Source organism: Sturnus vulgaris, chromosome 5 (assembly GCF_052056855.1).
Source record: "Sturnus vulgaris isolate bStuVul1 chromosome 5, bStuVul1.hap1, whole genome shotgun sequence".
NCBI lineage: Eukaryota > Metazoa > Chordata > Aves > Passeriformes > Sturnidae > Sturnus > Sturnus vulgaris.
The window spans coordinates 11,269,596-11,552,816 of NC_142247.1; the positions used below are offsets into that span (position 1 = coordinate 11,269,596).

Genomic DNA, 283,221 nt, shown 5'->3' on the forward strand with positions numbered 1-283,221 from the left:
CATATTAAGAGAAAGTTTAAAAAATTGCAGAATACTGTTTTCCTTGGGGGGAGGAAATTGACATAACTATCAAGATTCCTCCCCCCTGCGTAACACCCCCCCCCCTGCAAAATGTCATTTTGATAATCATTTGTCTTTTGATACCTTCCTGAGACCAGTGTATAATGACTGCTCTTTGAGGGGGAGCAAACCTGCCAACTAGGTTCTTTAAAACATTTAATAAAAACTTGGTATAGTATATTTTCCAATATTTTTACTGTAGTTTAGATCAATATGCATTTCACTGCTGTGTGCTTCCATTTATCTGGGCAAGCTTAACAGCACTGTCACAACAGCACTAAATCAAGGACAAATGGAAAAGCACGTTTTGTCAACCTAATGTCTGTCTATGTGGAAGCTGGTGTTTTTCTTGTATTGCCACATGAAACTCATGAAAAAACTGCCAGTTTCCTCTTTTGGGTTGTTAAGGTGAAGTTTGTATTTTTGTAGAATTTATTTTGCTTAAGATTGTGTAAACGTAGATTTGTACAATATATCTACAGACCAAAACATCTTCAGACCTGGGATTTCCCACTGCCAAATGCAACTGGCCTGTTGGTATAACAGGACTTTTAATATAAATCTATTGATAGTTTGAATTCATTACTTCTCTTGCAATTAAGGTAAATAACAAACATTTCAAACAGAAGCAGCAAGTCAACTCTATAAAATCTAAGTTGAAATGTAAGCCAAATCCTGAAGGGTGCAGCCCCATGGTGGGTCCTTTCTGAGGAGTGTTCCTATAAGGACTTGTGCCATCAGAACGTGTTTTGGGAGACCCTGAGGAGCCCAAGGGCAGCTGTGAGGCCCTGGGACCAGGAGGGGGTTAAAGGTGTCAGGGTTTTACTGCTCTGCTGCTGCTGCTGCTCTTTCAGCTGACGTTGTTCACATGCTGTCAGTATCTAATTTTAGAGAAGTATCATTTGTTTCAGAGATTATTTAGCATGAGTGCTGGGGGTTACACACCTCACATAAGCATCACACAGCTCCAGGAAGAACAGAAGAGCGCTCACTGCTTTACCTTCCAGTTGTGTGAGACCTCATCCATCTCTGGTGATTAATTCAAATAAAATGCTTGTGTCCTGATGTGACATCTTGTCCTGGCTTCTATTCAAGCATTTCCTTCAGAGAGGTGGATGTAATTTTGGTCCTTTCTTTTGTGTAGTTTCAGTTCCCCAACTTGCAATGCTGTTTCATGAAATATTTTCCAAGCCTTTAAGCTTTTAAAATGTTTAATGTTTAAAAGTTTTAAAAACAAATTTTACTTCTTACTAAGTGGTGCAGTGCTGAAATGCATTTAAATAGTTTTGCTATTGAAAGGAATACTGTGATTTAGGGCAGTATCTCTTAATTATGTTCTAACAAAGTCTTGTGAAGAGGCAGAGCTAGTGGCAACAAAAGTCTGCAATTAAGGCAGGGTATGTTGCCTGAAATACAAGATAATTGTCCAGGCAAGATAGTTGGAATGGATTCAGAGCCTGTAGTTGCCAATGCTCTCTCTAGGTGTTTGGCACATGCAGCAGAGAGAACTCCTCAGGAATGTGTTTATTCCATGGTATGGCCCACTGTACAGCTAAGCCTCAGAGCTGAATGTTTTGTTCTGCAAAGTTTCATGGCCTCATCTGGTTTGTGTTTTTTGTTTTTTTCATCTTCCCCTTCTCACAGGCTCTCAGTCTGGTGTAAAGCTGATGGGTGGGAGCAAAGGTAAAGAATGATGTAATGCAGCAGCAGCCAGAAAGCATCTTTTGTGTGGATTGTGAAATGGCTACTCCGTAGTCATCTCCCGATGAATCAGACGTGAGGGGCCGCTTTGTGGAGCCAACCCTTTGTACATCAACTGGAAGCAGGAGGAGACATTCAGTCCAAGAGCTCTTTCTGAAAATGGATTTAACTTTTCTTTTGCCAGTCACCACCAGCATGACCTCATACACTTCTAGTACAATGGTGTGGCTAAGCCTTTGAGTACACAGCCATTACATCATCGCAGCAAATTAGAGAGGGAGGTGGGAGAGAGGCCTCGTTGTTGTCATGGCCGATGAGATGAGCAGGACCCAAGTCATTGTCCCAGAGAAGCTGGTGGCTCTGCTGGAGAGCGGGACAGAGAGGTTGCTGCTGATTGATAGCCGCCCCTTTGTGGAATACAACACCTCCCACATCCTGGACGCCATCAACATCAACTGCTCCAAGCTCATGAAGCGCAGGCTGCAGCAGGACAAAGTGTTGATCACAGAGCTCATTCAGCATTCAGCAAAACACAAGGTAGGGGTTATTTTCCTCTTATTCCTTGTATTTGTTTAAAGGAGTGGCTGGAAAGCAATTTGTAATAATTTTTCCTTAGGTATTTAGTTAAATTTAAAAAAAAAAACAAAACAACAAAACAAAACCAACCAAAAAACCCCTAAAAACCAACCAAAACCCAGCAAGATTAAAGGACTGAGTTTAGCTGAGATGTTACCTGATCAACAAGGGTATTGGATACTGTTGAGTTTATCACTGGGATTTTTGGTAGCATCTTTAGAAATTACTCAGAAAGAATGTTCTCAGGGTTCTTGTATATCTTGCAAAGCAAGTCCCTCAAATGTATCTACTTAAAGCAGGAAACATTCTCTCCTAAACTTTGAAGAATTCTTGGGGGTCTGTGATGGTGGGGCTTGCTTAGCAAGTGGTCATTTGGTTTGCCCATAAACTGCCTTTCTGTCAGTCCTGGCTCTACTTGCTGTTTAAAGGCCTTTTCAGGGAGGCAGTTCAATGAATTTTGGTGTGTATCTGTGTGTGTGTGTGTGTATGGAGGGGTTATTGGCACTTTTTTATGATATTTGTTTCATTATTTCATTCATTTGTTTTGGTACAAAAATAATCTACTATGCTCTAGCTTTGACATGTTAAAAATGAAGATTTTTATTTTTATTATCTAAAGAGTATTTTATATATAAAGTTGTGCAGGTAACCAAAACTTGTGTGGCTTAGAAGCAGTTCAAGGTCTCTTTACTGTTCATGTACAAAACCCTCAGAAGCAGAAAGTGAGGCAGGGCCATCTTCTAAAAAGCTCAGCTTTTAAACAAATCCTCCAGTCTAACTGAAGGCAGAGCAATTCACAAGTGACGTAAAATGACCAAATGATAGAAATTTATGGAGTGGGCTTCAACTTGCAACAAATAATCATTTTACAAACTCTCCAGGCAGTTAAATCTGAGAGGCTTACGAAGCATAAAATAAAAACTCTTTAGTGAACAGGTGCATAAGAAATCTATGTATCTGAACTGCTGTCATGGCAAATATGTGGGAACTCTGATAAAGGTGATAATGTGGTGCTTTTAATCATCTTCCTCCTTCCTGTTTTACTCAGAGTTCCTTGTGTTTCAGATTGAAGTTGATTGCAAGCAGGAAGTGGTGGTGTATGACCAAAGCTCTAAAGATGTGACCTCTCTCTCATCTGATTGCTTTCTTACTGTGCTCCTGGGCAAACTGGAGAAGAATTTCAGCTCTGTGTATCTGCTTTCAGGTAAGATGTAACAAAAGAAACTCCTTTCAGGTGACATGTGCCAAAAGAAACCTTTGAAACACTTGAATAAAGAGAAGAAGGAAAATGCAGACCTGTACAGTTGTTCAAGTGCTGGTATAAACTTCAGTTATAGCAGAGGCATTTCTGTAGTTCTTTTTGCATATAGTGGCACTCATAATACATGCAGTGCTTAGAAATTGCATCTTACAGGGGATATATTATTACATCATTACTCTGTGAATGGAAATGAAGCAATGCAGAGGTTTTTAGATGCATATGTCTTTCTACTTTAGGGTTAAAAAATAGTAAAAAGAAAGGGGCTTCCCTGTTTTTTTTAAGTATTGTACATGGTAGGAAGAAAATCTCTTCCTTACTGAATTGGTAATTACTAAAATAAGAACAAAGGAAATGATCTCCCAGAGTTACAGAGATTAGTTTGTGTGACATTTTAAACTTCAGCTCGTTACGTGGTAGCACTTTATTTAGGTCTTTTCCTTCGGCCTTTTTTTTTGTTTGTTTGTTTTTGTTTTTAATTTTAAATCCCAGGTCAAAGCACCTATAGAAATTCAATTCCTTATAATATAGGATTTTCTGGTCTCAGCATGTGCTTGTGTCATTATTTCTGTCGTGGAACAGTAGACAGTGTTCAAAAGAAGAAGCAAGGAGGGGCATGAAGTAGATCCAAGGTTGAAAGAAAAGGGAATGATGAATTTAAATAGGAAATCCATTGCAGTGACTGGATCAGTGATCTAATGAAGTGCACATCTAGTGTCTGAGAAATGCTGAAACACAGGGACTCAGTAATGGTGAGAGAAAGGAAACAACTCCAGAGAGATGCTTCCTCCAGTTTGTAGTGACTTCAGATGAGTGACTTCAGTGAGAGGTTGTGGTACTGAGAGAGCTTTTCTCAACTTGTTTTGAAAATGATTACAGTGAAAGTGAATAATTTCTGCACTTGGACATGGTGCTCATGTGAGCTTTACTTACAGTAAGCCAAGTGGGTTTTGCTTTGGCTAGGGTTGATGTTTTTGTTTTCTTTCTGTCTAGGTAAGAATTACACCTGTGGGTGGTGGACTATAATATTAGATTAAGTAACTCTTCTTACATATGAGCCACCAAGAATTGTGTGGTGTGTAGGCACAGTAAATGCTTAATGCAAAAGTGCTGAAGTAAGTGGTTAATACTCTCTTGAACTGAAAAGTGTTATTTGAAAAATAAGCCAGCCTAGAAACAGTTTGTATCTCCTCAGAAATCCTTTTATTGTTCGAATTCCCAACTCTGCTCAGCTGTCCTGAAGCAGATTACAGCTCCAGGCAGGAATCAGACTATCCTCAACTTAATTTCCATGATAGAAACAGCTCTCTTACAACTGAGAATTAGACCTCATGGCAGGGAGGTGTTGGGGAGGGGCCAAGGAAAGTGTCATGGACTTCCCTTCCTCACACTGTTCCTCATTTGTGTTGAGACAGGGCTTTGGTCTTCTGTCACATCTGCTGGACCCTCTAAAGAAGTGCTCAGACTTGCCTGTGGCTCTCGTAGGAATGGCCAGGACCAGGAAGGGAGTGTTCCCAGTGCCTCATCTGGGCAATCACCAGTTGCGTGTATCATAATGATCCTGGGAGAAATGGTTTTGTTTTCTTTTCATTTCCAGCACGTGGTTGTTGTCTGATCAAAATGAAAACATTACCTAAGCCACAAGCAAGGTGCTAGTGCACATGAGCTGAGGTGAATTTAGCCACACACAGCTGGTAAGGGTTAGTTTGGGAATCTAATGTGTCAAAATCCTCCTTATAAAAAACAGGACTTTTATTTTAGCATGTCAATGGCAAAGATCAGGTTTGAGAATTTCCTCTTATATTTGTTTACATAGCTAGGATGGGGATATTTATGGATACAGAAACAACTAATGGCTTTAAAACCAGTGGAGAAGGAGGATAAGAAAAAAGGGAAATATAAGGAAATTATTTACTACTGATCTATTACAGTTAAGTGCTTATTTCATGTGCTTATTGTTTACATCTGTTAAAAATCTAGCTACTCAATGCACACACAAGAAACCTTTTAGGATTTGGAGTAAAGGAGAATTGGGTAGATTCAGTCTTACAGAAAGCTCCTTGGAGTTTATTGATATGTGGCTGTAGGAAACTAGATAAAATATGTTGTCTCAGCAGCTGATGACGAACTCTCATAAATGTTTATGGCCCATAATGAGGGCAGGGGTCAGTGTACTGTGTAAAAAGGAAAACCTTTGGACTTGAGTTTTCCCTATGCCACTAAATCTGGTTTATTTAAAATAGTGACCTTAAATAAACATTTTGGGGTAGGAAAATATTTTTTGTTGGGATAGAATAAGAAGCAATTAATGAATATCTGAAATTCCTGCCTCTGTTCTTGTTGAAACCCCCCATTACTAAGCACTTAGTGAGGTGGTTTTTTATTTAGGTTGTGCATAAAGGTGTGCTCTGCCCTGGAGGTTGTTTTTCTTTGAAGTAACTATTGTAAATACCTGAAAGGAACCCTTACCAATTAGTTTAAGATCTTGATATAGCCTCATAAAAATATTTATAATCTGGTGAGGAATGTTTTCAGGAATTAAATACTCCATTTGGTTCTTAATTTTTAACAGTGCACAAAATACTGAAATGTGGACACCAAGGGCTTAATTCTATTCCCATCATGGTGTCTACTCTGAGTTAAGTAAGATTTAAACCCAGGGATGTCACTTGATTCCTTCTCATATGTTGACAATTGGATTTACTTGCAATGGAGTCCTGTTCCTAGTTAATAGTGTTATGATTTTCCTGCTTGCTCTGCAGAAACAGGAGAGACTAGTAATTTTTGCTTGAATGATCATTATTAAGGCAGTAAACATCACGAGTCTTGATTAAATTCTATTCCACTATGTGAATGGAAGCATTCATATTCTACTTTCCTTAAATACTTGCTCTCCCCTGCTTTTAATCTGGCTTAGTTCTGCTCATGTAAGCACAGATGTCTTTATGACAGTTGCTTTTCAAATGTTTCCTGTGAAGAAGGTGAAGTGCAGCCTTTTATTTTGTGTTAATTTTTTTAAACTTTTTTTTTGTTCAGAACACTTTATCTTAACAGAATGCTTTCTGAAAAACAGGAAAAAACCCGAAACCTTTCTGTATATACAAACTGTCATTAAAAGTTGTGATAGCCTAACACTGAAACACTGTATGCCCCTCTCTCAAAAACAATGGTTGGTAAGGAATTGACTTCTAATCTCTTGCTACCCTTCTGCCTATGAAAAATATCAGTAGTAATGTGATGTAGTGGATTCCCCCTTCATTAAAGCTCTCTGAAAAACTCCTGGAGAGCACAAAGGAGTAATAAGGAGAAATAAATAAATAAGTTATTGGGGTTTTATTCAGTGACAAATGTTGGGGTCATATGCACTGGACAGTGAAGGGTATCCTAGGCAGAATGAGTCCAGTGGGATTGGACAAAGGTCCTGGAAACAAAGCTATGAGTGATACCCAGGGAGTGTGGCAAAAGATATGTTTTAGCTGAAACTTCCTAATTCCTTGTTTCCCCCTGACCTGTCCCTCACCTGACAAGGTGTGTGTACCAAATGGAAAACTTGCATGGAGGATCCGAAGGAAGCAAATCTGGAACTCTTCTTCAGTCTTTTTTATCCTGCCATTCGTTTTAGAAATATTTGAAATTGGAAGCCCATTTAAAGAAATCTTTAGTGTAAAAATAGTGAAGTTTCTCTAGGGTACATTCACCATTGGGTTGTCTTACTTGCCTAAAGAAAAGCTACATAAGAAAAGCCCAGTGCTTTCTCCCTGCTTTATCTCCAGATGAAGCATTCCTTGTGGCAGGGGAGCAGGAAATCTGAAGAATATTCTCTTGTAGCTGGTCATTTCCATGTGTTGAAGGGACCAGGGCTGTGAGACAGGGCTTTATTCCCAGTTTCTGCAGTCCCCTATGTCAAGTAAGGGCTGCCATGTGGTTCAGTGTGGACTGAAAGAAGGCACAGGGTTTGATGAAGTCCTGGCAAAGGTCCTGATACCTTTTAACATTTGGATTTGCAGCTTTGTAACTTTCATTTGTGGCTCACTGATGTTCCGAATGTTTCCTACATGTAAGTCTTTCCACAGTACCCCAGCACAACTTAAAATGGTGATGTCATCAATTAATATAATCAGGTTATCTGTGATTTGAAATAAGTATAGTGAGAATGAGCTGTTAAATATCCTGCCAGCATTTGGAGGAGGAGAGATTGTTGCATAATGATGCCAGATTTCCTGATGCCAGCTTTCCTGATATTCCCACCCATTCTAATGGTTGATTCCATTAGAAGGAAGCCTCTACTGAGAAAGGTAAAAATCTTGCTGAGAGAATGCAATATTCCCTAAGTGGTCCCATAACCCATGGAGTACAGCCAGTGTTGGTGGGGAGGAGAGGAGAGTGAGAGAGGAGCTTTGCTCTAAATCATTCCCTTGAAAAGTCTCCCTCTCCATCAAGTTTTAAGAGAGCTTAGAAAAGCTAGTACCCTTGGTTACAGCCAAGCCTCTGTGAATATCCTCCCACCCTCTGTACTTAAAATGCAATTTTCAGTGTTCATTTAGTGCCATAATTGTTTTAAGCACTTGAAGAATGGGAGTAGGGTTTATTACTTTCATATGTGTATCCACTTGCTGTCTTTTGAGAGAGAGCAAGGTTTGACTAGAGTAGAGTTCACATAACATTTTTCAAACCCAAGAATAACTTGTTAAGTTTGCTTTTGTTTTGGATACCTCTGGATGCTTGTGAAATTTAATTGACTGAAATTATGGTGCAGGGCTTTGGGGTTTTTTCCCTTAAAGGCAGAAAGGGCAGTGTGGGTGTCCACTCTTGTCACTTGGTACTTGCCGTGCCACTTGGAATATGGCACTTGGGTGGGATGGGAAGCTTGACCCCATTCACACATCTCCCCTTCCTTATTTGCTTAACCTGCCTATTAACCTTGTCTTACCAAAGGCAGAAACCCTCCAGGGCAAAGAACTTCCCTTGCTACTGTGCTTGTAAAACACCTGGAATAACGGGGCCGCTTTCTGAACGCCACCGGAATAAAAACACCCCTGGCTTTCCCAAACTGTGAAACTTTGGATCCTGTGGAAGGACTCCCCGAGGCTGAGGGGGGGGGGGGGACAGGAATGGGATGGGAGCCCTCCCAACGGGGCTCTCCAGCCTGAGCTTATGTAATGGAAAATGGCACGGGTCCCTGCGGAGCGGAGCTGGAATGCGGGAATTGTAACAGCCTGTGGAGGTCTGCGGCTCGTTTAAACAGAGTGGAAACATTGCAGATTCATAAAACTTGTGAGTCAGAAAGTTTACAGCTTTCCTTCCTTACGGCAAGGGAAAAAATCTATACTGCAGCTTTTAGATAAACACATTAACGTTCGACGGGAATGTGACTGGGAAAGAGCACGAAGGCTCTGAGGCAAAGCAAACCTAAAACTTCAGGGTTTGTATATTTTGTCTTTGCTATAAAGCTGTTTGATTTATTTTTTTTAGCCTGGTTTTCAGTAATGTTACGTTACTGGCCTGGCACTAATCAGTATTTACAGTAACAAATCCTAAATTGCTATTTAGAAGAGGAAAAAAAAAAGCCCCAAAAGCAAAATATGAATTACTCCACTGCATACCTTTGGTGAATACAGGCATTTGGTGAGGCTTACTTAGAATCATAGGGCCTAAATATTATGTTTTAGAGGTAGTTGCAAATTTTCCTGGTTTTTTATTCTTTATTTCCTCTAAAAGGGAAAATTAAATTTAAAAAAGGGGGGAAGATAGCAATATAATATTTATTAGTATGTGGCTATATAAAATTATGAATAATTAGTGCCCTTAATGAAGAAGCAAATTCTTCATTTAATAAAGGTGGAATTGTCTGTTAAATCCACAAGCTTCAAAGTCTCTTTCTTGCAATGCTGTCCTAGTACATGCATGTAGTCTTTGGTTTTTCTGACTCATCACTTGGGTCTCAGACCTTTTCCACTCCCTGCTTTAAAATAATGGTTTTTGATGCTGAATTAACACTGATGTACTGGCAGACAATTAGTTCTTGTGGGAAAAGGAAGGAAGTAGCTTCTAGTCTGTTTTCAACAATTCATTGAAGAAAACCAATTTCTCCCTTTGGTTTTTTCAGAACAGTCAGAATCCAAAGCAGGGGGAAAGGAGCAGTATCTGATTAGAATAACACTTCAGAAAAATGCCAAAGTTTGCTCTGTTACCAGTGTGCCTTGTCTGTGGTCTTTTTTCCAGCAGACTCCATGTGAAAAAAGGACACATTTCCACTGTCTCTTACATCCATTGGGAGCACCAGACAGGATCCTGGTGTGCCTCCTGGGTGAGGCACGTGGAGCTGCAGGGATACTCTTGGGCTTTTCTTAGCGTGGAGTTTTAGGGAAGCCAGCTCTTAGGAGTTGCCATGTTGCCTGTGTCTCTGCTGTCACCCACAAAAGATGCTTCAGTAAGGCTTGACAAAAGGAGTAATTCAATGAAAAAATAATGGAAGTTCTTGTGAGCTGTATGAAATGAGCACTGGAACAGTGCAGAGCCTCAAATTAGTGCCTCTCCCTGAAAAGTTGAGCTGGGAGTGGATTTGATCAAGTTGTGACCAAGTAGCTCAGGGAGTTCAGGCTGGATGTCTGCAAGGATCTGCTGTGAGATGGGCGCAGGTGGCAGGTGGGATTCCTTGGCTCTGCAGCCCCTCAGTTACTTGGATGAAAAACTTGTTTATACAGCCTGGTAGTGGAAGGCTGCTCCTCTGGTCTTTGGAGTTGGTCTCTGTTAGGTGGAGAAAGTGCCAGAGACTTTCATCCTGGTTACCACTTCTTCTCCAGCTGAATCCTCTCCCCTCTGCCTTGGCCACACTGCCCAGCTCTGGGGCTCTGCTGGGGTTATCCATCGAGCTGTAGCTGGCCAGGCTCACTGCACACATGTGAAGTAATGTGAACACCTATTTTCTCACCTTTCTTTCATTCCAAGTTAGATTTCATGGCTGCATTGATAAAGAAATAGTACAAAATCCTCATGGCACAAATGTACTGTCAACTTGTTTCTCCATTTGTAATTGTTAGGATTTGTGTATGCATGGAGCTCTCACCTTGGTAGGAGTTTTCTCTGTACTTGGACAGTTACACAGAAAAAACAAGTAACACCTAAGGGTAAGGTCCCCTCTCTTCATCCTTCCCTTTCCTTGAAGAGCTGTGAAGAAAGTCAGAGTTGCACCTCAGCTGTTGCTCTTCAGTTTCACACCCAAACTTAACCCACCTTATCTCTGAAGCAGTCCACTCTCTGCTGTTTTATGTGCTTTGTCATATGCACATGCCCCATTAGCAAGAGCAGCTCTCACTAGATGATTAAGGATAAAAATTCTGGTGCACATCTCTGCAGGCACTTGAGGATGAAAAGGAACTACAGAATTGGCTGTTTCAACAGTAATGTTATGACCAACTATAAAGAGATACTAGGCTTGCCTCCTAATTGAATTTTTTTCCCACATGTTAGAAATATATGTAAGTTGAGAGATAGGATGGATGTATGAAGGAACATCTGGGGTCTGTGATGTGAATGAAGAACGATGCTTGCATTTTGAAAACAGATTTTTTAGTAACTGATGCTTCTATTTAACCTTTTTGCTCTTATCTGGGCCAAATGAGGAATTAGTATGTTCCCTGTGAATTTGCCTTGTCTAATTATGGTCACATCTCTGAATGGTTTGACATCACATTGAAGGAAATATAAAGACCAGGAGGAAGAAAAGAAACCAGTGTAACATGGAATGAAAATAAGAACCATCCTGTCCTGTTATGGTGTCATTTAACTGGAAAGGTTTTATTAAATATTGGATAAAAACAATGAAATATGATCTGCACTTCCCAATTTCATTCTAAGTGTTCAAGACCTTTGGGTTTAGCTGATCTTTCATTTGAAACCCTGCAGAGTGGTTTGCAGAGCTCTGTCCCTGATTGCAGCAGGGCAGCTGGCAGCACTGGAATGCTCCTGCTCTGTTTCCACAGAACACAGAGAAATGAGCTGCAGTTACAACTGCTGGTGCTTCTCAGGAGTCATTCCTGTGGATTAATTTATGATTTGTATTTAGTGGTAGTTAAACTAAGTAATCATAAGGAATCTGGATGGATTCCATTCCCTCCGTGAAAGGAAGCTCTTCCCAAATCAACAATATTTCTCTATCATTTGTTGCCTCCTGATCCCATATTCTTTCCCTGCCTCTTCCTGTTTCTAGTAAAGTTAATTGGGGCTTCTGTTTATATAAGGACTTATGCAGTGAATCCATAAGGAGGAATAACTTTTACCGCAGAATTCTGCTGAATTTTTTTTCATCCGTTCTGGGTTTGGCCCTGTTTTGTTTCCTGAGTTGGCTGAGAAAGGAGCTGACACTTCTGCTACCAAGATTCCCTTAGAGATCGTACCTTTATGATCCCAGCTGTATTTAGGGAAGCTTTGATCAAAGGGAAGTCTGTAGTCACCACTTTGCAGAACCATAGCAACAGGGCAATCAAGTAGTTTACTGGATCTTGCCAGATTTCTGCTAATGGATGTAGAGGCTTTGCTGTAAGGACTGGGAGGTGTTGGGTTGTCTGCCACACACAAGGGCTGCAAAACCAGAGAGCTTTTGGCACCTTGACATGGTTTTGTAGAGACATCCTGTTGAATGTCAAGAGAGCTGTTTCAGCTCAGCTTACCACTAGGAATACAGAAAACCTGTGTGGTTCAGAGCTATTGAGGAGAGAATATTTTGGAGTTATTTGTCAGTCATCTATTTCCAAGGCCTAGTGACATTTATCAAAGAATTCAGTAAAACTCTATTAACCCAGTAGCTCTGTTAATGATCTGTGGATTTTTGCTTTCCTTCCCCCCATAGTTTCAACATGCTCTTGCAATTGATTTATGATTCACATGAGGCTGGAACAGTGATAGGAGAATGGGTGTTATTTAGAAACTAGCTCCAGAAGAAAAGTGTATTTTCTCTAATTAAAACAAACTGCACAGTGCTGGCAATGGCCCTGTTTCAGCTGAGGTAGGTAACTAGATTTAAAGAAAAAAAATTGCCTTCTTGCAAAGGTCATCCCCAAATTACAGAGTTTGAAACAAAACCTTTCCCATTTTTCTTTTAAGGCTCAATTTTCTGTTCTGCATTCCTACCTGTAGACTAAATTAATTTTCCAAGTGTTTAAGATTTATTTTTTGAAAACTGCTTCATTTACAACAGAAGTGTGCAGGCAGAATGAGTGCTTAAAACATTTTCCTCATAAGAGGCTCCTCATGTAAACTGGTCATAGAGTTCAGCTTTGGGGACTCTGAGGAGCCAGCATCTGTGTTAGAAAACAGAGACATTTGAAATAAATCCCTTTTCTCTATACATCTTTAGGTGCTGAGGAGTTTTTTTTTAAAATACGTTTCCCTGTGTATTTTAAAAATACGTATATTTTGTAAGTTAGTGCAAGCAAAGAGTGATGAGTCCAGTTCTTTTGAACAGAAATGAGTCTCAGTGCCATGACAGCTCATGTGGATGCTGTTGTTCCAGACCCCTGATAGTCTGTGGCACTTAAAGAAATTGGTACTTAAGCAGGATGCTTCTGTGAGTATGTTTTCTTGGTTTGAGATTTGCTTGCTTGTGGGCTTTTAAAACAATTTTTCTACATGCATTGACCTAGAATGGGTTTTTCATATTGGGAAGTGACATAAATCAAAGCCAGATTCATTGAAAAGCTACTAACCTTTTGAAAACCTGGTCATAGAGGATGGCAGGGAAGACAGCTTAATATTTGAAACAAATCACTGGTTTTGTGCTTTCCCAAATCAGTTCTGTACAGATACTAACACCAGGTTAAAATATACTCAGAGGAAAGGAGAGTTCACTTGTTGCTTCAGTACTTTTACAACATGAATTACACCCACAAAACTCTCAAATCTCTGAAGTCTGATATTATACTGCCTGCTTTACATGTGCACCATCTTACTAGGAAAGCATGTGAAGAAAAGAAGAAACATGATTTTGAAAGGATGAATGCCTTAGAGGAAGTATTGAAGCATCTAATCTTGAATCATTTCAATTTGCCTTGATAGAGTCCTGGCATAAAAATAAAGTAAAAGAGTGCTTCTTATACTTACAATGACAGAGCATGGGTTGCATCTCCACAAAATCTAAGGTGTTTTGCACATTAGCTTCCTGCCTAACTTTTTGTCACAGGTTTCACACAGAAATGGGGCCAATCCCTAGGTAGCTGGGAAGAAACCTTTTTTGCTGAACTTTTCCCATGCAGTCTTTTGCAAAGATAGCACATATGTAAAATCCTTGCTTGTGCAGCTTCTTTGTAAGGACTTCTCTATTTCCAGCCATGTCAGTGAGACGATCCACAAAGCAGCCAACAATGTTCCCAGCAAATAAAGGATAAGCAAATGAAACCAAGGCAAACATTTGACTTCTTCACCACCCTCTCAAATAACTGCTTAAATTCAATCTCAGAGGTATATACTGCCTATAAATTCAAGGAATGCTTCCTGTAACAGAAAGGAAAACATTGAGCCATACAGAAGAAAATTTAGCAAGTATGTGAGAGAATTGTTTTGCAAACTCTTCCTCTCATTCAGTGGAACAAGCAGGATCTGTGCTCCTGATGGGCAGTGCCTTAGCTTGTCTAACAAAATAGTCAAGTTATTTTATTTGTCTATTTATTTAATTATTCAGGAGACTGAGCAGGAATTGCTGTTCATAAAATGTTTGCTCTTAGAATCTGCTTGCTGGCTTTTTTTATTAGATAAAATGGGTTGTTACACGTTATTTTCTTGGTGTTTCTACATTTACTAATGATACAGATTTTAAAATCTAAAGAATAGGCATAATTCAGGCAATGGTAATGCAAGCCCTGGCAAAACACTATATTAGCTTATTCCTGAGTAATTTTAATTCGCATCTTCAAACTGTAATCATAGTGAACATAGCATTTGGCAGATTCAGCATGTCAGTGCTTCAATTCCTTGATGATAAAAAGGTGCTCCATTCTGAACAGGTTATAATTACTGTTCCTTCAGTTAAAACTCTGTTTATCTGGGAGGAAAGAGCTGGGAATTTTCACTGTGCTTTGTAAGTCTTCCCTCTGCTTCACCCCCCCCACTAGAGATGGAGAAGCCTTGGCTTGGTGTGGTTTTGAAAGATGAAACTTCTTTCAGTGTCCTGGATGAAATACATTAATTGTAGAGCACCACACAAAACAGTACTGCAGGATTTTAATTAGTACTGTAGGATTTCAATTAGTAATATAGGATTTTAAAAGTAAGCATTACTAAATGCATATTAATGCTTTTACCAAATGGAGTAAACATCACATTTTCTTAATGAGCTCTCAGTACAAACCTGATATGGGAGAAGGAAGAGTCTAGAAAGCATCTAGCTGGGGTGGAGACTATAAGGTGTGCCTATTCATGGGGTGATGTGTGCTGTGCCTGTTTTTCTGAAGAATCATTTCCACATATTAAGAATGGGAACAAGCATCAAAAACTTCTGAGAAGTGGAGGGAGAGGAAAAAATGTTCCGGGCAGAATGGGAATACATAGCCAGACCTTGGCTGCTGATGTATGGTTCCACAGAAAGGTTTGTATTTCTTCCCATATTCTAGTGAGCAAAAAATCAAGGATTACTGTGTTTCCCATTTTGACTAGAGAACCACAAAACCGACCTAAGGAAAAGGCACATGTACTGCTTCTCTGCCAAGGTTTTCCTGCTGCCCCTCAGTGCCTCCCCATCTCCCATGCTAAATGCTGCTCTCCCAGAACTGGCACAGGCATCACCACATTTGTAGATTAAATACCTGCTCTTCCTCTCACAGGTGGATTTGCTGAGTTCTCCAGCTCTTTCCCTGGTCTCTGTGAAGGAAAATCCACACTCATCCCTACTTGCATTTCTCAACCCTGCCTACCTGTTTCCAACACTGGCCCAACTAGAATCCTGCCTCATCTCTATCTTGGGTGTCAGCGAGATGTCCTCAACAAGGTGAGCATTGTGGGTGCCACGTGGGTCGCTGGAATGAGTATCTGATCTCCAGGGATCTTCCATCATGGTGCATCCTTACAGCTCTGAAACAGCACAAGTGGATGCAGGTAATGCACAACCCGTGGAAAGCTGTGGGAGAAGCAGTGATCCACACACTGTGGAATTAATCTATGGATCATGTAATATGAAACTTGGGCATCTTTCTCCTTCATCCTGGGCAGATGAAATGGTAAATTACTCAGGAACCTATGGACCAACAGCAAACTACCACATCTGCCATGACAGCAGGTCAAGTGTATTCCTATCACAGCTCTGACCAGCTTCTTTTGGCAGGTCTTAGAGGCTGACGCAATTATATTCATGGTTACAGCAGGACAAAGGAAGATTGTCTAGTTTTGGTATTTCCTTCATGTGTTAGGAAAAAATAGCATTTAAACACCATTAATTATATAATAAGGGATTACTGCAAACAAATCTTCATGCACCCCCTGAAATCAGTGGGGTTGTTTAAAATGAGCTTTTATGGTGATACTGCATTAAGAAACTTTTACTGTTTCTAAGTAATTTAAATTACTAAAAATTAGTAATTTCTGCTTGTAAAGAATAGCAAAAAAAATTATTTACTGAAAATAGTCAGCAAAGGTATCAAATATTGCCCTTGAAGGATGCTGGACTATCAGATGTCTAAAGAGAGCTTGTCTCAAATTGCCATGGGTCTCTATTCCTGTGTATATCCACAGATGTTTGCCTCCATGAGGAGCCAGCTCACACTGCTTCCAACCTGCACCTTGGGTCCCTTCAAAGGGAATTTTTATTTCTTGTGCTGCCTGTGCCCTCTTGCCTCCCATGCTCTCTGACAGTCCTGTTCATTAGTTGAATCCTCAATAGCTTTCATAAGCTGGCATTAAATACATGGATGGGGAGAGGGAAGGAGTGCTTCACCCTAGAATATTGCCCTAATTATGTGCAAGGCTTATGTGTATGGTTTTTTTATCCATGTACAAACCTTAGGCCAGGAGCTATCATAAGTAGTCCTGTAACTGGATAAAATCTATGTATTTTGACCATTTTAATTTTCAGTGGTTTCTTCTACTTTTGCTCCATCCCAGTCTGGCCATTAATAAGCTATTTTTTGATTTTTCACAATCGTTTAAAGGGGATTTTTGACTCACAAGCAACCATGTAGAAGGCAATTGTACTTTAGCAGAAAGCATAGAAATGGAGGATAGTCAGCAATCATTGCACCTACTTTGTCCTTTGTCTTTACTGCCAGGTAGCAAGTCAGGCATTCAATTCAGTGATTCACTTATGATGGATGTCAAAGCAGTTTATTACTCTTCCTACCACAAAAGTAATTTATGGTCCTCAGACAAAAGACAGCAGAAGCTACGTAATTACAAAAACCCTCTTTCAGTTGAAAAGGTATTAAATGTTTTTATGCTGTTTGTGTCAGTGTATCTGCAGTCTTGGTGTCACTTCAGTACGTGTCAAAGGAAACCCTGCAGCCACAGATACTTTGGAATTAGTGCAGGAGCCCCAGGAGCTGGTCAGATTTTACTTGTTCACATGTTCTTGGGACTGAAAATCAAGGATTACTGTATTTCCATGCTCTATGGAGAACCACACAAATGATAGCACATCACCTATTCAGGTGTTCAGGAAGTTCTTACCACCTAGTGTCATTCCTGACCGTCAATGTTTTGAAGTTCTTCCATTGGTGACCTCTTAGATTTCTTACCTATTTTTAGGAGACAAATACAAATCTTTTGATTTCAAATTACTAATTTTTTGTAGCTTTTCCTCTTCCTTGGGCACGTCACTTGTTGGGTGCACTAAACTAGACCTGAGTGCCAGTGGCTTATCTACCTCTTACCTACATCTTCAGATTCCATGTTTGCCTCTGGAAAATGCAAAATGGCTTCCATCTTTAATACCAGAAAATACTAAGAAGCTGTGGGAACAAATTATAATTTCTACCTCTTAGAAGGCACTTAATGTTTTCCCCAATGTCAGAAACTCCCAGTTTCCTGGGTTTAATCAGTTTCTGGATTTAACTAAAAGTTAGTGGTAGCCATACACTGGCACATTAGAAATATGAATAATGGATCTCTGCTGCTCTTCCTGCAACATGCCTGGCTTCTGGGAAGCCTGGATCCTGCACTGGGGAGAGCAAGGAGAATGACTGACTACACTGATTGCCCAGAAACATATGGCAAGAAATCTGGGAAGTCAAGAACATAGGAAAGCAGAGGGTCAGAAACAAAAAAGCAGGGACAAGTAGCAAAGTGCTGTCTCTGTTAGGACAGTGCAGGAGCTGGTAAGTGGTTACATTTGCATGCTCTGGTTTAATGGTCTTGCTGGGGCTACTTGGGACAGGAAGTCGTCTTTCTGCTAAGATTAAAATAGCTCTTTCCTTTTAAAATCTAGATTTAAAAAAACAAAAAACAAAAAACCCAACAAATTGCTGGAAAATTCTAATAAGATTCTGCGAACTTAAGATGTAGTTGCATAATGACCTTATTTTTGCCTTCAAGTGCTGCAAGTTCTCATGATTCCTTCCATTCACTAGACAGACCAATTTCTCTGAAATTAAATCATCTCAAAAATATCTGCAAGAAACTCCTAATCAGCATTACTGTTCAATCTGATGCATTAAAGATGTCAATTTTCATCAGGTTTTATCAAGATAAGCTTATCTTTTCAGAATCTTCAAAGCTTATCTCCAAGTGCCTGAGTAGGGAAATGCTTCTGTTGTTGCAGAACAATCTGTATTCACGACCTTTTCAGAATACTAATGCTATTTACCATTAATACCTCTGCTGAAAGGCTTTATTTAGAAAAGATATGCAGCCACAAACGCTTGGGTTTTGTCCTTCAGCAAAACTAATGATTCATTCGGGAAAGTCTTAGGAGAATTTTAATATTTTTTGCAGATTTCTTTCTAAATGCTTAATTCTGAAAACATTCATATTTTTTGCAGTGTTGAAATGCTAAAAACCCCCTAAGAGTTCTAAGAGAAAAGACCGCTTGTTTTGGGTCTCAGTGTGCTACATTGTGGTTATTTTCCTGTGATAGATTGGTGCCATTGCTAGACAGTATTTACTTTGACAGAAGATCTTCTTTGCTCTTTGTAAAAGAGAGGAAAATTGCATTCTAGCCTAAGTAGTGTCCTTTCTGAAAGTCAGTGTGACAGAAAGCAATCTGTAGTGTGGTTATGGGCCTGAAGGAGCTTCCTACTTACACCTCATGGGTTGCACCAGCATTTAAAATGTAAAACTTTCTACCTTCCCACTTGCATAACTATTCTTTTCTTCTAGACTTGGATTTTATTTCCTGGAACAAAATAACATTTTAAGGTGCTATTAATTTTCAGATTAAACAAGTCATAAAATGTAAATAAGCTTACAAAAGAGCATTTACCTTCTTTTCACGGAGTTGTTAGTATTAGGATTTCTGGATCTTCCTCTCATCGTAATTCACTTTTTCCTCTTGGGTGCCTCACAATGAAGGCACTGTTATGGTTATTACACTGGAGCATGTCACTGTGGGAATGATTGATTTTTCAGAACAGAAGGAAGCATAACTTCTTTCTTTAGCCTCAGTCTCAAAGACAAGCACTAATATTTTGGGGTGGTTTTCTTGGCTTGTAGATTTTGGACTTGGCGTCTGCAGCCTTCTTGTTCCATTTGAATACTCAATCCCACATCAAAAACCTGGCCTAACTGTGCAGTGGTGATGGTTGGACTGTGCAGCCCATCAACATTTATGTTTTAAAAGAAATAATAAGGTTTTCTATTCTTCCCAATTCATCACCCCCCCCCCCACCTTGTAAGCTATGTTCTTAACAAACCTGACAATGGCAGTCCACTTGTTAGTGAGACCTTCACCACTCTCCCTCTTCATGCCTGGGAATTCAGGACCCTGCATGTGCTTTTGTCCTGGATATTCCAGTTGCTCCTCACTCACCTTCAAGCAGTGACAACAGGGAGTGAGCTGGTTTGGGCTCAGTATTTCAGCTCGGTGACCTAAAGTCAGTAATTGTTTCCCAGGATTTGCTGCTGAAGAGCTTTGGGATCCTGGAAGGGAAAAGCTCTGTGGTCCAGGACAGGGAGGTGGGGATGTTGGGGATCAGGGGTCTCCCTGGCACACGTAAGATACCAGGAGTCCAGTTAGTGCCCTGTGCCAGGAATCCCATTCCCACTACCTCTCCCCTCTGGATAATTCCCAATATTCCCTTAGAGCGCCCCTGCTTTTAGGCATGTCAGTGTGTGATAGTGAAATCCAGGCAAGGAAGGTGCAGCAGCAGCAGCTGTGGAAGGCATGCAGGGCTGGAGGGAGCTTGGTGCTTCGGCTCCAAGGGGGATGTGAGGGAAGGGAGAAGGGCAAACTGGGATTTGTCGATGGGAAGCTGAGCTATACTGGGAGTGTGACCCAGGAAATTAGCCAGGCAAGAAGCACTAAGGCTGATAACTTACCTTTTCCTTTCTTCCTATCTTTTTTTATTTTAACCATTGCTGCAAATAATATTTCTGATGATTTGCCTTGCAAGGAATTGTCTATCTCCTTTTCCCCTTGGATGGGTGTGTTCATGACATAATGCATGTCCATTGGTTTAATGTGCCCACACCTCCAGCCTCTGAATGTGCTGATGTGAAGGACTTCGGATGAGAGGTTGGAGGAGCAGCTCATTTTGTTCCAGGCAACAAAAATCAGCTCCCTAGCAGAAATTCATGCAAATTCCCTGTTTACAACCACTATTGGCTCGACTTTGTGCACTTTCCTCTGCAAGTGACTAATGTAGATTCCCTTCTCCCCTGCAGCTCTTGGTTCTCACTCAGCATTTCATTTATGCAAGGATATCCCTGTGTGTGTGTTCATCCCTTCTACACATGCTGTGCCATGCATGTGGGGTACCTGTGCTCAACATCACATATTAGCTAGACTGCTCTGTCTGACCAAGATAGAGTTCTGGCTCTTCTGCAAAATAAGCACATCCCTGTTTCTCCTCACTAAACGATCTCTATGCTTGCAGAAAGAGTTTGGGGAAGAATCAACCATTTGGCTTAGTGACTATTTTTCTACTGGTAGATCTGCAGTTGAAGTCAGCAGTGTGAGAGTTCTTTCATGCTGCTGCTCCTATAGATTGACAAATTTTATTATATATCTGCTATGAAAGCAAAATAATTAAAACCAGTTTTTGGGGTAGGGTGGTTTTTTTGGTTTTTTTTATGTTTATTTTGAGATAAGAGTTTCCACAGAAATCTGGCCAAAAGCTCCCCAATGTCTATGTTCAGTGTAAGTAGTGTCCAAGCCTAGTATTCAATGTCACTTACTGCCAGATCCTCTGTGAACCATGGCAGTTTGATAAGCATTACTCTAACATGCTAAATTGCTTTTCTGTGTCAGTATGCTTCCTTGGAGGAGACTGGATGGTTTGTGGTAGAGCCATCTCTACTTTTCCAGTACTTCTTCCATATGTTTTTGCACTAAGGTGCCCACTGCATCACAAACTCCTTTCCAGAACTCTAAACACCATGCATATGGTGAGATGCAGAAAACAGGTGCCTCTCTTCTATTTCAGTCATGAAAACTGACTTATTTAAAACCCAGTTGACTCCTAAATGTACACTGAGTGTCTTTGCTTGTTCCTGTGACATTTCTCTGAGAGATAAGAGGCCTAGAGACTGAAAACTGAAATTGTACATCACAGAGCAGGACTCCTGTAAAATGCCACTCAATGCTGTGTGGAAATGGTTTAGTTCAAGATCTTCATCTCTTTCCTTGTGGTTTTGAGAGAGTTTTGCACATTCCCTTAGAAAGAAGCAGCTCCTGGACTTGAGAGGTGACTGCATGAGGCATCCATTTCATTTCCTATTTCCCACCAGTATCTATGATGGGGCAGTTTCAGTCCTAGATATGTGATCTGGAAAACACATTTTCAGGTCAGCAAACTGCATGTGGGAAGTTTGTTGTCAGCTTGCATGCTGAGAATTTAAACCAAAGTAGCAAAAAGTTAATTCTCTTGGAAGAGATGCTTCAGAGTAGCAGAAGGTATTCTACCATTACTTCTGTTCTTTGTTAACTTTGCTATTATGGGATTTGCAGTCCATATGTTACTTGGACACACTGGATGTCTCATCAAAAGCTGTTAAAATAATTCAAAGCTGAGGAGTTGTCTTTTTCCTAGAAGACTGTCCCTTACACAGCTAGAGCAATTCCAACACAAATTTCAGTTTGGTCTTTGGTTTTGTAATGTGCCAAAGGTACCATTTGACTTCTCTAAGCTTAATCTTCCTCTCTTTCCTAGGAGCTGATGCAGCAGAATGACATTGGCTATGTCCTGAACGCCAGCAATACTTGTCCAAAGCCTGATTTTATTCCAGAATCCCATTTCCTCAGAGTGCCTGTGAATGACAGCTTTTGTGAGAAAATTTTACCTTGGTTGGATAAATCAGTTGATTTTATAGGTGAGTAGAAAATTTTAATTCTCTCTCTCAAACAGTGTTTGGTTGCTCTGTGTGTCTGCCATGCTGTTTTGGCTGGAGAAGCCCTGAGTGCTTTCTGGGTGGTGTGAAAATACCAGGATCTATGGACATCATCAGCATCACTTCATAAGCACAGGAGCAAAAAGTGGGGAGATTCTGCCACTGCATGTTCCAGCATTACCGAATAAAGACACTTCCGAGCTGCTTTCAGGCAGCCTGGTAGACGACTGATGTTTGTCTGCAGAGAGTGGATTAGAAATTAATTAGAAATTAGAAATACACCTTCTGTCTTTACCTTTGAGAAGTGAACTAGCCAGATTTGAACTGGCCAAATTGTTCCATCGTGAATGCTTGCTTTTTACTGGTATATGGAATGAGAAACAATCACCTTTCCCAGACATCTAAATAGGGCTGTTTATGTGCACATTAAAATGAGCTATGCTGTGACTGCAGGATGTTTCCTGTGTGTAGTCATGCTTTTTCTATACTCAATGCTACTACACAGTGCTAGGGAAAATAAGTGAGTTTTGTTTCAAGCTTCTTTGAGATTTGCCATTAGCAGTTCACTTGGAAGCTTTGAATAATTTTCAATAACACTGCTTTCTTTGCAAACTTTTCATCCTGGTATGATGCTGCTGAGTTTGACAATTGCCAATTTCTTTTGCCATGTAGAAAAAGCAAAAGCATCCAATGGCCATGTGTTGGTGCACTGTTTAGCTGGGATATCTCGCTCTGCCACAATTGCCATTGCATACATCATGAAAAGAATGGATATGTCCTTGGATGAAGCTTACAGGTAGGGACAAATCTTCCCTTCCTAATAACTCTTGAGCCTGTTGCCTTGTTTTCAGGGTGGATGTTGAAAGGTTCTATGACCAAGGGTAGAAGCAGACATTTTATCTGGTAGTTCACTGGCTGCATTTGGTTTAAGCATAGATTTCCTCCAGAAACAAATTAATGGTATTGAATAGATATAACACAACTAATATTAATTGCCTACTGCAGAATGGTCTTTGATCCAAGCAGACAAATACATGGAATGTAAACTGCCTATTCAATGTATGTGTCTTGCCCTGCTTCTGGCCAGGATGGGGTTAATTTTTGCAGTAGCCAGGAGAGGCATGGCCAGGACCTGGAGGTTACTCTGTGCCACCTCCTGTCACTGCTGGGAGCAGGGGAAGGGTTCCCTTCTGGGGCAGGGTCTCATACCCTCTGTCATTCCTATGGTACTGTTACTTTCATTTTCTTATCTCATCACTGTTTCCAGTGAATTGTTCTTATCTCAGCCCATGATCTTTGCCTTTCGTGCCTCCAAGTCTCCTCTCCATCCTGCTGTAGAGGTGCAGTGCATGGTTTGGGGGTGTTTTGGTAGGAGCACCATTCCTGAACCACAGCTGTGTGTACAAACACACAAAGCTACAGCACAGGTGTAACAGCATCTTGTGAGCCACAGGGACAGCAGAATGGTCAGGGCTGAAGAAAGAACTGAGGGGTTTTAGAGCCACACTTAGGACAAATGCTGGGCTAGATCTGTCTCCTGCAGTTTGGTGTCTGGTAGTGCTCACAAAGAACAGCCTGTGAAAGGGAACTGCAGGTGAAATGCCTAGGAATTGAGAAAGCTTCTTTGTTGCTCTTGAAGTCAACCAAAAACTGTGGGAAAAAGTATTCTGAAGTGCCACTTCATTTGGCATTTGGTAATACTTGTGGAGACCCCCTTCTCTTTCCTCCTTTACAGATCCCATTTTCCCTCTACTTGGATTGTGAACACTTTCCTACCCGCCAGGTGTTTTGGTTGCCATTTACTATGACTTCTGTATTTAATTTAACCAACTCCTTTGTTGTGTTGTACAGAAAATGATGATTTTCTTTTTGATGGGCTCCCTGGCACAGCTGGTGCATCACTGTAAGTTGTGCAGAACCAATGTGAGCAATTGCCCTGGAGCAGGGGAAGAGGAGCCCCTTAGGAATAACCTGTGTGTTTGTTACCACCATCCCTAAAACAGGGATGAGGACAGAGAGATGAACACTGGATATTGCCATGTGGAGCGTGATTTCCACTGAAACTTTTCTTTTAAGCTGTTGAATATCATGTGTGCAGTGAAAGAACTGCATGTAAGAGGTGCCTGAGCTACAGCTCTCTCTTGCTATGTTTGGACACTTCCCACATTTCCTTACTGGAGCCTGCTGGTAGTTTGGTGTTGTGCAGGAATTTCAACATGGAACAGGTTTGGTTAAGAAGCTAAAAGCTCAGTTTTTCAGGTACAGGTAACAGGCATGAATTACAGTGGATGTGGATAGATGCAGTGCAAGATGTGAGCTCAGTGAAAAAACCTGCGTGGTCTCAGGCTGTAGTGGCTGAGGGCAGAGCTGTAGAGAACTAAATCATTCTAAAATACACACACTTCAAGGAACTTCTTCAGGGAGCTTCTAAATTCCTCCATGAAATCTCTGCATTAAATTCTAGTTTGTATCTTAAGCAAAAGCATGAACAGAGTGTGAAGGATTAATCCCACTAAGTCTTTTCTCTTAGCAGTGAGCAACTGCTGTGAAATATAGATTATATTTTGTCATATTTCCTTTGATATGGCTCAGGAAGAATCATCTGCAGAACACTTCACTCATTGGTTTGGGATCTCTTGTTGGCCAAGCTTAAACGAAAAATACTTTTCTTTGAATTAGTGGAAGTCATTAGATAAAATGTTTGACACTATTACAAAAATAAAAAGGTGATACTATTACTTGAAGTCAAATTTGAAGAAATAAACTTCTAAAATCTTTTGTATAATGGACTATTTATAAGAATTTATAAGAATTAAACATTATACATGTTTTCCAATTGGAAAAAATAGTGCATATTTTGAGATGAAAAAGCTTGCAAAGCTTTCAAACTTAATGGGGATCCAGCATGCTTTCCCTACTCTTTTCATTTTTAAAAATTCTAGTTTTAAATTTGGGAGTGCTCAATATTTTGGAGAGAGAGGAGAAAGTGGAAAGAACAGAGTGTTGGGGAGGCTACCAGAACACAGGCAAGGACCTTGCTTCATGTAACTAACCCAAGTACAACTAACTTTGACTGGAAAAAAATGAACAAAAGACTATGAATTCCTGGGAGTAAATTCTAAAAACCTTCACATCAAATGCTAAGAGCACAAACTACAGAATTTCTCCTGAGGAGACTCACTAGATTTCTCCATTTACACTCCAGTGTTACACTTCTTGGTGGAAATTTCCACTATCAGCCTATGCAATCTGATATTCCAGGTCATAGTGTCAGCTTGACTACTCATAGTATTGTTTGTTCTCTGGTAAATTTTAAAAAATAGTAATAAAAAAATGCAAGTTTTGACATTTTTCATGTTCTAGCATGTACACACATACACAAGTACACCTTTCCATTTTTCTCACACTGCTTTTAATGACTGCACACTCATCTTCTGTACACTTCCCCAGACAGGTTTTATTTGTAATAGTATTTAATTTTCCCAGTGACATATTATATGTGTGTTTGTACTAGATTTAGCTTTTCTTCCCTTGTTAATTCTCTTGTCATCTGGTTAATCATAGTTCCAGGAATGTTTCTTAAAAAAAACCCCAAAACCAAAACTGGAGGAGGAGGGATTTGGGCAACTCTGTTTTGCAGCCTGTTAAAAGCGAAGTACTTATTTATCTGTATTGTAAATCAGAAAGGTAGGAAATATGTATTTATATTTAACTTTGAAATAAATAACAGAAATCACGTGATACAAGTCTTTTGCACGTTTAGCATCCTGGTTCAGCAAAACATTTTCACTACCATTGCACTTGCAGTGCCTGAGTGGATTGGCACACCTGTGCCAGCCAGGCTGCTTCCTACAGCACTCTGAAATAGGTGAGCTCTTCCAATGATTTGGCAATTTTGTTTCCCTGTACTACTGAACACCTGCAGGGCTTGAGAGAGGGTTTTTGTTTAATGCTGTATTTGCACCTTTCTAGTTTTGGCATCCCATCAAGTGGGCAATAACAGCGTGGAGTAGAAATCACTGGCACTTGCTGGACAAGGTCAGAATGTACAGGGCCTCTCTGTCTTGCCTGACAATGACAAACAGGGTAGGCAGTAGTGACATGAGAGAGGTGACAGGAACATGTGATGTCACTGGAATTGTGTCAATGGGGAAGGTGTTTTCTCTCTGTAGCACATGGGAAGTGGTCTCTTGACTAAAGCTTAAGTGCTGTGTGTGCAAAACTCCAGTTCTTTACTCTGGTCAGAAACCAAGGTAGCAAAGATCCCAGCGATTAAGTAAATAAGGAAAATTACTCACTTGACTCACTTGTGAACATCATGAAGAACACTCAGTTCAGGGTTATCTTACACCTGAGCAGCAGGCTCTTGAAATAATTCTTGGTTTGTTTATCCTCTCTTACCAGATTTGTGAAAGAAAAGCGACCAACCATTTCTCCCAACTTCAACTTCCTGGGCCAGCTTTTGGACTTCGAGAAGAAGATCAAGAACCAGAGTGCTCAGCCCGGCCACATCAGCAAGCTGAAGCTGCTGCACCTGGAGAAGAGCAGCGAGCAGGTGCCGGCGCTGGAGGGGGGCCCGAGCAGCCTCTCCGGCAGCCAGCTCTGCCTCTGCGCCGCCTCCGAGCTGCGGGAGCCCAAGGCCACGGACGGCGGGCACCCGGCCCCGCTGGAGGACGGCCCGCTGCTGCAGGGCATCAACGGGCTGCACGTCTCCCTGCAGGACAAGGTGGAAGACAGCAACCGGCTGAAGCGCTCCTTTTCCTTGGATATCAAATCCGTGTCCTACTCGGCGAGCAGCAGCTGCGTGACCGCATCGGTGCAAGGCTTCGCCTCCTCCGAGGAAACGCTGGAGTACTACAAACACGCGGCCACCCTGGAGGGCAGCAGCAAGCTGTGCCAGTTCTCCCCCGTGCAGGAGGTGTCGGAGCAGAGCCCGGAGAGCAGCCCCGACAAGGAGGAGGCGGCCCGGCCGCAGGAAGCCCCGGGCCCGTGGCCGCTGGACAGCCCGGCCTCACGGCCACCCGCGGGCCGGGCCGGCGGCAGCGCGGCCGCGCCTCGGCCCCTCCTGTACCCCCTGCACCGCAGCGGCAGCGTGGAGGACACCTGCAGAACGGGCTTCGTGTTCGGGCTCTCCACCAGCCAGCAGCACCTGGCCAAGTCCGCCGCGGGGCTGGGCCTCAAGGGCTGGCACTCGGACATCTTGGCCCCGCAGCCGTCATCCCTCACCAACAGCTGGTATTTCGCCGCCGAGTCCTCGCATTTCTACTCGGCCTCGGCGGTGTTCGGGGGCGGCGCGGCCTTCCCCGCCTACAGCTGCAGCCAGCTGCCCTCGGGCTGCGAGCAGCCCAGCGCCGTGCGCCGCCGGGCCCGCCAGGCCGACCGCGGCGACTCGCGGCGCAGCTGGCACGAGGAGAGCTCCTTCGAGAAGCAGTTCAAGCGCAGGAGCTGCCAGATGGAGTTCGGGGAGAGCATCCTGTCGGACAACAGATCCAGAGAGGAACTGGGCAAAGTGGGCAGCCAGTCAAGTTTTTCAGGCAGCATGGAAATCATTGAAGTGTCCTGAGGGGCGGAGGCTCGTGTGACTGTGGCAGAGCTGCTTCCCCTTACAGGCCGCTCCCCCAGCGTGTGAGAGGTGCCGGTAAATCTGAAACTTTGGGTAAAAAGGTGGGGGAGGGAAGAAACGGAGGCTTTGCTGTGAGCCAGGGAAAGGTTGGTACTGCAGGGAAGTGACCACCGCCTCTGCCCGAGGAGACCAAGTGTGCTGCTCGGCTTTCCACTCTCCTCCCCGGGAGAAGGGCAGAACATTTCACAGACCTTTCCCGGTCAGAAGAACCAACTCTATGCAAGGGATTGCACATCCTTTCAGTGGCTTTTAACAAGGGAGCTCTCTCGGTGTCAAACCCTTTCTGTGGTTCCGCTGAACCACGCTCCTACCTGTCAGAACTAGTTTTGCTCTCCCCTCCCCATAACCCACGTCTTCACCAGTGCACCTTAGCCCTGACACTGAGCCAACCTCTGGAGGGAAACCTTTTTTCTGTAAGAAAAGGAGACTGGGAGCGATTCCAAAGGCCATAGGGACCGGTTACAGCAAGGCTGGTCTGAACACACCGTTCAGACAAATGTAAATACTGGTGTAACTATTGTTCTAATGGATAGGCTTTAGGTGATTCGCTAGAGAGCTGCTTCCGAGAAAAAAAAAAAAGAAAAAACAAAACAAAAAACCCAGTACCTCAAAAATACACAAAATAAACTAGGGCTTTATGGCTGCCACATGCTGGTAGTCAGTTCATAAGCAATGTGAACAAGTACTGACTGGCCACGTTTGATTTTTTTTTTTTTAAAGCTGTCTACGCACAAGTGTTTCAGTTGGCTCAGCAGCAATTCTTAAAAGAAGATGAATGAACCATACTTAGGACTGTTTCCCCTAGTTTTTGATACAGTATTTGTATTTTTGATACTAAGCTGGCTTCTGGGAGAGGGATAGCTGCTTTGGTTTCTAAACTACAAAAAAGTGGTTGATAGGTTGATAGAGTTACATGCAAGAGAAGTGACAAGCGGCCACAACACGCTTTTCTTGCCATTAACAATTCAATTGCTGAAAAACAATTCAAATGTTTGGGAGTTTTTTTAAGGTCAAAATGAGCTGGGGTAGGCTTTTGTCCTTAACTGAGCAGTTCCAGGGTGGAACTGCAGACACTCAAGGCTGTACCAGGTCCTCACCCTCAGCACCCCAGGGCAGACACCTCCAGCTCGAGGAGGTGCCACAGCCCTGGTTTCACAGGAGATGAGGCACAGCCCTTCTCCCTGTTTTTGGCAGCGACCCAGCTGCTTCCCCTCCCAACTTGGCTGCTGCTCACCTTGGGCTATGTGTGCCATTAGAGGTTTATGGTCAGCAAGGGGTGGTACCAGAGCCACTGTGTAAAGCTGCATCCTTCCTGCCCCCAGGGCCTTCCCCAGCACCCCTCAGAGCACATGCGTTGAGGGGGAACTATACTGTTTTGTCCCATTTCAGTGCAGGCAGCTGAAAATTGTAGTAGCAAACAATTAACCCCGGCCAACAGCTTTAAAAAAAAATTAGTCAGCAGCAAACTGAAGCCCTAATTCAAGTCAGCAGCTTGGGTTATGTTTGGGGTTTTTTTACTGTAAGTTTAGCTAGTTTGTGACTCAAATCTCAGGTTTTACTATATTGAAAAGTGCAGAAGATTTTTGTCATTGTTTTGTTTTGTGGCTAGGATGTGACTAATTTCCTACAATGGACCGTTGAAAATAGCACTGAAAGCTACAGCATTGATTAACTTGATCCTAAAAAGTGCAAAAGGCACAGAAAGAGGAGGCACCAGGAGTCACTGAGCCCAGAGGCTCTTTGAGCTGCATGTGCAAGAGGCTGGACAAAGGGCCTGGGCAAGGGAGAGGTTGACATCACCCTGGACACTGTCAGGTGCTGGCTGTTCATTGAACGTGCTGCCACTTGTCTGTGTTTACATCTCCAGTGGAAGTGATTACATCACAACTATTTTCAGCTGCGTGTGTATTTGCCTGTGTAAACAGCTGAACAGGGCTCCTCTCTGCCACATTTCAGGAAAAGCCTGTGGCTTTGATTTAAACCAGTTAAGGGGAGTTAACACGTATCAGTCCCTTGAGGCAGAAACAGATTCTTCCTCTTTTGTGCTCCTTCAGACATCTGTGTTCTCCCCTTCTTTGTATGTTTGGGGTTGGTTTGGTTGATTGCCTTCTGAGGAACTGAAATCTGGTCCTGTGGCTCCTCGTGATTCCCAGTGTGTTCCGGATGAATCCAAGGTGTAGGCTCAGTACTTATTGGGGACAGGTTCCCATAGGAGGAAGCCTTAACCTCATGTCCTGCACAGGGTGGTGCCCTGGCTCATACCTGAACTAGAGTCCTGTCCTTGAACAATACTGGAAATGGTTTGCAGAAGTCTGGAAAGCAAAGTGGAGGATGTGAGAGGGAAAAATGTGTACATGTTCAATATGAATATTACGTGTGGCATTTGGTGTGTGGCATACTTGGCATGTTTGGTGTATGGCAAGCTGGTGAAATGGTTCATAGATGTGAGTTTCTCATCTTGTTGTGTCATGAGCATTACTTGTATGTTATGATGAAATAAAATCAGAAATGGTACCTGTTTATACAGAAGGCTGAGGAAGGAGTTGTGGAGTGTTTTACCTGCAGCAGGACCTGCTCCCCCCAGCAGCCAGGAGAGCAGGGCCCTTGTTCTTTATGGAGCACGCCCTTGCCTGCAGGTGTGTTCATGAATGACAGGGCCCCAGAAACTTTAGACCCTTCCCACAAGCAGTGGTGATTTTACAGCACCAGTAACCGTTTAGGCCTCATACCTGTACCTGATTATCCCCCTTCTTCTGCACCACTGATGAGCAGCAGTGGCACTTGTCTGCATTAACACCTTCCACTGTCTAGTCCAGGTTGAGTAACCTGTTCCTCGGGCAGCAGGGCTGGTCTTGGTGAAGCAAGTATTCCAAATTATTGAAGTTACCCAGAACGAATCCCATGCTTTTTTCTTGCCTCCCTCCCATACTACTTATTTGATGAATAATGTAATTAATTACTTGTTTAAATACTTGTTTTGACTGATGCTGTCAATCTTGAAGCATTCAGAGCAAGTTCTGCTCATTGAGATTGGAGCAGACCCTCCACTGCTGCTTCAGAGAATGGCTCACCCAAATATAGCACAGATTAGAATTAAAGAGGGCTGCCACAGTTGTATCCTTGGAGGGGAAAGCTGCGAGTTTATGTAACAGCATCTTCAAACTCAGGTGCAGTAATAGAAGCCTTTTCTTTTGAGGATTTCAAAGCAGAGACTCAGAAAGGGAAATGCAAAATCTTCAGCCTCTCTAAAAGAAACCGAACCATCAGTCAGAGCACAAGTAATAACCTGTGTGAGTTTCTGTGCTTACTTTCTACAACCCAAGAGCAACTGCAATCTGCCTCATGCCTATCATCAACACTTCATTTTCATTTCACTGCCTGACATTACTGGGAAGAGGTCCCTGAGGTCACTGGGCTTCTGATGTAACCATCACGGTGACATTCCTAGAATGAAGTGAACTGAAAACAGAGCAAACCTCCCACTAGCAGGGATCAGGTAGCCCCGCTTTTGAGGGGACTGGGGAGGTTTAAGAGAGTAGAAATGTGGTAATTAGGTGAACTACTGTCTTTATTAACTGTCTTCATCAGCTAGGTGCTCGATATGCTGTGACTCACAGCACAAGTTATGAACTGACTTCTACGACAAAGTGGGGGCATGAAAAGCCTGGAACAAGTGGGACAGCACTAAGGTCCTAATAAGACTTACTTTTTAAATACAAAAAATAACTGCAATTCAACCAAACTTACCTGGCCAGACATCTTAATTAGCCAGCCATACACCTAGCTAGTCTGTATTTGTTATTAATCTGTGATAAAACTAGTTATTCTAGAACTTTTAGACAGTGTAACACACACAGTACCACAATTAAATATACTCACAAATCCACAACTGAGAATTCAAGGAGAAGAGTATTCTTAATACATCAGCTTTGCCTGGCAACAGCACTTTCCCTTTGAACCCTGCCTGCAAAGAACTTCTTGGCCCTCAGGTCCAAATGGTTGCTCTGAGGCAAACTGAAGTGTTTCTGCAGTAAAGCCTTCAGCTGATTCTGCACTTCCAAGAATATTAATAAATAAGAGTCACCATAAATAGAAAAGGGAGCTATTTCTTGCCTTCTGCAACACCCAGCCCTCTGGGAAGGGGCTGCTTTCCTGGCATGTAAAATGCTGCCAAACGCTTCTGGAGCGTTTTCCTGCTGCAAAGGATTGCTCACTTTGAGGAGTGGATTTCAGTTGCTGCTTCCAGGGACCCTCAGCATGCTCCACTGCTGTACAAAGCCAAAGTATGACACTACAGGCAACGATGAGGCTGGGGCATCAGGCCATTAGAAAAAACAAAAAAACAAAACAGCAGCTAAACAAAAAGAAACTATGTAAATTTGCCTCTTCATTCAGTATCACCTGTGCAGGTGAGAGCTCATCACCATTCCACTTTCCCAATGCCAAGTCCCAAGCATCGTGGCTCACATCTTGTATTCAAACTGGACATCAGTGCCAACCAGAACTGGGACAGCACTGGGGGGGGGAAAACAGCATTTATTTTCATTCTGGGGACATGTTTCCTCTCAATCCCAGGGCGGAGGCAGCCCCAGGGCAGCTGAAATCAGCCACCTCCATGGCACAGAGTGGGTGCAAAGTAAAGCTGAGATATGCCTGCACTGCCCAGACACCGGTGGGAAGTGGGAATGAAGAATGAGCATTACGGCAATTGGAGAAACAACACACTTGGAAAAGAGCCACACCAAAGGTTTTAATGCTGGAGCTGTGAAACATGGAGCATGTAAGAAGCTGAACAGGGTAACCACCCATAAACCACGGAGTGCTCAGCCACAAGGCTGGCAATCAAAATACCCTCTGGCAGCTTGGGAAGGGACAGATTTACAGCAGTACCTCGGAAAACTACTGGCACATGGTCTGAGAGAGGGGCTGACCCATGCAACCAATAGGCCTGTGAAAACCTGTATTTCTACTCTGTGTAAAAGCTTGGAGGAGGGGAAAACACACTTTAAATATTTAAGTATATTTAAATATATTTAATTTAAAATACATAAATTTAAAAAAACAACAAAAACTCTTTTCTCTCCCCTTCAGCAGATCTTCACAGGAATTGCCCTGCAGGTAGGTTGGCACTTTAGCACCCTTTCAATGCATTCAGTGACAAAAACAACGGAAACAACAAAGCAAACCTGCTCTGCATGGGCAGCGCAGTGACCAGCCTGAGACACAAGGAGCACCAGTGGCAGCACAACGCGGGAGTTGCATCAGCAGAGTCAGGGGAAGAGCCAGAGCAGCTCAGGCCAAAGAGGAACCACAGCCCCAATGACTTGTCCTGCTCCCCAGCCTTTCCCAAAAATCACGTATCAAGAAACTTAGCCTGTACCCCAGACCACACACCACCCCAGAAAGCAGAAAAGGGAAGCAGTGTCTGGTATCAGGGGAGCACACCAGATTAGTCCTTGTTCATAGCACTAAATTTGTGGTACAAGCAACAGCTGGTACATTCGCAAAAGATACCTGAGGCCTCCTCCACGAGTCTTTGGCTTGGAAGAGGAAATTCATAAGCAGAAAGGTGATTCCAGTCACATCTCCAAGCTCCTGCTAAACAGCTTGGGAGGGAAGCATCAGCCTCACCCTGAGCATCACCTGCATCTGAGCTGAAGCTGAAAGCAGCATGTGGAGCAAAGCCAACAAGGAGCAGCCAAGCAGCAAACAGCAGCTTGAGATGATGTGGCAGAACACGTCTCCCCCTCAGCAAGAGGGCCAAAGACTTACAGTTCCTGAAGGCAGTGACAATGTTTTAAATAAAACTGTAAACCATCGTTCAAGGGCAGTTAGAAGGGTGCATGCTCCTTACAGCACCCATATGAGAGACTATCACCTGTGGAACGAAGGTGATGATGTGAGCATTGGAAAAGGTTGGCCTTCACATTTCAGCCCTAATTTCTTTCTAGTTCAGTTATTACACTTTCCACAACCTGCCCTTGCTGTTCAAGAAGCTCTGTCTGTGAGGCCTAGCAGCACAGTCACAAGTCTAAAGACCAGTTTTCCTAGGAACAAAGGTTTTCTCCCATTCTCAGCCCAATGCCTTGGTGTTTTCTGGCAAATGAGGAAGGAACTGATTTGCAGCGCTGTCTCCTGCAGCCTTCAGTTGGGAATACTATTCCTTTGCCCTCATTAGCACTGCAGGGAGAAATGCTTTGATCTGATACTTAATGGCTTGAGGCCAAATGTCTACAAGCCTCAGAGAAGTGTCTTACAGGAGAGAGCATCTGCCTTGAGATCCAGTATCTTCCCATTGGCACAGGCTTCCAGCACACCAGGGTGTGGGACATTCACAATCCCATCTGGCAGAGAGCTGGATGTCACGTATTTTAAACATCCAGACAGCATCATCTGGACAAAGAGGACAAAAATGGCTGCAGCCACTATTTAAAACAGCTCAATATTCTTGTGTGTCTGATGGTGGGAGGCAGAGAAAAATTCCATGATGGACAACAAGGACCCACAAGGGCATGGCCACAACAAGCAGTTTTTCCTGTGTTAAGTCTCATGTAAGCTTTTAACAATTCAAGCACAAAACATGGCAGGAAGGATGTAATTCTGATGTTTTATCCTGGGCAACACACAGCATATGTGTATGTATGTGTAACTGTGTAAAACCTCCGGGGTGGGAGGAGCAGGCAAGGAGACCTACTGCCTTTGCTAAAAACCCAGCCCTCCCTGAAACAGTCACAGTTCCTGGGAAGTCCCACTTCCCAGGGCATCACTCCAGGGGGCTTCATTCCTACAGGACTCTGCTTCTAGATAGTGTTCAGCAGGCCCTGGGATCCATCCACCACCATGGTTCAGATGCACATCTAAGTTGGCTGCAGTCTGCATGACGCAAATTGATGCTACGTGGCCTTTGGGAATGCAACAAGAGAACAGCCTGTTGCTTTTTGCCACCAGACAATTACTATTACAATCAAAAACCTACTGCACTATTACTTCCAAATGCTCAGACAACCTTTCGCTTAATAAATGCTCTTAAGTATTATGACACATTGAAGCAAGTTGCCTTTGGCAAGCGACCCTACCTTGTGCTGTACTGGAAGCTGGCTTGTCCCTGACTGTCCTCACTGCTGGAACTGCACTCCTGACACACAACAACCCTTGGGGCTCATTGGCTCTTCAGCTTTGGCTTGCCTGGGAGGAGGCAAGAACATCCTGTTGCCTTTGGAGCAGGTGGCTGAGAAGGGCCCTGTGGTTTCAGTCGTTCAGCAGTGTGCCACCACCAGGTCCTGGCACAAGGGCAGCTAAACCAACACAAAGAGCCAAAAAACTTCTTGTGTCTCTCCTCTCCACCCTCATACACTTGATGAAGCAGCTGCACTGGTTAAAAAAAAAACAGCACCAAGGTAACTCGAATGTCCTAATAAAAAAAGACACCTTGTGTTCAACTTTGGGACACAAAGCGAGCAGGTTGCCTGTCAGAGGGACACGAAATGCCACTAGCTGGGGCATGGGGACATTGCCAGGGCAAGGGGGAGAGGAACACTAAAGTTTGCTTTACATTAACAGACATACATATCTAGAACAGTTACTCCTTTACAGCCTCATAAATTAGTGAGCCCATAAAAACAGGAGCCTCAAGGACATGCCAAAACCCTGCCGTGCAAACCATGTTAATTATGATAATGGTCAGATTTTAATAAGCCAGTTCCTGGCTCCCACACTTTTATCTATAAAACACATATTTCCAAGGCCAGGCGGTCTCAGAAATACCTTCCAGCCGTCTAAATGTCTAAACCCCAGCTGCACAAAAAACATGTTAGAGGGTTCGTCACACCTGATATCCCTTTGAATTTTTTTAGTTAAAAAAAATAAAATAAATCAGATGAAAGGAAATTCCTCCTCTGTAAACCCCAGCTAGTCACAGCAATGAAACAAACGTGTCTGCACAGGGGTGTAGTGGCAAAGGAGACAGGAGGGCAAGAGGAGGGAGATGAGAGAACAGTAAATCATCTCCTCCGGGGAGCTCCTGAACTCCTGGCTGTGCGGCTCCGGCAGCTGACGCCGCTGTCCCTGCGGTGCCCTGGCAGAGAGGCCGGCAGCAGCGCTGCCCGCTCCAAACACCTGCCAGTGCAGCCTGCTGGAAGCGTGCAAGGTGAGGAGGGGGAGCTGCCGGAGCGCTACGACCTCAGCTCCCGGTCGGGTTTCATGGAGAAGGGCTCCAGGCGCTCCCCCTCTGGCAGGAGGCTGTTCAGCCGCTCCATCAGCGGCACCGTCTGGTCGATGCCCATCTGGATCCGGCGCAGGATGGCAGACATCTCGTTGACCTTCTGGATCTGCTCTGCATACTTGGCGTACTTCTTCTGGCGCTCCTGCATGAGGCTGTAAAGAGTTTCCACAGAGAGGTCCATCTGTGTAGAAACAACAAGCAGAGCAAGGCTCATTAGGCCAACTGTTGCAGCAGACCTTTCACACACTGTCCCTCCCAAAAGCAACACCTTGGATGCTCCACTTAACAGGAGGTAACAGACAGGTACAGAGGAGCTCCTTGGAAGGTACATAACCAGTTTGTCATGAAATGGGATGATTTCATAGTTGTATACCAGGGAGGATATATGATGACCTCCATTCTCCATCCAAACACCTAAATATCCAATCAGAAAATTCTTCATTTGCAGGACTGAAAGCCAACAGGACTGCCAGGGATTTCACAATAAAGCAACACACACATCCTCCAAGTTATTCAAACCCAGGAAACCCGTGGCCTCGGCCTATACCTGAACTATATTTTCACTGGAGATCATTCATTTGCAAGCATTAAGTTCTACCACAGTTGCCAGTGCTAATTTTTCTCAGTTTAGCCAAGTTACTCTGCAACTAAGCCACAGCTGTTATTACCATCATCATCTGGAAAACTCCCACCTTGAGAGAACCACAATGGATTGCTAGTGTCCCTAATTTCCCTGAAACCCAAAAATAAGAGTGTTATAAGTGACCCCAGGAGAGACATTAAGTAAATTAGCCATGCAATTAAACACAGTCCGTACCCGAACACGGCTCAAGCATGATGACAATGGCAGGAACTGCAGTGCTGTTCCTGCCATTGAGTGATGAAGGCAGCCTTTATAATTCACAGTTTTTCTGTTCAGCCAGACCTGCAATCTCCAGGCAGGATTCAGCCAGTACCTCACACACAAGCCCAGTCAGATGGTTTAAGCTGTTTTACATATCCTGAGATACGTACCACATGTTCCAAGAGCTCGGTAACAACAGGGTTGCTCCAAACGCTCAAGTGCACACTCGAAATTGCTTTGGCTCACTGCAGCTGTACTTAACAACCCCAGTGACTCCAGTGCACTGGCTTGTCCAACTGGGATGTCTGTGGAAAGCAGTCCCCTGGCTTGGGACTCAGCACAAGCCCACGGTGGCTGGGACTGAAGGGCAGAAGAGAGCATACACTGAGTAATTTTAGCCTACTGCCACCTCTTACCACTGTTTTCCCAAACCTTTCCCATCTAATTGCTCCTAAAGGATGGAGGCCCCTGCTCAGCCTCAGGGAATCGATGCTGAGAACTCCTGGTCTACCAAGAAGCACAAGTTCAAACAACATCCCTCTCCTGAACTGTGGGACAGAGTCAGACCATCTGAGGACCGTGACCATAGCTGTCACCAGGGACAACACACATTGCCAAGAAAACAGAAGGTGCCGACCTGACCTGACTTACAGGTGCAGTCCTGACCCCGTGTCCAGTGCTGTGGGTCTGCAGGGGAAAGCCTGCAGCAAGGGAGAACTGGGTGGAAATGGTGCCACACTGGAAGGCCCTGCTGAGGAGGGAGGGCCCAGCAGAGAGAACTCTGCCACCCCACTGGTGGCAACAGGATTTGACACTGGGGATAAACTGCTGGAGCTGTATGTGCTGACAAATGTCCCTTTCAAGTCCTGGGGAAGAGGTCAAGTCAAAAATTATCCAGCAAAAAAAAATTTTATTGAGAAACCTAAGTTACAAACAGCACTGAAAACAAGCACACAAGTTTCTGCTGAACTGTCACAGGATTAGGGGGCATTTTGCCTCTCATCACCTCCATCAGAGCTGCATACAGTACCAAATGACCTTTTATTTCACCTGCACTTTCTACTGCTCTCAGGCTGAATTCTTCCTTTTCGCCTCTGCGTTTTCCTGTGAATTCCCTCCTCCATGCCTTCATGCACAGGACAAAATAAAAACCAGCAGAGCAGGAAACTCCAAATAGAGTGGAAACAATTTAAGCCTACACAGGGGTTTCTATTAAAACCCCAGCTTAATAATTTAGTAACTTGGCACTAGCTCTGTAAAGAGGAGTGTGTAAAAAGCAGACCACCACCAACCAGCAAGTTCAACCCAGTGCCCAAAAACATCCTACCTAATGAGAGACAGTGGCCTGGAGGGGCAGCCAGTGGGAAACCTGCCAAAAGCCAGCACGCCTCATTAAATGGAGCAGCACGGGGACCCAGGCAGAAACCTCCTCTGGTTTTGAAGTTCTCCTCTGCTGGCAGGTTCTCCACATGGCCTCACAGCATTGTGCAAGAAGCAAAGCTGGCACCTACCAAGCTTTCAAGCAAAAAACCCCCAAGGCTCCCCTTTCTCTCCATTCCAATAATTTCCATCTGCTGACTTTTAGGCTCCTTGTGTAAGTATGAACAACATCCACTTACTGGTGGGGAACGAGGGGAGAAGCTGATGCTGACCTGCTATAGGAAGAATAAATGCAGAGTGGCCTCCAAGCACTTAGCTACCTTTGGACACATTCACAACAGCAAAAAAAAAAAACTACCTGGCAAGAAAGAGAAAGGGTTGAAGTGAGCGTTTCCTACGGTTTCCTTACACCTATCATCCAAGTTTGCCTGCTGAGGGAGGCCACAGCAGCTGCACAGCCCGAGATACAACAGGGAGAACTGAAGTGGAGCAATTGTGAGGAAAGGTCAATTTTTATTCAGTCTGAACCTGGTCTTTTTAACTATTAAAAAAAGAGGCAACTATATGTTAATGCCTATGATAAATCGCCAATGTCTCAGCTTTCCTTGAAGCAGGCCTAAGTACACACATCCTTCCTGCCTCCTCCCCCTCCAAGTGAGCTCCTCCAGTGCCAGACCTTGTGCTTTTACCTCTGCTGGCGTGCAGTCCCATTCCTCTGGCACTCAGATGGGGCCTTCACATTCTGAGGGTCAGCCCTATTTACCCACCACAGAGACTAACACTGGCCTGCAGGAATCCACAATGAGCAGGGAACACGCATAAGAATCTATCTCATTCCTATATATTTAATTTCATACATCATACAGTAGCAATAAAAAGCATCTGGAAAAGGGGAGCTGAGGTGGAATCTGGTCCCTTGCCTACAGCCAAGGCAGTCTAAGACACCCTTGAGGGTCAATGAGTGGATTTGCCCTCTCTGAAATTTCCATCCCAGTTTGCATCAACTCCCACATCCCTGACACAAAGCCCTGCCACATTCTCATCTGAAAAACATTCAAATCTCAGCCTTCTTGCCCATCCCAGATTGTGAAGCTCTCTGGGAAGCCCAGCAAGACACCCCAGAGCCAGTAGTCCTTCACGGTCCTACAAACATCTGAGAGTGTTTATTTGAGCCCTTGTTTCTGCTCTGGTTGCTTCAAGCTTCCTACGATGCCAGGCCACCAGAGCTGCAGACAACTCCCTACCACGCTGTACCCATCAGATATGACAGATGTGAAGCAGCATTGTCACCAGCCCCTGACAACCTCACCACCACCAATCTGTCCTTCAAACATCACCACTCAGTAAGCTACGAGCACCCCCAGCTTAGCGGTACAGAAAAGGTTCTGGAGAGTTACAACACTGGACTTGAAGCCTGTTAAGAAGCAACAGAACAAAGCAGAGGGCAGAACCCAGCATGTCATGTCAGAGTCCTAATTTTCTCCAAAGCAAGAGGTTCTGCCCCATGTGGAGTTGAGAAAAAAAGATGTGTTCTCAACAAAGGGGTGAGAGCTCCTAATGCGTAAGTTATTTCTTTCCAAAAATCATTCCTCCTGTCAAAGCAGCAAACCTGAGGCTGGACATGCCCAGAATAGAAGACAGGATCTTTCTCCCCTTCCTACACCAAAAAAGATGCAGGCATTTCTTCAGGGTTTTTTTTCACAAGCATAAGATCATAAAAATGGACAAGCCTAAAACTCGCCCTCCAGCATGACACACTTTTTTTGCACAGCCAGTGATATTCAGAATTTGTGCCTGTCTCTGTTTCATGCCTCCTCTGTGGATTATCATTAATAGGACACTAATTTATGCCTTAGCTTCACATTTAAACATGAAATGGCATCTACCGGGCATTTATTTCATCAAGTAAAAACAGATTAATAATTACTTCCAACAACACTGCAAGATGGATATTTCCTCACTTAAAAGGGACCCAGCACAGCCCCTCCTACTACACCATTCACATTGTCAGCCCTGAGTCTCCTCTGCATTACACAGGCCCATTTGTAACACCACACTGATGAAACACAAAAACAACCGAGGATACTGTCAGACATCTTGCACACCATAAATTCTTGCATTCATTTAAAAATTCTTCTTGGCCCACACTGTCAAGCAGAATAAAGACATTAATTTAGCCCACAAAAAGACTGAGGTCAGCACTGGCCAATGCCCAATTCTTTTCAAGAGACCACACTGAAAACAAACCAGGGCCCATATATATACAAGTATACCACATGCACACATATATATATACACACTTTTTACCTGGCATGATTTTATAGTACTCCTATCATGGGTATGTGAGTGTCTTAAGCTCTCAGAAACAGAGGTCACATATTGTTAATTCAATGACTAAGAGACTGAAAACTGCAGCTAGACACATTTTCCCTGGTTGCAGAACATGCAAATGCAATTACAAGTTCATTAAACTTGGAATCAAGTTTCTAGAGACTCACTGCTGACATTCCATAACAAAACAAATACATCTCGTAAGAGGATGTTTGGACATTCCCAGCTTCTCCAGTCCCTCCTAAAATGCCAATAAGGCAAGAAGGTGTTTGTGTTTCCCCCCACATTTAGTAAAAGTCTTCAAGATCTCAGCCAGACATGCATTTGTCCTGTGTTCTGTCCCGACAATTTCCTCTCAGGTTCTATCCCCTGTGGCTGCCCCTCCAAAATACACAGCTCTTAAGGTGCAATCTTTATCCAGAAAGTTCTTTTTCTAGAAGAGCACTCTGAGCACAAGCAGCCTTTCCTTCACATTGTCAGGTGCTTGACTGGGGTTAAATGAACATCTTCCTGCAGCTGCACACAAACCACATCAGAAAGTGGCAGGCGGGAACATGACTGCATGGAATATTAGTCACGATGTGCTGGTGTGAAAATACTTTTCAATCAACACACTTAAAACTGAAGACAGCTCCTCTTTCTGTACTGCCTGAAAACAAATGTGCTCAATGAATGGCTTTTTTTTTTTCTCTTCCCCTCTCTCTTTGATAATGTCACGCAAAGTCAGCACAATAGATCGCGATGACTTCCTGATGCTGGGAACATCCTCTGTTTCTCCCACTCAGCACACACTGGTAAGTGATAAACTGACTGGGTAGCTTCTGTGCCAGGGTACAGAACAGAGATGCCATCCCCCTCTCTTCAGCTTCTGTGCAGTTCCCATGGAGCTGTGCTCTTCCTCTGCCCCACTGTCAGGTAAACAACTATAGTTTGTGTTTAGGTTTCCTTATCACAGCTAAGATTGAATCCACTGCCAAAATATTCCTTTTGCTCCCTCTGTGATCTGTCGTTACAGTAAACAATTGCTAAGGGTTATTCTGTCTAAGCATTACACAAATCATAGTGAAGTTAGAGAACAAAGAGTAACCATTTTAACTGGCTCTGGAACTGAATTATAGCAATATTAATAGGTACATCAAGGCCCGTACTCCTAAAGATCTAAATTACACCCCTGTTTAGTCCCTTAGTTCTACAGTAGATACATGATAACATGTATCAACATAAGCTGCTGCACCTGTACAATCAAGATTTAATTATTCTGAGAGGCCTTGGGACACACAAAAGCATTCAGAATTCCAAAGAGTAAGAAGGTTTATTCTTGAAATAAGCTTGTCCACCTTTATGTCAGTTTTTCCCTGCCTATTGTGCTATTGGACAGGATGTGTTTGTCACTTCCACACAGCGTGGCCTCCTCAGCCCACACCTCCCTCCCAGCTCCAACTGGAGCCCTCCCTGCCCAAGAGGCACCAGCATCCCTCTGCCAACTGGCAGGCCCCCAAGATACGGCTGCTATCACTGGCTGGTGCTAAAAAAAGAGTCCCAAAACTATGACTGATACAATACCTACTTCTTGCCCAGACCTAATGCACCCACAGACTTCCAAGTGTTTAAAAAAGGCAGGGCTCCACTTCACAGAGGTGGGAGAAGATGGGCATCAAAACCTGACAGCCAGCTCTCCAGTTTGGACACATCTCCTATCACAGTCTCATTCCACTGTCTGTCTTTACTTACATTTCCCTCCACACCACAGATACCCACATCTTTGTCTTTCAAAACAGCTAAACTACTTTCACAAAAGCGAGTGAAACTCAAGGCACTGCAAAGCAGCAGTCATACCATCCTCCCTCAACGGAGCTGAATAAGCACAAGCTTAGTTCTGCACCTAAGTCCTGAAAACAAACTGAGTTTTCCCAGCCTCTCTCTTCTTCAGTGGTTTGGTCTTCTAGCCCATGAGCTGGCCTGACTACCAGCCTGACAGTCACAAACCAGCAGGATCACACATGAAAAGCACCATCCCTCTCCCTGCACCCGATCCACTCAGCATTTGCTGTGGCTGTACCAGACTTAAATGCACAAGATTCCTGAAAAAGCAGAAAGGAAAAAAATAACAAAAAGATTCGATTTTACCAGTAAGCTTTCTAAACTGTCACCAAGAAAAGGTCATAGTGATTTCTAGCTCATTGTGTTTCATTAGTAAGAGCACCTTTTTAGAGCTTTCATTTACTGCTTTTGTAGAACAATCAACATTGAAGAAGTCACCTCTAAAATTTATCATGGCTAAAAATGTTAAGTCGCATCCTGAGCATCAGAAATTCTTCCATACATATTCTAAATAACCAAGTTCAAGAAAAATAAATACAAATACCCCATCCAAACAAGTTTATTGCACCTGTGTGTGCTATGTTCTCACAAAACCTCTCTTTTGTGGAATACAATTCCACAGTAATTAATAACACACTCTTGATCTGTCTCCAATTAGCTGTTCCTGGAAAAGAAAAAATATGTATCTGTTACGGATCTATTGCCTAAATGATAACTGGCACAAGTCTTTTTTCAGGCTACCTAATAATTATTCTAGAAAACACAACCTTCAATCTCCTCATTTCCTGATTTTACGCTGCTGACACATTACTTGCCCACAACACTCCTATACCAAGCCACAGCTTGAATGCTACAGGACAACAGCAATTATAAATGCTATTTATCCTTAGGGGGCCATTTTATAATAAATTTCAGTTTTGTACTTTCAACATGTCAGAATGACTAGCTTTAAGCAAGCTGCTTTTCCCATCACAAGTAAGCTTTGATTTGAAAAGAGGTGACCACTATCATTAATGAGATGTTTCTCAGAAAACACCACCACCCTCACTTCAGAGTGAAAATAGTCAGCATCATTACATTTGGAAGCCATCTGCTATTTATTCTCAGCTTCACAGATGGGACCTGATAGCTTCAGGTCTTCTTTTCCACACGTCCTACAGAAGTCTTTCAGAAGGGAATGATATTGCTGTGTTTAGTCAGGGTTAGACACACTAGAAGAAAATTATATTTAAGTAGAAAATGCTCTTAAATCTGTTCTCAGAGAATGCAAATGAGCTGAGTTTTAACTATTTCCTACTGCATGTGAAGTGCTAAAAGGATTATCTAAGACTCCCTCTTTTTTCTCTGGGGAACTGCAGACAAAGTGGGGTTCACACACCCTGACACACTTGCACTGCCAGTCCAACACATCTGGGTGCATCAGACCTTCCTCCATGTGCTCTGCACATGCCTTGGATATATGCAAGAAGACTGAAGTGTTAGATGAGCATGGACATGAGCCCAGTAATCAGGATTTGGGGATTTCTGGACACCTGAGAGGCCTGATGAAGCTTTTGCTCTTTTCTTGCCAGCCACATTTCTCATATGAAAGCCCAAATCAACTTCCCTTTGCCAGGGAAACTCAAAGTCAGTGACAGATAACCTGAAAAATTCCTGAAATATCTATTTGTAGCTCTACATCAGCTCTTCCTTCCATGTTTGAAAAGCACATGAAATGAGCCATGTACACCCCACTGATGTTAAGGGGAGGTTCTACTCCTTCATTCCCAGAAGAAAGACTTTCAAGGCTGACTCCACCATACTTCCACAGTGCTGAAGCTCAGACATCCCAGCAAATTTCTGGAGGTCACTACATCTGGACAGTAAATCTTTGGCTTCAAGAAAGCCTCAAGGAAATCTTGAGCACTATAGATTGTTTATAGCCTTCTGAGGCTATAGACTATTGTTCAAAATACAGTAACAGAGATCAGTGATTCACACACCGTGAGAGATCAGTGATTCACACAGAAGTTCAGTGTGGCAGTAGTGCCAGCTCTGATCCACTCTGAACATCCATTTTTATTGTATTCAGCTGCAGTGCCTTCAAGATTCACAGAAAGCTGAGTATTTCTTCTTTTTTATGTCTGCTAATGAACCTCTAGAATAAATTGATCAAATGCAAGAAGGCATTTGCAAATTTGTACCACAATCTGGTAGAAGAACCTAAAATTGAAAAGTAAGTAGTTCAGATTCTGTGTAGCTTTAGGTCAGGCATAAGGAAGAATTAAATTCTCTGGACTGGATTAAGCAAAAGGAAAAGCTGTGACCCAAGAATCCTTTCTGACCTTAAAAACTCTTATAAATTCTTTACTATATACCAGTGTTTCTTTTACAGCTGCTACCTGAGCCTCTTTTTCAGCTGGAGCTCATCTGATTTGGGATTTTGTCTTTCAGATAATTTGCAGTGAGTCCCAGCAGCCACTCTTCAAATGCATCACTTGCTGTTCCAGTAAAAAGAAAAAAGTTGAAAAGTCTTATTTTTGTCCAGTTCACTACAGTTTTGGCACAGTTCATATACGTGATTACAGGGAATTCTACTATACTACAGTTAAGCATTTTATCCAGGCTTCTAGAGGTAGATGACACATCCAGTCAGGAGCAATGCCCACATTAATTAATTAATAGTAAATAATATGTTTCATACCTCAGAGCAGTGTTGCAATAATGGCTAAGAAATGTTCTCATGTAGAGGCATTCATGCCCTAGTGGCACAGAAACATTTAGGAAACCCTACCCTTCATAAAAAGCAAGATGGGCAGATTACTTGCACTAAGGCTTTGTAATGCTTTCAACATGAAATCATCTCTGCAGATCACATCTGATTATTACCACAGTGCTAATTATGGGGCTGCTAAGACACAGTTCACCCTATTCCCTCAAGTGTACCAACTACCATCTTAAAGCCATCAGTGCAACTCCAAATATTTGCAAGTAAGGCTTGCTAACCTGTCTAAAACTAAGATTAAACTCCTGAAAAGCTTCTAGCTAATATTCCTGGCACCTCCACACCCCACTGCAACTCTCACTTAAGGGCAGAAGTTGACAACTCGAAAATTTCAATTCAACACTGAAACAAGAGGTAATAGTTAAGAATGAAAGCTTGTAAATTGACTTTTCCTATTTCAACACAATCCTTCAGGAAGGGAGAAGGCCATTTTTAATCTGCATTAATGCCAAATTGATTTAGAAACAGAAATCATATCATTTTCTGTCTTCATTTGATTAAGCCAAACAAGCAAAGCTTTTCCAGTTTCCTCCCCAAGGTGCTTCACTCCCCACACATCCTTACAGCCCTTTTCTTGTGTTATGAACTCTCTTTCCTTGAGCATTATGAGAGCTGCACACAGTGTGTCAGATGAGATCCCTCAGCTTTGTGCAAGACAATCAGCATACTCTCATTTCTCCTGGAAGAACAAGCTGTCATACACCCCAGAGATTGATACTGGCTTTCTTCCTGTCCCAAATCCCTTTCATGCCCAAATCCACCATCAAGTCTGCTAGCTCTGTAATAAAATCTAGCACTTCTTTCTCCTATTTGAAGTTCTACAGTGTTGGGGCAGGGGGTTGCTGGAGGTTTTTTCCACCTGAGAAAACAAGGCTAGAATAAGAAATCCACTTTCGTAGTTTAAGCAAGCTGTGAGAAGGAACTGAATTATATTCCTTCTGGTATCTGATGAGCATGAACTCTATGCACTAATCACGATGAAAGTGTTACTAAAAAGCTTTGCATGCCAGACTTGGGATCTTCAGTGACCATTTCTTAAGCACCTTAGCTCTAATAATACAGACCTTTCTGACTGTTAGATGCTTGGTCAAGCTTAATTTTCTTCCTTGGAAATTCAGTTGTGGAAAGGATTCCGGTTTAGATCTTTCCTCAAAAGGCTGTAGAGCATAAGAGAAGGGAACATGCTGGAACTGATTACACACATATATTCGAGGAGCAAGGGACTGGTCTTTTTTATGACACCAGACAAAGAAGTGTATGTCAGCAAAACAGATTTCAGACTGTCACCAGTGCAAATAATCTTTCCTCTTCTTTATAGCTGCTAGATCCCTACATAAAGTTCATGTACAACAGAGCACTGGCCATTCGCCTCAGGCATACAGTTAATAAATTAATTCTCTATATTAAAATAACAATCGTGAAGCCTTTTCAAGAGCATTTTAACATTTTGGTGCTGGCTGGCTAAGACACCACTCCACCATTTAGGTATTCAAGCTACTTGCACAGCAGACTGGAGAAAAATGAGCAAGATCAACTAAAGGACGTGAAGATTAACATGTTTACAGCTTAATAATGCTGTGCATTTATTTCTGCATGATGGTACCTGTTGAGATTCCAGTCTTTATAAACAACACTTCATTGCTGATGAGAGGAGAAATAAAGAGCTGGATAGATTGCCACAGTCCTCATCCATCAACTTCCAAGATGCCAAAGACTAAATTTAAGGTATTGATTTCTTAGAGAACACAATGTTCCCTAGTTTTTTTTAAAAAGGCAGTGTGGCATTAAATCTCTTGAAAATACAAGTGGCATTTCAACCAAGGTTCTTCCCCTTTTCAGAAATATTATAGCACAAGGAATCCTCAGGTCCCTTTTCCTGGATTTGGGGCATTGGTAATTTAAGTCTGTGAACTAAAAGGTTCAATTTTGCTTGCAAGTTAGCACAGCCTCAGCTAGAGCATCTTTATATGTTGTGCCAAAATTAAAATACATCTCCATTTTCACTTTTGCCAGGCTTCTTTTAACAGGCTTACTTTTGATTCCCTAAGCCATCCCTTCTAATGGGCTGAAAGGTAACATCATGGGCTGGTCCATATGGGCCTGAAAGCAAAGGCCTGAAGCTGAGGATGCATTTTGAACTTAGGCCATTCATCTTTTGCTGGCCTAATTCAGTTTAGTCAGAAGGTGCATCACTCTCAGGGCATGTCTGCTGAAAACTGATTTCACAAACAGTCTTGGAAAGTCAGGTCTGAAACTACCAACAGGGAAACCATAACTAAGGGGAATGGCAATAAACAAATAGGGTTTTTTTTTCTTTATCTCATTCTCTTTCCTATTCAGAACCATTGTAATTCAGACTGTGTGCTGATTTGCAAACCACCACAGTCAATTCTGAGTTATTGAGGACCAATTAATTTAAAGCAGTACTTCTGAGTTTTGACAGAATCCAGGAAACTTCTTTCCTGGTGACACAGACAATGAACAAAAGATACTTGCTCTGGGACATTTTGTCAAGGAAAGACTAAAAAAAGTCCTGGCTGCAGGCAGTGTGAGTGCAGCGCATTGTACAGCAGAACTATTGCTACAGTTACCATCTGAGAAGTGAACATACCTCAGGCAAATGGTAGGAAATCAGAGATTGAAGCTCACCAACATTTGTAGAAAGTTAAAAACATCAGTCACTTGACAAGTCTATATCAGAAGAAAAACACTTCAGTACTTACAGTGTTAAAGAAAGGGAAAGGGAAATACTGGCTACCAAATGAGGATAAAAGAATTTATTGTCTCAGCTCCTGCACACATTCTGCTTTTCACAATATACTTGATTTTCTCTTTCATTTTTACACTTTGCTAAGGGTCAAAGCTTTGTGTACACAGCAAAACTAAATCATTGCTGACAAATCGGTGAAGCCAAAGGCGATTTCCTTTGTCTACATTTGTAAGGAGAGACATCCCCTGCTCTGGTTCAGCTGCACCCCGTGTTGTCAACAACTGTCAGCACTGGTTCAATTTAGTGCATTAAGGAGAGCCCAAACAATTTGGAAAGAATTATTTAAGCCAAGTGGGTCCCACCCAGATCCTTCAGAACACACATGCAGAACAGCCAAAGCAAGAAAAACATTTTAAAATTATTAGGAAAATGAACAGTAAAAACCCACCAGATCTGGCAGAGGGACTGAAAGCATCTGAAGTTACTTTAAAGTTGTGACTAAAAAAAAAAACGAACCACAGCTGATTTGTCAGTTCCCTGACTTACAGAATTCCCCATTTTTCCATCACTTTGTCAGAGGAGGCTGTTATAAAGAAGCTAGTGAGAATATCAGTATCATCATTTAATTTATTTTAGATGAAAGATAATCACAAGCCTTATGAACTGGAAGAAAACCACCATAGCTAGTTTGAAAGGGATTCTGTCACTTGCCCTATAGAAGGCAAACCCAATTAATGAAGATTGTAGTGGTGATGTCTACCATGACTTTAAATCATGTCACTATTCCCTCTCACACTTTAACAGCCAAAAGAATTACAATCTGCTTGGATTAATGCAGTACACTGTCATTAGGCTGGCAATTAAATTCCATTTCTGAGATTGTGTGATCTGAGTCACCAACATCTGCAAATATCTTTACATCTTGTGTAATAGCTGGCCTCAGATCTTGATACACCGAAGTAAAAAGGCCTTTTTAATGCTTCCCACATTATTTTGGACTTACAACTTCATGATGACAGCAGCTTCTCAAAACAGCCCATTAATCAAATTTATTACCCAGTTTGTCATGTGGGATTTTCTTAACTCTAAGCCAATAGAGCAACAACAAATCAAGGTCAGTGTTTATACTGCGTGAATAAAAATTAACCACATGCTCAAAAACACTTTTTTGACACTGAAAAGGTATTTGGTCTCAAGGACTTTTAACATATGCAGAATTCACCAGCTCTTCTGGGAGTATCTGAGGAAACATCTCAAGCAACATTTCCCTGTCATGCCAATCTATATTGATTTTAAAAAAAAATCTGGCAGCCATTCTACTGCTTCCAACATCAGTAGTCACACATGAGAGAGACAATCCCATTGCAGGATGCGCATCCCAGGAACTAATTCAATCCCAAACAGTAACATTCAATATTTAAACACATCAGTGGTTTCCAAATGATTCCAATGAATTAGTGGTGAAAGCAGCAGCACAGGAGACCTTTTTGCCATAGAGGTCAGAAATGAGATGACATGTTATGGGCTTTGAAAACAAACCTAGCTCTACAAATCCACTGAAAAAAACTCCACCTTCTCCAGCCACAGAAGATGTTAAGATAACTGTTTCCTTCCTTAAATTAGAGCCTAAACATGAGGCATAATAAAATGTATATTATACAGACCTAAATAAGGAATGCTACCTTAAAAACTTTTAAGTAATCTTTTACTTCTTCGAGAGCTGCTGGCCACACTTACAATTCCAGAGGAGCAGCTGCTGCTTATGGCCAGGCCTCCTTGGGCACAGTTCACAAACACGGGAGCTGCCAGGACCTGCAGTGACAGCCTGGGGACCTGCTCACAGGGCACAGCCATAGGGCTCCTCTGCCCTGAGGCTGCTGCCCCAGGGTTCCCCCCGTCCTTCCCTGCCCCGCACCTCTTTGATGCGCTTCACCAGCGCGTTCTGGTCGAAGGCCACAGCCTCTGCACACTGGTGCAGGTGGTCCTGGTAGCGCAGGCACAGCTGCAGCACCTGCTGCGGGTCCAGCTTCTCCAGCTTGGCGTTGGTCGGGGACGTCTGCCCACTGAGGAGTCCTACAAAGCAAAGGAAGGCCCAGAGTTAATCTGACTGTTCATACCATTAGCTCAGCTGCAGGCAGCAGAACAAACCTAGCGGATAAGATTTATGAGGGGTGATGAAAAGCTAATTCAGAATCATTTAAGGATGTTTTGGATTTAAGGCAGTGCATAGAACAGTTTGCCATAGAGCTTGGCCCTCCCTAACAGAACCTAAACAGACTCTAAATGCAGGTCATAACACACATCTCCTCGGTTTTCAGCGATATGCAAGTCCTGTTTTTTCTCCTCCACAAGCAATCCTAAGCTGTGAAGAATGAGCCCTCTCCTCATTTATGTATGCCAGAAGAGGAAGGAGTTGAAATCTACATTCCCAGAAGTGCACTGGAGTCATACTGTTTTCACCATTCTCAAACTACCAAGACCAGAGTTCTAAAAATTCACTGGTTCCCCAAAATAAACACAAGTAAACAAATGGCCCACCTTAAGTAAAATTATTAGGGGTGAAATGTCCGCATTTTCCCTACCTTGCCTTTTTTAAAACTTCAGAATCCTTTTACCTTCTAAGGCTTTTCTTTACACTCTCAAAGATTAGGAATATACCTCTTTTTGTTTCTTTAATATGGAATGAAGATTCCTACCTACTTTCATTACCAGGTTTCACAAAAAGCTCACCAAAAGAAAAGACACTGGACTTAAAGTGGGACAGTGGTAATATTCAGAGGAGCAAAATTGCCCAGAGAAATTTCTCCTGCCCATTGTTTGTTGCCTACATAGTGCAACTTGAGAATGTCTGCTGAGCTCAAGCATGTGTGTGCCACACTGACCGCCTTCCCCACAGCAGCTGGAAAAAATGACACTCAGCTCTCAGGCCATCCTTTTTTTGCTATTTCGTTTACTTATTTTCGTGTCATTTTCCTTCAGCATTAGCAAAACTTTTTTCTTGTTGGGACACCATCTGTGACAAAGTGCACATACACACAATATGCTTTTCCCAAAACATCCATCAAGCTATGTAAACTGAATTCAGTGACTGCACGCATGTGCCCTCTGGGACTCTCATTTTACAGACAGGAAAAGACATTAAAACAGCAAATGTAAGCAAGTATCACACTAAGCAATTAAAAAGTAATAAATGCCAGTTATTTGGATTGGAAAAGCTCTTCTAAGAATGTACCTCAGTGGAAAATGGAAAGTATTTTGAATGGGCCCCATCCCTATTGGAAGCTACAACTGGTGACATCGAGTTCTTGCTAAAGCGCAAGAACAAGAAAGAAACCAAGAAGCAAGTCAGCAGTATCTTATGAATATGAGCAATATAAACCTTTTTGAAAACATTTGCAGATCAAAATGAAAATAAAACTAGGACAGTAACTTCATCAAATATGAAGAAGCAGGTTTACATTTCATCAACACTCAAAATCTTATTCTCCCAGGATGCTTCCAATTGATCTTAACACAAACCTCATCATAAAAGGTTTTTTAAAAAGGTGATTTTGTTTTATTGATTTGTCCACTACAATTGAGTTTCCTCAGTCAAGAGGTCAGGAGAGGAAACAAACCATTTAGTCTCAAAATCCTGTATTAGCACCAGTCAAATTATTTTTTATGTTTTGGAGAGAATAATCTCAAACAAAATCTTAGATTCATCAGTACCAGATCTTTCAAATCTACTTTCAGGTAAAGTACAAAACTGTGATAGGAAGAAACCCACTGAAGAAAATAAGGCTTTAAAAAAATTGTTTATATTTCATGTTCTAGTGCTTCCTTAGTTCACAAATTGTGATCTTTTACAATATTATCTCGTCAGGATGAATGTTCAAATAACGTTGTCAACTTTTAATATGCTGAATGTTCACACAGGAATTAAGAGTTCACCATACACCTGAGGCACTTCTCCTGTCTCTGCACTGATCAAATACATGATGCTATCAGCCAACTAATTTTCTTTTATTACGAATCTCTCACCAACTTCAAGAGGAAAAAGAAAATTAGACACTGTTTAAGAGATTTTAATTAACATGAAGTATGTACTTTGGCCAACTTATGCTGCTCATGAGAATTTTGAAGTGGAACAGGCCAAGGACTGTAAAATGAGCTAATAAAGAACATGCTACTTAAATTCATGTACTTACAGCCTTGTACAGGTTACATAATGCTAAAAGAAAAATTAATAAACCTGAGCCTCTCATTTCCTATCCAGAAAAACACAAGCTCGAGTGAAGAGAGACATTCCCTATTCAGCTGGAATTGCTTCATAAGAAGGCAGAGGGGGAAATACAATCCAGTACAAATGTTTGGACTAGGGATAAAAAATAAACATCATATGCTGCTTAAATATAGACTATGGTATTATTCTGGGTGATGCAGTAGGGAGAAACCAAAGGAATTAGCTTCTCCAAAGACCTCTGGGGTAATGCTGACAATGCCAGAGAACAATTTAGCCTATTTTCCACTTGCAAGAAAGGAAAAAGTACAGTAAACAACAGCCCAAAAAGGCCATGCAGCCTGGCAGGAACTCCCGTTGTCAGAATGTCAATCCACCATTTTTTTGCTGCTCACTGAAACCACTTACCAACCATGCTATCAATATTAACATTTTTTATTAACATTCCTCTCTGCCCCACTCGGGTGAGACCCCTGGAGCGCTGCATCCAGCTCTGGGGTCCCAGCACAAGGAAGGCATGGATCTGCTGGAGTAAGGCCACAAGAGGGACACAAAAATGGTCAGAAGGCTGGAACACCTCTCCTGTGAGGAAAGACAGACAGCTGGGGTTGTTCAGCCTGAAAAACAGAAACCTCCTGGGAGACTTGATCATTGTCTTTTTCACAAGCCCCTTTAAATATTGCAAGGCTAAGAGAGACTTTTACCAGGGCCTTTAGGTGACAGGACAAGGGACAATAGTTTTAAACTAGAAGAAATTTAAATTGGACATAAGGAAGACATGTTTACAATGAGGGTGGTGGGAAGTTGTCCCATCCCTGAAAGTGTTCAAGGTAAGGTTGGATGGAGGTTTGAGCAATCTCATCTAGTGAAAGGATGTGAAAGATGTCTCTGCCCATGACAGGATGGTTGGACTAGATGATCTTCAAAGGTCCCTCCCAATCAAAACCATTCTATGATTTAATTAATTCACTGCATTTTATCTTCTAGCAAATCTTGTTTATATTAATATAATGTATTAGTAAAATTCCCTCCTCTTGAAAATCATGGCTTCCTTCTTAAAGCCTTGTCCCACATTTTGACCTCTCCACTGAACAGGGCCATCCCTCAGTGACTGGTCTACATGTGGTTTGTAAGAGGATATGAGATCACATCTGTTGCAATAACATATTTATTAGGTCACTCTTACACGTGCCAAAAAGGGGAGAGACAGAGGTCACTGAGTGGTTCAGGCTCGCTCCTGAAACATCCACAAGTTGAACCTGGCCACCAGCACATCTCAGAGCAATCAACCACTGGGGTACTATCCCTTCTGCACTGAGGAAATGGTGTTCCTGTGATTTATTCTGTGGGATTATTACTCCCTAGCCCCCCCAAGAGCATGGCTCTGCTCTTAAATGAAAAGAAAACAGCATTGAGAGCTTTCATTTCTTATTAAACTGAATACTCATTTTTCAAGTCGCTGGTTTTCTTCCAAAGAAGGAAGCACACCAGGAATCCTCTGTGCAGGGTCTGGAGCCTTGGGAAGAGGCTGCTTGGCACATGAGGGATACAACACACCCCGGTGTGATGAGGGAGGGCTGCACTGGGGCTGTTGTGGCTGGGGAAAACAGGAATGGGGGAACAGGAGGAGAGGAGAGGGCCTCCTGCACAGCTCCAGTGCATGGACCAGAAGGGTCTGGCAAGTGCCAAACATTGCACAGTCCTGGCTATCCAATTACACCATAAAACAAGGACGACCACAGACCACCTCTGTGCCTGCTGGGATGATGAGATGTCAAATGTCCCACCTACTCAGACACGTCTGGCCGGTAAACAGCATGACCAGGAGGTGATAAACAGCAGCTGGGACAAAGAAAGAGTCACATTTCTAACACACAATGGTGCTTCAGAAAAAAACAGTTCAGTACACCAAATATGTCGTGCACAGAGAAATATCATATATCACTACAAGGCTAGCTGACCCACAGACTTGACAAATCTGTTATTGTTTCCATATTCCTTGGCAAAGTAGAGGCATGTTAAAACCATTTTCCTTCTACTTAGTCATCTCCTTGCTGGTTCCAGGTCAACATACACGTCCAACAAATCATATCCTACTGAGCAGAAGAAAGCTGTTAGTTTAGAAAGCATTTTTATGACTAGAAGTGAAGCTCTTGAAAGAAAGCTTTTCACGCAATACTGGTTCTACACACATACAGAACACAGTACCCCACCATAGTTAAGTTCTACTGCTTTAGTGGGCAATCCCAACAACACCTTGAGTGCTTTCCAACCTGAAAAGCATTAATATTTCTTTTTGACTTCTGTACTTCTACTTGTCAATCCCCTTTTCAACCAGTTACAGCAGGCATTACAAAAAAAAACCCCAGTAGGTTGTTAATTTATTATTACAGACAGCAAAGCATATGATGTTCTGAGGTCTTATTACTAATTCTAAGGCCAGAAAGAGTTGCTGTCATGAGCTAACCAATTTTTCTGTGAAATGTAAGAGAAAACTTCAGAAGTTACACCTTCCTAAATCAGATCAGAAGTCTACCTTGCCCAGAATACTGCTTCCAACATCTAAGAACAGTGGACATTTAGGAAAAAAAACCATCTTCTTCATGCCTCCCAAGTTATTAATAAAAATTTCAGGCAGAAAAGCCTGTGCTCAGTGAAGCTGTGGCTACTTGAATTTCACTACTCCTTTTTGAAAGGTATACCTTTACCTCCACAGTATCCTGTGACAGTAACTATGATGCTTATTTACACAGTGTGAAAAAAACCCCTTCTCACTTGCTTTATGCTATGTAGTTGTGCTGTGACACAACAGAAGTCTGAGCAGGTTGTAGTTCATTCCAACATCTTTCCATGCTCAAAAACCCCACTGGATCAGTCTCCTCTCCCAAAGATAATTTCTTAGATTACCACTGTAATACCTTCAAATGCCTCTAACCTTACTTCTCTCTTTAAAAGCCAAGTCAATTCTTCTCCAGAGTATATTGGTCACACCTCTAAAAATGTAGTTGCTTTTATAAATGCCACCTCTTTGCAGGGCCTGCTAATCAACCACACCCTTTTTAAACAGTGTGCATTACAGTGTAATGCAAGTGTCATCATCCCTTCCCTGAAGACCAAGGTTAAATAAAGCATCAGATTCCACACCGTGGTTAGCAATGGCTTGTCAGCTTTACAGAGGCATTCCTGATTCTGGTACCTGGTTTTGGAAGTTTATTACGATGGGCATTACTATTTTTTTTTTCTAAAACCTCTTCTGTGAACACTTCTCATCCACCCTTGTAAATAATGATGCTTTTCTGGAAGTCTTCTCTGAAGACAATCCCACAGACTCTCCAGCAAGCTTCTAGAGAGCCTAAAATGCTTTTGTTAAGTATATACAAGTAGAAAAAGGCTTTCCTTCAAGCCATTTTGAAGGAAATTTCTGTTCTGCTTTTCTGCTGACTTCCTATGTAATCCACTACAGTTTTTAACCTTTCGCTCTCCAAACACAAGTTTATTTTCACCTGGGTTTGGGGATTTTTTGTTTGTTTTTGGAGTGTGGGTATCTTTTTGCCTAGAGGTCCCCTCACACTGCTTTAACTACACTGCTTTTCCTTCTACAATTCTTCAAACCCACCTGTACTGCCTGAAACTTAATTCAGCCATTCCCACTTCTCTTGCTACCCTCATTTTTAGGATATTCCTCTTCATAAAATTAAACCAAGACAGTAAAATTTTTCAGTTCGTCTATTCCACATGAATTTGAGTAGATTACAATTACTGTAGTATATAATAATAATAATATAGTATATATAGAAGAGTAATTTCATTTACTATCATTAAGACAAGATTAGTTTCAGCCCAAAAAGAACTAGTGTTTTCAAGTCTCCAGGAATTCTTCTGTGTTCCAAGAGTATTTAAAAACTATCAACCCCACAACTTGCTTCATCAAGCATTTCTAAAGCTCTTAGGTAGAAGCTACCCAGTCTGGTCAGCTTCTTAAATAAAGTCTGGCCTCAGTGGCCAGAGATTAACTATTATCATTGTCTTCCTTGTTGGTATTTGCATGGGAAGATTGTTTTGCCAGCACCTTCAAGATTCCTAAGTACCAAAAAAAGATCCACAGAAGAAACAGATGAAATTACATCCCTAAAGACCGAGTCTTGTTTCTTGGCTGTTGCTGCTTGCACATGTTTGGAGGCAGCAACTCGTTATTAGCTGAAATAGAGAGGTCATGTCCATATATTCTCAATGCAGGAGAAGCACTTCAATATCACCTACTGAAAAGAATGAATTCTGCACACCTACGTGCAGCAGAATAAAAGTTACTGAAATATTTGCATACAGATATGGTAATCGGATTTACACAACTCTTACAGACTTAATGCTTTGAATTCTAATTGTGTGCTTCCGCTCTCATTCTTTAATCCAAGAAAAGACTAAATTTTTCAGCAAAGCCTGAACAGTTAAAATAACTTTTCTGAAGGTTGTTTTGGTGTTGTTGTGGGGTATTTGATGGTTTACTTTTGGTTGGTTGAGGAAGGTTTTGTTTGTATGTTTTTAATAACACCCGAGTTAGGAAACATCAACATTTATACACTCAAATTTGAAAACTCAGGCCACCCTTAAGAAAAAGGCAATTAGTATAAATCAATCCTAAAGAAAATGAAAAATGAAATAAAAATAAAATCACTACTGTTCATCCAGAAATGTTTAAGCTGAAATGTGGATGACCACACGATCTTTTACTCAGAGCATTTAATTTTCTAAAAATCTCACTGAAAAAATGCCTTGCACTAAAATACATATTCACTCCCAAACAAAAGTTGGCTTTATCGCCTGTGTATATTTTCAATTCCTTTGAACTTTAGTGGGGAAGCACAATGACCGTAGGCAAACTGAATAGCTATTGTGTGAGCAAGGAACACATTTGTATTGTTGCAAGGAATGTTGGCTGTAGCAGCAGATTTTCCCTCTACTTCGGAGTCGGCACCATGTGACCATTTACTTCTGCACGGGTGACAGATGGGCTGAGGACTCTCCTCTTGTCATATCATTTAAGAGAAAACTTTTCTGACCACAGAGCTCAAATATGCTCTCTGTGTGAATTCCCCACCTGGGTCTCCTAACACTCTCTAAGTTACAGCCTGCAAGACATTAGTCACTGAGATACATAAATCACCTCCTCGTTTGTACCTCCACCATGTGTCTTAAAAAACAAACATTAAGAGGATCCAGGACATTTAGGCTTCTATAAAAATGCAGCCTGCTACAATTCTAAGACAAACTCCCCACAATGCTACACATTTCCACCTAGTGAGGTCATATAACTTACATTAAAAAAAATGTGATGCAGAGGGGAATAATTGCTGTTATTAATTCTTATTATTTGCGTTACATTTGTTGTGATACTTCTGCTTTCAAATGAAGACTCATTTTGTTCAAGACTTACATTCTGCAGATTTCTGTACATCATTAGAGCTTTCTCTGCCACACAGGGACGGCCACCCATAACCAGTAATGTGCACACAGTTCTTTGCACCACTAAAGTTTGTAGCTTCTCTCACATGATGACTTTTGCTCCATCTATGGCTTTGTATGAGCCATACAGCAGTTAGCACCATGGAGCCAGATCATGACCAGGACTTTGAAGACTCCTGAAAGACACAAATGTCTCTCAGTGATGCAAAAAATGCCTAAACGAAACCTTCGATTTTAAAAGATGTGAGTGAAGCTGAAAAAAATCAGAAATGCTGCATCATTTAGACTGTTAGGAACCTGAATGTCCAAAAGGAGAAAACAGTACACCATTTGCAGGGGCTGAGATTTCAGTCTGGAGTCACTTAAGACACGCCTCTCTGCAAGTACAAGATTGCCCAGAGGTTACACCTTCAAAAAGTTTCTAGAGGTTGTCACAAAACTGGAAGCTTCTTTTGAAGCTTCAGGTGGGGAAAAAAGTACACAGTATACTTTGAATAAAGCACACAGTTGCACTTTGCCAACTAAAAGTGTCAAGATCCTACTTAGTCCATCTCCTCAGTAACTTCTCACTTCTAGAGGACAGAAGTAATATGGAAAAGAAGTGGTTTTGACTACACAGTTCCAACATCATAGGGCCAACTTCCTGCAACAGACCTCAAAGTATAAAAATAGACACAAGGGTGGGAAAAAAGGCAGGGTTATTCATAGGGAAGTGAGGGACGACGCTCTTGTGCTATGCAATAAACTGTCTTTGCTTTGCAACACCGTTTTTTCTTGAAAACAAACCAGGAGAGACCCAAGGAGTACCATCATCTGATACATCATATCCACGGGCTACAGCTGACCCTGTTATTCTAAGTACTCTGCAAACCAAAAAGCCACAAGACTGACGTAATCTTAAAAGATGAGGAACTGAGGCACCAGGAGATTAGATGATTTATCTGAGACCACATGGAAGCTGCTGTCCCTTGGCCTGATGACTTCAGCACTAGAACATCCCTTCTCTGGCCCTCAAATACCAAACGCCAGCAGGACAGGCAGCAGAGGAGTCTCATTTCCTACAGCACCACAAGGGCTGAGCGCTGAGCATTGACAGCTTCTCCCACATAGATTCCCAAGTATCTACTCAAGGTTCATAAAAGCCAGAGCCAAATCAGTGGCTTCTTCCTTCTGACTCCCAAATTCACACTCCACGGGAAGGAAGATCCAACTCCCACCCTCCTCAGCACGTGCCTCTCCACAGCCCTTGCACAGAAAATTATTCATTCCACCAATACCACAGACAACTAATCCTGTGGTTTTCTCTATCCTCTAGGGTAGCAAAAGGAATCAGAGCACCACAAGATCAAATACCAGAGCTAGTCCCAGGAGAAGGAAAGGACAGAGGAGAACTTCTCTGTTTTAGCAACAACAAGATGTCAATTCTATTATTTTATGTGTGCAAAGCCTTGACTGTCTACCCATCTTCCTTAAAATAATGGAATCTTAACTACCTTTTGTATCTCTCTCTCACTGCAAAATTTTCTAGGCTCTAGATGGAAGAGAAATAGGACAGCAGGATCAAATAAATTCAATTTTTTAATTTTTTTTTTTATTCTACAAGCTAAAACTCATGCAACTTATTCTATTACTAGTATTAAAGATAAGCCTCACAGCAATCTCTATTTTATTTTAGGTAAAAGTGCATGGGTATTCATCCACATGACACAGCCCACATCAGCAGGAAAAAAAACCAAACAAATATAATCATTTTGTGGTTTAGAGAAAAGGTGACATCTAAAATCACTTCTAAGCACAAGGGCACCCACGTGAAGCTGGGATATGTTTGCTATTCCACAATAACCAGCCTGTGTACACACACTAACCCCAGGTAAATAGTGGGGGCACATGCACTGTGCTGCTCACACCAGGAGCCCAGAAGTTTGGAGAAAATTAACAGACAGCAGTGTCAGTTTACTTTTGAGCATTTTCTTCAGTTCAGATGTATATCTGAGAGTCTTGTTTGCAATTTATTTTCACAGCAGAGCATGGAGCAAGACTGATCAACAGGCTACTATCAGGTTCAGCAAGTACAAGATTTCAGTTGTTTTCCATGAATGGAAAAAACTGTTTTAAAAGTGGTAGAGAAAACTTTCACGAAAAGAGTTCCTTTTAAGTAAGTAATAGGATCTGCTGGTGAATGTTTTGTCAATACTTTATAATTGCAAACCAAGCCCACTGCTGGTATAACTATCATTTATATACATGAAACACAATTTCTCTTTGGTACCTACCAACATTTTTCAGAGATTCACAGAATATTCTGAGTTGGAAGGGACTCACAACGATCATCAACTCCAACTCATTTACTTCCTATCAGTTTTGTACCAGCACAATACAGTGGACAGAACATTGGCACATTGCCATAATAAAAAGAATTATGGCCATGTCATGGCCTTTGCCTATTTTTCAAGAGCACTATTTAAAATGCATATTAAAGAAGCACTGTCCAAAATTGGTATGCTCTAGCCACAAGTACTAGGAATAGTAATTTATCATGTGTATTCAGGAAAATATAGCAAACAACAAGAGTAAACTTGTAAACGCAACAGAGTTGACATTTTCTACTTTATCTTCTTTTCTCACATGCAACCCAACTTATCACTCAGCAGTTTTGCTAGCAATGTGGGCTGCCATTTCACATGCAATTTTAATTTGAATGATACTTTTCTTCTCTGAAGGCTTTACCAGCCTGACTTGAAATGGCTGCACTACTCAGGGGTAGCAAGTGGGGCTCAAGAAACAGTTGAAATTTTATAATCCATACATACATAGCTTATACAGCATATACTTGACAGAAATTAAGAAATTGCTCCTTACTTTTTCTTGTAACAAGTCTAACTGGATTCTCTTGGTTTTTTAGGGTAAGTGGTTCTCTACTAAAATGTCCAGAGGGAAACATGGAGCTGGCATGAAATTATAACAACTAAATTTAGGACACTGAAATGGCCTAAAAGCTGAGCTGGGGAGGGAAGCAGGCTACAAGACACACTATTTATTTCTGACAGTATTTTTAAAAAACTATTCACTCAGCTTAGAGGATCTTATTATGGCACCTAAAGCATTCAACAGTTATACAGAAGTAAGAGGCCCACTGTGCTCTGTATTACCTCTGTATTTATCATCTTCTGTCAAATACTGTCAAGTGCAACATGCCTTGAAGAAAGACAAAGCACAATAAGGAATCCTTAGCACGAAGTGTTTTAAAATTCCCAGAGGAAGGGGGAAAAAATAAAGCAAACTGCACCTCCTCAGTTTACATTCCTTTTGTACTTCAGTTAATGAACTCATTAATAAAAATATTATGAAAGAACATAATCTCATTATTAAAATAAGCTGCTACTTAAGCTTTTTATACCTAATGACAACATTTGTGTGATCCTGTCCTTCTAGGTAACTGCAATCTAGGAATACTGCTTTTACCAGCTATAAGTAACAGCCCAGGGTCAGGGAGCCTGGGAGCTTCTTGAGCCTGACTGGAGCATGCACACCACTTCTCTGCAGTTAGAAATGGCCAGAATGTAACCATTCATTCATTCCTCCACTTAACCCCCTCAAAACAGGACAGCTGTGAAAACATCCCCCCTTATTTTTTATTTTTCTATATACAGCCTGCTGATGGTGTGCTCACACACAGCATGAACCTATTTCCTATATCTGTCATGGAAATTATCAGTCATTTCACAGCAAAACTTCACCAGAAAGGTTTTAAATACGTGGCAGGTGGAGTGTTGCTCATCCTAAATCACATCTCCCTCAAGGTACTTATAAGGTCCATTACAATACCTATAAAGCCTTTCCTGCTGGAAAGCCTCCCAGCAGTTGGAAAAGTCCCCTGTCCCTGTTAAAGACACACTCTTAGAACTACACTCTGAGTAGTTCTTGGGGTGCTCTCCTGAAAATAGAATTCATCTTGTTGCTCTGCCACCCCTCCTTGCCTTTCTTGTTCCAGTTCTGATTCTCACTAAGCTCCTGCACAGATGGCTTTAGCCCACCAACCTACCAGAAAACTACCTACTTGTCACTCCTGGTTTCTCCTCATCCCACTGAGCCAAGCTGGCTCACAAGGGGGCCAACAAGCCTCAGAAGCAGCACAAAACACAAAGCCATAGGCATGTCCTCCCTCCTCACAGCTGTTAGATCAACTCTCCTGCTCTGGGGATGACCTGGAGACAGACAGACAGACAGACATTCTTCCACAGTCTGGGGCAGAGTCTGGCATGCAAACTCTTAAAAGCACCTCCCCAAGCACAGAATTCATTCTTGGCATCATCTTCCTGCACTGTGAGGGGAAGAAAAATACCTCGTGTTATGGATACATACAACATCAGAATACCATCAATGAGAGTAATTATGGTACACAAGGACATACTAATACCAGATGCTCCTAATACTAGAAAATATGCACAACAGCCAAATAGAACTAAAAACACTGAATGGTTGCGCAGCTGCTGAGTTTAATATTAATATATATATACATGCCCACAAAGCTCACTTTCTCTTCATTGAAACAACTTGGTTTGTGGCACTGACAGCAATTAATTCTGCAGCTATTAACAGAAAGTAGCTGTTCCAGATGCTGTTTTCGTATCAGGTCCTATGCAAACATCTCTGCTTTTGCAGTGATTTTAGCACTGCTTTTCAAAACAACACAAGAACAGACTGAGAGGTAGATTTTGGTGAAGCTCGTGGGGTTTTTTTTTAAGTTGTATGCGAAGAATTTTGATCATCTGGGAACCTGTAACCACAGGGGGGATGACAGAGCCATTTTTTGTTCTGAAATTATGAAGCATTTCCTATTCTTACTAATATAAATACATATTAATATGTTGACTCCCCATCTCCACTCTACCAATAAAAGTCTAAAATCAGTGAGAAAGCAAACTGTGGTAGTGCAGACACATAAGCATCTCTTCCTGGATTAGAAAAGAAAGAACAGAAAAACCAGCTCTACAGAAACATGAGCAGCAGTAACATGTAACAGTATTTACCTCTTCAAAGTCTTTAAAATTAAGGTATAAAACACTTTAGAACACATTAGAACTTCAAAGTCCAGAGCTTTGACTTCTTAAGACTCTCGTACAAAATCACTAGAACCTTAAATATTTTCATTCAACTGTGTAATTAAGGAATGTGTGATTTTTTTTTCTGCTTCTTATGACTTAATTTAGGAGAGGAGGACAGCACTTGCAGCAGCAGTTAAATGATTTGTTTGATTCTGATAGCTTTCGTTGAAGGAGTGGAACATGCAACAAACCTGAATGTTCCTCCTTCCCAATTGAAACTGCCTGCACTTATCAAAGGCTCCAGCCAACACAAACACAGCAGCTTTTTCTTTTCCTTGTCCAGTGTGCCTTGAGGGCTGATGCACACACTGCTCTTTGCTCATGCCAGGAGCTGAGTCACTGCAAAGGTCTCAAGGGCACACAAGTCCAGTAAGGTCATTCACCAGGGAACACTCCAATGTGTTCCCTCCACACCGAGTTAGCCGAGTATTCTGAATGAGACAGCGTGGTCTAGCAGGAAGTGATCAAATGGAAAAGCCTCCAGAGGGTCACACATACCTGAGGGAATCCCATACCAAGAGGGTCAGTGCAAAGCTTGCCTCCTTGCACTGCCACAGCAGCTCTACAAGCCTGGTGGTGAGAGCCAGCTGAATATGTTATATTGTTTGACTGATTTGCAAAGTTGGGTTGTAAACCATCCAGTTCTTAAATCCTGTAATGTTCTGAAAGAGAATGGCCCAATTTCCAACAAGTGCTCAGTATCCTGAAGGGCTGTTTGCTAACCACACGAACACCTTAGAGATGTTTGTATAACTCAGGCTGCTGATAGCAACCTATGTACATGGTGAGGATGAGGAAAGAGAAGGATACATGACACAAAAAGTACCTCACATTTATACTCCTAGAAGGCTCAGTACTGGCACCTATTCCAGCCTAGGAGAGCTCTTTTCTAGTTTAACTTGAGCCACTTTAGAAATGGTCTACTCTGAGCTACTATGCATGAAGACAGCAAGCACCATACAACTCCTATTCTTGCTATACGTTTAAAACAATTTTTTCTTAAAATCCTTGTCACTTCTATGCTCTGCAGGAGGATGAGCAGTAGATTAAATTAGATAGATTAGATGCTGTTAAGGATTTCCCACGGTTTTTTGGTTTTAGAAGATTCTTCTTTTCGTTTCTAGGAGCAGCTATTTCTAGAACTGTTCTGTCACAACATCCACTCATCATATCTACATCTTTCCTGAGGTGCTTTCCAAGACTGCTCACCTTCAAATTCACCAAATATCTACCAGTTCTTGCTTCTTGGCTAGAGAATGGTCGCTGTTGAAAGGCAGGTTTCACTGTTCTGCTGCCTACATGATGTCAGTCTCTTTTTCTACAGAGAAAACTCTGTATTACTTGAAGTATCAAATACGATGAAGCTTTAAAATAAGGACATAGATTGAGGGTGAGGGGATGTCCTCCTATTCATTGGCCAGGCACCAGAGGTCACAAAAGCTGAACTTCTTTATTCAAGCAGAAATTCCCATTGAAGCCAAATGAGGTTTTGTTGAATGAGGGCCACAGGAATAAGCCTGCAGTACACTCTGGACTGGGAGCAAGTCAAAGCAAATTACGCAACAGCTGTCAGGAGTCTGTGGACAGGTCTGCACAGCCACAGTGTAGGAGGAGCCCTGGTCCATCCTTAAACTTTGTCTATTTATGTCCCAGCACTGAGACTCTTTCCAACAAAACAAGCTGTGATTTCATATATTTTTATTAGAACAAATTATAGCAAACAGCTCTCTCCTCCTCTTCCTCTTTCCCCTCCCCTCCTTCCCACCGTTCCCTCTCCTTCCTCTTGCTGTGTTGTGCTGTTTGTGTGGAAAAAAACGAGCTCCCAGTCTTGCCAAGAGTGACATCAACTCATTCTTATCCGGTGATGTCCAGCAGAATCTTCCTCTGATAAACATTTGCTCAGTGTCAGAGCCCCAAGGTTACTGGCTGCATTTTGTTTTCATTGTTGTTTGTTTTCTGACACTTTGCTGCCCGTTATACATTAAAATCCTCCCCCCTGCATGTCTTCGACCTGGAGCCGAGTGAGGCGGTGAACAGGACATTCCTCACTGCTTACCCGGGTCTCCCACCACCCCCTTCCTCTGAAACAAGAGTCTATTTGTCTCTCTGTGAACAAGAAAAAGCTGATACTGCAGAGAAGGGAAAAAAAATTCAGGAGTGCAAACCTATGTCTTTTTAACCTTACATTTCTTCCTTTTTTCTTTTCTTTCTTTTTTTTTTTTTTTTTTTTTACAGATTTTCCTGTATCATTTCCTAGCATGCTCTACAGTTAATGAAGAGCCATAGCTGATTAATGGGCTGGTGTACTTTCCTCCCACCTGATGAAGAACATCAAATGTCTTCCTCTTCTCCTCTCCCTCCTGTATCCATCCTCTCCTCACAAGCCACCAGCTTTCTGTAGAAAAGGGAAGCAAATGATACTTTTCCAGGCACATTCCTCATACCCCTTACCCAAGCTGACATTTATCTGAAGTACATCAACCTGTGCCTTCAGACAACTACTGCTGAATGAAATGCACTGCTGTCTGTCCATGGGCAACATGGACAAACTATTGAAGCAAGAAGCAGAGACAATTTTGACAAAACCTAAAGGGCTGAGTAAAGGTCAAGAACCCTGAAATGTCTAGCAGTGAATAAAGACTGGAAACAGACACCTTTTACCCTGATCGGCTCTTACATACAATTCTATCAAAGAGAAAGTACTCTACAAAAACTCCAACTTACAGGATAATGGATATGTTGCAACTACAACTGAATCCCTCTCTGGGTCTTTAGGGAGCAAGAAAAATCCATTTGTACAGTTATCCAGAAGGAAATGTCTGCTGTAAATGAAAGATGTTCTGCTAGCACCAACCTTCTGCCTCCCACTTTTCTAGGAAACTCATCCTAAAATCTCCTTCAGTGTTCAGGAAAAGGCTGCAACTGTTCTTGACAGCTTGTGAAAACAATGCTCTTTTAGCTTATATTTGACACAATGAACAAGAAGTACCTTCAGAAAGAAACTGAAGAAAAAAAAGATTAGTTTTGAATATTAACATGAACATATGCTGTACTAGAGCATTAGAAGTACCAAGAAAAACCAACAGCAGAAATTACTCCCTGCCCTGCCACCATAACTTAGAGGAGGCTGCTAGAAGGAAGAAAGGCAAGATGACAACCTGGCTTCAAAGAAAGCACAGGAATCCAGTGATTAGACAGGCCAGTCGACCTCTCCTTGGGTTCTTCAACCTTTCCAGTGCTCAGTGGTGTCCCTAATATCACTTGGATCCAATTGCTCCTGCAAGTTCACAAATCCCAGCAGGACCTGCTGCCACAGGGTTACCTGCAATATCCTCTTATGCAACAGCAAGCCCTGTTCTTGTGTAGTTCCCTTTATTATTTTTTCTAGTTCATGCACAAAATGTTAACGAACAAGAAAGTTCCTCCTCATCACCTGATTTTCTAAAAGCCTTACCTGCTTTCATGGAAGTAGGCAGAGTACAGGTAACAATCATAGTCAAAGTCAGGCAATTAATATGTTCTCAAACCATGAGGAAGTAACATCCAGGCTCTCAAATTAACTTTAATCAACAAATAAGCCTTTTTAATATCAATTTTCAGTGAGAAGTTTGCCATCTTTTAAAGAGGTGTTTTGGAAGATCAAGGTCTTATTTCCTCTTTGCATAACAGTTCTTTCAAAATTATAAAGTATTAGTAACAGCTGAAAAATAAAGTCCTCGAATACAAATTTTGCAAAGTGGTGTGCTTAATCTTATTGGGATCCCTCTCTCTTTCTTCACAAACAGAAACTATATACACCAGTCTTAAAAAACAATTTTAAAAAAAGACCGATTTTCCAGAATACACAAAAAACATTTTTAGCACAAAATTGCTTACAAACATTTGCATTGAAACATATCTTAACACAGTGTCCAGACAGAATTTGAGTGGAAAAGGGGGGAATGGTTTTGGAGAGATGGAAGCATATCTATTTGAAGCCACCCCATCAGTGATTGTTTTGCTGTCCTTGGCTGACAAGTAGGGATGCAGCTCCATAGGAAGCCTGGGTGCCAGGTCCCACCTGTGCTCATTTCAGGGTTGAGTTCTTTTCTAGGGTATCTTTTTTACAGTATTTGAAGTATGTGAGTATTTCCAGTATGCAGAAATAGGATGTTTGGTCACAGAAATACTGACAGGAGCACAAATTCCCAAACGACCTTGACTATAATTAACCATCTAATTTTAGTGGCATTTGGACGACCAACACCTCCCTGGCTCGTTCCTTTCAACAGACAGACTGACTGCAGAAATTGCCAGGGCTGTCCTCCAGTACGATACATCCCATGCAATACGGGAGGTGAAAATTGCAATACAGGAATTCATATGCCTGTGAACAAAATAAACATTTTTTTTTTATTTAGGAATGAAAAAACATATAGCACTGCTGTCTCAGGGGTTTAATTAGCTTCAAACGAACCTTGATAACAAGACATCTTATCAGAAGCTTTGCTTTCAACAAAACCAATTAGTATCAATTGAAACAGAATCAGCTCAGATAAATGTGTACATAGCATGCATAACCTTGAGATCCACAATGCCTAATAATTAAGTACTGGATCATTTCCCATACTCAAGAGAGAAACGTTTGTATAAATCAACAATAATCAAAGGAAAGTTGTTCTCCTATGGGGACCAGAAAGGTCTGAATCCAGTACACTTATTTCAGCCAGTTGTCCTTGTGAAACTGAGCCACGGCATGGCTCAAGTTTCCTGTACAGCTTTTTGAGATCTCCAGACAAGAATGTGAACTTTTCCTTATTAACACTTTGATTTACTTTCCTCCAAAAATGAGTCCACATTTCCAAAGTCTCTTACAGACAAGGGAAAAGCTAAGCCACATCTCATTAGCAGAATTCCCACCCAAAAGCATACTTATCCACCTCCTTTCTTCTCCCTGCTCTTTTGCAGCTTTGTCTCTGCCTCTGCATTACTCTTTCTTTTTAATCTCCTGTTTAATCTCTTGTTTCAAGAAATATTTATCTGGGCCTTTTAGTTAGCAATGGTTCAATGAGTCCTTACTTACTGATACAGATTTTGACATCATACAACCTCTAAATGGGCTGGAGAAAAGTGAGGTGGATTGAAAACTGGCTGAACTGCCTGGCTCAAGGGGTTGTGGTAAGTGGAATGAAGTCCAGCTGGAGGACAGTTACTGGTGGTGTGACTCCAGACTACGATACTGGGGCCAATGCTGTTTAACATGTTAATAAATGACCTAGATGAAGGAACAGAGTCCCCTCAGCAAAATTTCAGATTATACAAAAGAGCTGATAACACCTCTGCCATTCAGAGGCAACTTGACAGACTGGAGAAATGAGCTGATGGGAATCTCATGAAGTTCAGCAGCACAAAATGCAGAGCCCTGCACCGGGGAGGAGCCACCCCGAGCCCCAGCTCATGCTGGGAGAGAGAGCAGCCTCACAGAGAAGGACTCACAGACAGAGAGCAAGTTGAACATGAGCCAACAGCAAGCCTCTGCAGCAGAGATAGCCAAGAGATCCTGGGCTGCACAGGGAAGAGCTGCCAGCAGGTCGAGGGAGATGGTTGTCCATTCTCCCCAGCACAGCCCAGTGCTGTGTCCAGTACAGGGCAGGCATGGACATGCTGGCAGTAAGTCCAGTGAAGGATCAGAGAGATCATTAAGGGGCTACAAATCTGTCCCACAACAGAAGGTTGAGTGAACTGAACTGCTTATCCTCAAGAAGAAAAAGCTTGGAGGGGAATCCCATCCATGATAAACACCTGATGGGAGACAGAAAAGGAGTTAGGCTTTTCTCAAGGATGGAGTGAAAGGGTAAGAGATAGTGGACAAAAACTGAAACACATAAACATAAGCTTCTTTTTGTTTTGTTGGGTTTTTTTTACTGTGAAGGTGATCCAACAGTGGAACAGGTACCCAAAGAAGTTGGGGAGACTCCATCCCTGGAGGTACTCAAAACATAACCAAACAGGGTCTTGGGCAATCCATTTTTGCTGACCCAGCTTTGTACAGGGAAACTGGACTAGGCTTGTCTCCAAAGGCACCAGCCACCTTCAGCAATTCTGAGTAATGGGCAAAGACAAATGTTAGGGTCTTTAAGGGCACTGATGACTTGTAAACAGTGCTTATGTAATCTCTGCTACTCTTAAAGGACATTATAAAACTCCTCAGCACATTACCTCTTTGCAGTAGCAGCATTCTGTATCCTTCCAACAAAGAGCTACACAGAAATGCTACCAGAATAGAACTTTTAACTCACACCAAGCTCTAACTCAGCATTTGCACTCTGCCTCTTTTCTCCCACTAGGTAAATGCAAACTGGTCAAGTGCAGCCTGGCTTGGAGAAGCAGCAGCAAGGAGCACATCATTTGCATTCTGGTATATGGTCATCACTGCCTGCCACCACAGAATGCACATGTTTCTTATAACATGAAAGAATGTTTCTGAGAGCATTTCAAATTCATTCATAGGGCCAAATTCCTTTCTTAGTTAATGAAAAATGGAGCAAGCTCACTGTGGTCTGGACACGATTTCAGGCTATTGTAATTACTGTACATGCGAGCATGTGCATGCACCCATCCCATACATTGAGACTCAGTGCTACTTCCATAACTGCATTGCAATGTGTAGTATTTTTTCTTTCAGCATTAGCAAAGTTATAGGACTATCTCCTGTACTCCTAGACATGCTGGCTTCAGAGAGCTTGAAAACACATGTTCTTCCCATACTTCTCTATTTGCCTTCTGATTGTCTACAAAGCAAAAGGTCTAAGTGGCAATTTTTGTGGTTAGCATGCAACTCTTCAATGCTTGTGGCCGATAAAGTCAACTGTCATTCAACCAGAACACTCCAATCCGTATCAAATCTTTCTTTAGAGAGAACGAAGATAAACACAGGCATTTCAACTTACAATTTCTGTGATGCCCACGTAAGTTCTTCGAAATCATGCATGACTGTCATCCAAACTTGTTGTATACAGGAACACTCCCCCGAGGTTGCACAGGAGCAAGCTACAACTTCCCCTCCTGCATGAGTCATGCACCTCCTGCCCCCACTGCCTTCAACAGTTATACAGAGCTTGTCTTTTCAATAGGAGCAACTTCACCCTCCTCTCGTCCAAGAAAAGGGCATGAAGCCCTGCTCTGGTCGTCTTTACCAAAAGCATTCCAAGATCTATGACTGAAAGCCACTCCTTTGCTCCATTTAACCCAACCTCTCCCCTCTCAGAGCACACCAAACTTCACAGAAATTTATCTCCAACCTACCAGTGCTCAGTCTTTAAGAATGCACTTTTCTCCACCAGACTAACACCACAAAACATGTTTGGCAGACTCCACTGGTTTGGAGACCAGAACACTGTCATGTCTCAGTACAATTTAAAAATGAGAAGCAAGGTCTGAACATTTTGCAATAGCAGCACCATTTCTGTGCGTGCTTTAACCAATCTGTCCTGGTTTAACCAGGTGGGGCAGAAGTTGAGTTCTGTCTGCATCCTCCAGGTTTCACTGCAAGAGTTCCATTTGAGAGAGTGGTGATGCCAGCAGAGAACCTGGAAGAGAGGAAGCAGTTTGCATCCCAGATGTTAACCCTCCCAGCCACGGCCAGACACCGAGACAGGTTGGAAACACAGGGCAGAAAACCCTTACTCTAGAGAAACAAATCAATTCTCAACTATGGTTGCAGCACAAAAATCACAATGTAAAGAAACTCAAGTTTCCTTCTTTAATGACACTATATTGAAGGTACCATGTCTTTGACTCACGTCACTGAAATGATTTTAAAAATGGTGACTTTCCCTACAGCTAAATGTCACCTTCCCCACAACCATTAGACCACATGCTGCAAGGCTTCATTCATTCTTTCATCCATGGTGCTGTACACCCCGAAATCCTGGAAGCTTCTTTCCATCCTATTCTTATTTCCTAAGGAAAACTTTTAAAACTGATAGAAGCACAGTGTAAAATCTTACCATTTAACTATTAAGAAATTATATTGCTGCTACAGAAAACGTTAATGAGCAGCCCTTGACAACATCACTGCCCTTGTTTGCAACAGGTCTTTCCAGCAAGCACAGGAAGAGGATGAAAATTTTGTCCTTTTCATTTTTATCCAAAAGCAATGTAATTAATCCATAGGAATTTTTATTTATTTTCTCTTCTCTTAAAACTGGCAGCAAAATAAATAAATAACCTCTTGAGGATGAAGACAGTTCATGGAAGCCTAAGCTCAATCACTTAAAGTAAGGGTATAAACCCTCAAACTTTCTTTTGCTTTGAATTAATTTTCAGGACTGCTAGAAGAAACTCTGTATTTCAGCATACAAGGTAAGCCAATTTAAGCCAAAGCTGTTGTCCTACATCCCCATATACAAGCCAAATACCCTATATTGACCTCTCCTTTATATCACTGTTGCTTTTACAGCTAGGTGGAAAGCTAGTTCAGGAAAATGAGATTGAGAGAAACCAGTGTTGTTTTAGAGAGGGTAGGGTTAAGTTTTTAGTTGGCTCAGCTCCCTGTCTGGCTGCATGAGAGGCAGGGATAACACAAGGGAGTAGGGAAAACAAGACTGCCTTCAACCAGCTTTAAGCTCCAAGTGAACTTGGCGAGCCAGCTGGAAGGTCAGGAGATGAAACCTGCTGTGCTCACGCCGCTCCCCAAAGACCACTGCAGTGCTCGAGGTGTGTACAATGCATAAGCTTAAAACTAAAAAGCTTTGTGAAGAGGTATGAGTCAATGCTGAACAAGCAGGCAAAGCTACAGAGCCCAGTATAGGCTCTTGCAAAAGATACAGGCTGAGGTCTGGGGGAAGTGCAGAGCCCAAGCTCAGGGACACACTTAATAACTTTATTAGCTGAGAATGATTCTGCCCCACTACTCTGGTTTGAGACTCTCTGACACTGCCTCACCCTGCCTAAAAGTTAGTCCCTAATACCCAAATCCAGTCATTCCCAAATTACTGCTGGGTGTACGTACCTTCCCCTACCACAAGCAGCCTTCTCCTAAAATGCATAAAACCAAGAGGTTGTAACTGCATTGCAAGCCAAACCTGCAAATTTAATTTTCTGAGTTCCCCAAAAGCCCCAGGCGTAGTTTTCAAAAAGAGAACTGCCAAAGTAGATCATAACTAGAGGACTGACTAGTGCTGCATCGCATCCTTAGAGGAATGACTAATATTAATCACATTAATACTCCTTAATAGGAGTATTAGAAGGCCAGGAATCAGCAGAAGACAGGTAACCTCGCCTGATACCTAGAAACCAGCAGAGACTCAAAAATAAAAGGTTTGAGACTCCCTCCAAAACGTTTGGTAATCATTTATTCTGACAACTCCCTCTATTCCTAACCCCTAAGCAAACATCCAACTCCTTTTTGAACCTTGTTAAATTCTTGGCCCCAGCAGCATCCTGTGGTTGACTGTTCCAGCATCTAATTGCAATTCCTAACTTCTGGAGCCGCCTGCCGCGGTCTGTCTCACTTAAACACTGAGCCCACTCCACCCACGTGCAAACGAAGAATGTTCCTGATAATCCTTGTGAACACATCTGCTTCAGAGCAGAGAAATGCCTCCATGCAGGTCTGCAGCAGGCCTCCAAAACCCACGTATTAAACTGCCAGGAGCTGCAGGAATGCCAGAAGGAAAAAGCCTATGGCAGACTAATCCCTGAAGCAATATTTGGAAGAAGCATTTAATCACTCTGCTAGGCAAAAATAAATAATACAAAGACAGGAAACAGGACAGCTGAATAAGAACAGCAAAATATTTGAGCAGTTAATAGCAAGGAGATGCTATGGTTTCATCAGAGCACACCTGAATTACAGGATGTGCTCTTGTAACACACCAGTCCCTCAAAAACACAGACCAAATGTGTCAGGCACATATACAGACTCATGTTGTATCATCCCCTCCCCTGCATCCTGCACATCAGGGAATCCAACTGTACTGGCCAGTTTCCAGAGTGAAATCATATAGTCTGCTATCAGCACTATGAATTTCTATTTCCAGAAAACCCTGATGTCACAGCCTGAGAGCAATTATCAATGAGGAATTATTGATTTTAGTGGTAAGTTGTGCAATCACTTAACAGAGGGAAAAATAGAAGAAAACAGCCAAGAATTAGCAGGCTATTCAATGTCTTTAAAAACAAAGAAGAACTTAAAAGAGTCTTTGATATCCAGAACATGCAGTCATGGCCAAAAAAAACCAAACTAATTTTATTCCACCAGGGACTTACTGTTGGGTCCAAATTTCTTACTGTAGTTTGTTGATAAAAATAAACATTTCAGCTGAAATGGACAATATACACGTGGCTGACAACATAAATGGCAGAAGTATGATCTACTAGACCTATTTTACTCAGCAAATGCTGCAATCAGATCTGGGAGCCATGACTTGATCTAAAGGTATGGATGCACCCTGGAGTTCTGAGCAGGAACAGCATATGTGTGCCACGGGATGAACACACCTGCCAGGCTAAAGCCATCAGGGAGCTAAGTGAAACATGATTCCCACCAAGAGAAAAACAAGGAAAGCTCTTTTGTCACACCTGGAGACCACGGTTTCACGACAGGTTAGGTGCCAGCGTGTTTCAGCACAGCACCCAAACAAGCACTGGCAGCAGCACAATGTAAAGGGAAGGGACTGGGTCATCAAACAGCAACACTCAGTACCAGAGGAGCAAAGCCTTGGCACGAAGCTCCATCAGCTTCCTCCTAATGGATCAGCACTGTCACAAAGGGGTGGTGGCCCTGCATCCACCTCCTCTCTTGTAACAGCCCAGCACTCGTCTGATAGAGCAATAGACCAAAGCAGCTTATTAACAGTAGAAAATTAACCTGGCACAAAAAGAGTTCTCTGCCATGTTAGCACCACAAATCAGCTTCACGCAGGGCGAGATGAATGTCAGGCTCGGTGAGGATGGAGGGACATGCCAAGGAGGAATGTGGGTGGGTGAATTCTCCTCCTTGGGCAGGAGGGAGCTATTGCATCAGCTACACTGCATACCCTGAGGAGCCAGGCTGTCTCACTTTGCCTTGGAAGGGACATCAGCCTCTCTTCACCATCCTCTCCATGCAGTGTTCCAGTTATGTACAGCACCATTTTAATTTCTTCCATCCATCAGCACAAGCAAATGAACTCCATGAACCCTAGGTACAACCTGCACAGAAGTAGTGAACAGTCCCCATGGTACCCATCCTACAGGTAGAGCCCAAGCCAAGGACTTTCCACACACAGGCCAGAGGAATTTTGCTTTCTGCAAGCTTTCAGAGAAAACACCCTTTAAACCTTCAGTTCTTCAGTGACAGCCTCACTTTAATACAAAGCTATATGATTGCAAGGCAACAAATGTCATTTTGATGGGAATCAAATGTTCATTTAAGAAGGGGAAAAAAAAGGGGGAAAAAGCAGCATGTTTCCTTATTTTACTTTTCCATATATTCCATGAGGGCTAGTTTACCACATGTGGCCAAAACACAAAACTAATGCATCAGTCTGATCCCTTTATTCAGAAATGATGACTCTAGAACATTTCTGAACTATATTCCAGGCATCCTCTCTGTGCAGGGATTGATTCAGCCACGTGCTGGGATAGCTGCTCACTCAGATAACAGAGAGATTGTATTCACTCTGCAGAAATAGCTTCCTTTCAAAGACATCAGAAAACAAGTATGCAATGACTGTTTATTTGCATTTGAAGCAGGGGACAGTGAAAATTCAACTTTGTGACTGTGCTTTTAACATTCACTTAAAAGGGACAGACAGTCACTGAATGAAAGACTGCAGTGGTTTAGGATGCTCTTAAAAGTAGTGGTTTTGGGTTTTTTTTAATTTAACGGTTCCCAGAAGCAGAGAGAGCAAAGCACATCACAGGAGTCACCTTTATGTGTTTCACTGCAAGATGCCAACATCCCAAAAGAAAAGAAATATATTAAACAGAGATATGTCAAAGGTTTGTAAGTTATTCCACCTGAGGAACGTATTTCTCAATACAGAACAGCTTCCTAACACAAACCTATGGTTATTATCCCAAAGCAGGGGCACAGGAGTTAAGTACAACCCATTTCACATAGTTTTTAAGAAAAACCATTAGCTACAGCATCTCCTTTAGAGACAGCATCATTAACTGTAGAACATGCCTGAGGGCAAGCATATTTAATATCATGCCAAACTCCTTGATGGCACCTCAGAAGAGCAGAGCTCTATCAGCAATTAATTGTCTTCTAGATTGTAAGAACAACAACAACAAAAACAAAACAAAACAAACAAACAAACAAAAAAAAAAACAATTAAAAAAAAATTCCCCTTTGGGCAGCATGTCCTCCTGGACAGGAGAGATCCTCTCAGTATATTTACAGTGTCACTTCAGAAGAGAATGAAAAGGTAAGGCAGTGAACTAATCTGTATATTTTACAACTGGTTATCCCTACCTACATTCAGGCAACAAATGCCTTTAAAATCTTTCAGTCTTTGATGGAATTATCCTCCTGCAAGGGCTTTTTAGTGAAGGCACAACAGTGTCCTTCCAAGGACAAGAATGCTGAGGTGACCTTCCTAGCTCAGCTCCAAATAAAAAGCTGCCACAATGAAACTTGAGGCCATTTTGAGGGATATTGTTAAGTGGCTCTGTCTTTTGCCCCATGGGTCATATAGTTAAAGAAGAATAAGGCAAAAAAAAGTGTTGTCACTGCCATTTGTCTTACTGCTTCCTAATGTGCAGAAGTGTTGATGATCCATTTCTGCTAATGGTAAATATTTATGAAAACCAAAACCAGCTACTTAATGTTTTTGCTTTTCTACTATAGTCAGAAACCCCAGGTCTCATTTCAAAGGCTCACTACTGAAACCAAAGTGCAAAAATAAATCTAACTCAACAAAGCCCAACAAGGCACCTAATCCGTTAAGAAATCATCTGTCTTGACTCAAATTATCAGCAAAACTAAGGTTTATAGGGCAGTAATGCAGCACATCTCCATTTCCTGACCTGTTTTCCAAGAACAATACCTACACCATCACCTGTGAGGGAGCAGCTCTGATGAGAGCCTCCTCCAGCTGCAGCAACCTTGGCTCTGAGTGTCCCTGGAACTACAGGGAACTCCAAAGGGAGCAGCTGCTCCTTCATCAATATACATCCTAATGCAGTCTTATTTTATGGATAAGGCTTTTCAGGTAGGCAAGTCCTAAAATGTCACTATGAAGAAAAAAATACAAAGGAAGAAGAACAACACATGAACACAGGAGTCTTTCTGCTCTCTGATCCTTAAGGATTGAAAGAATGTAAATTCCTTTCATAAGAAAAAAATTTATAAACAAGAGTTGAAGTTTATACTAAACATGAGATAAGACACTATTTTAAGGTCGTTTATTACATTTCCTGTGGAAGAAACACAAAATTTTCTTTCAAGCTTAAAATTTCTTATCACTGTTTCATGACCAACATTTTGGCAGGAACAAGTCTAGTGTATTAAGTGAATAAAATTAGTTACAAGGTACAGTAAACTCCAAACTTTGATAACTGAGACTCAAGGGAAAAAAGGCATTTGCACACAACTCTGTGCAAGCAAGCACATCCTGGCTTAATTTCAAGAGAAAGTATCCCACAGCTGAGAATCCAAGTGGGATAGCAATAGCTCTTACCAAAGTTTAATGAAACTGAAGATCTCATGAGGAGAACTCTCATTCCTCCCTGAGCTTACAGACACAGTTCTAAATGGACAACAGAGTCAATGGTGCAGCGAGTTTGTGATTATGATTACTTCACCACCACACAGAGGGAGCAGAAATGGACTGACAGAACAGCCAACATCAGTGTGGTGAGGCATGCTACAACCTAGGCACAGATTCTTTCCCTAGTGCTCAAAAAGGGGATCCAGCCCCTTTGCTCACTGCATCTTACCCCATGTTACTTCTGCTTTTGGCTGTGCTTGCTCCACCACAGTGTGGCACAAGGCACACAGCTCTGTGGCTGAGGAGGGGGACAGAAACTTGTCTGCCCCTCAGCTGCACTGGGTGTGCGTGGCCAGGTGCTGGGAGCAGAAGAGGCCACAGGGGTGGCTTCTGTGAGAAGCTGCAGGAAGCTCCCTCCATGTCCAGCAAAGCCAATGCCATGGGCTCCAGGAGGCCATCAAGGATGGCTGGTAACACCTCTGGCATAACAGATTCACACAAGAAAAAAGTTACTGGGCAGAAGCAACTGCAGCCAGAGAAGAGCAAGATGAGAACATGCGAGAGGAACAGCCCTGCAGACACCAAGGGCAATGAGGAAGGAGGGGCAGAAGATTCCCCTGTGCCCCTGCAGCCCATGGAGGTCCATGGGGATGCAGAGATCCACTGCAGCCCATGGAGGAGCCCACACTGGAGCAGGGGGATGCCCAAAGGAGGCTGTGACCCCCTGGAAAATCTGTGCTGGGACCTGCAGAGCCATGGAGAGAGGAGCCCACACTGGAGGAGGTTTGTTGGCAGGACTTTGGCCCTGTGGGGACCCAGGCTGGAGCAGCCTGTTCCTGAGAGAACTGCACCCCACGGGAGAGACTCCATGGTGGAGCATGGAAAAGCCTCCAACCTCTCTCCCTGAGCAGTGGCAGAACAGGGTGTGATGAACAGACCTATTCCAGTCTCCCTGTGATGTTGGCAGGGAGGAAGTAGAGCCCAGGAAGAAGGGAGGGGTGAGGGGAAGGTGTTCTTAAGGTTTGTTTTACTTCTCATTACACTGTTCTGATTTTGATTGGTATTAAATTAAATTAATTTCCCTAGGCCGAGTCTGCTTTGCCTGTGAGTGATCTCTCTGCCCTTATTTCAACTCATGAGCCTTTTGTTGTATCTCCTCTACCCTGTGCAGTTGAGGAGGGGAGTGATAGGGTGGCTTTCGTGGGTGTCTGGCTTATAGCCAGGGTCAAACCACCATATCAATAGATGCACTCCTATCTTTCATAGGAAACGGTTCCAGAACATCTGAAGAGCTGCTCCTGTCATAAACACTCTCCAGAAACTGTCCTATTAATGAGAAGAGTGAAACAAGCTTGGAGAGGTGGCACTAAAAGTAAATATTAGTGCTGAGTGAAAACAGGCAACAAACATCCTAGACTTGCTCATGGAAAATACCAATTTGTCAAATGCTCAGGAGAAAATTGCCCATTTCATTAAAATTTCAGGAAAAAAGTTATCTAAGCAATACATGTGCTCATACAATATTACACTGATAATAATATAATATTACACTGAGGTTCAAAGACTTTTTACCATATATTTGAAAGCCATTTTGCTGTAAGCCATCCACAAGTACTAAAGTTGTACCTGGTTTGTTGCCTGACATATTAAGCTGAATATAGAGACTGAACAACACCCTTTGGGCACTGATAAATACCAGGCTAAACTCAGTTCTCCTCCCTGCCTCCATCCTGCTGAGGCATCAGCTTCATTTATACCTGCCACAGAATGAGCAATAATAGTAAAATAGACAAGTTGCCTTTAATTTCAAGAAACAATCCCATATCTAGTCTTACATGACAAAAGCATTAGGTGCACCCTGATGTTTAATTTAGCACATTATCCATTCATTAGTCTAGCCCTATTCAGTCACCTCATGCCTGAGCAATGCCTCTGCCTGAAAATACACATACTAGAAAATCTCTTTTTATTTTTTAACCAAATGCCAGCAACTCAAATCTCTTCTAGTTCATGCAGGGGTGCATTTGTGGCCCCATTTTGCAAAGGAAATATTCCAAAGGGGATGTAATCAGTGTGGTGGGCCCACAGGAAGTGAAAAGCACTTAGGGTAAGTCACATTAATTTTGCTCTTACATGCACAGAGACTTCAGTGAAAGAGGCAAGAACCCACACACACTCCCAAGTTACATTTAAGGCATGGTAGTACCGACTAGAAGCTGAGGAAATTACAGAGGAGGGAGATTTCTGTGGTTTTTCAGCTGCATAGTAAGATTTATTTCATTTTATTTTCTGATATTCAGGGCTTGAACAATACAACAATACACTCTTATCTTATTTCACTATACCTTATTTTGATTAGCAAGAAAAATAAGCTGAGCAATCTGGATAATAAAGAGGCAGTTTAGCACAGTACAGAACTTGATCAGCCTTCTGAAAAACTTCAGTAGGGTTAAAAAAATAGAAGTAGTACAGGTTTTGTTTTCTTACTAAGCCCCTTCAGTTAAGAAGATAAGGGAGCAGAAAAATCAAAAGCATCAAAATAGTTGGCATCAAAACAGTTTCTAAACAAAAAGTTTATGAACAGTCTCAGCACTTTTTATCTTTTCCAACCTCAGTTCCTTCTAGATGGCAGCTTTCCAAAGTAAAGACCAATTCTGCTGGTTTTAGGAAAAAGAGCCCCAAGCCAATAGGTTTAGCCTGTTCTGATTACCCTTGCTCTTGGAAAAAATCACCAAACCAAACAGAGAAGTGAAGAGCAGAATACAAAATATTTGTACAGAAGCCCCAAAGGTGCAAGTCCACCAGTCCAGCTGTCTCTGCTCCTGCCACAGCATCACCACCCAGTGCTTCATAACCACCCTGCCCAACTTTCCTAAGGGGTAAGTTGGTCAGCAAAGAAAGCACCAGTGAATCCAAAAGGGACACTCTGTGGGAAGCCAGAGTGCTTCAATAAATCCTGCACATTTTATCTTCTCCTGCACGGAGTCCAGAAGCTAATTTTGGATATGTGCTTGCCTTAGTCTTAAAGTACCTAGCTGGGGCAGCTGGCAAAGCTGATTTCAGCTGGTGCCCACATGACCTCAGTCCACAACCCCTGGGATTTCTCCCCACACCAGCCAAAGTGCCTGCTGGATCCCATGGTGAGCTAAATCAAGTTCCTTGCCTGCCAGAAGCATTTTTCCTTTTTTATTTCCCAGATAATCCCCTGGTTACACTGATCACCTTATCTTCCTTTCATCTTAAAATTTCATTTACAAGGAGTAGAGATGAGTCACCCAGGACCACTGGTTAAATATTAATTGATTTGAGGTTGGAAAACAAACACCCTCAGTTCCTCAACTTTTCCCAAAACTCAACCAAATCTGTTAATATTTAACAATTTCTACCTTTTCTTTTGTCCTGTATGCACTACCCTTATCTTTCCCTGCTGCATGTTGACCACGATGACACATCAGCACAGCCCATCTTTAGCCAATTCACTCAACCCTTTGACTGTATCTTTATGGAGAGACCACCCTTTTTCACATCAATCCTACTACTGCAGTACAGCACTTCAGTATCTAATTCACTCCTATTGTTTCACAGCACAGAAAACTACTTTAATTTTACTTACATCTTAAGTAGTTGATGCAATCAAAACTTTAATCTTTTTAGATGCTTCCTTCTGCAAGCTGAGGTGGTACAAAGGTTGACATACACCATAATTTTTTTTGCACAGGCAAGACCTATGACATGAAAAATAATTCTGCTCCTACCACATTTGTCCCATTGCCTGGCATTAAAAGCTAGGCCGAGCCTTTACATTCCTCATCTAAATAGATATGCAAACACAGACCACAAAAGTAATTGGATTCAGATACTAATAAAAAGCATTTGACATTTAAAATAAAGAAGTGAAAGTCTAAAACACCACTGTAGCTTAATCATCAGTTGTCATACTGATACATTAGACAAAAGAAATCATTTATGTTCCAAGTGAATAATCTACAAATTCCGTCTTCTCTACCACATAACATAATAAATCAGATTAATAACTGAGGGAATGTACAACAGTGGAGAATGTCAAACTATTGGGAAAAAAAAAAACAAACCCCAACAATTCGACCACGACCCAAACTGACTCCAAATTTCAGTTCATACTAAAACTGGTGACAAGTTCTGTGAAGGGGAGACAACCAAAACCAAGAGTAAGTATTCTACCCTGATTTATCCTGTTTCTGCAAATGTATAAATGCAAACGTGTACTTCCATTTCAATCACCTGCATCTCGCTACTTTCACATCACAGAAAAAATAAGATTTGCTCTCACGGGAGACCAAACCAGCATGCAGTACATAAGAAGTTTCATTTCCTGTATCTCTTCAACTTCCTACTAAAGATCAAGGTTCCGTTTAATCAGATGAAGTCAAGATTTCAGGATTAAAAGGAAAATTAAGCTTTCTCTTTAGGTTCAGGCTTTGTTTAGCTGACAGAAAATTCCCAAGACTCCTATTACAAAGAATAAGAATGGATAAAATCCTGATCAACCTTTTTCCCAATCCTCCTCCTGAACCAGTTGACACCAATCCTGAGCCATTCTTTGCAGAAAGATCTGCCAGCACCAGGAGTGTCAGTAGTGCCTTTCCAGCAGTTTTATTTATGTTTGATACAATATCAAAATGAACACTTTAATTTTATCCAAAATCTGTGAAGCATCACCAGGATTTGTTCTTCCCAAAACTCATCAATACCATCTTGGTTTGACTAAGAACTAAAAACAAAGGGTTATTCACTGAAACACTACCAGATAAAAATTAAAATATTTTTTGAAGTCTCTTGATAACTATGGTTTATAATTCCCTGGTCCATAACATCACACTTTCCAAGGAGTTCTTTGGAAACATCCCATTTACAGCACCACAACTTCAAGTGGTATCTGCAGCCTAGCAGATCCCAGGTCAGGTTCCAACTACACACAACAGTCACAGAGAAGGTGGAGGATGCACAGCAGAAAACCCACCACAATAAGGACACAGCAGAGTAAAAATACAGTTGGAAGAGATGATCACTTGTCTGGCCAGCTAATATCTGAAAAAGAAAGGGATTCTTTGGGATAAGGGGTTTCTTTGGTACTATGTTTCTTTTAACTTGAAACATGGCTTCCCATCCATGGCAGCTGGCACAATTGCAGAAACAGTGAATTTTAAATGAGGAAACTCAGACTCCAGTACTTTTACACTAAAGTCCAAGTGCTGATGAGGTATGCCTTGCCAGGGATTTCACTTTGGACAGTGAGATTGGAGGAGGAGAACCTGCACAAGTGATTTTGCATGGTGTCTCACTGAGAACAAGTTTAGGCAAGTAGCAACGGTCCTTATATTAGCATTTTAAATTTTTTTAATGGTTATATGCAAATAGATTATAAACTTAAATTCCTGATGTGCACCAACACCTTCTCAAGCACCAAAAGGTTTGGGCAACATATAGTGAAGGACGATACTCTCCAGATGATGTCCAGATTTGTGATACAGATCTCCCATTAACACACTGATGAAAAGAGAATCACACAAATCCCTTGCAAACTCAAAGGGCTTTTATTGGCATGATACACTGGACACAAGATACCTTCATGACATTTCAAAGGCAAGAAAGATTAAGGTTCAAGACACTCCTCGTCCACATTCCCTCTCCTAAAAATAACTTCAGAACTAGCAAAGCACTGCATTTAGCTGAACAGACATTTGTGATCAATACAAACATTCTCCCAAACAAATGTCTTCATTTATGTCACATTACCTGTACTCATACACGAGGAAGGTGGGGTAAAGCCTGGAATTTTAGGCTATCACTTCACAGACACATTTCCCCTTCTCACTTCGTGTCACCTCCCTCACCCAGTTCATCCCATGTTCTGCACTCTTGCAGCAACACCAATTTGTAGGGCTGGCGATGAACTGGAAAGAAGATCTGGTTGAACTGAACATTTTTGAGCTGGGGAGAAGGAAGGAGTGTTGCAATCATTTTCTAGACACAGCTCCCCAGTTCCATCCACTATGCTGAATAAACATTTTTTTCTCAGCACATTGGGCCACCAGGGAAGCACTCACTATGCACCACTCCTGGTACGAGAACACCTCGATAAGCACACCTATGATCAAAACAGTGCTGTCAAGAAAAAATATTAAACTCCATGTTATGGATGGTGTACCGAGGTGAGGATCAAGAGCCATGGACAGCCTCTGAACCTCAAAGTCTTTCATCTGAATTACTGCTAATCTGTATCTACATTTTCTTACCACACACACATAGAAACCCACTAGTAACAACAACCAAAAATAAGTGGCACACAGTATTTCAATTTTTCAAGATCATAAAGCCTTCTGAAAGGTTTTCAGCTGAAGATCACTGCACCATCTCCTCCTCACAGACGCTGTTGTGTTTCAGCCTGTAACTACCCCTCAGCAAAAAGTACTGTGTGGCTCAGCTCACAGGTCCAACGGGTACCAAACCCAGCAAGGTCACCAAGACCTTAGTCCCTTGGTACCAGTGCAAATAGAAGACAAATGTTCATGGAAAGAGCTTGAAGAGAAAGCAGTTTCCAGCGTGCTGTTTCAGCAAGGTTTCCACCCGTTTTCAATCCCATCTGCTACTTCTTTTGTATTCCAGTGACACCCTGTGGCACTTACCTAGACTGCAGGCTTTCCAATCTCAATATCCGTATTTTTAATTACAGGGGTAAAAAACAGCAAGTCAGAAAAGAGAGAAAGGAAATTGCAAGCCTGAGTTGAAGGACTGCTGGCTCACCTCACTACTCCCAAGGTGTGAAATGCATAGATTTCTCCTGCATAGCAGTTACCCACTAGCAGCCTGTGCTGCTGTCCCAGTATCCCACTTGCTGCTACACCTTTCCCTTGGGTACAACTACATCACTGCCATGTTGATGTAACATGGTGAAAAGAATCTAATTTTAATGCCTGAGATTCTCAGGTCTTCTAGTGCAACACTGAATACCACTTCACACTGCACTATTTCTGTCTAAGTTACACAAGTGACTTCCAGGGGATATCCTAACTAACAACTGCAGCATGGGATCATAAAGTCTCAGTTTTCACTGCATTAGAACAGTCTCACCTACCTTTTCAAGAGTGTCGTTTCTGTATGTATCAGCATATTAAAAAAAAAACCAAAAACCCCACACAAGTGTACTCAAACAGCAGCCTAATATTTTTTACTGTTTGCCCTTAACCTCATTAAAAAACCTCTCAGAAACAGCAAGTGCACGTTATTCGGCCCTTCAGCTCTTTACCACGTGAAGAAACATGCTCATAGTGGATCTTTAATACAGCAGGCAGACAGGAGATACTGTACATTTTGCACTTAATGAACACATCAAGGGACAACCTGGGCATATTGCGTCTTCTCCAAAATCATGTGCCACAATTACACACATAGTTACAATATTATAAATATTTTGAAACATGAGAGAAGTAGACATGTGCAACACAGGTAAAGTAACCATGTAAACAATCACACACATACACACAGGAAAACCTCAAACAAAAAAACTCCACAAGTATCCAAGATACCAGCTCACACACAGAAGGTGCTCACATTACTGCAATGCCATCTTCAGAACTCCTCAAGTGGCTTAAGATTACTGAAAGGTAAGAGTTTCATAAAAAAATAAAAACATCTCCCACACTGCATTGCAGTATTCCAAGGGTGATCAAAGGCTGAGTAGTATCTGAGCAGCTCCCACCAAAGGCTGCCTGGAGCCCCTTAGCTCAGCCTGCATGGTCAAGGAATCAACAAGAGCAAGGTTTCTCAAAGTGATAGAGTGAAGGGAGGAGTGTAAATCCTCAGTCCCTTCTGAGCAACTAATGCTCTCTAGCCTGTAGTTATTTAATACAGTGTATAAAACAGACAGGTGAGCACAAAACCCCTAAAGAAGTTCCCATCTTTTGAACAACTAAGGACCTTGTGGATCTGGTTTAAGGGTGGGAGAATCAATTCTAACAATCCTACTGGGCAACTTTCCACAGAGTCACGAGAATCTGTTCCCTACTGCTAAACTTCAATCATCAACCTTAGCACCCTACTATGCAAATTTAAACTATACAGAAATGCACACTGTTTTGGGACAAAAAAAAATCTTCAGTTAGCTGGAACTGACGGGAGCTTTGCCTTTGCTTTCCACATCAGCAAAGTCACAATTTCACCCTGAACATCCATTACTGATATAAATTATTGCTCTAGAGCATGTACATCTCTTCCTGTCCATTGTCCTTGACTAACTTACCCCTTCTTTGACCACTGCCTCAGGATGAGGGAGGCTCCTGAGCCGAGTTGCACAGCACGCTGGCAGAGTGGTGCCTATGCAGAACTACAACAGGCAGCAATTCCACTTCCTACCAACACTACTACTCATCACTTGGTTACTACTGCAAACTGAAAATCAGGGTGTCCAGGAGGTCATCTGCAGCTCAGGGTCCAACATGCAATCTGCAACTGCACATTTTCTGGGTTATGCATGCAAGGGTGTCAGCAAGCCAAGCATATCATGGCCAGCCCCACATGGAAAATAGAGGGAATATGCAGTATGTCAGACCTCACTGTTTAAGCCAAATGAACCACAAAATTCCTATTCTTCCCTTTTGTTAAGAAGCCCTAAGAAAGGAATAGAGGCAGATCAAGTTTGATTCTAAACTTCAAGGTTTCATAACAATGAGCTTGCCGACCTGTTCTTTATTGGTCAGCTGTTGATCTCATCTTACACAATTATCCAGAGAGAAGATGGTTAAAGCTAAGCTCCCACCACACTGCTTTAATAACTAAGCATAGGGCTGGAGCAGACCTGCTTTTTCACTTGTACCTTAATACTCCTGTCATTTTTATACAATTTTAATAAGTCAAACTAATTAGAAAAGGGGGGTATTATTTACACATATGACTTTCTGGAATCTGCTCTTTATTCTGCAGATAGTGTTTGGACAGGAAATAAAGACAAGAGTAGAGTTTTTTAATGATGCGATGTTACACAAAGAGCAGCTAACTGCAGGCAGGCAGAACATACAGAAGCATCCTCTCATCCTTTACCATAGTCACTTGACTGAATCAAGCGGGACCCATAGGGAAAAAAAATCAATAATTACAGTGCAGTAATTTACATCCTGTTGAGTAAACATCATATTTCTCAATAAACTAACTGGGCCCAAAACCAAATAACCTTCTGGACTTGGATAAATTTATTAATTCCTATAAAGCCTAAGATCAAATAGAAACATCCAATTTTCAAAAGTGATGCAATGCAACACTGCCACTGGTCCAGCAGTAAGACACAAACATTCCAAAACCAGCCACCAGTCAAGAGAAAGAATATTGACAAAGAATATTAACAGGGGGGTCATGCAAGCATCACATGAAGCAACCTACACATATACAGCTGGTATATTCAATAAAGACAGGTCTGTACAGTACAGATGTACAGGGTATAAATGTGTCTACTAGACACGTTTCTAACAGGAACATTTCACTGCATGCAATTTTCATTGATAGAAAACAAGTCTAACAGATGGATATCCATCAGAGAAAGATGCCAACAGACACATCAGAAATGAGTGAGAAATTTAACTGGCCATTCAGTAAAAGACTCAATCAAGTCTTAGCCTATGAACAAGGCAGTTGTGCTGAATAAAAGTACACTAATGTGAAGGAGAGAGAACAGAGAAAAAATTCTATCCAGATCTTGATGCCTAAATTCCTTGAGGACAAGAAAAGACTTCTCCATGTGCTTTCCCATTACATACTTATCCTTGTCTGGAAAGATTCACCATCTACACTCGCTCCTCTGCCTAATCAATCAGAAGCATCTGATTTCCAATCTCCTCCCAACATTAAGAGATCACATATTCTGTAAGCATTTATTATACTTGGATATTTTGGATGTAATAAGCAGTTATGTGCCTTTCACCTTAGCCTGTTAATAGCGATTTCAAGGTACACTGGCCAGCATGCAGATACTCCTCACTAAAGTGTGTGGCAAATTGATAAGCCCGGACACAGTTAACTCCTTCCCACGTGGTATTTTTGCTCAGCACTTCTTCTAATGTATCCCAAGGGTAGCTGCACCCCAAGGGCTGCACTGCCAGCTGAAGAACTCTGCCACACAGGCTCTGTGAAGGTAAAGGAAGGAGGATCTGCAGGTGACCTGAGATGACCACCAAAGCTTATTCCCATGCAGCAAGATGGTGGGGAGGAGCAGCATGTGCCTGAGGAGAGAAATTGGATCTCCAAGGTCCTCAGCCAGGGAGGAGGCCAGGCTAATCCCCTAGGCAGACAAGCTTACACTCATTCTGTTCCATTAGCCAACACACCGACTACACCAAGGGGTGTGGAACAGCTGGCAAAGGGGAAGGGAAAGGTAGAAAGGTAGAGAACTCAGTATCTGCAGTCCCTAATGCTCTCCCTATGGGTGTTAAGCATATTGTTTGGATAATGTCTAATCATGGACTCAAATCCTCTCACACAGAAAACTGAGTTAGTTCACGTCTCCAAACACCCACAAGAAACTGAGGAATACATGGAAGTCAGTCAGACATCATTTTCATCCACTCCTTCAGCAGTCCTTTGAAGGGAAAGCTCCATTCCTCAAAACTGATGCATCTTCTAGATTCTGATTTCACGAGCTACTTTCAAGTCATGAATTCAAAATGGAGAGACAGATCTCTACATACAGAATACTGCTGTACAAGCCTAAAAAAAAAAAAAAAAGAAGCCCGCACCAAAAAAACAACCCCACTAACAAACAAAATAACAATAAAAAATACTCAAACTCACCAGGCAGATGCATTCACATTCTTGGTACTTCTTTCCACCCAACATGCACATTTTGTTACAAGTTCTAGGCATGAGGTCCATCCAACCAACTTGGATGATTCAAATTCTAGTAGAGACCTATACCCTCAGCAGCAGATCCTCCTTCTAAGCCACAGGGACAGAATTATAAAAGTATTCAAGTACCATGTGTAGAGAATTATAGGAATAAAGTTCACTGACATGGGCTATTAGGCTAAATTCCCTACACTATAAACCAAAGTAGGAGCATACAGTGAGGAAAGGGGAAGAAGAGAATGTAAGAAAATACTGAGGAGTGAGATGTGACAAAATCTTGCTTTAAATGCAGTAAACTCTAAACATCCATCCTTCCTTTACACACTATGCCAGGAAGAAAAAAATACACTGGCATTTTTTAGACAAGTAGCTTTCCTACTTGGAAAAATTACTTCAAAAAAAAAGTTATAAAAGTATAAACAATCTTTTTAAGGCAGCACAAACTTCCATTTCCTGTCCCTGGAGGACAAGGGAAGATCCTTGGAGCATCAGTACAGCATTACACAAGATTTCACAGTATAGCACCCCAGATTTCCCAGTATCTCCCTGTGCTTCTCGGCTGAAGACGTACACCAGCTGTAATACACAAGTTTTCCACTTCAAAATATATTAAGCCTAAAGGGAAACTCCTTATGCTGGACCTACTCTTTCTGCCATGTAACTTGGGTTTCCTTGTTGCACACTTCCAGGTAAACTATAGCCTTGACTTTTCAGAGTAGAAATCTCACTGTGTTCTTTATGAAATGCCTTTCTTAATAAGCAACAATAATAAACATGGGTAACAAGCAGCACAGTAAGTGAAGTTCACACTGAATACTCCTTAATGGATTCATTTACTTCCAGTTCATGACTGATAGATCTTTACTTAATATGCCCTTAAAAATTTACAGCCAGAAGTGCCATAACCCTACTGAGCAACCTCTTCCCATTATTTGGTATTCTTAGAAAAACAGCAGGATTATTTGTAGGACAAGAATCCAGTTATTCTGGGCTAAAGGATGCTGATGAGCTGCACACAATACCCTTCACAAGGCTGTAAGATGAAGACCATCTCTGTTTGACAAAGGAATGGAGTGCAAAAGCATCTTGCTGAATGTCTGCAAAAAAGACACCTCTCATCTACGTGATACCTCTGGGAATGCAGGTGAGCCTCAGCACCCTCTGCTGACCTTTTTTCTCCTCAGTGCTTGAGGGACCAGGAGTTCCTATGACAGAAGATATGCTGCACACACAAACACAATTTGCTTGTGACACAGCTGAACTGTTCACAGGCCAGCCTCCAGCAGCACATCAGCACATTGCTTAATTCACAGAAACAATCCCTGCTCTCTTGGGAATTTGCATACAACAAACCAAACACCATCAGACAAAACAAAACAGAAAGTATCATCATGTTCTTGCAGGAGGCCAAGCAGGCACCACCAACAGCTTCAACAGTTAAATATCTAGCATTAAAATTGCTCATTATTATTAAGTATTAAGGTTTCCCCCAGAAATAAGTCAGAACACAAAACAGGGCTGCTGAATTATCTCTAAATAATCACAAGGCCATATTCAGTAAACTCACAGTATTACTCAAAACTCAGTATCATACTTCCAAGGGATGCTGCCATAACAGTTTCCTCCAAACAAGGAGGAAATGGCAAGGGAAAGAGCAGTAAAAAGACATAACCAGTACTTACAGGGGACCAGTTACCAAGAGTTTGTTTCAAGTAACTGCAGGTGCTGTCTTAGTTACAGGTTAATTTTAATGTATCAGACCCACCCAGAGGGAGGTCACAGTCCTCCCTGACCTGCCAGCAGCAGCTGACAGTCACTGCCTATCTGGCAGCTTTTGTCAACCAGTCAGGAATCTCAGATGGTCACAATAACACCAGGCTGACCTGAAGAACCATTAAATGAGATTGGAAAGCAAACTAATCACAAAATCCTATGGGAACAGGAGGAGGCACAGTATGCAAAGAATGCTGCTCACACAGTGCCTTTGCAGTGAGATAGTAACCTCTGTTTCTTCTGCTTCTTCATGCTGAATACTTTTACTAGTGCACAGTTCTAGCCATAAGCAGGAAAACGTTTCTTTCCCAAAAAAGCCTCCAAAGCGTGTAGAAAAGAGAGAGACTTTTTGCCTAGGCCTGCAATGAAGGAGCAAGGACAAAGGTTTTAAACCAAAGAGGGTAGGTTCAGATTGGACATAAGGAAGAAATTATTTTTATGATGAAGCTGGCAAGATACTGGAACAGGCTGTCCAGATCATGAGGAATCTTCAAGGGCAAGTTGGACAGAGCTTTGAGCAACCTCACAGCAGCTTTCCAGTACCTGAAATGAGCCTACAAGAAAGATGGAGAGGGACTTTTTATAAGAGGTCATAGCTGTAACTCTAAGGTGCAAACTTTCCCTGTAGAAATTAAGGAAATGCATGAAAGATGTAATGGACAGGACACTGGCATTCTTCCAAGTGAGAGTGCACAATGGTAAAGATTTCCAGGTTCACTGATCACAAGCTCAACTCAATATGGCTAGAAGGAACAAGAGCATTTGTTTCTCAAGAACATGCAGTGTTTATATGAGCATGTGTATTTCGCCAGTCCATTTATTTAATGATTATTCCCCTTTTAAAACTTAAAAGCAAAATAAAATCCCTTGGCTTTGCTTAGGCAAGGAGAAACTGAATAGAACAATGAAGTCAACAGGGACTGTAAGTCTACCTGCAAGCTGGTAGATCACAAGACACAAGTTTTTAGAATGAGCTCCTAAAATATCTTGAAACTTCTTCAACCTTTCCAGAAACATAATCTTGCATGGGAAAAATACAGATAAAAGACCAGTCCAAAACAGAGCAGATTCTCAAGTGGGCCTGTGGTAGATCTGCCATCTCTTAAGAGTCAACTCACTCAACAGGCCCACACTCCTTTCTGTAGTGAAGACAAGTATCACAGTCTGGTTGTTCAAATAATAACAAGTACTTGAGGCTGAAAAAGGTGTTCACAAAACATGTTCAGCATGCACTTGAGCAGTCACCAGATGTCACCACATCTCAGGAGACTCGTAGGGAAGCAGAGTGACAAAAACAGAAGAGAAGTTTCTATCATACATCCACAGTTTCAGGTTCAAAGTAAGGCCAGAAAAAGCAACTGAGCCACCAAGACAACTTAAAGTGTGCACATTTAGGACCTGAAGGACCTGGACTGGTCATTTAAGGTTGTGCCTTCCAACCTTTCCATCACAGCCACATGTTGCTCTTCTTTCTCACTTCCCACCTCAAGCTCTGGACCTTTGAGACTCTTAAGAGCCTCTCAGGAACACCATCGCTGGAAGTGATCACCAGTCTCACTTCCCAGGACTACCTTCCACAGGGCTTGTGCAACTCAGGATGGCTCATGAGTTTGAGGCTGTGTGGAACTGAAACTCTTTGTCATCACACTCTTACACACACACAACAACTTGGGTACCAGACATTGAAGCATCTTCTAAATTTTTTTCTCTCATATTAAAACTTCCTCGTTTCTTTTAGGGATTTGGATTCCAGCATTTACATTTCAAGCTGTCACTAGCATGACACTGGTTCTGCCTTACACACAAAGCAGAACAAAGCATTTGCTTTATGGGCGAAGAGTGTTCTGCTTTTTTTCATGGCCTCCCTATCTTTCTGCCCCTTCTGCAGGAAATAGCAGTCACTGCCATGCACATCCAGAACTTACTCATAAAATAAAATGCCCAATAAAATGTTAAGTGTTTGGCCCAATAGGCTATCATAATGTCTCCAAGTCATGTTCCAGGACCCTCATGCAGTAGGCATACACAAACAAACAAAAAATTAATACTTTCTGTCCAAAAAGTGGTGGTGTGATCCTACCTCTAGTAGATTACCTCTAGTGATGCCTTTTCAGATACTAAGGCCACTCTGCATTCTCCTCAAAAAGAGATAGCTAGAAGCCAGGCCATAAAATACACACAGTTTTTGTTAAATGCAAGCTCAACAATTTCGATTAAAATCTTCGTTTCCTTTTGAACAGAAGAAACAAAGAATGAGCACAAGGGATGAAAGAAAAAGAGTGGGAGGAAAAGAAACAAAGAAAAATCTCAGCTCATCTACCCCATTGCAAAAAAAAAAAAAGAATAAAATCTGCTCTGCGTTGGAAACTCACACAAGGTACCTTGATTTCAAGCAGCTTAACACATACACAGGTAGCTATGACTCTGAGAGTAACACACAACTGTTTTTAAAAGACTAGAGCAAAACAAGAGACTGTCATCCATTACATATTAGAATATAATACAGCATCTCTCATCAACCAGTGGTACAGGGCAAGCTGGTATGCTTGGAGCTGTTCTGTCTTCACAGCAGATGATTCCTTTACAGAGAACATGACCAGCCACCTCTAAACCAGCTCACCCACTGTTTAGAAGGCTGGGATTAATTATGGTATAACAAAAGAGTAAGGTTTAAAACAAGAGGGGAAGTGAAAAATAGGGACAGAAATACGAACTTCAGTAGAAACCTCAGGGTACACAGACTCCATCAGGTACAAAAAAAGATGGAATTTAAAAACAGAGGAAGAAAAATCATTTACCTTTCAAAAGGGGCTGGAAAGTTGGAATTTCCTGCAGTTTTATGACATCTGGATCATTGCTGACATTCCGTGAGGATTGTGTTCCTGGGGCTACGACCACAATGTCGTCCATTTTTGCTCGTTGCTTGGCTGGTAACGGAGATGCTGGATATGGGAGGGAGAGGGAAGAATCAACTTTATAAGCCGATTCCACCAGAATAGAACCCTATGCGATTATTGCTCTATTTAACACTGCACGGCTATGCTTTCTATAGTCCATTGCCGAGATCACTGAAGGGCTCTACGCTCCTTTCCCTCTGCACACCGGGGAGCAGCTGATTGCGGAACACCTGCATCACTGCTCGCTCCTGCAGCCGGGGCGCTCCCCATCCCCTGCTCTGCTCCCCCGGCCCGGGCGGTGCCCCCGCGCCGTCACAGGAAGGGCCGGGCCGGGCCGGGCCGCCGCTGCCTCCCGGAGAAACAGCCCTTCCCTTCTGCACAACCCTTCCCTTCTGCACAGCCGCTGTCCCTCCCAAGGAAACAGCCGTGCCCTTCTCCACAGCCGCTCTGCCGGCACAGCCCCGCGCCCTCGCTCCCTGCCAGGCACCGACCTGCGGCGCTGGGCTCGCCCGGGCGGCTCTCGGCCTCGGCGCTCTGCTCCGCGCCCATGGCGCTGCCTCCGTCCCCCGCCCGCCGCAGCGCGGGGGCCGCCGCCGCCCACGGGGTTCCGGCTGCGCCGGGTCACGGCGGCTCCGCCCGGCGGGCGGGGCCCGGCTCGGGGCTGCGGGGCCGGGACTGTTCGGCTGTGCCCGGCCGGAGCCGGCACGGGGCCTCGGGATGCGGCGGAGTATCGCTGATGTGTGTGGGCAGGGAAAGAGATCCTCCTCTGCTGCTCGGCCCTAGTGAGGCCAGTATCTGTAGTGCTGTGCCCCCTTCTGTGCTGCTCGGTGTTACCGGGCAAGTTATATTGCTTTAAAAAGGAGCCTATGACCGAATAACCTGAGTTGGGAGGGACCCACAAGGATCATTGAGTCCAGCTCCTGGACCTGCACAGACACCCCAACAATCCTACCCTGTGCATCCCTGGGAGCGTTGTCCAAACACTCCTGGAGCTCTGGCAGCCTTGGGGCTGTGACCATTCCCTGGGGAGCCTGTTCAGTGCTCCACACCCTCTGGGGGAAAAACCTTTCCCTGATATCCAGTCTGACCCTCCCCTGACCCAGCTCCAGCCGTTCCCAGGTGCTGTCCCCGGTCCCAGAGAGCAGAGCTCAGTGCCTGCCCCTGCTCTTCCCCTCAGGAGAAGCTGTGACTGCGATGTCTGCCCTCGGTCTCCTCCAGCTGAACAGACCAAGTGTCCTCAGCTGCTCCTCACACGGCTTCCCCTCAAGGCCCTTCACCATCCTCGTGCCCTCCTTTGGACACTCTCATAGTTTAATGTCTTTCTTACAGTGTGGCACCCGAAACTTCACACAATATTCCATGTGAGGCTGCCCCAGAGCAGAGCAAAGCAGGACAATCCCCTCCCAGGCGCGGCTGGGGATGTTCAGTAATTGTGCTGAAATCAGCTCCAAGTGGGAAAAGGTAATTCTGATAGGGAGGATCTCCAGTCAATGATCCACAGGCCACCAACTCAAGAAACTCCTTGACCCAAAAGAAGAGACAAACTGAGCATGTGAACTAATTAACATGAAAAGCGAGCGAATCATTAACCAATAGAAGATAGAATACTAATTAATAAGAGAACGATGTAACTGGTAACCAATGAATACTAATTCCTTTGTTTACCAAAATGTATAAATAGTCAAAAGTTTTGATAATTAATTAGCATGTTTGGTGAGGCAATACCTATGTAGCTCTCTGCTGAATAACGTAATGTCAGCTTTCTAACCCAACAAACTGGGTGAGAGAGCTCATTTCCCAGTTTTTGGTGAGGAGAGGGTGTAGCAGAGGCCACAAGGACAATTTGAGTCTGGAGCATCACTCTTATAAGAAGAGCACCATGGGAGGAGTGGGAGTTTCAGATAAGCACTGGCTCAGATTTTGGCAACTGTTCACTCTGGCCTGAAAGTTCTAGTGATGGCAGATCAGGTCTATTTATAAAAATGAATTATTTATTAAACAGACGAGTGATAAACAGACAAAAAATCTTAATCAGAATTACTTATTACACAGTATAAAACTAAAAACAACTAGGGGTAGATTACAGCATAACAATACACAATATCAAGGTACCTCTAAAAAACGTAGCAAAAGAAATAGTATTAGGAGTCACAAGTATCTTCCCACTGAAATGTCAATAACATTCACAGATTCCTTCACTCAGCCTCCAGGAGAGTTACCACAAAGCAGTGTCCTTACTCAGGGGAGAAACTCCACATATTTCCAGGGAAATGTGTAGACTTCTGCTTTGTGGAGGTTTGGTACGGCTTTTATAATTGTAAAGTGAGGTGTCTGTCAGTCAGAAATCCAGCTTATCTTTCCAGATCTCACTTGGACAGTGAGATGTTTATTGGCAATTGGGAGATGCCAGACCAGTGTTAACCTCATGGCCCCAAAATGACCCACTACAAGACAGCTTGTCCCGTTGGAGCTGTCTGACCAGTTAACAAATAACAAATAAGCCCTTGTGAGGGGTGAGATGCCCTGCTACAAAGAGACTGCGAGGGCTGGGCCTGTTTAGTCTGGAGAAGAGAGGTCTGAGAGAGGATCTCTTTAATGCAGATAAAAATCTTAAAGGGGGTGCCAAGAGGAGGAACCAGATTCTTTTCAGCGGTGCCCAATGACAGGAGGAGGAGCAATGGCCATAAACTAAAACACAAGAAGTTTTATTTCAACACGAGGAAGAACTTCTTCTCATTGAGGATCACAGAGCACTGGAACAGCTGCCCAGGGAGGTTGTGGAGTCTTCCCCTCTGGAGAAGTTCCAAACTCACCTGGAATGTGAGTTGCTGTGCCAGCTGCTCAGGGTGGCCTGCCTTGGCAAGGGGACAGGACTAGATGGTCCCTTCCAACCCTAACAATTATGTGATTCTGTGATTTTTAAATTAAACGTATTAATTCTTCTGTGTCAAGGCAAACTAGCCAAACTCCAAGGTGCTGGGCACAGAGCAGAGTAGTGTGGGCAACATCCATCACCACCAGCCCTTATGGATGCATGTGCCAGCAGTGAGAGAAAAGCAGCCCAGATCAAAAGTCCACAGGCAGCTCAGGCTTAGGAAAACAAGATTAAAAAAAACCTCAAAAAACCACAAGTGTAAATGAGAAGGAAACATACTTTGAGATTTGAGACTTACTATTTTCATATTTGACAGTCAAAATCAGCAAAAACATCATGCTGTTGTCTATGACAGAAGAATTGTCTATAAATAAGAACAGCACTGGTCCCTGCTGGTTTCTGAACAAACCTGTTCTCTGCTCACACACAAAGCCTGACATCATCCAAAGCTCTGCACCCAGCTTGGCACCGTTTCTCTTGGCTGCCTTTGTTAATTGCCACCAAGATTTAATTTCACACAAGAATGATGCTCCTATCTTGTGAGAACTGCACCTCAGCACTGTTACTGAGGTCCAGGCTATGGGAAGGCAATCCCAATCCAACAGAACCTGCTGCTAGCTGTAGGCTGTATGCTGCACTATGTACTTTCCTAACTTATTAGAATAGGTTACAATAGAGGTTCACCTTATCTGTGCCTGAGCATTTCACCATGTAGGGCATTGGCTCCAAAGCAGAGATGCCCTACAGAAAACACCTTTAGTGACCTAGCACCACATGTAAGAGCTGATCATGTCCCACCATTCTCCCTCTTTCAGCCTCATTTTCTTCCTATTGCAGTGGTAAGGGAACACAGCAGCTGCTGGGCAAGGCTGGCTCTCTCCCAGCCCAGTGGATGTGGTTTCCACATAGCTTTTGATGGATCTTGGCTTCCCTGCACCTCAGCAGCCTGACTAATTTGCTTCTGGTCTCCCCAGGGAGACTGAGTGCCTGCCCCACCAGGAAGAGGCAGGAAGAGCAGAAATTTGCCATGGTGCCCGAGTGGGGCAGTCATGTTATCCCCAGTATCTCTTCTGCCCTGCTTATATTATAGATCACATCAGCCCTTTGCATTTTCCCATGGTCGTCTATGCCCATCTGGCTACAGCAGACTCTGTGCATATTCTCACTTTCACGTTTTTGATGCAGTTAGTAGGCAACACCTTAATGTTCCCATTCTCTTAGAACTTCTTCTTTTAACAGTGAAAATAATGTCAACAGTTTACCAAAAAAGAGAAACTGGGCTAGAAAGGAACATTTCCTTAAACAAGTGCAGCTGAAAATTTCTGAAGAAACCATCCCACCAAGACAGCAAGAATCACAACCAAACATTAAAAATTTCCCCAAGATAGCCATGTCATGCAAAATGAGATGGTACGCTCTGTCTCTTACAATACTCATGTCCAAATAAAAGCCAACACCCAGCAGTATTGACTGAGATAGAAGAACAAGATGCCCATGCCTTGGCATCACACCATTACAATATAAACTAACCTGCCCTTTGGGATCACTTCAGGTAATGCACATCTCTAAAAAGAAAATGGATTTTATTTACTGGGAACGAAATAAAAGGTATCTTTCCTGAAAAAGAAGGAATATGTCTTATAATCCCTTTATTCTTTGCACTCCTTTGGTCTGCTTTACTCCTAAACACTACCCCAGAAATAGTAAGAAAATAATAAAAAAAGAGGAAATGAAAAATTTCCAAGCAAAAACATTACTTAAGTAAGCAATTGCACTGAGACAGCTGACAGAAGAATGGCCAAGACACCAGTCAGGGGTCCCAGCAGACAGGTTCTTCTATACAACTCCCATTCCACAAACATCTTGCGCTTTGCTATGATTTGAACAGCAGGTAGCAAGGAGTCTTTTACACACTCATAGAAATATGTCTAGGTTCATTTAGTCCAGGATAGGCATATTAACAGCTTTCATTACAGCTTCCAAAAGCAGAACTCAGACGGAGGAAAAGTCTGACTGTGGGTAACACCGTATCAGCCTGATCACCAAGAACTTCTCCAGGTGTTTTTGCCTTTGTGTCTGATGCTCAGGAAGAGCCCTTGGGGCCGGCGAGTGGCTGGAGAAGCGAGAATACCCTTGCAGCTCTGCTGGGCAGGCAGAAGGAGGAGGGCAGGCTCCTGGAAGACGGCAGAAAGGGGGAAGAAAGGGAAAAGGAGGGCAAGCAGGAGAAAAGGCAGGAAGGGGACAGGAGAATGGCGGGCAGTGAGAAGGAAGGAAGAGAGTAGGAGGGCAGGTGGGTAGGTAGGCAGGAAGCCCAGAAGGAGGAGGAGGGCACGTAGGTAGGTAAGCAGGAAGGCCGCAGGAGAAGGGCAGGCAGGAGGAGGGCAGGTAGGCAGGTAAGCAGGAAGCTCAGGAGGAAAAGGAGGAGGAGGGCAGGCAGGCAGGCAGAGGAGGGCAGCAGGCGTCCCGGGCCCGCCTCCCACGGTCCCTCCTCCCGGACGTGCCGGGACAGCCGCTGTTTCCCTGAGCCGCCGTCCCGAGCCCGGCCAGGCTCCATCGCTGCCTTCCCGAGCCCGCGCTCGGGCGGGGATAGCCCGAAGGTGCCCCAGGAACGCGTGCCCGTCCCGGGAGCAGCGGAGCCCCCTCGGCGCGGCTGCCGCTGGCCCCGAACCGCGGCCGTGCCGGAGGAGCCCCGCGGCACCGGTCCGGGTCACCATGTCCCGCGGGGACAGCCGCTGGCCGGTTCTCCTGCTGGTGATCACCTGCGTGATGGCCGGGCCGGCGCTGAGCCAGGAGTGCTCCATGGAGAAGATGGAGAATTCCATCATCGATATAGACTTGTCCCTGCCCCGCGGCGTCCGGGGCGCGGAGCCGCTGCGCGTTCCCGGCGCGGGTGCGTGTGTCCGCGCCTGCTGCTCGGGGCACCGGCTCGCAGGTAACCTCGGCCTCCTTCTCCGCCACTGCCTGGGAGAATCCGTCTGGAGTTTGGGTTCGCGGGATGGTCAGCTGCTGGTGTTCTCCGTGTTCAGCACGGAATTTATCCTCTCATTCAGGCTGCGCTTCGTTCCAGCTTGCTGCTGCTGCTGCCTTCTTTTGCCAGCAGATGTTAGGTCTTAACGCAAGACCTCGTGGTGTTGAGGAAAATAGTTGCATCACAGAAACAGCGTTAGTTTTAGATGTTAAAACCTCTCGAAGGCCGAAGGTGTGTAAGCTGTATTTACTAGATGCACTAAAAGTCGCTGACAGTTTGCACTGTATTTAATTTTAGCCAAGAATGAGAACGCTCACCCTCTGAGACAGCTGGTTTGAATCAAGCTCTTGAAGCAGTAGGAGGTAGAGCAGCAAGTAGAAATGACAGTGGTGAAGGTGACCCCCCGAAGCAGCAACTAGCCAAGCTATTCCTGGGATATAATAAGGAAAAATGCCTAAATAATTTTCTTTCCCATGAGTATATTGAGGAGGTTTTCAGATTTATCAGGATTTGTGAGAAATCGTTGTATAAAGTGGTGCCAGTGTGGTATGGGTGAGTGGAGGATGAGAGATTAGACTCATAATTTCCCTAACTTTATTTGTACAGGAAAAGGAAGGCGTGACCTTTCGTATTTTGGCCCTGGGCCATTCTTCTGCAGTCCTTGGCTGTTTTTCCTGTAGGATGTTAGTAGTGTTAGTAGTTTTCCTCTTACTCACATGAGCAAAAGTTAACGAACTAGATCTCATTACCATACTGCCATAAAAGTTTGTATTGCTGAAACTGGCATTTACTTTGTTTTGCAGGAGACAAGAAGTGTAATTTGGTTATTTTTTATGCTGCAAGAACAAGTACACATCCAAACTGCTACTTGTTTTACTGTCCTAGCACTGAGGCTTGTCCAATGAAACCTGCAACAGGACTTGTGAGCTACAAGATAACTACAGGTAAATAATAGTGAGAGCTCTCAGCCCCCACACCAGATGACTTTTGTACCTGTGAACTTTCAGTAGTGACCAGGAACTGTTTGGGGGTCGTATTTTTAGTAAAGTGTTCTAAGCCAAGCATTATGATTTGAAAATCATAGTGCTTGGCTTAGAACACTTTACCAAAATGCTCCTTTTCGTTGAGGAGCATGGATGGGCAGGTGTGTGGTGAGCTCCTTTGTGAGCCTAGCTTCCTACTTGGAATAATGTCCCAACTCTTACAAATATTCCTTCACATTAGATTCAGAAATCCCCATAATTTGTCCTTTCTTAGAACAAAAATAAGCTGCTTCCATCTAGATATAGTCAAGAAGGAAAATTTCCTGTATAATGATGAAAAAAGCAATGGAAATACCATGCCCTTGTAGCCAGCTGTGTATTTAAAGGACCCATGCTACACTGATGAATAATTGGCAATAATAATAAATAATCATTGTTTTCTGCTTTCAGTTAGGGAACCTGAAGTGCAGAAGCAAACTTTCTAAACTCAGAGCTTTATGGCATGTGGCTGCACACTCAGGACTTGCTCTCTGGCCTGTGCTGTGATATTTTTAACAGCAAGGCCTTTTTTACTTGTTGATTGACATTAGCTTGCACCAGACCTGTTTGAACAGCTCAGATAAGAAACTGATAAATAGACTGTCCTACCAAGGTGGTTTCTGTATGGCTGCTTAAGAGACCTAACTTTTGCTGAAGAAGAGAACTTTTCCAAGAGGAACTTTGCAAGGAGCAAATATGATATATAGAATGCTTACTCATGTAACCAATATTTTTGTGCAAGCACAATCACACAAGAATCGTGAAAAAGCAATGAGCAACAAATGAACTGCATTTCTGTAAATTATGACTGTAATTACACTTTTCTCCAGCTCTTTCTCCCCTAGAAGAACATTGAAGTTTCAAACAAAGAAAAAATAAATCAGTCATGCTTGTGCTTTTGTTTGGCACATAGTGCAATGCTGGGAGAACAACTTGATTGCATTTAAAACTTCTTTTTCATTTTGAAGATTTGATCTTCTGTGAACATTTAATTGTGGAAAGATTATGCTAGCTTGTTTAATGTTCCTGATAAGTTTTCAAAAGTAGCACCTGAACAGTGTTGGTAGCAACAACTGTTTCAAACTTTGTTCTTTTGTATGAGAATCTGTATGTGATTACACTGAAAACCAAGCTAAAGGAGGGAAAGATACTTCTTGAATTCTTTATTTCAATTCCAGTGCAGTTAACAAACCTTTTTGTTTCAATATTAAAAAGAGATGAGTGAGAGTCAGAACTACTTAAGAACATGTTCCCTTATAAATGTTCTGTGCAGCAGCTGAATGGTTATCATGAATACATTATATATATATTTCTATTTTTATTAATATAATTATAAAATTATATAATATGAATTGACAATTAGCCCATCTTTCTAAGAGCTCATGTTCAGCCAAATACTTTCTATAACACCTGTAAATCAAGTAAATACTGTAGAAGAAATACTGTAAAATCAGGTAGCTTTTAGGATTACTATTTGTATGGTATTTCTGCCACAGAACATTGTTATGTGACTAGGCTTGAGGCTGACAGCTTTTATGATATAGAATTTAAATGTCACTGTGCATATTTTGAAGAAAAGAAATTTCATTAGTCATTATCTCTTAGAGCCCCCTTACATAAGTGTTTCTAAGAAATACAAATAGAGTATGCCTACAAGATAATAAAAAATAGATTTAAGAATTAAATACCAGTATTTCTGTTTCCAGACATCCATGCCCCAGAGGATAAATCCATCAAAACTGAGAACTTTTCTTCAAATGAGTATTCTTTGCCTTCGGATGATGGAACCTTTATTTCTCACAGCCAGAGTACCCATCAGAATCACACTGCCAGTTTGCAGCAATCTGTCTTTCATCAGGCATCTGAACTCCTGAACCACATAGGCAAGCATTTGGATAACATGGAACTGCATACAGTTTTTCCTGAATCTCAAAGAGCAGAACAGTCTGAGAGCTTAGACCTCATCCCAAGGCAGAAGGTAATTACCCTGCCACCAAACATGCCTTCTGCTGTTCCAGTTGGAAACCCTGCTGCTTCATTCCCCATCACTGCTCAGGCAGGCACTCCTGAAACCAGCAGTGCTCCTCTCACTCCTCTGCTGACAAGCACTGCCCAGCTGGAGCCTCGTACAACCTCTCTGCCTCCTGGTGCTGCTAAACCAAACACAACCCGCCCCACCACAGCTGCCTCTCTGCCTGCTGCAGCCACTGCAGCTAAACCTCGTGTCCCTGCCACCAGCATCCCTGTTACTCATGTTCTTCTTTCCAAGCTCACCAACTCTGCTTCTACTTCTACAACCAAGCCAGTGACCACGAATTCCAGACCTGTTACTGCCCCATCAGGGCCAAGGACTCCAGCCATGGCTCCTGAGCCAACAGTTGTCTCTTCCAATGAAACCAGCCATGTGACCCTCCTCTCTTTTCCAGGTTTCATTCTGTCCAGTGATTCCCCTGCATCTTCCCAAAATGACCTTAGGGGTTATGACCCCTCTGACTTAGAAAGCTCCCTGTCAGAAGGTGTTTTGGGAGGGAAAGGGGTCTTTCAGCTGGGGGAAAAAAGCAGCCTTGTAGCAGCTTTGTTTTTTGGTGTGATATTCTTGTTGCTAGTTATTGTGCTGACAGGGAAGAAAATACATGAATCGCTTCAGAAGAGGCATTACAGCAGGCTGGATTACTTGATCAATGGAATGTATGCTGATATCTGACTGGGAGAGGGAATAAAATTTTGAGGAGCATCTCTCACTTTTGAGAGGAGAACTCTGAAATGGAAGAGTACATATTGAAATTTCAGAAGAGGATGGATTCCTTTTTTGGGCTCTAACAGGAAAGCAGGAGACAGGAGATGGGTTTGGTAGTGAGAAGGAATGCTCTGTCTCTACTGAACTATAATGTCTGTCATTTTTGATTTATTACTAAATCCTGAGAGTAAACATTTAAATCCAAGTTAAGCTAAGAAGGTCTTATATTTAAGGAGAAAAAGCGTTTCATGAGCTTAATCTGTACTGTGACAAGATTAGTGAAATTGAAGTACACCTAATAAATTCAGTACCTGTGCAGCACGTGGGTGTTTTCAGTGCTATTTGCACCAAATGCCAGAATGTTACACGATTGCCTGGCAATCCTATTTACCCTATTTGTAGCTTTAAAGGAATACTTAGTAATAGAGCTTTGCATCCAAATGGTTTTTTAGGTACAAAGAGGAAAAAATATATCACATATGGCATAATTTAATTTTCCTTATCTAAATATGGTTTATGGTTATATACATGTCTTTAAAGTTCTTCTTCTGCATACATCACAGGTATCCTTAAAACTACATACTGCAAATATGAGTGCTCTCAAAGCACACACTCTTCACTTCTAGCATCCCCTTCATGTGACTGGTAATAAGCATAGCTGCTTTGTAACAGTTGTCTTGATATTCGAGTTTTTTTCCAACCTAAACAATTCTATGATTTTATGTTGTCCTGACTCTTCAACAGGGAGAATAAGTGGGAGCATCTACTGTGACACAACTTCTAGGTCATATTATTTAAATTTCCCTTTGCGTACAGTCAGTCTAAACCTGGTTTTAGAATGAAAGGCTAGATTTCAAAGTGTTCATGTCAGGTGGCATAATCAACAACAAATGTCAGGGCAGAGAAGGAAGGGTGCTTCATGAAGGCAAGGAAACAATTCTGTTACAAAATATGAAATTTGACTCACATCCAAGAGATTCTTAGATCTGTCAAGCTTAGTGTGGTGGGAAGCAGGCATGATCCAAAAAATGGCCTCAAGGCAAGTTTTCTGAAAGCTCTAAATAACTAAATGCAGAAAATTCTCTGAAAATTCCATTATTCAGAGATCAAAGAAAAGTCAGTGTTCCTTGTGTCAAGAACTTGAATTCTTACTATATGGAGGCTGCAAATTGCTTTATATATATAAAACCAGTTGGTCTGCTACACTGTTTAAATCTGACAATGGTTAAAAGAAAAGCAGTCTGGATAACCTCTTAAAAGTGAGCAAAATTACAAAGGAAATGTACCTCAAATTTGTCAGCATGTTTGTTGACTGTGCTTTGTTTAATCTCATTTTCTTTTTTTCTTTTTTTTTTTTTTTTAATAGCTATTGCCAGAGGTTTCTGGTCAAGGAACCTAACAAAGAGAAACATTTTTGGTAAATGAGTTCACAGAATGATAAGTACTAGGCCTAGCTGCAAAAATGCAGATGCAGATCTGAGGTTGACCATAATTTTCTCTCATAAGAACTGCAACCTTCATGAGAAGCTTTCTATGTTGCTGGTGCTATCACAGCACCTTAATGCGGGAGAGGTGCTTAGAACAACCCCTGAATGCTCACTGTGCATTTCTGCTGCAATAAATAATTTGTTGGAGGTAAAAGGTGGTTGGTATTAATTTATATGGTTACAGCACAGTAGCAATATATTCAACAGAAACCAGCAGATGTATCTCAGGGTTGTTCAGAGCCCAGGTCATGTATTCAGTTGGAGAGGGGCATTTTACAAGGACATTTAGTGATAGGACAAGGCGGAGTAGCTCTAAACTAAAAGAAAGAAAGTTTACATTAGATATTGAGAAGAAATTCTCCCCTGTGAGGATGGTGAGGCCCTGGCACAGGTTGCCCAGAGGAGCTGTGGCTGCCCCATCCCCGGAAGTGTTCACGGCCAGGTTGGCCAGGGCTTGGAGCAACCTGGGATAGTGGAAGGTGTCCCTGTCCATGGCCAAGGGTTGGAATGAGCTGATCCTTAAGATCCCTTCCAACCCAAACCACTTTCTGATTATTCAGTGTGGCCCATGCCATTAGGAGCTGCCCTCCAGCCCAATCAGCAGTGCATGCCCAGCACGGTGAATGGCAGAGGTAAAGCTGAGAGGTGCTCATGGTGCACCGTAGCTGATTTGGTGAGGATGCTGACCTCAGTGGCTTTTCACAAAGCTTGAGCTAAACAAAAAACTTTAGAAGTTGTTACATGAGAGATCTTCTTTTATGCTCGAGTAAAGCAAAAGTATTAGGCAGGTGTACTGAAACACTTAAAAAAAAATAAAAATTATTCTTCCCGTCCATTTGTCATGTTGGACTAAGAACAAACAGGGAATTAATTGATAGCTGACTAGTTTGGATCTCTCTGGAGGGGCCTTTACAAGCGGTGTTTGAACACTAGAGGGCAACAACAGTTTATTAAACAGAATTAACAAGTTATGAGGATTTTTGATTATTTTAAAAAGTTTTAATTTTTTTTTTTAAACTTCCCAAACTATGGCTATTTTATTGCAAAAATATTTTATAGGAAAGTTTTTTGTTTATTGGAAGGGTCTGGGTGGAGGATTATATACACACATTTTTTTAACTTTTCACTGTATTATATAATGGAGAAGATAAAAAAACTAAGCATATTTTTTATTTTAATAACATGGAATCAGACTGCATTATTCATCATGTATTGGCAATTCCAGTTAATAGAGAAAGAGAGAGATCTCCCATCATCATTCTTTTAACTATGATGCTTTATTATATGCATTTATTTATTTGCCTGGATAATGTTCTTGTATTATGAATCAAAAGGGAGTGAGACTAACTAAAAAACTCCATCCAGTTTGTTATGCTTTCCAACGTTAAAACTTCTGTGCACTCTTCTGTTTTTCCACTGACATCTCCTGTGGTCTTTACTGTGCACCACACATGGAACTGGATCATTAATCACCACACTGTGATGACAAGCCTCACATTGGGGTGGCTCTTTCTGAAGGTAACCAGTTCTTGTATGGCAGGAGGCCAAAAGCTGATTGACTTTTGTCACCTGGAGAATGCAATAAATTCTGTAGCTGCTTGTTTTCATGTTGTTGCTTTATAGAGCTGAGCAAACATAAGGTGTGTAAATATAGACTGTCATGAACAAAACTGTCTTGTGGTATTGTACAGTAAAGCAAATAGCCCAAATTTTATAACCACTGAAAACAATCATAAAAAAATAAATTGTAGATCTATTTGAAATGGATGAAAAGGGTGCAAAATCCCTACCTCAAAGGGCTGCAAACTCAGCATGGTGTGTTCTCTGCAAATAGTGCTTCAGTTCATTTCAACTCCTGTAGGAGTAGGAAATGCTTATACTCAGGATTATTTCAATTGCTAACCAACAAATAAACAAGGAAATAAAACCACCAAAAAAAGAATTACATGAGAAGGCAGTTTCAAAACTGGATCTTGTTTTCCTGCCTCCTGCAAAACCATCTAAGTGGATTTGAATCTGATGACATGCTTTGATCCTACCATCCCACACTCTGTGCTGATAAAAACGTGGAGTTTAAAGTGCCAGTGCTGCAGTCAGCATTTCCCACGCAGTATCCTATCATACAGAGAGCTATACTTTTGTAGATTTTTTCTGTCACCCTCCTGAGATGGGCCTAGACAGCTGTGTTCTCCCTGTGCATTCCTCATCCTCTCATACAGGTAATATACTTCTCTACATTCCTGTTCATTGGTAGTTGTGGGATAGCTGCATCCCCTCATCCTTGAAGTCTTGCACATCCCTTCAGGAGCGTACATGCTGTCCCCAGATGCTTTCCCAGTGTCTTGATAGGTATTCCCTGAAGGGCTAGGATATATTGAAATTTTTTTTTCTTTTTTTCTTCTTCTTCAGAAAGCCTACGCTCAATCTCACAGTCTAAATTTGCTTTTTTTCCTTTAGGTCTCTACACTTCTTGAGGAAAAAAAAAAAGCACAAAGCATAAAACTGCTCCTCTTTGTCACCTTTGTGTCTGCTATTATAAACAATGTATAAAAGTATTTTTAAGTTTCAGTACAACTATACTGGATCACTGTTTCCTGTATATTAGCTCACTTAAAAAACAACTAAGGCCTGAAGGCCATGCATTAACTTCTCTTCTGTTTTTCTCTTACTCCTCTCCTTCCATCCTATAAAATGTCATTTTCTTAAGTGGCAAGAGTTTAAATATGCCATGTTCAAGCTGTTCTGATCCCTTTTCTTTTTGGTTTACTTTGTTTTAATAGAAAATTGATGAAGAAATTTGAAAATTCCATCATACCAATAACATTCAGGAATAGTGATCAGATAATTTGTGCACTCTGTATTTTCTCAAAGATATTTAACAAGCAGTTAACGTCCAGAACAACTGGGTAAACCATAAGGAATGTTTTGAAACATTTCCTGATTTGAACAGTGACTCTGAAGACTGCAAAGGTATTTCATCACAATGCTATGATGGTAAGAATGGTTATATGAGGTAAATTAACTCCTTGTAAGATGCTTTGGCACCAACTGCCTCAGAATAGCAGCTGAATCCTGGCTGAAAGTTACCAGGAACATCAGCAGGGTTTCTCTGTACTTCCACTTGCACTGAAGAAAGGATGTGGTCAGTGGAGCTTAGACTTTGACACTGTGACTATTGTAACAATTCTCAACAACATCTGGATGGAAAATTTGCCCAAAGTTTGAACATCCATTCTTGTGCTACGAAGATGGTGGAAGCCCCCTCACTATGACACAGATCTCCTATAGGCTTGCCTGCTGTTTATTTAGTTTCAATTTTTCTGTTTGCTTTTATGAAGGAGCTTTTTTTCCCTACCCTGAAACCCAAGTTCCACCGACACTACTGAAATACTTGTGTGTAAGTATTTAGATCCTACAAGCAAGGTTTTTATGATTCTCCAAGTAAACTGTGAATGACATGATCCATTTACTATAACAGTCATGTGTTATGTGTCTTTGTCAGTGTAGCTCCCATTGGACCTTCTCAGTGGAAGGTCTTCCAGCACATATTTATAAGTCCTCTCTCTTAGAGGCTGATTAACCGTTCAAAGCAATTGCCTTACAGGATAACAGAACATCTCAGCCCAGAGGTAAAATTTCTGAAAGAATCTGTAGAACATTTTCCCGGCTGCTTTTGATTATTTAACTAAGACAATGTTGTCCTTCTTTGGTTCCAGGGCATGAAATAAGGAGTTTAAATGTTTTTCCACCATGTGATAACTCAGGCAGTACTTCTGGGAAGACTCCAGATTTGGCACACACTGTAGGTTGCCTTTATAGAGTGCTCTGGTTTAGAAAGGGCAAAAAATAATTTGCTTGTAAGATAGAGTTCTAAACCCATGAGAACAGCTCGTTCCATGCTTCTCACTGCTAAACAAGATACACATGTGGCTTTCCTATGCTGACAAAGCATAAAGCAAGGCTACACCCCATTCAAGTGAACTTTACAAAGGAGGTAGATTTTGAAAAGTGAAAGCCTGAATGCTGAAGTCTATCCACACGCTACATCTAGCAGAATTGTTACATATGGCAACTTTTCCAGAAATACACAGGACACTCCATCTCAAGGGAGAGTTTAAGTGTAGTTTTTTGCAGCTGCCAAAAATGGGTATCCCTGGTGATGGTAATGAAAATTAATTCAGGAGCACTGACAATAGCAAAAACAGCAATCAAAGAAGTGTCTGTGTGCTGCAAGTAGGTACAGCACAGGCCACTTCCTCCCTCCTGGGGCATCTCCTAAACCATCAGGCATTTGGAAAATAGAAGAAGGTTATCCTGGGCAGCAAACAGAGTAAAAGTGGGAAGATACAGCAAGTCACCACTGAAAGAGATGCATGGAATTTGTGAGAGACTAGCTTTCCAATATAATGTAAATTAATTTATTTTTGCTTCTGTTCATGTGGTAATGAGACATTAATCAGAGTTTATCAATGCATGGTAAATTTCAGCTTCAGAAAAAAACATAGTAATAAAAAAGTTATATGTTTAAACGCTTCAAATCTAGCTTTTCAATGCCACGAGTGCCTACTGTGAGTACTGTGATGGCTATGGGAGCTGCTGTGGGGTCAGTGAGGTCTATAGGGTCTCTGAGAACTATAGGGTCTATGGGGAGTAGTGAGGGCTATGGAGTGTTTGAGTACTACAAGGGCTGTGAGCTCTATGAGGTCTCAGGGAGTTTTGAATACTGTAAGGGCTATGGGCGCTCTGAGGGCAATGAGGGCTATAGGGGTGTAAGGGCAATGGTTGTTATGGGGGCTGTGAGGGCTGTGGAGTTTGTGAGGGATGTGACGTGTGAGGGCTACAATTCTGCTGTTTTTTAGTCATCTGATTTTCCTTCTCTCTTAATTTTCTTTTTTCTTTCTTTATTTTTTTTTTATGGTTTGATTTTTGCATTTTGGGTTTGGTTTTTTTTCCTCTGGCATTCTCTCTTCTCTGCTCTGGCCTCTCTTCTCTTACTTTTTCCTTGCTTTTCATTTTCCTGCAGGGAGCCTGCAAACCTTTCCAACAGTGGGCTTATACAGCAAAAGCCAGCATCGGTTGGAATAAGCTCTTGGTTTAGCCAAAGCTGACTGATTTTACCCTCTTCTCTTGGAAAGGCTTTTTAGTTCTCCCATGTAATGTCAAGGAGTCTGCTGTACTCTCTGGGGTGCACGGGGTGAAGGAAATGGGTGCCTAAACCAGAAATGTCAGAGTCAGAAGTTTGATAAGACCAAGTGTCTGCAACCATTTTTGTCTCCTATCTTTAAGTGGTTTGGGTCTGTGGTTCCAATTGTTTTGGGTTTTTTACTATGGTGACTGGAACACCTTTTCCTATACTGAATCATTTACTGCTACAGTGTACCTCAGACCACACATATCCTAGCTGTTTCCTCCTGCTAAAGTGCCACGATTCTTAAAACACAAATGAAGATAGGACTCTAAATCATAGTTCCTTTCAACACTTAGAGCTTTGGTTATCTTGAAAGAAAAAAGTGTTTTAGGAAAATAGCACTTTAAATGTATTGTTAAGAAAAAGATTTCTTAATATGCTAAGATTAAATGGGGATTTTGCTCTGTGAAAGCCCTTTTCAAATTGTTGTAAAGGTATTAGATTTTTCACAATTGCAATAAGGAAAAAAATCAGTAGAAGTTGCATTAACTGCAAAGCTGACACTGAAAAAGACATTGGAAGGAGCTTTATGAGTCAGGGCTATTCAGACACAATTCCCTGACTTTTATGCAAAGATCCATGTGACCAAATACTGTCTTTGTGGTTTTGACCGGGGAGAGGGTAGAAAAAGGAAGGATGAGGAATGGATTGGGTAGCCCTCGTTCTAATCACTATTTCTTCTTGAGAAGAGAAAATATAATCTAATTATTCCAAAATAGAATATGATCATCTTTCAATAATATCTTCATAGCAGCCACTACTTTTTAAATAAACATATTTGGGACTGGGTCTGATGATCTCTGAGTTTTTCTTCGTCACTTATCTACATTCAGTTGCCAGCTGTATTGGAAGAGCATTAATTGAAATCTGCACTGCAAGGAAATTATTCAAAGAACTAATGAAAATGGAAAGGCATTGAATGACACTTCAGCCCTACATAATTGCCTCTTCCATCCCCTTATCACCTGAGGAATGAGTTACAGGCCATAAACCACAGAAACCTTCATATATGCAGCCAGTGCAAGCTTAAGGGCCTACATACACTCCTGCTGTAATAGACAATGCCTTGTGAATAGCTGATTTAAGGATTTTTTTTTAATATAAGAATTTTGTTCCTTGAAATTTATTCATGCAAAAGTGAGATCGATCTCTAGGGCATTCACAATAACTTTTATGATACTGAGATAAACTGGATATCTCTCATGCCATTTTTTCAGACCTTGAAACATTTCCCACAGTGAAATATAAAATTTGTCAAATCCAGTATGAGTAATCGTTCTGAATTGTCAGAGGCATCCCTGTTCCTCTGAGAAACCCTGACTAATAGAAGTTTAATGAAAATATTACCAAGAATATGCCTTCATCTTTGTTTTTAATAATTAATTTATTCATCAATTAAGAGGATAACAAAGATTTGGGTTTTTCTTGAAACAATAAATTGTTCCAACATCTTGCATTCGTGTGGCCTTACCTTACAAATCACGTAGAAGAGGAATACTTCATAGAACACTGCAGGCATTAAACCTGGTTATTAACCATTAGAGGACAATCTTTCCTGCTCTGTGGAACTCAGTGTTCTTTTCTAGCCTATTTTGAGAACTTGACTAACAGCTCATAAAAACAACACCCCTGAAGAGATAATACCATGGTTGATGCTCCACACCCATATTCTTGAGGTGCTTAGTGTCTTTGCTGAACTGCAGACTAATTTGTGTAGGAACATAAAAATAAAGATATTAATATCAACACTAATATAACATGAATATGGCTATAAATATGAAAAACAAATAGGAAATATAAATATGAATCATCCTCACGAAGTCTGAATGAAGAAGGATAGGTCTCTTTGCTTGCCAAAAGCTGCACTGTGTAGTAAAGTACTTTAGCCCAGAAGTGGCTACTGTAGGTGGCAAATGAGCTCTTCTTTATACACATATGATGTGTCACACACATAAAGATTGAAAACTGTTGTAGGAAGATTGCTAATTATTGTGACACAGTGACTTACCTTTCTGGACCATAGGCATAAATTCTAGTCACTAATCTCTGTGACTAAAAGAGTGCAAGAAAATGTACAAGGCTTTACCAGTAACTAATTTTTAAACTTCAAAGGCTGCACTGCAAAGCAGAATTGTTAAATATTATGCATATTGCAAAACGCTGAAGGGGTTTGAAAGGGGGTTGAAAAGGAAATATTCTTAAATTGTTGTTGCTTAAAAGGCACGCATGTTATGGTTAATAGAGCCCAGATGCTGACTGGTTTTGAAAAGCTGAGCAAGCTAAAACAAAATAGTGTTTTGGTGTCTGTCAGCCTGAAATGTGAGCTCTTTTAAAAGGATGTTTTCGCTGTATCAACATAGCATTAAAACACTTTACAAATTTTAGAACAGTAACTTTCTCAAATGACATTTTTATAATATGGCTTTGAAATGTAGCCAGGGCTAAATATTCTTAAGGAAAGTCTTGGACTTGCCCTGTGGTCTGGTGGGCAGTGCCAAATTAAAATCAGAATCCTGCATGGTTCACACTAAAAAACATGACCGCTGAAGAAGTGTATCCTCAGGCAGTGATGTTTTCAACTCCCTGGGAGATGGGAGAGGAGAAAAGAGGTAGTAGGTAGACAGCCTGACCTTGAATGCACCATCAGCAGGAGTCCAAACGCTCCTCCAAAGTCATAAAGAAAATGCCCAAGCCTTCCAGGTCATCTTATTTCATATTTCCCTGTGGGGATATTGCAGGATTTCTGTTAGAATAGCCTGCCTGTATGGGCTGCTGAACTCAAGCACCTTCTCCTCTGTGAAGTTTTTGTTGTAAGGATTTTTTTTTAGCCACAAAGAAATGCAGTTCTCATCCTGGGCACCAGGCAGCCTCTTCTGGGAGAGAAGATGTGAAAGAAAGGATGGGTATTAAGGAGGTGGGGGAAGGGGAGAGTTGGGGGGAATAATAAAATAGTACTGAAATTCAAGGAGAAAAGGCAACTCCATGTGTGATAAAAAGGGGGATTTGATGGGAAAATTGCCCCAGAATTAGTGGAAGTGCTAATTTTTGTTGTGATTTGACTGTGGTGATAGTAATGGCAAAAACAAGTCAGGTTTGATGCCTGGAGAATATTGCTGGACTAGAGAGATGACTCTTCTGTTCAAGGAAATCTGCTTGTAAGGCACCTATATCCGGGGGGAAAGGTGCAGTTCCTATGGTATGGGAGAAAAAGTGAGGGGAAAAGTATGGATGTTTGTGATTGAACTTCAAGAAGGAAAATATCACTGAGGGTGGTGATTCTGCTCTCATGACACCCCACCTGGAGTTCTGCATCCAGCTCTGAGGCCCCCCACATAGGAGGGATGTGGACTTGCTGGATCCAGAAGTGAGGCACAGGGCTGGAGCAGCTCTGCCACAAAGACAGGCTGAGAGAGCTGGGGTCATTCAGCCTGGGGAAGAGGAGGCTTCAAGCCTGCTAGTGCCTGAAGGGGGCTTACAGATGGAGAGGGGCTTTTAACAAAGGCATTAGAGATAGGACAAGGGAGAAGGGTTTCCAAATGAAAGAGGGTAAATATTAGGAAGAAATTCTTTATTATTCTATGATCTTGTCCTCTATGCATTGAAGAAGGAAAGCTGTGGTGAACCCATTGCACTCTTGAAATAGGATAAACTGTGTCAGGCATTTCTATCACTTTTATAAGAACTGACCTTGTTTTGAGGAAGAGTTGGATGAAACATTTTTCTTTATAAACTGTATGACCTAAGCAATGTGGCAAGATGATGACGATGACATCACAAGTCAGGATGTCCTATTTTATTTAGTGAAATGGTTGTAACAGGTATCATTGGATGGTAACATTACATCCCATTTCCCAAGCTCCATGCTGCAGACTTTCCTGCTGTGGGCACAAGGACTTGAGCTTGAGTTTCAGTATGAAACCCTGGCCCTTTTGAAATCAGTGAGAACTTTACCATTGCCTTCAGAGGGATCAGCATTTCAGCATGCTATGCCCATTAATTCTTGTTGAAACATTCAGTGAGAAAGCTAATTATGATAGTGGCTTTTGTGATGTGGGCAGCCACAAATTCATTTGCTAAGCATCCATCTTATAACAGCTTTTGCTCATTTGAGACTTTGGTTCTGGTTCTACAGAAGATCCCATTGACTCCACTCAAACTCGGGGCACAGTTCAAAAGCAGACTTTGGCAGTCGCTGCTGGTTTCATGAGCTCCAGCTGCTGTCCCTTGCTTTCCTGGGGGCTGACATAACTGCTTGTGAAGCTGGGCCACCAACTAAACCAGGGAACTTTCCCAAATTTAAAAATAATTCCTTGAAAGCTCTTGTGTCATTGAGCCACCATCCAAGTTCAGAGGTAAGGATAAAGCTATCCAGGTTTCTCAGCCTCAGCCAGATTTGAGCCAGCAAGCCAAGGTTTCTCTTTCTAAGGTGAATGAAAGTAACTGCGAACAACAAGGGAGCTTATTACTAAAATAAAAGAGCCATTCCCTCTTTCTTTCCTACTTTCTTTGACTTTAAGCTCAAATAAAGTAACACAACCATCTCAGAGAAATTATGCTTGTTGGAGGCTTTTTTGTGTGTGGTAATCTTGCCTCCTATTTTACTTTGTAAAAGCCTCTGCTATAGACTTAATGCTACATGTATGAATTGAGATAGACTTGGTCTTGAATCCTAAGCATTGGTGGGGAAAAGGGTTCAAAAAAGGCCATTTTTGAATGTAGTGATCAATGGCTTGGAGTCCTGATGGACCTCAGTGACAAGCAGTGTCCCTCAGGAGTCCATATTGGACCAGAATTCTTTAAATATCTTCATTAATAACACAGATGAAGGGATTGAGTGCACCCTCAGCAAGTTTGCAGATGACATCAAGCTGAGGGTGCAGAGACACACCTGAAGGACAGGACAATCCAAAGAGACCTGAACAAGCCTCAGAAGTGGCCCATGGGAAGTGGGGTCCCAGCATAGGAAAGACATCAGCCTGTTGGAATGAATCCAGAGAAGGCAAAGATGATGATTAAAAGGATGGAGCATCTCTGGTGTGAGGAAAGGCTGGGAGAACTGGGATTGTTCAGCCTGGAAAAGAGAAGGCCGCAGGGTGACTGTCCTGCTTCCACCCAGGAGGGTTAATTTTTGTAGTAGCCAGGAAAGGTCATGGCAAGGACATGGAGGTTATTCTATACACCTTCTGTCAGTGCTAGGGGTGAGAGGAAAGCAGTCTCTTCTGAGAAGAAGGGGCTCCTTCCAGTCCAGTAACTGAGTTGAACACAGAAGTGAGGAGGCTCGGGTTCTGTCTGTTGTCGGGGTTCTCACAGTGAACAATAATGTTTCTTTTTTTGTACTCTTTGTCATTCCTATGGTGCTGTTACTGTTTATTTTCTTATCTCACCACTGTTTCAAGTGAACTATTCTTATCCCGACCCATGATCTTTGCCTTTTGTGTCTCCAATTCTCCTCTCCATCCTGATGCAAAGGGGAGTGGGGGTTTGGGGGAGTGAGTGATGGTGCATGGTTTGGAGAGTCTTGGTGTGAGCACTAAACTGGGGAGCACCATTCCTAAACCATGACAGTGACATAATTAGGACTTTCTGGTACCTGCAGGGAGCCTAAAAGAAACATGGAGAGGGACTATTTACAAGAACATGTAGGACAAGGAGGAATGGCTTCAAACTGAAATAGGGTGGATCTAGATCAAATATCAGGAAAAAAACTCTTCTCTGTGAGGGTGGTGAGGCCCTGGCACAGGCTGCCCAGAGAAGCTGTGGCTGCCCCATCCCTGGAAGTGTTCAAGGCCAGGCTGGACTTGGAAGCAACCTGGGACAGTGAAAGGTATTCCTGCCCAGGGCAGGGGGTTGGGACTAGATGCTCTTTAAGGCCGCTTCCAATCCCAACCATTCTGTGATTTATGATTTTATGATATTTGGGCTGGAATAGACAGAGGAGGGTTCTAGGCAGGCTGTGGGGAAAGGGGCTAGGCTGGGTGGGGTGAAGCCAATAATCATTAAATGGTTCAGAGGAAATCCAAGCAGGAAAGGGTTTGAATTATAGAAAAATGGCAAAATGCACCAGTGTGACGGGTGACAGCATATAAGTGTTCAAAAGTTAAAAATAAAACCAATCAGCTTGGACAGCAGGGAAGATGTCATTAAGAGTCAGAGCAACTAGGCAGGGGAACAGGCTCCCAAGGGAGATAGTCAAGACACTGGAGTGTTTCCAGCAGAAATAGATAAGATGTGAGAGGGAATGGCATGTGGAGAAATGTGTTTTTGTGATGCAGGGGTGCAGGCTTGAGGTTTTCCTCAGCTGTGCACTGTATGATTAAGATATAAAGAATTCATTACAGATCTGCCATACTTCTTAAGAGGTTAATGACAAATGGTGCAACACTACGAGAATGGAAAAAGTATAAGGAAACACTATGAGGGGAAAAAAAAAACCCAAACCCCAAATCAACCACAATCTCATTTCCCTTTTAAATGGTGAAAATAAATTTAAAAGTGTGCTTCTTTTGCCTGCCCCTGCAAAATCTAGAGGTGAAAAACAAGGGTTGGATGCAGGTTCTCTCTTCTCCAGGGTACATTTTTGTATGGCAAGTCTTCCCATCTATTATCCACGTGGATCTTGCTCGAGTTTGATCCTCTCAACTGACAGCATAGTAACAGAGGAGGCTATTTCACCCAGCAGATAGTCAAGGAGAAAATTTTGTCATGTAGACCTGGCCACAGGCAAATATTGCCATTGAGCTGAATTGTTTACCTTTTCAAATTCCTTTTTTTGCAACCTTGAAGATTGGAAATATACTTAGTTTTTTAAAATCCCTCTGTTTTCTTCTGGTTTTAAAATTTTTCCACAGTAAAAGCTGAGAGTGTGATAATATCACATGACACCAGGAGCCCTTTAGAGTCAGCCTACAATGCCCTGGCCTTTAATCTGGTGCAGATGTTATCTCCAATGGAACAACAAGAAAAGTTATGAAAATATATGTTGAACACATATGAAGGTAAAAGTTAAATGTTTCGGTGAGTTTCTAATAATCCTGAAAATAATACCGATTTTGGAATGTAAGTGCCTCAAACGTTGCTCTAAGTTGTTCTGCTTCATATCATTATTCTACTCACCAGCTGTCACATTCTGAGAGGGAGGGAGGGAGGGAGAACGTGTAGACGTCTAGACTTAATGAAAACGTTTAGACCCGTTGAAGTCATGAAGTAGATTTTCTCATCTAGAGGAAATGCAAGAAAGCTGCATTTTACATTGTTTGTTAGGAACGAACAAAGAAGGTAAGGAGAGAAGTTTTTTTCAATTGAGGGCGTATTACAAAATCTTAACTTTTTAGCTTCTTCGGAAAGAAAAGGGTAGGTTTACGTGAATGGAAGAGGGAAAAAGGCTATGTTTAAACACAGCACATTGGCCACTCATATTATTGGTAACACCGCTCTAAGCAGCACAAACCCAGCCCACCACACTTAGTTTAGCAAGGCGGACAACAACGCAGAGCACCCCCAAAAGCGCTGGGAAATAAATCACTAAATCATCATTACATCAGCCGGGCAGCAATTCCTGCCGATAAGGGAAGCCTGGTCCCTCTGCTCTGGAAAAGGCCGGGATTTATTGCTCCTCAGTCAGCAAGCACACCGAGGGGACGGACCGTAACTTCATTTTGCCACCCTGCCTGCCTGCCGCCCAGCCCCCGGGCGATGCTGCGGGGTTACAGCCGGTTCCAGGAGCGGGATGGGGATCGGGATGGGGATCAGCGTCACGATCGGCACCGGGACCGCAGCCTTTGTGCTGCCGCTCGGACGCCGCCGCAGCTCTGTGGCAAAAAGTAGTCCCGTCCTCACGGGCCAGGGCTGAACCGCATCGCAGGCGGCGGAGGGGGCGAGGGGAGGCAAAGTAGTCCCGCTGGAATGCGGCTGCCCCCCACCTCGCCCCGTCCCTGTGCTCGGGGGGTGCCGTAACCCCGCTCACCTCCCTCCCTTAGGGATCCCCTCGGGCCGCGCTCCCCGCCGGGGCCCTGCCGGCTGCGGGGCTCCCAGGGTGTGCGCGATCCCGCCCGGGAGAGGGGAGCTGCGCGCCCCCGCCCCTCCGCTCCGGCCCTCCCCGACGGGAGCGGTGCCGGGGGGCGGGCGCTGCGCCGGGAGCCGGCCGGGCACGGCGCGGGAGGAGGAGGAGAAGGAAGAGGAGGAGGAGAAGGAGGAGGAGGACTGTATCCCTGCGCCTGTGCGCGCCCGGCGGAGGCGGAGGGGTGGATGGGGGAAGGACCGCGGCGGTCGCGGTGAGGCGGCGGCAGCAACAGCAGCAGCAGCAGCCGGCATGGAGGGCAGCGCCCGCTCCCGCGGCGGCACGCCGGGGCCAGTGGCCTGCTAGGGACCGGCGAGGGGGGATCTCCGCGGCCGCCCTTCCCCGCCTCCCGCCCCCCCCCTTCCCCGCCGCCTCCCCCGCCCGCCTGGAAGCATGAACTGGCAGCGGAGGTGCTGCTCCCCGCCGCCGCCTCCCCGCCGGTGAGAGCGAGGAGGGAGGGAAGATGGGGGCTGTCCTGCGCAGCCTACTCGCCTGCAGTTTTTGTTCCCTGATGCGAGGTGAGCGGGGCGGGCGGCGGCGGGAGGGGCAGGGGGAAAGTTGCCGGGTTGGTGGCGAGGGGCCATGTTTGGGCGTGCGGGAGGGGAGCGGCGAGGCCTGGCTGCCGGCGGGGCGCGGGGCCCGGCGCGGGGGCAGCGCTCCCTCCCTCGCTGCCGGCCGCCGCCGCCTCCCCGGCTCCTGAGCAACTTCCAGGGGAGCAGCCCGCCCTGCCAGCGGCCACCGGCCGCGTCCCGAGCCGCCCCATTGTTGTTTTCAAGTTTTTTCTTTTTTTCTTTTTTTTTTTTTTTTAATTTAAAGGATCTCCCTAAACTATCGCACGCTCCCCCAGTGTCTCTCTGCACCCCTAGCAGTCCGTGGGCACCAGCGGCCGTGGGGCAGAGCTCGGCCCCGCCGGTGTCAGGCTGGTGCCGCTGTGCCCATGGCCGGGCTGGTCGCGGTCTCCCCCCGCGGTTCTGTCCTGCGGGAGCGGGGAATGAATGCCCGGGAAGCGGTTGCACCGATCGTCTGCCCGCAGCCCCGGCAGCGAGGGGAACAGTGAAGGCTCAGCTCTCAGCTGGGCTGGCGCTGCGCTGGGACTTGAGAGAAGTTTGTGTTTCTCTGGTGAACCACCACGGATGTTCATATGCTTTAAAGGAGCAGTCGAGTGCCTTACGCGAGGGGATGTTACTTAAAGTAGCTGAGAATTTTGATTCTCCTTCTCGGCTCCAACAAAATTTCTTGTCTTGCAGGACAGTCTGAAAGAAAACGCAATTTTTAGGGTTTTTTTTGGTTTTTTTTTCATGCTGTAAAGCTAACTACAGTAACTATTATCTGCATTCAGGCTTTCTGGGAAGAAATCGCCTGTGGTGCTTGCATGCATAATTATTCTGTTTACTTGATTTGACTTTTTTTCATACTAGATGGGCAAGAGATTAACTGCTAACAGTTAATCAACCGCATTTTGATTTAGATTTAGAGAGTTCATCCCCATTAGAGTGTTTTGATGAAAATTAGTCTAAAGGTGGTGTAGGTTGAAGTAACTGCTCAGTCTCCAGTTGCTCAGTAATCTGGAAAACAAAGATTTTCATCTCATCCATAGCCTTTTTTTTGCCCTGTGCATCTGTTTGCCATATTGCATCCTGTTTGCAGAGATACAAATATACTTATTTAAATGGCATGTGTAATTTTTCATACTTATGTTGTGGCAGTTAACCCCCAAATTTTAAAAGTTAAGTTGGCTCTGGAGTATAGGGGGAAACTGTTTCCTAATTAGTTTATTTTAATAAGTAACAATCATACCCATTCTTAATATACTGTGTGTTTGGCTTTAATTTGATGATCAATCTAGTTCAAATGACAGCACAGAAATAGCTGTTGTATGTGATGTCACATTATATTGTTACAGTAATTTCTGCAAATTAATCTCAAAATAGTAACACGTGCTTTTGCAAATTTTTGTATACTTCATGCTTAATGGGACACTTTGAAGAAGCATTCAGTTTGTAAATCATATGGCTGTCATTTCTTTTCTCATCTCTCACCTCTGTCTATTGCCAAGGACATTTGTATCCGAACAGCATTTCTGTTTCTTCTGTGTTCGTGGTGCCCTGCTGTTTGATTGCCTACCTGAAGTTGTAATCCTCTGTGACACGATAGTAATTTTCCTACAGGCTAATTGTTACTTTAGATAGAGATAAACAACAGGAACAGCTGAACCGTGAAGAAACAAAAATCAAATTTTAATGCATACATCCTCCCTAATAAACAGCATCTATGCAAGTAGAGTGGATTCTAGTAAGATGCTTTGAGTTCAGAAGAGGTGTCAGCAGCTCCTTAATGAGGCAGAGGCAGTGCCAGCATGAGTATGAATAAGCTTATACATGAAAGTAGAGCTGAAGTTAGGAAGTTCACTGTTTGGTTTGTGAATTCAGTGCTGTAGAGGATGCCAAGCTGACAGTGCTGGAGAGAGAAACTCAGCAAATGTAGTAGTGTGTGTTTGTGGATTGTAGCATCCTCTCTGCTTCCAGAGCCAGCCTCCCATTCTTGTAGAAGAGGCAAATGGACAAAGGTTTAGGACAACTGAACTATTACTCTGAAAAAACTGTGGTAAACTTGCTTACCTGTCTGGAAGGGCATAAAATCAGTACCCTGGAAATGCATAAGGACTTGAAGTATGAGGCTGTTAGTGGCTGGAAATGGGTGCACAGGGGAAGAAGGCACCTGTCTCAAAAATCATCCAAGGACTGCAATAAACCAGATCCTACTGATGTTGTCACGGCAAGTGTTTGGATTTCTAAGAGACAGGAGGTCACCATCATGACAGCTTGCTGTGGAGGTTCTGTGGTTTGGGCTTGGGTTTTTTTTTTAATGTTAGAGCTGCTGGAAGAAAGATGTCGCTGGTCTCTGTTCTCTCCTCTTGGCCCATGGTTTGATTGGGGCGATTGGGCTTCCACTTCTCTGACCAACAGTGCCTCTTGAAGCCACTCCCTGAGGGTATTCCAGAGGAGTGGAGTTAGAGCTGCTCCATGGCAGCTTTGAGGTGTTCTTCAGGGCAGCTGTGAAACCAATCAGAGAGATAATTGTGAGATAACTGACAGCTGCAAAGAGGCAAAAGCAGCATCATCAGTCAGATAACTGTGAAACTGAGGTTTAAAAAATTTTTAAAAAGTGACAGACCAGTGTTCATGGCTTGCTTTCTTCCTGAAATAGCTCTCCAGTCAGCATGTAATTGTTGTTTTGTTTTGGCTTTAAACCCTGATCATGCAGGCAGTGCATAAAGCTCTTGCTTGAATAGAAATCTTATAAAGGATATTTGTGCAAACCTACTGAATGTTACAGACCTCTGTGTTTAGGGTCAGATAGTGAAGAAATGAAAATGCCTTTTTAGTAATGGGTATTTTAAAACTGTGCTTCCCTAGAGTCCAGAAGAGAGTTTGTTTGAATCCATTAATAATGTTGTAATATTGTTACTGTTTTAAGTGATTTTAATCCATTGTTTCTGTTTTCATAAACAGATACATGCTTGCTTGTTTGTTTGTTTTTTAAGATAGATTCATTTGCATGTCGTTTAGAAGAGTTTAATGTTCAAAACTTTGTTAAGCTGTAGTGTATTTGAAACTTTGCTAAACTTTGGTGTGTGCACGTATTTTTCTACCAGAAGTGAGAGAAGGGGATAAGGAATAGGTTTTTACTCCTGAAGCACTCAGGTTGGACACCAAGTCTGGCATCTCCAGGTATAGCTATGTTTTTGCATTCAGGAGAAGGGTCTCTTCAACTAGAGACTGTACAATATTATGACAATGAGACTTAGAAATATCTCTTTTTTTTTTTATAATCATGATCTGTTTCTTCACCCAAGCTTGAATCAACCATTTTCTAGTCATGTTTCTTCATTGTATAATTCCTCAGAAAACAGTGTGCCCTTGTCTGCCATCTTCCTCTTTCATCTTTTCATAGAACAGTCTAAAATTAGCATGATCTGAGGTTTCCAGAATCCACTATTAATTTTATAGTTTTTTCAATTGCATCTCTGTGATACAGTTTAGTTATCATCAGATTGCTTTAGCTTTTGTTTAAAACTGAAAAATTAGGACTTGAAAAGTTTGATGGCAATTTTTGCTGTGTCTTGGAGGTAAGGTAAAGTAGCACTTTTGACAAGATAGAGGGAAGTTCTGGTCAGAGGTATATGCAGGTAAAAGACTTCTTGTACCCTTCAGCATGAGCTGTATGAAGATATTCAGGTGGAAAGCTTTGTTCTTGTTTCACAGCAATACTGGTTAGAGGGGCATGAACTGTATTCGTGTTTCCTTTTTCCCTAGAGAATTGCTTCAATCTGCATTCCCAGAGTTCTAGGTAAGGAATTTGGCTACAAGCAATTTTGATTCTTTTTTTATTTTTAATTTTTTTTTAAGGACTGGGAATATAGGAGCCTTTAAAGCTCTGTCTTTGGGAGCTGGAGAAATCTGATTCCTTTGGACATCTGTAACCCACCTTTATGATGATGTCGCATTTCAAAAATGCCAGCTTCAAAAATATCTGCTGCAGTGCATGTATTATGGGATTTACTTTTTAGTTTAAACCAATGAGAGTGAAGATATTTTTTCTTCCCTCTGAGGGAGTGGGCTAGGGCAGGAAAACAGGGAGAAACAGGTCTCAGTTTCTGATCTGTCACCATTCATCTCCTCTGGCAGCCAGTCTGCAGACTTAAATACTATATTCTTTGTCCCCAACATATTTAACCTCATTAATTTCCTAAGAAAAGTTAAATACTTGGGTTGCTTTGCTGGTGGCATCTTCAAAAGTTCCTTGTACTCTAGGAAGGGGTCCATGTTACTGTTGTGTGGCACCAGAAACGCAGTTGGAACTAAAGCTTTATTGCACACTCGTGCTTCTGGCTGAGCTGGTGGCTCTGCTGTGTCTGGGAGTGTCCTCAGCTCCTTCTCCAGTTCTCCTGCTGGGGACCCCTCATGTTTCAGCCCCCTCACCTGTGAGCTTTGGGCAGAATTTACCTTGATAGGGAATTTCCCTCTGATGGACTTGTACCACTAAGATGTGTAAGTTGCTTAGAAAGATGCAAAGGGGGATGCAGCTGCCCTGCAGGCTTCAGGGATGGTCTGCTCATGTTCACAGCTGGTGCTCCCCACTTAAAACTGAGCCTTCAAGTTTTGAATGCTGTGGCTCACCAAGGGTTGACTGTTGGTGTGTGCACATGAGGTTTGGGATGAGCTGGCAGCCAGTGCTTCCACTTCTTCTGTGCTGAGCACTTTGTAGTGATGACTCTTCCAAAGTGTAATTGCTGTTCAGTGAACGAAGTACATGCTCTCCTAATAACCTTTAGTTTTTCAGCGTACACGTCAGGTGTGGTTTCAGAGTAAGTACCACTTGCAGAGTTACAGAATACACAGTGCTCCAAACAAAGAGGCTGTGTCATTCTTTTGTGATGATTGTCCAAGGTTTGAAAAGGAAAAGCTTTGGATCTTTAATGGATGACACATACATGCTAAGTATTGACACTCTAAACATTAATCAACCTTTTCCAATTTATATATTTGCCAGGCAAGCTGACATAAAGAGCCTTCATTAAACTCTCTATATATCCTTGTAGTTTATAAATATTTATGTCAGGACATTCACAATGTGAAAGGCTTGCTATTTGCTCCACATGGACAAACTTACTCAGAACACAGTGCTTGCATTTGTAAGTAAAAATGACCTTGTCATTTCTGCTTTTTGATATGTTCTCTGGTGAAATGGTTATGAAAATAGGGTGGGCTTTTCCCCTCATTATTATCTTGCTGCAGACCTTTCGATTTCCATGTAGTTGGCACAGTTCCCCACCAATTTTGAAATGGAGTCTATGAATAGAATGGGAATACTGTTAATTTGTCTGTAATACCTTAATCTTAACAGACTTTTAAGAAGTTAACCAAAGTCTAGGTTAAAAGAAGCAATGTTTTAGTTAATAAAACTTTGTTTCCTTTGCAAAATATTATAAACTACTTGGAGAAAGAAGCGTGTCAGTTTAAAAGATGGAATGCTTTTTGAGCTTCAGTATTTATATGGAGAGAACAATAAGGAAATGTTTTTAATACAAACAGACATGGAAAATGGCAACATTCATGCAGATTTTTTTAGTATCTTGTTACAGGATCACATTACCTAAATAGAATTACTCCCTTGTGATATAATCAATGTGGCAATAATGAGATTATAGTTTTAATTCTGTTTATGAGGGCCATGTGTGAGTTCTTGATGTCAGATTTGAAAAGTAATCATATTTGAGACAGAAAATTTTAATCAACTAGATATATAATTTTGCTTAATCAAAAATTTTTGTTTTCTTCTCTATGATAACTTTATATTTTTCCCAATCTGTTCCCAGAGGAAATGTATGTAATGTGCTGGGTTTTTTTAACTGTTTCTGCCTCTAGAACTCCTTAATAACAAAGATTCTCCTCTGTCCATTGTCATAGAGTTCAGGCTTCTAGAAAGTAGCTGGTAAGTTTGCTGAAATTCTGGAAATTAAGAATATGTGGAAAGTAACAAATTTAAGGTGTCAAAATTTCAAACTTCCTTTTCTTAGTTGTTCTGTCAAAGCAGGGAATAAAACTCCTGCTTATACTCACAGTATTAGTGTTAATTAAAATATTAACACTTTGGAAATCCAAGAATCCTCTTGTCCACACAGATTATAATAGAGAATATTAAGAATAATAGAGGAGTAGAAATTTGTAGACCTTGTAGTGACTCTTATTATGTCAATTTAGAAAATGCAGTGATGTTCTTATAACTCAAAAACTTAACTGAAGCTCAGCAGTTACTCTTTTACCCCGTAGGCAATGGTAAAATGAGTAAGAAAGATAATTCCTAGTTGGGTGGTTTTGCATTTATGGATTTATTTGTTTTTCTTTTGGATTTCTGGAAATGACTCCCATTCAGTATGAAAAAGACAAGATTGTTCACCTTTTCCAAGGGATCCTGCATACATACATACATACATTATATATATATGTATGTATATATGTGTCTGTGTATATATGTGTGTGTTGTTTTACGGGGTGGTTTGTTTGTTTGTTTTTTTCTTGTGTGTCATTACATCTAATGTAAACCTGTTGAACACTTGACATTAATAGTGCTGGGGTATTAAAAGTATGAGAGTTAGAAGTATGCTACAACAGTTTTTTCACAAAATAAAAATTAAATGCCCAATAATTCTCAAAATTATTGATGTATGTGCACAGCTTTCCTTACCTCTTAAAACCGGTTCCTAACTGTTCATTTGATCTGGGATCTTTTGTGCTAAATTCTATGTTCCTGCTTTATAGCAACTTTCTGATAATGCTTAAAAAAATCTAAACTAACAAAAAACTCCAGCCTCAAAACAAAATAAATGAGCTGTTTTGATTGATTTGTTTTTTACCTGGTGAGGCAAACTGACACACTTCAAGAAATACTTCTTGAGTATCTTTTAGAGTGGTGTGCGCCTTGGATAAATTGTTGGAAAAGTCAGCTGAGAGTAGTTCATTGCCTGTGAACTTCTTGTCAGTGTGGAGAAAGGCCTTGTTTGTTGGAAGTGTGCTGCTGTTGAGGCTGTGAATTCTTTGATCCATGTGGAGCTAACAGCAATTGGGGTAGGACCCCCTGGCTTGGGCTGTTCCCGTGTGCTTGGGTTACACTCCAGCAAAGGAGGGGAGTGACTGAGAATGACACTCCCAGGCCATTCCCGGCTGGATGTGCACCCTCAAATGTGAGCTGTTTAGGCTGGAACACATCATGAGCTGCAATTGCTCCAGAGTAGCAACAAACCTTGGGCCATTCCTACCTCGGCTTGCCAGGGTGTACAAAATGTGTCCCAAATTCGTAGAATTTGGAAGTGGGCTCTTGCTGTCACAGCACCACAGTGTTTGTCTTCGTGCTCTCCTTCAGTGGAGGGACTCAGCTTCAACAGCTTCCTGTTGAATATGGCCAAGGCTTTTGGTTTGTTCTCTCACTGTTAGAAGCGCTGTAAGAAAAGGTGGTGCCGGGAGGTGTGGAGGGCAGCGTTTTGTTTCAGTGTGATCTGGTTGTCTTCCCTGTCATCACAGGGCTTAGTTTAGATTGCAGAACACCATCCCTGTTCAGATGTGGGACTCTCATTGTTAGAGCCAAACAAGACTTCTTTTCTACAGGAGCAGAGGTGCTTGCTAACTAACTTTTTCATTATACAGATTGTGCTGATTTAAACATGGGTGTTGCCAGTAGAACTGGGGAAGTATTGCCAATGTATGTGGAACTGGTATGACTTCATCTGCAGCACTGTGTGTTATTCTGTCAACTGTTTGAGAGATTGGAAGGGTGTTGAAGAAAGATTATAAGGACACCTGAGAAAATGAGCTGTATAATGTTGAAGTTCTGCAGACATTAACGTGGATCACGGAAGTACTTGATTGCACATCCCTAAGGAGCCTTCCTGCTTTCCATAGCCTGCAGTTGGCCCTGGAAGGTGCCAGGTCACCTTTATTTTGCTGCTGCCCTGTAAGCAGAAGAGTCACGGAAGAAGGTGGTAGTGTTTTATGGCAATGCAGCTGCAAGCTGATGCCTGACCAGTGTTCTCTGCTCTTGCTGTTGTCAGCCAGGCAGATTCAGAATATAAGGTTAGACAAATGGCAGAGCTACAGTGCTGTGTTCCACCCCCATGAGAGTGCAATCAAAAGAACTTCAGAACAGGGGAGTCCATGCACCAGAAAGGTGCACAAAAGATCTGTGTGAGTGTGCTATGTAGCACTGAGAAGAGCCATGCTCTGGTAATCCTGCTGTATGGCTCTGTTGCCAGCAGGGTGATTTGGCAGGTGATGCCTGCTATTCAGAAAGGTGTTTGCCTGTCATAGGCTGGGACTTCATGATGTACTTCAGTTATGAGTACTTTTGCTATAATCTGGCAGGTCCGTTGGCTTTTTATGTCTGGACCTGAGATTTCTATCCTTCCCTGAAGTCCTTTATCTTTTTTTTTCTTTTCCTCCTCTCATTCTCACGTCTCTGTCCTTCTAAGTTTAATAAGGGTATTTTTTTCCCTGTATTTGGCACACTAAAGGATGACTTACTGCCTCTGTACCAGCAGGATTGCAGGATCTTGGTCTCTAGAGCTAGTATCTGGCCAAAGGCCTGAAAATAGTGAAGTTTAGTGCAGAATCCAAATGCTGTTGTTGCCTAGCTTTGTGTCTTTACTGTTGCACTGATATGGCTACTCATCTCCTTCACTGGCCTGCTACTCCTGTGACCTTTTGAGTTACTCTCTCAACAGCCCTTACATGGCTTTAGCCTGAGGAATATACTTTAGGTTAGCTGAAAAGAGGAGAAAAGGTTCTTTCTACCAAATTTGGACTGCCTCATGCTCGTTTACTAAATTCCTGGTTGCCTGCTGTGTCCTACAAGTATATTTGTGTGAATAAGGAGGTTCAGAGTGCTCTGTTCACAGTGAAGGAGGAATGATGGGCACTGGAAAGTCAGTTCATTATTTTTGTTTTAAAAATGTATGGAATTCTGTATTGCATGGAAAAAAATTGGGAGAGTACTGTGACAGAGAAGTTGGTGCAAAATCCTGGCCTGTTGCTTGCTGTGCCTAAAATTAAAACTCTTATGTATTTCCTGGTGATTTTATTGTTTGCTTGTAAATATAAACCATCTTTGTGTAAGTTTCTTGAGGCTGGCTCCCTGATATTTAGAAAAATTTATGTTAGTTTTCAAATTGTCTCTCTTATTTGATAAAAGTCTCCCAGGCTTTATTACCAATGCTACCTCAATCTTTTCATTCTTGCTTTTCCAAGCTAAGCAGCAAAACTCAAACACTTGCAGAAAATAAATATACAGAATTTCCTAGAAGCATGAGCAGTGATGAGGAAATTTGAAACTCAGGGAGTGAAGGGACAGAGCTATAATTGACTGCTCCGGAATCCTTGTGCCAGTCCAGAAACTTTTCCTTACATTCTTGTGTTGGCTCTCTGTGGGACATCTTGGGGATGATTATTATATTACAAGGAGTTTTGTGTATTGAATAGTTTTAGGGAGGTTGCAATTAATGTTCTTTGTTATCTATGTTCATTATCTGTGTTCATTGTAATGTTGGGTTATCTACGTCCATTTCTCTGCTTTTCCTTCTCTTGTGAGCTGAGTGTGTGTCATTCTGTCAAGGCATTTGGAGTCCTTTCTTACTGTGCCTCATCCAGGTCCACATGGGTTTGTTTGGTACATCTCATCCTTGTGTCTCTTTCCTCCAGTCCTCTCATTTGCTGTCCTCACAGCAGCGTGCTTGGCAGTACCAATTCACTTTGGACTCTCAGAGTTCTTCAGCAAGACTTTTAAAAGATGGGGATATTCCCTTCTCAACTCAACGACATCATCCTCCAGTGTGAAAATCTGTGCCATTTCTTACCTGTGACTTCTATATTGGTATTTCTTTCCACAATGTCAGCAGTTGCTCAGTGGTTTCCACACTGTGATTCTGTGGCAGGTTGCCACAACTTATCAGTGGCCACCTCTGCTCTGAGTCCTGTTCCTTAACTGGAGGTTCATGAGGAACTGGTTCAACTAATTAGTCAAAGCTGATGCAGTCCTTCCTGTCCCTGCTGTGCTAGTGCTTATATTGATTTGATTTTTGGTCTGAACTGATTCTGGCTAAAAATTGCTTATTGGCAGGTGGTGGGGAAAGCTCAGTAGCCTTCTGCTGATTTAGCTCCCTGCATTATCTTGCCGTGGCATGGGACAAGTGCTTGAGCCAACGCAAAAGAGGGGTCGGGAACTGACAGCTGGAAGTGAAGCTGGGGAGAAAGGAGATGGTTGCAGTTGCATCTTGAGCAGATCCAGCAGGCTGCCAGTGGAGGGGGGAGAGCTGCTCCCCCTTCCAGCTCCCTGCTGCTCGCCTTATGTCAGCTTTGGAGTTTGCTGGACCACTTCTTGAGTTGATTCAACTTGCTAACCCAGTCAAACCTTTTGCTGACGCAGTTATTTAAATCAGCTTGGGAAGGGGCGCTTAACTGATGGAGGGGGTAGAACAGCATTGCTGGGGTTTGGGACTGAGAAAAAAGAATTTGAGGGAAATATTCGAGACTGTGCTAATTGCTTTAGCCAGGCTAAACCTCATGTCAGTGAAAGACAAATGAGCATGTTGAAGGTAACACTGTCCTTGCCTCATGGCACCCAGAGCTGTCCTGGATCACTGAAGGTAGAAAGGAGAAAGTGGGAATATGTGGAAAAGGCCACTGGGCTAGTTAAAGAAAAGCATTACAAATTCTGATAGCTTAAAACCGCCACTTAAACACCAGAAAGATTAAAAATCCTTTTTAGCTGGTAAAATGCTCATTTTATGATGGTTCATCACTTTGCATCCTGTGGGCAGCAGCATTTTTATGCCTGTAACAGTTGCCCATAATTCAGATGTACAAAGCAAGACTTGAGTAAACAAGAGTAAGGGAAAGCAGACTTGGGTGTCTTGGGGATTAGCAACTTTCAGTAAGAAAGACAGGAGTAGCAGCCAAGAGAAATACGTGGTGTAAAAACTGGAGTTTGGTGGTGGGAAGAAGGATGCTGGTAGAATTCTAGTTTAAAAGTAAGGGAAAAAAGAATTTAATGCTGCATGCGGTAAACTTAGGAAAGGTCTTTAAGCGAACATTGGAGTTCAGAAACAGTTGCAGGCTCAGTGACCGCTACTGGCAGAAGTTTCTTACCCTGTAAATTATTTTGTTGCTGTTGAAATATATTAAACTTGAGTTTTTGTAACTTTTGTGTTCTCTAAGGAAACACTTGTTCCTGGTGGTGGGTACAAACCCCCCCCCCCCCCTTAATTTATAATTAAGCATAGCTTTTACTCTCTATTGGCTACTTTAATTTAGAAGAATTACCTGCATGTAGACCACTCAGGTCATAGAGGACACGGTAATATTCACTACTATTTCAGTTTTTGATGTCCAGGATATATGTTTTTATCTTTCAAGAGTATGTGCTTCTCTTCAACGTGTTGTAGTTTGTTGCAATTACACTACAGCTTATTTTTATGTCTATAGAAAGAGAAATAAAAGCATATAAAGAGTTCAGCTTCTTAAAATAAAAATCTGAATTGTATCTTTTTGCCCCATTATAACTTAAACTGCCAAATAGTTGCCCAGCTTTGAATGGAGATGCTCTTGGACATCTTCCCAGGTTTTTAGTACAGTTCATAACTTCATTATTCGAGAAAGCTGTCTCTTCAGTGTCCTGTGCTTTCAAAGTTGGGAAAGGGTGGGATCTTCTGGCACAATTTTGCTCTTGGCACTGTTGCCTGAGTGAAGTAAATGCAGAGATGATACTTGGTCCTAATGCTGCCAACTTCAGTAACTGGATTTTATGGCACATTGAAGCCTTCGTGTTTTCTGGGAAGGGCTGGATGCAGTGGGGAACAAACCTGGTTTTTATTATTTTGGTGATGCAGGCTTCGTTCCTGAATGTCGCAACAAATTGGAAAGCTTAACGTGCTCATCTGCCAGCCCTTTGGAATGTGTTACAAGTTGTGGCTTTGAATCAATCTGCATGAAGCTACACATCCTAAGTGTAGCTGTGTTTCTCCTGAGTTGTCATTCAGCTGAGCTGTCTCGTTGATGCAGAAGTGTTTGTCTGCAGTCCCTGCTCAGGCAGTCTGAGCTCCAGCAGGGAGTGAGTAACCTCTGCAGCGAGGCTGTGTGAGGCTCAGCAGTGCCTTCAGGCCTGGCTGCTTACCTGGTGTTCCAGTTCAGTGCATGCTGTGTGCATGGGTGCTCCGTGTTGCACATAATAATGGAGCTTGTACTTACCGGTGTGAGTGGATTTACTTTTTTCCAAATGCTGGGCACGCTGTCTTACTAGAGAAAGCTGTGCCAGCTGGCTGCACACTCTCCTGTGTGCACTAGATGACACTGAACTGGCTGTTAATTAGATTTTTCAGGTTACAGTTGTAGGCAGGCTTTAAAAAGTAAAGGGTTTTATTGTATTACAATTTTTTGCCCCTTGCCTTTTATCGATTACTTTTTTCCTGAAATATGTGGTTTTCATAAGCAATCTGCCTTTCAAGAAAATGTACTGTAATTAATTTTCAATCTTAGGGAGTGGGAAATTATGCAAGGAAGATAGCAAAGTAAGGTAATAATGACTTCTTAATATAAAGATTCTCTATCTAATTTTTAAAAGTCTACCCCTTCTCTATGGGAAGATAATCTCTAAATTTGAATGGTTTTCACCACAATAAAAAATTGCTTTCTGCAGAGGGGAATACAAATACAAATTTGGTATTATTAAAACCAATGAAGTTTCACCCCTCCCTTGTTCTATCTAAAGTTCATCATAAATCAAGTTATATTCAGGGTTTCTAAATGTAGGATGACAGTTTAAGCAATTCAGTTTTCCTAAAAATCAAGAAAACTCCCACCACCCCAAACCATATATAGAACTCATTTAATTGCAGGTAGATGAAAGAACTTTCTTAGTTCTTTCAGCTTCTCCCCATTCACATGTGACAGTGTCTTTGAGAAGTTGTTTTGTGATAAGATGGTGAGAGGAGTAGTCCTATCTTGGAAACCCGATTTTAAATTTACTGAAGTCTGTTAGTATTTCTAATTTCAGTGTGAATTTGTCATACAGGGAACTGTTGTTCCTCTTCTGGCAGTTGGCCCTTGACATTATTGAGCCTTGAATGTCCTTGACTCTGTAAATTTTGACCTTTTGGTTAGGACATCCATCCTGCTGCAAATTTGAAGTGCCCACCTATGCTGAGGAATAAATCTTCAAGATCCCTGTGAAATTTGTGTGGTGACACAAAGATAGAGGAGCATTTATGGATCTAAATGCCTCTGTAGAGCTCTGGTGTTGCAGTTTCTGAGTAAATGCAGGGGAGGGTAGAAATGTTTTCTGATAGTGGATTTTAAAGGGTGTCATTGTCTGCCTTATAGAGAGGTAGTATTTTTCTGAACCTTTTGTTGAAGTAGGAATGAGACTGGAATTTTCATAATGCTATATATAGCTTGTGGTTAAGGACAATTAAGCAGTCATATTACATTTAAGAAGCTGTCTTTTTTCATGGTTACTGCTTTACATTAGTCATCTTAGGTGTTGTTATGAAAAATATACAGACTGCAAACTGGCAGAGTAAGCAAATAAAGCATATAAAATGAAGGCTTTGTGTTAGAGAACTAGGCAGGAATGGTGCAGCTGACTTTGAAAGAACTATGTTGTCCATTCCTGTAGATTTATTTTTCTCCCTACCTTCTCATACTACCTCCAACACTCTAAACCAACATTTACCCCATGCTGTGCAATGGATTTTGTATTTTTATGTACTATATGCAAAATGTCTGAGATATGTAATTTCAGGGAGTATTGACATGCAGGTGGCTCTGGTAGCTTGACGTGAATTATGCTTCTATAGAGGTGGGTTGTATGTTACTAAATTCTATCAAGAAAAATAATCCTTGCTCAGGTGAGCTAGTACTGAATGCATAGAAAACTGCTTTACTCTTGTCTTTCTGATCCTTCTCTACAGAGCAGAATCATTTGGGCACTTCAAACCTCCATTTTCTTTGTTCTTTCCCTTCTTCTTTAATGTTATTTTAATAATGCACAACCCAGAATAGTGAGCTGCCCATTACGAAGACTCGTAACCAAGTTGAAAAGCTTTGAGTCGGTGCTTTTTAGTCAAACTTCAAAATGTCTCTCCAGTATTTCTTATTTTTGCAAAGATGCTCTTAAATCAGTATCTGCTGATGGCCTGACGCCCTATCACAGTGCGAGTTGTGCTCGATCTGAGTGATGTTAACACACCTGTCTGTGTGTCCCCATTTCTGTCCCGTGTGCAGCTGCCCCGCTGCTGCTGTACGCGAACCGCCGGGATCTGCGGCTGGTGGACGCTGCCCACGGCAAGGAGAACGCCACGGTGATCGTGGGGGGCCTGGAGGACGCGGCCGCCGTGGACTTCGTGTTCCTCAAGGGCTTGATTTACTGGAGTGACGTCAGCGAGGAAGCCATCAAACGGACAGAGTTCAATAAATCCGGGAGCGTACAAAACGTGGTCGTTTCTGGGCTTCTGTCACCCGACGGGCTGGCCTGTGACTGGCTGGGGGAGAAGTTGTACTGGACAGATTCGGAAACAAATCGGATTGAGGTTTCTAACTTGGATGGATCGCTGAGGAAAGTTTTGTTTTGGCAAGAATTGGATCAGCCCAGAGCAATCGCCTTAGATCCTGCAAGAGGGTAAGTCTTTTTTAAAGTAGTTACAAATACAAATATTTGTCCTGTTTCTCATTTGTTGAATGGTTTCATATGCTGTTCTCGAAGTTATCCTAAGCCGTTTTGCATTGTTTGTTTCTACTGGTGTGATTTGCAGACTTCTGAAATTCCATTCATATTGGTTTGTGAGCAATCAGGAATCATCAGACTTGAAAAAACAGTATTAGAAACTTAGTTTGGCTGTAGTGCAGAAGATTAGCAGAAATGGAGAAGTTCTAACCTAAAACCTAATACAATCTGCTTTCCTCAAAGGGCTGTGTCAGCTGCCTGTGGACAGACAGACTTGTGCCTCTCTGAAGTGTCAAGAAATTAAATTTTTTTGAGCTTTATTCATTGTTGATATTCATGCTTTATTGAAGCATTGAAGGGAGAAGTCAACATATTGTATTAATAACAACTTGAGATGTGTTTTGAAGCTTAATCAGAAAATTTACATAAGAGGCTCCCTTCCCACCCTTGGGGGAACGCCTGTTTTTAAAAATCCTGGTTTTGTCTCAGCTCTTTCTAGAACTGATATTATTTTCTCAGCTCCCATTTGAGTCCCTGGATGTGGCTCTTTCTGCTCTGTTCTTGGGACAAAGCAGTGTTTGCCAACAATGGAAAATTCAGTGGAGTTTTGGTGATGTTAGGTAAATGGCTGGCTTGAGGTTACCCCAAGGGCAGTCATCTGTGACAGTGTTTGGGAGAGCCCAAGTGGAATACTATTGGAATATCCTTGATGCTGTGTAACCTTTTGAAAATATTTTATATCTGTAGTGTAGAATATGGTTTTACTATATTATTTTTCCTTGAGCAAGCAAGGAAGTTAGTCTTTTTTACTGCCATTTCATATGTTTTTCAGCCAACTCTTTTTTGTGGGGGGTTAGAAATTAGTGCCTTGTTTCTTTGGACACATGAGGGTTGTGTCTTGCTGCTTGCCACTTCTTTGCATTATGATTTTTGTTTGGCTTTTTTCCTCCAAAAGAAGAAAATCTCTGCAAAACACAGCTTCTTTCCTGAACTTCATAGAAATACTATATCTTAAATATTTTCTTCTGCAGTTTCAATAGGCCTTTGGCAATTTATAAACAGAAAATATGTTTATTTTCCAGTACCTATATTTCAAGCTTTGGAAATAACAAAAGTATGGATGAATGCTTTTCCTGTATATTTGCAACTTGTAAATTGGGGGCAGCGATAGTGTTAGTTTAATTTATTAGATTCTAAAACCCTTTAAGAGTGTAAGGAAAGTGTAATATTCATGGCTTTTCTACCCACCATCCTGAAAGTGAGAGAAAAAGGAAGGAAACACACATTTAGAATATCTTTGATTTGGCTTGTAACCAGAAAGAATGAGATTCTTGTTGCTTAGGCATAAAGCTCTGTTGTGAAGCCAGTTGGTCTTTTTTTAGAGCCGTGTTTGTATTTTCTGAATGTGCAGAATAATATGCTCAGCAATCCCAATTTGATGTTTGCATACTCTTTACTCTTTCTCGATACTTTACACCCAGAGGAAAATACGAGAAGAATGAAATAGATGAAAAGTAAAGCAAACCTGTAACATTTTCTATACTGATAGTCTGTTAAAGCAGTAGGAGTAAACACTCCTGAAAATATGCTGGAATTTAAAACAAGACAACTCAAACAAAAAAAAGCAAAGACCAAACCCCCTTTCCCAACCCAAACAAAACCCCTCTAACCAAAACAAAAAAGTCCCTTCGACAACTGTAATTTAAGGACAAACTAATTTCTTTCTTCCGTATTTTTGAATAGGTCACTTTCTAACTTGTTGTGTGAAGGGTGTGTTTTGGGAAGGTAATATAGAGCAGCATATCCACTTTCTGTTTTACTGTATTGCAGTTGCAAAAATTGCAGTTCTCATATGCAGTTTTATGACAGAAAACCTTTCAGCTTTTAATCAATTTGGTTACATTTCAGAACAGCCTCCAAAGCTTGAAATATAGGTGGAAGGGTGACATGAGCACAGAGATGTAAATTTAAAAAGAGAAATAATTCCCCAAACTGTTCTTGTATGGGATGCTTCTTTCACTAGTACTTACATTTTTTTTTAGCCCTGTAACTGTCTTTTGGTTTCAAGGTGTTGCCTGGCAGATAGTGGTAGGAGTAAGCCATAAAAAAATTCTAAGAGCAGTTAACAGAATCTAAAACCTGGAAAAGCAAACCCCCTCACATTTTCCTGCAGTCTAATCCACCTCCTATTATGCTCAGACAATGTTTGTTTCAGATACAATTTTCTGAACTTGCAGTTCATGAAAAGAAATAATTTAGCAGCAGAACTTACACTAAGATCATCTTTACCAGTAAGTTCAGTTTTTTATCGAAGTTAAATTGTGAAAAATAGTGTATCTGAAGTAACATGCATCAAGTGTTTCATGAAAAAGCTGATTTAAGTTCCAAACTGCTAGTCTCTTCTGGGGTTGAATGTGTATTTATTAAATGGATCTGTCTTACTGAAAACATGAGAATGCCTACTTGGAAATGAAATGTTAACAGTATAAACTAGCAGAGATATATAGTGATGAATAATGCATTTCCTTGGAAGTGTCCCTCATAGTGAAATTAAGTAAAATTTACATGTTCCATCAGTGCTCTGATCTTTCTCACAGCTGCTGCTAGGATACTCCAGGTTGTGAAGGTCACTGCTTGATGCTGCTGTGATGCTTTGGAGGAATGTTACTGAGCTCTTTCAGAGCACATTACAGAAGCAGTTGAGGCATTAAAGAATAAGTGGTTTGGGCAGCCTTTATTTCAGTGCCAAAACCATCAGGTGATTGTGTGTGAGGTTCTATGTGTAACTGAGATAATGGAGTAGAAGTTAGACTTGGTTCCCATGTCTGTTATCAGTAATAAGAAATGCAATGGATTTACTAATGGAAAATATTTCTGATTTGGTAACTGAGTCACAGCAGCCAAGTTTGTTGGGGCTTTTTACTTCGTATAGGAAGGCATTAAAATCTGAAACACCTATGTTCTTATAGACCATCTTCTCATAGACTATCTCCTATGTACATTCTGATGTTTGAGCTTCTTATTGCTCATATTCATACACTGTGCCTTACTTGTTTCACTTGTCTTGATACTCAATAAAATGCTGTGTGTGTAGCAGGAGAGAGAAGGGCCCTGAGATGAAGGTGAAGGGAATGGGGTGTTTGTTCAGCCTTCTTTTGAAGTGAGCTGGCAGGTTCCAGGAAGGTTCCTTGGTCCTATCCCTCCTTTCTGGAACTGTTTATTCCTGACTGGTGTTAAACACAAGACCCTTTTTAATAAGATCTGCAGCTGGAGATAACACTGACAGTTTAATGGTGACATTCTGCCAGGAGAAGATCAGGTGTTAGATCATCATATGCAGGAGAGTGCTGTATTTAAGAACAGCTCATACTCATATTGAGCAAGTAGAAAAGAGATTTGTTTCAGCACTTAAGATGAAAAAAAACCCAACAAAAACATATCCAGATTCTTGAGCAAATAATGCTTTAAAGTGCAGTATTGTATATTTATACTGCTGTTTTCTTGTGTTGGGTTTTTTGTTATTGTTGGGTTGGTATGTTTGTTTATTTTTGCTTTTTAATTTGTGCAGCCCTTTTGTCCTTATGGTAAAGATTGCATTATCATAGTTTCAATTCCCCAAAAATTACCCTGTAGACAACAGGATCAGCTTTCTTCATAAGGAGCACTATCAGAATGAACGGGCTTTTCTCACTTTTACATGTATTGTTCACCACAAAGGGAATTTTAAGTGCCTCCTAGAAGTGGTGACTAATTGCTTGCTTTTCAGGACATGTTTTAAATCAAGTGACTATATAGAGTTACCTTAATTGTTAAGGTCTTGTAAAACTTTTGGGTTGTAAAGGGTTTTGGTTAATGAATGGAATTAGAGTACAAAGAGCTACAACACTTTTTATGGCAGCTGAAGTTGATTTCTGGATGAAGTACTGTGAATGTTGTGGAGGATCTTCAGGTTTATTGGGTACCCCTCCCCCAGCAGACTTGCATTCTTTTCATGCAAAATTTTGCAGGGAACACTACTTTCTTTGTGGACCTACTTCTTTTGGTTTTTTGAAAGTTGAAAACTGGTGTCTGAGCATATCAAGCACAAAAGCAACTGTGGTACAGGCCTTATATCTGCATATTGTAATAAAAGACTTGTAGGAAGTGATGGTACTTTTGCTGAGTGGTAGATGTTATACAACAGAATAAAAAGGGGAAATGGACAGTTCTAATAACAGTTACAGTACCTTTGGCTTTGGGAAAAAACATTTTAAATATGAAAAAATTTCAGAATTTCTCAGTAAATTCACTTGTACAGTACATTTTTGTTTTCAGGCAAGTTAACATTACATGAAATGGCACTTTGGATATAAATTCCCAAAATAATGCAAATAACTTTGCTTCATACATTTTCTTGCTTGATGCCATCTCTCCCTTGAGCAGATAATTTCTGACTGGAAATCTTTCTGCTGCTCCTCTGCTGACAGTAATATTTCACAGGTGACAGATCAGTGCACTCGGCTGATTGCCTGGCCTGTGTACTAAGGAGGTAATTTTGAGGTTCTACAGGTGACATGTAGGCAAGATATGAAATCTGCAGACTCATGTGATTATGGCACAGAGATTTATAAGGTGTATTTCATCTTTCTTCACCTAAGGAGGCTCTGTTGATCCGATAATGATTGCAAATACATCACTAAATTCGGGTAATAGCTAGGATATTAAATGAACCACAAGGTATTTTTTCTTTACTAAAAGATTGCAGCAGTATTGCAGAGTTTGGCCTGATGAAACTGCACCAGGAGTGGCCTACCTTGCCTCTCTTGGGAAGATCTAAAATGCAGCTCTGCTGTCACTGGTAGCTGGGTGATCCTTGCATGGGCACTGCTGGTTGACCTGAATCTCTAGGCATGGCCTTTCAAAGCAGAGGAGGTTGTCTAGGCCAGGATTATTTTGTGTGATCCAAAAACCAGCAGGGTGCAAGGCTTCATCCTGCAAGAGCCTGGCACAGCATCTGGAATGTCCTTGTTGTCTCCTGCCCCAGAACTACTATAGCTCCCTTTGCTTCTCGAGTATAAGCTGTTTGGAGTTTGGCTCATGGTCCCATGAAGGTCTGTGGCCACTGGGAACAAGATCAGACACTATTCATTTACTGTAATAGCCTTGAATTTTCACTCTAGGGGTTGTTTGGTTTTCTTTAGGGTTTGGTTTTTTTTTTTGCTTAGTTTGAATCTCATTGACAGGCAAAACTTGGCAAAGTTTATTTGAGATTGGTCATGTATGGTCCACATTATGTTAGTTTCTAGTCCTATCCTAGGATATTTCCATGTTGGATAGATGCAAAAATTGTAAAGGTGTCATTTTATTGCATGGCTCAAAATGTTTCTTCTTCACAATCTCTTTTCTCGTCATGTGGAGGAGGAGGTGAAAGAAGGTAACCAGAAACCCACATATTTAAAACAGTGAGGACTTGGAGAGGTGACCTCTCTTGTAAATCTTGCTGTGCTGGTTTTAGATGTTACTGCCACTGTCTGCCTGTCCTCACCCTACTGCCAGAGGTTGCCAGGAACTTGGAGGAATATGCTTGCTAATATATTTTCTTTATTTTGCAGGTGTTTTACCTGATTTTTTCTTTGTGGGAGGAGATGGGAGAGATTTGGCTTGCTAGAAATCAAAGTAGAGTGCACAGAATTGATTAGTGCAGGACAAACATTTTTCTTATAGACTCATATAACAAAGTTGTAGATGCTTTTAGCTGTAGACAAGTTTAAAAATAGTCTTACATCTCCACCTCCTTCATTCAGTTGTTGGGCTAGAAAACAAGACTAAGAAGAGGATAAATTGAGAGCTGCTCTTTCTCTCCTGCAAACCTTCCTGTGAATGTCAGTAGCATCTTGCAGCACTGTAGAGTTTGTCAGAACACTTCAGTTCTTTGACTTTTTTTTTTCCTCACTTTATCTTCAGTTTCAGACTTGTTTGGGTGAGACATGTAAATATGATATGCAAAATGATGGTCTATTGACAATTTAGGGTAACTTTCAAGAGTATGATTTGTCCTGTCCTTTAACAGGTCAGTGTTGCAGTGATAAGGGTGACAGGAATTAGTTAACTTCATGCAACTTGCTGTTAAGTACCCATGTATCAAAGCATACTTCAGATTTGCATGCAGTGTTTATTTAATAAAGTTGGAACTAAGAATTTAAAGTGAGGTAGTAATTTCTGCTGTGCATGAATAACGTCTGGTGGTGAGTCTTTGGGCAGGTTTCTGTATCTGCATTTTCAGTCTCTGCAATTATGATTTAGCATCCAAGTCTAGACTATGAAGACCTGTTGTATTTAAAAAAAGAAAAATCATGACTTTAAGCTTCTGTTATGCATTATGTTAATTAAATTTTTTTTCACACACTTTTAAAAATGGAAATAATCCTAAGATAACTTTTAATAACTTAACAGGCACTCAAAGGGACCATATTAATTTACAGCAGAGAGTTATAATCTGATAAATTGTTCGTTCTGTGTTCTTGCTTGAGAAGTCCAAAGTAGCATTGCTTGTTAAGGAAGCAGAGAGGCTTTAAAGGAAAGTCCATGCAGTTTCTGGGGAAGGGGCCAGAGTAAAAAAAAAACAAAACAAAAAAACCCTACAAATAATCCTTCTCTCCCCCAAATGTAACTTAGATAACTTGGCAGTGTTTGTCAGGAAATCATAACTTCAGAATCCATGACTGCTATTAAGACTTGTAGCAGGGAGCTTGTGATTGCCCACTAAAACCATTGCAGCTGACTGAGCTTAAGAATTGCAAGGAATTGCTTTTATAATTTATCTTGGAGAAAGATTTTGTTTGTAATTTCTTACTATCTCAAGGCAGGTTATTATAGAGGGGGTTTTTTACGAAATTATGATGAGCCTTGCAGGCTGTGTATGTTAAGGCAGATCTGCACCAGAAGACAAAATGAGTCTTTAGCATTTATGGCTCATTGCAGTGTAGTTTAAACTTTCTTTCTGCATCCTGCAACCATCTTCTTGCCTTTCTTGATGACCTTCAGTGCCACAAGCACACTTTCTGCCGTAAGATGAAATTGCACTCGCAGTTCTTGCTGTGATGTGTCAGCCAGCACACCTGTACAGCTGACCAGGGGCATTGGTAGCCGTGCAGACCCAGCCTGGGTCACAGTGGGTCAGAAGAGTGTGGTGTTGTCTGGCCTTTTCATGGGGTACACAGATGGAAGAAATCTTATATTTTCCTGCATTTAAAATCAAAGTAGGGCTAGTTGGTTGGGGATTGGATGTGTCCTCCATCTGTGTATTGGGGAGTCACTGAAATGTGTTTGTTTTAGAGTGTAAAGTTTGGTCCAAACTCTAGAGCAAAGGTTTTGTCCTGTGTTGTAGAAAGTGGAGCAGAAAATTGCCTTTGTTCCTCTGGAGGACATTGATAACTGGATTTATATTTTTGACAAAAAAAGACTGATTTATGGCTTATTTCTTGAAGAAAGCTGATAAATCATTCTAGCATGATTTGAAACAGACATGTATTCTTTAAGTAAACTATGAATTAATTTTGTTTAAAAAATGAAAATCAGAGCACTCATCTGTATGAAATTTCGGCATGATTAACAAAGAAAAAATCTGTAGAAGAACCATCTTTATCTGGCTGCATTCCTGGAAAAAAATAAGACTATCCCTATGGAGAATGAATGTGTTCCAGTTCTGATATCTCTGTAGAATGGTTAGATAAAATGTCACAGGGTAATACATTGTACGGAGGACGTTAAGCAAATGCAGCTTTTACAGTGCCCTAAGTGAGAAAAGAGGACAAACCAGGGCCAAATGTTGAGGTGGCCTAATAAAATACCTAAATAAGTATTTTGAGAACTTGTGCAGTGACCCTGGGACAGGAGTAGATTAGAGTTGGTTCACATTACAGAGTGCCAGGGTTGTTAGCTGAGCCTATATCTGCACCAGTATTATTTTACCATGTTAAGATCTGTGTAGATATGTCCTGAAAATCAGCTGAGCAAAGCAAGAGTTACTGCTTTGGATTTCTGTTTAACACTTGAAGAAAGAAATTACTCCTTTTAACTCCTTGTTGTGTAACTGTACCTAAGTTGTGAGTTTCTGGTTAGTCTCTTTCTTTCCTAGTGGATTCCCTCTTCCAGGTTGTTTTTAAAACATCTGACCCAGTTGTGGGTGTTCTGCAGTGAGGGAAAGTAATGGGACAAACCCGAGCCTTGTCAGTGGGAGCAGTCACTTCAGATGGGCCAGCAATGCTGTTCCATGGTATTGCTCTAGATTTTAAACTGGGTACTTTAAATGCATGTGTGTGGGTGAGAATGTATATGTAATATGTGTTTGTGGTGTCTGTGTCTAGTTAATTGTATCTCATACTTGAAACAGTCTAATTGTGTTGTACCTTAAAATCTAAAATCCAAACAAACTGACAGAACATCTCCTTCCCACCCCCCAAAAAAACCCCAACCAAAAAGCCAAACACAAACAGCAAACCTCAAGCGTCCATAAATATGGAACCCTTTTTTTCTCCTTGAACTCATGAGTAAAAATATAAAGAATAGTAACACATTTTCTGGACCTTAATGGTTTAATTAGAATCCTTCTAATACCACTCTCCGAAAAAAAAAAAAAAAAAAAAAAAAAAAAAAGTCAGCACTCTGGGCCTCTCTCTTCCACCCTCCTCCCCCGCCTCCTTTCTTTCCCCAGGGTTGTTTAACACATACTTTACATTTTCATTTCTCATTTTCATTTCTCATGGGAACCGTGTCGTTTCTCACTTTTACATCTTAATTTCATGTTTCAGCATAAAGTATTAGTTGTATTAAGTTTTCTCTGTCACTTCAAGCAAGAAGTAGTAAAGATAGGAAATTATGCAGCTAAGAGCACTGTTAAGTCTAAGAGCTTTTTTCTAAATAAATCTGTGTTAAGTGTGAAACTTATTTTTCTTATTCAGAGGATAAGTAAGATCTCTGCTCTAACCATTGTTTAAAAAATCCCTTAAAATTCAAGAAAACTGTCTTACAAATTAAGTTTGTGTGATTCTTTTGCTGTGTATTGTAGTGAAGCATATAAATGCCTTTAATTCTCGAGTAGAAGCCGATTCTTTTACTATAAACAAGATGTTTGTTATAGAACAACTATGCCTTATATAGTGATCTAACCTCCAGGTCAAATTCTGGCGAACTTACATTTTACTAAAAGATACTATTTTGATATTTCTATCATTTTTCAGCATGCATTTTTCTTGTATATGCTAAAAAATTTGGTTTCTGTGAAGTACATGTTTAGATCTGGTTATAAGCCTAGTTAGCCTGGCATAAAAATTAAGCAGGGGTGGGAAATTACTTGAGAGGAATATATGGTTTATAAAGTAGTGGAACTGTAAGAACATCCTGGAAGAACTTTCAGATACATAAAGCAAAACCTGCCTATTTCTTACTGTAAACACTTGAAATGTGATGGAGCTTGAGCAGTTGTTAACAGTCCAGAGCTGTCTGGTTTTATTGTCTCTGCTTATGTTGCTTAACTGGTGCTTCACCTGATCATGAGATGTCACACAAATGCCCTGTTAGCTGTATAAAAACCACAGGTTGTGCTGTAATTTTTCCCTGCCTTCCTGATGAAACAATTTGTTGTTTTACTGCATTAGAATGACATACTGTTTTAATCAGTATTTTATAATGTGCTTACTGTGGCCAGCAGTGGTAGCTGGAGGTTGTGACTGAGCATTTCTGTTGCCCTCTCTCCACATCCATGCAAAGGCAGTCTCTTGAGTGAGCAGGAGGATTACTGGATGTGGTGTCCAAGCCAGCCCTCAGTGCTGAGCTGGCAGGCGTAGGATGGCTTGGCCAACCAGTCAATACTGTAACCAGAGATTTGTTTTAGTAAAGGTCTGATTGCTGCTCATAACCACTAAAAGCTTTAGCATTAAATAAATTATATAGTCCTAATCAACATTTTATAACTACAAACCAAATTTGGATTTAAATGATGGATGAAAGCATGAAAGTACAATCTGTTCTTGAGGTTTGACAGAAATTTGTTACTTAACTTGAGAAGAATGGTCTCCTTGCATTAAAAAATGTTCTTCTGTTTAAAGAAATGAGACGTGGAAAATCGAGTTCCTAAACTGAGGCAAATGAGACCTGAAAAACCGAGTCCTTAATATAAATTTGTTTGTTTTAATGTAATTAAAAATGGTGATCTTTTATCAGCTTGTATAACCAGACCATTTTTCCCACTGTTTAAGTAGACAAAGGGCAGCTGTATTGATTGCCATGAAACATAAACAGGTTCTCCTTGCTTCTAGTCACAAGTTTCCCTGTCTGGGGCAGATTCTCATTAAACTGTGGCCCTATTGTTGAAAGTCCTGTCTTCTCTGCATCCCCCTTCAGAATAAAATGGCTGCTATCAACTGGTCACACACAGATATTTAGCTCCTGAAAGTTTAAAAAGGAAAATCCAGAGTATGGAGAATTTCTATACATCAGCAGTTTTAAATGTCCAGCAGGACACACCTGAAATAGAGTCAAGCAGTGGCTGGAAGAAAGGCTCAATAATATTCATGTTTTGGTAGGCTTTATGGTCATCCATAAAGAGATAGCCTTCCCATTTTCTCCAGTATGAATAGGATTCCAGATTCCAAAGGGCCATCTGTGCAACAGGGTGGGTGATTTTAGATTTTTGAGCTCTGGCTTCTGTTAAAGTTTTTTGTCACTGTCCTGCTTGCAAATGGCCCTCTGCAAAAAATTGCTGAATATTTTATCTGTAGAGTTCAGCAGTATAATGTTAGCAGTACATACACCAAATGATCTCTGAATAAGAAGTGCCTGAACTGTGTTATAGAAACCAACCCATTAAAAACGGAATGTAGTTGCTGAACAACTTGGTTTGGGTGTAGGTATTTCAGAATCTACAAAGCTTTTGGCCTTCACAAGCATGATTCTTGCTGCTTGTTATAGCTCACACTTTGTGGTCCTGGAGCTAAGGGACTGTAACAGCTATCAGGATGTTTGGAACAGATGGAGGAGAGAGAAACTCCTTAAGATACTCCAAAAGTAAGTTTATGAAGATCAGAAGTAAAATTTGTCATATTGGAAAATGCTGCCTGGCAGCTCTTTACAGACTAGCAGAAGTCCTGTATTTAAGATAAGAAAAGACAAAACAAAAGACAGTGACCCTGAACAATTAAACAGGCTTGATGAGAACACTCCTGAAATCAAGTGGAAAGTCGTCTATGGGAGTTACTTGTTGCTCAAACCTTGCCTTGAATACTGCCTGTCTAGTCTTAACTCATGAATGACTTGGCATGAGTCTTCTATTGCTGATTTCCAGACTGAATTTGATTGGAGATTTTTTTCCTAGTTAAGCAGGTAGTTGTAAATCTAGGAATGACAAAGTTTTGTACCAGTGAAAGAATCTGCAGAAATAGTTATCTATAAACTAAATTTATGAAGTAAATATATTAAAAAGAAAAAATTGTGCTAATGGAAAAGTCTGTAGTATTTTGAAAATAGGGTTATTCAGTGAAGTTTCTTCATTAAAAAAAAACCTAGTTGGGAGCAAATATGTGGGTTTTGAGGTGAAGGAAGATGACTTTTCTAGAAAACATATTTATTAAGATAATCTAATTGTGCCATTCTTTTTTCCTTATCTCCCCTCCATTTGCCCCACCACATACACCATCCACTTTTCTAACTTTCAAAGTATGCTTTGCCATCAACTTTGGGAGGGAATGTATGTAATGTAAGCATTAGGTATATCCTTTGGGGTTGTGGCTTTTAAGTGCTTTTCTTTCTCAAGGTCTGCTTTCCAAAGTATATTTAAGATGCTCCTTAGAATCTGTCCTGTGAACTGTCTGGTTTTTCAGGCTGGCTTCTTGTGGTAGACCATGCAGCTTGGACAGATAAAATCACAGTATTAATTGTTATTTTGCCATAGCAGTGTTGACCATGCTGTTTAGGTACAGAACTCTGGTTTTGCACAGAGTTTGTGGCATTCCAGTGTCCAGACTTAAATGATTGTTTTCTTAGTGCAAGACCTTAGATATCATATAAAACTTCTTTTCAGGAACTGCTGAATATGAACTTCAAGGGTTTTCTCCTTGAGATGGTAAAGGATATAATTAAGTTTAATCGATGTATTTTTTCTGTTGAATAAAGACAGACCAAAATACTATTTAAAACAGTGTGATGACCACTCTCCCTTATGTGTGTGCCAAAATTGGTTAATGAAGTAGAGTTTAGATGAGAATTTGAAAAATGCCCAAGCTACGTAGTGAGAAACGAATATGTAGTTAATTTTATGCTTGAAATTTTTTAAAATTCATTTTAGCAAAAGGAATGGCAACCTTTTTTGCATGCATATCTTCCTGGCAAATGTATGGTTCTTGTGAACCATGAAACTCGCCATTTTTATGATATTCTGTTGCTTCTAGGTAGGTTTCCTTTGGTGTGATAATGGTCAAGAAGTTCACATGAATGTAAGACAAAGCTTGTCAAACATATGTTGGATGAATGCTTGACTAATGTTTTTATGATGGAAAAATTCTGGGTCCTTTTTTTAGAAACAATAAGGAAAAAATCTGTGGGAACAATTAGCCTTTTTATGTCGGACTTTGAAGATATTACATGACTCGTTTCTTCATTTCAGCCTGTCCCTCTGGAATTGCAAAGTCACTGGCATTTATTTTCTCAATAGTGCTGAGAGCTGTGTACTAATCTTCACAAGATAGTTTGCTGTTTTCTTTGTGTTGCTAACTTATGAAGTTTTAAGGATGTAAAAAACCCCCAGAATTTAATGCTCCAAAATCATAATGGGGTATGATTGATACTGATTTATTGATTGATATATCCAAAGAGAGAAAAAAATATTCTTAGGCAAACCATGTACATAAACCTTTTGACCTTAAATAGTTTATTTCACCTAGATTTACCCTGTTTTGCATAACTGAAGACAACACCATTTTAATGTAGTTGTGTTTCCATGCCTGATGAGAAATCATGTGAGTTAAGAAAGTGGTAATTTAGGGTCTGGTGCAGTCTCCACCTAGACATTTGTAGACTGAGTTATGCAATTCACATGCCCTGTTATATAGTTAATTTTATTACAACACCTTATTCAGTGTTTCAGCAATAGGAACTGTTGACAGGAATGGCTATGCCCAGTTTTATTTCAGGGTATCTTATTTTTCTTTGATTTTTTTTTTTTTGTGATTTCATTTGTGATAGATTTGTAACCCTCTTTAGGATTCAAAGTGTTTTAAGTTGTTTTCAAAAACTGAAATTCTCTGTAGTCAGCTGGTGATTTTGGAGACAGTAGTGGGCATGGACAGCATTCTAGTTTGGGGCAGAGTTGCCCATCAGTGAGGGTATGACTGCAGTTTAGCAGTGGAGGAGTTCAATTGGTTCCTTCAGAATTCAGTTTTATTTTAGTCCTGGTCTCTTTTTCACAAGTTTGACGGAATTTAAGTTTGTGTCTATCACCATGTTAACAAGGTATGAAACAAGGGAAGATGTGAAAGTGGATTGGGAAGATAGGAGGTTTTACCTTAAATAAAAATAACTAGTAATGAAGAAAATGTGACCTGATAAAGTCAAATACACAAATTCACATTTTCACAAATACATGCGATCACCAAACTCTGTTTTTTCTCCTTTCTACCACTTCTTTGCAACCACGTTTTACTAATAATCCTCTGTGAGAAGCAGTGTTGCTTTCACATATCATAAGAAGCAAACTTTTTTTTTGCCAATCGCTTTTTAAGAGTTCCCTCTGCCCTTTCAGCCTTTACTCTGCGTGGTAGCGTTCTATCTGTGTCACTCTTGATGTGTTCCAGAGTGCATTGGATAAATTTGTTTAGAGAAGCAGTTCTTTTATTTATCTCTTTGGAAGCACAAGAATGGGCAAAATGTGTCAGCAAAAGTAAGCTGAATGGTCCCACAGACAAACTTTTGTTGCTGCCAGAAACGACCATTTGATTGAATTGGCATTTTGATGCTAACACTGTATTTTCATTATATATCAGTGTATATACTGAATATACTGTGTATTTTCAGTAATAAAATCTGTGACCATTGCCAAGGTGACTGTGAGTGGGGTAAATGCACAGTACTGGGAGTGCTGTTCACAGAGACTTAGGCAATCATATTTTTTTAATGTGTAGGTTCTTTTTTGCATATAAACACTTAACTGTGTGGTTTGTGGAATGTTTGTATGAGTAATGTGTACACCAACACATGGAAATGGTGACTGCTGGGCTGGAACCAGGGTCCACTTGGAGGCGTCTGTTGTCACATGCACTTGGTTCTGAGTTGGTGGGTAGTGATTTTGTATCAATGACAGCTTAAAAATCTCAACACAGCACAAAGCCTTAAACAGACAATTGCTTAAGAGAGCATTTAATTGATGGTTTGTCACCCAAAAGGGCATGGGCTGCGAGTTTTTGGTGTTGTAAAAGTAAGTGTAACCTGGGAAAGGAAACCTAGCAACTGAATATTTTAGTTTCGAGTGAGATTCTATTTAATTTAAAGTTAAAAGCTATCAAACCACTTGCATAGATAAATAGATGATGTCTCAAAGGAAGGTTCCTGTGTGTAACTCTTGGTATACTGAATGCTCAGCTCCTGTGATTAGCAGCAGAATGGGCCATGTTATAAAGTATCAGGCATCCAGACAGCATATACTGAAAATGCCAAGAGCTGGTTTACACAAGTAAGTCAGTGTGTAGAAAACAACTATATATGGTAGCATTGCATCATTCGAGCTTTAGAGCTTAATTCTTTAGATAAGGAATGTTTAGGTACAGATTAAGTTGAAGACTATGTGCCATGAAATGGCAATAGTTACAAGCATGTAACTTTACAAAAGCATCACCTATTTAGTGGTGTAATATGTCTGAAAAGACGAGTTTTAGTAGTGGTGCAGTCTGCCTTATCACTATAGTTGAATGGAGTGAGTGATTTTTGTATCACTGAGCAGATGCTCTGTGTACTATAACATTTTTCAAGGGCTGGATAACTGAGAATTTTGTTTCTGGCTCTTCTTTTTTGTGGTGTATTGTGGTTTTGCTGTTTGTTTTGATGACAAATCCTGAGCAAATCACTATTTCTGGCTTAACTTTTTTCAAGGCATTTGATGTTATTTAGCTGGTTTGTGAGCACAACGTGGTTCTCTGCTTTTCTTTTTCCCATCTCTCACTCCTGCAGATTCCTGCTGGAAGAGTTACTGAGATTCTCTCTGCCTGAATGGGATAGGCCTGGGCCAAAGCTGTGCCAGCCTTTTGGGATTGTTATAAAACACGTGGAGCAGCAGTTGTGCTGTTACATATTCATTCTGACAGCACTGCTTGTCGAACAGTTTAGATGAATTAGAAAGGCAAAAGTAAAAATGTGTTTCAAAACGTAGAATTAGTGTAAACATTTGGGGAACACTTTGGGAGATTCCGAGATGGACTCTAGGAATGTTTGTGATAAAAGCATTCTTTGCCATTGCTGCATCCTTCTGACTGTAAAAACCATGGTGCTAATGTGCTGCTGAACTGTATATAAAGAAACAGAGGTGCTGACCTGTCTTCTTAATTTGAAGAGATAAATCATATAAACTGCATTAAATGGTGAAGTAAGAGCTAACACTTTCATTAAAGGATTTTCAGTTAGTTAAAGTTGGTGTAGAATTATCTGACCATTTATTTTAATTGAAATTCTGGTTCATCAAAATTGATGGTTTTGGTGGAAACATTTGTTTTGACAGCTTTCTATAAGGCTGATATCCTGGATCACATGGTAGGAACCTTGAGTTTCCTGTTCTGTTCCAGTCATTCCAGCTGGTAAGGTGGCTGAGGATTTTCAGCTGTGGCAGCATTGTGATCTTACTGTTTTTCAGTGTTTCCACACAGATCTTTTGGTTTTAAATGTTATTGCCACATGCTGTTCCACTGCAGTGATAGCTTAGCAAGACTTGGATGACAGTGAAATGCCTACTTCTATAAAAACATACTGCCCTTTCCACATCCCCAGTCCTCATTCCTTTGTCAGCTCTTCCTCATTCTGGCTCTGTGGTTTGTCCTACACTGTGTATTGCCTAGATGGAAGGTAGGATCAAGGCTTGTCAGGCACACCAGAATTTCAATACCTGTCTTGTAGGCCCTATAAAAATATAGGTTTGAGGTCTTTTTTCATGAGACAGAAACAGAGTGGTTGAAGAGAGATGGAACTTCTTCCCCTTGTCAGAAGTTTTAGCTTCCTTTGTGTACTGCCATTGTATAATCTGAAATACAGGAATGCTGTTTGTCTGTTAGCTGTTCTCATAGGTGTCTTGGGGTGACTGTATGATGCGTATATCCCCAAATCATCTGTTCTGTTGGTGTTGAATATTAAATCTTTTTTTTAATAGGTACTAAGCTGTCAGTTTTCTAATTTTTGCTCACTGATGTTTTTTTCACTAAGGTTATTACAGACTTTAAGACACTTTTCAAATTATGTGGCATCCCTATTTAAAGGTCTGATTTTCTTGCTGGTTTATCGAAGTCCACTCTATGAAATACAGAAACATCTTTATTACTTGTCAAACGCAATGTCATTAAATTGCAACGGCAGCCTTCTAATTCACCTTTTTGTTCGTCTTTTGATGAACAAAATTTGTTAATCTTTTGTCTCAGCACTAAGCAGCTTACTTTGTGAAAGTTGTATCGTCTTTAAATATATGAGCAGATGCAAAAGAGGAAATATACACAGTTATTAACAGACCCTTTTTATAATTTGGTAGATGTTCGTGCTCCATCAGCTTCTAGCACAGGATGCATTCTTGCTTCTCCAGGTTGGATTGGGAGAAGAGAAATGAAGTAGCCTCACTGTACTGCCAAAATAAATAGCTCATGGGTCTCATGTACCACTCCAATCTTGCCAGAACAGCTGTTAACGAAATGTTTGAACTGCTTAGTGGTGTGGTGGTGGGGTGGCATAGTTAGTGACAGGTTACTCTGCAAACTGCTACTTGTTTTCTCTGATAATTTTGTCTTAAATATGCACAGCTCAAAAACAGTCTGGGCACAGATTAGTGCTTCCCATGGAGGGTTGAACCAAAGAGCAGCAAGCCATTCCCATGAGAGGTGCTACAAGAGCTAATGTTGCTTTGTCCAAGAAGTTTCATCAAGAACTCTGCTGGCTGTGTAGCTTTCCACATATTTCATGCATGGATATGTAGAGCCTCTTGCTACCTCTGCTAATGTGATTAAAAGCCAAAAGTTGTTAGTTGATCATAGATGGCAATTTTCACTCCTGACCTTGGGTCACATGTAAGAGTGCAAAGGAAAGAGTTGCTGCACAATTTGTGGTACACTTAATTAGCTCCTCTGAGGTTACACCTTGATGCATCTGAGGTTTGTGCAGCTTAGAAAAGCAGTGTTCACAGCTTTTCACATTGAGTGTATGAGATTGGGTTATGTTAAACTAACACTGAGCACATGCAAACGAAAACGTGATGGATCTAGGAGCTGACAGTAGCCTAAAAACAGGGATAAAAGCACCATTAGTAGCTAATATGTGATGCATGTGTGGATACTGCAGGTATCTGTGTCACTCCCAATTTGAACTTTGCAATTTGTTGCTCAATTTTGGTCAAGCTGGGCCTCAGCTTCGTTTCCCAGTGGCCTCCCAGCCCAGTGGCATCCTGCATGTTTGTAACAGGGCACCCACATGGGACAGACCCTGCTCCAAGTGCTGCACCTGCTGGACACGCTTCATTCAGTGCTTTTGTTTTCATTAAATTTCAAGGAATCTAGCTTGATGTGCCTCTTTCTAGATGATCAAATTTTCTTCATTCCATGTTCACAGAGAAAGTTACTATGGGTTTTTTCTGTTTGTTTTCAGAGGTTTTGCCCATTAGTCAACATGAGTCAAGATCCAGTTTGTTGCAGGGGATACACAATAGAAAAAGCAAGACATAGATCTCTGGTACTGTGTTTTCCTGTAACAGTCCCTTTGTGTGAACTTTATTTAAATGATCTAGGAAAAGTTTGCTTGGTTTTTGTGTTGGAAAAAAGCCCTAATCCCTACTTCCAGCAGTGGTTTCATATCTTTCTAGAAGGATCTACTTACAGAGGAGATGATGGCCCTGCTTAAATACAGAAGCTGGTGACTTCACTTAGTCCAGATATTACTGCGTCAGTGACATCCGTTTGGACTGATGACTCTTTGCTTTTGAAAAGAACAACAAAACCCCACATAGTAACCTCTCCTTAGGCTATAAATGAAAGTTCAATTCTTGCCAAACTGAGAAAGCCTTATTTCTTTCACTGTTATCTGGGACCTCAAGAAAGGCACAATTGGAAAGAAATAGGATTATTTCTTTCTTTTGGCAGCCAGAAAGCAATCTTGGAGGGGAGATATTCTTTTGCCATACTAGGTACCCAAATGCCTGAGTTGAGCTGGCCACCTCAACTCCCCTTACGGCCACCTCAACTCCCCTTACAGCCACCTCAGCTGCCTTTACAGTCAATGGAGCAGGGTGGCTTTCTCCTTGGGCTGAGTCAGAGCAGTACTGTAACCTCTGCAAAAAGCTACTTCTTTCCACCTTTTGTTTGAGGAGCCTAGCTGGTGAGCTCACTCTTTGAAATTGGGTTTTTTAGTTGGACTTTGTGATTAATATCACTTAACCTCAAAAGACTCTCTGATTATTTAGAATTGAGAACTATTTGTTTCAGTGCCAGATTTGCTGAGCGCAGTTGCTTCTATGGACTGTAAAAATGATGGAGGAGAAAATGTATGTTCTTGTTTTGAAAAATGACTATAGTTTAACAATTGAATTGAAAAACTAAAATGCCTCTACAATAAAGCAAATGCCATAAATATGAGTTTATTAGGTAATTTCTTAATGTGATGCAGAAGACTGAACAAAAGGGTCGTCTTGCTTTCTTACTCCTGTTCAAGAAACTGGAGCTTTCTAGACAGACAGGAGGAACTGGAGATGTATGTGCAGCCCCAAGGCTTTGGTCTCATTGCAATTGCAGGGATGTGGTGGGATAGCTCCTGTGACTGGAGTGTTGGCATGAAGGGCTGCATACTATTTGGAGAGACAGACCAGGAAGGAGCAGTGGTGAGGCAGCACTTGGAATGTGTTGAGCTGTGTCTTGGTGAGGAGGATGAGTGAATCCTTGTGGGTTGGCACAAAAGGATGGACTAGTAAAGGGTGACACTGTTGTGGCTGTGTGCCACAGGCTGCCCAGTCAGGAGAAGGGAAGTGGATGAGGCAACTAGAAGCAGTCTGAAAATCACAGTCCCTGCTTCTTACTGGGGACTTTTAACTACCCAGCATCTACTGCAGCATCTACACAGCAAAGCACAAATAGTCCAGGAGGTTCTTGGGAAGCCTTGGGGATAACTTCTTGTCAGTGGCAGGATCCCACAAGGAATGTGTGCTCCTCAGCGTCATACCAACCAACACGGAAGGCCTTGCTGGAGATGTGAAGGCTGAGGGCAGCCTTGGCTGTAGTGACCATGAGATTGTAGAGTTAAACAAAGAGGTAGCAGGACAGTAAGCAAGATTGATGTGACCTAATTTAAACCTCTTTCAGGATATTCTTGGAAGAATCCCATAGGAGCAGGCTCTGCAGTGAAGAAGGGTCCAAGAGAGTTGGTCAATGTTCAAGGCCCACTTCCTTCAGGCTCAAGAATGAGGCATCCCAATGAGAAAGATAGAAGTCAGGCTGAGGATATGAGAACCTCCATGGATGAATAAAGAGCTCCTGTCATTGCTCAAGTATAGGCAGGAAGTTCACAGGAGATGGAAGCAAGCCCAGGCCACTTGGAGTGAATATAGAGTGGTGGTCAGGATAAGTAGGAATGAGACTAGAAAGGCCAAGGCCCATCTAGAATTAAATCTAGCCAAGGATGTCAAGGATACCTAGAATGACTTTTTCAAATACACCAATAACAAAAAGAAAAGGCAGCATAATGTGAGCCCATTAGTAGGTGGAGGGATGGCCCTGGTAACAGAGGACACAGAAGAGGCAGGGTTATTGTATGCTGCTTGTGCATTAGTCCTCACCAGTAAGACTAGCCCTCCAGGATTCCTGACCCAGGAGACCAGGGTAAAGGAATGTCAGGAAGAAGACTTTGCCTTGGTTAAGGAGGATTGGGTCAGAGAACACTTAAACCCAAATGCACAAGTCCATGGGCCCTGACAGGATGCATCTATGAATGCTGAGAGAGCTGGTGGGACACCATAGTGAAGCCACTTATGATCACCTTGGAGAAGTCATGGTGAGCAGGAGAAGTGCCTGAGGACTGGAAGAAAGCAAATATCATTCCAGTCTTCAAAATGGGCAAGAAGAAGGGCCCTGGGTACTATTGACCCGTCAGCCTCACCTCAATCCCTGGAAAGGTGATGGAGTGCCTCATTATGGAGGCCACATCTGTCCAGAGGTGATCAGGAGCAGTCAGTATGGATTCACTAAAAGTAATGTTTAACCAACCCAATTGCCTTCTACAGTGAAACAACTACTTGGATGGTAGTCATGGAGCAGTGCATACTGTCTGCCTTGACTTCAGGAAGAATTTTGACACTGCCTCTCATTACATACTCACTGGCCAACTGAAGAAGTGTGGGCTGGATGAGTGGTCAGTGAGGTGGACTGAAAACTGGCTGAGTGGCAGATCCTAGAGGCTGTGATCAGTGGCCTAGGGTCTAGTTAGAGGCCTGTTACTAGTGGTGTCCTCCAGGGCTCTGTTCTGAGCTCAGTGTTTAACTTGTTCATCAGGGATTGTATGAGGGGTCAGTGCCTCCTCAGCAGTTCACTGATGGTACAGAGCTGGGAGGAGCAGCCTATAGCCCCGAGGGCTGTGCAGCCCTTCAGAGGGACTCAGCTTGGAGAGATGGGCAGAGAGGAACCATCTGACATTCAACAGCAGCAAATGCAGGTCCTGCACCTGGGCAGGAGCAATCCTGAGCACTTGGACAGGCTGGGGGCTGGTCTGCTGGAGAGCAGCACTGTGGGGAAGGATCTGGGGGTCCTGGTGGACAACGAGCTGTCCCTGAGCCAGCAGTGCCACGGGGGAAAAGAGGGCCAGTGGAACCCTGGGGTGCATCAGGCAGAGCAGTGCCAGCAGGTCAGTGAGTGATCCTGCGCCTCTGCCCAGCCCTGGGAGGCACATCTGGCCAGCTGTGTCCAGCTCTGGGATCATCAGCACAGGAGGGACAGGGAGCTCCTGGAGCGGGGCCAGCGGAGGCTGCAGAGATGATTCAGGGCCTGGAGCATCTGTGCCAGGGAAAGGCTGAGGGAGCTGGGGCTGTCCAGGCTGGAGAGGAGCCCCAGCTGAGAGGGGCCCTCAGCCCTGGGTGTCCCTGTGTGCAGGGAGGGCTCCGAGCAGGGCCCAGGCTCTGCTCCAGGGGCCCAGCAATGGCACCAGAGCCACGGGCAGGGACTGAGCCCAGGGGGTTCCACCTGCACAGGAGGCACAACTTCTTCCCTGGGCACTGCCTGGGCACTGAACACAGACCAGAGAGGCTGTGGAGTCTCCCCATCCCCCTTTTAATAGGAGTCCTTATGGTATTATGCACTGATATCTGAATTTGCTTTGGAAAATCTTTTAGGCATGACAGCCCAGTGTAGAGGAGCACTGAAGAGCTCTGAAGAGAAGATTTTTATACCGAAAATCTTAAGGGGATAATAAAGTCATCAGTATGTACAACCCTGTAATTTTATGTATTACTTGGAATTTCAGCTTCTTAGCTTCCCCGAGTACAGAGCATGGTATTGAATGCTATCCTAGAAGAGAGCTTGTTTACAGAATGAATTCTTGCTGTACTGGAAAATCTCTTTCTCAAGCAAGTAGTTATGTCAGCTCGCTTAGTTGATCCTGTAGAAATGAGTCAATTAGACTAGAGGTGGAAAAAATACCTTGATGCCCCTACCCCCTTTCTTCAAATATCTGAGTTGTGACTTAGGGATTGGCATTATCACTGGTGTGGGAAGGGAGTTGATTAGAAGCAGCTTTTAGGAGGTATCTACTGCTGTCCGTAAGTCAATCCTTAAAATAATTTTACCTTGGTGCAATAGCTAAATAACAAAATAACAGCTGAAGCTGGGTGCTTCTGAGGCCCTGAACAAAGGAAATCCTGGCCTTTAATACCCTCACAGTCTAATAGCTGGTGAGTCTGGGGGATGTCACCCCTGTCTCTGTTTGTCTGGTCACCTGGCTGTGTCGCAGGTCCCTGCCATTTGTTATCTAAAGGGCTGGTCATCTGCTTCCTCACTGTTAACCCTGCAAAACCAACCTATCCTGGCAGCTCACAGCAGTCCACAGAACAGAAGAGGAGCGAGGTTATAAAGACTGAAGTTTCTTTTAAATATATTAACCATCTATATTTCTTACACACTTGGGGGAAATTTTTACTATTGCCACCACTTCTGTATATTATTAGAATTACTCTATATGATATGATTTGGTTCATATAATTAATTTTCCAAAAATATTTTTGTCCTCAGTGGTAATCCCAAACTCTGGGTTGTTTATTGATTTTTTTTTTTTTTTTTTTTTTTTTTTTTTTTTTTTTTTTTTTTTTGGTAGGAGGGTTTGTTCAGTTGCAGAACTGGAGATCCATTTTATTACAATTCAGTTTGGAGAAGAGTTATTAAAGAGTAATTGTCAATAAAGCAGATTAAAGCCTTTGGTAAAATTGGATAACAACCATGAAGGGATTAGTCTTCATGATTTATAACAAAGGAAAATAATATCAGAAGCAGACCACAGAATGGACAGACTAAAAGGGGACCTGATATGAAAGGAGTAAATTAAATGTAGAGCAAAAGGCAGTTTTTGGGGAATTGTATGCGGTCAGTTTTCAGAAATTGTTACACTTGAGATTTGATTTAATCACTGGTGGACAAAAACTCAGCTTCTGAGGAGAAGAACATCCATACATATGCACATATCATGTGGGATTTTATTTATGTTTTTCTACAAGCACTGGCTGATGCAAAACTTTGAGGGGTCGGGTTGTATGAGGATGTTACACATCTCCATGAAAGATGTAAACTTAAAGGAAAACCCAGAACACAGATGTATTAACCATACCTTGCATTGGGACAGAAATATTATACAGTAAAACCTCTAAGTTATACATGGCTTGGTCACAAATCTGAAGACTGTGGCTGTAAGAGTTTTGGAATACAAGAGCCTTGTCCTTTTCAATAAAACAATACTAATGCTGTCCTGCTTCCAAGAGAGTGAATCATAGTTGCTTGGTGAACTTGGATTGGTGCTAAATAGATGCAGTGTTCAGTCAGCTTCAGAAACAACTAATTTATAGTGGAGAGGAGCAGTGTTACACCAAGTGCTAAAACATCTGCTTTTGGGTGTAACAGGAATATAGTGGGGATAGTGGGAGAGCAATAATAAGTAAAGTGTGGTTTGAGGGATGAGAAATTTGACAGTTTGTATCCTTTCAGTCAGTCATCCCACTTTTGCTCTTCTGTAGTGGAAAAAGGACTGCACTCCGCTGTTGTATGCCAGTAGTCAGGAAGGAGTAGTGTGGCAGCTGACACCAACACCTCTCCTGTTCCCTATCTCCCTGTCATCTATTCCCACCCCTGGGTGGGTGCAGCTGTACTTTGGAGAGCAGTTGATCTTGCCTAGCATAAAGATTACAGGTCAGAATGTGACACAAGTTTACATATTGGGAAATGCAGTTTCTCTGTGAATTAAATTACCAATTTAATTGGCATTTCTTCAACTTAGCTCTTGCTCGCTGTTGAAGTGCAGTTGTTTTAGGGGGTTGTATCAAGATGTTTTTAACACAAGTTCATCAGTAGCACCAGCTTTTTGCAGAATCACAGAATATTCCAAGCTGTACAGACCCGCAAGGATCATTGAGTCCAGCTCCTGGCCCTGCACAGACACCCCAACAATCCCACCCTGTGCATCCCTGGGAGCGTTGTCCAAACACTCCTGGAGCTCTGGCAGCCTTGGGGCTGTGACCATTCCCTGGGGAGCCTGTTCAGTGCCCCACACCCTCTGGGGGAAAAACCTTTCCCTGATATCCAGTCTGACCCTCCCCTGACCCAGCTCCAGCCGTTCCCAGGTCCCAGAGAGCAGAGCTCAGTGCCTGCCCCTGCTCTTCCCCTCAGGAGAAGCTGTGACTGCGATGTCTGCCCTCGGTCTCCTCCAGCTGAACAGACCAAGTGTCCTCAGCTGCTCCTCACACGGCTTCCCCTCAAGGCCCTTCACCATCCTCGTGTCCTCCTTTGGACACTCTCTAATAGTTTAGTGTCTCTCTGGTATTGTGACACCAAAACTTCACACAATATTCCAGGTGAGGCTGCTCCAGCGCAGAGCAGAGCAGGACATTCCCTCCCTGTCCTTGCCGGCGATGCAGGGCCTGGTGTCCCCAGGACAGGGATGTCCCTCCTGGCTTCAGGGCACTGCTGGCTCATGTCCAAGTGGCCACTGACCAGGACAAGCAGGTCCTTTTCCCTGGCACTGCTTTCCAGCCTCTCATTCCCAGTCTGTGTGTGCATCCAGGGCTGCCCCATCCCAGGTGCAGAATCCAGCACCGTCCCTTGCTCAACTTGAGATGGTTGTTGATTGCCCAGCCCTTTAGTCTGTCCAGGTCTCTTTGCAGGGCCTTTCTGAATATGTTCGATTCCCATTAAATGAAGCAATAAGTTTCACTGTAGAGCAGAATGAAAACTAAATAACCAATTTGCGACAAGGAGTATCTCCATACAAGCAGAAATTACTTTTCATGGATTCTGCTGGCTTAAATCTTGCAAAACGTGGGAAGATTGCCTTTCCCCTTTGATAGTGACCAGTAGTGATGGTGTTTCCAACGGGCTGTTTTAAAGGGTAAATTACAGTGGGTATATATTATTCTTTTAAAATGAATTATCCATCATTTTACTCTATACCCACAAAATTACTAAAACCACAACTGTAACAGGCACTATTTTTTCTTTTGAGTAAGGTGTAACTTTGTGGGTGTCTTTTTTTTACTTTTTCCTTTAAAAGTCTAAAGCATACAGCATCTGTAGGGAGCACAATAAAACTGTTAGAACTGTTAGGCACTGTTAGAACTCCCCTCTTGCAGCCTATTCAAACAGGGTTAGTGCCTGGTCTTCTTCTGTGCTCCTCAATTTCTGCAAGTAGATTTCTCCCACTGGTTCATGGCAGTTAGAAATTTTCCCCCGCCTGTTCATACTCGATTTTGCTGTGCTTAAGTTTAATTTTCCCAACTCTTTATTTTTTCTGTGCCTTTTGTTCTGTGTTTTCTTAACAGATGAACTGTAATGAGTGAAAACACAGCAATAGCCATTACATGGGATTAAGTCACATGTTTAAAGTTGTCATTTTCTACTCCTACATGGAAAACTTGGGAGCATTTTATAGCTGAGTAAGAGGGACTGATAGCTTTCTAATATAACACAGTTGTATACTAGAAAGGTTTTCATACCTAACAGTGAGTCTTTAAAGTACCGAACTGTAAATTCACAATATATTTAGATATAGAAATGATGTTTGTTTGATTTTGAGATGCCTGTTCATTTTTATCATATTCTTATGCTTATTATACACATATTAGCATATAATTTATGTGTAGTGTTTTGTTTAATGTGACAGCTTTGCAAGTTAAATGCAAAGAGCAATTACCATGTTTTGTTAAAACAGGTGAATGAGTTTTTCTATAAAATTACTCAAGCTATTATCTTCTGCAGGAAAAGCTTTGAACTAGATAGATTTGTTACATTTGCATGGTTTGAAAAAGAGATAATTGATTTGACCTAGGTGGGCTTCTTCGGTACCATCACTGTTTTGGGGTTTTCTGTACATCTCTACCTTTTTTTCCTCCTCTTGTATTGTCATCAACACATCTATTTCACCTCTTTGGAGTGGAGTAAGAGCAGAGGAAGGTAGCTAGTAGCAGGTGTAGAGAGAAGCTTTTGGGCTCTTCTGCATCAACTCTGCACTGATACAGGAAGGAAGTGGAAAAGTGGCAGGCTTGAGTGGCAAAAGCAAATGCAAACAGAAGGATCACTTTTATAGATAAAGTATCTGTTGAGCAAGAAAGTAACATTATTTAAATATGCAAAATATTGCTGGAATCTTACTTTATAATTCTGCCAGCATCAGAGTTGCATATAAAGAAAACTAGGAGTATTGCTGATGTTGAAAATCTCTGATTTTACATAGATGGGCAATTTCTAGAGGCCACTTATGTATGCAATAGTTCCCCACACTGTTGCTAAATAAATAGAGACTTCTCCTCTCTCAGATTTTTAGTGTATCATGATATGATTTCTGTAGCATCCGTTTCTCACTTGCCCTCCCAAGAAGCAGCTGAGTTTCAAAACTTGCTCTTTTATTGAATTAAATTGCTCAAAATGTGATCCTTTCTTTTCCCCCTGCAGATACTGTAAGGAAAACAGGGAAGAACATTTCTCTAATTGTGAGCAGCCTGTATTTTGTAAAAACCTTTTAACAGCATTCAGTGTAATTTTCTAAATTCTGTGAGCTAATGGCAAATTATCAGCACTTTTTTGCTGCTGAGCAATTCAGGCTTGATGTGAAAGATTTAAACTAGAGTGAGTCTTATACTTGAGTAACTGGAAAAACACTTGGGTTTTTTCCCTTAGTGTAATATTTGGTGGGCATTTTTTGTGTGCCTTGTTAGCAGATGTCTTGGGAATGATGCCTGTACTAGGGTGAGGATTTGGAATTTTTTCCCACTTTTGATGTATCTCTGTGCTGGAAGCAATTTGGATGCAAATATGTGGTTAATGGTGGCTCTTACTGGAAGAGCAGGTGAGTGACCTGCGAAATAAGCCTGAGGAGAAAAGCTTATGACTTGGGTTTAAAGCTGTGTTAATTGATTTTTAACTTTAGTATTCCAGATGCATAATAGTTGCTGTAGAATGCATAGCCACTTTTTCCATAAAAATTGAATCCAAGTGCTTAATATTTAGCTGTTTACAGTAGGAATGGAAAAGTAGAAGCATTCTTATTTCCTTTACAGGAAAATCTAACCCAGAAAAAGTCTGAGTGAAGTCTCAGACATCTCAGTTATTTTATGTTTTCAGTATAAAAATGAAGTGGTGTTTGTTCCAGCTGAGTATGAAGCTTTTGGTCAGTATTCAGATCACATTTGGTGGACCTTTCTAAATGCTCTGGGCAAACGTAGTTTCTTCTCAATAAAAGCCAAGTCTACTTAGGTTTGTATCTCCAGAATTAGTTCTCTAACCAAATCTCATGTAATGTAACCTGTCTCATTATGTATTGAGTACAATGCGTCCCTTTATTTCTATCCTTCTTACCCTCTATGGAGAAATCTCTCCTCTTCCTCCCACCCTCTTTTTTGTGGTTTGTTTTGTAATGAATATCATGTAGCTTTTGGTTAAAAACAAGGCCATATTTTATGTAATTTTGTGGTGTGAAAAGATTCATTGGTGTGTGCTGCTTTCTTACAGGAGAATAAGTGATTTAGTCATTCTGGTAGATGATCAAAGTGGCATCAGATTGCTTTCCATAACTGATAAATAGCAAACTGATAAATCACAAGGACAGGAGCTGCACTGAAAATGTACTGAACCCCTAGATGACATGAATTAATTGAATTTTTTAAAAAGCCTAAAGAATGATGGTTACATGTAAGTAAGCCTGATTTACATACCAAACAATAGGGTGAAAACTATGAAAAAATAATTAGCAGAGTGCTGAAGTGTGATATGGAAGGTAAGATTCAGTATGGCTTGGCAGAGCATTAAAGTTCTGTAGGGCTTCTTGGAGGAGTCAGGAATCAAGAACAAAAGAATCTTATTTGGTAGCTGTGTGCTGAGAGAGGGGCTGAATAACAAGAGGATATTTTACTGATGAGAGACTTGGAATGATAAAATAGAAATCTCACAGAGGAAATGTTGCAAAAGGATCTCATGATACTGAACATGTTGTTCTCCAATTTCAGTTGATGGTAGACAGGTCATATCTCTGATAGTTTTTTTTTACCTAATCTTCTCTTGTTCCTGTCTGTGCCATCCTGCCCTTCCATCTTTCTGCACGGGTACTTGATGTTATGGTGAACTGCATCAGGAGATTGATGGGCCCCAACTTAAAGTAAACTTCCATGAGATCAGAGATGAAAGTTGAGTGAGTGGGTCTTGGTCAAAACTGTTCACATTGTAAGCTGACTCTACATTAAGGATTACTGGGATGGTTATAACAGTATGTTCTGTTTGCTGGGTGTAGGTGATGTATCTGTGAAGTACCTGCAGTGGAGGAGTTCATAACTCCAAGCCTTGCACAGCAATAGGGTATGCCTAAATTTTTGTTTCTGAGAAACAGCCCAGAATGCCAAATGGCAGATTTATCTCTTGCCCTCATTCACTGAGCAACACAACTGGCATAAATGATTCTGCTGTCTTACCACGGAGAAGTGTGTGTGTTTCTAGGGCTTCAATTTAAGATACAAGTATAGGGAAAAATATTTCTGCCCTTCCTGCATTTGGGATGCATAGGGAGATATGGAGAATAATTCTCCCATTTTTTTAAAATTGAAATGTAAGGAACAAGTTTGGTTATGACTGAGCTGAGAAAGCAAGGAGTGAAAAGTTATTGTAGCATCTGACTTGTCTAATTTCAACCCAAAGCTCTTTGAAATGATAGAATTCTAAATTCTCATTTACAAACTAAATATGTGCAGTGCAAATGTTTATATTTTTAGTGCAAGTCCCTGTAAAGAAACAGCTTTTTTTTCATTGTACAAAGAAGGTAAACTTTGTCTGAGAAGGGTGAAGAACTGTGATCCCACCATTTTCTCACTGCTTTCCCCCACTTGTAGTTTTAATGTAGCTAAATATTATTTTGTACTAGCTTTCATAATTTTATTCAGTTCACAGGTGCATAGAGATCTGCACCTTTCAGTAGGTTTTTAAAGAACTATTTGGAAGGTGTGTTTCTGTGTATGTGGGCTCCTCCTGGGCAGTGCTGGAGGCATTGCCAGAGCAGACCTTTGTGGGACTCCTCAGCCCTGCAGAGTAACCCAGCACGTTCCTGGCTCAGCTTCTTTCCTGGCCTCTTGAGAGACTCTGTCACAGTTGTTGGTTTGTGGTATTTTTGTTTGTGTGTTTGTTTTTTTGAAAGTCTGTCAGAACTGCCAGCTGGTTTTCTTTCCTCTATTTTCATGTTATATCTGGAGAACCATGGTAGGTTGGAAGGCAAGGAATTTTCTTCTCTCATTTTGTCCATCTCCTGTTACAGTAATTACGTTTTAGTTTTCTGTTGGCTTCCCTGCTGTCTGAACTTGGCAGGGTCTGGTGTGTTATATCTGGAGTGGTTCCTGTGCAAGAGGCTGGCTGGAGTCTTGCAGAGCACATTTGGATCTTGATTCTGTCTTGCAGTCAGCAAGGTCTAGGGATGATGTTAATCAGCAACAGAGAGGGGAAATTGTATCCCTCTCTCTTTTTTTTTTTTTTTGTTTAAACGGGGAAAATTGTTTCAAACACTGTTTTTCAAATGCTGCTAAGTTTTGACAAGCTTTATTTCCGGCTTGCTCTAGGAGAAACCAAAAAATGGCTTTTGTTTCCTAACTCTGGAAGGCATGTCATGAGACCTTTTGTGTCTGGAGATAGAAGAGGTTAATTTACGAGTTCAGGGAGCAAGAGACCTTTCCAGCTGCTCAAACAATTAAAATTCTGCCTTTGTGAGCATTCAGCTAAAAAATAGCTGCTTCTTGATTTTTTAGTGAATACCTTTCTCTTTTTCCTGGGGATCTGTGGCCGAAAGGACAACCACATGCATGAGACTCTGCAGTGCATCAGTGTATGTTTGGTTTGACAGTTAAGTCAAACCTTACTTCCTACAGACCCTCAGAAGTGTCTGAGTGAAAATGAAAAACAATCTCTCATCTGTTTTGTTAGATTGCCCAGCATTATCTTTAAACTGGAATACCTGAAAATAGAGGCCATGGTAACTAGCTTGAATACTGAGATTTTTCTTTTTGGTTTTGAAATGAGAATATCATGTAGATTTGTGCTTCTGTGTTGATTTCTTATGAAAGACTTTTAATGGCTTTTCTAAAGCATTATTTTCAGGGTTTATGAATCCCATCTACAAAATCTTGTTCTAGTTTTATGCTTCATTCTTGATACTGAGCTAGAGACAAAGCATCACCTTTTGATCTCTTAGTTACAGCTTTTCTTTATTCCAAAAGTGGAATGTTTGCATTTATCCCTTATTTTAGAAATTGATTCCAAGAAAAAGGAAGGTCTAGTGATGATTTTATTTCTCCCGCTAGATACAGATAGTCTGAGTAGGAGATTAAAACCAGCTCCTAAGTGGAAATCCTCACATTGCCATTCTGGTTACAGGTGGATTTTGCTTGATTAGTATCCTGCCTGATGTCCTAGGATAAATGCAGACATTTGCATTAAAGTGCTATCACCAGGACAGCATCTTCATCTTGAGGGAACCAATATAGAGTATACTGGGCAAAATATTTGTATGCCCTATAGAAAGTGTCCCAGTAGAGCTTTTCATAGTGTGTATAGTAGACTTACATGTGGAATTTTACACATGAGTTTCTCCTACTTGTCAGACGAATCTTTTAGCATCCCTGACAAGTGAGCTGTGGGAGGCTGCAGTAATTTATCTGCAATGACCCCTGTTCCTGCTCAGGTTCCTGCTGTGTGAGCAGTGATGCCATATTGAGATGTCCCTGTCACAAGTCATTGTATTCCAGTCTCAGCACAGAGACCCATGTCTAGGTTTGATGCTGATGGTCTGGGCTGTGAAATTCAATAGCTGAGATCCAAGCAGCTGTGGAGTTGTGCTCATCCTCCACCCTCCTTGAGGTACAAGGGATGCAGATGCTGGGGACAGTTAAAGAGGCACAGCTGGGCCCACTGGTGCTTGCTTGTCAAGCATTTTCAGCACATCTTGGTCATTCAGTCATTTACTAGACACACTGTTGCCTTGCAGAAGAGTGAAATAAAAAAGACTTGGCTTTCAGTGTAAGAAATCTTGATTTGGTTTTTCCAGTGTACATAGCAATGCTTAAGGCAGGTGGTTCAGAGCCAGCCGTGCCCACCTGAAATGGGAAACTGCTGCTCTGTTGGGATCCCATGGGCTTGTGTACCCAAAGAGTACAAAGTGTAAGAGTAAAAAGTGAAAGATTCAGTGTGTTAGGATGTTAACAGTTCCCTTCTTAATTCACACTCATTCCTCACATAGCAGCTCTTAGTGCGTGCAAGAGTGGTGTTGATGCAACCAAAAAGCTGCAGATAGGGTAATGTTCACAGATAACAATGTTGACTGCACTGGATATTAACATAAGTTATTGTAAAGCAGCTCTGAAAATTACATTCAACTAATCCACTCAACTAATACACTTATTTACAGAGACAAGGTATTGTAAAAGAGTACAGTTCTCATCTAGCTAAGAACATATTTTCTCTCATGTTTATCTTGATTGTATCCCCAAAGGATATTTCTTCCTCTCTTTTATGAAGAATTATTTCCATATTTAATTTATATGTACATTTTTTGCTTTTCCTGGAGGACTGAAAATATTTTAGGGCTTTTGCAGTCGGTTGCGAAACTTGTTATTAAAATCTTCCTGTCATACTTTTAGTCCCCTTATTTGAAAATCCATTTTCTATGTCTTTCAATACTGCTCTGTGCTTCTGGATTGCAGTTTTCCTCCCTTTGTGAACTTGCCTCAGAAAGAGTCTCCATTCAACTACCTGAAGGGTCACTTGATTCAAATGTCTTTTTGTAAACTCCTGAACATTTCTTCTCAAGTCAAGAGCTATTTTCAATAACCAAACATACTTATTGTGCATAGTTTTCCTGATCTACTCCAGTACCTCATGTTTAACTTTGTATTTTTTGGTTGAAGAAGTGCCAGTCCTGTTAGGACTGAAGCTAGAGCAAGCTGTGTTTCACAGGGTGCACTCTAGAGCTGATGAGCTCCACAGGGGCTGCTGCAGGCTCTGAAGTTTGGCAGCTCCCTGTAGAGCTCAGAAGTTCTTAGGGCCTGAACCAAGCATAATTGCAGAGTTGGGGCCTTCACTGTGAAGGACCTCACCAAATAACTCACTGTCCTAATTAAGCAGCTGCTCTTGCCACTGAATATCATTTGGGAAAGTGAACAGATCAGAAAGTTGCAAGGCTGATGGGTGCTGGCAATACATTTCTCTCCTTCTCTGCTTACAATTGGAAGTCACTGCTAAATTATACCATGTAATCTTGGCATTTGTAGTCTGCAAGCTTTTTTCTCTGGATGGGGGATACTCTGCCATCAGAGTGCCTAGACTTTATGGGCTTTTTGGAAAAAAAAGCCCTGTTATTTATTATATTTGTTCATTGCGCAGAATGAACTGTGACATTCTGTTTCATCCTTTTTGTTTGGTTGGAGTTGTGTTTTCCTATGGCAAAACCTTCTATTTGAGGCAAATCAAAGTTACAACTATACAGTGTATAGTAATTTCTGAGCCCTTTTAGGAAGAAGTTTTATTGCCAGGATTTACCTTATGCACCAGAATGCAAAAACCAAAAAAATGCTAGATTTAAAGAAGCATAGAAAACAGTTTGTAGGAAAAAACTATCAGAACTCTTTCTCTGTTTGTTCATAAATTTTAATGGTGGGATAAACTTGAAGATAAACCAACATTCTGGGACACAGTCAAACAAAATACCAACTATTTTTTTTCTATTTATTTAAGTCCAAGAACCTTCCTCTTTTCTATAAGTATATGTCAAATACTTGATGCTCCTTAACTCTTTAGAGGGGGGCATGACTCTGTAATACTGAAAGTTACAAGCTTACAAGAGAAAGAACAACACTTTCTTGTTGTTGTTGTTGTTTTTCTTCTTTTAGATTTTTATAAAAGCTCACAACCATTTTCAGAGTCTGCTGGTAAAATTGAAATCTAGATTCCTGGATTTTAATTGTATTGCAAGTTATAACTAGATGATTTAGCACAAGACATTACTTTTCTCTTAGTATTTTGCTCTATCCCATGGGCTTTGATGGTGGCTTTTTTTTTAATAATTGAAATAACTAATGTGTTTGAAGAGGATAGGGAAGAGGGGGAATGGCCCTTACCTTGTCTGCATAGCTGGTTCTGATGATTTTTCATGGGGACATTAAAACCCACAGGCTTTCAAGCAAGGTGGAGGAAAACAAATGTGATCTTGAAAAAAAGCCAAGCTGTTGAAAAAAGTGCTCAAAGGTCACTGGAGCTGATTGGAAATGTTACTGAATTTTAAAGCCAGTTCTGTGTGTGTGTGCATGTGGGTCTTCCTCTGACAAATGAAATTAGGTTGCCTTTTCTTTCTTACCAAACTACCCTTACCTGTTTTTGCTTGAGTAATTGCAGCATGCGTGAGAGGTGAGAGTGAGACAGTGAAGAATATGAGGCTGTAGAGCAACTAATGAGCTGTTTCAGCCCCAAAGAATCAGTCCAGCAGGCTGGTCAGGGCCTTGGAACCTATTAACCTTAATTTGGAAATCTTAAGACTTGACAACTGGGGCAAAGCAAGGCTGCCTTAAAGAAGTTAAAAGTAAATATCTCTTTTTCTGTCTTCTTTCTCACATGCTCACTGGTGAAATGCTGCCTGACTTTTTTAAACATTTCTTTTTGCAAGTGTGGTTTCTTATTGCATAGCCTGACCAGGTGCCTTGCTGCTGTGCTACCTATCTAGAAATTATTTGGGGTTTGTCTTTCTTCCTGATGGAAAACCAGTTTATCTGAATGACTTGTTTATGCCCACAGAAATCTCACATGTTCTCTTCAGATATTTTTGTGCTCTGTGTTAAGATAAACGTGTTGCTCCATGGACAATGATTCACTTGGGCTCAAGTAGGACAATATTTGTGTTGATCAGCTGCATTTCTGTCCACAGATATTGCTGCACATTAAAACAAACGTGCTGTAGACTTGTGTCAAGAGGGAAGACATAACATGGAATTTCCTGACTCTTTATAATAATAATAATAGTAAATAAATAAAAATAATAAAAAAGAATAAATCTTTGCCAAGAATAATTTCATCTGCACGTGTTTCTCAAATGTGTTGCACATTTGTTTTCTTTTAGAGGATGGGTGGCTAGGCTTGTTCACATGTGGGTGCCATATACTGACCTGTTGTGACTGTGTGATGATCTGAGCTATTTTAAGGGCTTCAGGTCTTTCCTAATCTGGATTGTTTTGACTGAGCCAGGCTAAGGAGCACAGATACAAGCAGGTAATGCTGGCAGATGTCATGAGGTTATGAGAAGCAATTTAGGACAGTAGTCTGTTCCAGCTGCAACAACAAAACAGAGCAAGCACCATGGACACACTTTGGCTGATCTGTTTATATTCTATGTTACTTCAGTTTAGTTATGTATTCTGTCAACAACCCACAAAAGTAAATGTATTTTCTACCACCTGCAGAAAAAGGACAAATATTCTTACCCCCTGTTAGTCTCCAGCCAAAATAAAGTGGTTTCCATCGTTTTGCCTCAGTTTTAAATGCAACTGGAGTAGCTTCCCTCTCTCCATTACTTGTTAAATAATGTTTAAAAATTGATGTATGTTACATGTTTTAAAACTTGCTTATCCAGTCTTTAAAGATTTTACAGGGTGTTTTTCTCAGTTACTGGATGCAAGTTGTGCTTCTGAACTTAGCTGCTTGCCTCAGAATTTCTCTGGATATTTAAGGACATGAATTGATCTTCCATCAAAGCCACTTCACTGCATCCCATGCAACTACGTCTCCTATAAGTCTGCACACCTTCTTCTGTGCCCCCCTAAATTCAGACACATATTAGAGAAGCTGTTGTACTTTTATGGCAATTTGTAATATCTGTCTTTGCTGTTTAGTGATGACTTTGGAGATAGTTGTCAAGATCTGTTGGGTATCTCCAACTTTCTCACTTAACCCAAGGAAAAAAGAAACGTATGGAAGTATAACCTGATATAGTACTGTGGGTTTGTCTTGTTTTTCTTCAGCTTTTTGTAAAGTAACTTTGCTTTGTTTCACAGAGTATGTGCCCCTTACCCAGTAGAGCAGAGCTCCACAGACATTGTCTCTGCAGACCAGAGAGTGCCTTTGTCTTTACAGAACCTTGTAGATTTATACATGATTGCTTTCTTTTTTTGTCTTTTCTCTTTTGAAATAATTGTAGATTCATGTACTGGACAGACTGGGGAGAAGTGCCAAAGATAGAACGAGCTGGGATGGATGGTTCAAGCCGCTCCATTATTGTTAACACGGACATATATTGGCCAAATGGACTGACGTTGGATTATGAGGAACAGAAACTCTATTGGGCAGATGCTAAACTGAATTTCATCCACAAATCAAATCTGGATGGAAGTCATAGGTAAGAAGTTTTTGGTTTATGTGTGTAATGTGAAGATTTTCTTAGAAGATGCTGCCTAAGCAATATTGTAATCTTTGTTGCAGCGAATTGTCGCATTAGCACTCACAAAATTTTAAGCAAACCAGGTGCTGTCAGAAACTTTAATCCTGAACTATCCTAACCTTTCCAGCACTGTGAAGTGGAATGTGTGCTTCTCTTCAGGGTATCATGTAACTCTCCCAAAGGCTTTTCTCAGAAACAGTTCCATTAAAAAATCCTCAAATCCCGTTCTTAATTGTAAGACTATGTAGCAAAATTCTCTTTTCAGTATGTCTTCTGTGCAGTGTTGCTGTGGTATTCAGAAATGCAGAAGGCAATATAGGAAAAAATGCAGAAGATAATATAAGAAAATGGATCATCATACATTAGTATTTCAGTTTCATTAATCCTAGGGGCTGGGAAATTAGTGGAAAACAGTCCTTACAGCAGAGATAACATTAAAATGACTGTTTTCCTTGAACAGATTTATAGCAATGAAGTGACTCTTTCAGATCCAGTCGCAGCTACTTCTTAAGTAAGAGTATAACTGATACTTTGTGTATATGTGTTTATCTCTAATTTGGGCAATGAGTCTCTTCATTAGATGAGCTTTGACAAGTACGGCTTGTGCACACAAATAAATCACAGCTTGTGCCCAAGGTGTCATATGGAGAGATGATTTTTTGTGGGGTTGTTCTTTGCTAATTTTTGTGATGTTTCACCTGTTTCAGCTGGATGTGAAATATCCTTTCTTATGATCTTTGTTATGGCCTCTTAGGGACTTGCCCACCTTTCACCACAAATGTTAATTTGACATAAAGAAATGAATTCTATTGATAAGAGCATTGTTTTGTGTGGACTGGCAAGTAGGACCACAGGCAACATGCATGAAACATGTCCATTGTCTTCCTATGATATTTATTTTGAACTCCACAATGTCTTTGTAATGCTGGTTTGAGAGGTTACATCAATTTCCTCCTAAATTCTGCCTTTTAAGTGATCACAAGTTCATGCAGTATGTTTGTAATGGTGTTTGTTCATGGAAAGTACCTGGAGTCGGATGCAGTTTTAAATATGTGTCTTTAGATGTAAGTATTATGACTAGCTTGGTTAATTCAAAACATGGGCTGTGGATATCTATTTTGAAGTTGTCCTTCATTTGCTCTTTGTTTCACGAGAAAGAAAATGTAGTAACAAAAAGAGAGAAATATTTCAGAGAGATTCTTTCAAAAAAGACTGTCACATAAGTTTTCAAATAATGCAGAGAAAATGATAGAAATTATCATATACAATAGCAATATGAGTATTTTTAATTTTATCTGGTGTCTCCAGGCTTCTTGTTCCAGATCTACATCAGTGTTGTAGTGTTTCCTGCTGACACTTCTGCTTTTTCAATCTTGTTTTGCTACTGGCTTCTTTGCAGTTTTTCTCTTGCTGGTGATCTGTTGCACAGTGGTGTGAACATACTTGGGTTTGGTATTCTGTTTTTATTTTCATGGTCTGCTGTTGGTTAACCCGGGGAATGAGGTTATGGAGGTGCAGTTTTCTTGGTACAAGGGGCTGACCAGCCTTGTCTGTATGCAGACAGCTGTGTCCAACAGCTGCCTCATGGCACAGAATTGAAGTCACCTGAGTCCCTGTAGTTATCTCATTCCACAGTAAATTCTCTGGAATTAGTTAAGCCTGTAATAAAGACCTGTATAGACAAGTAATTTAGATTTTAAATCTACTAATTCTTTCCTAAGCAGCCATAAAAACCAAAGCAGTCAATTGCTTTAGGTTGGGTTTATATTTCAAATTGATACATTTAAGTATCAGGAATATGTCGTGGCAGTATGCTAATATATTACTACTTGAGGGGCAGAAAGGGCAGTCATCCCTAGAAAGGAAAGCACATGTGACTTCCCTTAAGCACTCAGAGGCACAAACCAATTCTAACAGCACCTGTTTTTCCCTAGGCATGTGAGAAGGTTCTGAAGATTCAAAAAACAGTTAACATCTGTATCCAGGCATTTTGGTTTCATTTTTTATTCTCTGCAATTACATCATAAGGGGGGGAAAAAAGGACTGCAGAAGTTAGGCTGTTCTGGGGTTTTATGGGGTGGATTTTTTTTGCTGTGACCTCTTAGCCTCTGCCTGTATTAAGAAAAAAGATCTGGGGCTATCCAAAATGAGGGTTTTTTTATGTAGATACTGTCTTTTGGTTATCTAACAAATTCAGCTTTTTCAATATTATATTTTACAGCTGTAATTCTGTATTTTATCTCTTAATTATTTTGCTTATCTTTTTCAGTAACTAATTCACTAATACTAGAAAAAAAACCCCACAGTTTCTAATTCTGCAGCCAAAGCAAAAGCCTTTTAGATTTTCCTTTTAAGTGGAAAAAAATCACCCCACCAAACCACCCAAAACCCACAAAGCCTTTAGTCTTTTTTCCAAGCCATCTCCAACCCCTCAAAAAAAACAAACAAACAAAAAAACAACAAAAAACCCCCCAAACAAACAAACAAACAAAACCAACAGGAAAAAACAACTAACAAAAAGCCCCATCCACAAATTTCCACCACCACTTCTTAAGAGGGCTGTCGGTGAGATTTTTTTCCTTAAGATTTAAGTGTTGGAGAGAGCAAGATCATTATCAAGTGCCTAATCTAACTCCAGCCAGACTCTTTGGTTTATTTAGAAACTGCCAGTTCTGGTGATTTTTTTTTTTGTTGTTGTTGATATTTAGACCATTCTTCTAAAATGCTGCTTTATAGTTATACTTAGTTGCTTTGAGGCTTTTTGTTTCTATATTTCTCTTGATCAGAACAGATTCTTTTTTCCTTGTGAAGTATTACTAGTTTTTCTGATGCTTTACCTAACGTCAGCATGTCTGGGAAAATATATGCTTCTGGAAGTTGGTGCTATTGAAATGAAAAAGGCAAACGAGTTATTGAAAGACACATATCTTTGTAAAAATTGGTTCTTCTAAATCTGGATAGTTTTGGTAACTTAGAAAAGGAAGCAGATGAGCAAAGATTTGATCTGTCAATTTTTTTAGTGTTGCATGACAGGAGGTGGGAGTGTAGCAGGTAAGTAATTTTAAAAGCTTCATGTAAAGTAGGATGGCATAAGTTTTAATTGGTTTGGGAGAAAATTTTGGTAGGAACTAACATCCTATTAAAAAAAATTCAAACAGTTCAGAGAAAACTGATTTTGTGGTTTGGAAGGTGAAAAAATACAGTGTAAATAGGAAAAAAATTTAATTGGTGTAACTGACTATTAGAGTATTCAAGTTCAGACCTCAGAGATCTAAAATTTGGGAGGAGTTCTCTCTAGAAATACGCTATGTATTTCTAAAACTATAAGCAATCCAAAACTTTTTTGTTCTTTTATTCCTATAGTCTGAATATTAGCTCTCTACAACTGACACTACACAAGAATTAAAACTTTTAAGATTGGTATCTCAGAGAAGTATTTTAATCTGAATCACAGAATATGCTGAGTTGGGAGGGACACACAAGGATCATTGAGTCCAGCTCCTGGCCCTGCACCCCAACAATCCCACCCTGTGCATCCCTGGGAGCGTTGTCCAAACACTCCTGGAGCTCTGGCAGCCTTGGGGCTGTGACCATTCCCTGAGGAGCCTGTTCAGTGCTCCACACCCTCTGGGGGAAGAACCTTTCCCTGATATCCAGTCTGACCGTCCCCTGACCCAGCTCCAGCCGTTCCCAGGTGCTGTCCCCGGTCCCAGAGAGCAGAGCTCAGTGCCTGCCCCTGCTCTTCCCCTCAGGAGAAGCTGTGACTGCGATGTCTGCCCTCGGTCTCCTCCAGCTGAACAGACCAAGTGTCCTCAGCTGCTCCTCACACGGCTTCCCCTCAAGGCCCTTCACCATCCTCGTGTCCTCCTTTGGACACTCTCTAATAGTTTAGTGTCTCTCTGGTATTGTGACACCAAAACTTCACACAATATTCCAGGTGAGGCTGCTCCAGCGCAGAGCAGAGCAGGACATTCCCTCCCTGTCCTTGCCGGCGATGCAGGGCCTGGTGTCCCCAGGACAGGGATGTCCCTCCTGGCTCCAGGGCACTGCTGGCTCATGTCCAAGTGGCCACTGACCAGGACAAGCAGGTCCCTTTCCCTGGCACTGCTTTCCAGCCTCTCATTCCCAGTCTGTGTGTGCATCCAGGGCTGCCCCATCCCAGGTGCATGATGGACATGAAAAACTTGTTTACAGGGGTCTGGAACATGAAAGAGTACAATAGGCTGGTGGGAGAAATATGCAGAGAGAGAAATTATAAACCTTGGTGGAGTTTTTGTCACCTCTTCCAATGGGACTGGAGTCACAGTGAGCCACTAAAACCAGTGTGCAACATGACAGCTCTGGCTGTAGTACTCAGTTAAATATGGGGTAGAGTCATAAATTCGTGAGAAAACCTCTCTAGCAAATTTTACAGGGATGATTATGGTTCATTACCTTCTAGCCCTGGGATTTACTAGCCCTAGCTGCTCCAGTGTTGGGCTCATTAGAATAAAGACGAAGAGCAAAGAACTTGGTGACTAATGCCCTTGATTTGCCAGTGAGAGAAAGGAATGATCAGTTTTTCATGTCAGAATGCAATAATTAAAGAGCTAAATTGATGCATAGAAGAGATGGTTTTGTTTTTATGCAGCTCTTGCCCTGCTCTTATCAGAGGGAACAGTTGCTTTTTGTGGGACTAATTAAACAAAACTGAAATGCAGACAGCTCTCCTGTGAGTAGAGTCCCCAAGATAGGTTGGCCTGCTAAAGGAGTTCTTGAATTAATTTCCTCTTCCTTTACCCTGCAGCAGCAGTTCTAATTAATAAGTTAACACGTTACTGGCTGAAGGGAAATGCACTTACAAGGTCCCCCAGGAAGTGTTTGTGCTAATGAGATGGTTTTTGAGGCCACTGTAAGAAAACATACTTTCAGCAACTGTCAGAAAGCTGGGAAGCTCTTGCAAGAGGTGAATGTCTTAAGTTTGCACTTGAGCATTGATTTTTCTAGCTTTTCTTTTCAAGCATCAGCTCATATCTGTCTGCCAGATGATTAGTTGCAGATGATTAGTTGATGTGTTGAAACACTAAAAATACTGTAAAAATACTCTATCCTTGCATTTAGAGGAGGATTTTTTCCCTTAATTGCCTATAATGTGTACAGTACATGACATTATGTACAAGGTAGAAAATCTCATGTCCTCTTTATATCTTTCTGTATATTTCTGTGAGATAAAATTGCTTAACACTTTCAAGGAACGAAGAGGAACCAGTCAGTGGTGAGAAGCCTGTTTCAATACCTCACCAATACAGGCCAGTGCAAATAATGCCCTAATTAAAACTGCTAGAGAATCCTGCATAAACAGAATTAATTAGATTATTTGGGCATAGAGCTAGGGTGAATTTCTTGGTTCTTCCTCAAGATGCTTCTGAAAAATAATGCTGGAAAAGTGGAGCTTCAAAACATCTGATTGTCTAAAAAATGGTCAACAGAATAACTTCATTTCTCAACCATGATTTGATTTCTGATTGACTTTTTCAGACTTTCATTGCAGGTAGCATTTGAAATGTCATGGCTAGACCTGTTTGTTATATATTCTTTCTGAAAACACATGGCAATTGTGGCTTAAAGAAGTGGCAAAAGACAAGAACTCTGTGGTCTGTAAAGAGAGCATTATATCCCACAAATCATGTTTCTTGCTTCCTTTCTCAGGCAATTAAAAGCAGGCTTGTCTTCTGATAGGAATATTTGGACAAACATTCATGGTAAAACTGCAGCTTACAAATGCAGCTTGTGAGTTTGCTTTGCAAATGTTTTTGTTAGGTTGGCAGGAGAGGAAATCCTGTGAGCTGAGGGAACCAAAGCTCCCTGCTCTCCTTGTGGCATCCTTCATGTGGTATTTTATGAGTGTATCTTAGTCTTTGATCCTGCTCCATCTGATTCATGCTCTGGATGCCTTGGCCACTTCCTAACATTTCCAGTTGACACAAGCTGAAGATGTGTGATTCCTGCAATTTTGTTAATGCTCAAAGCATTAAGCATTCTGTAGATAGCAAAAAAGGTTTTCTTTAAAATATTTCAATTTGCTTCGTGCAAACCTCTTATATGCTTTCCTTAATATGATGAGCACTAAAAGCAGATTTTTTTCCCCTTTCTGATGGCCTGGGTGATGGTAATAGGTATGGGATCCTCCATAGGGGCACAGGAGAAACGGAGTGAAACATAAATGTCAAAAATGCTTGCACCCTGCCCTGGAGACTGAACACAGGCAGCCTCAGGGGTCACCTGAAAGTTTTGCTGTTGTGAAGCTGGAATGTTAATGGTTTAGAGACATACAGGCCAGAACATCTAAAGTACCCCAGTTTTTCTACAGGTGTTCTGATCAGGTCTTGAGAATAGAAAACTGTAATGCAGCAAGAATAAACGGCATTTGGTTCATGAAAAGTGTTTGCTTGTTTACTTTTGTGGAGTAATGCTGTTATGCTTGGATATAAAACATCTGTTAATATTCTAGGAGGGAAAATAGTAGTTCTTATGATATTTTAAATTTAAGTTATCATGATTATTGGTGCCTTTCTTTTGGTGATTTTTAAATTTCATAGCTATAAGATAGCTTTGAATACTAGTATTAGTTGAAAAAGCTATAAAGGCAGACTTTAAATATAACCAGGAAATCCTGGTTATAATAAAGGACATTAATTTAATGTTTTTTATTCATTTTGCTGTTAATTTTTATTTCAAATTGGTTTAGTTTTTGTCTGAAATGCATATTCTCCTGAAGCAAGAGCTTTTTTGTCATTGTTAATATGAAACTGGATAGACTGTCTATGAAGTTTCATGTATCTATTCTGTTTCAGAGGTTGGTAGTTCCTTTTGTAATTCCTGCTTTAACTTGTTTATTGTTTGTTTCCTTTATTTTCACAAAGTGTTTCACAGGACTCTTTAACAGAGTAGGAATAGAACAAAGGGGAATATATTTAAATTGGATCTATATTTTCTCCAGACAGTAGAAAATTCTAACACAGCAAGTATTTATTGTAATGGCATCTCTGATTACCAGGATGATAAATAGATGTATTTGGGAAATCGTGATATTCAACACAGACTGAATTAAATTTCTGTGGAAACTGCTTTTTTCTCTTTGTTTCTCTTCTCATCTTTCTTCTCTGCTGTCCCTTTATGCATTTCCTTCCCAGCCAACTCAACACAGATGGTGGCTTTTTAAATGTCAATCACAATCCAGATTTTTATGGCAAATTTGTGAGTATATGCCTGTTGCAGGGAAGATTATTAAAGTTTGTGTGTGCTTAGTACCATCTAATACAGAGCCAATTTGCATCTTGCTGAAGCCCTGGAGATGTCTCCTGAATGAATAGCATTACTCCTTATCCCCAGCTTTCACTTTCCCATTGTCTCATGCATCTCTTACTAAAATTAAAATTAAGATTAAAAATGCAGCAGTCTGAAGGAATCAAGGAGCTTGGTAAAGGATTTTAGGGTGGAGTGCCTTTTTGCTGTCATATCACTTGTTCCAGTCAAACCTGGCCTGATAGTGTTGCTGTCTCCAAGGACCTGTGACATCCCATCAGCCCAACTGCACCTGCAGTGCTGTACCCGGAGCCCAGATCAGGGCCAGGGTCTGCTCCCCAATCCTGTATGGGTGCTTGTGAGCCACCCTGGAGGTGGGAGGCGCCTGCTCCCATCAGCTCTGTGCAGCAGCTGAGTACTACAGGTGACACTCAGGTCACCTTCATCCACCTGGGTGTGTTTAATTGGTCAAGGCAGAAGTCGGGACCCCTCATCTTGCTCACCAAAGGCAGAGCTCTGCAGTTCCTAGTGCAGGTTGTGCTGAAGCATAGCTGCTCACAGCAGCCCTCAGAAGGTCATTTCTTGCTCCCTCTCTTCTTCCTTTTCCTGTTTTTTAATATCTGGGCTCTGTAGCCCCTTCCTCCTGCTCCTCATTAGGGTGTGGAGACTCACTGAACTCAGCTCAAGCCACTGCTTCCACGCTGGCACACATCATGTGGCTGCTGTTCAGCAGGGCTGCAAGTGCGGCCTGTGGAGGATGTTCGAAGGGGGAAAAAGCCCTGCTGGTTTTGCTGGTTGGAAGTGAGCTATCCCTTGTTATGGCTTGCTGGAAACAAAGATTACAGAGTACATGTTACTGGTAATACTGATCTTAATGAGATGCAAGAAATACACACTTGTATTTGGGCCCAAAGCCATCTTCATGCTTTGCAACCTTATATCTGCTGAGAAAAATAATACAAGTTGAGGAGTAATTGCTTCAAGGCTGTGACTGACAGCACAGTCAAATGAAGGGCTCCTGAATCTCTCCAGATAAAGGCTGGTTTAAATAAGGGTCACAGTTCACCTGATGCATTGTCATATGAATAGATGGTTGTCTGAAAGTTAGGCATGTCTAAGAGCAGCTATTGTACTCAAAGATTTATTTCCACTAGTGGTGGGTACACCTCTGTGAAGTGGTTTTTTTTGGTTAGTTGATTGGTTTTGGATTCAAGTGAGAGATTCAGAATGCTTCATAAAAATGTGGCTTCTCTTGTTAAGGGAATACTTTCTTGGGTGCAGGTTTGATTATGGTGAGAGTTTTGGACTTTTACTGCTTCTTTTTCATATGACAAAATGTCATATATGTCATTTGTCAGGTATCATACAATACGCCATACATACAGACTTAGTCTCCAAGCCTGCCCTAAACTAAAATTCAAATTTGAAAACATTTAGGGTTTGGGGGTGTAGGGTTGGTTAAAATGTTTGCAGGTTTAGAATACCTTTACACTTGGTATGGTACCAGAATGTGTTGTGTCATCCTGGCTTCACTGTTTGGCTGGCAGGTTTCAGATTTAAATTATATTACAATGGTCTTTTGTAAGATGCTTAGTTGGTGCATTTAATTAGAAGCAAATGTATACGTGACTCCAGACAGAGATAAGAAAGAAAATATAATATGTCCTACTTTTGAGTGCAAAATACCAAGAAATAGAAGGTTTTGTTTGGTGTGGAATTGGAACACTAGACTGACAAGCAAGGGAATCTTTATCTTTTTCTCATAAGTAGAAAAAAAAAATAGAAGCTTTAAAGGTACTGCGTCTTTTTCCAGAAGCTAAAGTGAAAGAACAGGAATGATTTATAGTCCCTTTGTATTCAGAGTCATTGGCAGAAGGCACCTTCAAGCTTCTTGCTTTAATATGCTCTTCTGTTATATTTTAACAGCAAATATTTGGAAAATAAAAGTATTTTTGTCATCTGTTAAACCACTTCAGTTAGACTTATTTCTAGAAGTGATGCCTATGGTGTGGGGGTGTTTTCTCAGTAAATGTATGGATAATTACTCTCTTTCCTGCAAGAAGAAAACTGGGAGGCTGGCGTTCATCGTGGGCCTTATTCTGAAGGAATAACAGGGCTATGTGTCAATCCCTACTGCTTGCATTTCAGGAAAGGGATGGTGATCCCCACTGTTCAGAAGGACCTTGTCTAGGTGGGAACACACTTCCACTTAGGCAGTTAAGATGAAAGAAGGTGGGAAGAAGCATCCTGGAAGTGGTACTTGTGTGGTGACCCTGCTTTGAGTAGGGTTTTTGGTCCAGATGACCTCTGTAGTCCTCTCCATCTTAAATTTTTCTGTGATTCTGAATAAAATAAAAATAAGAATTGAGCTACTTAATTCCAGTTCTGAGGATCTTTAGGTACAGATAATTAGTTTCTACATCACAAGAACCTGGAAAAACTGTCTCCAGTAATGTTTGTTCTGCATTTTTGTGATGGCTAATGAGCATGTCTTTGTATATATACATAAAATATATGGGCATACTCTTTAATTTTGTTTATGAACCTGGAGAGAGGCAGTGACCCAGTTTGCTTAGGAATGATACCATTACCATGGCAGAAAATCACTAGAACTCTGTTTAATAGCACTTAATAATTATCATAATAATGAAAGTAACTGTATGGATTTCTTTAGAGAGAAAAAACACTTTACTTTGTAGTATTTTTTGATGGTTCAAAAGAGGAACTGGAAGAGATGGATGGACAGCTAATTGACCAGTTTGTCTCAGTGTGAAATCTGCTGAGGCTGAAATTGGTGGGCATGGTATATCAGCAGGTCACAGTCAGACTTGCATAAATTCAGCTGGCGTTCTCCCACTTCATGTGGTGGCAGAGAGCCCTACAGGCATGGACTGTTCCAGAGATAAGAAGTACCAACAGACCTAAGTAAGGATTTCAGTTAGCATCTCTTGGGCTTCTCAGCATCAGTAGGCAGCCTGAAAATAGTCTTCCTGTGTTGTTCCTTCATATCATCCCCCAAAATGGCAGCAGTATATTTGTTTACCAAAAATAAATAAATACAAAATTCTGATCGACAGTACTCAAACTTCTTTTCAGAGAAGCTGTGTTCAGGCGATACTGTCACATGAACTGTGTTTGAGCATTCATTTTCTCCCTGTGCTCTATTAGGCAAGCAGTGGTTAAAGGCTCCCTTCCACATCCCTTTGCTTTGACACTCTTTGGGGACACGTTGTACTGGACTGACTGGAACACACATTCGATCTTGGCCTGCAGCAAGTACTCCGGGGAGGACCTGCGTGAAATACATTCCAACATCTTCTCTCCCATGGATATCCATGCCTTCAGCCAGAAGAGGCAGCCAAATGGTAAGCTGTCTTGCTGTCTTTTTTTTAATTGCAAGCTGGAACTGATTTGCAAAAATCTTAATTAATCTTTCTGTATGATGCTGGGTGGCTTCAACCATGTCATGATGCAATTTTTCCAGTGCAGAGAATAGCAAAAGACCCAAAGGAAAACCAGATATTCTCTACATTTTTTTTTTGCAGGGATTTTTAAGTGCAAGAAAACTCCCCATCTCTTACTTTTTTCTGCCTGACACATTTATGTTGTTGTCATATTTTTCTGTTTCCAAGTACCACAACTTCAGGCAGCACAGTGTTTTTATTTTTCAAAGTGGTAGTTCCTGAGTGGGAAGTAGTGTTAATCTGGCAGATGATATTAAGCAGGACTAGCTCTGTGTAGTAACCACTGTCTTAACCATTGTGTTAATTTACTGTGTTTACATTTTGTTTTTATATATACATTCAGCACCAGTATGCTGAAGAGTTGGTAAAAATGAGAACAGAGCTGAAACAAAGTTCTTGTATAGAACTTTCCCAAGAAGGGAAATGTTCAACACCCGTGCATTTTTGTACCATAAATACCCCACTACTCAACACTTGGAAGTAATTTTTACTCGTTCTGTGTTTATCATTTCCTCCTTTAATCTGTGTTGCTGCCACTGATTTTACCACTCAAATGCTGTATGTGTCTTAACACATGATATGAGGTCATTCGTTATCAGAAACATTAATCTGTGTGATTTATGTTTAACAGCTACAAACCCATGTGGAATTAATAATGGTGGCTGCTCCCACTTGTGTTTGATGTCTCCTACCAAGCCCTCTTATCAGTGTGCATGTCCCACTGGTGTGAAACTTCTCGAGAATGGAAAGACCTGCAAAGACGGTAGGGTTTTTTTTTTGAAAAATCCTTTAGGTTAAGCACAAAGTAGCTTTTGGAGGGAAAGGGATTCTTACAGCTGCCCTATATGACTGATGCACCTTAGGGGGTGGCAAATTCTGAAACTATGTAGACTTTTGCAGTACAAATAAGTGATTGGAAAATGCGCCCTACATTTTTAAAAGGCAACATTCTCCTGAGGGTAGGGCAGGTTGCCTTCAGTTACAAAATTTAAGTTGCCATTCTGTCTCTAACTCCTGAAAGTTTTGGGGGGCTCTGTTGTTTCCCTTTTCTTAGAGAAAAAGATACCTACCTCCCTTGTTGTCTCTAAAATGTTTCTGACATTATTGATCATGAAGTATTTGGCTAATAAGACTGTACAATAACCCCTTTTAATTTTTTTTTTTAAAAGTCTGATGTCCATTTTTTTATAAAGCCCTAAAACTAAGACGTGATCAAGACTTAAAGCTGCAAGTGCTGACCCAAAACTGCTTTTAGTTTCTCATTGTGGGCTAATGTACATTATTTTAAATTGTATTTTGTAAGTGTAGGTCTTGTCATGTTGAGCTGTGGTTGCTGTAGGACACTAACAGGCTCAAAATTAACACTGCGAGATAATTAGCTGGATCATAAATAACCATCTTTTATGCAGATCATCTCTCTAGGAAAGAAGTAAATAGAGGAAGAAACCATACAGCAGAGCTTAATGTAAATAAGCTAAATAAAATGTATACAGAAATAATTTTTTAAATTGCAGTTTTATATTTTAAAAATTATTCCGGGCTTGTCAGCTGCATTCAGAGTTTTCTTTAATTTCATGCTATTTCATGCTCTCTGCTGATTATTTTTGTGTGTCTCTGTGAACCTTGTTAAAATAAATTGCTGCTTTTATGTGAAAAACAGCTCCCAATTTAGCTTGGCAGGATTGTTTATAAAAATTTCCCCATACACAAACAAGATGTTTTTCTTCCATTTCCCTTGGTGTAAAGAGAAGCTTTAATAATATTGCTCTGGGTTGGCTGTATGTAGTCAGAATGTGACACAAATCCATGTGCTTTTTCAAAAATACTTGATATGCACAGATAAACTCCAGTGTATCAAAGTAAATTACCAAGGGTAAGTAGAGGAATGGTATTAAAAATCTACCCCAGAACCTTATTAAAAGGATTTCTCATGCAGAGATATTCAGAATCATCAGTTCACTTTTTTTAGCCATTTCTTATGTCTCAGAATTTATAACTGTTCCTCTTTTCTCCCACTCCTTGAACATGGGAACCCAAATTTTATGTTCCCAGTCAGCATAACGTGAATTTGATTTATAGAATATAAGCCCCGACTGTATTTGAAATATTGTTAACCAAGTTGCTCCAGTATGTTGTCCAGTTGTATGCAAAAATCTTTATACAAGAACATTTCTCTTATGCTTGTCAATATCATGTTGCATTTTAAACCACCGTTCTGCTGCTGTGTGTTTTGGGAACATTCAGCCTCTGCCTTTTCAGGAAAAAAAGGGTGGGAAGAGGAGAGAAAATTGAGACTGTTTACTTAGCTTGGTCTTAGAAAGGAGACAGCACATAACCCAGATGAAACAATCTACTCAAATTATTCATCAGGTCCATTGGTTTTGAGCAGCTTTGATCCTGTGCAGGGCTAATTTCTGACATACTCATGCAGGAAGTTCAGCATTTAGAGCTGAGTATGCCCCAAAATAGTGATTTTTTTTTTTTCCCCACTCTTCTCTCTCTGAAGGGAGATGCAGATTCCTAAGCAGGCTTAGGGCTTTTGCAAGTAACCTACAGCTTTCCAGAGCTCTTCAAAGCACAGATTCCCTGGAATTTCTTCCTGTAGTTGCAAAGGCTGCAATTATTGATTTGGGGAGAGAGGAGAGCATGGCACTTGAACAGAGTCAGAGTAGCCACAGACCAGAGTTCAAGATGTAAATCTGGACTTGTCTGTGTGGGGACTTCATTTCTTAGGCACTTCAAGGACCCCTGGGAAGTAAATTTGTTGTCTCATTTTCAGGTGTGCAGGGTGGAGGATTGACTGGTGTCTTGGGCTGTCTTTTTTCCCCTTGTACTTGCCTGTTCTCTATATTTGATGTGAAAATAGAACTGAACTCTGAAAACAACATTTTTACCTTGGATGGTTTCAGTATACAGCTGTAATGCTGCAGTGCTGATTAAATCTCTGTTTGCAATTAGAATGTGTACGTGACCATGGGAGAGACTGGTGAGATGTGAAGAAAGGTGAAAAATCAGGCTGAGTGTTCTCTTCTTTAAGATGGTTTTGTCTTCTAGCAATAGACTAAAATCAAACTGGTTCCTAAACCAAATTGTTTCATGGTGAAATGAGCCTCTTTGAAGAGAGAGCTTCATTTCTTGCTGCACTGTGGAGAATACTGGCCAGCACTGGAGAGATTTTGATGGGTGAATTTTGAGTGTGTGTTTGTGGTGTTTGCAGTGCCTTGGCATTGACAGATGATCCTGGCAGCCAAAGGTGAGGCTGGCTGACCCTCCCTGAGCAGTTTCCATGACAACCTAGCGTTTTTGAATAATCTTGGTTTATAGGAAATCTTTTCCTCCCTTGCCTTTCTCCCAGTGCTAGTTTCTCCATTTTTGTAGGGTTTTTTTAATCATACCTTAGAGGAGTTTTGCTATTTCTTGTAAGATCTGTCAATACAGTAACACACACACATTCCAATTGTGAAAGATTTCTCCACAGTGTTTCAGAAAGGGATGATATATAAGAATAAAATATCTATTTTTCTAATACCTGATAATAAAAGTCAAAACAGTGAAGTGTACTGAAACGTGGGCTTGTAGCAAGGTTTTAGCTCCCCTATTGCCTGGATGAAAATTTTTAAATCCCTGTCCCTCAAGCAAAAGAGAGGTAAACTAAGTTATTTCATGGCCAGATATACCTCTATCAGTAACATGTGAAGCAGAGTCCTTTCTGAGCACCCAGGCAGGACTCAAGTCTTCTGCCAGACAGCTTTTACCACCTTGTGTCGTGTTTCTTGTTAATGTCTTGTTCTTCTGCACGACATACTGGAATTTCTCTTTTTCAGTATTGTGTGTGCTGCTGTTTTGAGTTTGGTAGTGCTACATTTAAATGATTTTTTGATAGTTGTAAGACAAACCTGAATTTTCTTATATAAGTGAGTTTGTCATTGGAGTCACAAACTCTGTCCAAGTGGTCAACTTCTGTCTTTGCCTGTAAGGAGTTTTACTGGTGTCCTGCAGCTGCTCCTGACAATAGTGGAAGGTGGTTTAGACTGAGAAAACCAGCGGTGACTTCAGCCAAGCAAGGAGGTGCAGGTTCCCTTACTGAGCAAAAGTAGTGCTTCACACTTCGATTTCAGCCTTGCTTTGGCCATTCTGTTCTCTTCCAGGAAAAGAGTCTTTATTTTGTCCATGGTTACTCACATCCTATTTCCCTGGTAGGCCAGGAGGCAGAAAGCAGAATTTTGCACTTCCTTTTGCAATTTAGGGCTGTCCACTGCCTACTTTGCTTTGTCAGGAATAGCCAGCATCCCAATTTGACAGCACAGATCAGGATGTTAGGTTCACATCTTAATTCTTTAATTTATTTTAAAGGAAAGAAGAAATATATGATTAATTTCAGATGCATGTTCTTTTCCCTTTGTAGTTTTAAGGTTGAACTTACATGAAAAACTCTTGTTTGTACTGTTGTATCAGGGACTCTTTCACAATAGTAACTTAAAAACTGGGGAAAAACATTTAGGAATCAAAATGTTTTGGTCAAATGTGAAGTAATTCTATTTGGGATATATTAACGATCATGATTTCTCAGATACAGGGAATGCATTATACCTGTCTTAGGTCTAGCACTTCTTTTGTATGCATTCCTGAGCATGTGTCTGTGTAGCTCAGCAGCCACTGATGGTTTTAAAGTTCAATAACTTACAAATGACTGAGGCCTGTATGTCATTGAGAAGATGTAATTAATTGTAAAGGTTAGAAGGGCATTGGACTTAAAGCTGTGCTGTTGCATGTGTCTTCATACTTCCCCCTTTCTCCCCCTTCCCTTGACTTCAACTAGCACACAGATTTAAATTATTTAGAATTTTAATAGTGAATTTTTGAGGCAAGTATTAGTTCCAGTACTAATGTAATGCACCATCCATGAGCTTGTAATCCCAGCTTTCAAAGTGCTTAATAAAAGTAGGCTAAAGCTCTCAAAACTGAGAGTCTGGAGTAAGGCTTATATGTCCATATTTAGACAAGTAAGGGACTTGGCTTTCAAAAAATTGCTAACTATCTTGAATATCCTGTGACTTGAGGCACTGCTAAAAAGAATCTTGAACTTAGTCCACAAGTTGAATGGTTTAGAAACGGGGAGAACTGCCTCAGGTCTGCATCTGGCTGCAGCCTCCATGTGCCCTTTGAAAGCATATAAACCAGCTGAGGTTTGAGGTGTTTTGTATGTTTGTGGCTTGTTCCAGTTCTCGTAATAAGTGCTGATAAATTTTTAAAAAGCCAAAAATAAAGTTATGCTTGCTTGCAGCCTGCATTGTGTTTCTCTTTTTTTGAAATATGATTCTGTACTGTTGATATTCTCTCTCTCATGCTCAGCATTAGAGGTTTGATTTTTCTTGGAGAGGCAAGGCAAGAGGTCTGGAGATCCTGCTGTCATCTTAGCTTTTGCTTCATAACTGTTCTTTGGAGTAGAAGTGAACAAAATTTATTGATTCTGTCACGTCCTTGCACCTTTGAGTACCTTGAGCATCTTCTGAGTGATCAGTGCCTTAGCCAGGTAAACTTTGCACAGCTGGTGTTTGCCACAGTTTGAGACCACCTGGGGTTCTTTTCCCTGGCTGTTATTAAGGCTATAATGGGATCAGTCTATAAATACGCCTAGCTCTTGCATTTGTTATTTTTGCTATTGTCAGGACAAGCCTGAAGGTATTCAGAGCGATCTTTCCCTCAACCTGCCCGGAGGTGTGGTGCTTCTCTGCTGCTGGCTTTCTTTTTCCCAGCGAAATGACTGCTGGTCTAACTAAGCAGCTGAGGTGTTGGTTTGCAAATGTTTGGGTAATAGCTCTGAAGTAAGCTTTAAACTTTTTATTGCCTGATTGGAAGACTGAGGGCTAATGTTTGATGGAGGGATTGGAATGCTCTCCAAGCCCCCAGATAAAGACCATGAAATTCTTAGCTCGGGGTTCCGGAGTACAACACAGGTTAGCTGAAAGCCGGTAATTTCCCAGTGCTGAATTAAAGCTTAAACACAGTGGGTTGTTTGATTAAGCAACAGTGTTGCAGGCTGAAAGCAGGATACTGAAGCTGTTGAAATGGGTCGTCTTTGGGAAGAATAGGAAGGTCGGTTGGTCAGTTTTAAGGGTGAATTCGAGCAAGGGCATGGTCATAACGAACTGAGTCTTTCTGGAGACTGGCGCTAGTTCTTTGAAATGGCTGTCAACTTCAGCCAGAACACAGAAATTATTTTTAAATTATGCCTTACACTTTTTCTGTATATGGTAGACAATATATATGTTTTGAGCTCTGAGGTTAGGGCATTTGCTCAACCTTAGGTTTACTTGATAATGCAAAAAAGGTTTAATTTTTTTGTTTGTTTGTTTTTGATATGTTTGTCATTATTATGTTTAAAAGGCAGGTTGGATAAATGACTGTAAAGTTGCTAAGAAAATGTAATAGGGGTTTCTTTCTTCCTTGAACTTAAATTGTAGGGATTAGTTATGTATTAAGACTTTCTATGAACATAATGCATCTGTCTGCTTGAATCTTAATGCTGAATTTTTTGTTGTGCTTAGTAATAACAGATACAGATGTACGTAGAGACTGCTGTGTCAAGATTAATTCCTTCCGTAATTATAAAGAACCCCCTTTCTAACAGGCCTTTTTTCCATTGGCTATATCACATGCTTTGCAGTGTTTTGAAGGATACATAGGCATGTAGTTACAGGTCTCCCCGCCCCCCCCCCCCCGATTAATTAGTGCATAAGAGTTACTCACTAGAAGAACAATTGAGCAGTGTGTGTACATATATTTCTGAACAAAGGGTGTTTTAGGACAGAGGATCCCAAAGCTGATCTTATTCCATTCTGGATTACCAATCAGAAACACTTGTAATAATATCCTCAACTTCAGTTGTTGAAAGGTGCTGTTTCCTGCAGCACTGTGAAAGTGTCTTAGAGGTTTTTTAACACATTATACTTGCTGTAAATGAGGCAATGGCTGCTCTGGCATCTCTCCAAGGTTTGGCATGCAGTGAAGTTTCATCTAGCACCGACATCAATGACTATCTTTTTTTAAAAACAAATTTGGCATCAGACACCAAAATTCTTTTTTCATCACCAATTTCCTTAGTTCAGTTGTAGCTCTTTCAGTCTTCTAGCTCTTATTTCTACCTCTTACACATCAAAATGGAGACACAGATGCAGTGTGGCTTGGCAATTGCTCATTTTCACTGCATGTTCATGCATTTGTTTTACTAAGCCTTCCCCACCCTCCCCCTCATCCCCCATCAGTCCCTGCCAAAGCCTGTCCTCTCACTCTTTGAGGAGAGCCATTGCACCACACTTTCCCTGCAATTATGCATGCATTTTTCACCTTAGCTCAGGCTTCCCCCAGGCCTGAGCTGCTCTTATCTCCCTAAGACTCCAAACTGATAAGCCAGTTTAATTGGAATGGGGTGTGGTGGTTGTTTATCCTTCATTACGTTGAAATCTGGTGGCAGAGAATAGAAAATTAAATGAAAATGAAGTAGATTAGACAATAAGTGCAACTGTCATTGATAGTACCATTAAACATGCTGTGTTGCCTATGTGAAAACATCTTCTGCAGTGCAAGCTGATCTTAGTTATTTATTGTGATTCTGCCTTTTGACCTAAAAGCCAGCAAGGCTTTTGTGTGCTTTAGCTCAAAATTACTTTATAAGACACTATTATTTATCTTCATGTTTTCAATAGGCTCGTTCTTAACAAATGTGGGAGAAAGTGACAGCCCTCCTTCTCTGAATGGTCATTGTAAGGTGGTTTGTTCCCAAATCTGACTCCTCCAATAAGAGTTGCTCAAAAGAGGTTTAGTTGTGGTGTTCTGTGTTACATTTTTTCCATTTATCAGGGGTTGTTGAAACATACAGCTTGTTTGTCGTGGTTTTCCTCTCACCAGCAGCAGTAGTCAGTAAATTACCTGCATAATTGGTTTCTCATCTAAGAGGTTGCAGGCCATCTGTTGATTTGCATAAAATCGCAGCATAGTTGCTGCATATCTATTTCAGTAATTTGGAGGGAACGATATGGATAGAGAATGTGTGCAACATGATGCATTCTGGGAAAGGAAAGGACCACTGAATTTTCTCTCGTAACACATCTGACTTGTTCTGCAGAGGAATAAGCGGAGACATTGTGAGCAGCTTCACATTTGAAGCCTTGGAGTGGGATTCTCTGCTCGTACCCAGCAGTTTGGTTAGGTCCTGTGCAATCAAGGTAGCTAGACCATGTTGTTGGGGAAGGACAGACTCAGGTTCTCTACTTCCAGGCTTCTTGCACAGTGTTTGCAAGGTGTTCGTGTTTATCCTGTCCCTGCAGGCGCCACTGCACTGCTGCTCCTGGCCCGCCGGACGGACCTGAGGCGCATTTCCTTGGACACCCCCGATTTCACGGACATTGTGCTGCCGCTGGAGGACATCCGGCACGCCATCGCCATCGACTTCGACCCCCTGGAGGGATACATCTACTGGACGGATGACGAAGTGCGGGCCATCCGCCGCTCCTTCCTCGACGGCTCGGGCAGCCAGTTCGTGGTCACCGCTCAGATCGCGCACCCCGATGGCATCGCCGTGGATTGGGTCGCCCGCAACCTGTACTGGACGGACACCGGCACGGACCGCATCGAAGTCACCAGGCTTAACGGGACCATGAGGAAAATCTTGATTTCAGAAGACCTGGAAGAACCCAGAGCTATTGTGCTGGATCCCATGGTTGGGTGAGGAGCTGTTTGTGAGCATTTTTAAAAATATTAGTCACGTGAAAAAGATACCTCTGTCTGCTTCTATGTAGATAATAGAATGCAGTGATAAACTTCTGAGCTTTCCAAATGAAAATACTGGGATTCTCTGAAAGCTAAGGCTTGGAGGCATAAGCACTGCTGCTCTGTTTTGGCCACCTGTGTAGTCACCTTATGTGTTTATGTTTTATTATTTTTAAAAATATTTTTGTGGACTGTGTGAATCAGCTTGTTTATTCTAGCTAATAGCACTGGTTATATTGTCTTGCTGAGCAGACCAGTACAGGAATTTTGTGTGTTTACATGCCAATTCTTTCTGAATGGTTTGGGTATCCTTACCTGGGTAAGGAAATATTTTTAGTTTAAAATGTAACTTTCTGTATGCTATATGGTTTTGGGGAAGTGTAGTCCAGAATAAGATGTAAGAATATTGGAAGTTTGGATTAATAAGGTTTTGATTCTTTTGCAGGTATATGTACTGGACTGACTGGGGAGAAATCCCAAAAATTGAGAGGGCAGCATTGGATGGCTCAGACAGAATTGTACTGGTGAACACCTCACTTGGCTGGCCAAATGGGTTGGCTCTGGATTATGCAGAAAGCAAAATATACTGGGGAGATGCCAAAACAGACAAAATAGAGGTTTGTGCCTGCATTTTTTATTCCATGAAGTTATAGAATGTAGTTTTACTTTTCTAAGTGTTCATATTCTGATACAGGTGGAAAGGGTGATGGGATGGTGGTTGAGTTGTGCTTTAAGAAACAACTTTGTTCTTCTCAGTCTTTGGGCAAGTTACTTGCTATTCTTTCTTCATTTTTTTTGGTGTAAAATATAAATTATATCCATGTAGTAGTGCTGTCTTTGTAAGAATGTGTGGTAAGGACTTGCTAAATAAGTCAATTGTTAGGTCATCAGTGGAAAAAGCTTTTTACTGGGATTAATATGTTGTTTAAAAAAATTATCTTTCACTCTTTGCACTGCTCAGTTTAGAGCCTAGTAAAACATATTTTAAAGAAATAAATCTTATTTCACATATAATTACTTGTACTTCCAGAAATCCTTTACACTTTGCACCTTCTTTGCATCTACCTTCTATTAGAGTTTCAGCAAGAGCATAGATTTTTCCTTTTTTCTGACATGTCCAGTTAAAACATTTAATTTAGAAAAGAAGCACTTTTTCTTCTCTTCCACATTGAAAGTCTTGCATTTATTTTGTTGTGTAGGAATTATGAAACAAATTTGACATTTACTATCTCTCAGTCTGAGAAAAGAGTATTGTTTAGCATTTAATCAGTTTGCTGTCAAAAGCTTTTGTTGGAAGTGGAAGGCTTGACTGCTACCTGGTGCACAGGTCTGCCTTTGCTATATCCTGGTAGATTTGCCTTCCTTTGATGTATTATGGCTTTCCTTGTTGATTCCTAACTGTTGCAAATAACTTTCAGCACTTATCATATTAGGCACTATCGTATCTTTTCTACACTTACAAAGTTGGTTTTACTTTTTTATAACTACAAATAAGTCAAGGTGAAGTCACAGTCATGTGCTGGAAGGTCACATAACTGTTTGTTCTCCTTTAGAGCCAAAGTAACTCCAGTCCTGCAAGGTGAGTTGCTTTGAAGCACTCCTTGAGAGAGCCTCAGGGAGCAGAGTTTTCTTTGTCCTGAAAACAAGATTTATAGTCTGTAATTCACCTAATATTACACCAGCTCTGAGAAAAGAGGAGAAAATAGTCTTAGTGATGTGTAGAGATTTATTTATAACAGATTGAGCACTTCAGCCCTGATACCGTCTCGGCCTTGGATGTATTTTATAAAAGGAAAGTTAGGCATTCTTCACCCTCATGTTTGCCAGAACACTGGGATTCCTTATTCATTAATAATAATTCTATTCAGTGCTGGATCAGTGTGTGGCAAAAATTTTCATCTAGATCAGTCATGAGATCACTGCTGCAGTTCTGTCAAATTGGCTAGAGCATATCATAGAATGTCTATGCCAACATTACAGTGTCTGTGGCAGGACAGAAGATATCTGATTTGGCACAAAAGTTTTTGGGACAATTTCCATTTCATTGTTCTTAAATCAGTGTAAGCCAGCAAAATGAGTTTGTTCCAGATTGTCATGTAACTTCTATGCAAAGCATCAGAAAAGATATATCACCCCAAGATTTCAGAGTTACTAGTTATTTTTTCCTATGAGTCTCCAAGTGTTAGAGTTATAATATTACTGCTGCTGCTTTTTCTAAAATGTTAACATTTGTTAACTCTTATCAACTTGCAGTAAATCTTGAAGCAGTCTGGCTAAAACCTTTAAAGCAACAGAGAAGTTGTTCTCCCACAGTTTTCCTTCGGTGCTTTTGGATTTTAGTTTTGTTTGAGAATGTGGGTTTGTGTTTTTTGATTCCTGAAGGTGTTCATTTAGGCATATGTGACATAGATCTATAAAATTTTGTGTAAGCTTACCAACACTTCCCACACAGACACCTTTTCTTGACGGAAGATGTTGATCCTTGTAAGTAATGTGAGGTGGTGGGTGCAGAACAAACAAAAGCAGATGTGTTAAGTTGTGGAAATGGTTATAGATGTTGAAAGCTTACATGTGTTACTAGGAAGACTGGGTAAGCTTGTGGAAGGGAATTCCACTGCAATTTAGTGGCAAGTAGAATTGCCTCTGAACTACAAATCACTGAACTGTAAATTGCTGTAGAAGGAAGGATTCTTCTTGAAAAGTTTCTGTACGCATTTCCTTTGTTACACAGTTCTGTGAGTGTGTTGATTATTCTCTGAGAAAGGATACCAGGATGGGTAGACCTTTGGATGGGACACATACAGCCTCTCTTCTCCTGTGTTGAGGCCATTCTGTCATGTTCTTCCTTAGATGCCATTGCTGCTTGCTGACTTCACTTCAGAGGGCCAGAGGTTGAAAATCAGTGACCCTGGTAGTGATTAGCACACACATGTTCACTGTGGCTTCTGCAGTTAGTAAAGCATGGAAGGGCTCTATAGGAGGAAGTGGGGGTGTCCATCCTAGAGAATGGTTCAGTCTAAAGTAGATGGAATTTTTTTTATCCACACCTGTCATGATTTAGGAATGCTGCTCCCCAATTTAGTGCTCCCATTGAGACTCTCCAAACCATGCACCTCTCACTTCTCCCAACAGGATGGAGAAGAGAATTGGAGGCATGAAAGGCATAGATCGTTGGTTGAGATAAGAATAATTTACTGAAAACCGTGATGAGATAAGAAAACTAATAGTAACAGCACAATAGTAACGAGACAAAGAAATTATTCACTCAGTATATCCTGGACAATAGACAAAATTGGATGGCTCCCTCTTCCCGTGCCACATTTCCTCAATTGGAAGGAGCCCTTTCTCCCTGGAAGAGAGTCCCTTTCCTCCAATCCCATCAGTGACTTGAGGTGGTACAGAATAACCACCAGGTCCTGGCCCTGCTCCCTCTTAGCTACTGCAAAAATTAATCCTGGCCAGAGCCAGGACATTTCCTACCCCTTATTTTATACCATATACATCATGCCCAGGTCCTACTCTTCCAACTATACACATGTATGCACACACACACACACAAAGTACAGCTCTCATTTTTGTAGTCAATGGCCATCCCCCCAAGATGTCTGTTGACTTTGTTCAGTCCATGACTCTGGCTTCTATCTGTCCCAAGTGTCTTCCAGGGCAGGAGAGCTGGTGTGATGTTGGCTGGTTGCAAGTTTCATCAGTAGGTCATGACTGGTGTACCTGGAGCAGTCCATCTTCATTGTCCATGGGAGTTATGGCATGCAGTGGCAGTGTCATTCAGCAGCCAATATTATACAGCTCAATATCACACATTATTCTCACTCAAAAAACAAATCCCCCTGAGGTACCCATTGTGTTTCCCCATTTCTTTGCATCACCCACCAAGTGCACCTCAGTACCTGAGCAAAAGCAGTCCCATGGATGGGTTTGCCTTTCCTTGAGGCAGAACTGATCCAAACTGTCTTCCCGAACACATTCCTCACAGGCACCACAAGGAGTTTATCCCCTTCTACAGAAGGGGTTTTTGACCGGGCAGGGCCAGCTCCACTGGTAGAGCCTCTGGTGTTAACTAACCAGCTGGCCTTTGCTAAATGTAGATCCCTATCTTAATCTATGATGGCTAAAATGCTACTAACATTTCAAGTTTGCTCACACTGCTTACTCTCCAATGGCAACCAGGAATCTTGAGGAGACTTGCTGCACTTTCTGTGCCCTTGCTATCCATTTTTTATATCTGTGTAATAGAAGATGCTTTGGCCTTCAGTAAATGTTTTAAACTTATATTTGAAAAAGGGACACTTGGCATAGGTGCAACAAAGAAAGGTATTTGTGTCAGAATCCAAAGATGAAACTTGGAATTGGACATGAAGGCATCAAAATAAATGCCTGGTCCCTGCTTTGCTTCGTGTGTTTGTGTATAGTTGAAAAGGGGGGGGGGTAAAAGCAGGAGAAATGCATTTGTTACTTGCCTCCATTGCCTTTAAGTAGTTTTTCATACATGATTTTACGTACTTTGTGCCTTTTTTTTTTTTTGCCTTTGTATGTGGGATTCCTCAGAACCGTTATTTAATTGCAGTGCTACCAAACCGAATGTCATTCTTGCAAGCCATGTTTCTGGTTTGTTTGTGCTACATATGAGCTTTTATTATTTATTTTTTACCCACTGATTCATGCTGTGCTGTTCTGGAGCCCCCAGACGATAATAAAGCATCAGCAGGGGTTAATGGAGACTGGTAGGGGGTACAGCAGGGAGCTTTTGTTCCCATTTTATCTGGCAGCCTGCAGCAGGCAGAAGCAGGCTGTGGCTCAACAGCTTCGTCATTTATCTCGGTCAGGTTTCACTGCTGATAAACTTCTATTGAAATGGATGGCTGCTATTGTGCTTACCAGTGGGGAAGATTTCTCATTGACTTGCTACAGGTTTAAAGCATTTTCCTGCCGTGCTATGAGGTTAAAAATGTATGATCTGCACTGTTGAATTGGTCTTGTGTTTTCCTGCTCTAGTGAGTATTTGTGTTCTTGGCACGTACGCTACCTGTTTTAAGGCAAAGGTTGGATTTTTAAATGGTCAGCAAAGCTGGTATTGATAAAGCAATTATAAATGGCTGCATGCATGTGTGGCTGTGTGTGTTAACAGGAAGTCATGATGATACGGCTGATTTCTCATAGTTTTTCAATCTCTGCTTCATTTTTCTTTATTCATCCTCTCCTATTCTCCATTCTCAGAGCCGGAGGTGGCACGCACTAACACCTACTAGTGGTGAGTGTAGAGAAAGAATGTGCCTCCTGCTCAGATCCAACCATTATCTACTGATTTCTGAGTGCAGCTCTAACTTGGAGTGTTTGTGCATTCCCAAATCTATTAGCCGTGCCTGGCATTACTGTCTCTAATCCTCATGATTAATATGGAAAGTATTACATCCTGCTGTTTTTCAGCTTAAGTACACACGAGTGTTCAGAACCCAGCCTTGCTGGACAACAGAGAGCAGATGCTGCTAAGACTTTTCAGAGCACAAAAATCTTGAACAGAGAGGACATTTTTGTCTTTGACCTAGGAGCTAATAGTCTGGCATCTAGAGAATGCTCTAATTCATATTCTAATCCTGAAATTGCAGGGCTGTATTTTCCTCCGATGACAACTCCCTCAATTTTACTGCCACCCTAATAAGGAAATTTTGTTTTCTAAGTATACACCATTTATTTTCTGACTGAGAATTTTTGTCTCATACATTAGTCTTTGTTCAGTGAAATGCTGATGACTTGCAAGTCTGGTTACTGATCCTACCCCATCCAGCCTACCTGAAGCACAGGTTTGGAAATTGAGAAGCAGAATCCATTATACTCCTAGCTCTTGAACACAGCTGGTTTTGTGTACTTGCATTAAATCTCTGCAGGTATGAAAAGTAAGGTAGTTGAAACAAATACCTGAAGTTGCTTTTCTGTTTACTTTTGCTTTGGATAGTTGTGGCACTTGGGAATTTCATTCAACAAAAAACAAGTATGTGCTGTAGAGGGTAGGGACAGATCTCTGTATTCCATCACAATTTCAGAAAATTAAAATTTACTTTGTCAGGGTATTTCCACTATTTCTTAACATCTGCTAAGCCTGTATTAAGAAAAAAATACAGATTTTTGAAATTAGTAGATTAAGGATTTTTTTTTAAACAGTATTAGTTTATACTTGGTATAATTTTCATTTGAGAGGTTTCTTTTGAACTTCTGAATGAATTTTGCGATGCTGACCAAGATAGTAAACTATATTAAAAAGCAAACAAATGACAGACAGCATATTAGTAAGGTCTCCTGGCTGTCGAAGAGTTGGATACAAGGATTTGAATGGCCCCTTATCACGGACTACAATGCTGAGTCAGGGCATCCTGGCATTGTGAGCTTGTTACTATTAAAAAAAAAAAAAATCCTTTTTTTGCTTTGGCTTTTGAACATGGGGCTACAGAATTGTCACTTAGAGATGTACCTTTTCACAGAATCATAGAGTTGTAAAGGTTGGAAGGGACCTCTAGAGATCATCTAGTCAACCCCCAGGTGTTTAAATGCAAAAATAAAAAAAAGAAGAAATATTTAAAACATCCATGCTAGTTTCAAATTGGGAACATTAAAAGTTACCTTTTTATTGCTTTTGATAAATTGAGACTATCTAAACAAAGTTCAGATGTGAAAAGTATGATTATTGAGAGCTTACATTACAAGCCACTTGTGCTGAGGATGTCTCCAAGAAGTCCTGAGGGTGTGCTATCCACAGGCTGTCATGCTTTGTGGGACAGAGAGAGGTTCCTAGCAAAGAGGCTACTGAGGAAAGCTTTTAGGGAGGTGGAGCCAGAACTCCTGTCCAAGAGTAACTTAACTCTCTGATCTGAGTACCAATCATGGTATTTTTCTAAGTGAAATTACTGTCCTAAAAATTATGTGGAGAAGACTTTGGCATTCGGTTTTCAAATGGTTCTTGTGTTATAGATCTGCAATTCATCCTGAAATCTGGAGTGGGTTTTGTCTCATGAGATGTAGAGACCTTCAAGTCCAATTTAAGTTCCCTTATGTTGCCTTTATAAAAATGTAGGAAATCAGCACGTCCACACTGTAAATGTTTAGAATAGATGAGATGAGTCCTACTCTAAAAGCACCCCTTTTTTTCTGTTACCTCTAAGGAGAGCCTGGAATGGCCGTGTCAGAGGAAAGTACCCACACTTGAGACCCATTTGAGCAGAAAGCTGTGCTGACTGCTCATGTTGGGAATTCAGAGATGTTTCTTACAACCTTTGCTAAAAGACGAGCAAAGTTTTGCTGCTGGTTTGCTGCTGATAGCTCTGAAAGCCTCATGGTCCCCATGGCCCAGCATGCAGCTAATTGGAATATAACTGTTGGATCTACATTTGTATATCTTACATACTTCCCAGATTTTTCACACTGGAGTTAGGAAATTGTATTTTGGTTTATGCAGGTGTCTCACCTAGAAAGCTACAAGCCTCTACTAGCAGCCAGTATCGGTTACCTAAGGGAAAACACTGAAATCCCTCACACCGACACAGCCAGAGCCATCAGCTCACCTGAGTCTGACATACTTAAAATATTTCATGGCGAGCTGGGGAGCAGTGTGATGACATACTGAGAGATACTGAGCTGTAGTCAGTGTTTCTGATTCAACTGAGTATTTTTTTGTCAGTCCACTATTATCCCTTACTCTCCAAAATTCAAATTCTGGCTTGTTTTTTTCCCCTTTTCACAAGCTGCTTAGTTGCATTACTGTACAAAACCTTGTAGTGATCTTGGCCCTGGGCTTCTTTGGAAGTATTCACCTGACCTCCAATTGCTCTCAATAATGATTTAGCTTTCTTCACACAGGCTTCTTACTTTGCGGTGAGATTTTGTAGTTTTAACATGAACATCTTTTCTGGTACCGTGCATGATCTTATAGTGTGGCAATGAGTCTGTGCAAAGAGGTGGAAAACCAAGCTCTTGGACATCCAAGACCCTTGATTAGGGACCCTAAGATTTAGTGAATAGGAGCAATTGAATCAACCTGAAACCGTACTGCCATCAGAGGTGAAAAGTGTCTCATAACTAGCTGGGTCTCTCACTGCACTATTCGCTGAGCCACTTGGACCTGGTAAAACAGTAGAAAACTTTCCACATTTTTTTTCCCTCTATAAAAGAAATCAATTATACTCGCTTATTAAAGAGTCTGGAAAACATCACGTTAGGCAGGGAACAAATGAAAAGTAAGTTTCTGGGGCAAGGCACTGAAAGAAAGAATCTTGGGAAAGAAGACCACAGAGACTTTTGCCGATAGGCAAGAGCATCAGGAGTTGTTATGACGAACGTAATCTTGCAAAACTGTTCCCCCAAACCCACTGTGAGGTTTCAGGTTGGTTTTGGCTAGTGTGGTTTACATTCTGTAAAGTGTTGTGTGTAGCTGCCCACAGGTCTTAGTTGCTAAATAGTAAGTTGCAAAATGCAGTCATTAGTTTCCTTTGTTGCCCCCACAGCCTATGCCCAGGTAACAGAACACTCCCTGACTGTGGCCACTCCACCCTATGGATTACATACCAAAATTAGTCTCCATAGTAAAGCGTTTTTAGTCACCTATTTTACCAGTGAATCTTTTCAGAGGAGCTTCTTTTTTTCCCTGTTAAAATCTCCTCAACTTATTTATCGTTTGGCCCATTTTTTTGTCTTAGCCTATTCTTTACAAATGCAGGGGTATTTTTGTGTTGCATGAGATTGCCTAGGAGATGTCATATGTGATTGTCACAATGGTTCAAAATTATTTTCCTTGCCTACTTGTCACTTTACCTGACTTGAGCCATTTTATTAAAAACGGTACCACTTGTTTCTAAAATTAAATTCCATTGTAGAGAAAACGTTTCTGCTGTTGGCATTGATCAGTGAGCTAAGAAAGTTGTCCTATTGTGAAAGAAATTAGCTTATGGCAGTGTGTGTAGCCTGATAGAAAGGGTATTTATGAAATTAATCTGTATACTGTTTGTACATGTTTATCTTCACAGCAGTCCTATTAGGAATATTATCCATGCTTAGAAAAAATATATTTTGAATTATTTGGAAAACTTGTTAGAGCTCTAAAAGAAACTGAGGGGGCTGATGAACTGTTAAATTAGAAATTGTTAATGGCTATTATAAAACAATTAACAGTAAGAAATCATGAACTTGGCTGGAGGCATTTGGCTTCTGAAGCAAATCCAAAGGGCTCCAGGGATCCCTTCTGCTGATTCCTCAGGATTTCATCACAATGAAGAGAGGACTCCCCATTTCATTCCTTAATGTTTTAGAATTGAGGGGAAATGCTGTTAACAGTAAGTAAATGACACTGACGGAATAATTTCTTCGAACTTGTTGAGCTGAACGTTTCAGTTGTTCGCTTAAAGAAAGTATAGTTGATCAAGACCTTCTTTAGAGAGAAGACTAATAAAAGGCAAGATATCTCTTTGTTTCTCTTTTAGATCAGCTGTTTTGTAGTAAATACATGTGTTAATTATATGATATTGCTGCAGCCATAACAGTAAAATCATTCCAGTCTGGTTTATGTTGCTTAGCGAAGTTGAAAATACATTGTTCTTTAACCCAGTCTGAAAAAATGCAAATATAATGATTAGAAGACATTCTAGCTATCTTTTAGAGTTATTTTTAAGAGAGATGCTGCCCAAGTTTTGTTTCTTTTCTTTAACCAAATAAATCTAATGAATATAGTGTTGGTTTTCACTTTCCTTGTAAAGTAAGATTTGTGTACATTTAGGTAGACAATGAACAGTCATATCCCTGATTAACATTGCCATTAACTGAGTTGTTATTTGTTGAATCAAACAGCACATGTAGGTATTTACCTCTGGATAATCAGGGCTGAAGTAACTAAGCCTTGAGTGTGAGTATTCCTAAATTATTTCAGGTATAATGCAAGCCTTGCTCAATATGGTGTGTTGGAATATCTGGGATATTTGTATTGAATGCAGTATTTCAGGGTATTCTACGGTAATACTTCCTTGCAGTCATCTTAAGCAGATCAGTGTTAAACTCATGAGAAATTCCCCTTGTTACCTCATTATTTTAAATTGTAGCTATTCCTGTGGTGCATTAGCATGACCCATGTTGAAATTGTAAAGGTAGTAATGCTTTCTGATGATTTCCTGCTGGTTTTAAACTATTGGGAGAAACCCAAGTTGTCAGTGGAATTAGTTAAGAATTAAGATCTGCTCGGGAAGAGTTTACCTTTTTTTTTGGTGACATTTCCATCATAGAAGCCTGTGCCATATGTCTGGGGTTTTGTGCATACTGTAAAGTAAACCATAACTATATATCCAGAGTATATCTCAACATGTTCCAAGGAAACAGCAAGCTAGTGTGTTCTGCACTTGTGGGACACGTGATATGCAAAGCATTGCCATGGGGTCAGAAGGCTTTCTAATTCCTTAACCTTCCAGAAGAAAGACGAATGCTACAATTGCATCCTTCCTATGATTCAGTGGGGGAAGATGCATTCCTGCTGTGGTATCTGATAAAAATTTTGTAGAGCTGGAGCAATGATGGCAGTAGTACTTGAGCAGAGCAATTGAGGTCTTGCATATTAAGTGAGGTCTTCTGCCCTTTCTGAGTATCAGTAAGCTGGTGCTAGTAAAGATGTTGAAGTTTAGGCATCAGTTATGGCTAAGGTGTCTGTCATTTGTCCAAAAATAGGCTGTTGATTTTAAAAATCAGGGCTTGGGTTCAAGTATCTGAAACTAGAGAAGCTTATGGATTTTACTGGAAGAGTTGTTTGTTTTAGGGAGAGTTGGATTTTTGTTTCAGTGATGTGTGTCTGTGAAATAAATAATGTTCTGGCAACATATTGTAGTGTAGCTGGGGACTTACAGTCCATCACAGAGGCCTGTTCCGTGCTCATAAGTAATATATTTTTTGTATGTAGTGTTACCAGGTGTTGTTTATAAATTTTCATTGATTGTTGACTTCCTCTACTCCTGTCAGCCAGAGAAAGAGCTTAGCATGCATGCTAACCTGCTCCCTGATGATTTACAGCCATATCCAAAAGAGGACCTGAGAAGCTACAGGCCCATTAGACTTATTCCAGTCCCTGGAAAGAGTTCTCCCAGAAACCTGCAAGCCAAAGGAAGCAGGCGATTGGGACCAGCCAATGCAGGTTTGCTGAGGGAAAATGATACTAACATGCTGCTGTACAGTGAAGGCAAACAGGATCCTGGGCTGCATCCATGGGGACATTGACCATCCCACTCAGGGCTTGTCAGGCCATACCCAGCTGTGTCTAGCTCTGGTCCCCAGAATTCAACAGAGATGCAGGGAGAGTGGAGAGCACCTGAAGGAATGATGAGAACTCACCCTGTGAAGAAAGACAGAAGGGGGTTGATCTTTTCTCCTTGGAGAAGAGAAAGCTCACATTTTTCCAGTATTCAGGTGATGCCTAGAAAGACTGATCTGGAACAGAGACTAGACTGCTAAAAAGAATAAAATAGGTATTTATTTAAAGGCCTTAAAAACATACACCTTGGGCAGTACAAGAGCCTGGCCGGGGCTACACCCAGGATGGATCAAAGATGGATCCTGGTCATGAGTTTTCACATTTCTATAAATTATGGTTCATCTACATATTGGGGTTAATTGTCCAACCACAGCCCCAGGTTATGAAGTCTCAGCCCTCTGGCTTGCCCCCTTTCCCTCACCATTGTTTCTGCTTTTTGGGTAACAGGTGTCCTTCATTCTCTAGTTGGGAAGGGATTGTTGTGTATAACTACCCTGGGAAGAGAACTTACTACACTTGATATGAAGTTTCAGAGTTGCATACCAGGCACCGGAGAATCTGAAAAATATAAAAGCTAAAACCCCAGGGAGGAGGGAGGCTCTTCTGGCCTGTGGATGGTGCCACATGGAGAGGACAGGGACAAGTGGTACAAGGTGCATTGAGAGAGGTTTCATTTTAATATAAGAAAGAAATACTTTACTGAGGCCTGTAATGGAGTCCCCTTACTAGAAGTTTTCAAAATGTAACTGGACAGGATACTGGATAATCTCATCTAGGCTTCTTTCCCACTAAAAAATGGACCTGATGATCTTTCAGGGATTCTTCCAGCCTGGGCTGGTCTGTGATTCTGTGGTTCTGTACTGAAAACTCAACAGTGCTTATGAGTTAAGATGAAGGCTAATGGTCTGCACTCTATCACCTTCATCTCAGTGTTGACACCTTGTAGGGCTGGGCTCTGAGTTTGGTATTGATCTCAGTATAGCCCGATAGGGACAGATGCTTTCTGTGATGAGCATCTCCTCAGCGCTGTGCCTGTAAACCAGTGCACATCTGCTCAGTCTCTGCTGCCCTGGCCTTGGTGCACTGGAACTGAGGGCACTGCTGGTCTGCACAGTTCTGCCAGGGTCCCAGCACAAGCTCTATGCAAAGATGAACATGATTTTCATAAATGAGATAGATTTCATGATGAAACTCTAGACTTAAAGCAGTCAAGTGGCAAGTTTAAACTACCATACATTCAAATCCCAGATTATCAAAAAGGTACATTCACTGCATTAGCCTATTTATCACCGTGATTACTGGTACTTAGAAGTGAATTGAATGCAAGGTGTCTAAAAACAAGAAAGACCCTTAGAATGTCACTTTGCATTCCAGTCTGTTACTTTAAATTAGAAGTAGTGCCTCAAAGTTGTTATTTCATTGTTCCTGCTGATCACTAAGTATAGCATTTTAAAATGTGACTACATTTTCAGCAGTAATTCACTTACTTTGAATAAGCTGTATGTTCATGAGGCTATAGGTTTGCATTCATTATTGTTTTAGGATAAACAAAGCCCTTATTCTCCAAACAGGATATCTGGTATTTCTTCTGAGGCCATTTAATTTTTTCACTTTTAAATCTTTTTTTTCATGGAACTACTCACTCTTTCAGTAAAGGCGGTGTTTGTGGTTACACCACATCACCACATCTGTTTCCTGTTGTAGCCTATATTCTCAGTGTGATTTGCAGTATTCAGAACAGCCTCAGAATGTGAAACTCACACCACATTGTGGTTAAAAACAGCATAAACCTCTGGAGACACTGCCTCCTAGCATCTTAAGGTGGGTTTCTTGTGTGTGGGATTCTGTGGGGATGGGCTTCGCTGTGAAGAGCTGAGCCATGTGGAACTGGGGAAAGGGAAAGAATCCAGAAAAGAATCCAGAAAAGAGTATGGCCTGGGACTTGGTTGTTGTTTGAGTTTGAATATATGAAAAGATGATGCTGAAATCCCTTGAAACTGGTTGATAAATTACTCTTCCTTTTTACTTTTTGCTTCTTGTACATATCACCCCTACATCCCTTGCCACTTCCCTTCTGCCTTGCACCAGGCTGTTTGATTCTGTAGCCAGTGGATGTAATTCTATTGAAATCACCTAACATGCAGCCAAAGTCAGTGCAGACAACATCATGCATTAGAAATATATATGTATGTATATATGTATGTATATATATATAAAAAAGAATATATATATATGGTGGTAGCTGGCTACTAGTGGGCAGATGTTTATATTAGGCAACATAGTACAGATATGCTCAGGTAAAATTGCAGTGGGAGCAGAGTGGCAGGTATATGTAAATACTTTCAAAAAGGTGCGTGTTTTGTATAGGAGATGTAAAGCTGTCTTTCAAAATAGCCTTTATGTGTCAAACCAAAAATTAATTAAAAGCAGATACTTAATCCTTAAGTCCTCCCTTCTCTTTTCCTGACTTTTTTCAGTATAGGGGGAAGCTTGTTTGAAGAGCTCTTAAAGTTTGCCAAAGAAAGTTCATCTCACACCACACACCTTCCAACTAATTTTCTTTGCCAGTAGTGAAGCACTCCCTTAAACAGAGAATTTTCTTTCTTTTATAAATAAAAGGCAAAAAATGTGTTTTCTAAAAATGTTACTTTGTGATGGTGATGTTTTATTACTTATTACTGTGTGGTTTAATTGGTTCACTTTTCAACATCCTTCCATTCTGTGTATCTTGGTCTGCTCAGCAAGCACTAATTGCCATGTATTAATTAGTTGCTAACAAATGGCTTATCTCTGTAGCTTAAGGGGGAGGGAGAAACAAGTCACCACAGACAAGTCATCTATTTTTTAGATACACGTGTGTTAGTGCATTTGTAGAAGCATGCTGTACTGGAGGGTTTTGGTAAGCTAATTCCATAAAGTAATTATGACCTTTCTTCAGAAGTAAATACGGAGCTTATTCCTACAATCCAGCAAATATGCAGAGCCCCTTTGATTTTTCTGTAGGAAATGTGTACAGGATTCAGTTCCCATTTTAATATACTGAGAGTAAGAGCCAAAACGTTGGGAAGTCTGACAAGGTACAGTCTTAAGGAGAAAATGAATTATTGTGAAGGTTATAGCATTTCTTCCACTTTTTTAAGGGAGTATATAAATATTTTATTAATGTGCACATTATACTGTGTCCTGGGAAGGGCGTGTGTTTCAGTTCCATTTCTCTGTTCCTTTCCTCTCTTCTCATATGTGCCTGGGTAGGAGTTGCTCCAAACTAGCCTTTACATTTCTCATGATCTGGGAAGATATTCTGGCCACCAGCTATCATCAGTCTAGTCTGAGGTACTAAACCAGTTGATCCTGAAGGTTGTCATTGCATAAGTCTTTGGGTTTGAGCCACGGGAAGGACAGGAAGCCATATAGATTTGTCTGTGGCTATCTTAATTCTGTGAGAGAGATTTGAAAACGTGGTTTAATAAATCAGTCCTTTTTCAGTCATACTTAGAACGTGCTTGGGTGGTGGGAAGGATGCTTTAATCTTTCAAGGATTAGTATGCTACCTTGGATTTTGTGAATCACATTGTTTCAGAAAGTTTTTGTATTAAGGTTGGTTGGAGATTTTTTCCTGTTTTTGAAAGGGTGGTATACATATTGTAAACTTAAGCTATAACCTTGAAACAAATAGAAATATTTCAGAAGGATTTTTTTTTTAAAATTCCAGCACTGAACCATTTTTAGGCTTCTCTTAAAAGACAGGACTCTTTACTCCTGTCAGTATGGTACATTTTATAATAATACTTGGCATTCATAAGGCACTTGATCACTTGAACATTCATACATATGTTTAATTAATCCTTTCAGTGCCTTACTGAGGAAGTTAGGTATTACTCCTTTTTAGCAGTAGAGAAGAATGACACAGTAAATCCAAGTGTCTTGATCAAAGGCATGCAATTATTTACAGACTAGTGCTGTTCCTTGTAGTAAAAAAAAATTACTGTACTTAATTTTGAGGAATGTAAAACTGGGGAATATAAATATACTCTGTAGATCTTCACTGTTTGCCTCCTTGTATTTGTGTGGGGTCTCCTCTTAATGCTCTCTGCAATATGGGCAGAGCTCACTTGGGAGGGACTGTGGACTAGAAGATACTGAGCCAGAACTCCGTGGCCATTATAAATTTGTCTTCATTTGTGTAAAACACAGTGACTCCTCTTTAAAACTAAACCAAAACTCATGTCAGAAATGAGAGTCATAAGAGGAATAACTATAATTATATAATAATAGCTACTAAAGCAAAGGTAAGGAGTATTGTGTCATAATTTCACATTACAATCTGGTTATGAGACTAACCTTCTAAATAAGGCTTTTAGAGTAAGTACATGTTAATAAACAGTCTCTTCTTTTTTATTAGAGCGCTGTATAACATTGATAACTTTATAATGGATAGGAGATAATTTTTAATTTGAAGTCTAAGCATGGAGCAGCTAGTTTGTTAATCTGCTAAATAGTGGTATGCTTATTCTATATACCTAAAAAGTTTGTGTATATTCGTAGGTCATGAATGCTGATGGAACTGGTAGGAGAGTCCTGGTGGAAGACAAGCTGCCTCATATATTTGGATTCACTCTGTTGGGAGACTACATTTACTGGACAGACTGGCAGAGGCGCAGTATTGAGCGGGTGCACAAGTGCACAGCAGAGAGAGAGATCATCATTGACCAGCTGCCAGATCTGATGGGCCTGAAAGCCACCAACGTCCACCAGATCATTGGTGAGTGCTCTGCTTAATCAGGCAAGGGAGAATGAGATAGAAACTGTCAGCAGTACTGTATTGCAGAGTTTTAGAAATTGGCAGAATCCAGTCCTGTGGCATGATAACTGCAGGCTGCAGCTTGACCGGGTGGGTTAGGTCTTCTGTGAGGAGCTTCAGTTCTGTAGCTTGGAAGAGAATATCAAGCTGAACGTGTGCTCCCAGTATGCAAAAGCTAAGAATGAGCCGGTTTTAGTCCATTCAGTAGTTTTTACCTTAATTGTAGAAAATTATCTTTAAAAATATCTAGAAGTACTTCCTTTCCTGCATTGTTTATGGTGTAAAAAAGCAGCATCTAGCTTTAAATTGCTTATCCTTGGCTGTCCAAGCACTGGTAGCAGTGTAATTGTAGCATCACAGAACTCATCACAGTATCTGAGTATCCTGCTATGTGGATAAGGCTTGCAGCTTCTTGCTGTGGTGTCTGGATTGTACTGCAGGAAATTAGACAAAGGTAGTTGAGATGTATCTTTGTGTGGCTGATGCTCAAAGGTACATGTGTTTTGAATGCAGCCCTCTTTCCAACTGTTTGGCCAATTGAACTCCTTAGTGCCAGGCTTAGTTCAATTTCCAGCATGTGCAGGTACATAAGTGAGCATTGCAAAGAGCTGCTTCACTTGCATCCATTGAATGGATGTGAAAATATCTCTGCAAGTTTTTACCTGCAGGAATGCAAGGGGGTATGTAGCTGGACCAGTGTACTGTAAAAGGCAGCAGAATATACACTTACCATGCATTCAGTGCTTGTGCTGTGAATTGGGATCATCAGCAGCCGTTGAAGCTCAGATCCCTTTCCCTAATGCTGAGTTTGTTTCTGGGCACAAGGAAAGCAATCACTGGCCTTCCAGCCAAGGAGAGTAAGGTCTGTCTAAAGGATTACAGGAAATTAATGAAAAATAATTTGTTCAGAGAATACAAGGAGAAAAACTGCATGTTTGCTTGTAGGACTCATAGTGTGGCTGATGCAAGTGAGGACTAGCTTTACCTTTCACGTGCAGTCAGTTTGCAATGGTTGCTTTTCCTCTCGCTGCCTGCTTAGGTACAAACCCCTGTGCAGAAGACAACGGCGGCTGCAGCCACCTGTGTCTGTACCGACCACAAGGCCTTCGCTGCGCCTGCCCCATCGGCCTCGAACTCATCAGTGACATGAGGACCTGCATCGTCCCAGAGGCTTTCCTGCTTTTTTCCAGGAGAGCAGACATCAGGCGCATCTCTCTAGAAACCAACAATAACAACGTTGCTATTCCACTCACTGGAGTCAAAGAAGCTTCTGCTCTGGATTTTGATGTGACAGACAATCGCATTTACTGGACTGACATTTCACTAAAGGTACAGATCAAATCCGTGTTGGCTATTAAGCTGCTACAAACTTGAGATATTTAAGAGTAGGTTGATTAATGGGGTTTGCAAAATTCAAGGCAGTAAAAGAGTTTAGTTTATAATTACATTTTCTGCAACTGACATGATACCTGTACCAACAGTAAGTTTCGGACTTTTGCAACTGAAGAATCATAGTAGTTAAAAACACGGAGTTGAAATGAGTCTGCAAGAGGTGACTTGGCTGAACTCCCTAAGCATGGTGTTCTTTTGAGCTGTGTAAGTGATATAGGTGAAGACTGAGATATAAACTTTCCTGCTGTGTGCTGTCACAAACTGGTGTAATTAGCAATTTGTGTTCAAAGTAGGAAGTAAACCAAAATCAGGGATTTGTTAACTTCTGGTTGGTTGTGAGTATGAGGAGTGAGGAGTATTGAGGACATAGGAAGGTAGCCAATGTTTGCCAAAGTAATTCTGTAAAATTCTAACATTAGTCCTTTACTTTCGGACTTATTGGGGAATGTGTAAACTCTAATATATTATTAAAATGGAATTCTGGCTGTATCTGCTATCACAGGCTGATCCTGATGGCAGAGGTTTAAAAAGTCATTTGAATAAAAGTCCAAGAAGAGATCGTGCTTAGTGAAATTAAATTTAGACATCAGTACTGAAGCTACTGAGCTCATCAGTCGTTTGGTTGTTTTCTTCTATTTGCTGTTCTGTCCTGTACTTTTTCTTTAGGCTGCTTTAAACAGTGTTCCATGCTATAACATTGATGCTTTTGTATAGTCTTGGGAGAGCCAAAATATTTCCCCCTCGAAGCTGGCACTGAGTTATTAAGGTCACTTTGTCATGTAGATGATTAATTCAACCAGACTAGTTATCCCATTTATTTCCCCAGCTATTGTAATTGACACAGAATACATTCACAGAGCGCAGTAAATCATTACTTCTGAATAGCAGCATTGTTTGCTTTGCAAATAAGTAGCATATTGTAAGATCCTCTTTCCTATGAGATGTCTAAAATCTGAAAGTGTTTAAAATTCAACAAAGAAAACAAGCAGCCCAGTGACAGACTGGTAAGATTTCTAATTTGCCTGTGTATCTTTGTATCCCTGCAGACCATCAGCAGAGCATTTATGAATGGCAGCGCGCTGGAACACGTCGTGGAGTTTGGTTTGGATTATCCCGAGGGCATGGCTGTGGACTGGCTGGGGAAGAACCTGTACTGGGCTGACACCGGCACAAACCGCATCGAGGTGTCCAAGCTGGACGGGCAGCACCGCCAGGTGCTCGTGTGGAAAGATCTCGACAGTCCCCGGGCGCTGGCTCTGGACCCTGCTGAGGGGTAACTTGCTGATTTAATTCTGTGTTTATGAACAGTGAAAAACAACATTGTAATGCTTCCTCTAGGGCATGGTAGTTAAGCGCTGCCTGTAAACCCTGGGAGAACTGAGCTGGGGAATGCAACCTGGTAATTTAGAGAAATGCACTCTTAATGTCCTGAATAATCATTAAAAAGACTAAAAAAAATTTAAAAATCAGAGCAGCTCATTAGAAAGGGATTTATATTTAGTTTTTTAATTAACCACAGAATCAAAGTAGTTTTAGGTTTATGGAATTCATTAAGCAGAAAAGGGCTATAGTGTTGAAAGGAATATATTTCGCATTTTAAAAATTAGGATTCTTTTTATCACAAGTTAGGGTCCAATAAAGGTATTAAGTTATTTAATTTGAGGGTGGGAGAGTGAAGTTTATAGTCTGAGCATAAGGAAGGTGTTTGTTTATTCAGATAAGGAAAGCTTTTAGTTTGTATGGAGAAGGGAAGAGGGACAAAGAAGGAGTGGAAACAATTACATTCACCTATGCCCCAAATGAAAGATTCTCTGAGAATAAACTTCTCAGTTGGATGGAAGTGTAATAGCAAAAGTAGGGCAATAAACAGGGAGAGGGGGAAGGAATAGAGCAAGTCAAGCTAACTATTCAGCTTCTGAAATAGCTCTTCTACCATGAAACACTCACTTGACAATAAGTAATTACTGCAAAAACTTTTTAGGCTATACCAATATTTTTCAAATTAGGGAACTTCACTTACAAGGGTTATGACATTATCACAGTTCCCAGTCACACTATGAGAGCTACAGCAATGCAGAGAACTTGAAACACATTCCTTCTGCTTTATTTTAACAAGGTGGTGGCAATGGTCACCTCCAGTGGGATCCTAGATTGGATTCAGCCCTGATGTGCCAGGGGTTGCCTGGATGAGAATTCAGATTCTTAGATCCAGTTACTCATTTGTAACAAAAGGCTGCTATGGATGATTCTAGTTTTACACTGGAAGTAGGTTTTTCCTAAGGATTATCATCATCCAGTGCTTTGTCTCTTTACCACCAATGAGAAAAAAATTATTTGGGTCAGAATGCCCGTTTTTCCTTACAGCAATGATATAGCAGTATACTTATATAAGTATACATATAGTATAGTTGTACTTTAAATGGAAGTTTACAAGGCATTGCTCCATGGGGGCAGTTCTAACAATTGGCTCCATGCTGTGTCCAATGTGCAAAATTTATACACAAAGTACTTGCAAAATTTTTAAGAAAAAATTGCAAGTATTCCTGGTGTCTAAAGAATTTCTCCCCCTTGATCATCAGTTTCTGAAGCAACCTTTCCTATTGGTTGGAATTGAAAGACTTCCCAGGGATTTGTTGCTAAAGTTATTAAAACCCAAAAATGTAAATATTGGATAGCTGCCTCTCACTTTTTTTTAGAATATCAGGTTAATATTTTGGAAGAAGTGACTAATTAGCCATCAAATATATAATATGCAAATATATATCCTCCTCTACTGTGCAGTGCCTAAAGGAAATGTAAACATGTGCAAATCTGTCCTTCTTCCAAATGAGGCACAAACTGCCATGTGAGTATGTAATAATTGTATTTTTGCTCCAGTGGAAATGCCAGACAGTTTTGTGTGTCTTGGCTGAAATGTAAGACACTTTTTACTTGGCTGTGTGGACATGAGCAGTGGCACCTATTAACAAAAGTACCCTGCAGATCTACCTTTATGTGTTCTTTCATTTGAAAGACAACTGGCTAGAAACAGAAGATAAGTGCTCTGGAAAAACACTCTGCTAGATAACCAGGTATAAATGAAGATGCCTGACTGCCAACCTCTGCCTCTTAAATGACATGTGATTAGTTACTAGCAAAGTGCTGTCACACAGGACTTGCTGGTGAAAATCCAGGTCCAAGTGGGAAAAAATAACATTGGAAGCATTTTGAGGAAACTTTACTCACTTTCTTGCCTGTACTTTGGGGAAAAAACTCATTAAGCACAATGGATCTTAATAAATGCTTGAATTTACAGCTGCTCTATTTCTCTTATTCTTTGTAAGGATTTTTGTTTTGTTTTGCCTCTTGGATTGAATGCAATTATTTTTCTTTCTTCTGTTCTTTTAATCAGGTTCATGTACTGGACTGAGTGGGGTGGCAAGCCAAAGATTGACAGAGCTGCTATGGATGGCAGTGAGAGGACCACGTTGGTCCCAAACGTGGGACGGGCTAACGGCCTGACCATTGACTATGCTAAGAGACGCCTGTACTGGACCGACCTGGACACCAACCTGATAGAGTCCTCCAACATGTTAGGTGAGCCCCAGAGCCCTGGGCAGCATCCTGAGGGCACTGCTGCTTTTTGCAGCTCCCTCATTGCAAACTGTGGCTTAGATAATGCAAAGATACATTTTGTCATAAGACAAAAATAAAATTTCCCAGCCTCGCACGCCTTTAATGTTTGCTTTTATAATTCATGTTTATGTAACGCTGTGGTTAGCAAAGCCTTATTTTTTTGTAGGTGATTGGGTTGCTCAGAAAGTTAAAATTACACAAGGTGTATGTATTTCCAGTTATATGTAGGACAAAGATGTCAACTTGCAGTGTTTTGGAGGGTCTTATTTTGCTACTCTCGAGCACTAGAAAATATGTAACAAAAGTAGAAAGAAAGCCAACAAGAAAATAACAACAGCTTATTCAACGTGTAATTTAATACAATTTGGTTTTATATCTTTGCTAGCGTCCTCAGGCATTTACCCCACCCCGTATTCTGCATGTTAAGGACCTTTTCCTGGTTAGTGCTTATCAGCAGGAGAGTTCTCTTGTGCTGGGGTCTGTGATGATTTTATAAGCTGGTAATTGCAGCTAAATGGAAGTGGAATATTCTACTTTTTCACTGTCCCAGAGTACTGTGTGGAGGACCTAGGCCCTCTCAAATTGGCACAATACCTTTTAACTTCTCCGCATCCATAGGAGTGAACTGCCTTGTTGTATGCTAAATTATTCAGATTAGTAATAACAATAGCCAATATTTAAGCATTAATAATTAGCCAGTATTTAAGGCTAAAGGAGTTAGTCTGCTTTAAACAGCAGTAGTGGAACAAAGCTAGAAAAAGATCAAAACAGGAAAATGCAGTATGGTAATTATGCGTGATGGAAAAGCTTTTCTTCAGCTTCTCATGTATTTTGGTGTGCTGTGGAGGTCTGCTTCATGTATCCCTGTGAAACGTGGAACTGGACATGGCCCTAGAGCTTCTTTTTCCCTGTGGCTGATGGCAGCAGAGTGTGGGTCTGTGCATCTTTGACTTCTGTGTGCAAAGAAGGAATGACTTTTTGCTTCATAATCTCCCGTTCATTTTGTGTGACTGCACAGCGGGAGGTGCCATGGTAATGAAGTGGTTGATAAAATACGGTTGAAATAATTTCCCCCTGCTGTGTCCTGCTCCTTAAGATCTCTTAACATTTCCATGGTATACACAATTAGCTGTTTCCTGTCCTGACTTTCTGGCTGGTCCTTCCTGTTGTGACATTCCAGAGGCAGGTTAGTTTAGCCTTGTACATTTAATTTTTCTCATAATGCAATGTAGTATTTAATTAAGCTCATGACAATTTTCTTTTTATAAGCAGTGGGAAAAGTGTGGTGCAAGAGATGCTCAACTGGAAATACAGTGTCAGGATCCTGCATTAAATTGAAAGGCATCCTGTCAGTTTTGGGAAGGAGGGAAAGGACAGAATCTTTCTGAGAACCCTGATAATTTTCAAAACTGAAACTTTTTCTTCAGTAAACTACATTTTTTTTTCTGTGAATGGCAAGGAGGATTAGCACATTTCTGTGCTAGGCTCTGAGATTCCTTTTGACTACTGTACATTACTCTGCAATTTATTCTTGTAATGATGAAATAGTAACTAAAGTAATTGCATGGCAACCTCTCTGGGCAGGGGACATGTTCAGCAGTATACTGCTTGTGCCCCTGTAACTCTGCTTTTTCTCTCCCTCATTCTTGGACCCAGGCCTTGACCGTGAGATCATAGCTGATGATTTGCCTCACCCCTTCGGCCTGACCCAGTACCAGGATTACATTTACTGGACAGACTGGAGCCGGCGCAGCATCGAACGAGCCAACAAGACCAGTGGCCAGAACCGAACCATCATCCAGGGGCACCTGGATTATGTTATGGACATCCTGGTCTTCCACTCCTCCAGGCAGGCAGGCTGGAACGAGTGTGCCTCCAGCAATGGTCACTGCTCTCACCTGTGCCTGGCAGTCCCCGTGGGAGGGTTTGTCTGTGGCTGTCCAGCTCACTATTCCTTGAACTCTGACAACAGGACCTGCAGTGGTAAGCCGTAAGGAATAGAAAGGAAATGCAGGAGGGCCTGTGTCTAGTAACTGATGCCAGCATTGTACTCGGAGGAAAGAAGAGTTTTACAGTTTTCCAGTAGTAATATCTTACTGAGTTTTAAGATAACATAGGATGTTGAAAGAAAAAAAAAAAAAAAAGGAAAGAAAATAGTCTTGCAATATACCAGTATCTTAATTAAATAAGAATGACTGTTACTGATTTTTTTCCAGTGGCTCAGCTACATCTGTGTAAACATGAAAGCTAAAAATGTTTTGGTTCTTTGTCTCTGTCAGACCCTCTTCAAGTGCTTACTTGCTTGTTTATTTATCTGCTTACGTATTTCTAGTCTTGCCTGGCATAAAGGATATGTGATACTTCAGTCTGGATTCTAGACTTTGTGCAGCTTTTATGGGGCCAGGATTTGATTCTGTAGTAGCTGTGTTTGCTGGCTGATGAGATGCTGAGGTTGGCCACTCTCAGACCTCTACAAGTGTTTTTCCTCAGTGAGGATGGGTTGGGATCCATGGCTTCCCCAGCAGTCTGGTTCCTGATCTCAGTGCAGCCAAGCCCCATTTTTCTTTATTGTTGTGCAGAATACAAACCGCAAGGCCCGTCAGGCTGTGTAATTAGTTTCTAACCAAATAATTTATCCATCTCTCAATAACTGGCTGCCAGTGAAGCTCTCATAATTTTGGCAGCAGCTCTGGATGGCTGATTTCCACTGGTGTCATTCACATTAGTCAGTGGGTGAAGAGATTCGTGGTACAGAGAGACAGATTGTATCTCATCCACATTATGCATGAGTAGAGACATCCAACTGTTGTCTTAAAGCCAAAGCTGGGCAGATTGTTCCACAAATGCCACCTCATGGCATTTTTTGAAAACTCTGCTTTTCAAAAAAACTGTGCTTTTCTACTCCCCCCCATGTGTTCTGTACTTCTCCTCTCCTATTTTATTACAATGGCCCCTTGCATGACAGCTGGATTCTTGCACCCTGGTATTCTCATGTGTTTCATGCAAGTTAGCTGGCACCTCTCTGATAGTGACTGTGATCTTCTAGGTGGAGGAATCTCACTTCCAGTGGAGAAAAGGTAGCAGAATGATCAAAGGTCATGTTTTTCTTGTGAAAATGCTCCCAGAAACAAAGCAAGGAGCAAAATATAGGAAATACATTGTGAGCAAATAGAGCCATTTCCCCATGGTACAGTTCAGAGCTCTTTGTGTGGTATCAGGAGTTTTCCTCTGCCATATTCAAATCTGGGAACTTTCCAGCTTCTCATTTGTAGGTAATTGGAGATTTAGGCCTCCGCGTATAATTTAATTCCCTTTTTTGGACACTGTAATAGGAGCATGAATTGTTTTAACTTTCTTTTGCCTGTATTACTTGCTTATGTGCCTCCTGAACATTATTAGTCCAGGCCCTGTCCAGAGGTCCTTCCTTCTGGAATACCCTGCTCATGCATGCATAGGTTTTTTTAATTATGCTAGGGTGAAATCTCTTCGGACCTACCACATGTCATGAAGTTGGAAGGCAGGGTTACACAAGAGACATGCTCAATGCACTCCATTTGCCTGCTGCCAAAAATGCAGTCAAAATATGTGACTATTGGGAGGGAGAATGATGAAAACTGGAAAGGGATTTCTGAAATTGGTACTGTTTCAGAGATGTGGAGTCTCAAGGGGAGAAATTCTGCTGTTGCTTTTTATAATGAGCCATCAATTCAAAGTTGTAAGCCAGGCAGTCTTGGAAAATGAGAGGGTGTCTTTGGGGAAAAGCAGAAATAATTTTAGGTGCTTATATGTTTACCTGTATTGTTTTACTTTTTTTGCTTTTCCGTTTCTATCATAACTTCTTGGTAAGAATTCTGATGTTTCTGAATCCATTCTTCTGCTATGCACATTCATATAAACTTGTCTTTGCTTTATTTTTTGTGCTTTCTTCTACAGTTTAGAGCTAAGTAGAAGGCAGCTTAAATTATTGGAGAAGTGCTTGGAGGGAAAATACAGGTTTTTCAAAAAGCGAAAATACCTTGCAATTAGGCCTGATTGTTATAGGATGCTAGGACAGTGTTGGTTTCCAGGGAAACTCCTCCCTGCCTTTTTTTTTCCCAGCAGTAAGAATAGCAGTTCAAAGCATATGCTAAGATAATAAAGCAAGGTGATGATGTTCTCTAGGAGACTTTTGCTTCCTCCCCCTTCCTAGGTGCTGCCTTACCTGTTTTACAGGCTGGTAAATGAATGCAGTGTCCCACTGCTAATCTCTCTCCCGACTTGGGCTGTAGAGAATTGATTATACAAACTTCAGGGAGCCTTCAAGCTGCATTTCTGGCAATTGGCTCTTGTGCCATCTTGTACAGCAGTGGCTTCAAGTAGAGCATTATTGAAAAAAACGCTCTGAAAAAGGAAAATACTTTCATGGCCTTCTCTGATTTCTGACCCAGTTATGTAATACAGAGATTTTTTTTTTTCCAATTATGTATTAAATGCTTTGTGCACTTACTGTAATGTACAGCTGGTAAACTACAGCTGTACAAGGTGTTGAAATCTTACTTTCTGCTCTTTGATGCTATTTCTAAATACAAAGAGCAAACATTTATCCAGGAAATTTTTGCTGGGCAGAATATCAGATTTCTTCTTTTCATTGCAGGATGTCATTCCCAGATAACCACCTAGAAACAGTAAAGATACATAGATTTGAGAAGAGCAAATACATTTTTTTCCAAAAACAGAGCCCCACACACAGTTAAGAACATTTCCTGTGAATTAGTTGTTTCATTCCAGTACAGGCAGAAAGAGGATTTGTTGGAACAGGACTGAACCACTGTCAGTCTTTTTTCCCTGAAATGTCTAAATAAGGAACCAGTGCTGGCTTTTTCTCTCCTTCCTCTGCAAGTAGAAGTACACCTAGCAAAGGGTTCAACCTGAAAATAGTGGAGCTGCATTTCCCTGAGAACCCTTTAGAAAAAAAATGGACAGTTGATAGAAATCTTCACATTCACTAGTCCTGCCACTTAAAAAATCTTATCTTTGCCTGTCACATCCACACACAGACATTTATAGTGAAAAGAGGTCATTTGAAAGGCTTTTCATAGTCATCAGAGGTGGGGATTGTTATGTTTTGATTTTTGTTTGCTCTTGGCAAGGCAAGAGGGAAAAAAGGAAAGAAATAAATGTCTGGTTATGGATTATAGTTGTCTTTCTTAAACATAAAAATGCCCAAATGTAACCGTTTCAACTCCTTTCCTTTTTTTAACCTATCCAGCTCCTACCACCTTTCTGTTGTTCAGTCAGAAGAACGCGATTAATCGCATGGTGATCGATGAGCAGCAGAGCCCCGATATCATACTGCCCATCCACAGCCTCCGGAATGTCCGAGCCATTGACTACGACCCCCTGGATAAGCAGCTCTACTGGATCGACTCTCGGCAGAACATCATCCGCAAGGCACAGGAAGATGGCAGCCAGGTACCCTGAGGGGGTGGAATTGCTGGAATTTTGGCATCAACCTGTGCCAAACAATCACTGGTTGTATGGGGATAATTTAGAGGCACAGATTTCCCCGTAGGTTACTGTCCCTTGGCAAAACAAACGGTGTCTGGAGTTTTCTGGAGTCCTCAGTCAGAAAATCTAGGAGGTGCAGCAATAAATTAAACAATAAATGGAAAATCAAGGCCAGCTTAAGGATACTGTTATTCCCAATACATTATTTGCTCAACACTGTCGTTTGTCTGGAATCTGTTTGAAACCCATATTTGAGATATGAAACAGAAGGGAAAGTTCTTGGGAGAAACAGGGGGTGTGACAAAGGTATGTGAGCAGAGTGCAGAGGTAGATCCTCTGAAACGAGGAGGCTGGAACTATGTGAGCACACCTCTGTGTCTGAAGCCTCCCAGGTTCTAGAGCAGATAGGAAGAGAGTTTTAAATTACCAGGGCACGGAGTGACTAGACTGAACCTGTAAAAGATGTAGCAAGCTTGGGAAAATGTATTTGACTGGAAAATACAGAAAAAGTAGGGTAGGGTAGAAGGCAAGAGTTAATGCAGGCTGTGGTGGTTCAATGCAGGCTGGAGGCCAGACACCCACCCAAACCACCCTGTCACTGCTCTCCTCAACTGGGCAGGGGAGACAAGGTACAGCAAAAGGCTCATGAGTTGGGATAAGGGGTTACAGTCCATCACACTTTGTTCTGCCACTGTTTTCTCCTCATGGACAGGGGTCTTTTCCCTGCTCCGGTGTGGCGTCACCCCCACCAGAAATAGTCTTCCATGAGCTTCTCCCTCCAAAACGAGTCCTTTCTACAGGCTACATTTCTTCATGAACTGCTCCAGTGTGAGTCCCTCCCATGGGGCACAGTCCCTCAGGAACAGGCTGCTGCAGCGTGGATCCCTCACAGAGTCACACATTCTACCAGGAAACCTACTCCAGTGTGGGTTCTTCTCTCTATGGGGTTTCCTTTGGGCTCCCCCTGCTCCAGCAAGGGCTCCTCTGGGGGCTGCACTGGATCTCTGCACCCCCGTGCCCTCCATGGGCTGCAGGAGCAGATCCTGCCCCTCCTTCCTCACTGCCCTTGGTGTCTGCATATTCTCACTCCACTCTTCTCTTACTGCAATTGCTTCTGCCCAGTAACTTTTTTTCTCTTAAATATGTTATCCCAGACGTGTTACCACCATCCCTGATTGGCCCAGCCTTGGCCAATTGGTGGGACCATCCTGAATTCGGTCGTGTTGGCTCTGCTGGGCATGGGTGAAGCTTGCAGCACCTTCTCAGAGAACCCATCCCTGTAGCCCACTCTCCCCCACCACTACCAAAACCTGGCCATACAAACCCAATATGCAGGTTTAGTGAGGTTAACTGCAACCAGTGACTGCTTATTCAATTTTGCATTTTAAAATAGATCTTTTCTTCCTGATTGTTTGAATGTGGGAGGAGTAAGAGACTAAGATGAGCAACACAACACAAGAGAGGTGCTATATTCAGTTGAATTTTAAGAGTGTGGTTTCTGGTGGTGGGTGTGGTGGTAGTTGGATCCTGCTGTATGCCCTTCAGCCTCTACTCTTAATTTAGCAATGCTTTTAATTTTGGAATATCTAAATAATAGCCAAAACTAGTCAAAGTCATGTGTTTTTGCCAGCTTTAGCAGAATAAACAAATGGAAGACATGCAGGCACACCATTTCATAGAGGTGAGAAGCCAAATAAAGTTAGGCAAACTTTCTGGTGAAGTTTAATTTGGGGATGGGAGGTTAGAGGCTACTCTTCATAAGCATGGCTTCCAAAATGTGTATGTAGGCCATGTTTAGTGATTTATTATTCCTCTTCAGAATTTTAGAAAAGTCTATGAAAGATGATTATGAGGTTCTTTCTAAAGGTAATAATAATTAAAATAGAAGAAAAAGGCATGCCAGCTCCAGAAGTCTAGACCGGTAGAAGACAAGACCTTGAACTAGTAAGGTGTTAGCTGGAAATGCTCTGAAGTCAGTGTTGCACACTAGCTGATGTCCTTTCCATCTTTGGCAGAGCTGCCTTTCATTTATTAACCACCCTCATGTCCTCCAACTGAGATGGCAGCAGTGGTGGAGAAGAACGAGGCAAGCATTCCAAGTGCTGTCTGGCCTCACTTTGCCTGTGTTTTTATCTGCTCAACTGCAGATTTGGGAATTAGTGGTGGTATGTTTCTATTGTAGAGTGTAAAATATGCTGGGTTTGGGTCTATCCAAATTGAACTCTGGAGTCAAAAAAGTAGAGGAAATACAGAAGCCGACCCTAGACTTTGAAGACAGACAGTTTGGACTTACTGGTCAAACTTGCAAAGTCTTACAAGCTGCAGTCAGCTTGTGTGATTGCCGTTACAGCAAACCATCAGGGCTAAGTGTCTCTGTCTTAACAAAGGTGTTTGTGTGGCAACAGAACCTGGGTCTCTCCTTACTTTATGCTAATGTTTTGGCTGTCCCCTTTTTCTGAGCACTAGTTAGACATGGTGCATCCATAGCAAATAAAGTTATTCACATTAGATTAAGATTAAATGTTTTGTGTATTGTTTCTCTTTCCTTTGCAGAGCCTCACTGTTGTGACTAGTCCAGTTCCCAATCAGAACCTGGATATGCAGCCCTATGACCTGAGCATTGACATCTACAGCCGCTACATCTACTGGACCTGCGAGGCCACCAACGTCATCAACGTGACTCGCCTGGATGGCAGAGCCATGGGAGTGGTGCTCAAGGGGGACCAGGATAGGCCCAGAGCCATTGTGGTGAATCCAGAGAAAGGGTATGTGGGGAAATTCAGGCCCAGGGTTTTAAGAAGCAAGTTGTTTTCTTGATGCAGCTTGTTTTCTGTTTGTCAGAATGAAAAACAACTTTGACATTTGTTACGATGTCTTGGATTTATAGCAAAAATGTGGAAAGATCAAATAAACCTTTTTTTTTCCTCTAATCATTCCTGTTCCAGATACATGTATTTCACCAACCTCCAGGAGAGATCTCCTAAAATTGAGAGAGCAGCATTGGATGGAACTGAGCGAGAAGTCCTTTTTTTCAGTGGTTTGAGCAAGCCCATTGCCTTAGCTATTGACAGCCAGCTGGGCAAGTTGTTCTGGGCTGACTCAGATCTGCGCAGAATTGAAAGCAGTGACCTTTCAGGTAGAGTAGCACCTTAATTCAGTGATTCATTTGTTTGGTGTGGGTGTGGGGGCATGTGGAGAAAGGTGTCATCTTTTCCTTCCTACTATAAACAGTCTGTACTATGATTCTAATCACTGCCTGAATTCCCAGCCAGGGAATGTGCATGATTCATGCAGCATGTCTTTACAGTTTCATGACTCTATGATTTGCATTATTAATTGCTACACATGCTATTTACTTTGGTTTCTCACTGCAAAACCTTTGTGGGGTTTCCCAAAGTTGATGAATAAATAGCAGCAGTTTTGGAAAGGGGAGAGAAAGGATTGTTTTTAAAGGCATTGCTTTTGGTGCAGCAATCTGTCAATCACAGGAAAGTTCCCTGTTAGTGGAAAAATGTGTCCTGCAGAGTTGAATCAGCAGGTGTCCAGGTTACTTATGTACCTGTCATTTGGGCTGAAAAGATGTGAGAAGGATAGAGAAGATCTAACATCTCTGTCCTCAAAAGACAAAACCCTCTCTCTTCCATCTGTGGAATTCTCTTTGCCTGCTCCCCAAGATTGGTTATGCTGCTTGTCTGACCTCCTTTATGAGTTCATTCAGCCCATTTAAGAATAACCTAATAACACTATACAGAAAAAGACAAATAGACAATAGTGTTCTCTTGGCTTGGAAAGCTGCATCGGTTCAGGAAGAAGTCCAGCAAGCAACCAGAAGTGGAGCAAGAGAAGAAGGGAAAATCAATGTTCCAGATTGGGAGAGACAGACAAATGTCTTTCATTTACTGGCCTAATCCAGCAAACTGCTGGATGAGGTCAGCTGCCTCATGCAGCATCAGTACTAATTTGTGATACAGATTGGGCTGGATGTTGTTGCTGGAAGTGAGAGTTGAAAACATAACAGGAGTTATGACAGCTTGCAGTAGTGTTTGTGGTAATGTCTTCCATTTATGACATGATACCTTCATTCAAAGTAGCAGCATGTAATCCTGTTGACACCACTCGGATTTTCAGCCTTTTGTTAAATTCTTAGAATAAGCTTTTGGTTTGGAAAACATTTTGTTTTTCCTAGATGGTTGGAATTAAAACTTAGAAAGATAGTAATTTTTTTCAGTGGTGTGGCACTGGAAGAAGATTCAGGGTCACTACTGAACTGTGATATCCTGAGTGTTTACTGTTTTAAAATGTAAGATACAACCTGAGTTAGTGAATTATTAAAGAACAAGAAAAAAGTGCTGTGGTGTTGCTCGGTACATTCCAAGCTGTCCCAGATCCAGAGTTTGCATGAGTAGAGTAACAGGCAGGAGAATATTACACGGGCTTTATTTCTCTCTTTGTCTGTTATCTGCCTGAAATTAGGAAGCCGGACAAGGAGATGGGTCTAAATTCTAATTCAGCCTAGGTTTAATGATTGTGCTTTTTTTTTTCTCCTTAAAGATGTGGCTGTTGGATCACCAATGTCGTGTAGTAAAAGCTCACCATATTTCGAAGAGCACAAAGAAAAACTGTTCCAAAACCTCTCTTGCTTTATGGCATTTGCACCACAAATGGATTGCTATAATCACCACGATAAATTGCTAACTGCTGAGATGCATTCCTGTGCTTAGGAATGCTGATTAATAAGCTCTTTTGACCAGCAGAGTAATTTTTCTGCATGCTAGCTTCTTAAAAACAGTCTCTCGTTTTGTCAATTTTGTAGATGCCAGTACCCATAAAGACAAGGACAGTTAGGATGCCTTTTATGTGATGTAGTCCTTCTTTTCCTCCCTGTCCTTCAGGCATGCAGTTAGGACTTGGTTATTCTGCCCAAATGGGAGATCCTATTGAAGTTAACCAGATTCTTCACATGATTAAGGGGTTGTTTATGAAAAGATGACTGGAAATAGCTCCCTGCCATGGAAACTATTTGGAAATTAGTTCTTCTATTCCAGAATAATTAGTGTGATTTGGAAATGTCTAATGATTCTGGAATTAAGTAATTTTTATTTGGAAATAGAATGAAATACGGGTGTGTCCTGATTTTTGCATTTATTTGGTTGGTTTTAAGTCTTTTTGTAAAAGGTATTGCTGGAAAGGGAATGGTGATGCCAGGAGACAAAGCTCCTCTTAATCATGTCTCCCTTTCATCTGACATCCCCAATAAAGGAGACTAGCACCCTGATGAGTCAGCTTCGGGTTTCATTGTTGGTTTATGGAAGAGGGGATTTTAGTGTCTCAGTTTAGTCAGAAATAGTCAGTTACACTTGGTCACAAATATTAAAAAGAAAGATTAAGACATTAAGGGAGTGAAAATATTAAGCTTCAGAGCTTTAGGAATATACTGCAAAATGCCATGCTGATTGATGTGGGCATGGCAGAGCGGGGCATGTACAGACTCCATTTGGGTAGGTCAAGGTCTTAGCTTTTGTATTCCTTCCTGTCTTCCTTGCGTTTTGCCCTATTCTCAGCTTAACTTTATTTCTCAAGATGCAGGTTTCTGTTTCTTACCTTTTCCCGACAGATTTAGTCATGTTATTGGGGTTTAATAGGTGGTTGCAGTTATTTAGGTTGACTTACATCACTCAGTCTATTAATTTCTACATCAGTCTGGGTATAACCTCCTTCAGAATTCATCAACGTCTTTGCTTAATCAGATCATTGCTGGTGCTGCTCCAAAGTGGTGGTGAGAGCCCAGCCTAGCTGATTTGAATTCCCATGTTTTCCTTCAGGTTTTAATGCTTGGTAAATGTTTGGAAGGTTACTTAACTTCTGAGCTCTCTTTGCATTTAGTAAAAAGGAGATAAATACATTTTTCACAGCTGAATTTTTTCTAAGTCATTATCATTGACATAATGTTGATTAAATTCTCAACAAGCAAAAAAACCCTTCTTGCTACTAAACAAAGCAGAGAGGGATAGAACTTAGTCAGAAGTTCACTTCGTCTTCTGTCCTGTTAGGTTATCTTTTGTAGGTATGGTAGAGACGTGGTAGATTTTTTCCCCCTGGTATTCAGTTATTCCAGTATATTTTTACAGAACAAAAAATACTGGAAGTCATTCTGTGGGTGAACAATGTAAAGCTATTGTTTGCTGTAGTAAAAGTGGAAAATAAGCACAGCAGTGGGCTCAGATATCAGAAATACCAGGATTTAGAGGTAAATTTTCAAGCTTTAGCTTGACTTGTGTGATCCTGTTTCAGCTTCTCAAAACTGAAGCAGATTCCGTGTGCTTCATAAGTAATTTTGTGCTCAGAATCTGATCAACTCACTGAATATTTGACTGTTAATGACCTCATCATCATGTTAAATAAAGGAAGCATAGATTAAGCCTCCCTCCTGAGCTCTCAGGTTTTGACTAACATTTTTCTTCTGTGTGAGTTACAAAGTCTTCACTGTCTTCAGACAGACTTTAGTGATACCTTCAAAACAACTGTTGGCTGTGTTCTGTTCATGTGGAGAGTTAACCATGAAATGTGACAGTCACTCTTGACTGTATTTAATGCCAGAAAATCTGGCATAAAAATCAACAACCACTCTTCAGAGGTGTAAGGCCTCTTGTCTGCTCCTGGTGATTTTTAAAGGAACTCAGGAAAGTAAATCTTTGCTAGGAAAAAAGAGCATTCCCAATTTGGCACTAATAGCTTAGTGAAGGTAATGTAGCTGAAAGAAAAGAACATGAGGAAGTCAGAAGTGTTAATCTCATAATTCATGTGAAAAGTCCTAATTACCCTGCTTTCACTTGGATTTTATCTTGTATGGGTTAGCTGAAGCCAATAATCCATCTTCTTATTCCCTGTTGCATGGCAAGACAAAGCAATTAATCTCTCCAAAAAGGGAAAGAAGAATGAAAAGAACTACTGATTTCCATCATATTGATAAGAGACTGGAAAGGCTCATGAGAGATGAGTCCCCCACTCCAGGTGCTTCTTAAATACACTAGATGTTTTTTTGAGCACAAAACCTCTCTTCCTGATGAAAACAGAAAAAAAAAGTGATAATCTGTCTGCAAAATGCATTAGTCTGGTATCAGAGGACCCAGAATTGCCTTTTTGCATTAGGCTTACCCAGTAGCAGAAATGTAGTGCAAAATAATGGTGTGAGTAGTGTAGGAGATGTTTATGATACTTTTTCAGTTTTTCCTAGTGGAACCAAAGCACTCTCTCCCTTCTGCAGGTGCTAACAGGATCGTTTTGGAAGACTCCAATATCTTGCAGCCTGTGGGACTAACTGTATTTGAGAACTGGCTGTACTGGATTGACAGGCAGCAGCAGATGATTGAAAAGATTGATATGACCGGTCGAGAAGGACGTACAAAGGTCCAGGCTCGTATTGCACAACTCAGTGACATCCATGCTGTGAAGGAGCTCAACCTGCAGGAATACAGTGAGTGCAATCCCTGCTTGCAGGTGCAAACAGGGCCTGTGAGACTCGAGCCAAGAGACACGAGCCTGTTGTGCCTTGTTGCTGATCGACATCAGTGCAGATGGAAGGGGCCAGAAGTTGGTATTGGTGCTGTTAGGTTGTTTCCTTCAGGCACTTGGCAACGGACGGGAAATCTATCACAACCCCAGCATCGTGTTTTGTTGCTGATGACAACTTGATTGGTAGTCCCATCCAGGCACCTGGCATTTGAGTGTCTCTAGGCACAGTGGAAACATCCTGTTATCCCTAACAGAGGGCTTTCTGGATCATGCTAGTGCATTGCTATTGGGTGTTCACTGTTTAGGCAAGCATAGCTCTCAGGGCCTGTCACTAGCTGTCAGTGTTTCAATGGACTGCCTGCCTTGAAGGCAAAGTGAACAATTTTTGGTGGTGGTATTTCATACTGAAAGTGATTTGACAGAAGAGCAATGTTTCATTGCACAAAGGAAGTGTGTATTAAATAGCAATTTGTGTTGATCATGGCTGCACTTTTTAAACGTTTCTGTTTACCAGGCCTTTCCACACACACGCCTAAAGTGGTGGGAGGTGGATGGTTAAAGCAGTGGAGTTGCTGTCATCCTGAAGGAAATAGGCCTGGTTAGTAGGCTGTGCTTCATGCCTTGGAGAAATATGTAGAAAAATGTCTGGGGATGTTTAATTAAAACATCAGTGCAGACTACTAGTTTTGTGTGCTATTAATCTCAGCAAATCTGTCAGGAGTTCCATGAGAAGTATGTTGTCCTTATTAAACATTAAAATGAAGAGACATATTTATCTAGAGCATGTTAATTTGAGTTTCAGAGACAGCAGGGAAGCTTCAGAATTCATAAATTAGAAAAGTTTATTTTTTTAATGGTCTGGTAGAGAAAATGAGGTATGGAATGCAAGACATCTTTTTGTATTACTAATGTACTATTTGCTGCAGAGAACTACTGCTACCTCAAACAAGAAGCAAAATGCTTTGAGTAGTTTTAGTATAAAATCTTAGAGTAGTTTTGGATCATGGAGAGTTAGCAATGTGTATTATAATTATAGATGTGTGTAAAGGGAGAAATACACACAACAAAACACAACATTAACAGACATTTTTCATTAATCCTCTCCCCAGGGGGTAGGAGGTAATGAAGAAATGACCGAAACATCATAAAATAGGTGGGGATTTCTCATCAGTCCCTGTCTTTCTTGTTTTAAAAATCCCAGGACAACATCCGTGCTCTCAAGATAATGGTGGCTGCTCTCACATTTGCATTGTGAAGGGGGACGGCACCACACGCTGCTCTTGCCCTGTGCACCTGGTGCTGCTGCAGGATGAACTGTCCTGTGGAGGTGAGTCCTTCCCAAGTTCTGTGTCACTGGGCTCTTAGCTTCGGCCTTGGGGAGGGTCTCCATCTTCAGGGATGGCTTCTGAGCCAAAGGAATGTGACAGTGCACCAGGTGCTCTTACACACCTGTACAGACTCACCTCTTTGCCTCCACCCTCCAGCTAAATCTGCAAGTATTGCAAATCAGTAAGGAACTGGAAAAAAATTCCTAAGTGTTGAATAAGGATTTCTGTTCACCCTTTCTACTTAAGACTCAACTTAAGTTGAATTATTTCAACTTGATTCTTTAATTGTATGATTTTTATTACTTTTTGCTGTCACTCACCATGTTCTGCCTTTTCAGGCAGTGGTAGATTCTCATTCTGGCACATTGCACAGTCTGTGCTGTTTTGTTCTTCTCTGTTGTCCTCCCCAAGCTCACCCTGTCCATGTCTTTCTGAACTGCAGTTCCCCAGAAAAGCAAGTTGCGTCCTTCCACGGCAATATGGCCACTGTAGCCCACACCCTGGTGTCTCCAGGGGTGGGGCTGGAATGGGGGAGAGGACAGGCACTTTGGTGCTTGGATCTCTTTGTGCCACCGGACTGAATGGATTTATTATGCAATCATCTCGCCATCGAGGCGACGTGTGGTCTCACAATGGAACAAGAGCTAACATAATCCAGATATTTTCTCAGAGCAAGTTTAATACCAGGCCAAAAAGCCGGGGGAGGAAAGGGGGATTTAAAAAAGGAAAAAATCTACACTTACTTACTGCCTGAGATTAACAGTTAATGTAGTAAATGTTAAATAACAGCTAACAGATGTGTTGAGGTAGTGAACTTGACTGGATGGAGCAGTTTTTTGTTTTAAAAGAATTTTGACTGAATAGAGCTGTCAAGGGCACATAACTAGACACTGAGTCACAGTGCATCCATCTGCAGCAAATTACATCCTTTTAACATCTTCTATACAATGACTGTCAAACAGGAAAAAGAGAGTAAGCCATTGGCTGTGTATACAGTGGTGTTGCAGGAAAGGGGGAGTTGAAGACTGTGATGACTTTGACTTGAAGTCTTACTAAGAGAAAGGTGTGAGAGTCTGAAGTGGGAAGGGAAGAAAATAATTGTGTTTTCAGTGTATATGTTTCTCTGTTCCTCATGTTCTTCATCTGTCAAGCCCCCGTTGATGTGAGCCTGCATCAGTCACACTGGCCTCAAGGTCTGCAAAAGTGTCTGTGAACGCAGGGACTGTGGAAATGAACTTATGATGTGGCACATTGTTCATAAGCTGCTTTGATATAGGAAAGCAACTGAGCTCTTGTCCTTACCTGTCCCAATCTGCTGTTTGTTCACCTGGATTTTTAATTTCTGTTTGTTTGCTTGATTTTCAAAGAACCACCAACATGCTCCCCTCAGCAGTTCACCTGTTTCACAGGTGAGATTGACTGCATCCCAGTGGCCTGGCGCTGCGATGGGTTCACGGAGTGTGAAGACCACAGTGACGAGAAGAACTGCCCAGTGTGCTCTGACACCCAGTTCCAGTGTGAGAGTGGGCAGTGCATTGACAGCGCCCTGCGCTGCAACGGGGAAGCAAATTGTCAGGACAACTCGGACGAGAAGAACTGTGAAGGTAGGGAGGAGGATACTGCCAAGTGGGATGGAAATGAACCTGTCACTGGGAGAACTGAGCACTATTGCTGAGTAGGATTTGAAAGGATCCGAGGTTCTGCTGGTTTTTAAACTGGTCTGTTAAACAGAAGTTATTTCCTAACTGCATACTTTCGTTTCGCTACCTGTGAAGTGGAAATTAAGAGTGATCTCTGTCAGAGTGGCTTAAATACCGTTTTAAGTACTATCAAAAATGGCATGATTTTAAGCTCTAAAAACCTAGTGTCTGGGAGTGAACTACAAAGTGAAGCAAATCCTTGTCACAGCTTTTTGTGTGCCTTGTACCAAGTAAAGGTTTTGGGATTGTTTATTTTACAATACCTGAACAAATGAGCTTTTCTGAGTAAACGGGAGTGAGAGACAGAGGAGATTTCTGGAGACCTCTTCTTCCCGTAGAGCACAGCAAAAGAGGGTATTTAAGCCATCTTTACAGAGGGAAGTACTGTTGCCAGCACAATGAGAACTAAGTTCGTTTTGGAAAGGACAGGTTTTGCTGGTGGAATCTGAACTGCCCCACCACTACACATCATAAAATGTGAGCAAACTCATTCTTTCCCTATTGCAGATGTAGTGAAGAGTTGTACGGACAACTTGTAAGCCTGAAAGGATGCTGCTTCTTTATAGCCTTTCAGTGCATTTTCCTTCTTTGTGGAGACTGTTGAAATGTCTTTAAATCAAGACTAAATTTCTTTCCAAAATATGTCCTCCAGCTCAAACAAAAACATAGAGCTGAAATTCTGGTGTGCTGAAAGGTGATTGCTAGCCAGCTGAGATGCTGACATCTGAAAATGTGTTGTGCAAGTTAACTTCCCAGGTGTCTTCCAGCAATTGGAGATGTCAGACTAGGGGCTGTTTATCACCTTCAAAGTGATCCTGTTGCTGAGAGTAATCAAGTTGATTACAAATCAGAAAAGACTTTAGTTTAACTTCTTAATTCAGCCAAAGACAAAAAAGGATTTCTGAATTTATGAGAAACAGGAAGCAGGAATATGTGGAAACAGCAGCAACTAGCACCTCGCCTGCAGCACCTTTTACTTTTTCAGTGTACTGGCAAAGCTTCAATTTTATATTCTGTCCTTCGTTTCAGTTTAAAAATATAATATCAAGTCAATATGATGTCTCGTGATCAAGAAGTTTTCTGGTTTACAGGAAAAACACAAGGACATTAAGAAGGACATTTATCTTTCTTAAACAATTTTATTATCATGGTTTGGTAGAATTATTTTTCATAACTTAATTCTTCTCTCTTATATTACAGTAAATGCTTAGGGTAGGAGATTCTTATAGTAAGACTGTAATAACAATGTCCTGGGATAAGTGCCTGTTCTGTCAATGGCCTCTTGAGTTATTTTAAATGAGGATCACCTGATCTTGTAGTGCTCGTACTGTAAGCAGGCAGTTACGCCTAGGTACCAGCTCCTCAACAGAACACTGAGCCACTTGCTCTGCATATTTCACATGAGGGACTTAGTGTGCCACTGGCTACTTCCAGAAATGAACCTTGCAGCACTCCAAGCTATCCCAAGATACTCCTGACTATATGCTTTGGTGTCTTTATTTCTTAATGATTTTTAAGAGGAGAAGTTTCTGATACTGACTGTTGGTGTGGGGGCTCTTTGCAGTGCTGTGTTTAACGGATCAGTTCCGCTGTGCCAGTGGGCAGTGCATTGGGAAAAGCAAGAAGTGTGATCACAACCTGGACTGCAGTGACAGCTCTGATGAGCAAGGATGCTGTAAGTGTACTGCCTGAGACTGGAGACTTGGTTGCAGCATCCAAACTTTGTTTCTCACCTTTCCTACGAGTTTGATTGTTCCCAGAATTAATGCTTCTCTTCATAACTGCTGTCATGCAATTAATGCACAATGTGGTGGAATAGGAATAACAAAAATAATTAGTATTCCGAACAAGTAGTTTCTGAGTCAGAGAATGCCACTTATTTTTCTTCTTACCTTTTTAAATTTTAAAAGAAGTAAAAGATTTGTTTTACTATAATGTTAATGTGATGAGTTGATGCAATGTTAAAAAAATAACTATTAGCATAAGGCATTCATATATAACTTCTCTGCTTCATGGTTGTTTCATCCAGAGAATTAATAGCAGGTGCTTTTAGAATCAGAGGAATACTCTGTTTATAGAGTAAACCTTCTAAAATTTCTCTTTTTTATCTTGAAAGGATGTAATTCTGAGCTTGATTTCTGATTTGTAACATGTGATAATCCCCTACCTTGAAATCTCCAGGGCTCTACAAGAAAACCACTGCCTTAAAAATTCCAACTCAAAAGTTCTCTTTCACTGTTAGTGCTTTAAAAGAAATTGTAAATAGGGACATCTCATCTTGTGTTAGAGATACATATATCACAGCTGGCACACAGATAATTTGAAAATGCAAAGCCAGAGTTGGATCCTTGATCTTAAGGAACATTAAGAGATGTTCTGTCATGCTACCAAGTTACTAGTGACATTATCACAGGCTTGTGTAGTTCCCTTTATTAGAGTTTATACATTCTCCAGTTTTGTAACAGAGGCTGGAAAATTGGCCCACCCAGAATAAGATGGCAGTTGTCACCATCCCTCTTCCACTATGATCAGAAGTCTGTTTACTTATCTCTGTAGACTGTGACAAGCTGGTTCAAGTGTGGGTTTGGTGTTCAGGGAGAAGAAAATGTGTTGAGGAAAAACTTTCAGTAATGCATAAGATGTAAAACACTGACTAGAACAGGAAAATACTTGAAAGTCTGCCTTTCTTGTCAAATTCATGAGCACAGGCAGGGGGTTGTCAGTTACTCCCAGAAATGTCATTGCTTAGAATTGGTCTTGTAGGGAAAGCCACTCATTTTGACTGTTGAATAATTGTTTTGGGTACAAATTCCTCATAAGGTGGCACCACTGAGGCTGATGCTCAGCTGTATCTGTAACCATTACGGTGGGTCAGAAGTGGAATAGTTTAGGCTGTTTAATAAACAGCAGCAAACCCAAAATTCATCATTGCTGAACAGTCAAGGTGATGCACCATAAGTGATTGTCACGCTGCTGAGAAAAAGGAGTGCCAGTCTGTTACACTGAGGGATAACTGAGGTGTGACATGAAAAGCAGTTGTTGTCATCTTCAGTGACAAGAAAAGCACAAGAGGAGTCCCCTGCACAGTGTCATCTGGAGATGTGGCTGCAGGTCTTGTTCATCAAGTTCAAAGGACAGCTCTGCTTGTCATCCTGAAGCAGGAGCAGGGCCTGGTTCATCACTCCCTCTGCACATGCATGTACTGCTCATTTCCTGTTATTTGTGATTTGAAACACCTCATGGCATGTTTGGAGGTCAACTTGGAGGCTGCAGGTAGCCCTTATGGACACTCAGAGTCTTTGAACAGACCTGTCCTAGGGCCTGTTTGTTCCTCCCATATATTAATTTGAAAGTTGTTGTCTGCCTACAGGAGAAGAGGAAAGTGGAAAGATGCAAGAAAAACTGATGTTGGTCTAAACTTACATGGTCTGATTTTCCTTTTCCCTTTTAGATACAACGGAGGAACCTGCACCACAGCCCAACAACACCATAGGCTCCATCATTGGTGTGATCCTTACAGTCTTTGTGGTGGGAGCAATGTACTTCATCTGCCAGAGGGTGCTGTGCCCACGCATGAAGGGGGATGGGGAAACCATGACCAATGATTACGTGGTGCACGGGCCAGCCTCGGTACCTCTGGGCTACGTGCCTCACCCAAGCTCTCTGTCAGGGTCTCTCCCTGGTAAGTGAAGGGGGTGACCCTTGTCTTTGGCACCCCACAGCTGTACCTGAGGATACTGTGCAGCTGTGTACAGGAAATGTCTGCTCCAGATGCAGTTCTAGGAAGCTGTGGGAAGCCAGGACTGCCAAGGCTTGTTGCCATCCTTCTTTACAATAATGAACTGCAATTTTACCCGTGCTGTTCACAAGCATTTAGGTACTTAGCAGAACCTAAGCTCAAATAAATGCATGCACTGTGCATTTTCTTCTTTTGCTACTAAAAAATCCCCTTTTTGGGCTCTTGTAGCACCAGCAAAGTTTCACAACAGTACAGGGTAAAGTTAGACAGAGTTATATGCATGGGACTTCAAACATTATGCAATCATTCTTGGTAGGTTTGTAGACTAAGTTTGTGTGCTTGTGAGACTTCTTGCCAAGTCTGTAATGACCAGCAATAACTTTGGTCTCAGTTTATTTCATTTAACAATGAATTTTCCAACACCAGTCCAAGCACATGATGCTACTGCTATTTAAAAAGTAAAACTTAACAACAACATCTCACTTCATCTATATGCATTGCTTCTGTATATATTGATTAAATATGTACTGTAACTTGTGGTTTTTAGATCCAGCAGGCTCTTCTCAGAACATAATTTGGTTTTAATACCAAGATAATTAATTTGGGGCTTGCAAGTTGTGCTTATACTGCTGTTGTCTTCTAGATTATTTTTTAAGCTTCCTTTCAGCTGTAAATTGAGGGAGAATTAATACTGACATTCATCTCTGTTCTTCAGGTATGTCTCGAGGTAAATCTGTCATCAGCTCCCTCAGCATCATGGGAGGGAGCAGTGGCCCACCCTATGACAGGGCCCATGTTACAGGAGCCTCCTCCAGTAGTTCTTCAAGTACCAAAGGCACTTACTTTCCTCCAGTAAGTCATTCTGTTATTCATAAACCTTTAATAACTTTCAGGGAAGTGACAGTGTCTTTCTAAAGGTTAATCAATTGACAGATTAATGTTTTGATTTAGAATTGTAGCCTAATAAGCTTGTTTGGATATGGAGTAAGTGATTTCGAAAGGGAAGAGGATTGCCTTTTTCCAAAATGGTCTAGAAATTTTCACTTAATTTTAAAAAGTTGTGAGAGAACTCAGTGCCAGGAAAAAAGATATTAGATTGAATGTCAGGGGAGATGAAAAAAATCCCTGTAGGTGTTGAGCAGCTCTGGCAGAGAGATCTCCTTTCATTATACTCTGCTATGTGCCTCTGAAGGTAAAACTAAGGCTGATTCTGTACAGACCTTTCAAGGAATTAAAATGAAGCTTTGTGTCATGTGTCTTACAAGTGACAGGTAAATAAGTAAACAAGTGTTTAGCAGCTCCATAACATCCCTCCATCACAAACGGGTGGTGTGCTGCACTAACTGCTGTGTAACAGTTGGTGCCAGCCCTAGAGGGCTCCCTGTCTCTTCACTTCTAGCATCTGTGGTGGGTGGTTTGGATATTTGTATGGAGCTCACCAAGCCACTGTCGAGTGTCAGAGTCTCATGCTTAGTCAGTGACGGCTGGAATCTTCAACTGTGTGTTTTCAGTTCTGAGAATCAACTGATCAGGCTTTAAATCAGCTTTAAATTAATCCAAGCACATGGAGTAAGAACATGCCTGTATAGGGAAGGAATGCTTGCCCGGGCCAGCACGCTGCAGGTATTATAAGCAGAGCAATACTTGGGGACTGCAGCTTGCAGGAACAGAGATCTGCCAGTCTGCCTTGGGCAGTGCTATCCCTAGTGACAAGCTAGAATTGAACAGCTGGCTGCAACTTTACTTTTCAGCACTGGCTATGTCAAAATAGCCACAGCAGTCAGCGTTTTTGAGAAGAGCTTAGTAGTAGCTAATAGGAATGGCAACAAATGGCATTTCCAGAGTCTGCTTAAGAGCTGGGGAATAAAGAGGAAAAAAATCTTGTTTGTTGGAACGGCTATGTGTGCAGTTCTTTACTTAAGGTTCCTATTAGACAATACTAAAAAATCATAAAATTATATTTTCTCGGGTTTCCTTTGTATCTTTCCTTTTTAAAACTGTTTTTTTTCCCTTTTTTACTCCTTAGATTTTGAACCCACCGCCATCACCAGCTACTGAACGTTCACACTACACCATGGAATTTGGTTATTCTTCAAACAGCCCATCCACTCATAGATCCTACAGGTAATTACTATTACAATAGCTTCTGTTAGGATCAAAGCAGTAAGTGTAGAAAATGCAGAATAAAGGCAGCCTCTGCTCCATAAGAATTACAATCAAAGGCCCTAATTCTGCAAGCACTAAAGTGGTGCTTAAATGGGCTCACGTGTATCATGTCACTGCTGCCTGTGCAGAAGTGCAGCACTGTTTGAGGTAAATCATACACTGAGTGGGTAGGGATATATCCCTGGGGTATATTCCTGAGGGGGAACGACAGCACTCATCACAAAACTAACTACATGCCAAAAGAAATGCAGTACCATGAGTATTTTGATCCAAAAAAAACTTACCCTGGAGTGAACCCTGCCTTTTTTAGGGCTTCTGCCATAAATAATTTGTTATGTAATTATCAGAAATTATAAACAAATACCCTGTGGAGGAAAAGTTGGCAATATAAAGGCTAATAGGTCAGAAGTAACATTAATATTGTTGTCTAGATAAAGCACAGGATTTCTAGTTTGACACATTAAGGGTTAATATGTGGAAAAATTGGTAACCTTTTGCTTTATTTTCTCTTGACTAGTATTTATGGGCATGCATTTTCTCTCTGTTTGAATGTATTCTTCTTACATTCCCTGTAAGAATGCTGGAGTTAGTTATGATTATATAACAAGTTACCAAAAATAGAGGAACAGACCCCTGCTACCCAAGGGTGTAAAGGTTCCCTTCCCAAATCACCAGTAGATGTGGTCAGTGAGAAGAGAGTGCTGTATTTGTCTGAAAGATGTGTCTCCTAACACAGATCCTTTGGGGGTTTTGGGTAATGAGATCTCTGGGGCTGAACAGACATCTCTTCTCCATTAGCAGAAAATCGGCCTCTGTTGTGCAGAAGGTCAGACCAGATGTTTATAATGATCCCTTGCAGCCATATGAAAAATCTTTTAAAATTGAAAGTAATTTTCTGTGAAAGAAACCCAAATTCAGGCACCAGCATGGGTCATCCACTGGTTAGCTGATGTGACTTTTAGTATTATAAGTGATATTAGGGATGTAGCATAGGATTCAATATTTTCCAAAAGCTCCCCAACCCAAATATAAACCCTGGTCTTGCTGCTTCTGATCTTACTTCTTTCCTAATACTCTGACTTGACTATAGAGGAACTGCATCCCCTTGTGTCCCCAGCCACTAACTATGATGCTGGGACTTGTAGTTACCATGCATTTCCCTTTCTAATTTGTTTCCTTGAAACTATCTTGGGCTCATTTTAAAAGATGTTTTGTGGTAGTAGCCTTTGAGAATTTCATCCCAGTTACTTCTCCAAGGAATGCTTCTCCTGAGTGCTATGAATGTTCCAGGTAATTTTCAGTCCTCCTGTCTGTTCTTGGAAGTTAGTATCCAGAAATTGCATAATGTAAACAGAATTGTCTTCTCCATAATTGCAGCACAGCTATTACACAGGTACATGCACACCGGTGCCCTTCCTGCCCCGCTGTCTTAGGAGCAACTTTTTCTCCATTAAGTCCTTAGGGAGCCTGTTGTGTGAGAGACTGCTCTCAGCCACTGCTCCGTTTTGTGGCACAACAAAAGCTCTGGCAGGTGCTCCTTGCTTCTCTGAACAGGCAGTACCAGGGTCACTGGAAACATCTGGAGACTGAGAAGCACTTAGCAAACCTGGGTTCTCCAGTGATCTTGGAATCACAGAATTCTGTGAGTGGGAAGGAACGTCAGCCCACCACTAGTTCCACCCTCTGCCAAGGGCAGGGACATCTTCCCCTAGACCAGGTCCTATCCAGGCCGGCCTGGAACACTTCCAGGGCTGGGGCACCCACCACATTATGGATTAATTTAACCTGAACGTGATAATAGAATACTTACACCAAACATGGCACACTATCCAAGTCCAGCAGTTCCAAGCACAGAATGAGTTTTCTATGAGTAAAGCAGCACTTCAGAAATTTATGTGATGGATTGCCTAGAGCTAAAATTAATTAGTTTTACGAGTCAGATAATTAATAAAGAAATTGGCATCCCTTTCACCTGTTGCTGTGATGTGCCCAACGCTGCAGGGCAGTTTGGAGAGGAGATGCTGTGCATCAATGCAGAGGTTGTTCTGCTTTCTGTTTCCACCTGGGCTTATCCCCCTTGAAAAAGGAGAAATGACCCTTTCCCCTCTCCATGTTCCCGCTGCAGCTACCGGCCCTACAGCTACCGGCACTTCGCGCCGCCCACGACGCCCTGCAGCACGGACGTGTGCGACAGCGACTACGGCCCGAGCCGCCGGGTCCCCGCGGCCGCAGCCAAGGGCTACACCAGCGACCTCAACTACGACTCGGAGCCGGTGCCGCCGCCGCCCACGCCGCGCAGCCAGTACCTGTCGGCCGAGGAGAACTGCGAGAGCTGCCCGCCGTCCCCCTACACCGAGCGCAGCTACTCGCACCACCTGTACCCACCGCCGCCGTCCCCCTGCACAGACTCGTCCTGAGAGCCGGCCCCCCGCCCCGCGCCCTCCGCTCCGCGCTGTAAATACTAAAGGTTCTGCTGGGGACGGGGGGAGGGAGCCCAGGATGGGGCAGCACAGTGTACAGTTAAGTGCTGGGTGGAGGAACACTGAAGATATTTGTACAGAAGAATTTAAAAAGAAAGAAAGAAAAAAAAAAAGGATATTTATATATTTTCTTAAACAGCAGCTGCTGCTTGTGCCATAAGAAGAAAAATTTTTGTATAAAAGAACCCAGACGTTTGTACAAAAAGCTTTTATTTTTGCAAATGGAACACAAAAACATGCCTTAATCCAGTGAAGTGACTGAGCACATAAGGAAATGGAAGGACTGGGATATGTTATTTGTCCAGCGAGGTGATATGTGGGTTTTGTCAATACCAAAAATGTTTAAAGTAATTAATAATAAAGAAGTCCGTCTCAGAGCAGCATACCATAGATACTTGGAAGTAGCCAAATAACCTCTATGTTAACTGCAGAGGGCCAGCAACTAAAGTTAAACTTGAAAATGCAGTCAGGACAGATATTAACCTTACACAAAGGGCTTTGTTTTCTACAGGAATACAGCAATCGTAGCAGTGAATCCAGAAAATCAATCTCACACTTTTTTAAATGAATACACCTCTGGTTTTCCTTAATGCATTTAACAAATGAGAGCATCTAGCGCTCTCTTACCTGCTTCTGAAATTTCAGTTATTTTTATTGGGTGTATTTTAAAGTTTTTTTAAATCCCAGTTAGGTTCTCTTGTCTTTTCTTCATTCTTTCTTCCTGCCGGGAAGGAAATCATCACTTAAATTCATGATGTTCCTATTTAAATTACTGCTAGAACTGGGCTGCTGTAAATGCCGGGTTTTCTCCTAATTAGCCTTGTCATGCAGTGATTATCAAGCTATACATTACTCCCCTCATTTTGCCAGCATGGTAGGACTCTTTTGTACCAGGTCAGTACAATTCTCACATCATTGACAAGGGTAATATGCATATACCTGAATGATTTTTAGTCCCCTAAAAAGAAAATCTTATTTTGACCTAGTGCCCACAAAATGTCAAATATTTTTATACCACATATAATATAGACAGCATATTTATAAACTATAAATTTAACCATGGATTGTTAGTTTTACTGTAAATTAATAATATATCCTTGCAGTACTTTCAGTGTATATTGATATCACAGTATACAAATCATATATATAAATATATATATTATTTTTTCCTAGTAAGGAAGCATTTAACTTTCAGTGGAACAACTGTCCATAAGAAAAATAGATGTTTTGATCATTGGAAGTGGTTCCCCTGCTGTATTAACTGCTCGTGTTTTCTTTGTTAGGTAAAGCCAGTTTTTCTCAGTATGATTTTGACATACCTCCTCTTTTGCGTGGTGTGAGTTTAATACTTAAGTATTAACCGCTGTGAATGTCAAATTTTAAGATATTCTTAACCAAACCATTTTATATTCACATCTCTATTTTTGTATATTGTCATATGTAGCCCCTTCTCCTGTCAGCCTCACCATGGTGATTTTGACAGGGAGATTATTTAATCAAATGAAAACATTATTTGTGTAGTTTAAGGGGCAACCTAGGATATTGTTAACTCCTCTTGGACTCCAGTGCAGTGCTTTGAATTTGTTTTGTTGCAGCAGAGCTCACAGTATACCTGGTCTTAGATGGCACTGTGCATTTGCACCTTCTTCTGACATCACATCCACTGAAGGTGCTCAGTGCCTTCACAGACTGGCCCTCTGAGTCTTCTCTCTCAAAACAAAGGTCCTAGTAGCTCCTGCCTCCTCACCTTTGAGTATGGAATGGGGATAGCAACTTTCCAGAGGCACCTTTTGGGTTTTATTGTTCTCTGTTGCCTCTTTCCCAGCCAGTTTCAACTAAAAGAGAAGTTACCTGAAAATACGGCATGGTCTTGCAATTGATGCTGTTGACAAAATTAGTGACAAGTTATTCTTGCTAGCTGCCACTCATCTGGAGTACTGGATCTTCATTTGGTTTCAGCTCCAAGGAATATGGTGTCGTTGGGATTCCATCTGTAATAAAGGGTCTTTCCTACTAGTCCAGAATACCTGAGGAAACTTTAAAAAGCCTTGGTGACCTCCAGGCTATTGCTATTGATCTCTGAAGATGGTGTACTAAGGGGTTTTTTGCCCAGCTTCATTCTAGGTTTCTAGGAACTGTGGTAGCTGTTCTTCTGGCTCCTCCTTGCTGGTGGAGAAGCTTCCTTGTGTTGCCCAGCAGGATGGATGTTGAGGAGGGTGTTGTGAACCATAAGGGAACTCAAAACCATATATATGAAGGGGGGGAGGGCAGGTGTGTCGGGGTGGGGGGTGAGGCTGGCACACCGATGAGAATTAGAATTTCTCTGTTGTTTACATTTTTTCATGTGCAGCATTCCGTGTGGGGTTCACATGTGGAAACTTGCACTAATGAACTCAGAAGAATATTGTATTGTTGTATCTCAGTCCAAGTGCTTGTACTGCAATGGCAATGGTCTCTTCTTGCAAAATGCTTTTCTCAGTGTGCCAATTTCTTTTTGAAAAATTTCAGGATGGTTGAGCTTAAGGAGTGGTATCCTCTTTGTGGTGCAGCTGGACTGCCTCACTGAGGCATTCCCTTGGAGGGAGCTTCCTGCAGGTAAATTTGTGTGTTAATTATAGCAAAGATTTGTTTAGAAGAAAGACATTCTCTGCATATGGATCGTGCTGCCTCCTGTGCTGGTTTACATCCACATAACCCAACTGAAGTCAGTGGGGTGGACATAGAATTCCATGTAGGATTTGATCAAGTCTTTCTGATACAGATGTTTTGATTTGTGCATCAAATATTTTGGGTGATCTGTCTCTGGGAGGTTCATGAGAGGGGAAATGGACGGGCTGGGGTTTTCCACTAAAAATGCCCAGCATAGAGAACAGGCTGTTCCTCATCTGAGCAGGAAGCTATGATCTGATTTTGCAAATACATGTATTTTCTCAGTAAATCTGGAGTAAATTTTTGAGAGGTGCTGATCTGTGAAGCTCCTCTCAGGCAGATCTCCAAATCACAAAAGCATTAATGCAACCAGTACCCACACCTGACACATTCCCAATGGATAAACACCAAGACTGAATATTTTCTCTTTGCTCCCCTTTGCCACTAAGCCAGTTGTGATTCATTTTCTCTCCTTCCCTCAGTGAGGATCATCTTTTCTCCTGCTTCTCCAATTGACTGAGGTGTTGGGACCGTAGATATCACAGACATGCCCATTCAGGAGACAGCTGAAGTGGGTTTGTAACATCAGCATGGAAGGGATCTCACTGATGGCAGTGAAAATTGCTCCTTGTCCTTCAAGGACATATGCTTGTCCTTAAGCATAAAGGTCCTTATCCTACAGCATCGGGTACAGTAGGGCATTAACACAGTACCTGTGTACTTTTTCCTCTCTGCAGATACCTGGGCAGTGTTCTTAGCTGGCTGGCTGGTGATGGGAATAGCTGGTATGTCCAGTCTGGAAAGAAACAGTCTGTTGTAGATAAAAAAACAAACAGGACATTACAGCATGATTTGTTGAAAACTAACTTTGCATGTTTAAATGGCAGCATTAATGAGACCTAAGGCTGCCTTTTAAAGTTATACCTGGCATGTCATGCTGCACGCAGCTCATAGCTTCCTAAGGGGCATTCTTCATTTCCCCACTGCTTTTGGATACCAAGATTATTTATTAGGCAATAACTTGGATGTGACAAATGGAACATGCACGTGGCATTTGCATTTGAAATAAAGAATGGTTTCCGTGAATATAAATTCATGCAACCTGTGCACATATATTAAATTAAATATTTGCAGTAATGCAAAATATGTAAGTGAGCCATTTGATATCAAAGGATTCATTTTGCTGTGAGTTGAAACTTTCTGCATTATAAATTCCGGATTTCTGCCACAGCATTTCCCTCACCAGGTCTTTGATAATGGGCATTTACCCAAAGCTGATCGTTTTCTCTTGTGCATAGATTGAGCCTCCCTGACTCCCAGAGTGTTAATGCTGAGTTTTGTCCTGCTGTGTCTCACCTACCCTGGGCTCCTTTTGGCCAGGTTGTACTACAGACAGCAGAACACCTGAATACTTGATGCTCTGTCAGGCCAGGCAGGAGAGGAAGCACATTTTTTATACTGTTCTCCTACTTTTGGAGTGCATTTTGCAGATGAGTAAAGCTCCTCTGTGTTTCGTATGCACATGAAAAGCAGCCTGCCATGGCACCTAAACTGCTTGACATGGCAGGTGCTGCAAGTGAAGGTGCATGTAGAAAATCCCTGTCATTCCTGTTTAATGGGCCTTGATGGCGTTGTGGTCTCCAGCTCTGCATTGCTTCCTCATTCTTTACAACCCATTCTCTAGAGATTGGCTTCATTGGCAAGTCCTAAACACAGTTTAAGCTTTAAAGTAGTTAAACCTGTGCTAAGATGAAGAAAGGCCACTATCTTGAATATTATTTCTATTCCTGATTGCTTGGCAAATCTCAGATTAATTAATTAGCACCATTCCAGAGGGAACTGCTTGAGCTTCAAAACTCCCTGGTCACACACACTGTTGGATCAGATGACTTCTACAAAATACCTCTTAAGAAGAAATCAATCACTTTCTTTTCCTGACCTTTTTGCCTTGAGCATGTTTGTCACACAGTATTGTTAGTGTCAGAATCTGCTTCTGAACCTGTACTGTGCAGATTACTTATTAGTTCTGCAACAGAAAAATAACTGGCTCATTGAATGCAAAAATAATTTGAGCATTGCTATTCAGAAAGTGCTTTCTTAGCAATGAGATTTTTAAAATTGCATTTTGGTGTTGGTATGGCTTGAAAATTAACTTTAACTTAAACGTTGCCAGTAAGTTAGGAATGAACTAATAGCTTGGAAAGGGCTACAAAACAATCCGTTTCTTTCTAAAAGAAGTCAAGACACAGTAGTGATCCAAAATTTTCTTTCCTTTCCATCTTTAAAAAGAGAAGAGATTTGTAGCATTTATAGGGACTGGTGATTCACACCAGAACTGTGCGGGGCAGGGTAAGTAAAGTGTTGGGTGTTTTATTCAGGATAGTCCTAGTAGAGGGAAAGATGGTTTTTACAAACTCTTGCAGAGCCGCGTTCCCCTCTTTAAATGAACCAGGAGCAGCTTTGAAGTCCTGATTAAAATGGCTGTAGCCTTAAGCCATGCAGGGAAGAGGGAAGTGTTTTTTTGTAAAGAGGATACCACCAGGCTTAAGCTGAACTAGCCTTGTTTGCAAGTGAAGGATCTGGTGCTGCTTTCAGATTTTAACTCTTCGTTTTGTTTTTGGTTTGTTTTGTTTGTTCTTTTTTGTAAGCTTTAATCACTGTTTGTTATTGTCTTAAAGCCAGCTGGTGTCTCTTGTTCATCAACTTCGGTACGATGGTGCTTTGCAAGGATGTATTTATATTATAATGGCCAACATTTGGCCAGCCCTATTCACTCATTCACTAACTTTTTTTTTTTTTTTTTTTTTTGTAAAATAAAGTGCTTTACTTGTATGGTGTATATAAACCTTGTACAAAAATCCTTTCCAATTATTACTATAAACCGAGTTGTATCAAATGAAATGTTGATTTTTATAATAAAACTAAAAGTGAAAAAGGAGAGGTATGTTTCATTTTATTTCAGCATCTGGAGGACAGGTAGTTGAAGATACAATGTGCATCTTTGCTCTCTATAAAAGAATGGGCTGAGTTTTCTAATGCTGCAGAAGGCTCTGCAGACACATAGATTTGCAGTGCAACTGACAATATTTTTTAAGCTAAAAGTCTCAATTATTGATCCCTTAGATTGGTTTACAGGATAATACTAACCAGATTGTTTTACCAAATGAATCTTTATCAGGTGCCAGGTGAGTGTTTTGGACACTGCTGATTCTTGAAATCTCTATTGAATGTTTGCCAGGAGCGAAGCATTTAACTTCAAAATGTAAAAGAAATTCCCTCAACCCCTCATCCTGTTGCTGTAACAAGTAATTGGAGAGGAACCAATTCTGAATTTTTAAGCTCAGCACAGGAATTCCCCACTCCACTTCCATCCACTGGTCTTGGAAAAAAATACATGGTTTTGTATTAGTATGTATGTGGCTGTACTGAGACTCTTTTGCAGCTCCAATTTTTCTGCATGGAGGCATGGACAAGCCACATACCACTTCCCATGTCAGTAAATCAGGGTTTGCATTTATCAATTTCACAGAGCATTCTAAAAATATTTCCCAGTCACTCTCAGCCAGGTGCTGTGCTTACTTTGTTTCAAGGTGTTACATTTATTTTGTCTTGGAAAAGCCATTAGTTTCGAGTTGCAGGATGCTGCATTTTCCTTTAAAAATGCCCGTTGGGAATTGCTGCTGGGTGGCAAAAGGCTCAACAGCCCTTCCTTTTTTTTTTTTTTTTTTTTAATTTAAACGATGATGGCTACATTCAGTGTCTGTGCAGTTGTAATATGTTAGAAGTTTGTGTGCAGCATTCGTGTTCTTTAGGATTCCCTGAATTTTGGACTTTTCCTGATACAGCTGTTAAGCACAGAGTGCATTTGTTCCTCAAAGTGCATATTAGAGAGGGGGTATGGACAGACACACAAAGCAGGATCAGCCCTCTCTATCAGCAACTTGAGTTAAACCTTGGGGAGAAAAGCCAAAGCTGTTTAGAGGGAGAGTGTAGCTTAGGAAGCAGAACTTACTTCTTGTCTGTTGTCTTACCCATGCCAGGCAAGTCTCCAGCAAAGGCAGAGCTGCTGAAATAGTGTTTGCCAGGCAGCAAGGGGCAGCAGGCATAGTAAGGAGCACTGGAGTACTTCCCATCATTTGAATATGTATTCCCTGCCTGTCCAAGGAAAGACCACTTGGAAATCTGAAAAGAATTTGAGATTGGGAACTGCTGGCCCTTCCTCCTTGCATCTTCTGAGGCATAAAGAAATTGCTCAGTGGGGAAGGTCTGAAGCTGGGGTTCTGTGGCTTGGTGTGGCACAGCAGTGACCTCACCCCAGCTCTGCTTCCACAGCAAGACCCCTTTTACAGGAGTGCAAGGGGAATGAGTGCCCTGCAGTAACCACCACCATGGCTTCTCTGAGGACATGTGAAGAACATCCTTTGGATCTGAGGAGATGGAGTGATTTCACCTGGTAAGTGTTTTCTACTTGTTAGTATTGCCAAGATCCTTAGCCCTGACTCTCTAATTTTATATTAATAATATAAATTCATTGGTGTATTTTTCCTAACTTTGTGGTTTTTTGGAATGCTTTGTTTGCTGTAGACAAACTGATTCCTCCCTAAATGCCACTTTCTTTCCATCCTGCAAATGTTTTGAGAAACCCTGTGGCTGCAGTATTGCTGTGCAGATGGCCTAATGTGGGCTGATGTTCTGCTGCACAGCTGTGAGAGATTCATTATTTGATGGAAGAAAACCCAGTTTCAGATGCTTCTAATAAAAAAACTGTTCCACCAGCAGCACTAATAAGGAAAAAAATTCTCTCTCTTACCTTCCAGTGTGATGGCCACAGGTCCACTCCACTCTGTGTTGCACCTTAAGCAGTGGAATAGGAAAGATGTATTCCCTCAAATTTTGAAAAAGGAAGAGAAAGGTTACCAATTGTCTCTTTCACTAGCATCCCTCTGACTCCCAAAAAGATCCAAACAATGCTTAGAAGTAAAGTTAGACAGAAGCATGAGATTATCATAAAGCTGGAATTGGAGGGACAGGTTTTGGCAAATGGCAGCATCTAAGGAAGAGTTGCAAGTCTCTGTCAGCACAAGGCACATGGGAACAGCTGGGAAAGGGAGAGATGGGAATTCTGTTGTTTAGGATACTTGGCTCCTTTTACCACATGGGTATTTTTTTCCTCTTCTAATTTGCTGTTTCTATTGTCCTTCAGCTTTGGATGGCTCCAAAATGAGGACCAAAAAGACGAGATGTAACCATCATGTCCCAGTTGTTAATTTCTTTGAGTTAATTTTATGTTAATAATAAAAATTCTGTCTTTCCATGAGTGTAAAAGACAATGGGCAAAGCACCTGTAGAGCTGGGAGGGCTTGGCAATTCAGATCCATCATTTACTTGGGGTTTCTACGGCATCTTTTCCCATTGGAGCTGGCACTTGCCATTGTGCACAATGAAGTGCAGTTGCTGTCAGCAGGTATTTGGTGATTTCTTGGTGGATTTAGTCTCCAGCAAGTGCTGGAAGCCAGCTGTAAGTCACTAAAAAGATTGTTTCAGAGAAAAGGATTTAGGGTGAGCTCTTTGGGTTTTATTTTTTTTGGCAGATGATCTACACTATTGGACGATTGTGTGAGACTGCTTCATATTTGAAATTATCCTTGGCCAGTCCTGTTCCTGTGTTATTTTGTGACATGGAAGAGTTGGTAAAAAGCAAAAAGCACTGCAAGCAAAGATTATATTAAGTGTGAAGGTCCCTCCCCTCTGTCCAAAGGTACTTTGCTACTTTAAGTCTAAAAGTCTTTAGAAGGAATTTAATTTCACATGGAGCATCAAGAGAAGAATGTTCCTCTGAATGTTCCTTCTACATTGCTACTGTGACAGTTTTATAGTTAATGATTTCTACTTTGGTTCCTTCCAGACAGAACAAGTTCACTGATCTGATGTATCTTTTACTTCTTTGTGGGCTTTTCATGTATTTTATATATATATGTGCCTAGAAGAGCTCAATGCCTTATTTGTAATTACAGCCATCTCCATTGCATTTTTTTCAGAAAAAACCCATACATAGTGGTTTTTTGGGTTTACGTAGATTTTTATTTCAGAATGTGCACAAGAAGCTGACATCCCATCTTTCTTGGGAACAGCTCCAGCAAAATACTCAGCTCTGTGATAGCTGTGAGAGCAGGAATCTTCACCCATCCTTGGGCTGCTAGGAAGAGGGACCCTGAGGCCAGAAAGTAATTAGCCGACTTCCTTTAAGGCTGAGTTGCTTGATAATGTCCCTACTGAATCCTCATGAATAAACTGCCAACTCACATGCATAGTATTAACACCAAATTTGTTCCCAGAGTTGTTTCCAGTTTCATCCCTGCTTTGCTTGAGCCACTACTTGTAGGTAAAATGATGTGATCCCTTCCAACCCTTTCCTTTGAAAACCCCTAGTATTTAATGCTGGCAATTAGGATGTTCTGCAGGTTTCTTGCTCCTTTTCCTTGTGTGAGAGTCCCTGGTGAGTGATTCCACGCAGGTCTGCATTTTTCTGTGCTTTGTCCTGTGCTCTGTCCAAGTAGGAAAGGAGGTGACAGCCTCAACCCACTTGCCTTCCCCAAAGCTGAGGTACAAAACACAAGGTGCTGGGGTGCTGAGGGGAAAGAAAAGTTACCCCAGGCCCCCACACTTAGAGCAAAATACACTTTCTGAATCTTAAAGCCTTTTCCAAAGGCAGAAAGTAAAAAGAAAACTTAGCTTTCAAAGTGATTGTGAGTCACATCCCTTTCAAAGCATTTCCATGGATTTCTTGAAGTTTCTTCCCAGTGTGTATTCCAAACATTTTTGTGGGGGTGATAAATCTTTCCTGTCTCACATTTTATTTTGGTCCATCAAACGGGCCCTCATTTTGGTTTTTTTTCTGGCACTAAGGGCTAATTTGTGTTCTTTAATTGAATGCAGACACTGTGTCGAACATGACAGGCCCTACCACTCAAAAGTTGGATATTGTCTTTCCTACTTGCCTTAATTGAGAGCAGAGGGGTGACCTCAGCCCTGAACTCTGCCCGTGCAAGGACTTTCACACATCGCTTCACACTAAGGCACAACAGAGCCTGCAAGTTCCTGGGGGGACAGAAATCCATTTTCAGGCAAGACCTAGGATCTAGTATATATTCTGTGGTCTGTTAGATACCCAGTCTGGGTTTTAGGCTTGGAGTTGGGTGTTTAAACCCTTCAAGGTTTGGGGTTTTCATCTTGTGTCCTTTCACAGCTAAATTTAGGACTTTGTGTGCTCAGGTCCCCATCACTTAAACCAGCACAGGACCTCTGGTGTTCAGCACCCCTTGGGTTTCTTTATGAACTGGGAGGGTTCAGCAACAGCTGCCCTGGACTGGCCACAGTGGAAGTGTAACAAATGAAGCCCCACTCTCCCAAACTGGGATACAGATGGTGCAAACCAGGAGGCAGCAGTGGCTGAAGGGGTGTGGGACAGGGCGTGTAGAGGTGGTGGTGAACGCTCCCTGCTGGAGCTGGGCTGTCCTTGTGCAGGCACTGCGTGGGGAAAAGGCACACAGAAATCACCCATGCTCACGGCGTGGCTGTGCTGTGTGTATTTGTTGTAACCCTCTCTACAGAGAAGCATTTTGCTGAGTCTCCAGCTCCTGGAAGGAGAGGCATGTGAGAGCTCAGCTTTCCATAAACTGCCTTCACTCTCCTGCTTGTGGAGTGAAGGAAACCAAGTGATCTGCATTTATCTAAAAGGATAAAATACAGAAGCCAAACATGACACCCAGCTTCCACAACTATTTTGAAAACCTCAGAACACCACCTGAGGGAGGGGTTACTCTTTCTGTGTTGCCTGGGAGAGCTTGAGGTTCTCTCTTGGGGCTTTTGGATGCTGGGGCTGGCCAGACAAAGCACAGGACATCAACAGCCCTGCACGGCTTTGCCAGAGCTGCTCAGCCTCAAGGGCACCCTCCTTTTCTCTGCTGCTCAGCGTGGTGATAATGCCTGAAGCAATCCCTGCCCCACAGAAGATCTTTGTAACCCAGGTGAATACAGGAAGGCACCTTGCCCAAGACCCAAACTCACACCAATTTGATGAAAACCAACAAACCAAACCCAAGCCAGCTGTAGCCAGACACACATCTGCTTTCAATACAGAGTGAGCCGGTGCTTTTCCTGTATCCCTGAATTGCAAAAGTTTTTTGATATGTTTCTCTTGAAGTGTTTGGGAAAGTCTGCCTTCTGGACTCTCTTGCCTTGTCATATTGGTTTGGAGAAAGACAGAACTCTGTTCTGTACCTGGTAGTCTGTAGTCTTCCAAATTATAATACTTTGGAAAAAAACTGAGATAGAAAAGCTGCTTTGATTTGTTGTTTTTTCTGATGGCCAGCAGCAGCTATTTCAATGTAAGCAGTAAAAATGAGAGAGGAAGTTCGTACCCCTACCTCAGATTGGTCCTAGAACCTTCACCAACTAAAAAATTTTAATTTCACTACAAGAACCTACATTGAATACTTAGACACTGCTGGCAGCACCAAGGACTTCCTTCAGGCCTTGCTTGACAGAAACAGTCACACTTGCCTGCAGTTCTGCCACAGACATGGGCAGAGAGCTCAGTCTGAGCAGTGATTTGCTCCGTGGTGCAGGCTGTACTCTTGTGTGGGGAGCAAACAGGACCAACCCAGCTGCTGCTTCCCTAGATAGATCATTTCACCTTGGGGGAGCGGGGAGGATAATACTGGTGGAATTCTCCAAGAAGTGGTATTACACCAACAGGGCTAAGAAGAGCTAGCTGGCATTCAAGAAAATTCAGGTTCAGATCTCTAGGGAAGATATCATAAGCATAATCCAAAGTTTCCATTGCAGTGCTGTGTGTAATTAATATTTAAGGCAGGACCACTGCAGTGGTAGACAGAAAATTCCACTTTGGGTTTTAGACTTGTAAAAATTATCTCCCTCCAGCCAACAGGGATGGATTTGGTTGGTTTCTCTTTCAGCCAACTTTGGCTGGGAAGCATCTGAGCTTCCCCTAAGAGAAAAGAGTCATATTTGGCATGGATCTGCCAAAAGGACTGGGGTGGAAAGATGAGGGGCAGATGAGCTTAAAAGTCAGCACAGAGATAACATCAGTCAGTAAAGCTGCTGACTCCAGCAAGAAATTTTTGGAACCTATCACTTCCACCTCTCCAGGCAGGAAAATACATCATCTCTGCATTTTGTACAGTGAGGAGTTTTCTACTTTGGCTGCAGCAGTTACCCAGTGGAGCAAGACATGGGACACAGGAGAAACCTTCTCTGAGGGCTGACTAAAAAGGCTCACAGTAACTCCAAGCCCAGAATGTCTCCTAACCCCACCACACTACCAGCTGTGTGGGATATCATACAACAGCACCAGAACTCCTGACTCACTGCTGGAGTTTGCACCAACCCTGCTGGCAAAAGTACCCCAGGTTCAGTAACAAACAAGCACAGCATCAGCTCTAATGGTTATGGTTTGTGCCTGGCTCTCACCCTTCACTCACAGTCCAACACCCCAGCTGTGAACTTTTAACCTTGAACTTGTTCCAGATTGTGAGCCCCTTCAGCAGACAAGTCCCAGGCAGTAAATCCACTTTCAGATAAGTGCCTGAGCACAGGGAAATAGAGCTGTTCCCCTCAGTGCCTCACCACAATTCACCTCCCTCCTGCCTGCTGCCTTTGTGTCCCCTCACCTGTGTGTGTTGGGAGCAGCAATCTGCTCACCCTGGGCAGCCTAAGGAGGGGAAGACCGTGTGATGCTGGCAGGAGAACCAAGGATGCCTTCTGTGACTGATTACCCTGGTTCTGGAGAAATACTGGATTTACCATAATTTCCTGAGAGCTGAAGCAAAGGTAAGCAACAGGCATGTAAAATGTTTAGGTTTGACTGAAGGCTGTTTTCCACCATTTCTGCCTCCTGCTTGCTTGCTGGAGCAAGGAACACTGTGGCCATGAGCTGGGACAGAGCTCCTTTGTGCAACATGTGTGCACATGGACAGTGGGAGCTTCTTACCTGATGCTGGAGCTGCTCCAGGGAACAGCAGGGAACTCTGCTGGGAGCACAGGCTGCCCCAGCGGGCTGGCTCCCTTTAACACAGCAGAAATCTGCTGCAGGACATGCTCTTTTAAAATAAATCCCTCCATCACCTGCACAGGGCTAAACGCTGTTGTTGCAACCCCAACACACAGTGAAATCAGCAGGTTTTAAGCCTAAACTTGCTGATGTAACAAGTACTGATGCTAATCTGGGTAGATATACAAGAAAAATCCCAAGAGGCACTTCTTGTATTAACAATAAACCCCTCTACCTTTTGCAGGAACATCCCAAATAGGCACCAGAGGGTCCTACAACAGAACACAAAGATGTTTGGTGAAAGATTAATATAAAATAAAGACACGGCCAGTCACTCTGAAATATGACTGGCACTTGCCCTTGTTAAACTTCACAGTTGGTGATTGCCCATCTCTGTTTTGTTCAGGTCTCTCTGTGGGGTCTCTCTGTCTTCGAGGGAGTCAACAGCTCATCTGAATTTGGTATCATCTGCAAACTTATTTGGTCTCCCTTCCAGTCCTGCATCCAAGTCATTAATGAGGAAGTTGAAGAGCACAGTGCTGAGGATGGAGCCCTGAAGAGCACTGTCAGAGACTGGTGCCAGCCTGATGTCACCCCAGCCACTGTCACCCTTTGTGCCCAACCCATGAGTCAGTTCCTCACCCATCCCATGACGTGTTTATCCATCTAGAAGCTGGACAGATTGTCCAGAAGGATCCTGGGAGAAGCAGTATCGAAAGCTTTGCTGAAGTCCAAAAACATCACATTCCCTTGGTCAAACCAAGTGTGTTACCTTATCATAAAAGGAAATTGAGCCTTGGCTGCATGAATCTTCTCCCTAAAGTGACCAGCAACTTCTCTGTGTTCCTCTCACGTCACCTGATCTTGCTTCCACTGGGCACACACCTTCCTTTTTTGCCTTCTCTCTAAAGGAAGATCCCTGGTTAGCCAAGCTGGCCTATTATTTTCCCTGCCTGACTTCTGAAATTTTGGAATTGCCTGTTCCCGTGCCCACGGGAGGTGATGTTTAACAAGTGACCAGCATCTGCACAGACACTTTCCCAGGGGACTTAACTCACTGGTGCTCTGCACAGCCTTGCCCTCATGTCCAGGGTTGAGTTTTTGCTGGCACTTTTCCTCCTGTCAACAGAGATTTTAAACTTAATGGTTTTATGGTCATTGTGGCCCCACTTTGCTCACGAGACCCTCTGTTGACAAGCAGCAGATCAAGGACATCTTTCCAAGTCGGCTCCCTGTTCCATAAAATTGCCATCCAGGTTTTTAGGAATCTTCTGGACCTGTTTGTGCCAGCTGTGTAATGCTCCCAGTTAATTTGTGGCAAGTTGAAGTCCCCCAGAGTGACAAAGGCAGTCGATACGGAAGTGTCCCTTGGTTCCTCAAAGAATAATTCATTGGCATCAGGAGTCAGAACCATAACTGAGACAGGGCACATGAGTAAGGCTGGGGCTGAAAAGAGACTTCTTTGTGCCCTCCTTCACCAGCTCCTGGGTCTGTGTGCTAACTCTGTTGTCTGCTCCAGGATGGTGGAAGAGGAGCACTTCCTTCTCATCCTGACCATGCAAACTGACCCATCCCAGGTGCAGGGCTTTCCCTTCAGCTCTGCTCTCATGTACAGAGGAGCAGATAGGGGTACATGGTAGTGGAGACTCTTCTCATGCCAAGGGAAGAAAAGGCTGGGTTTTCTCTCCCAGCTCTTCCAGCTGGATCCTTTCCTCCTGGATGACCCTGACTCACTGACACTCACAGAGAAAAGAAGAACCACCACAGGTCACCAGGGTTCATTAAGCAGCCAGTCCTTCCCATAAAATCTGATCAGATAGGTGCTATCTGTGCAAGAGAACTGAACTGTTTTAAACTGTATGGATGGTGTGGGAAGCTGGTTTTGCTCACAAACCCACCCAGTGGGACCTCTCTACCTGGTACAGTGGATGCATTACAATACTGTTGCCTTAGATGGAAAGCTCTAACTCACAAGATGAAGGATTATGCCTCCTTATTTAACCGTAACTAAATGGGGCACAACCTAATTAGTGAAGGCAGAGTTGAATTAGGATGCCAGTGAAAACATCCCCAGTGGCAACAGATGTTACTGATGTGAAACAGAAACATCACTTGCTGTAGGAAAAGGCCTAGGCTGATACAGGTCCTCCAGAAGAGGAGCTGTCTGCTGGTCTGTGCCTGTCCAGAAATATTCTCCATGTTCCAAACTGGGAGGCTGCCACAGGCTCACCCTCTAGAAGTGATGCAGTGCTTGGCTTTCAGCACCAGCAAAAGTGGTAGGTCACCTATTTATGACCTGCACTAGACTAAATTAGCCATCACTGTGCAGCAAAGATCTGGTAGCACAAAGGGAATACCAGATGTACCTGCTGACAGTTTTAGGGCAGGCTGTCACCTGCTGGATCACCCCCACCATTCACGTGGTTGGATTAGAGATCTAAAATCCCAGGGCAGTTCCTTCCCTTTTTGATACCACAAAATATTTGATACCTGAAAGGTATCAAAGGACATTGTTTGGTATTTAAATTAATGATGATAAATATAGCCACTTAATCCATATACAACTAAGAACCAGAGAATATTTTGTTGGATTATAGACAAACATTATGCAGAAGAAACTGAGTTCAGACATGAAAAGGTTTTTTTAATTACCTTGCATGGCTATTGCACCTGGGTGCCGGCTGATTTCCATTCTTTCTTCTCCTCTTCTAGTGGCTAGACTCATCCTGCCAGAGGCAGCCTTGCAAGCACAGCACTTCCCTTAAGAACACAGAAGTTCACTTCTTTTATTTCATATTTTCAGTCCTTCATCAAAATGTGTTCATAAGCTTTCACCAAGAAGGGCACTGCACTTGCAATAAGATTGAATGCCTGTTGTGCTTCCTTATGAGAAGAACATTCAAACAAGTCAGTCTGCTTATAGTCATGGTTTAGGAATGGTAGTTCCCAATGCAGTGTTTGAGACTCTACTGTTACAAACAGCCATAAACTAATCTGTATTTTTTCATATGGCATAGCATTTTTTCCCAAACTCATGTTAAGCATTAATTAGGTAAGATCAGTAAAATGACATGGTGATGTTTTTGTAGCTTGTGGACCAAAATTATGATTTTGTTACCTGTATAACTAACCCTAAGCACACTTCCATTTTAAGAGAGATTTTCACCACACTGGTGATCCTCCATTTCCAAAATAAGCTTGTACATGAAATTGCTAGGAGGGGCCCTGTGCATATGATACAGCAGAATAGGGGAACACTTGCATTTATTTGTGGCAGAGAAATAGTATTAGGAGACACGGAGGGGTTTCTGACTGGGAGGAGAACAAAAGCACTTGAGGCTGCACCTTCCTCTGAGGCTGTTGCATGGATAAGCTCATCCTGGTGCCTTTCCTTCCAACAGAGAAATTTAGTAGGAACAGAAATATGGGCAGAGTGAACTTTGGATTTTCCAGGGAATAGCAGCTTGGAGTTCACATATACGTTGCTGGCTTATAGAAGGCTTTTTGTTCAAGTTCATTGAAGCCTCCTATTTCCTTCCTGCTTTCCTTGGACCAGCTGACCTCAGAGCAAGAATAGCAGATGGAAAGCTTGCATATTAAGGATTATTAATGATCTGTCATGCCCTGAACTGCAAAAACTTCAATTTTCGTTTTATTTTCAAACATACCCCATATCCTGATGAAGAATCTATTTGCTCCAACACTAAAAGGAGGGCAGGGGGTAGGGAGAAAGGGAAGTGGTATTTGAGGCACAGTAAAGGGAAGGGCAGCCTGAAGGGAACAGGAAAAAGAGAACTAAAAAACCACAGGTTTAAAGGTGAACTTTTTTATTTTATAGAAACAGTCAAAAAGAGAGAAGACTGAGCAAAACCAAACTAATGTCAGCTCTGCCCCATTTTATATATCCTATTCCCATAGAAATGATTGCCTTGTTGTTCTGTGTCCTATCATGACAAAAAGGGAAAAATTGGCCATTTTCCACTTGGCATTTGTGTTGACCTTATAACCACAGCTGTATTTATAGTCCTGCATAGCTCTTGAAATATACTGGCAAAGAATAACTTTCATTTGGTTTAATTTGATTCGATTTAATTGGAATTGATTTGATTGAGGCATGATCACTACCCACAGAGCAATGTCCTCCTCTGACATACAGCCACTCACCCAACCCACTACTTCCATGATTTTCTGCCATTTTCCACCTCAGAATATACCCTTGAGATAGCCATTCAGGCCATAACTTTAAACTGAAAATCAAAACAAAACACCCTGATTCCTTTAAATCTCTGGTGGTACTTAGGGAATAGTGTGTCAGCCCGTATTTGTAAATTGCCAGCCCTGGCTCCACACGGGAAAAGCCGTAGCCAGCTTTCTTCCTTGGCTGGAGCTCTGGGTTCCTAAATCCAGGTGGAAGGACCTGACTGTGTCCATTATGGAGCAGTATAAGAACAGAGATATTTCTAAACATGTTACAGCCAGCCTGGGTGGATGTGGGTGTACGGGGAGATGTGATCTGATTCCTTCTTTCATTCTGGCAGTAGCTTTTTCAAACAAACAGAATTGGAAACTGTCCCAGAATATGCAAGATGGATGTAAAGGGGAAACTCTGATAGAGACAATACAATATAATTTTTAATGTGCTTTAATTATTTTTGTTTCATCGTGCTTATCTATTTTCATCCCACTGCTTTGTCTCACAAGGAAAATTTATTTCAATAGCCTTTCCTGAAAGAGGGCAGAAGAGCAAATATTCTGAATAATGGCAGTATAATTCCCCACTTTCCAGGATGTTCACATTTGGTTTCTCTTTGACTTCTCAGTCTCTTCATGAGGTTTCTCACATTAAGACTAAAACTAGGTTCTCTGTGTTGGTCTTTCTGATATGTATTGAGCCAAAAGTATAAGATTACCCTTAAAAATGGGAAGAGACTGTGAACTCTGCTGAGAGGAAATATTTGTTTCCAGGAGGGAAAAATAAATCAAAGAGGGAAAGAACTTCTTTTGAGAGATGGAAAGATTTGCATTAGGGTTTTTCCTCACCAGCAACAACAGTGCCGAGGACTTGCAAGGGCCTTCCAAGGCTGGGCACAGGCGGGTCAGCGGTGCCTCCGCGCATCATCTGCCAACAAATACCAGCACCCCCTGCTCTCCACGGGCGTTCGGGCTGCTCAGCAAGAGCTCACGGGGGCAGGAGCGTTTGGAGCAGCGGCTTCGGCCGCCCCCGCCCGCAGTGATACCCGGGGAGCACCGGCCGGGGCTGGGGGATGGAGGGACTGCCCCAACACGGCCCCAGCTCAGCCTCGGCCCTGCCCCGGCCTCAGCCTCAGCCCAGCCCCAACACAGCCCCCGCCTCAGCCTCGGCCCAGCCCCAACACAGCCCCCACCTCAGCCTCGGCCCGGCCCTGACCCGTTCCCAACACGGCCCCGGCTCTGCCCCAGCCCGGCCTCAGCCTCGACCCAGCCCCAGCCTCGGCCCTGGCTCGAAGCCGGGCCCGGTCCCCGCCCGGCCCCGCCCGGGAAAAGGCGTCGGGCAGCGACACCCGGTGGGGGAAGCGGGCCCCGGGAGAGCCGCCCTCCCTCAGCGATGAGCCGGGCACTCGCACCCCGGGACGAGCTGATGGCTCCGCTGGAGAACCTGGCGGGAAGGGCTTTGGCTCTTCTGCATGGCAAGACCTGCCCGAGCTGGTGTTTGGGTGAGTGAAACACAGGCTGAGCTCCAGAGAAGACTGAGGCACCGAGAGGCGGAGGAGGGTCCCTCCTGGCACTTGTCACTGTGCCAAGCCAGAAATTAAATGGGCGAGGGGAGATCACACAAAGGTACACTGCACACTAAAGTGTGTTTCTGAGTGGTGCTGCTACGCTTGCTTCCCTGGTTTAGATGGAAAATTTTAGATGGAAACTTTTTAAGTTACCAAATGATGGAGCTTTTCCAAAGTGTTTTTTCTCATCTTCTCCCTGTGTATTGCAATGGAGTGGTGTGGCACAGTGAGGTTGGGGTTCAAGGAGGCATTGCTGTCCCTCTCCTTCTCTTTTAAGGCTCTGGCATTTCCCACTCCTCCCCAGGGTTTGGCAATGATGCTCCAGGCCACCAGACGTGGTGTGTCTGGGTGACACCAGATGGGGTGCCAGGGAAAGCCACAGTAGGAGCCTTTGCTGGGAAGGAGGCTTTTCCCTGCTGTGCTCCGGGGTTACATCTCGCTCAGGCCCTCACTCTCTGTGCTGCAGCTCTGCCAATCCAGACCCTGACTGCTCCTGAACCTTGGCTGTGCCTGGTTGGGATCACCAAGCCAGCTCTGCCCGCCTTGCACAGGTACTGCAGGCTGACCTGTGCCCATGAGGATGCTGCTTGCTCTCACCTCCAGCTCCTGACTCCCTTTTCCTATGGAGCAGCCTGCTCTGGTGGCACCCAGGCTCTCAGAAACCTCAAGTTGTGCCATGAAGCTGCCAGTAGAAAAGTAATCCTGGACTAGATTTCTTTTGGTACACTTCATGGGGAAAATCTGTGTCCTTTATTTTTCTTTATTTTTTATGTTATTTACAGTCACTTGTCTTTCTCCTGACTGGCAGCTCAGCAGAATTCAGGTGGTATAAGGTAAGGACACTGCAGTCTCCCTCTATCCTGCCCTTTAACCAGTTTGGTTTAGGACACTGTAGACTGTGATCTGTCCTGAGTGCCAAGGATATGTTCCAGAGGCTGGGGGTCAGCAAAACATTGGAGTATCGTCCTCTTTTCTCTCAGCCTTTTAAGTAGTGTTTCCCTAAAAGCCACTGAGACAAAATCCCCCTAAGCAAGTTTTCCTTAATTCCTTTATTTTCTATAAGAATAAACCCAAACCACAAAATGTGTAAATTTCTGGATTAATAGTGAAATATGAGAGAGGCATTGACTAAAAAAATCATATACAGCTGTCTCTGGGAAGTATTTTCACATTTGAGTTGAATTCCTGACAACATTGAGCTGTTTTAGGTTCTTGAATTATCTGTAGTTGTGCATTCCTGTTTGTGAGGGAGTTGATTCTCTCCTGCTACTCCACTCTGGTGAGAGCACTCCTGGAGTGATGTATCCAGCCTTCAGCATGGGAAAGACATGGATCTGTTGGAGCAGAGCCAGAGGAGGCCACAAAGATGGGCAGAAGTCTGGAGCACCTGCTGTGTGAAGATAGGCTGGGAGAGCTGGAAGTTTTTCAGCCTGGAGAAGGCCCTGAGGAGACCTTATTGCGAATTTTCAGTGTATGGAGGGGGTAAAGACAAACGGAAAGGGACTTCTTACCAAGTCCTGCCATACAGCACAAGGGACAATGGTTTTAAACTGAAAGAGGGCAGGTTTAGATTGGACATAAGGAAGACATTTTTAATGATGAGGGTGGTGAGGCCTTGGCACAGGTTGCCCAGAGAAGCTGTGGCTGACTCTGGATCCCTGGCAGTGTCCAAGTTCAGGTTGGATGGGGCTCTGAGCAGCCTGGGATAGTGGAAGGTGTCCCTACCCATGGGAGGGGTTTGGGCTGCAGAATCTTCAGTGTCCCTTCCAACCCAAAACATTCCACGATTCTTCTGTAATCCTATTTATTGGCTAATTTCTTGAGGCACATTAGAAGAGCTTCAGTAACTTCCTAAGTATTTTCTTGACACGTATAGATAAAAAGATTTGCCTAGAAGTGGAGCTGAGATGGATGTGCAGCTACCACAGCTCAGCAGGCAGAGGTGAACTCACTGCCCATCAGGTAACTCAGCCCAAGGGAAAGTTTTTATTCCTCCTGTTCCCTGCTGACATTTGGGATGGTGTGAACACATCCTTATGTAAGTGTGCATGGGATTTGGTTTCTTCCCTTTGCAGAGCAGAAAACTTTCATGAACTTCAAGCAGAAAATATGTACAGTGTTCCTACACAACTTGACACAGTGCAGCTGATGGTTGTGAATGCAAAAATAGTTTTGAGTGGGAAGCATGGGACTGGAAATCACGGACTGAATGAAAACATCTGAATTAAGAGGCTCAGAGGATGACACAGCTGCAGTCTAGTTAGTGCAGGTTAGTTTTCCTCATAGATTAAATAGAATAAATTCTTTAATCAGGTATTCTCCAAAAAAGGTATTTTAACAAGATTTTCAGTCAAAAAAAAATATTGTGTGTCCTAGTTTAGGGCAAATTTGGGAGGAAATTTCTGAATGGGGTTCTTTTAGGAAAAAAAAAGGTCAAAGCAGTTTTGTTTTTTTTTTTAGTTGGTTCGGGGAAAAATTTTTTTGGAGAGAAGTGGAAAAAAGAAAAACTTTATTCAAGGCAACACACTTTTCAGCACAAAAATGAGCAATACTAAACAACAAAACTTTTCGCTGTTCCGAAGAGATGACAGATTTAGGAGAGTTTTTTCCCTGGTCTGCCCGGCTCACTCAGTCTGCTCTCAGTCCCTCCTGTGCTGGGGAATGCTGCAGCCCGGGCCAGGCCCGGTGTGAGCTCCTGGTGCTCCTCTGGGTTTTCAGTCCAAAGCAGGTTCAAACAGTTCCAGGAAAAAAGAAAAAAGGGGAAAAAAACAATCCAGGGAGCTTCTCTGCCTCAGCTAGCCAGAAAACTAACCAAGAGCAAAGGAGAGCTCTCTCTTGCTGTTCACAGCAGACAACACAGTCTGTGAGCAGGAATGTGGGGGAGCAGTGCAGTCTCTGATAACAAACTCTGCACTTCTTCTTCCCCCCTTCACTCCTGGAACCAGTCTTAAAGTTGCAGAATTTAATATTCAACACCAACAGAACAGACGATTTGGGGATACAGGCATCATACAGTCACCCCAAGATATTCCACCCCTAATCTTCATATTGTCAGCTTACTACTATATTTAATACATACTCTAATTCTATAAACACGTACATCATACATATGTTTATATATACAAGATACAGTTATAGACAGACAATTATAGTGATATTTATTAGTAATATTTACATATGGTTTTTATTTAACAATGAGATTTTTTTGAGGTACACATCGTGTTGTTTCATTTTTTTGTATTATTTACTATGTGCAACCTGTTTTTTGAGTAAAGACAATTTCATGAATGGGTTTGTTTGTATTCGAGGCAGAATTGATCTAAACTTTCTTTTTTAACAAACTTTTGGCATGCACTACTGGCACTTTATTTGTGTCTACTGTATGCAAGGACTCAGACTGGGCAGGGCTTGTTTGGTTGGTGGAACTTCGGGTATTAACTAATCAGGTGGTTTTTGTTAAATGCTGTTTTTAATTTTTCAAAGATTTCTTATTTAATGTTTTCAAAGTGGTTTTTAATAGTCTATGGTACTTTTTTACTTTCTTTGCAGCTGGTGCATGGTACAGGATATGGTACATCCACTCAATGCCATGTTCCCTAGCCCAGGTTTTTATAAGGTTATTTTTGAAATGAGTCCTGTTGTTTGACTTAATTTTTTCAGGAGTACCATGCTTCTACAAAACTTGTTTTTCAAGGCCTAAGATGGTGTTTTGAGCAGTGGTGTGAGGCACAGGGCAGGTTTTTAACTATCTGGTGGTGGCTTTTACTATGGTCAGTACATAGCGCTTGCCTTGGCAGGTTTGAGGCAGTGTGATGTAGTCAGTCTGCCAGGCCTCCCCATACTTCAATTTGGACCATTGCCCCCCATACCAGAGGGGCTTTGCCTGCTTGGCCTGTTTGATGGCAACACATGTCTCACAGTCGTGGATAGTCGTGGATAACCTGAGAAATACTGTCCATGGTTAGATTTACTCTTTGGTCTCGTGTCTACTTATAGGTAGTGTTTTTGCCCTGATGACCTGAGGCATCATGGGCCTATTGGACTAGGAACAACTTTTTCTTGTGCTGCCAGTTTAAGTTCATGTTTGTTACTTTTATTCATGCAGCATGATTCACTTGCTTGTTGTTTTGATGCTTTTCATTAGCTTTAGTTTTGGGGACATGGGCATTTACATGATGGACTTTTATGGGTAGCCTTTGTACCAGAGTGGCAATGTTTTTTTTACTTGTTAGCAGCCTAAATTGTTTTTTTTTACGTTGCTAGCCAGCTTTTTTTACTTTTCCAGCCAATTTTAGAGCATTGGTTACTATCCATGAATTGGTGTAGAGGTAGAGCTTTGGTAACTTTTTTTTTTTTAAGTAATGTTTAGGGCCAGCTGAATTGCTTTGAGTTCAGCAAGTTGACTTGATTTACTTTTTTTATCGATAGCTTGTGCAACCTGTTGTGTGGGGCTTCATACAGCTGCTTTTCACTTTTGGTTCATTCTTATGATGTGGCAAGGACCATTGGTGAATAGCGTAGCATGTTTCATTTGCTGGCAGTTGGTTATACAGTGGGGCTTCTTCGGCCTGGGTTACTTGTTTCTGGTTTTTTTTCTTGGTGAGATCAAAGTTTTTACCTTTTGGTCAGTTGGTAATTATTTTTAAAATTTTAGGGTGCACTGTGTGATGAGGACAATTTACTTGCTCCGTGTGGCATCACTGGCATGGTGGGTAGAAGGAACCTTTGCTTTGAGCATCTACTCTAGCACTGGTAGTTGGGGTGCCAGGAGGAGTTGTGTTTCCGTGCCAATTACATCTGAGGCAGTTTGAACTCTTTCATAGGCGGCCAAGATCTTTTTTCTGTTGGAGTGTAGTTGCACTTAGACCTTCTGTAACTTCGGTTTCAGAATTCCAGAGGTTGTCTTTGAGTCTCCCCAGGCACCTTCTGCCAAGGGCTTTAGGACAGACCATGGTTTTTGGCAGTAGAGTACATTTTTTACCTCTGGTCCCATCTTGAATGGACCAAGGGCTACTGCATGAGCAAAAGGTGAAAGCAAACTGAGGCCTGCACTTTGCTGCCAGAGGAATGGAGAGGAATGCATTGGCAATGTCAATGGTGGTGTACCACTCTGCTGCCCTGGACTCCAGCTCGTAGTTCCAGCATGTCCGGCACAGCAGCGCTCAGTGGTGGAGTCACTTTATTTAATGCACAATAGTTTACAGTTAATTTTCATTCTCTCTCAGACTTGCACACAGGCCAGATGGGGCTGCTGAAGGGTGAGTGGGTTTTGTTGACTACTCCTTGGCTCTCCAGCTCACAAATCATTTTGGGGATGGGGATCACGGCATCTCGATTTGTCTGGTACTGCTGACGGTGCACTGTTGAGGTGGTAATTGGCACTGTATCAGATTAAAGGGCACCCTAAAGTGAACTAAACTGCCATGATTTGCACAGCTACTAGCAAATGGAAGAAGCCTTGGTGGATAACACTGATAGCAGATCTACAAGCCTCAATAATTAAAATATTATGAATTTATTATTTTGTGTAAAATTAAGATAGTACTTCCCAAAGGAAAATGTAGGATAAAACCTTTGACTTTTTCAGAAAGAACCATGGTTTCTGAATTTTGGAATATCCATTTTATGCAATCCTTTTCAGACTTACTACCTTTTTTTAAGATCAAAAATCAAAACGTTTTTCCATTTAAGTTGAAATCAATCATCCTTGTACATAAGGATCTTTTCCTCTGAGACAGAGATACTGTGTTTCCAATCTTCTTATTTCTCTGGAATTTGTTACTCCATTAATCATAAGACTTAGCACTCCTGTGGTGCTGTAAATCTCCAAAACTCCCTGCTACCGTGAGGGACTTCATTCTGTAAATGAGTTTAAGGGGGTGGATCAGTGGGCTTGGTGGAGCCCTGTGGAGCCCTGTTGCTGAATACTGCAAAAATCCTTCTTCAAGGGGATATGAAATTGAAATAAAATATCTTTTCCCCCCCCCAGACCAAATGGTGATATTATATTTCGTTGGTCTAAGGTATGTTCAGACATGTGTTTTTAATCACGCTGAAATCAAGTTACATTACAATTGCCTTGTCAGGTGTTGCTTTGCTTCCTGGGAGTTGTAGTTTAGGTCCCATTTTGTGCTCTGTGTTTGGTTCCCTTAGGAACAACCTCTCCTCTCTGGCTGGGCTGTCTCTAGGGGACAATATCCAGAAATCCAGAAATGGAGTTAGGTAAAACACTTATCTTTGCTTTGTCTCAAAATATTTTATTCAAAGAAAATTGTCTACAGTAATCCATCCAAAACTGTGAGAAAACAAGATACTGAAATAACAGAAATTCACAAAACTTTGAAACTCTGTTTTCCATTTGTCCCCATTCCCATCCTATGCTCGTACTGCTTCTCTTTTGGTATAACATAAATGTCATCTTTAGGGTGCAGAGGGATACATGCTCTGGTGATCAAGGTGGGAGTTTGAGGTTTTTTTGAGAAATTATACTGGGTATTTACATTCATAAGGGTCCAGGGCACAAAGTATCACTTTCAGAAGCAGCTTTCAGTCAGGACTGCCCAAAAAACTGAAAACAGAAATTAGGGTCCTAATCAGTTATTAGGAGAAGATTTTCTATTTGATTTAATTAGTAGAATATCAGGTATAAGTCAACTTCTGTGCTGAAGTCTCTTGACAGATGTGGTGAGAACTATCTGAATTTGAAAGTGACTTTCAAGTCATTTTAACAGAGATCTGTGCATCTATATGTAAGAAGATTTTGTTGTTGTTGTTGTTGCTATGTATCTGACAGCTCCTAGGATTTTCAGGTGTCACTGTTTCTGGTAGGGCTGTACAATTCTGGAGGGCTATTGTTTTCTTTCCTTAAGGCATGGTAAAAAAAGAAAAAAGATATGCAATAAGTTTTATTCACTGAAAAGAGATGCTGAAAATGTTGAAGAGATTTTCTGAAAGCTGCCTGAGATTAGCTTTATAATGAATTCTTTATATATTAAAAAAAAAAATCTAGGTTTTAAATAAGCATTGCTCTTCTGTCTCTAGAGTGTGTTAGTTAGAACAACACTATTAACCAGGTCAGGCTGTTACCAGTTTTCATACCAATAATTTATATTCAGGTTATCTTTATCATGTGCTGAATGTCATCCACACGCATGGGAGGATGCTTGTCCTTTTCTGAAAATCTTATAGTCACTGGCAAAGAAAAGAGCATTTTATTTGCTGAAGGTTGAATAGGCCCTTCAAACATCTGCATGCTTTTAAACAATCCAGAAAATAATAATGGCTATAAAAATAAAGTAACGACCTGTAGCTTCCTCCATGCCTGGCATTAAAGACACAGACCCCCTTCCCCACAGTCACTGAGCCTTTTGTTTTTTAAGATCAACCTCCCCATTCTGGAGCTGGGAACAGACTCATTTCTGCACTTGTATCACAGCAGGGAGAAAAGAGCAGCTTGTTAATAGCTCTTGGTCACTGCAGCCTGAGTGACCTACATCTACTACATTTCTTCATCTCAGGAGGAGGAACACCTCATTTCCCACATCCCAGCTCACTCCCAGTGCTGCTTTCCTCTGTCAACAGACATTTCCATGCTAGGAAGACTGACAATGATGCTTTTCTAATGACAGCATTTGCCCTCGTGCCCTGGAGGTTCTGCCTTGTAAACTTGTTTTCAGTAATAAGATAGATTCAGCCCATTTGTGACAGAAGGAAGGATGGTATGAAGGGCCTTGAGGAGTCCCTGCCAGCCCCAATCACAGCTCAAAGCCTATGTGACAAATAGCATCTTTTACCACTTTAGAAGATAAAGTGGCCAGCAATTTGACAAGTAAAAATTGATTTTCCTCTCACAAACTCCATATAAGCACCCTGAACATTCATGAACCATTCAATTTCTCATCTCTTTCTCCTTGCAAAATTCGTTGGGAATTTCCCCTTCTTCCTCCACTGAAAAACCAGCTCTAGCACTACCCAAAGATCTCTGTAGCACTGCCAATGAGGGTGAGGCAGTAAAATTCTAAATGGGACCTAACTTACTTCTTTATTTTGTCCTAGAGCCAGTGCTGTAATCTCCTGAGGGCTGTAAGGGAATGTGTTGTGATGACTCAAGGCAGGAGCAGTCTCAGCTGCCTGTTGTGCCCTCTGCCCAGGAACTGGAGGGAGTCTGGAGAGATGAGCAGCACTTTGGATGCTTATCAGTGTAGAGTGGGTTTTTCCTCCCTCAGGGAATCTCTGGGCAGAACCCTGGGAGCCAGCCATGAAGCAGAGGGATGCTCAGGAAATCTGGCTGATTTTATAAAGAAATTCTGGAAAACTCAAGGACGCATCATCCCGTTGTAGAGGAGGACAGGGAATTTTACAAGATGCATTTCATGCTCTGACAAAAGAGAAGTTACTTACAAAAGCATTACTTAGAGTCTTGGTCACAAAATAGCCAAAAGTTTGTGATAAAGCCAGCAATGGATATTGAGGAAATTGCTGGTTGAGGAGCAGGGCAGGGAGATATCCTGATTTCAGTGAAGCTTCCCTATAACATCTCTTACAGCACTGTCATTTGGAAAGGAGGAAGAAACGAAAGGAATACTGGGAAAACTGGTTTAATTGCCAGACTCACAGGACAGTGGTCAGCAGGGGTCACCTGACCCCTGGTAATGGGGAGTTCAGGAGCCAGTACTGGGACTGATACTGTTCAACACATTCAGCAGTGATGGGGAGGAGGGCATAGAGTGCACTCAGCATCTCCGCAGGTGACACCATAGTAGAGAAGGTGGCAGAGGCAAATGCCAGAGCCTCCATCCATAAAGACCTCAAAATCCTCAAGAAAAGAACCAACAAAGACTGCAGTAAGGACTCCTGTGAAGCTCCACACTGGGGCAGAATTGCCCCACATATCAGCAACTGGCTGAGTAGCAATTTTGCTGCAAGGGACCTGGGGTTATGGTGGATGCCAGCTTGACTGTGAGCTGGCGGGGTACTCTCACTGCAGGCAGACCATGATAAGCTCCTTCCACCTCCTGCTTTCAGTGCAGCTGAGCCCACACCTAGAACAGCATGTCCACAGAAGGACATGGAGAAGTTGAAGAGGGTCCAGCAGAAAGCTCCCAGATGGTGAGGAGCTTAGAGCCCATGTCTTTCAAAGGAAGGCTAAGAGAGACAGTCTAGAGAAGAGGAGGCTGAGCTGCTGTTAGCTCCCCCCAAAGTACTGGAAAGGCAGAGCCCAACTTCTCTCAGGAGTGGCTGAGTGGAAAAACGAGGGCTGTAGCTGTACCTTTCCACCATCCTGTCTCCTGGAAAGACCTAGAGCCTGTGCCATTACCTTGCCTCTGGCCCTATCTCCTCTCCAAGCTTTCTGGATGGACCCTGAAGCTGGTTATACCACCTGGTTGAGGGCTGTTAATGATCACTGTTGAGGTGTTCAGGTGGGACTGTGCCACAGGGCTGGAGGCATGAGAGCGCTGCTTGTGCAGTGCTTGGCCCTCAGCTTCTGGCCTACCCTTCCTTGGGGAGCAGTTTCTTCCCATTCCCCTTGCTGATCCTTGGTGTTTCATGTACCTCTGTTTTCAAGGCCGAAATGGACTAATTATGTGATATACTTCCCTTCAGCACAAGGAATAAACCTTTATCTGGTTGAATCTTTGACCCTAACAGCCTTTCACTGACTGACTGTATCTAAATGCTTCTAAATGCTTCTGGGGAATTTTTGCTTCGGGTTAAATAAATATCCTTTGGTTAAATAGAAGGTGACACTCAAATCTTACTATAATTTCTATTTGGAACTTCTAAGACTTTTAGTTAGCCAATAACTATATTACAGAATACTTTGTATTTTAAATAATATTTATTATAGGATGATGTCTGCTTAAATATTATGCTTTATGTTATAATTTATCTTATGGTTAAAAATCCACACACACAGTCTTACTCAATAGCTGTTGCAGAAATTGATTTGAGCATTCTGAACAGCCCTTACTCCTTGAAGAGAGCAAATCTGGATGCCCAGCAATTGCTTAAACGTAACATTAACCATTTGGCTGCTGATCAAAGATGCTGGAAAGAGGAGGAAATCTGTAAATGTTCAAAGTAGAATCAGTCTGTGCTGAGCGAATTAACCTTTTGGTGTCATGAAGCACTAATGCCTGAGGAAATTCCATCACTTCTCTTTTCCTTCATATGCATCTCGAAAAACCAGAAGAGAGCAGCACAGAGACAACTGAATAAACAATTGTTTCTCCAGAAAATGGCAAGATCTACTTGTCCTGCAAGTATATCTTACTATATATCTATATCTATATGTTTAATTCACAGATGGAGCCCAGGACAGCAACCCAATGTTCCCCTCTCTTCATAAATTCTTACTTTATAATCTCTATTTCCCTGGTTTTCCATAGAAACTGGCAGCACAGTGAGTAGGAAAGGCCAGCCTTGCAGATCACAGAGTGATAGATTAATCCATGAATTATTTACATGAGAGTTTCAAGTGTCCTCATCATCCTCAGATTTGGAGTGTTTATTTAGGTGCCACCATGGCCAGAAATTCATGCAGTGTTTCCTCCACTGAAGTCTCACCTGCAGTCTAGAATTCAGTTTAGGAAGCTCCATAACTGGGTACTGATGGTTCCAAAGACATACCAAGCTTTAAGCACCATGGCTTTAAAATCACATTCTAGGAAAAGGAAATTCTTAGCTGAATAATAATGTGCAGAATGTACTTCACTGTTGCAAACACAGTTGAACAGATAGGGCTTGATGGGTGCTCCTGAGGAAGAGATGATCAGACACAGAAGGTAGCAGTGCAGTTTCTACTGTAAGGCTTTGGGATGGGAGGTAAGCCCCTTTCTTTAGGGCTTTCCTCTGTGGATTCTGTGACAGAGCTGTGTTTCTTAATATGTCACTATTGGGACAATTCCCAGAAAGACCAAGATCACTTTTAAGTGCTTTAATCCACCACTTACCAAGGTGACAGGGCTGCTTTGACAGCTGGCTTCCTGTCAGGAGGACTCAGCAAAAGCCGGGACTCAGGCCAAGGATTTGTTTAACTTTTAATATTTTTTAATTACATGTCAAAATTTTGTTTTAATTAATTTTTAAATTTTAATTGACTTGGGAGAGGCTTCCGGCGAGGCTGCCCCTTCCCGCGGCGGCGCCAGGTGGCGCCATGGAAGCGTGATCGGGACAGTGCGGGGACATCCCGGGATACACCCGGGATACCCCCGGGATACTGCCAAGATACCCGCGGGATACTGCCAGGATGCCCCCGGGATATTGCCAGGATACCGCTGGGATACCCCGGGGTACTGCCGGGACACCCCGGGATACCGCCTGGATACCCCCGGGATACCCTTGGGACAATCCCGGAATGGGAGTGCTGGGACACGCCGGGAAAGCGCCTATATGGATCCAGCCGGGACACACCGGGGCGGTGCCTGTAAGGGACACCCGATGGCACAGTGCGGTTTTGGGGGACAGGCAGGCTCAGGGGGTGTTGGTCACCCATCACTGTGGCCTGGTGCTTCTCAGTTCCACACAGGCACATCTGCCCCGGGCCTCGCAGTCCTGCACATCCCTCCTCAACATCCCCCAAACAGCCTCCTTTCTCCAACACCATCCCGTCCCCTGTCTGGAAAACATGAACTCGTGGCATTTCCCTCTCACACTGGGCTGCATCAGTTCAAAACTGCTTTAGGGAGACAGACTTTGATGCTAATCATTTTTTGCCAGAGAAAGGGGAGAACCGGTGTTTTTATTTTTCTACATTGGAAAGGAAACCTCGCCTTGTTTCATGTGTGTGCCTGCCCACGGGCAGCTTTTTCAGCCTCCCTGCTCCTGCCTCACACACCGTGGTTGTGGCTGCCATTGCCTGCTGTCTGTTCATCTGTTCAGGCCTTGTGCTTTGCTGTTTCCTTACCAATTTTAGTTTAAAGCCTTACTCCACAGATTTCTTTGGATCAAAGTCTGCCTTCCTCACACCTCTTACCCTCCGGGGGACAGTTTCTACCCAGCTGGAGCAGCCGATCCATCACCAAAATATTGAGGACATTCCTTGTGGGATGGTGCAGCAGAGGGGCCTCAGAGCAGAGCAGGTCCAGAGGGGTTTCCCAGTTCCTTCACAGCCTACAATGGTGCGTCGTCTTCCCTCGTCTCTGTCAAAGGCTCGGGGGGGGCTGCCGTGTGAAGTGTCCTCTGTCAGTCTATTTTAAAACAGTTTGATCTTACTCTAAAGTGTTTATGTGATACCATTTCCTCTGCCATACAGAACCCGATGGAGCTAGAGCTGGATGTCCCTCAGCATGAGTGAACAATGGGCTATGGTTTTGCTCCTGCTCTTGAGCAGTGGTTTGTGTGTGCCTCTAGTGTCACTGTCAGTCCAGCTGCTGCCACTGCCACCAAGAGGAGCAACCCCTTCCTTGCTTCCCACCCTCTACTTGCTGGCACCACCCTTCGTGTGATTGCACTGTGATCTTATCCAGCTGAGAGCCAGAAAAAACAAAAAGTGCAGGAGGGCAGGGAGGGGGGGAAGTTAGCTTTCAGTGGGATCAATTCCATGCTCCAAACACTTGCATAAGCGAAACAGAGGACTTGGCCTGGGCACAGGAACAAACAGCGTGGGCACAGAGGGAACACAGTGTCCATATCAACTAAAACTGGTACTGGTAACTTGTATGTCAAAAGATATCCCAAGGGCTCTTGACATGAAAGTAGTTGAGACATAATCTTCCACACCTAGACATTCCTGATCTTACCCAGTGAGCTGGAAGTAGAGGAACTGGCAGTGGTGGTATCAACACGCCTTGACAACGAGGTATTTTTTCCCCTGGAATATAACACTTTTTACAGGAAGGAAGGAAGAAGGACGATCACAACCCAAAATCCTCAGTTTTTAAAATATGGTCATTCTATTCCTGGATTGTTTTTCTAGTGCTGCACCATTAAATGGAGAACCCTTTTCCCCTTCCCTTTCCTCTCTCCTCTTCCTGTGGCAAAATACAGATGGACCCTAATACAAATGGACCTTAAAGAGAGGGACGGGGAGGGGGGGGAAGGTGCCCTGTTGATTCTTGTTAAGATGTTGCTTTTGTTCTCTCTTTGTCACTGCATTCTAGGATGAAAACAGATGTTTCTTCTCTTCGCAAGATACTCTATGGCCTGTCTAAACACAAGGAAAACAGCACTTCTGCAGACGGCGCTAATCATCTTTATCATGAGGCAGTTGCACTGTGGTGAATACTTGGATGAAGTCTGCGTCCAGATTCATGCCTGCATGCAAAACAAATGAATGCTCATTTGTTTCAGAAAAATAATTTGCTAGAGATCTGTCTACTAGATAGTGGTTCTCATTTAGGGAATACCTTAAGTGCTTTGTCTCATGACCAAAGATATTAAGAGTTTTTAAAGAGTTAAAGCAGACAACAGACTTTGCTTTTTTGAGTGGTGTTTGCTGCTGATTTTGTTACAACTGTTTGTAAGTTGGTATGCTCTATTTGCAAGGGAAAAGCTCTCATTGGGCAGGTAGGAGTACCAGAGTGGACAGTGGTTTTGTGAATAGGAATGCTGACATCACCTAGATTATTGGCAGTTTGGAAGCACTGAGTCTTATTGGCCAGAGTCATCAGTGACTGAGTAGGAAAAATTTGAGTCTAAATTAATACGCTCACGTAAACAGTTATGCAGAAGTTAAACCTTGAAAGCATTCACACAAACAGTCAATCTTGTTTCTCATTCAGCAGTTGGGTTTCTCCACAGGAAGTTCCTGACAGTTTTTAGGGAAGTAACTTTGGCTTTTATTTGGAGATAATTTCTGCTAACAAAAATAACCTTTGTGCTTTTACTTGCTCATGCATAAGTCTGGAAAATCTAGACTTCTGAGCAATTAATGTGGGTTAATGCAATTATATTTCTTGCCCAAATAGCTGAGAGTGGCCAGGTGCTCCTGTGAGGGTGCTTGGTGCCACTGACCCTGTTCCCCTCACCTCATTTTTGAAAGGAGTCACTCGGCCCCAGAGGCCACGCCAGAGAGGCTGATTCACTGCCCAAGGCATCTACTCCCTTGGCAGGCTCCCCAGACATCTGCATGGGTCACTCTCCTTGCTGTCACATATACCTGGGGGACACAGTGGGGGACCTGCTTTGCTGATTTTTTATTCCCTTTTGGTTTCCTGGAGCTTCCTGAGTAAACTGAGAGGCGTTTTCTTTATAAGGAATTGTCTGTACATCCCACGTGTCCCTCTATTGTTCAGGCTGAGGGAAACTACACTGCAACAGGATCTTTATTTCCGGCACCCCCGTCCCTCTCCCTGTACACAGGCTGCAGTCATAACCCTCCCCAGGAGTCCTTAACATTGGTTACTCTAGAAGCAATTGTGTTTTTGTAGACAGCTGTTTATAATTTCAGGTCTGTGAGGGAATGAGTGATGAATTTAGAGAAGTGAAGCTACTTGAGAGACTACCCTATTGGCTGGAAAGAAGTAAGGAAAGTTTGGGGAAAATAAAACAGCTGGAAGGCAGGGAGACATTGCAAGAAGTGGGTAGTTGCAAAATGAACCTTATAAGGGAATAGATGCTTGGCCTTACCAAGTTTAGAGCACTAGACCTAGAAAGGCATCCTAGATAATTGCATTTTACAGCAGCTTGAGTCAGGGAGCAGGATGAAACAGTTTTTCAGGTCCTGTAATAAGCTATGAGCGATTGTTGTTTTTAGGAACAGGGAAAATAAGTTGTCCCTTGTTGTCATTCACTTTTCTTTCTCCTTCCCAAGCTTATCTTCTGCCAAAGATTTTTTTCACTGGTCCCAAGGTTCATCTACCTGAGTTTTCATTGCAGGTCACACACGAAGTCCCTCCCAGTCTTTTCACTGAGGGGACGGTGGTACACAGCACTGGAATTGAGTGCTTAATGGCTTTTATCTGCTGCTCTTTGCTTCCTAGGAGTGTTCCTCTGTTGCTGCTGTGGGGTGGAACCTCCACTTAGGCGTATCCCTGACTCAGTGAAAATTGCCTTCTTGGAGAGTGGGTCTCCAGCCATGCCCTCAACATTTTCATGCTTCACATCCTCTTAATTGTTCTAAACAAGTCTTCTCTGTGTTTTTACTGCATCTCCTCACCTGAATCCAAACATGTCTCCTCACTCCTCTCCTAACAGCTGCTACTCATGCTTGAATATGTTTGAGTGGCGGTACCATATTCTTCTTTGACATTTGACATATTCTGCTTTGACATTTGCTCACTGTGGACTGGTCCCATCTGTTTCAAAGCCCCAGCAGGTGGCTGTGCCTGGCCCGAGGAAGTTCATGGGCTCCACAGGTCACCTCCACAGCCCCTGACAGTGAAACCCTCCCAGTTTTGCCCAGTACACCTCCTTTTCCCAAATTCTGCCAGCAGCTTTTCCCAATTTACTTCTTATTAGTCTCTGCCCATCTCTTGCAGTGCACTGCTGGCTTCTGTCTCTAGGTTATCTCAGGATTTGCTTGTGAGCAACACTACTTTTGAAGTATTGGTGATTGTCTCATATGAGCTACATACTGGAAAAGTGTAAGGATTTTTCCCCCATAACACCGTTGTTCCTGCAATCACCCGATTAAAATACCACTTTAATGTAAACTCATAACTTTTGTGCTTAAAGAGGAAATCTTCAAAATGTAAATTGTAGCAAGTTAATTTAAAAAAAAAAAAAGCATTATGGGAATTATTTTTGTGTTTTAGCTTTTTGAGCCAGTTCATGATTTGTAAGCCCTAAGGGTTTGCACTATCATGGAAGGAACTGCTACTCTGCAAAATTATAATAACCTCTGTAACTCTCTTGTGTTACGCAGAGTCCCAGGATGGGTCAGTTTGGAAGAGGCCACAGTGGTGTCATCTGGTGCCACCTCCCTGCTCCAGCAGAGCCATCCCAGAGCACAGAGCACAGGATTGTGTCCAGAGGGGTCTGGAATGTCCCCAGTGAGGAGACTCCCCAGCCTCTCTGGTCTGTGTTCAGTGCCCAGGCAGTGCCCAGGGAAGAAGTTGTGCCTCCTGTGCAGGTGGAACCCCCTGGGCTCAGTCCCTGCCCGTGGCTCTGGTGCCATTGCTGGGCCCCCGGAGCAGAGCCTGGGCCCTGCTCGGAGCCCTCCCTGCACACAGGGACACCCAGGGCTGAGGGCCCCTCTCAGCTGGGGCTCCTCTCCAGCCTATTCTCTTAAGAGAGATGCTTACATCCCAACCAAATATGATAGTTTACATTTCAGCACATTTTTGTCTGCTTAGGTCACAGCCTACAGTGCTCTACAAACTACTAGTCGAATTCATGCACAGTGATAAGAATGGACATACTGCAAAGCATGGTCTGCAGCAATAAAGAATCTAGATTTAAAAGAAAAAATGCCACTAATGTTACCCTTTATAGAGAGCATCATGGAAAATTAAATTTCTCAGAATCTCTGAAAGCATCAACTTTTGAGTCCCTTCTCCAAGACGTTTTTCTTAAAAAAACCCCTAGCTCCCCATGTTTTTCCCCATAACAATATCTTCACCTTCCTTTGGCAAATTAAAAACTGTCAAGCATAACTCAGCTGCTCACTCATTTCAACCCCTTATTTTAATAACCTCAAGACAGCCAAACCTGTCATTTTCTAATGCTAAAATCCCTATACATCAGAAACTGTTGACCAAGAAATGAATTTATATTTCAGGAGTGACCATGGCTACACTTTAGACTTCCTGGAAGTCTAGACCATGGAAATGGGTCTTTTACACCCATGTTATGCCCTCAAGGTTTTCATCACATGTTGAAGACTTGACCATCCAAACAGTGTAAACCTCAGTTTTACATGCAGTGCATAAGGTACAAGGCATACACCAGGCTGCTTTCTACTGCTACTTTTTTCTGGATAAAAAGCCACCACAGCTCAGCTTAGGGCCTTGCAGGAGGACATCAACACAAGTCTTTGTGAATAAACACAATGTTGTCAGATTCTCCCTACTTTTGCTCTGGGGATTGTTATGACTATACCTGTGGAAACAACCTCTGGACAAGGCAGGTCTGTGTTCCTTTATTCCCTGTTTAAAGCCAGCTCAAAGCGTTGTTTACTTGTGATAGCCCCAGAGGTGTGGCAGCCTCACCTTGTGTTTCTATTGGTTTCCTTGCCTCAGCCTCCCAACGCCTTCGGATGGCAACACTACCCCTTCCTGCAGCTGTCAGGGGATATTTGGAAAGACAGATGTGAAGGGATGGAGAAGTGTAGCTGGGTCAGAATTCAGCTAAGCTGCTGCTACACACACTTGGGACAGAAGCTGCATATTCACCACCGAGATAGATCTGTGTAGTTCATTTGGATGAGCAGAGAGGGAAGCCAGGCTTGAAGTTGAAGCCTGGAGATGTGTACAGTGTGGAGGGACCACCTTGAAAGGTTGTGTATGAAGATGTAGGTGTTGAAGGCTAAATTTGCCACTCCTGGTTCTTAAAATTGAGACCTTTGATTTGATGTGGTTTAAAGAATTTAAAATCAGTACAATTCTGAGGTATAAAACAGACCTAAAATAAAAGAAAATAAAATTCTCAAGAGATTATGTCTCTTCTTAGTCTTTAGTCAGAAATTATTTCCTCTATGCAGTAGGTGTGGTCCATTACAGAACTACAGAGGAGCAGAAAAAGCTTTTCAAATATGAAGCATGAAGGGGTGACCATACCGTCCTGAGCGTTACATGCTGACAGATCATTAGTTCCAGCCTCTGGAGTCAATTAAATATGGAAAATAATCTGTGTACTCATATAAAAAAAGAAACAGTAAGCAAGGGCATGCTTTGGAAACTTTGGGAAGTTGAAGTCATACTTGCAGTTTCTGAAGCCCTGATTCACAGTTCCTGAATGTGTGGGATTGCTGATGTGGTCAGAGATTTGACCCTTGGAGCATGACAGGCAAGTCATCTCCTGGTTCTCTGATGAGGCTTGTCTTGCTTGTGCTGCATACTGGAAGCCCAGAAACTCCATGTTCCCAATGTATGGGGAGAGGAGAGGTGCCCCCATTTTGTGAATTCTTTTTTTGACACCTCAAAAGCTATGCAAGCCCTGGTTTCTACCTTACTTCTTCCTCACCACCTGTCTTCCACATAGACCTTGCAGCAACCGGCCAGCCTGTACCTCAGCTGCAGATGTCATCTAGCCCTTCCATGTCCTTGACAATGTCCAGGCTGTTCCCAAGCAGTAGTCATCAAAGGAAAGTCTTTATTTCCAGGGGCAGTTAAGTGACTAACCCAAGATCAAACATTGGGTCAGTAGCAGAGGCAGGAACTGAAATCAGGTCTTCTGACTCAAGTTTCTCTTGGCTACAGTCTCTGGGTTACACAGCAGAATTCATTTGTGCTGTAAGTTTCAGCAGTTGCTGAGACAAAACTAAATTTTCTCTCCCTGAGATACCGTATCTGTGTCATCCTGTTCTCTGCCCACTAGGAACCAGCTTCTTAGCACTGGACTTTAAAAAAGGAAGGCAAGCAGGAGATGTTTCTAAGCAGTCACACTCTTTTGATCGATGAGAGAGGTGAGCCAGAGTGTGTTCCAGTGACCTCCTGCTATATAAAAGCTTGGCCTGCCTGACAAGACTTCTGGCTGCTGAGTTGCTGTGAGTCACAGCCTTTACTGCTTGGGTTTGATGCGGATTTTTACACCAGGCACTGCAGAATTGAGGTGGCCTCTCGAATATTTGCATTGCTTGGCAAGCAAGGGTATAACCGGGGGTGGATTCAGGAAGTTCTGGCAAGGGCAAGCACAGCTGGTGTTAAGGTCTTTGCAGGGCTCCTTTGTGTGTGTGTGTGTGTGTGTGTGTGTGTGTGTGTGTGTGTGTGTATAGGAAAATAGCAAGGCCCCTGGATTTTTTTCCAGCCAGCGTTCCTGGGAAAGGATGAGTAATCTGGAGATTTCCTGTTACTTTTGGAGTGAGAAATAAAAACACTTTGCCTTTTGGGGAAATCTTCTTGGATCTTCCACTATCCCAGTTTTTCCCTGAGTGGCACAGAAGCCTCCTCCCTGGACTCAGCTTTGTTTGTGGCAGCAACACGAGCTGTACTGTGCAAACGCTGTGCTCTGCCCTTGTTTGCCTGGACAGTCCAGGATCCAATTGGTACCATTCCTTTTGCCTCCTTGAGTCTGCTGCAGGAACTAAACTCCACGTAGGGCACGGGTACCTGTGGTCAAGCTGTGCCTGGCCTGGGATGCTGGGAGTGTTTCCCTTTCATGTCTGAGAGCATCAGCCCTGCCAGGGAGGGACTGTGTGACCACAGTGTTTGCACAGCACCTACCATGGCTGGGGTCAGGTTCATGACTGAGTCAGCTGGGTGCTGCTGCCATGCAAATGAGTAAATAGGAATGACAGAAGAAATGTGGGGGTTTCCTGTTGGCAGAGGTAGAAAGGAGTGAGGTACCTCAACTCTGAAGTTATTACTATTTATTATTTCAATTGCAATACTCCCTGTAGGCTGCCTTCAGGGGCAAGGGCTGTGTCGTGCAAGGTAAGTGCACATGGCAAAGGCAGAGCCGTTCCCCACCCTGAAAAAAGGTGCTCTCCAACTGAGGCAAGTTGTTTGAGCCCTTTGAGAGCAGAGATTCAGGGGCTGGAGCATAAAGCTGCTGTTGCAGCCATGAGCCATACACAGGCAGTTTGGACATCACACCTGCTGCTATTATTTCTATATTCTTGTCCATCATATTTGGCCACGACTTTCTCTAACTGGTATTTCTTGATGTGTGCTTAGCCATTTCATGTTCTAAGTGCTTTACAAATATTATGTAATTAGGAAAATAACCCTCTATTTGCGCAGGCAATTGCACAACCACACGTTCAAAATTCAGCTTTCAGAAATGCAGCCTCAACTGAAATTTCCTTATCTGTTCCTAACTCTCCCAATTTCTCTTCCCAAAATGATTTTTCATCCCTGCAACCCCAAAACTGACTGTGATGATAGGAATAAAATGAATACAGCCTGGGCAGATAAACTGCTCTCCACTGCAATGTAATGTAAGACTGGTGAAAGAAAGTAAGGGCTGGTAGGGAGTACATGTTTTAGATTCCTGTGTCAGTCTGTTTGCTAAATACGATGGCTTTTAGTGGAGGAAAATCAGTGCAAAACAAACAGCCGCATCCCCCAGTGCCTGATCTCCAGCTGCTGCAATAGAACCATGGGCTCAGAAGCAGCCCAGTTACTTCCCTTTCTCACAAGCTTGAGTGTTGGGGCTGGGGAAGGATTTATCCCTGACTGCCTGTATGAAGTGTGAGCCGTTGACACAAGCTCAAGAATTTTCTCCCTACTAAAATCCAGTGTATTTTTGTTTTATTTTTCCTTTATGTTTTTTCTCTTCTCCTCTCTCTCAAAGGTTAAATGGTTCCCACAGGGTGCAAGAAAGGGTTATTGAAAGCAGCAGGTCCACTTTTGAATATTGCACTTCTGGTAAATCTCTGATCCAGCATCTAGTGGTTAACCACTGATACAGGAAATGACATTTAACGTTTTATCACTCAGCCAGAAATGGAAGAACAAGGCAAGTCTGTATGTGGTGAAGATGGATCATTGCCTACTACTTACCCCTTAAAGGCATATCATGCCATTTAAAAGGAAATGTTTTTCAAGCAGGGACTTTTCCCTCCTCTTTGTGTACCTTTCTGCTTAAGGCAGACCAAAAACCTGGAAAACAAATCCCCTTCTTTCCCTCCCCGCCCCCCAGGTTTTGCCTGCTAAAATAGGGGTGATGGCCTTATAAACAACTTAAATCCTCTTTCCTGCTCTTTTGTATTTTTTGGAAGTGTATCCCAGGCCCTGGAGGAAGCTGGGGGTGGGGCGGGGGGAAGAGGGGTGGGCGAGTAACCGGTGATGATGGAAAATTCGTGTTTCAGTAGGTGGCACTCGCTGCCCTGACTCGGGGCTCAGCTCTCCCGGGCACGATGTGCTGCTGCCTTTAGTCCAGGCAGTCCTGAGCAAACGTGCTAAAGCAGCAAAGGAAGAAAACAGTTTAAAAAAGAAAAAAAAAAAAAAAAATGGGGCCGGAACTTCAGCAATGATAAATTGTTGTGGGTTATTGATTTCCGTGTCGCTGCATTGGTTTTTGGTTTACAGCAGCGAGCGCCCGCCTGTTGTCACCACGGCAGCCGTGCTTTCTGTGGGAGCTGCTAAAACTTGGTCTGATTGCCGAGTGCATATTCAGGAAGCAAGCGAGCAATCGCAGAAATTCAATGCTTGTGTACAGTTCAACGAAAATTCAAAAGGCTCTGCCTATATAAATTCTAACAGTTTCAAATCTTTTCCTCATACATGCTGGAGTGGAAAAACAAAACAGAAAAAAACAAAACGAAACAAAACAAAACAAACCAAACAACAAAAAGATGCAGCATAGCACTTTCCTCCTGCAAATAGGATATGTGGGCAAGCACTTTGATTTTTCAGCTATTCCAGAGGCCATTTTCACCTAATGACATAGTGTGAGATGTTTTCCAAAGAGTGAACTTCACAGACTGCCAAAACTTTCCTGGAAATGAGCACAAAAATGCATTAGAAAGCAACATGTTAGACGCAGACCACCTCTCCTGATCTGTGGGGCTGCATAACATGATTTTCATGAGCCCAAGAGCCACAAGAAGCAAATTCTTCAGAGAGCCAGTGAGTGATGGCAGCAGCAGAGTCATTTATGAAGAGTTCAAAGGCTATGGATGAGGGCAGCTCTCCAGAAGTCCTGCTGTTCTCTGGCTTGGCTGGAAGTGAAGCTGGATGTTGGGGTGAGCACTTGGATGCCGGAAAGCTGGCTTTCTCAGTCCTGCAGCAAGGATCTTGGATTCCATCAGCCAAGCTTCCAGCTCAGCTCTCCTGTAGCTGAAACACTGGCTCACTCAAAGTGTTTGAAAGCCATTCTTGCAGCACCACACTGGTAGCTCAGGCAGAGAAAATCAAATTGTGTATGACATAGAGACAAGCTCATATTTGTGTTCAGGTGGGTCTGATGTGTACTGGAAATGGAGAGTAGGGATCTACAGTTAAGCCATCAGTCAGCATCAAAAATGGGGGAGGTGTAGTTGTAGTTCTCACCACACTCACTCTTCACTTACAGTGTTCATTCTTCAGCATCTTGCTTATTTTCCAGTTGTGGAAACCTGCTTAATACAGAAAAGTGAGAAAGCTGTGCAAGCTGCTTGGAGCATGTGGATAACGGCTCTGCAGAAGCACACATGCACCATCCACAGAGTGAAGATGCACATGCATGAAACCAGATTCTCAGCCCTTAAGGCTGCATATTTTTGAAACTGTTATGATGTATTTTGTGCAGCTAAAATCCCACTATGCTCAGGCAGCCTGATCTCTGTAGAATACTCTCTGCTCCCCAGCCTTGCAAAGCAGTAGGACACTGGTCCTGCCAGAAAGTCTCCAGAGACTTGAGCAGGTCTTTGACCCTTATGAATGTTTGCCAGTAAACAGTGACTGTTAGAATCAGAGCCTTGAGCTACACCTTGGGAAGTGCTAGTGTTTATCTCTGGACTTGATTGCACCCAATTACTTGCTAGGAACATGTTCTTTGAAGAAGGATCTGGAGCTGGATCCTTCTCTCATTGTGATTCTGCCAGCTGCCGTCCCCAAAGCTATTTTTAATCAGACAAGCTTCTCCATCCCTGCCAAAAAAACCTCATAACAATTAATAACAATAAAATGAAGGCAGCATGGATAAATTAATTGTGCTGGCTCTATAAATCAGCAGCAACTTCAGCTCAGGAAGATCAGTGCTGCATTGTTAATGTGCTGTCTTCCATTTTGGTGTAGCCTTGGTCTCTTGGTTCACACCTGGTTGTGCTGCTGGTCTCCACGCTGCCTGTGGCAGGTCGGCTGGCAGATGGGCACCACCACAGCGGGCTGCTTTGGTTTGCCTTGTTGTGGATGTGAGAAGGGGATGAATGATCCCCTTTAGGTTCCAGTCCTGTTGCATGACAGTTCATTAATTCTGATGACACAGAGCTGCACCCAAGGCAGGCCCGGTGCTTGGGTTAACTCCCAGCCCTGTCATGTCACAGCCTCCGGTGTGATAATTTGCCTGCAGGCACATGTGTCCCTGTGCTGTGATCCTGTCAGAAGCTGGGCTGTGTTGGGCTGGATCAGAGCGTGGACAGGAGGCCTCCAAGGACAGGCTGCCACCTGGAAGCCACTGCAGGCAGTGATGCCATTAAGCAGGAGGTGATACTGTGTGCTCTGCCACAGGACCCCATGCCATGCTGCACTGCTGCTGGGGGCCTGCTTGACTGGGTACAAGCTGTTGTTGCTTTAATCACATGTGGTAACAAAACATTTCTTGGCAGTTTTCTTTAGGAAAAAAAAAAAAGAAAGAAAAGGGGAACAAACAAACAAACAAATAGAGGGGCACAAGTCCAAAGGTACTGTCCTGCCCAAGTCCCAGGCTGGATGTCTGGTTTTGGTTTGCTTCTTCCTGCTGGACAATGTATTTCTCTTCAACCCTGGCTCCAAATTGACAATATTGCTCTTCAAACATTATTTCCTACTCCAGAGTTGGAGACCTTCTCTGTTGGAGACAATTTTAAGGAAGGAAAGGTAAATAAGAAATGGAAAACAAAGGGGAAGATAGAGAAAAAGTAAATAAGCAAACAACCCCCACTACCTCCAGCATAAAACCTGTCCCTCAGAGGAGTGTGACTGCTTCACAAAGAGCTTTCCCAGGCCCTGTGGGATGGCACATTCATCTTCTGGGGAGAAAACACTGTAGCTTCTCCATGAACTCCTCAGCCAGCAAGGGCACTGAGAAGAGATTACTGAGAAGAAAAGAATATGAAAGCAGGAACAACAGGACAGCAGCCTGAGGAGGGCCATGGCTGGTAGCCATGGGGAAAGAGAAGGAGAAAGCTGGCTCCTATTTCTCTTGCCTGTTAATGTCACATCCTTAGGATCCATTTCTAAAGTGTGCCTGTGAAAGTAAACTGAAAGCGATGTCATTTCAGAAATTGCTGCTGGCAGTAGCCATCTCCCTTTAAAAACCTGTTGGGCTCACCATAAGACAGCACATGGAGAAATCCTCTCACAAGCCTCCCCAGCTCCAAGACTTGCACAACAAAAGGGAATACAAGTTTTTCACAGATTCACTTTCTTTTCCACAAAAATCCCCCAACAAAACAAAAACCCTTCAACACTATTTTGTGCCTCTTTCTGAAGAATAATGGCCAACACAATGTTCACAGGACCCTGGGAGGTGATAAAGGTGAGGTGAGTGGCCAGCTGCTAGTAACAGTGCTCATCAAATAGGCTGCTGCAAGGCAAAGTAGCAAAAGGTCCTCTGTGCCTGACAGCTAGGGAAGCAGCTAACTCTGAAACTCTTACTTTGCTCACCTACCCAGGGTTTTTTATTGTCATCTATGACACAAGTACAGATCTATTTCAGGCAGTGGTTTTAACGTAAGGGGGTGAATATCTAGATATTTCCCACTGGAAGTGTATTGCTGTGAACACTAAAATTGAGCTGCTTCTCTTGGGTCATTCTGAAACTATCCATGGATTTTTCCCAGCCTCTGCCAGACAGCAATCACTGAGGTGGGATTTTAAGGATTTTAAGATCTAGTGGCCAGATAATTATCCTGAAGCATGCTTTCTATAAGTTAAGGTGCTGAGCACAAAGACATGCCAAATTGGCTGAGTTCTCTACTTATGTGTGCCAGATGGGTTTGTGTTGGTAAGCTGGTGCTCCAGAAAGGCAGAACTGGATATGCCATTTCCTTCCCTGATATACAGCTCCTTCCCTGGATATGCAATCTCCTTCACTGAACACTTTGATAGTTGATGTCATCCCTCAGCAGAGGTGCTGAGAAGATACTGATCCCAAAAGGAAGGTGAGATGACTAAGATTGTCTACATGTTTTAAGAGATGAAAACAGGGCTTTTTATTGTGGGAATGGTGGAAGGCAAGCTGCTCTCATTTTGCCACAAGTGCTTTGCACGACTGGTGCTGCAGTGAGCTCTGCACACACAGACAGATGCTGTTGAAGCCACACATCACCTTTCCTTTGGAGAGTCTCAGCTCCTGCCATCAGGTGAGTATTATTCATTCAAATTAGCCCCAGATGGTCATCCCTGAAGTCAAGGCCAGCCTATAACACCAGACCTGGGAGTGTGGTGGTCTGGCAACAGTGTGGAGCAGGTGTGTAAGCACAGAGAACAGGGTTCAGGGACAAAGTCAGGCTGACTTACCATGTTCTGCGGGGAACCCCCAAGCTTTATTCCTAAATTTGGTATTGTAAATTTTTGGGAATGAGCTCTATCAACATGTGTGTCCTTATGCTGTTGGAACTAGGGATGGTGGTGGCTTTCCACAGTGAAACAGTGTAAGGAGCACTGCAGTGAAATCCATGGGTGATCTTGTGGTTGTGGTGTATTCACTTAAACACTGCATGAACCCTTTAGTGGTGGTTTGGATTTTAGAAAACAAGCAGAGCAGTAGAGGAAGAATAGAGGTAGATCTTAGAGCTGTGCATTGTGTGTTGTGCAAATGTAGTCTTACACTGCAGATATAGAAGTGTTCTGATGGTTTGTGTAATTACATTTCTCTTTTTTTTTTTTTTTTTTTGTAAGAAGTGAAAAACACATCAATGCTGCTCTGGGAAAGACTGTGAACACCCTTATAAACAGGAAAGTGATACGAAGCAATTCAAGAGAGATTAAAGAATGTCTGGAAAACAACAATACAAGTTCCAACTTGGAAAAATGCAAACTGGAGAAAAACAACTTGAAACTCAAATATGCAGCAGGAATAAATTGTGTTGAGGAGATCTAGGAATGATAGCGGCTAGCTGATTGGAAGTGGTATTTCTTGAGCTGCAGAAGTGGGTAATGTGTGGGAAGGCACCCTTTTACATGTGGGAAGGCAGAGCATGTGGAATATTGCCCTGAGTCCTGTGTATTGCACTTCTACACAGACAGAGGCATGCTGGAGGGGATTCAAGAACAGCAACCAAAAAACAGGGGGGAGATTGTCTGTGAATATGCCATCCCTAAGTTTTTCTCAATGAAGTAGTCAGAAGATGACAAAGAGGGAATGTGGTAACTGTCACTAATTATAGAAAAAAGTAAATGCTTAACAGATTTACTTAAGGATGTATGCAAGGGGATAGTCAGGAGTAATAGGAGTGCTCCTATAAAAGGAACGTTGAACTGAATTCCAGGAATCTCCTCGATGGAGACATGTGCAATGCCTTCCAAGGAAGTGGTGGAAAATTCATTCCTTGGGGACATCTAACACTTGACCACACAAAGCGCTAGGAAGTTTATTAGGGGAAATGACTGCATTGGATAGGCGGGGGAAGTATGATATAAAAGATCACTTTCAATTTATCTGAATGTATGATATGAATGGGAAAATATGTACCAGGATGTTTGTGATTTCCACATTCAACAGGCTTAAGCTGCCTTTCATTTATTGTAATGGGAGAACAATTTATTCCCCAAAAGTTCCTCTTTTTTCTACTCTACCAACTGTACCTTTCCTGATTTGTGCTGTGAAGCAATAACTTTAGAGCACAGAGGACTGGGAGGCTTTTTCTCAGAATAAACAATAATTTTGTCGGAAAATCTCAATTTCTGGGTGGGTGATGCCAAAACATAGGGCAGGAGGTAGTCATGTCGAATTCGTGGGTGTCACCTCAGTATGATGTTCCTTCACGGGGAAGCAGCTCGGCGTTCTTCATGGAGGCACCTGGCTTTTTAAAGTTCCCCTGTGGGTTGAAGGAGCCACTTGCACTTGCCATCAAAATTGGCCGCCAGAATGTGAGTTGCTCTCGTTGTTTGATTGGAATGCTTAAAAGCCCTGCTATCTCTACAAAAAGACAAACAGAAAGTTATACACGCAACAAAAAAGAGTTTACGGCCACAATATTTTGCAAAGCACACCCCTCCCATCTGTGGAAGTGCCTCCCCATCCCGCCGGGCGCGCAGCAAGCACCACATTCCTGTGCGCTCCGAAGGCTTTCAGCGTTGCCTAGGTATTCGGAGATCAGGTGGTCAAGCCGTAGCTTCAGAGCAATAGGAGCTAACCAGGGACAGTGGAAAAAGATAGAAGTGTGCATCTGCCTGTGCTGCAAACCTCGAGCAGCTCCTCCAGAGGTGTCCCTTTGCTGCAGCACTGGGTTTGCCCCGTGCTCATTAGCCTTGACAGTCTCTCTTGACAGCGTGCCCTCTCTATAATCTAAAGCTGTGCTTGCGAGATAAGGGCTTTGTGTACTGGTTATAAACAGCGAGGCTGGAGTGGAAATTCACAGGACTGGAAGTCAGAGAGCAGCTTTGCAGCTACATTGAGAAAGCCTCAGAAAGGGCGAGGGCTCCTTCTCTCTGCACATTCAAAGCAGCTTCTCCTCCAGTCTCTCTCACAGGGCATTTGTTTGTGCTTTGTGTTCTGCCCCCACCTACACAAGTCCTTGTGCTGAAAGGTTTTTCTTGTTTTATTCTGGAGTCACTTTGGATGCATTGTCCTCTCCCAAGTGCTTTGTACTTTCGACAAAGCAAGGTGCTTGTATAACATTGCTGAGGGGGGAGGGAAAATAGCGGGATTGGAGGGAAAACACTTACCTTGGGAAACTTTTAAGAATCTAGTTTTATTTTGTGTTTCAGATCAAAGGCTGATTTTCTCTTGAAATGTCCATAGTTCCATTGTATTTGTCTTCTTGCACCTCTTTGGCTCTTAATTAGTTTGGAAAATTCCCATGTTTATTCACTATGAGAGTACTTAGAGTCCTCCCACCACCATTCTTGCCCTGCATATTATCAGATCTCAGGGAAAAGCTGGACTTGGCAAGTTCTTCTTCATTAAAAGAAAGAGGAAAATCTAACACTTGTATGTGGGTGAAATGAATAGAGCTGAAAATGGTTCTCAGTAAAGGATAGGTGTGGGTTTGGTAAAAGAATATTGTCTAATAGCCTTGGAAATCGCCTAAAGATATAGCAGTAAGAATAATGACATCAGCTGTAAAAGAATGCACAGCTTTTGAGCTTCCTACCCTCCTGTCCTCCAGCTTTTGTGTTGTCCCAGGCTAATATTCCTTTTCATTCCCCACCTACTTGGTGGCTTTCAGTGGGCTTGTCAAGGCAAACAAGGTGAAAAACATGGGAAGCTAAAGAATAGGTTTCTAATCACTATCCTGTTTAGAGCAATATTTTATGACTCTGAAGTGGATGCAGAATCTTACTCCATTCACCTCTGTCCTCAGTGAGCACATGCAAAGTGTTACAAGAGCAGCTGTAGCCCAGTACCTGGTGGGGACATAGGAAATCAAGCAGAGGAAATATCAGAAGTGTACCCAGGTCTGCAGTAGATGGTCTGTGGAGGTCCCCAGAGTGAGGAATTGAAATAGCAAGCTGTTCATCTTTGATTCTGTATTGTTACTGGACTCCAGCATCCAAACTGTTTTCTATTCCTGAGGTTTGTGTGTGTCATCTCTCAAATCTCCTTGTCTGTCTGCCAACACAATGAAAACCTAGACCTTGGGGCCTTGGTATGGCCACCCTTCCTTCACTTTTACTGAAGCATCCTGGGTGCCAGCAACATCAATCCTCTCAAGTCTCCTAAACAACAACCTCCTCTTTTTTGGCTCCTTGCTCTGACCACTACATTTCTCATCTCTTTGCTTCCTTTTGCTGGATGAATCCTCCCCAGTTTTGCTGGCCCTACCCTTCTTGCCGAGAAAATCTATCCCCTAGGGGCCTTTTGCAAAGGTGACCTGCCTGTCACATCCCAGAACCCCATTCTGGCTGAGACACATTGCTCCCAGATGTCTGCAAAAACATTCTCCTCTCCTTTGGATCTGTGAAAAGCTGCCACTCTTCACACTCCACCAGCACCTACCAGGTATGTCAGGAGCTGAGGCTGCCTGGTCAGTGTCAAATATTGTCCTTATGTTATTGATATTTTGTCCTTTCCTCTCTCCTTCACATTAACCTAAACAAAAGTGAGATTGTGCAGAGGATATTCATGGGACTTCATTAATTTCAGGCTACTAAATCAGGTAGAGTCAGTTAGGTTCCCTACAGAATCAATAAAGGAAGACAACATCTAATAAACCTCCTAAGTTGTCCTACCCTTCTCCACCGATTGCATAAGTAGCCTATTTATCTAAGGTAACAACTATATCCCCCTGAGGATAATAATAAAAGTATCACCCTCCCTTTCTATGCCCAGCTTCTTCTCTGAGGAAGAAAATGTTGGGGAATTATGTGTGTAGTAAAGAAAGGCAGGCACAGGGAGCAAGGAGGAGAGAAACTGAGGGGAGATGAGAATGAGAGACTGGGGTGATGTGAAAGGAAATGAGATGAGGTAGTTGAAAGGATCCTCAGGAGCAAATAAACTTAAGAGGTGGAAGTGGAGGAAAGACAGCTGCAGAAGAGACACTGAAGGAAAAGAGAAGAAAGCGGGAAGAGGCAATATGATGCTTATCAGAGAAGTGTTTGTGAGTGGGCAGGCAGGAAGCAGCCACCAGGAAGTAAAAATACATTCAAAGTGATACTAAATGTGAGTCTGGGGTAGAAGGGCCAGCTGTGATACTAAAAAAACCCTGAGAAGGGAATGAAAGGGGAAGAGGAAGGGGAAGGGGAATAGGAAGGGGAATGAAAGATAGTGAGTGCAGGAAATGAATTCTTACAAACTTTTAAGGAATGACACCGTGCCAGAGGAAGGTTTGGTTGAAGCCAATGACAGAAATAGTCAGACAGGAAAAAAAAAAGAAAGCAGCAGCAAGTGGAGGACAAATGAACAGAGGAAAGGCACAAAAAGGAGAGTAGGAAAAGAAGTCAAGGGTCTTGGCTTGTTGTCTTGGAGTCTTTCCAGGGACTTTAGCAGGAGCAGATTTGGGCCTGGAGCATTTGAAATGAATGTTACACAGACTTTAGCCAGAAGTCGTTCTCATAACTCCTATGTAAAAATAATGTATCTTCAAAGCTTTTGTGGATCTGTATGTATGCAGCCCTAACCTTGCCAATCTCTGCACTACAAAATCCTAGATGATTGCTGCACCCCCTGGGGACTGAATAGGATTTGAGATCTCCAAGTATGTGAACACTTGCTGTTTGGGTTGCATCTTGCCACTGCAAATAGAACCACTGACCTACAAAGTACAGCAGCTTAACTCTGTAAAATAGATACAGATCCAAGCTGTCACAGAGGTGGACCCAAGACTGCTTGGCGTCCACATAAAGCAGCAGTTTCCAGCTGGAATGGTCCCTGTACTTTCTTACTGAATTTCTGATCTGTGATTTTGGAAGGCAGTTCTCTGCCAGACTGTTTTTGCCCTTTCTTTCCTTCATCCCCTTTCCTCCTAAGGAATGACCACAGTGCGTCTGAAAGTAAACAAAGCACAGGACAGGTTTGGCAGGACCTTTCAAAAGGAAAATATTCCCTCTCCATCTGAGTGGTTATGAATAATGATCTCCATAGCACATTTAATTCAGACTTCAAAGCTGTTGTCACTGAGGTTGTGTCAAAGTTGATTTGAAATACAGACTGACAAAATGAAAGTACTCACAGGAAATACAATTCTTGCCCAGAACAGATTGTCAGACTACCTGTGGCCACCTGGGTTAAGCTGCTTTTATAAATTATTAGATCTCTCTGCTCAACATCCCCTACTGGCTTTCGGTCCATCATTGCCCTTCCACAGGGAAGTGTGGCTTTTAATGCTGCCTTCGAGAAAGACAAAAGGTGCAAATCTGTTGAGCATCTTCAGAAATGGTCCCTCTGCAGCATCATCAGCACCTGGCACTGCTGCCCCGGGCACTGCAGTCTCAGTGTGATGACTTTTCCCTGAGCTGCAGTAATTTGCCTGCTATCAAGCTGTGTTTGATGAAGATCAGAGCTGAAAACAAGGCTCGATGAAATCTGCTTGGCTGATTTGTGTACCTCACCCTCTGTAAGCACTCAGCCTCTCACCCTTTGCCCTCCTCCTAAGAAGACAGCACTGGCTGAACCGAGATGTATCACCCTGCTCTGAGGCCAGGGTGATGAACATGAAACAAAAAGCACATGAATGCAGGCATCCAGCAGCCCTGGCACAGCTGGATGGAGCCCAGTCACTGTTAGGCTGTCAGCATGTTATCCTCCCTGGGAATGACATTGCCCTTTCCAAGCTCTGGCAATATGTGCTCCTTCTCCAAGCCAAATAGAGACAGCTCCATCCACTTGAAAAAATCCCTCCAAAAGGCAAAACTCCACAGGTAGACACTGCAGGTAGTTGATGCAGAATGTTCTCGAGTCCATCTTGCTGTCAGAAAAGCAGGAAGTGCTTTTGTTCCCCTTCTTTTGGCCACAGATTGATGGCACTTTGTCTGCATTTACCTCCTTTTGCTGTGGCTTTCTGGCAGTGATAACCCCAGGGCTGCAGAGCATGGATGGTCAGTACCTACCCATGGACAGAATAGGCTCTTGTTCAACTTCTGTGCGTGTCTGCTCTTCGGTGAGACCTCCGGGAGTCTCCTATGAACCGACTGCTTTTGTGTTTGAGTATGTGTATGCACATGTAAGTGCCCTGTGATGGGTGTGGAGCAATTTTAGTACCTCTAGGCTCTAGAAGAAATGGCCCAAATCAGGATGATTAAAAAAAAACAACAAAAAACCAAACAAAACAAAGAGAGAGGACAGCAGAGTAAATTTTCTCTCTACAGTTCCAAAAGGGGTTATGTGGGATTTTTGTAGAGGTAGAAATTGGGTTGAATTCTGTCAGGAGCTGCTGAGGTTGAAATCTGCTTTTGGCTCAGAGGCCACCTCAGATGAGAGGTGCAAACACAGATTCTGGAAAAATGCACGTGCCTCTGCTTTTGGATGCCAGCAACCTGTTTTTGCAGAGGCACTGAGTTGTTTTTTTGATCTCAGTAGGAGTTCTGGGTGCGTTAATGCTCATGCAAATCAGGCTGCGGGTATCTGAAGTCAGGCAGCCAAAAGCACAGGCGCCCCAAATTTTCAGGCTTCTTATTACATAATCACTGCTCAAAAACCTCTCTGCATTTAATTTTCCCATGTTGATAATACTGTGACTCTAAAATGTTCCTCAGATGGACTCTGGGACGAGAGTTAAGTCTTCATTTAGCTGGAGAAAAAGGATCCCTGTCAGTAACAGTCATAGTTACTGTATTACAGGAAAATGTGTATCAAAAGATCTAAAATTTTCTTCTTATTCTCCTTGCCCATCCTATGTCCCTGGATATATTGAGTACATTCTCTGTGGTTCTGGTTGTGCACAGCAGAAATAGTAATCTTGGAGACGTGCTATGAGCTGTTCTTAGTGCAACACCCAATAAGGAGGTGGTCATAGTTTTGCTCAGTGGCTAAGGTGAATGTTTCTGGGAGAAGTGCTGGTTCAAGGCAAAGAAGATCAGGATCTTTTTCCCCTTGAAAAATATAAAAAGAAAGCCAAGCATTTCTTATTATCTTGAAATGCTATACATGATCCAAAGTGATATAGTCTCCTTACTCCTGTTAATTAATACCTTCCTTATAGAAGTTTAGGTGTCAATTTTTAAATGAAAATTTCCATCCTGAAGTGAAAAAGCAAAAAGTTTCCATTTAACATTTCTGGAACAAGTAATTTTCAGGGATGACAGACTAAACTTTTTCAGTGCTATTTCAATTTTTTTTTCCTGCTTGTTTTCAGTTGGAATGCTTTGCTGCACTTGACCTGAACTTGCAGTTCTTGACAGTCCATCTGAAATGGCTTTTTCCCAGAAAATACACTATTCATAAAAATATCTCATTCAGCTGAACCCAGGATTTTAGTCTCATCTGGTTGGTTACTGATTTGTAAACTGGCCAACAGCCTGTAGCCTGGTAGCCAACTTGTCAAATTGTTCTTTATTTCTGCTGAACGAACTTTTAGGAACTCCAGTGAGTAAGCAAGGCCGTGTTTCATTAGGCAGCACACATCCATGTAAAGCCAAGCTCACCCATGCTACAAAGAGCATGTTTCTACCAGGTAATGAAATCAGCTGGAACAAAAAGGTATTTGAGAGCTGC

The 283,221-nt window shown here is 41.9% G+C and overlaps 4 protein-coding genes and 2 long non-coding RNA genes across 9 annotated transcripts; 4 read left to right on the forward strand and 2 right to left on the reverse strand.

The window, feature by feature from the left end:
* The first annotated feature begins 2,067 nt into the window (after positions 1–2,067).
* Positions 2,068–30,209, forward strand: DUSP16 (dual specificity phosphatase 16). The gene is made up of 6 exons (XM_014880638.2): positions 2,068–2,298; positions 3,403–3,541; positions 15,409–15,572; positions 21,880–22,039; positions 22,730–22,853; positions 26,462–30,209. Exons 1-6 carry the CDS (start codon positions 2,068–2,070, stop codon positions 27,618–27,620), a joined length of 1,977 nt encoding a protein of 658 aa, XP_014736124.2. The 3' UTR covers positions 27,621–30,209.
* A 2,201-nt stretch (positions 30,210–32,410) lies between these two features.
* On the reverse strand, positions 32,411–92,390 carry BORCS5 (BLOC-1 related complex subunit 5). 3 transcript variants are annotated; one of them, XM_088164838.1, is made up of 5 exons: positions 92,251–92,390; positions 91,661–91,804; positions 49,667–49,824; positions 36,916–37,105; positions 32,411–36,082 (listed from the first exon to the last, which is right to left on the reverse strand). In XM_088164838.1, exons 1-5 carry the CDS (start codon positions 92,306–92,308, stop codon positions 35,589–35,591), a joined length of 1,044 nt encoding a protein of 347 aa, XP_088020964.1. In that variant the 5' UTR covers positions 92,309–92,390; the 3' UTR covers positions 32,411–35,588. The 3 variants fall into 3 exon arrangements, with proteins under 3 accessions (XP_088020964.1, XP_014736137.2, XP_088020965.1); XM_014880651.2 differs by lacking the exon at positions 36,916–37,105; XM_088164839.1 differs by lacking the exons at positions 36,916–37,105; positions 49,667–49,824.
* A 4,764-nt stretch (positions 92,391–97,154) lies between these two features.
* On the forward strand, positions 97,155–101,682 carry MANSC1 (MANSC domain containing 1). The gene is made up of 3 exons (XM_014878895.2): positions 97,155–97,566; positions 98,406–98,546; positions 100,331–101,682. Exons 1-3 carry the CDS (start codon positions 97,347–97,349, stop codon positions 101,326–101,328), a joined length of 1,359 nt encoding a protein of 452 aa, XP_014734381.2. The 5' UTR covers positions 97,155–97,346; the 3' UTR covers positions 101,329–101,682.
* Positions 101,683–103,003: 1,321 nt separating this feature from the next.
* LOC148223555 (uncharacterized) lies at positions 103,004–116,051 on the reverse strand. The gene is made up of 3 exons (XR_015803726.1): positions 116,000–116,051; positions 115,150–115,253; positions 103,004–104,703 (listed from the first exon to the last, which is right to left on the reverse strand). It is a non-coding gene; the product is annotated as an uncharacterized LOC148223555 (long non-coding RNA).
* A 452-nt stretch (positions 116,052–116,503) lies between these two features.
* Positions 116,504–237,349, forward strand: LRP6 (LDL receptor related protein 6). 2 transcript variants are annotated; one of them, XM_014880590.2, is made up of 23 exons: positions 116,504–116,610; positions 130,921–131,314; positions 166,502–166,699; positions 177,194–177,390; positions 178,121–178,252; positions 185,817–186,213; positions 186,704–186,875; positions 202,088–202,304; positions 203,383–203,672; positions 204,782–205,008; positions 207,127–207,311; positions 209,007–209,333; positions 212,599–212,801; positions 215,391–215,602; positions 215,783–215,973; positions 220,102–220,311; positions 221,551–221,676; positions 223,045–223,281; positions 224,942–225,052; positions 226,829–227,059; positions 227,832–227,968; positions 229,143–229,240; positions 231,408–237,349. In XM_014880590.2, exons 1-23 carry the CDS (start codon positions 116,556–116,558, stop codon positions 231,697–231,699), a joined length of 4,839 nt encoding a protein of 1,612 aa, XP_014736076.2. In that variant the 5' UTR covers positions 116,504–116,555; the 3' UTR covers positions 231,700–237,349. The 2 variants fall into 2 exon arrangements, with proteins under 2 accessions (XP_014736076.2, XP_014736086.2); XM_014880600.2 differs by having other exon boundaries at positions 223,087–223,281.
* Positions 237,350–262,953: 25,604 nt separating this feature from the next.
* Positions 262,954–265,911, forward strand: LOC148223556 (uncharacterized). Its single transcript, XR_015804167.1, has 2 exons — positions 262,954–263,041; positions 263,343–265,911. It is a non-coding gene; the product is annotated as an uncharacterized LOC148223556 (long non-coding RNA).
* Positions 265,912–283,221: the final 17,310 nt, after the last annotated feature.

What these genes read in the sequence shown, in the direction of transcription:
- BORCS5 (XM_088164838.1), bottom strand. Translation starts at nt 92,308, where the DNA reads ATGGGCGCGGAGCAGAGCGCCGAGGCCGAGAGCCGCCCGGGCGAGCCC. An exon ending in TGGTGAAGCGCATCAAAGAG is followed by an intron (nt 37,106 to 49,666) that starts GTGCGGGGCAGG and finishes TCTGCCCTTCAG; the next exon opens with TCCCAGCCACCGTGGGCTTG. An exon ending in CCGAGCTCTTGGAACATGTG is followed by an intron (nt 36,083 to 36,915) that starts GTACGTATCTCA and finishes GTTTCTACACAG; the next exon opens with ATGGACCTCTCTGTGGAAAC.
- MANSC1 (XM_014878895.2), top strand. Translation starts at nt 97,347, where the DNA reads ATGTCCCGCGGGGACAGCCGCTGGCCGGTTCTCCTGCTGGTGATCACC. An exon ending in CTCGGGGCACCGGCTCGCAG is followed by an intron (nt 97,567 to 98,405) that starts GTAACCTCGGCC and finishes TTTGTTTTGCAG; the next exon opens with GAGACAAGAAGTGTAATTTG. An exon ending in GAGCTACAAGATAACTACAG is followed by an intron (nt 98,547 to 100,330) that starts GTAAATAATAGT and finishes TTCTGTTTCCAG; the next exon opens with ACATCCATGCCCCAGAGGAT.
- DUSP16 (XM_014880638.2), top strand. Translation starts at nt 2,068, where the DNA reads ATGGCCGATGAGATGAGCAGGACCCAAGTCATTGTCCCAGAGAAGCTG. An exon ending in AGCATTCAGCAAAACACAAG is followed by an intron (nt 2,299 to 3,402) that starts GTAGGGGTTATT and finishes CTTGTGTTTCAG; the next exon opens with ATTGAAGTTGATTGCAAGCA. An exon ending in AGCGAGATGTCCTCAACAAG is followed by an intron (nt 15,573 to 21,879) that starts GTGAGCATTGTG and finishes TCTCTTTCCTAG; the next exon opens with GAGCTGATGCAGCAGAATGA.
- LRP6 (XM_014880590.2), top strand. Translation starts at nt 116,556, where the DNA reads ATGGGGGCTGTCCTGCGCAGCCTACTCGCCTGCAGTTTTTGTTCCCTG. An exon ending in CAACGTCCACCAGATCATTG is followed by an intron (nt 202,305 to 203,382) that starts GTGAGTGCTCTG and finishes CTGCCTGCTTAG; the next exon opens with GTACAAACCCCTGTGCAGAA. An exon ending in GGACGAGAAGAACTGTGAAG is followed by an intron (nt 223,282 to 224,941) that starts GTAGGGAGGAGG and finishes GGCTCTTTGCAG; the next exon opens with TGCTGTGTTTAACGGATCAG.